Source organism: Ochotona princeps, chromosome 8 (genome assembly GCF_030435755.1).
Source record: "Ochotona princeps isolate mOchPri1 chromosome 8, mOchPri1.hap1, whole genome shotgun sequence".
NCBI classification, from domain to species: Eukaryota; Metazoa; Chordata; class Mammalia; order Lagomorpha; family Ochotonidae; genus Ochotona; species Ochotona princeps.
The window spans coordinates 27,149,895-27,438,252 of NC_080839.1; the positions used below are offsets into that span (position 1 = coordinate 27,149,895).

Below are 288,358 nucleotides of genomic sequence, written 5' to 3' on the forward strand. Positions count from 1 at the left end.
GAGGTGCCAGCTGGCCCCTGCCTTTTTTAGCTTCCCCAGATCTCACCCTTTCCTGACCATACCTGTCTTCTCTGTGTGCTCTCCTGGGAGGGACTGATTGACATCTTCTGGTATTCCTTCTCACAGCAGTGGCTTCCTGGGAAGACAGGACTCCCTGGGCCATCGAGGTGCGTCAAGATCCCTGCAGAGCACAGTGGGTCCCCACGGACTCTGAGCCACTTGGGGATCTTTGTTGAAGCACTGATTCCCAGCCTGTTCCAGAGCTGGTGATTCTGAATCTCTTCTAGAAAAGCTTCCTAAGTGATATAGATAGGCTAGTTCTTCCACCAGGATGTGGGAAACTCATGTATAGAAGGAGAAAGGCTGCCAATCAAAGCTGAATTTTTCTTAAAAGAGATTTATTTATTTTTATTTGAAAAAATTAGAGAATGATATGTGAATATCTTCCTTTTGCTGATTCACTCTGTAAATGCTCCCAACAGTCAGAGACAGGCCAGGAAGAAACCAGGGGCTAAGAACTTCATCCAAGTCTCCCCCAGCGGTTTAGGGGATTCTTGGGACAGTATCTATTGCTTTCCCAGGTACACTAAGTGAGATCTGGATTGTGTGTGAGGTAGCTGGCTCTCAAACTGGTGTCACAAAGGATGCCAGCAGTGCAGGTGGAGGGAGGCTTAACTAAATACATTACAGTGTTGGTCGCCTGGCTAAATCTTGTCCAAAGTTATTCCTGGGTTCTTGAGTAGATTATTTCTCACATTCTAGGCCTCTACTTCATATCTATAAGATGTTAGCCTGGGTCAAGTGATGTGTTTAGCTCCTCAAGTTTTAACTTCTTAAAACTTGGTTGGGGTTGCTCTGGCCCTGGAGAAGGCTCATGCTGGCCTCCAGAACTACCTCCTTCAAAGACCCTTCGGAGAGAAGTTCCTTTTTCAGTTGTTGCTTATCCTGTCATCAGGTGCTAGGCAGAGTTCTGTCTGCTGAAGTGTAACAGTGAAGCTCCTGCTGGGATCTGTGTCTGCTTCTATGGCTTCCATCTCTTTCTTTCGTGTAGACACTAGAGATGTCTACACAAGTAAAGGCGCACGTGTGCATGTGTGCACACACATACACACACACACACACGTCCCATCTTTTGGGCTGGAGTGACTAGAGCCAGGTTGAAGCCAGGATTTTCATGTGCCATATGGGTGGCAGGTTCTCAGGTATTCTGATTATCTTCCACTGCTTTCCCTTGCTTATTGGCAGGGAACTAGATTGGAAGTGGAGCAGCCAGGACTTGAGTCAGTGTCATGTGGGATGCTGTCACAGATGGCATATTAATGTGATGTGCCACATGTCAGCCCTGAGATGATCATTTTCAAAGCAGTAAGATTTTTAGCTGGCTTAATTCATTTTGATTTAAATTTACGTAGTACTGTGATACACTCTGCCAGAATTTACAAACTATGGTTCCTGCAGATGAATATCTTATCATCTGGCCATGAAAACAGAATGTCAATACAATGAACTTGACAATGACTCTAAGTGAGATTGCGAGTTCTCAGGAATGGAAAGATTGGAATGAGCTGGAAGAGTTTGGAAGGGTTTATGGAGAAGCTGATATGGTTTCAACCAATTTTGGAGCATTTGTAGAGGTCAGAATGGCGGAGTGAAAAGGGAAGACCAACACAGGAAGAAAGCTAGCCATGCACACAATCGCTGGACTCTCTGTGGAATACTTGGCAGATGCACTGATAGTAGTGTGAGAGGAGTACAGGGAGAGGGTGGAATGCTACATTGGCACATTGAAGAAATTAGACACTGTCCTATAGTAGCTTCTTCAATGAGACTAAGATATGATCAAAGTGTCGCTTGGGAATGTCATTTCAGGTAGAGGATTACACAGTGGTCTCGTCAGGAGAGAAGGTAATTGCAAGTAGATGCATTAAGGAGCCTGTGGCTGTGGCTCCTGTGTGGGAACTAATTCCGCTTCTACTCTGGGTCTTGATCTTGGTCGGAGAACAACTCCTGACTTTGAGTTGGGTTTCCCTTGGTGTGGTGTGACCACAATCACTTCAGTACTCATTTGTTTAAACTCTTGTTTTTTTGGCAATCCTCTGGCCCCACAGGGGCTATGAAGATCATCAGGATAAGCGTTCCCGTTTCAAGAAAATTGTTATAGGCAGCTGTGCACCTCCCGTCTGGACCTACACTCTGTCACTCTGTCTCTTTCATGTACAATCATCCATCCATTCTCAGAACAGTTTCCTGAACTCTCAAGGACTATAGAAGATACTGAAGGGGATTCAAGACAAAAAAATGTATGCTTTCAAAGAGAGACCTGTGGGATTTCTGTGGGATCAGGCTGACAAAATTAACAACTACGTCTAACTTCAGAAAATTCTACTGTAAGAGAAATAGGAACCAGAGGAGGAAAAGGCCCTTATGTTGAGAGAGTCTTGAAGACTTGAAGACAGCATGTCTTTATCTAGCAAGGTGATAATGGGATGTGCTCAGAGGAGCACAGCCCAAAAATCTGTGATACAATTCACAAAGTTCATTCGAATTGTCTGGTGGCCACACTCACCTGTAAACAGAAATGGAAGCAGTTTCTCTTAGTCTATTTGATTTAACGTAATACATCAAAAAAATATTTAACTTCAACAGGTCATTAGTAAGAAAATATCTTCACTAAAGTTTCATGATCCAGGATACACTTTGTATGGTACTTAGATTGATCAGATTCAAACTGCTCAGTAGCCACACACGTGGGGCTCCTGGGAAGGTGAGAGGATGAGCCATTGCATGGAGCTGCAATTGTGTTTCCCCTAAATGTCTGACCAGGACTCTGGGCTGTGCTGGCAGGGTGGGGGTGCAGTGGAGGAAGGCTCTGTGAAACTCCTTGGCCTCAGAAAGTGGGGGGTGGAGGGATATGGGGAATAAAAATAACTAAGTTCCCAGGAGTTCAAAAGACTCAGTGCAGGGACCAAGTGCCCACATTTCCCGATACAACAAATTCTAAATGGCTCTGAGAGAAAAGAGGCAGTGAATAGGAACTGCATTTCCAGAGAAATGAGAGTCCTTAAAGCTGTCTGAATAGAAAATAAGGTTATCATTATGCCTTATCATTAGAAGAAAGAAGAATATTAAAAGGACTCAGTTCAACTTGAATAAAAAAGATAAATTTCCAGTAAACTGGCATCCAGTTTATCCATGACTGCATTTGCAGTAATAAAGTCAGCGAGGGACTGAGCGGGATGATTTACAGAGAGTCTGCTTCTGTAAAATTTACAAAGTGCTGTGATAAAATGTCACCTTTTATGATGCATTCCACTTGGGCTGCATATATAAAGGGCACTGCAATGGAAAGAGTTGCAAAAACAAAGCCTTAGCCTTGCTCCCCAGCTGCCTTTGTCTGCTATTCCAGCAGAATTGGGAATTTATGGAAAGATGACCTCGCCACTCGCCTTTTACAGTTCCGGATTACAAACTGCTTGTGAAATGGCATCATTTTCCTTAGTTTTTATTTTGTGACCTCGGAGACTGGTCTCAGTTATTTAGAGTAGGGAAGGCGGGGTTGGAGGAGGGTATGATGAGGGAGGAGGAGAAGACCCCTGTTCCAGGGTCTCCCATTCCGTGGGGAAGGCAAACACAGCCATAAGTGCTTGGTTCAGCACCGTTACAGCAGGTACATTCATACCATTGACTGTTAGGTTTCCAGGTCAAAATTGATCAGCTGCCAGTCTTCAGATCTGTTTGGTGGCAAATGAAATCTCCAGGCATTGTGGAGATCCCTCACCGTAACTCTATGTGATCACAGGGTATGCAGGCTTTTAGCCTCTCCTAAACTGAGTGGGGAGAAGGGCAGGCCCGCTGGGTATGTTGCTGGTCCTGTTGCCCATGTGGTTGCAGCTTGGAGAGTAATTCTGTCCCTCTTTTCCCAGTGTTGATGCTCAGGGGATATCACAGAGATGCCTCTGAGGTACCTGCCTCAGTGACTTAGTTGCTACCCAGCAGCCCCACTTTCCTGTCTCTATCCATCCGTGCAGGGGCTCTCAGCCATAGACCACTCACCCAGGTAATATGGCACGTTGACAAAATTCTCAATAGAGAAGTACTGGAGACAGTTATGGTGAACTTGTCCATTTATTAGCAGCCAAGCATAATGTATACAAGGTGGGTCCAAGGAAACAAGCCTCAGGCTAATAACAGTATTTCTATTGGATATAAGTATCGAATACATATTAGAAGCCTAACCATTCAGTACAACTGTCACATACTTTGCCAGGTGGCACTGTGCAGCCCACCACAACCTGGAGTTGTTTATTACAAGACTATTACAAGATAATGACAAGATGAGTAGGCAGGGGGAGGAGGTGACCAAGTTACTGGAAAGTACCCAAATTACCAGAAGAGATTGAAGGGGAGGGAAATACCTGGAAGGCTTTGGGCTTCTTGCCCACTGCATGGGTGCATGGGGTCTCAAGGTGCTGTCAAGACGGAAGAAGGGTCTCAAGGCATACACCGAAACCTTGGAAATTCTCGAGCCTCTAGACATGCACTGAAACCATGTTCGTGCTGCCCCTCACATAAGCTAAGTAAGCCAAGACCCATCCTGGCACTTGCTTGCCCACACAGCCAGGCTTCCCACCTCTCTGTCTCAAAAGTGACCTCAACTGCCCTTGCCTCTAGTGGCTTCTTCCCTTTCTCCAAATAGTGACAATTTTTACTTGTCTCTCTCCAGCAGTTCAGTTCAGTCTTTTTCAATGAGCCTGAGCCATAAACATTCCTTTCTGAATCTCTCTGTGTGTGTGTGTATATTTGTATGTGTAAGTAAAGATCACCTTGAATCTTGCAGCAAAAAGTCATAGTGGCTGTTTATCCTGGAGCTTGATGTGTCCACACCATTAACTTTCTCAGTAATTCTTTCCTTTATACTGGATGGACCACGATAAATGTCACCATGCTTCGAGGTACCATTAAGATATTCTTTCGAACTTGGGGGAAGCAAGGAAGAGTGCATGGGAGTGTAAACTTTGATAAGGCTGGGAGGGATGGGGAGAAGTTTACCTAGGCCACAGTCATTTCAGGCAGAGAGGAAAGCTTGAACCAGGCATCTAATGGTGGAGACAGGGCCAGGGAAAGAATGATCAGTTTGTGTGTGAGGTGTGAGCTGGCTGAGAGGAGAAAGAACTGGAAGGTCGAGTGGGAGAGAGGTTTATGTTTATTGTGTAGGGTGCTAAGCATCATAAAAAATAGTTCTATCAAGTATTTAAGGTCATTCTTGGTAGCTCTCAGTAGGAAATCTCAGCTTATAAAACTGGATGTGTGAATGCCTTGAAAACAATAATGCTTACCTGAGATGCTGACATGAAAATGCTTGTCCACCAGATGCCAGAGAAATCCAGGCTATTATGCTAAAAAGGTACTTGTATCACCTTACCTGAGTACACTTCTTTATGTGAAATTTCCAAACACTTAATTCTGCATGGCTCTAGGGACCCAAGGCTGCATGCATCACTGAGATATCTAATCCCCAAGCACTACTTCTCCACCTTGGCCTCTGTTGCACAGATGCTAACAGTGACTGAGCCATTCTGGGAGGACAAGGACTGAGCTCTCAGGGGATGGAACTTGGCAGGATTTCCTGGGCTTGCACCGCCCAGGGAGGCTTGCAGCTGGAGGCAGACTTGCTAGGAGCAAGATCACAGCATATGGGAGTGGGAAAACTTCAGGGAGCCTGCACAGAGTAGAAATAGACAATAAAATGAGCAAGCAAACAGTTTGTTTAGAAGGAAATGGAGGGCCCGGTGCAATAACCTAGTGGCTAAATCCTTGCCTTGTAACCGCTGGCATCCTGTAGAGGCACCAGTTCATGTCATGCTGTGTCATTTCTCTTCCAGCCTGCTGCTTGTGACCTGGGAAAGCAGTATAGGATGGCCCAAAGCCTTGGGATCCTGCACCATGTGGGAGACTCAGAAGAGGTTCCTGCTCCTGGCTCTTGGCTCTTGGCTCTTGGCTCCTGGCTCCTGGCTCTTGGCTTCAGATTGACTTGGCTCTGCCGCAGCGACTACTTGGGGATTAAATCATCGGATGGAAGATCTTCCTCTCTGTCTCTCCTCCTCTCTGTATATCTGACTTTGCAATAAAAATAAATAAATCTTTAAAAAAATAAAAATAAAATAGATCTTAAATAAGAGCAAAGGGAGCAGTTGAGCTGAGGGATTAATATAATGAGTGGTTCAGAATCAAGTCTTTTTTTTAAGACTTAATTTTATTACAAAGTCAGATATACAGAGAGGAGGAGAGACAGAGAGGAAGATCTTCCGTCCAATGATTCACTCCCCAAGTGGCTACAATGGCCGGAGCTGAGCTGATCCAAAGCCAAGAGCCAGGAGATTCTTCTGGGTCTCCCATGTGGGTGCAGGTTCCCAAGGCTTTGGGCCATCCTTGACTGCTTTCCTAGGCTACAAGCAGGGAGCTGGATGGGAAGTGGGGCTGCCAAGATTAGAACCACACCCATATGGGATTCTGGTGCACTCAAGAGGAGGAGTTTAACCTCTAGGCCACGCCGCTGGGCCCCAGAATCAAGTCTTAACTAACAAAGGCACACTGCAACTTCTTAGCTGTTACTCTGTTGCACTTATGGTACAAGATGGGAAAGTGTATTTGCAAGGAGTATATTTAGATCCAGCTTGCTAAAAAGAGACAGTGGAGTTGGTTTGAACTTTAAATTCCTCTGAGTTTTGAATCCTTTTAGCTGAAATAGGGGACTGTTAGCTTCCATCTTCCACTCTTTCTGGATCAGAAAGTACCTAGGGTCTGACGAAACAGTTGTGTGGACAGAGCCTTCTGTGAAGTCACAATTGGTCACATCTGGTAGCCTGAGACCTACAGTGTTCACTGAATTTATGGGTTGGCTCCCTGCTGTCCTGAGACAAGTCAGGCATTGGACACTGTCTGCTAAGGACCTGTCATTTGCAGAAGATACATTTCCCAAATTAAGAGCTTAACTAGATTTTATTCTGGGAATTGAACTAGAACTAGCAATAATTTAGCTTACAAAGCTGTAGTTTAATGAAAATATAAGACAATAGGTCTAGTAGTGGCTTTTTACTATCATAAGATGAGAGTTCTGTGGGCTGTTCTGACAGATTTACTGTTGCTTTAACTTAATAAGCTATTTCTCTTTTAGCGTTGTTATTGTTTCTGTGGTTATAGGACACTCTGTATTATTTTATTATGTTATCCTTCCCCTTCCATTTCATGGTGGCATTTTTCTCTTTGCTTAGTTTGTAAATATGTGAATTTCTTCAAATCTGTCCAAGTCTTCCAGGAACAAATAGATCAGAGCCTTTTGTGGGTGTTTGGAGTGGTATTTGCTCAGCTATCCTCCCCTCTGTCCGCCTTTCCCTCCCTCTCTCCCACCCTGCTCCTCCCTCCCATCCTTCATCCATCAATCCATCCACCCCCCCACCCACACTTACTTCCATACTTCCATTGTTCCATGATTCCCTCTTTCTTTCCTTTCTTGCTCATAAGAACAGGCTCTTCTTGACATCACTATTCTCCTCCAAAATTGTTTTCATTTTTTTCTTTTAAAGCATTCAAATAACTATAACTTTAGTAAGGTCTTAGGCTTATTAAATATTTTTGACTTTTCAATCTTTTGTGATCTTTGTGCCCACTCCCTGCAGTTGATCAGGTGTGTTTATTATCTCCTTTTGTTTGTTGAGATGCAGTTCTGAGAGGTTAAGTGGCAAAGTTCTAAGAGGCTATGTGTTCACCTAGCAAAGTGTATCGATTCTGATAGAATGTAGGCTAGAACTCAAGTGCTCTGGCTGGTGGTCCAGAAACTTCCAAGAATGGAAGGGCTAGATTGAGGCATCATTTGGAAGCCAATGACAGTTGTTGGCTATAGGACGCCCTGCTGCTGATCCCATGGTCAATGCAACAAACGATATGGATCCTTTTGTTCTCCTTAGCATTCCCCAAGCATGTTGCTGAGAAGAGTCAGACAGTTAAAACTCCTCTACTGTCAGCAGGCAGAGCTGGTCAACACTTCAAAGGCCATAAGGTGGTAGGGGGATTATAATGTTCACTTGGAGCTAGTTTAAGGGAAAATAGCAAATCTAATTTTGAAAGAAATGGAGAGACAAACAATACTTGTGCCTGGTGCATTGTCTCAATTCTTTGAGAAACCTTGCAGGGTAAATGAATTTACAAAACAAAATCCTGTGATTCTGAGAGAGCAAGGGACATTTTTGAAATAAAGCTGCTAAGCATTTGCAAAGCTGGGATGCAAAGCTTCCACTAAAGTTCAAGCTTGGCCTGCCCTTCCCTGTGGGTACCTGGGAGCTGATGCTTTAAGGAACAATCCCCATTCCAGGGATCAAGTTGTTGAAAGTTTCAACAGATCTGCTATCTCTTAAAGAGACAAAGCAGCAAAGCACCTGAGCCTTTTAGTTATTTATGAATTTTAAAGAAAATGAAGTAGATAAATCTCAAAGATTAATCTCTTTTTGTAAGACAGTTGGGATCAGTAAAAAGTGAAGTGATGGTTCCTGGAGCTTCAAGTGGATAACCAGGCTGGAGCTCCAGCCCTCACTTGTCAGCTAATACCTGTCATTGCCCGAATTGAATTCTTAGTTATGATGTTAAGATCTTTTCTGGTTCCAATTTTGTAGTAGCCATCACTGAAATCACCTAAATTGATTTGTACCTGGCCTGGGCACTGTGCTCCCTTTAAGGGGGCATTATGTTAATGGTGTGACTATCTCTGTAGCATTTCTGCTTGCTGGAACTGGTCACTAAGCAATGTATGATGTCCTAGTATGGGTTACCTGTCTCTCCCTTTCCATGTACAGTTCCAATCACAGTCTTCAGAGCTGTTCTTGCCCCCACATCCTTTCCTCAGATGAAAATCCAGAATGTATGAGGAAAGGGGGCATTAGTTTCATAGGGCTCATATTCACTATTGTGTCTCCATTTCTGTGCTCCTTCTTCTTTATGGCTGTCTGGGATTTGAGTTTCCCAATAATAGAGTGGAGGCTTTTTCCAGGCTGGAAATTCTTACTGACCTGAAAGGACCCAGTTTACCTTTCCAGTCAGGATTTATTCTTAGCTTTCATTTTTCTTTATTCTATTGCCATGGCCATTTATTCATATAGTTTAGAAAAAATGATTAACTGTTATATCTTGATAATAGGATGCTGGACTCTCTGTCTTTGTCCATGCCCACAATGATAGATATATGACTATTATGAAGAACTGTACTATGGTAATCATATAGTTTTGGTTGAAGACCTGACTATGGAGCTTCCAATAGTGGGGTATATTTGGGAGGACAGCCAAGGAACCATTCCAAGATTTTGAAGTTTGTGACCAGTGTGAATCAGAAGTTCTAGAATTTGTTAATTTGAGGCTGAGCTTCTTAGTTTCTTATTTTCCAGAAGAACATTTCTTCTACCAGTATTGGCATTCTTTTTCATGCTGTGGTTATAAGCATTAACTTCATGTGATTGCATGATTAATCATCCACACTTTAATTTTAGCCCTTTCTGCTATTTATGTCATCCTCAAGTCAGCTTCCCAAGATTTAGCATCATAACTCTGAGAGAGGTATAGGGCATGGGCCTAGGCTTCAGTCCAGCTAGTTACAACTCCCAGTAATGATGCTGTGGGCACTGAATTGAATTTGCAGCAAAATTTGGCCTCTAAGGCCAAGGACATAACAGGTTTTAGGCAATGATTATGGACCCCAGACAATAAGAGCAGACAGATACAGTCAGAGTATTATTTTTATGAAGTTATTTACTGAGGTTTTGATATGCTTTCAGATCAGCAATTGTGTTTTATTCGTCTTTGAATTCCCAGTGCAGAGCTCAACACTCAGCCTAGAGAGGCCTGAACACTTGCAGTAACATTAGTGAATAAATATGTGTGTGGCACTGATTATAAAGAGGATAAATCAGAGGTTAGGGCATTTTCAAAAGGCTCTTGTAGTAGTGAAATTAAATGACATGGTAATTGATCACATATGCAAGGAAGAACATAATATAAAACTGATTTTAGGTTTATTCTTGAAACCCGAGAGAATGGAGACAGCTCACTGTTGTCCCTTCAGTCTCTTAGGCTTTGCCACACTGTAACATTGTACCTGATATGCCACTTTTGGAGTTCTGGATCTGTTGTCTGTTAGGTCTGTGGGCTACCTGGACCTATTTTGGGTAGAACCTGAAGGATGCCATGTTGGTGCAATTCACTGAGCCAGAAATGAGTTCATTCCCACATTAGTGCATACACAGACCTGTCCCTTTGCCTCCCTACACAAAATGGTACCTGATGTTTGTCCGGTGGTGGTCTGTGTTGTGAAATCCACCCTGTTTCTGCACTGCCTGTTTGAAGTTGGCTCTTTTGTCTCTATTCCTGCTTGAATCAAACAAATCAGCAAGATGGGCAGTTCACATTTAACTGCCCTTCCCACTTGGCTGCTGGTGGATCTCTGGCCACCAGTGGAGTTCACATCAATGCTCTCTGACTGCCACTAGGGTATCTGGTCACTGCCACACTGCACTGTTGTCTCTGCTGCTTTCTTGTGTTCATTAATCTCCAGGTACCGCTCTGCAGTTGGCTTGTCTTCTGTTTCTTGGAATGTGGTATCTGTGCTTCACCTCGGCTAATGATTTTCTGTCTGTTTAAAAGTATCTTTACCCTATTCTGACTTCTTGATTCTTCGAATCTATCTTTTATTCAGGGGTAGAGATGCATACTGCAATGTATGTGCGCTTCTTGGTGTGCTAGTCTGTATTATACAGGTCCTCTAGATGAATATATGTGTGTGCCTGTATTAAATCAGTGATAGTGCTACTTCAACAAAATATGCCAACTCATAATGAGTACTGTTTAGTAATACTAGTATCTGGAAATAGAGAATGAGGTTTTCTGTGTGCTACATGTGTTATAGAGATCCACTCAAACGCCATTAATCCATCTTGTTGCTTATTTATCTATATCCAACTGTTTCTCATCCATCCCTCCCCCATCCACCCACTCATTCACTCTTAATCTCACCAACATTTGTGGAATGATTGTTTTGGATAGGCTAAGAAACAGGTTTTTTTTTTTTTTGTATACTCCAAATAAATCTTACCTCGCAGTTGATACTAAGTTTAAATTTTGCTTGGAGAGAAACTGGAAAGCAACTTTAAACCCTTCAACTGATATTTTGATCTTTTCCTTTACATCTGTAGCCTTTGGGGAAATAAAGCTGAAAATATCCTTCAGAAATCATATGTCCGTTTCAGAGATGTTTTAGAAGTGTCAGCAGTGTTTACTTTCCTGTTTCTTATTTCTGTTAGCAATTCCATCCTTCATTCTTTGTTCCTCAGTTATAGAACTTTATCAACTTCCTTTTAGGTAAAAATAGAGTGGCATTTTTAACCTGGGTGGGATATGAGCAGTGTCCCATTGCAGTAATAGTGGGTAGGGATGGGAATGAGGTATTTTATGTGTAGAGTTTTCATTCTAGAGCCTGGAAAGGGTACATGGAAAATGTGTAGAGGTGGGACATCCAGAACAACAGGAGGGAAATGTAACTTGCCCTTTTACTTAGGTCTGAGACAGTCAGAGTTCCCTCTCCTGGCTTTCTTATTTTCTCCTACATATCTTCTTTTTTCTTTTCTAATCTCTTTGCGCTGTGGATTTGAATCACTGACCCATTCCATATTAGCCTTTCTGATGATTCAGGGTGAGTTGTGTTTTCTCCTCAATGGGATTGAAGCTTCGATCAACTCAGTTCCTAGGCTGCCTTGTGCAGGGTGAAGGTTGGTGTCATCTCTGCTTGAACAATGGTGCAAAGTTAATTTTTTCCCCTACTACTCACTTTAAGGAGCCAGCAGTGAAGGGCAATGCTATAGGGGCTACATTTGTTTATGCTGAATGGAGTCTACTCACATAGGTGACCCAGTAGCGCCAACTCCTCACCAAATCCACTTCCTGTTCTGCCCCAGATTGTACGTGTGATAGCTCACAATCTACAATGTGCTGGTGTTAGTTTTTTCTCTTTGTAACAGTGAATTCCTTAAAACACTTTAATAACAGTTCCTTGTAATTCTGCCCAAGACTAATCTTCCTTGATTGTGTATTTATCCTCAGACCAGTCACCCAAATAAAACAAATTTAGAATAAAACCAGTAGTTCCAGAATTCCATTCTCTGGTGATCCTTTCACAGTGGGCCATCTGCTGACGTAATCATATGATCTGACTTTGTGAAAGGATCTGGGAATGAGATACTATGCCTTACCTTGGAGGGCTAATAAATGCTGTGGTCAAATAATGTGGAGGTATTTTACTTACAGACTCATCTCAGAACTCTTCTGTTCTAACCTACAGTGACAAGAATGGTCCTTTGCACAAGGTCAAGTGATTAAAAGCATGGACCTTAGAATTTAAAAAGACTTCATTTGAACCTGGTTTTGTTTCCATTGTATAACCGTTAAAACTTCTTTTAATTTGCTAGACCTTAGTTTATATATTAGCCACATGCTCATAGTACATGTCTCAAAGCATTGTGGTGTGACCCCTGGCTAGGTCTAGGCTCTTGTTTCAAGGTGAGAGGGAGTCAAGGACATGATAAAGGTCATCATAGAAACAAGATACGTGTAAAACAAATGTATGCACTCAGGAAGGAGAGTAAGCTCAGGAGGGAAATCAGAAGTTAAAGGGTTCAGGGCCATCTGTTTTTATAGGATCTGAGGTTTGGGGGTTGGAGTTAGGGTTAGAGTTGGGAGGTTGCCTGGTGCAAGGCTTAACTGAATATTCAAAAAAATGGGGATTGGAGCAGAGCTTGAGTACCACCCATTTTCTTGCCATTTTTTTAAAAAAATCTTTAAAGTGGTCAGGGTGTTAGAAACATAATGGGAGAGGGAGTGTTGGCTATAATAATTGTATTATAACAACATTGTAATGAGCTAAAGGTTGTCACAGGATTGCAGCTAGAGGTTGTATTGGATATTTTTAGCTAGGGCTGATGATTAAGCAGTGAATCCCTGGTAACTATGGTCCAATTGGCTTCAAATTTCAGTTGTGGTAGAGAGAACATTGCTTTAGAAAATTAGCTCTAGATTGTAACTGTGTCATTCACTGGTTTTCTGGCTTTGTTAATTTCAGGCAAGTCACTTTCCCTTTTTGAGTGTAATTTCTCTACTTGCAAATGATATTATGACCTCACTTAATTAGAAGATCCTCTATTAGAGCTTTACATGGATGGTGTGGTTTGAATGTTTGGATCCACAAATCCACAAGTTGAAACATAATTCTCAGAGCAGTAGTACTTAGAGGTGAAGTCTTTAGGAGATAATTAGATTCATCCATGAGACTAGTGCCTGTGTAGAAGTCCAAGTAAATTCCTTTACCCCTTCTACAATATAACAGAGTGGGAAGATGGCTTCACATGAATGACAGTGATTAGTGGACAGTGATTCTGGTGGTATCTTGAACATAAACTTCCTAAGCTCTGGCATTGTAAGAAATCTCAATTATTTATAAATTACCCAGTTTATAATATTTTTGGTAGTAATTTGAATTGACTAAGATAAAATGAACCAAAATGATGAATATGAAGGTGATTTAAAGCAGTACTTATCCTGTGGGAATGTGAAGTATGGGAATATAGAAAGTATAGGAATGTCTTGTTTGTTGTTGTACTGCTGATTGCATGAGTCACATGGAGCTTTGAACACAGAGAAGGACATTTTAGTTTCTAGATATTGACGATAGGGTTCTGGCAAATGGAAAAGTAAAGAGTGTTAGCAAAGAGCACCTCGAGTCTCCTTTGGAATGAGAATGAAAAAAAGATCTGGGTACTTCATGACTTATACTAGAGTAATACTAGCTGCTATAAGAAGCAAGTTCTTTTAATTTAAAATATTAGAAGGCTATTTCTCACTTATTTACAGGAGTTATACATATGTTCATTGTCAGTGAGTTCTCATTGCACTGTTAGAGACCCAGATTTCTTCTGTCTTCTGGCCCCACCATCCCCTTAGGGCAATGGTACTCTGTTATTCCAGAGATTTGATTTAATTGATTTCAGATATGGCTCTTGCATTAGGTTTGCAAAAGCCCCAGGTATGTCTAGTGTACAACTAATGCTGGGAATTACTAGCATGTCGAGGTCCTTCACTTTTGATCATCAGAGGGTGAAAGACGCAGTGAAGATAATGCACCTGCTTGTTAAAATTTGCAGCCTGTCGGGGTTCTAGTAGGGCCCAGGTTGCCTTGCCCGGGTTCTTGGGCTTGCCGGTGTAGTAGTTGCTGGGTCCGTGAGCCCCAGGACTGTGGGGTCCTGTGGGGCCTGGGTCACATGGGGTCCCATATGGGCTTGCCTGCAGGGTGGGTGCCGGGTCTGAGAACCAGGGAACGGGGGACCCAGCATGACCTAGGTCGTCTGGCCTGGGCTCTTGGCACCACCTGTGAGAACTGGGCCTTCTCAGTAGAAAAGATGAAGTAGTGGACAGCTAGCCCAGACCCACATGGAGGATATGACAGCCCATTGATACCTGAAGAGGACATCTGTACCATGCCAGAGAAAGGAGGACAGAACAAATTGGACAACTATTCCAGCCAATGATAGCACCAAATATCTGGGCGACTGAAGCCTCTAAAATCAACTGTGTTAATCAGTGGACGTTGATAATGTTCCTTTGTCCTTGGATTGGTGAGATTGACAGCATTTCAGAATTATCAGAGCCACCTGGGTAGAATCCTCTGAGCATGCACCACAGTGGGACTCTGGGTTGATATCGAGTGGCCATTCCCCATCCCTGGGTATTGGTATGATTGGGAGGCTTGGTGTGGCTTCTTTCCTTATCCCTCCATACCCTCCAGAAATAAGAAGAAGAAATAGAAAATTTGGAAATGTTGATAACACCCATTTTTCCCTAACCTTTGATCCATCCCACCCTGATTAACTATGTTAACAACATATAAAACAAACAAGCAAACAAAAAACCTCAGGTTGTGGTTGAGGGAAATCACTTCTGTTCACAGCCCATTGGCAAAAGTAGTCTCGGGGCCACCTTAGGTGCAAGGTAGGTTGACACATGTGGAAATGGGTTGGAATTAGGGTGATGTTTTCCAGATATGACTCTGTACTATGAAAGAGTGGCATACATTTTGGTTGATTAGTCATCTGTTTTCCAGGGATCAAGAGGCTGAGTTCTTCAGGCTCAGTCATGACTTCTGAGGTTGAAGCTTGGAGCTGTGAATTCCGAGAGCCTCTCTGGGGATTGGGAGAGGAGTAAGTATTGCCTGATTACCCTGAATGTGGGAGCCATGATCACCCCAAATTCTTGTCTACTTCCAGCGTTAGAAGGCAGTGTGTTGTAACAGAGTGCTGACTTTGCAGGCAGGCAAACTTGGTGAAAATCCTCATTTACTGAATTTGTGATTTTGAGCGTGTTAATTAACATCCCTAACCTCCACTTTTCCCAAATGTAAAATATGTATAATCATATCTATATTGAATGAGTTGACAGTAACCACACACAAATGCCTGTCTAGCCTTAAGTAAGATAATATCTGTTACGGTGCTGGGAATGATAGGCAGAGGTCAGGGAATGAGATCATTGTAGAATTTTGTGTCCTCCCTGAAGGGAGGTAGGGTGGTGGAGGGGTTCCCTGCAGTGACTGGGAGTGAAGGAATGAAAAGAGATGCTGTGTTTCACTAACAGGTTAAGAAGGAGATTCAGGTTGGAATGATAGGACTGGCTTCCCCTGTGAGGCTGAGACTCCCTGGAAAACAGGAGAATAAGTTCCTTCAAGGGCATTAGGTGGTGGTCTGCCACCTCTTTCCTCTGTGTTCTCCAGGTCCCAACTCTGAGTCCTCTGCAGCTTGGGTAAGAGAGTCCTTTCCAGGAACAGAGATATCTGGACAGGACTGGGGCCCCTCTGAGCCTGGCTGGAGGCTTCTGCTGGGATTACAGAGGCTGCTTCAGGGAGTTGTTGATAAGGGGACATGGCAGAGATGGTACGAAGCTTGTTGTTTGTGTCAGCAATAGAATAGCCAGACATATCTATGATATCCGAACCTAGAATGGAACAAATTTGGCTGTGTGTATTACAAATGAATTATGTGTATATCTGGTATGGGGTGGCATGGGGAGGGCGCAGTAAAAACAGGAGGAGGGAGGGACAGGGCCAGGAGTGAGAAACTAGCAGAGACCTTTGGGGGATGTCACATGTTATCTTTCTGTGACTCCTCCCTCTTCTGCTTTCCAGTGCCTTTGGGTTCCTTATAGCCTTCTCTGCCCCCTTAGTGAGGTGGGGCTGGGTCCTCCTGGTTTTCCAGAGTGATTATCTGGTAATATTCTAAGATAGGAAATGTGCTGTAGGTCTCTCCTTTGTGGGTTCGAGTGATGCTCCAGGCACGTGGCAGAGAGTCTTAATGTCATCATTACCTCTTGAGGAAAAATCTGCTTCTTTTAGGGGTTACCTTTTAGGGCCCCTAAACCCTTATCTTTTTGTTCCTCCTAGTGCACAAGGGTCTGCATGTAAAACTTCTGTTGTACAACTTGGTGACAATGACTTCAAGCACCTAGTGTGTGCAACGTATGGTGCCTGACACATTTTCAGGTGATGGGTTGAGCTTCACAGCAGATGCTCACGGTGTCTATTTTTATTCACTTTCACAGATGGCAAAAATAGGCTCAACGAAGGTAAGGAATGTGCCCAGGGTCATGCCGCTTGTTAAGAGGTGTGATGCTGTCTGGTTTCAAAGTTGCTTCCTGCCTGCTCTGATTCCCAGCTGCTTTTTTCAAACATCTTTGCAGGTGAACAATGAATGATTATATGTGAGAGATGCGATGCTATTTTATGAGGCAGGCTTTGCAGTCCTGAATCCAAAAATCTCTTCCTTCTATCCTTTGGGGGCGTGGATCACAGTTCTGAATCAGCAGGTGGAAAATTAAACCCTAAGATCCTAACATGCCTACTGTGTCTCCTTGACCTAAGGTGACCTAAGGTGGTTTAATCTTCAGCAAGCCTTTCTTTTCCTTTCATCCTTCTCTTTGACCAACCAATATTAAGCAGGTCTCCTTGTTTTCTAAACAATGGCCTGCAGTTCATTCTAACAGGAAACTTAGCCGAGAAGGTGAGATGATGGGTGTATAGACCTGCACAGATGGGAAGGCTAGGATTTCTGAAGAGCTTTGTACTTTCCAGGAGATACATTCAACATTTGTGATTTTGTGCTTAGTTTTAATAATGCTTAAATTGCTACAGTAATGTCAAATAATAAAAATAACATCTGTTAAAAAAGGAGTCTGTTTTAAAAACTTATGGAGAGTAAAGTAATTTACAGGAAAGTATGAAAGGTGAATGTATAATATGTCACTTTTGTCAGAATATTTTAGTACATAGCTAGGAAAAAAATTATGGTAAGCTTTCTAGAATGGGGTCAGCCAGTGAGACAGCTGGAGAAGAGAAATTTAAGGAGCAGGAGGGTTGTTATCAGCATGACCACATCACACTCCATGAAATGTCCAGAAGGATTCAAAGAATGACGTGGAGTGTTGAGTCTCTTGTGTCCTTCTGGTCTAACTCTGGTAACAGGAATGCTCTTGCTCTCAGGAGGCTGCTCTTTGACCAGTGTTTGTGGTGGGGACACAGGGTTGTGAGACACAGAAGCTCTCATTTAGGTTAGAGAGAAAGACCACTGGACTATTTTGTTCTAATTGTCCAAAAGGACTTAGGTGGGAGTATAGCTGTACTGAGTGTATCTGGGATGTGAATGAAGCAAGACATGTGTGTTTTCCTACATGGTATATTCCTCATATGTAGTTGAGCTCAGTGGGGCAGGTGTTTCTGCATCCTGTAAGAAGATGCTGGCAGGCTCCATGGCCTCTGTGCTCATTATATGAACTTGGTGAGTGCCTACCCAGGCTCAAATTAGGAATTGGATTGCCCAGTCCAAGATAGATGTGACAATTCTAAACTGGACCCACATCAAATAGTGTCCTTACCCTCCTTCGTGGTTGGGCTTGCCACAGCCAGGAAGTCTCCAAGTAGGAACTGGGACCTTGTGTGCTGCTCCCACTTTTCTCCTGCTTTCACTACTGCTTTGGTTTCCCATGGATTCCCCACGGGAGAGATGAGGACAGCCCTTAAAGGTTTACCTGCTGGATTTCCAGTGTACAAAAGTGGTGAAAGAAACATCTTTCCCTGTTGAGTGCTTATGTGGGCTCTTTGGCCCCTCTGCCTGTACTTTTATTCCAGTGGTCCCCAAGGGGTTCTGTTGTCAGCCCTGGGAGGTTGGGCATACCTCCACCCTCTTACAGGCACCCTTCTCAGGGCTGTTTTCGTTCTCTGACAGTTCACAGGGCAAGTAACCACATTCCTGCAACAGCCTTCCTTGGCTATAACCGAGAACTGGTTCTTTTTTTGAATGTTATCTTTCCTGGGCAAGAGTCAAAACTTTATACTATGGTCCCTGTGATCTTTCCAGACATGAGCCATGCATCTGTCCCTAATATCCCATATTGCAGAACTCACACTGTGCAGTTGTCTCAGAGCCCTCTCTGGGTGAGTGGTAAGAGGTAGCTCACACTTCTCTTTGAAAAGAAGGTGGGGGAGGGGAGTATCACAACCTGTCTGAAACCACTCTCTCCAAAAAATCTGTCAATCAGCTTCTGTTAACATCTTTCTCTGACCCAGTTTTGCACTCTTGATCTGGTTGAGGGGCCCATGCATCATGGATCAGGTTTTCCTTTATTCCCTTTGTAAATTCTTGTCCAGGGCATGTCTGCCTGGGAGGTCTGCCTCCTACCTCCTTTGATATCCCTGTATCAATCTTTTTTGAGCCTCCATCAAAACCAAGGTAGAAAACATGCTGTTCTAACCTCCTGTGCATGTTCCCTGTGACTCTGGCTGTCATTCCTCAAATGCACTGTTTTTCTGGTTGGAAACCAGATTTAGGACTCTAGTTATCCACCACTCCAACCACAAAGTCTTGTTGCTTGACGCTGGCACAGTTGAGTAGGGCCAAGGAGAGCAGGGCTGGGTGCAATGCAAAGGGGTTGTGATGGAATCCTTTGGGTGAGAATTTGACCTCCAGTGTGCTGATTGCAGCTTCCCAGGCAGCATCCATGCCATCCCAATTGTCTAACCTCCGAGTACTTGGGAAGGCAAACTAGGCCCACAGAAAACAGGAAGGAATGTTTTGTGCTGCTTGGGCTGATTTTCCGGGGCTTCTGTGGCTTGTTTTCCTCTCTGCCTTTGAGTTGCTCTTTGCCAGCTCTCCCCTGAGTTACAGCATCAGTCTTGTTGAAGTTGAGTGAGAGGATTAGCTAAACTGCCCAAGGTTGTGTGAACTTGGGACCAGGGCCTGGGAAACAATGCAAGCTGCCTGATTCCTAAGGTAGGAAGATCTACAGAATACTTCCATTGAGGAGGACTATCTCTTGTGTCACAGCTTTCTTCTGGGCAGGGAGCACTCCTGTCCAGGTAGCACAGAACTATAGCAAGGCTTATGGATTCCTTTAGAATCCAGGTGACTGTTTTCCTAGGCCTCTATTTTCCCACTTATGATTTAGTATCACAACAAACAGCAACAACAAAAGACGTACTTGGGAGCTGGTGTGGTGGCTTATCACACTAATCCTCAGTCTGTGGGCATCCCGTATGGGTGCTGGTTTTAGCTCTGGTTGCTCCACATCTAATCTAGTTCCCTGCTAATGACTGGGAAAGCAGCAGAGGATGGTCCAAGGCCTTGAGCCCTTGTGCACATATGGGAGACCCAGAAGAAGCTCTTGGCTCCCAGCTTTGGATTGGCCCAGCTCTGGCCATTGTGGCCATTTGGAGAGTGAACCAGTGGATGAAAAAATCCATCTGTAACCCTGATTTCCAAATAAAATAAATGAATATTTTTAAAATAAAAATTTAAAAACACATACAGGTACACAGAACACCCATAAAAGACCAAAATTATGGGACACACTGCTTTTGAGACAGAACCTGAATCTGACTACTAAAAAATTGGTGTTTGTGCTCATGTGATTTTAGCATCATGATACACTTCTTGTTGAAGTAAAGGTTATTCTTTCTTTCTTAAAGGTGCGTTTCTCTAAAATAAGATAGCCTGTGTTTGTGAACAGAGGTCAATGATTAGAAACTTAGGTGGACAGTCCTGTTGGGGACCATATCTATCAGAATTTCCATACCCCACACTTTGCCCGACCCCATCTAACATATTGTGAATATTTATTGCCTTGCAGTTTGTTCTTCCAGTAGAAAAAAACAAAAGTGTTCACAAATTGCCTCATAAAAGAAACTCAATTTACAGAGTCTTATTCACTAAGGATTTATTAGTTCTTCATTCTCTGGAAGCCTGCAGTTTTATTTTGACTCAGAATTAGTTGGGCACCCAGATCAGCTGAATAACTTCACCCTGGAGACAGCAGACTGACTGAAGATAAGAGTTATCTTCCTTCTAGCTGTTCAGTTTCCCCTTTGACTTAAGGTCACCCATGTGTGTGTGTGTGCACGCGTGTGCCTTTTTCTCCAGGGCATACCCAGTCTGATGTATTCATCCGCATGGGCTGTACCAGAAAAACTGAGTTTTGAACACTTGAAATAGGTGTTGGAAGTGAGACAGATATTTTCTATAAATGTATTGCCCAAGAAGAGTGACAGTGATGCTTTTAGGTGGCATAAGCTCTAAATGTGGCCAAGGGAGAGTGGGGTAGAAAGTAAAGGTCCCACTTGATAAATTCAAAATCAGTAGAAGGCAACCTTGCCAAAGTGGACTGAGAGATGTGGAATGGGTAGCTGTGTGCTTAGTAGGGAGGTGAATGGGGCAACCTGCACTGGGTTCAGCAGAAAGGTCTCTTTTGGAGATAGATGTTAATTTGGATCTGTTAACAGATCTACTAGTCACCTGGATAGGTCTATATCTGGGTAGGCAAAAAGGAGGGGGAACCCATCAATGGGGAAGTGTTAAAAAGATATCCTTTTGCTTTGGGTCTCAGCTAGAACTTATCTGCCCTTGAGAGAGAGTTGTTAGACCTCAGATCTCCTAGCAGTTTCAGCTGCATGTGCCAACATCAGGTATTTGAAAACAAATTGAAGAGGAGAACTCTTGGGAAAGCAGTCCTGTGTCCTCCATTATTTTATCCTCCTACCTAAGATTCAATTAAGAGTTAAATAGCTGATTCAGGCTTGAGGCAAGAAAAAAGTTGTAAGCTATGGATGAGTTTAGTAACAACCATTTTTGGTGTTGCCGGAAACATCTGGAAAACATCCACAAATGTTAAAGTCAAACGCAAAGATCTTTGAGGACAAAGGAGATAGGTGGCACAAAGCCCATGAACCCTTGCTATTTAGGAAATTGCAACAGGGTGTGTTCTGGTCAGAGTCTATTCTGAGTTATGGTTTTGTGAAAATTGTGGGATGTGGTAGAACCCAAGAAAGCCATGAACAAGGTTGGGGAGGGTGTGCTGCTTGAAGCTGACACTGAAAAGTTCTGGGAGAAAGGAAGAAGATACCAGATATCTCAGTCTAGTGGCATACAGTGTAGAAGTAAACAGTCTTGCATCTCATTTGTGACCCTTGGATACCAAGACAAGGTTAAAATATGTACCCTTTGTTTTGTTTAATAAGATAGGGGAGATTTGAGAAAGTTTTCTTGAGAAGTTGAGGAGGCACAGTTGAGGCATGTCAAAAGGAAAGTTTTACATGTCCATGCTCATGTGAGAAGGTAGCAGGTCTCTTGCAAGAGCTTTGTCTGTCAGGGGCTTTCAACTTTTGTGTCATTTGCTCTCACAGCTCTTCTGAGGTATTATTTAATTAATTAATTAATTAATGCATGCCCAAGGAAACAGAACTTAAAGAAATTAGGCAACTTGCTTGCAAACACATGGTAGCTAAAGGATTTGAATCCACTTTTTTAGGCCATTTCAAACCATATCACTTTATACAGAAACCTTGTTTTGTAATAATGAGCTTGACAGAGGTTTTGCTATTCTACTTTGTGGGTCCCCTGCCAGAGTGCTTGAAATAAAACCAACTGAGGGCTGGGAAACTGGTTTAGATTAATGTGCCTTATGCCAACCAATGCTTAATGAATGTTTTCTGTGGCTAGAAGCAGGATTATATGCGGTCATTCATGTCATGCCTTGAACATAAGGATTCAATAAAAGTCATCTCTTGTGATGATAATGACAATGATAATGAAGATGACTAAATGGTCTCTGCCCAAAAGGATTAGTTTTGACTGATTATTGATTCCTGCAAAGGAATTGGCCTAATAGGATAGAGATTGTCATCACCCAATCACGTAGTACTTCTATAATGAAGCTGAAGACATGGACTCCAGAGCCCAGAGCTTAACTTCATGTTCTTCTGCCTCCCACAGTGCTGCACTTCGCTGGTGTTACATCATACAAGGATGAGACACGTTTTGTGATCAATGAGAGACATTAGTGGTTCCCCTAATGGGGTAGCCTATGGAATGGTCTTCTGGTGCTTCCTTTTGGAATATACTCACACATATCTTCTACTGAGTGATGAATGTTCTTTTGCCAGTAGCTCTCCTTTTTTATGTCCCACACCACCTTCCCTTAATCCACCTCTGCATGCCTGTGTAAAGACAAAATACTATGCATAGGAAAGACCCTCTCTGGGATTGAGGGAAGATACAGGGCAGCATCTTTTGGCCTTGACATCTTTAAAAGAACACCTAATGGGTAACTGATGACTAAATAAATAGTGCCGAAAATGATTGTTCAAGGACAGCAGAGCAAGAATAGAATTTATACCTTATAAGGGCATGGCCCTGAAACGGTACTCAAGGCAGGTTAAAAAATAGACCACTTAGCCTGGACTCTCAGCTCTACCACTTAATAGTGGGGTGCTCTTGGAGATTTTCTTTGTTTTTCTGTGCCTGTATTTTGTGTCTTTATCTTTAAAATACAGTTAATAATAAGTCCTGGTATTGTGAGGATTAAGTGAGTCGGTGCAAATCAAGTGCTGAGAATGGTGCCTATCACTGAGTGATGACTCAACAAATATCAACCATTGCTACTGAAGTTTGGGGGAGATTCTGGCATTTAGGTATGAGGGCCAGATCTCAGAGGTAGGAAAGAGAATGCAGATCTAATTTATGCTCCCTCTCAGTCAAGCAGGAGGCCTGATGTGTCTGGTGATACTGATGACACAGCCAAGGACAAAATGTTTTCCTTATGACAGTCCTGAAGTGAATACCTCCCTGGTAGCTGCAATTTGGAAAACCACATTTTGAAAAGTTTAATTCACTCTTTCGGAATTTATTTGGACCTAGGAAACGCTGGTCCTGAGGATGACACAATTGTTTCTATCAGAAAATGTGTTTTGTTGGAAATTTGGAAAACTTTCTTGGTTTCACTAGAAGTCATGTCCACGCCCAACTCTGAATTCTCATATGATTTACACCGGAGACGTACAGGGAAGTGCCGTTTCTCACTGAAGCTACATCTGTTCTTTTCAACACTCAATAGGCACTTATCAATTATAGTCAATCAGTTTCTATTTCTTCATTCTGAAAACTCGCAGTTTATTATATGATACAAACGAACAGAAAAAACTGTTGTAGTTTGGCAGATGTCCTCGTTGGTGGAAATGTTGGTTACCATGAGAGTAAGTGGGAAAGACAACTAATCCGAAGTCCGGGGCAGTGGTGGAAAGGATATATAAATTAAGCTCCAAAGGAGGAGAAATTAGTCTACAGCTGTGGGGCTAAAGGATGGGATGACTGAGAGGCTATGTGGATCTTGAGTTGGGTTAGGGTTAATATTGTGAGTACATGCAATGCAAGTGTGTATAAGAGAGAAGAATGATAGGACAAGGTTTGAGAATTTTGAGATAGTTGAGACAGATCTGGTCTGGATTAAGTAGAGGAAGCCAGTTTTTGCATTTTTTTAATTTTTATTTTTAAATCCTTTTAAATTTATTATTATTATCATTTTATGATACAGTTCCATAGATCCTGGGATTTCCCTTATCCCCTCCCCCCCCGAGTTCCCCTATATCATAACTACAATATAATTCTTCATACACAGTCATATGTCCATCATTGTTAGCATGGACAATGGCAGAGAGTCCAGCATCCTATTGTCAAGATATGGTAAAGAGTTTCATTGTAAATCCATCTTTATCTAGAAGTAGAGATGCATGCTACATTGTATCCTCACATCTGGATATATTGGTTTCCATTTCACAGTTACTGTACATCCCCTTAAATGAAAAGTCACAATACAGAATCAACAATAGGAAGAAAAATAGACATTGACAAGGCCATGAAGTTAAATAATAGATATGACCGTCTCCATTACACAGCTACTATATGTTAGATGATGACCACCGACCGCCTGCCTGCTGGTGGAATAATATCGGCAAGTTATTCAGAGTTGTAATGGAAGTTTTATTGGAAAATCTGCTGCTAGGCCCCCTTCGCACAGAGGGGAAGGAAAAGGGAGGTGAAAAGGGCAGCTGAGATACGTGTGGTGGAGTTTTACACCCCTCCAGACACGTGGGCAGGCAAAGGGGCTGTCTGTGCCCCAACTATGTAAGGAATATCCATTCAGGTGTGCCATTGGTCAACTGGAATCCTGCCAGGTCGGTGACATCCCTTAAATTAAAAGCCACAAAACAAAATCAACAACAGGAAGAAAAAAGAAATTAACAACATGAAGAAGTTGAATAACATGCTACTGAATGACTAATGTATCGCTGAAGAAATGAAAAAGAAAATCAAGAACCTTCTTGAAGAAAATGATGCTGTTATATGATCTATGAGTCATTAAATAATGTAGTCAGAAGAAAGTGTTTTGAAGAGATGAAACTAACAAAAACAAAAGCATCAAAATCCATGAGATATGGTTTCCGCTAATTTTTGTTAGTGAAATGTGTCTCTTCTAGACAACAAATAGATGGGTTTTGTTTTTTAATCCAGTCTACTAATCTATGATGTTTGATTGAGCTTAAGCGATTTACATTCAGGATTAATATGTATGGGTGGTAATTTGATCCTGTCATTTTAGGAATGGGTTGTTCTTTGGTTTAGTCTTCTGTTGTCATTTTATTGGAATGTTCTTCACATTTGCTTTTGGTTTTGTTGGGTGCTATTCCTCTTCTCTGCCAAGAGAACATCTTGAAGTATCATTTGTAGGGCAGGTTTGGAAGAGGCAAATTCTTTTAACTTTTCTTTACTGTGGAAGAATTTTATTTCATTTTCAAAGACAAGAGAAAGCTTTGCTGGACATGTTACCCTGGGCCGACAATTTTTTTCTCTTAGAATCTGGAATATGTCCCTCCATTCTCTTTTTGCCTGTAGAGTTTCCTGTGAGAGATATCCTGTGAGTTTAATTGACATTCCTTTATATGTCAATTGATTTTTTTTTTTTGTTCATGTGCACATTTAAGGATCTTTTCCTTATGTTCGATTGAAGAGAGCTTGATGATCATGTGTCTTGGTGAAGATCACTTTTGATCAAGCCTGTTGGGAGTTCTGTGCCCCTGCTGGATGTTGTTTCTCAATTCTTTCTCTAGATTAGGGAAAATTGCCCTTATTATTTCATTAAATATATTTGTAAAACCAGTTTCTCTTTCTGCACCTTCTGGGACTTCCATGACTCTTACATTCGGCCTCTTAATAGTGTCATTTCTTGAAAACTTTTTTTGGTCTGATCCAGCTCTTCTTCCAGCTTTTTGTTTGTTTACCCCTGGTGACAGGAAATATCTTCCAATTCTGAGATTCTTTCTTCTGCTTGCTTCATTCTATTTTGGAGACTCTCCACTGTACTTTTTTTTTTAAAGATTTATTTATTTTTATTAGAAAGGCAGATATACAGAGAAGAGGAGAGACAGAGAAGAAGATCTTCCATCTGATGATTTACTCCCCAAGTGACTGCAATGGCTAGAGCTGAGCCAATCTGAAGCCAGGAGCCAGAAACCAGGAGCCAAGAGCCAGGAGCTCTTCTGGATCTCCCATGTGGGTGCAGGATCCCAAGGCTTTGGGCTGTCCTCGACTGCTTTCCCAGACTACAAGCAGGGAGCTGGTTGGGAAGTGGAGCTGCCGGGATTAGAACCGGTGATCATATGGGATCCTGTTTTGTGCAAGGTTAGGACTTTAAGCACAATGCTCTTCTGCCAGACCCTCCACTGTACTTTTAATTTTCTCTAGTGTGTTTTTAATTTCTGATATATCAGCTTTGATTTGCTTTATTGCTGCTATTTCCTGTGTAAAATATTCCTTAAACTAATTGACTTGTTGTATGTGCTTCTCATTGTTGATCGGAAGCTTTATAATGAGTTTTCTGAATGCTGTGTCCACCATTTTCTCAATGTCTTAGTTAACTCTGGGGTTGGCAAAGGGTTGTGGCTTTGCAGGGGAGTCTTCAATAATATTTATTTTGCCTTTGAGTCTTTTGCTCTTGGTCATTGTACTTCTAGTTATCAGATTCTTCTCCTTGGGGCACGTTTCTAAGCTGTGACACCCACAGGTCTACAGTTTGGTTTTACTTATGGCAGTTGGTACGCAGCTGGTACGCAGCTGGTACGCAGCTCTTTGTTTGCAGCCACTTGTGCCACAACCTCCAGCGAGTTCCAGGTCTTGGTTCTTACGTTAGATTTCCACCATGGTCTCTGTAGCCCCAGCTCCTGGCTGACCACTCTCCACCTCCTGTGATACCATGCTGAGGTTGCACTGTTGTCTCTGCAACCTTTCTCCAGTTCACTGTAGAGAACTTAATTTCTTTATTTGTAAGGAGAAGATTATAATCATGTAAGTTTGGCCTACTTTCCAATTTACTTTAATCAAAGATCTCAAAGGGCTTAAAACAATACAGTACTGTACACATTTAAGATATTTTCATTGTCCTCTGAGGATTTAATTTAAAGATAGTAATTTCTTTTGTAAATCCGTAGTACAGTATAAGGAGTTTGTGAAAGTAATTAGGCATCAGCATTGTGAACACTCGGTCTATTCTTTTGTTTTAGGTGGAATAATAAAACCTCTGCTTTTGGTTGTGTGCAATGTTAGTCTACCAACAGAGTGAACAGCCAACCATGTTTTCCATTTGCTTCATTCCACAGCTACCTCTACTTGCTTCTGCATAAAAGGTAGTGACTGACAATATATAGAAAGACAGAGATTCTGTCTCTAAATCGCAGCTATGGAACATCAATTCCTGCTATTACCTTTCTAGTATGTTTTACAATTGTTCAATTAGGTCAAACAATGGTGGGACTGTTGTGGATGGCGGGGCATCATGATATTGTTGCGGACTTTTCACCCTGCAGGGAGGTGATGGGGAGGGCTTTAGAGCCAAGCTCCAGAGACAGGGTCCGATGGTCGTGATCTGCTGTAGACATATTAAGAAGTCCTCCATTCCCATGCCAGTTTCAAAGTCACTCTGTGACCTTGACTGGTTACTTTCCTTCTCAACATCTTTGTTTCTTTATCTGTTAGACTGTAAAAGTATGAAATTTATAGGGTTGCCGTAAGAATTGCCCAAAGTTTTTTTGAAAAAAAGTCAAATCATGGCATACCAATATTTAATGAACCCATGTGAAAGTGAGGTGACATAACTGGCTTAAAAATTCAGAGTTACATGTAACATAGGCAGTCATGAATGCTGAAATGAATTTACAAATACGTGCAAATCAGGTTTGTTCAAAGGTGATAATCAGTTGCATTCCACAGGGTATATTTCATTTACATTTCAATGGATAGCAGTTATCTCCATTGTTACCAGTTTTCAACATCTTATTGTAGAATAGCTAAAAAAAATCATAATCGATATCATTCCTAGTGCTCCATTCAAAACATCTACTCAACTTTTTGGTCCATTTCAGAATCTATGTTGCAGTTTTTTCTGTCAATGAAATACAGATAATGTGTATCTAGTGCTTGGTAGAGTAAGAGCTCAATTAATACTATTAGAGAAATCCTTGATGTTAATAATAATAATGATCAAACTCATCTACATTGCGGGCAGAGCTCTCTCCCTAAAGCAGAACTTTGATCATGATGCCTCAAAAGCTGTTTTGGACTCAGCATTGGCTGTGAAATGAATCCCCATCTCTTTGATATTTAAGGTTCTCTTCTCTGAGTCCATCCACACTCACCAGTCTACTCAAATTTCACACATGTAACTTTCTGCAAGGTATGTCAAGATGCCAGGAACATCAGTGAGGCATGAATCTTTACTGATACGACCGTCACCCCTCTCAAAAATACAAATGCCATTAAAGGAGGGTGTTTGCCTGGATATGTAAAACGGTTGTCCAGGTTAACAAGGGCATTAGTCTGTTAGGACAGTCATAGTAGCAAAATACCATAGGCACGCTGGCTGAGCCAACAGGCAGTTATTTCTCACTGTTCTGGAGGCTTGGGAGGCCCATAGTCAGGGATTTGGCTTGGTTTTTGGTTATCTTTCTGGATTGTTGATAGACTCCCTGCTTTGTATACACATGGCTTTTCCTCTGTATACACAAAGAGAGAAGGATGGTGGGAGAGAGGGAGATATCTGTTGTTTCTTCTTACAGGAACTACAGTACTATCATATTTAGTACCTATACTTACAACCTCTTGTAACCTTCATTACCTCTTTACTGGTCCTATCTCCAATAGTTACACCAGGAATTAGGGCTTCAATGTATAATGATGACAGTTACACCCACACATCAAGATTGATGAAGACAAGGGCATTAACCATGGAAACTAGGAAGGCGGGCTTCTCCATTCTCTAACAAACTTCGTTTGAGTTTTCTTTGTGGTGAGATCAGGGCAGCTGTCACCTGGAGATCCTGCACCTGACTGCCTGTCACAGAACACCAGTGCCTGCTGGAAAAACGATGGGTGAGACCCGTCTCTCTCAGCTAACAGTGTGAGTCCCACTTCAGCTGTAAACCTAGGACAGTGGCCTGAGACTGGCTGGAATGTACACTGGCAGGGAAACACCCGGAAACGTTACCAGATTTCCTTAAAAGATTGTTAAATATACTGAGTTTACTCTTTTGAGTGGTTCAAACATGTGACTTTTCTTTATTCATACATTTGATTTGTGTCATTTTAATTTTATTTTTAAAAGATTATTTTTTATTTAAAAGCAGAAAGGAAGAGAGAGAGAGAGATCTTTCATCTTCTAATTGACTCTCCAAATGGCCACAATGGTCCAGATTGTGCCTTACCGATTTCAAGAGCCAGGAACTCCAGCTGGGTCTCCTATGTGGATGGCAGTGGTTCAAGTACCTGGACCACCATCTGTTACCTTCCCAGGTACATTGCCAGGAAGCTTGGTTGAAAGCGGAGTGACAGGGACTCAAACTGGTGCTCCAGTATGGAATGCTGGCATTGCATGTGACGGTGTAACCCACTCCCCTACAATGCCATCCCCAAGACATGTTTATTTTAAAGAAGTTTTTCATTCATACATTTTAGAGACATTAATCACAATAATATAATCTATTTCAATATTAACAGGTTAAGATGATTGCAAAATACACATGATTTTTGTGTTGGCAAGCACCTGGAATTAACTAATAAGTTCTCATCTTGGAAAAAGTATTCTTTTGAAAAGTGCATTATGTGCCAAACTCTTTGCAGGAAGGCGTTCGAGTAATTTCAAGAGCAATTTCAGGATAGGTACCATCATATGAAATTGCTGTGTGGGAGGATATTACTTCCTATTATTATGGTTTATGTATTGGAAGCCAAGAGATGAGAGTCAAGTGATGTGTACCCAGGTTGAGACAGTGAGGCAGTGAAAAAGAAAAAAGCTGACCTGCTAGTTTCAGAGCCTGAGAGAAGAATATGTCACTTCCTACCTCTGTGACATCAGGTATCTTCCCTACGTTTTGTAGGTCTTTTGTATCTCTAAAGTGAATGGATGACTTCTGCTTTCTGTGGTAGTTAGGGTTGTGTTAGCTGTTGTAACAGAGTCCACCACTCTTGTGGCTTAACACAGCAAAATGGAAAGCATTTTAGCAGTTTTTCTTTGTTTTTTATTTCTTTAAAAAGATTTATTTATTTTTATTGCAAAGCCAGATATATATATAGAGAGAGAGAGGAAAAGAGACAGAGAGGAGATCTTGTGTCTGCTGATTCACTCCCCAAGTGACAACGGCCAGAGCTGCACCGATCCAGAGCCAGGAACCAGGAGCTCTTATGGGTCTCCTGTGAGGGTGCAGGGTGCCAAGGCTTTGGGTTGTCCTCAACTGTTTTCCCAGGCCACAAACAGGAAACTGGATGGGAAGTGGAGCTGCTGAGATTAGAACCGACACTCACATGGGATCCTTTTTTTCTTTTTTAAGTTAACTTTTAAAACTGAAGTATAACTTGCACTCTAAAAAATACGTAATTCAAATATAGTGGATGTATGAAGTTTAAGAAAATGAGTGCCCTTGCAAGCCGCATTCTTGGAATGCATTTTATAGCTTTCCGTTCACTGCTCCCTGGTGCTTTCCCAGAGCAACCAACATTTGACTTCTAGCAGCAAATGTTAGTTTCACTTGTTTTTATACGTGTATGGTGTGAGTATCTGTGTTTGTTCCATCTGAGAATGATACAATTTTGAAATTCTTCATGTTGTTGCATATAATAGGAGTTTGCTAATGTTGACTGATCCATGATGTTTTATCATAGGAACGCATCAAAATGTATACATATTTTGTTGATGTTGATGGATATTTAACTTATTATGACTAATGATGTTGTAAATAGGCTCAAACTATATATATAGGTATATAATAATCCATAACCCAACTGAAATGGATACACACACACACACATATAGTTTATAACTGTTATTGTGTTGGATTATGGGTCTAGGTATTTTGTTAAAAATATATAGAGTTTCCTGAGAGAGAGAGAGAATGGAAGAGTGTGAGTGAGAGAGAGAGAGAGAGAGAGAGAGAGAAAGAGATCTTCTATCCGCTTGTTCATTCCCCAGATGGCCAGGGCTAGACTGAAGTCAGGATCCAGGAGCTTCACTGGATCTCCCATGTAGGTGTGGGGTCTCAAGCACTTCGGCTGTAAGTCTACTACTTCACTAGGTATGTTAGCAAGGAGCAATGAGGACCTAATCAGCCCTATATGAGATGCTGGCACTGCAGGCAGCTTGTAATTTGCATTTCTCTAAGAGTTTATGGGATTGAACAACTTTTGTTATGCTTATGAGCCATCCAATAACCTTTCCAGTACCTCTTTTTTGATGGGATGTCCATTGATTTGAGGAGACAGCTTCCTAGGCAGGTCAGAGCTCCTTCCCAGCCCTCGTCCTCTATAGTTTTAGTTCACTGTATTTGCCACTATTTTCTAGTTCTTGTGTTCTCTTTTTATCTTCTGTAGTTAATTCTTCATGAATCTTCTTTCTTTTCATTTTGTTAAATTCTTCAGTTAGAAGTTTATTTCAGTAGTCTTAATCATGTAAAAAAATAGCTACTTAAGGTAATGGTTAGTCCTATGAATATTTTGTTTTTCCTGTTGATTGAAATAATATTTTAAATAGCTCTTATTTTCTATTTCCTTAAAAACTTCTCATTTGTTATATTGGGATCTGAGGATATTGTTTATACAATTTCTACTTTTGAGAATTTGTTGACATTTTATTGATACTTAGCATATAAACAATTTTGAAAATGCATATATATATCAACTTCTTAGTAAAACAGGTAGCTTTCAGAGAAGTCATCTTTGCTTTAAATAGAATAAATAAATAAAATTATTTTCATCAGGTGTGAAATGAGAATAACATTAGTTACTACTGTTAACAGAATTTGTATGTCTCCACCAAATTCTTGGGTTGACAGCTGACCCCTGCTGTGATAGTGTTAAGAAGTGAGTCCTTTGGGAGGTGGTTTTAAAAAGTCCTTTGGGAGGTTTTAAAAATCTTTTTAAAAAGATTTATTATTTTTATTTAAAAAGCAGATTTCTCTCTCTCTGTGTGTGTGTGTGTGTGTGTGTGTGTGTGTGTGTGAAAGAGAGAGAGAGAGAGAACACAATCTTCCATCTGTTGATTCACTCCTCAAATGACCACAATAGCTGGAGTAGAGCTTATCCAAAGCATGGATTCAGAAACTTTTTTGGGTCTCCCACACAGTTGCAGGGTCCCAAGGGTTTGGGCCATCTTCGGCTGCTTCCCCCAGTCAACAAACGGGAAGCTGGATGGGAGCTAAAGCAGCCGGGACATGAAGTGGCTCCCACATGGGATCTTTACACTTAAATGTAGAAGATTAACCAATGAAGCTATTGTGCTGGGAGAACAGGTCAGAGCCTTGAATGATGGAATTAGGGATCTAATCAGAGGCTTCCTTCCGTTAGCTTATTGGCCTCTTCTACCGTGTGGAGACACAGGAAAAAGTGTTGACTATGAAACAGAGGTACTTTCCAGACATCAAACCTGCAGGTGTCTTAGTCTTGGATTTGCTGGGCACTAGAACAGGGCTAGGGGCTGTCTAGTCCATCAAATCGTTTGTTCTGGTCCTGCCAAGGCAACCATAGGCAGGACTCAAAGTTCGATAAATCTGCAACAGGCTACTTTTTTAATGGCTCATGAATTATGTTAGAATTATTCTAATGGTGCCTTTCAGAAAACAAGATTCCCTACCCCTTGATAAGAATATGTTTCTGTTGCTTATAGTCTACTCAGCCTATGGTATTTTTTGATATAGATACCTGAAAGGACTAGATAGTAGGCCAAGTTACAAATGAGGTATTCTCTGTGGTTGAGATGGGGAACGTAGTTGGCTTTCTCAGCTTGTTCTTAATAGCTGTCAGGAAGCAAAAAGTGAAAAAGTTGGCAGTTAATGGTCAAGTTCTGACAGTTTTGAGCCAATTGCTGTAGGGGTTATCGTCTTGTTTCCTGGGCTGGTTGCTACTGTGAGTACATCATGGTTGTGTTATTGTATGTGATCTGGATATTGTCTCTTGGTAGGTATAGTCAGCCTCCTAATTTTTATTTCTTTCTTAGTGAAGTTTTCTTTCTTAGGCCTTCTGGCTATCCTTTAATTCTCTTCCATATCAATAATTTTTCTTCCATCTTTAAACATTTATCTTTGTATCTCATACTTTGTTCACTGGTGTTTATTTTCCTTTTTATTGCTTGAATTTCCCTGTACTTTTGAATGGTTGTGTTTTTATTCTTTTACTTCTCTCCAGAATGCTTCCAGCTTGTATTTAATCCTTTCTCAATTTGCTGTTCTTACTTGAGTTTGTGTTAATGTGCTTTTTTTTTAAGAAAGGAAATTTCTTTATTAAGTATTTTAAATTCCCATTGCAATTTTCATTTTTTTTCCTTATAGCAGCACAGTTCTGTGTTCTTCATTGTCATTTGGTTTTCTTGATCCTTTTTTCATTTTGTTTTAACTCATATTATCTTTGAGTAACTACTATGCTGTTTCTGGAAAGTATTGAACTTTATGATAGGTAAATATTTATTGATCTGTTAAATGTACAGTGGAAGAGCCAAGGCATTTCCAGTTAGTTGTATGTTTTTCTGTGTTCTAGGATTTTGCATGTATGTTCATTTAGACTTTACACAGTGAAGATAGTTAGCTCTGTTACTTTCTATTTGTTATTGATTTATTGCTACTGTTTCAGAGGGTGGGACAGAAAGATAAGGAGCAGGAGCAGGAGAGAGCTTTATTTGCTAGCTTTCTTCTTGAATGCTCACAGTAGCTAGGCTTGGCTGGGATTGAAGTTGGGAACAGGAAACTCAAATGAAGGCACCAACATGGATGCCAAAACCCAACCACTGAACCACCTTCCTTGTAGAGTCTACGTTGCCAGGAAGTTATATCCAGGAGCTGGAGTTGAGAATTGAATGTGGGTGCTTCCAAGAGGATATGTAATCACTAGACTAAACCCCACTACTATTTATTACTATTATTTTTAAATGCATTTCTTTCTTCCTTTGTACCATAAACACAAACTGAAAATATGGCATCTATTTTTTTTCCTTTCTTCTTCTTTGTGCTTTTTGCCCCCAAGCTCAGGAGTATATTCTTAGTCTTTCTGACTATATTCCAATCTGTTCTATAGCAAACTGAGATTTGCATCACTTTCATGGACTGCGTTTGATCTCAACATTTTTTGGAAGCTACGGTTGAGATTTTTTGCTCTGAAATCTTTCTCCCCTAGTCCTTCCTGCATGCTCCCTTCTCAGTTGTCACTGTTGTTTGTAGCTCTTGTGTTTAAATGGGAGGGTAGTTATGTGAATGTGGGTATTTTAGTACATTCATGATGCTCTAACAAAATACCCGAGATAATCATTTGTGAAAGACAGATATTTATTTTTCAAAGCTCTAAAGATCAAGGTACTGGGAGAGTTGGTGTCTGGAGAGGGTCCAGCCTATTTCCAAAGTGGTCACTTGTTGCTATGTCTTTATCTGATGGAAGGTGGAAAGGTAGGCAGGGAACATGGATTGTACTACTGTGCTCCAGCTCATTCATAAGGTCCCATTTTCAAGGGAGGAGCCCAGCTCTTGACACCTACTCACTTTATTAATGCTGGTATTTTATAGGTTAAGCTTCACCATGGATTTTGGAGGGATATGAACATTCAAACCAAAACAGGAGAAAATGAGATTGTAACTGTCTCCTCAGTTTTGCTGAACATGGACTTTGTTTTTCCTTTTCTTGATAGTTTCTAGTAATTTTAAATTATTTTTTTTCAACAAAATAAGTGGGGAATGTTGATTTTTTGCCACCATGTTTAAATCATCATTTTAAAAATTGTAATGTGAAAGGTTGCCTCATAGGCAGCACAGGGAACACTGGCATTTGGCAGTGACTGAGAAAGCCCCTCAGCATGACTGAGTCAAAACAAGGGCCCCTCTGTTCCTCGAAACATATCAGCTTAGTTCTTACTCTGATTTTATCCTGCATTGCAATTGGCACTTAATACTAGTTATGTTTTTATTAGGAAGGCAGAGCACCAGTAGGTGAGAAGGATGGATGAATAGAGGGAGGAAGGAAGGGAAGGAGAAGAGAAAGTGGAGAGAGATTGATTGATCAATCTTGCTTCTTCTGGTTCACTTCTCAAATGCAGCGATCCATGGGGCTGGACCAGACTGAACCTAGGGTCCTGGAACTCCATCAGGCAGGATGTCCTATTTACCTCTCATGGAGGGTCCCACTCGTATGGTAGGAGCTCAAGTACTTGAGAGTCATCACACTTGCCTTCCAGGGATTTTATTAGAAGGAAACTGGATCATAGGTAGAATGGGAAAATGAACCCATGCATTGTGGTATGGGACTTGAGTGTCTCCTGAGGCGTGAGCTGCCGTGTCAAATACCCACCAAAGTCTTTATTTTTTCAAATCTCCCTTGTTTGCATCAGAAGAAAAGTTAACTTCTTAATGTGAAATAGCACAAAACAGCAAACAGTGATTAGGCTTGCCTTTTGAGAAAACAATTGGTACATTAAATTTAAACTTAGGTTAGGCTTAGTGGGTAGCATGATGGCACACATATTGTATAACTTTCTGTTCAGAATTACTTTCCTTATAAAATGATGTAATGAGAAGGAAGATGAAAATAATCTCTGGGTGTCATTTTTGGAGGGGCCTTAGAAAGCTCTCAGAACCAAAAATATGTTTGCCAGGAGTTTTATTGTTGTCACTGCTTCACTGTGCAAGGAAGGCAGTGAACTTCTCTGAGCCTGCATTCCTGTTCCAAAATGCACATCTACACAGGTGAGAACATGCACTAGCACGAGGTTTTCCCTGGACTGAGCCGTCCATGGTCTTCTCATTTGACTGTCTCAGCAGCTGTTTGAGCAAAACCTCCCCAAGCATTTTCTAACTGTTCCTCCAATGCTGACAGACACCTTTGTGATTGATATTAGATAGGGTCATCATCACAGTGGATTAGGCTTTCACCCAGAGCACTGCAGGGCAGGGAGTGAGCAGGTGCTTCTCTCTCCTTGACAAGCCTGGGCTTTCCAGCATAGTTCTCCTCCATGAATGTGATTGGTCAAAGCCAGACTCTATGATTAGGCTTCAGAGGAGGGTTGTGGGGTTAATTGTGCTGAAAGAGATCGGAACCCAGTTTTTACTTTCAATTTGGTAGGCTCAGCTGCTTCTCTCATTCCTAGTTGATAACCATGAACGTCTTGGCTGCAATGTTTAGAACTGGGAGGGAGGAAGTGAAAAGGGGACCCACTGATTTGGCGCCTTGATCTGACTTAGAGTCTTATTCATGTACAACGTAACACATGCCTTGTACAGCTGAGAACGAAGTGATGCTCTGATTTCCATTCTACATTTGTTTCCTGTGAATACTTCCACATAAATACGCTGTTCAGGAGTGGGTAACTAACAGGGCGTGGTAAGGTCATTCTCAGGTTCTTTATGTTAATATCACCCTAAGAGCACCAACGTTCTCATCTTCTGAAATAAACTCATGGAGATACTGTAAAGGCTGTTGGCACTAAATCCTTCATGGCGATGGGGGAAAAGTCCACCAGGTGAGAGAGGGGAGGTCCTGGAACATGGCATTTGGGTTGGGAGAGTCTTTCAGGGAGGTGAATGTGTGTGTGGGTGTGGTTGGGACAGGGAGAACGGCAGTGGTAGAAAATGAACTTGTTAAAAATCAGTGAGTGAGCTTAAGACAACACAAATCTGATGGTGTAATGATTTTGTTTATAGCCCTGTATTATCTTCCCACTGCTTACTTACTCTAAAGATGCAGTTCAGACTCTTCAGCCAGAAACTATTGTCTGTTGCAGGCACCCTGATTTTTATTTCCTTTAATCCCCTGTTTTTTCAGGGTTTCAGCATCACATGTGATGTTCCTGCTTAAAATATTTGATCCACTGGGCAAATGCCTACTCTCGACTTCAACAGTTGCGTCAGCAAAGTGTGGCAAGCATCTTACATTTAACCTATAAGACCTAGTTGGGCAATACAATACTGAGTAGGTTCTAGACTTTGGCTATCTTTCGTGAAAGCTGTGTTTTGTTCAATGTGAGGGAGGAAAAAAATTCTAATACTCCATTAAACTTAATGATTTCCAGGATTTTCTTGGTTATTTCAGTGTTAAATTCAGGCATCTTGGTATTTCCCATCTGTGTCTTTAAGAAGGTTGTATTTACTTAATGGGAATATTTGTTCTATGCAACGAGAATATCTTAGCCATGCAATGTTTATTTCTGTGGCTGATTTTTCACTCACCTCTGGTCATGATACCTGTCACTCTGTCCAATGAGGTGTACCATGGGCAGTGGTCATTACCAAGAGAGAACTGACCACACATTGTTTCATTTGTCGTGAAGCAGTCCCTACTTCAGCTTCTTGTAAGTGTGTTTTTTTAACTGGTCATAAGACACCCATACAGTGTACATCAGTATGTAAATGGACTGTTTAATTATGGCCACTTTGAAGAATTAGGGAATAATCTGACACTCTGTTTGGTGTTTTGTGATGGATACTCAAATCTAGACTTTTGAAACTGAAAAAAAAAAAGTCTTGTCAATAAGACCAGTACTTGCCAATGAAAATATTGGCATTCAAACCAGTTAGCTCTGATGCCAGATGTAAAAGTCTATTTTGATACTTGAAACTATTTCTTTGTCTTTGTGATATTCTTGTGATAAAAAGTCTATGCCTTTAAAAAAAAAAAAAACATCAGATCCCTCTGACTTCTCACAGGGGAGAGTCTCAGGCCATGATGGGACCCAGGGAAGTACATGGGTTGTTCAGGAGATCACTGCACCGCAGAAACCCTCTTTACTGTAGAATAAAAGTAGATCTCACTGTTTCAGGCAGAAATTATGTGTTAAAATGGTCTGTCCTGGGCCCGGTGGCGTGGCCTAGCAGCTAAAGTCCTCGCCTTGAACGCCGGGATCCCATATGGGCACCGGTTCTAATCCCGGCAGCTCCACTTCCCATCCAGCTCCCTGCTTGTGGCCTGGGAAAACAGTTGAGGACGGCCCAATGCATTGGGACCCTGCACCCTCAGAGGAGACCTGGAAGAGGTTCCTGGTTCCCGGCATCGGATTGGCGCGCATCGGCCCGTTGCGGCTCACTTGGGGAGTGAATCATCGGATGGAAGATCTTCCTCTCTGTCTCTCCTCCTCTCTGTATATCTGACTTTGTAATAAACTGAATAAATCTTAAAAAACAAAATGGTCTGTCCCTCTATCAGGTAGGTTTGCATAAGCCACAAATTCTGAGCTCTATAAGAGATGGGGAACCAAAGTCCATTCTTTATGCATAGAGTTTAGTTGAAATCCCATAGGTTGTGTGTTACATACAATGAATAATATGGGAAAGAGAGGAGGGTCAGTTTGGTAGAGGAGTGTTTGGCTATCCAGAACTGGGAAGGGAGCATTAGGGGCCTGAACGGATAAAGGTGGCAAATGGCTATGGCTAGTTCTTCTTGATAGTGCAATGCTACGTGTAGGTATAGTGAGGGGCCTGAATGTTGCTGTGGATCCCATCAGTCTAAAATTTTGCGCCCCACATAGATTTCAAGTAGTTGTTGAGTTCATTTGGGAAATGCATTCCAGGATAGTGGTTAGCCCTTGTCTGCATGCTGGCAGCAGCATCTGCATCTGCATGTGCCAGCTTCCTTACGCACTCACCTCTCCAATTGCACTTGCTCCCACCTCTAGCTTGGACCATGTGCAGAGCTTGTTCACTACAGGACAGCCTCTGGGTTGCCATGGTGAGGACAGGGCTTTGTAAACTTCCTCACTTGATGTGCAACACTGGGGTCATGGGTTCTCTGTGGAACCATCAGCTTTTCTTGAAGAAAACAAATAAGTTAAAAATAACAAGCTGGTAATTTCACATTCTCGATTTTGTCAGGTTGTCAGCAGATGTATGTGTGTTGCATGGTATTTTTATAATTTGAAAAGTATATCTGAATCCTTCTTGTCAGAATTGATTATTTTAGGACTTTAAGGCAATGCATTCAATCAGCGAACCACACTGTGGAAATTGCTGACTTAGAAGCAGATGGTGAGATTTCTCACTCATTTGGCTCTCAGGGAATCCTGACAGTGCTCCACAAAGAAACATAGTGTCACTGGGGTCAGTATGTCAGTTTAGTTTTCTCAGAGGACACAAGAGGAAAATGTAACTAAGCCTTTGCTGAGTCTGTGTACAGTCCAGGCTCCAGAAATGAGCAGTGTGACATTGTCTTTGGCGTTGACACTGGAGATCAATCTGTATCACATGGATTACTGACTGGGTGTGAGGTCTTCAGGATCAGTGATCCACCCTTTTTATTTTACCGATCAGGAACCTGAGACAGGGAGAAGTTGACTTGTGCAAAGACACACAATTACTTCATCAGTGGTAAAGTTATGTGATAGAGCTACTTGATCTGCTTCTCACAATTGTTCTCATATAAATCACACAGGGATCATGCTAAAAAATGCAGGTTCTGATCCCTGGGAGAAGTATGGCTTGAGAATCTACAATTTTAGTGCGCTTTCATATGTTATTGATGTATTTGTTCCCTGGAGAGCATTGCAATTGCTTTTCAAAATGAGGTACTAGGGCCACAATATTGTGTGCTTTATGAGTATCTGTCTTAGAATGGTGGATTAAGGGATGAGGAGGATGCTCGCAGCACACAAATATGTAGGTTCTTACAGAGTTGCATTGGTGGAAACCTACTCGGTGGGCTGTCAGGGAAGGAAGGGTCAGTTTACAAGGCTCTGTTCAGGTCACTTTCCTCTTTTATTGTTGACTTTGGGATTATTTTTTATTTTATCTTTTTAAAGAGGGAAGGGACAAAAAGTAGAAATATCACCTTAGAATTGTACTCACCAATTATATTGAACCCATTGAAAACTAATTTTTAAAAATCAGAGAAAACGATTTATTTTTGTTTGAGACAGAAGGGGAAAAATGGGGAGACAGAGATTGATCTTGTATGTGCTGGTTCACCCTCCAAATGGCCACAAGGATTGGGCTGGTCCAGACCAAACCAAATTCCAGAACTCCATCTGGGTCTTCCAAATGGGTGACAGGGTCCCGTGTACTTGGGCCATCTTTAGTAGGAGCTGGATTGGGAAGGGAAGAGCAGCTCCTATAGGATATTGATGTGTGTAGCAGCTTAACTTGTTATAGCAAAACACAGGGACCTGTTAACTATTTGTTTTCTGCTTCATTGGGACAGAGTAGAAAGGAGGGATACATGTTAATCATGCATGAAAAAAAAAAGACTACTGAATATCCTAGAGAATTCCCGGTCTTATTTAAGGTGTTATCCTTAGATATTATCTGACCTTAGATTTGTCTACTTCTCTAATTGTCTTGAAAATGGTTTAAAATCTCTAAGCTATAAAAATCTAAGTGTAATACAGGTGGTTCATTTTTTAAGAAATGCAAATGAAATTTGACAAGTGAAATGCAACTGACAATTGTTCTATCTCAGTTTACTCATGTTACTATTCCTGATTGAATGTGTGTGTGTGTGTGTGTTTTGAAGATTTATTAATTTTTATTGCTAAGTCAGATATACAGAGAGGAGAGACAGAGAGGAATATCTTCTGTCCAATGATTCACTCCTTAAGTGACCACAATGGCCGGAACTGAGCTGATCCGAAGCCAGGAGCCGGGAACTTCTTCTGGGTCTCCCACGCAAATACAGGGTTCCAATGCCTTTGGCCATCCTCAACTGCTTTCCCAGGCCACCAGCAGGGGGCTGGATGGGAAGTGGGTCCACTGGTATTAGAATCGGTGCCCATATGGGATCCTGGCGCATTCAAGGTGAGGACTTTAGCTGCTAGGCCACTGTGCTGGGCCCCGTGTATGTGTTTTGAATTCTCTGAATCCATCATAACATCTTACTGGTTCCTTCATTAATTAATAGGTTAAATAAAAATATTTGATGTATGTTCATCTTGTACTTTATATTTGTACAAGAGTTATAATTTTATCCTTTTAAAAATAATTAAATACTTGGCTAAATAGTTCCCTCAAAAGAGGTAAGATTCAGTCTCTCTTCAGTGTGAAAATCTAGAATCTTCATTTTCTTTTTTTTAAAAGATTTGTTTATTTTTATTACAAAGTCAGATATACAGAGAGGAGGAGAGACAGAGAGGAAGATCTTCAGTGTCCAATGATTCACTCCCCAAGTGGCTGCAATGGCCAGAGCTGAGCTGATCCAAAGCCAGGATCCAGGAGCTTCTTCCAGGTCTCCTCTGAGGGTGCAGGTTCCCAAAGCTATGGGCCGTCCTCAACTGTTTTCCCAGGCTCAAGCAGGGAGCTGGATGGGAAGTGGAGCTGCCGGGATTAGAACCGGTGATCATATGAGATCTCTGTGCACTCAAGGCGAGGACTTTAGCCGTTAGGCCACCACGCTGGGCCCTAGAATCTTCATTTTCAACCTTTGTGTAGCAGTTAATATCATACTATCTTCTTGCGTATCAGAGGATCAAGAAGTGCAGCGATTTACTGAGGGACACATGGCTATCAAATGAAGGAACAAGGACTCTTACAGGGGCCTGGAAATTCAATCTGGGCCTCCCCATGTGGAGATCAGGAACTCTATTACATGAGCCATCACCACTGTCTTTCAGGGTTCATGTTAGCTGGAGCTGGGACTCAAGCCCTGGTACTATGATGTGGACTCTGAGTACCTTAACCGCTAGGCTTTAACTTGATAAGCAAACTGTGCTGCTGCTTTAAGAAAAGTCTGTAAAGTGGGATGGCAAAAGTCTTAGAATTGTCAAAGGATTCATGAGATAGAATGAAAACTGCAGCTTAATTCTAGTCAGTGCTAATCAAACATTAGTTTTTTTCCCATTTTCTTCATTTTTTTTGCCAAGAAATGTATTCATTTACAGTGACTTCTCTTTACCCAGAAGAGAGTTTATGATTCAGTGACATTTATTGGCCACTTAAAATGCATCTGGCCTATGGTTGAGACTAAGAGGTGTTTAAAAATGTAAAAATACTCATCTCTGTTTTCAATGATTGTACAGTTTAATTAGAAAGGGAGCAGCAACATGTTGAACAAATAGACATCAGTACAATGTGAGTTTGTGAGCACTGTAATTATGTGTGAAGTGTGAGCAGAGAGAAGGTGGTTGGAAGGAGTGTGCAGTGGAAGAGTTGGCTAACCATCAGGTAGGAAGGTGGTGGTGTGACTCAGCAGAGGTGGAAAGCAGGGCTGGGCTGGCTAGGAGAAGACTTCAGATTCCAGGCTAAGTGATTAGGGCTTGACCAATGGGCAGCAGGCACCTGGATGGGTTTTACAGAGAAGGATGAGGGATGTGCTCTTCAATGCTGAACGTGGCCCTCTGGAATGTTGCTGTTGAGTCTCCTGCATCTGTCCTGCAGGTCAGAGATATTGTTGCTTGCTGCTGCTGTGCACACTGATTCAAATGTTGCCTGTATTGGTTGATGAGGAGGCGGTGTCTGTTATAGGAGGAGAGGACAACTGAGATGCTCCAAGTGGGCAGTAACTGTAGCTCCTGTAGCTCCTGGCACCTTGTGCTTCCTTCTCCAGGTGTCTGCACTGCTATTGCCAGATGCTATCTGTAATCTTTCATCATAAGCCTATTCTTTTTGGACTTTGTTTTATTTTTGCTCTTCTGGGTCTCAATTTAATAAAAAGTCTTGATTTTGACCACTAAATATTGGGCTTTGCTATTTTAATCAGTGCATTTCATTACCATTGTCATTTCTAGACAAGCCTCTTGATAATGGAATTCTATATGAGCCTTTTATGAGGATTTTGACAAGCTTCTTTTCAAAACCCAAGGCAGTTTCAACAGAACCCCATGGGCTTTGGGCAAATGAGATGGGAGGGACCTCCTTCATATGGTCTCAGGGCTCCAGGGGTTAGTTTCAGTGCAGATTAGTTGGAAGATTATTGTGATCATGTGCACATAGTCATCAGTGATTGAACTGGGAGGTCCTGAACCTTTGAGCAGTGGGGTTTAGGAAACATTACATGAGCCATGTGGGAAGGGAGATGAGAGACCATTTATGGAGATGGGATGCGGAATACAACTGACAAATGATTCTGACATAGCAAAGCTAGGGCAGCTACCAACCCCTTCAGTGGCCAAGATGATAATGAAAAATAAGAATGACAAATACCTTTGCTGAGTATTTTACATGGACTATTTCATTTTTTGTTACCATTGCAACCCTGGAAGGTTGCTGTTATGACTCTTATTTTGTAGCTAAAATCCTACTCTTTCAGGGACTGACTACTGAGCTCCCCACAGCACTGCATAGCCTCTGTGGGAAGATATCGAAGTAAAAGAGTTCTTGGTTTGAAGTTAAATTGTTCTCACCTTGGCATTCAGATGAGCCCTAATGAATGGTTGGTTGTGCTTGCCAACACTCTATCCATAGGAGGGGACAGAGGGAACCTGGAAAGGGATTTCTCAAGGAGAGATAGGTGGTAATAAGTCCTGTTTGCTAGGATTGTAGTCTTCCCACTGAAATGAGGAATTGTTTTAGTATAGCTAGTGATAGACACTCAGGCCATCCTGTGGGCTCCAGGCTTCATGGAATGACTCCTGCATATTAGAATTCAGAGCATGCATGGTTGGACACAATGATATCCGGGATAAAAATAAAGATAAGGTGATGTCTGTTACCAAGACTGTTACCTCATCCTACAGTGATGGGAGAAAGTAAGAGTCAGGGGATGGAGCTGGGAGAAGAGCTGATAAAATGTTTGGACTTGAGGCACTGGGCACACTGCAGGTGTGAAGGAAGCAGATGGCAAGGAAAGAGTGTCATGAGCTGCGTCCCTGCTCCCTAAACAGCAAACACAAGCAAAGCTACTTGGAAAATGTGTTTGGCTTGCTGGATCATGCCAACAGACTGACTGTTGCCATCATGCCTCTTAAGAAGATGCATTTATGGGACACTTTAGTCTAAACAGGAATTGCTGACCAGCAGAAGGGCCTGGTCCAAATAGTTAGAGGAGTGAAGACCCAGCAAAAACAAACAGCTTATAACCCTGTGTGTGCTCTTGCATTTGGGGTTTTTTTTGTTCATGTCCCATCTTCCTCATTTCTAGCAGTGATATAGATTGGTATTCTAAAGCAACAGCAAATTACAGATATTTTCTACTGTTTGAATTTCTTCTTGCTACTGAATTTCAGGCCTTAGACTATCTGCTATGGATATGACAAATAATTTTGTCCTTTTTAAAGTAACCAACAATAATTGACTGGAGTCAATTCTTTTAAAGATTTATTTTCTTTTTATTGAAAAGGCAGACTTACAGAGAGAAGAAGAGACAGAGAAATCTTCCATTTGCTGGTTTATTCCCCAAGTGGCTACAATGGCTGTAGCTCAGCCAATCCAAAGCCAGGGGTCAGAAGCTTCTTCCAGGTTTCCCATGCAGGTTCAGGGGTCCCAAGGATTTGGGCTGTCCTAATAATGTTTTCCCAGGTGACAAGCAGGGAGCTGGATGGGAAGTGAAGCAGCAGGGACATGAACTGGCACCCATAAATGAATCCTAGGCAAGTAAGGCAAGGATTTAGCTACTAGGTTATCGTGCCAGGCCCCAAAGTTAATTTTTCTCCTACAGGTCTCCCAGCCTGTGGAAAACATTGTTAATCCAAACAAAAAAAAAAATTTGACCTAATGACTTACCACCTACTGTCTAAAGGTCTCTCTATTCTGGTCCTTTGTGCCCTTTTCCTGGTTGCATACCAGAGACCATGTTAGACCTTTGGTAAATGTGCATCAAAAGCAGGAGGCAACTTTGACAGTCATCAAAGATTGGTGAGGGACATATCTGCCCCCTATATAGTGACATGCATATTGTAACAAATACCTTTTAGTTATGGAATACATAATTATGTGAACTTCTCTCTGGACCTCACTTTCCTGGTCTGTAAAATGAATGGCTGGACTACATGACTTTCAAGCTATTTTTGAACTTTACTGTTCTAAGAGTCTGAATTTTTAAACAAAGGATAATGAGGATGTCTCCCACATCTTTTCATGATGCCACAACCTGTTCTGATTTTGGCCCTGAGACTGAATCTTCTATTAAACTGTAATCAAATTAATTGAAGCAAACAGCTATCCCTCCTTGAATATTTTGACTAAGTAAGATTTCTCTACAAGGGCACCCAATTGCCACAGTTGCCAGTCTGTTTCCTGAGCCATTCATGGAAATGCAGATTTCTGAAGAAAACAGGAAAAGTCAAAATCAGTAGAATGTTGTGGAAAGGTGGCAGCTGGTAGGACTGGTTGTTCTGGAGGTAATCTGTAAGCACTGTAGAAACACAAGTAGTAAGACCTACAGGCATTGGCTACCTGGGATTGGAGAGAATAAGGTTCAGCTGGGATACAAAAATGCCCAATGCAATAACCTGTCTTCCCTAGAGACAGAGGAAGCAGGAACCAGCTGTCCAGGACAATCCTGGGTGCCTCAAGTGTCCATCTTCATCTCTTGAGATTGGCGCTATTCATACAAATCCTTCCACTGTTCTCTGCCATGTCTTGCAAGCTGATTCAGCCATCACTTCCTGAGATCCCTGATGGTCCCTGAGAAATAACACCCAGGCACTGAGACATGTAAATGTTGCTTGAAAACCAACACTTATTTTCTGGTGATAAAGGAATCATCTTTCTTTCATTTTTGTTCCATCAACTCCAACTCACAAAAGGGCTTAGGTTCCAAAGAGCAGTCACATAATTGCCTGCCCAAGTAATAGAGAGGTTATATTCTTTTCTGTTGTGATGGCAACAGCACATTTTAGGAATTTCAGTTCTTCTGTGGGATCTCCACCTGTGATGTATTTGTTGCAGGAGAGATTCTGAATCTGATGCTCTTTATCCATTTGCTAAAATTAAATCCCTTGGAAACTTGTTTCAGATAACTGAGATGAAGGCCCAAGATCCTGGTCAATAGTAGTAAAATTTTACTTTTTTTTTTAACTGAGATTCCTTTAGTACACCTTTTTAGGGGTGGGAGTGTCAAGAGTTTAGCTGTTCTTTTGGGTTTTAGGGTTTCAGAAACGCCTGCCTGTCCTTCAGTGCGACTTTCCCTGCTCTGGCAGGACCCGCTCCATGTTCTGCTTGTTACTCTTCATTCTGATAGTACACCCTTCCAGAATACACAGTACCAGCCCAGGAATGGGGTCTCAGCATGGGTTTCTTTTGCTGCAAACATGTGGTTTGGGAGAATTGGTGACTGTCTTGGTCTCTTTAGGTTTCTTTTTCTTCCAGTTTCTGCCAGTGAACATGAAAACCACATCACTTACCCAGGCTTCAGATCTTCCTTAATAGTAAGGTCTAGGTAATTACCCCTGGACAGACTAGGGCTGTCCTGGGTAGATGGGAAGCATGGCTGCACCTACCCAGCTTCCCCTTCTGCGCTGTCCCACCACCAGTGAGTGAGGTGGTACTCTGGGGAACTAGGCTTTCTGGCTGCCTGGAACAGTGTTCTCTCATTCTGCTTGGTTAATTTCTATTTGTCTACTCTTTGATTTTCATCTTAATGATGATATCTCTTATCAGAAGATTTTTCTGAGCTCCCAGGACTGAGTGAGATATGCTGCTTTCAAAATGTCCCCTTACCCATTACAGACATAATGACTTTATTGCGGTTTCTATTTACAGCTTTCACCTTGTGAGGGTGCATGTGGGGCTGAGGGGCTGGGCCCTGTTTTACCTGGGCTCTGCCCCTAGCTTGGTGTGTTTGCAGCTCATTTATTGAATGCTACACTTACCACCTTTATTCTTTCTCTCTCTCTCTCTCTCTCTCTCCCTCCCTCTCTTCCTCTCATTCTCACTTTCTCTTTCTTTTTCCCTAGATTCTGCTCTCCCCAAGTGACTTGAAGCATTTGTATTTTGTACAGTATACAGAGTTTTAAAAATTGAGTATTATGAAAGAAATTGCACATGGATTTTTTTTGCACCAAAATAAACATACCTTTTAAATCCTACTATCTACAAATTATTTGAAATACTCTGGCTGTTGTCTAGATGTACTTTTGGCTTTCTCTGTACGTTGATTTTTCCTTATCCTTTGCTTCTCTAAGCCTATCAATTTTGTCTTTGTTTTTGCTACTCCTGGCCTCCGAGGTCTCATTGTACCGTGCACTAGACAGCTCAAGTTCTCTTCCTCTTCTTTCTCCATCTTAAACCAGTGCCTAAGATGAAAGGCTCGTTTGATGACTCTGTACCCCCAAAATAGTGTCTCTGTGCTACATGACTTTGCAGTAGAAGACATGGCCTTGCCAGCCTAGAAAATCAGGTGACCAGTTAACTTTTTGTAGATAGGCATGTTATAGGTCTCTCTCTCTGACCTTTGCGTTTTATAGTTTGGTCTTTTCACCAGGAGCAGGTGTGATGCAAGATGGCTGCTGGATGATTCCTATTGCTTACATGACATTTCATTTGAATTTTTTGAATTCCAGATTATTCTTGGTCATCTTGGGCACTAAAATTCCGAAACTTAGCAAAGATATCTTGCTTGCTCCTGCTATTTCTCAGAATAAGCTGAGGCTAGGTTACAAGGGGGTTGTTGTATAGAGATGAAGCTTTCTTTTCTGTGTTGTCCTTCAGGGTTTCACTTGCTACCTTCATAGCCCTCACATGCTATTGGCAGTTATGTATTCTTTTCCTGCCTTAATTCAGGGCCATAAGTAAATTGCATTTTTCTCTTCTCTTTTGGTTTCTCTGCGCTTCTTGCTGCCTTATAGGGCTTAATCATGTGTGGCTGCTAAGAGTTTGTAATCTAAACACCTAAGGCAAGACATCAGTGTGCTGAAGCAGCTGGCCTTGAACTGGTAGTATTTCTTACCTCTGTAGTGGGTGACATTACTTTGGGTGTTAGAAATCCACCATTGTGGGAATATCTACACCAAGGAAATTGTCAAACTTAGCAAATGCTACAAATCATGATACCTGTGTATGTGTGTGTGTATGTGTGTGTATGTGTATCTTGTACTTAAGCATTTACCAGCACACTGCTGGCCAAGTCATCAGCATTCTAGCACTGTGCTATCCAATATGTTACTGAATAGCCGCATGCAATTATTGACATTTTTACAATTCATATTTGATTAAAATTGAATAAAATAAAAAATGCAGTTTCTCACTCTCCCTAGCCAATACTGAATCCTTGATAGTTGTATATGGCTGGGGACTACTGTATAGTTAAGGATAAGCACAGACAGTTTGATCAGAAACCTTTAATGCACTGTCTATGTGGTTTTTGCTGTGCTAGATGCTTTGCCCCGGACGTTTGGTGCCACATCTGATCTGAGGCATTGGAGTTAGAATTGAGTATTCGTAGTTTCCCCAGAACCCACGTGTCGGAAGTGGCTTAGACTACGCTCGGTAGATTACAGGGTGGCATTTTTCTTTCCCTACAAAGGCTGCAATAGTATTCACTGTGTGGGCCATATGGTCTCTGTTGCAGCTATTCAAATCTGCTATCACAGCAAAAACCACATAGATAGTACATTAAAACTTGAGCATTGTTTCAACTAAAATTTGTTTATGAAAACAGCTAATAGGCCAGATTTGGCCCATATGCCATAGTTTAAAATCTTTGATGGATGCAGCCATTTAGTTTTTTCATGGAATGCAGCATATTTAGCAAATCTAGTTTGGGTCCATTTTAGAGCAATGAACTTGCTTCTGTATTTGTATATGGATATGCAGAATTTGAAATGACATGAAAGCAGAGAGAAAGGTATAGTGGATACATTCATAAGTCAGTTTTAGCAGTTATTAATACAAGTCATATTTTAATATCACTTTTATTTGGTATCAATTTAGTTCCACTTAAAGCATCATTTTTTTATTAATTATTATGCATTATGTGACAGTTTCATAGGCTCTGGGAATCCCCCCACCCCTGCCCACGCCCCTCCCCCCTGGTGGATTCCTCCACCTTGATGCAGTATTACAGTTCAAATTCCATCAAGATTCTTTCCTTGCAAACATATACCAAGCATAGAGTCCAGCCACTTATTGTCCAGATGGGTTGAACAGTTTCTTGGGGAGACCATTTCTGGTCCAAAGTTAGAGCTGGTAGAATATCATCCCAGTCAATTAAGAGTCCCAATATAACATCAACAGCAATTTGTAACATTATGGAATTGACATGGTTTTGCGTAACCAGTATGTTAAAAAAAAAAAAAAAGAAGCAGCATGATCTTAACCACAACCTATGATTAGCTCATTGACATTTCAATTTTAGTTTGTACACAGGACCGGCTGCTATATACCTTAAAATAGCTATAAGGTACTATTCAGCTGTCTCGTGTCTATTTCATTTTAGTATTTAGCCATTTGTTGTGTTGAAGTATAATTTTGCTGATCTTGGCAGATTTTAGGATAATCTAGACTGGCTTGTAACTCTAACAAGACATTTGTCAACAGTTAAGGTGCAGAACATTTTTTTTTGGGGGGGGGATGTGCAGGAAAGTCCCCAACACCATGGTGAAGAGTGACTAATCTTCGTGTCCTACCCAGCGAGGCATGAGCCAATCCATGCCAGCTCTTTCCTGTCAGATTGCAAGCTCTACTTTTTGTTGTTTGTCTATTTATTTTAGGTTTTTTTAGTTTGTATGATTGTTTGTTTGCTATGAGGGATTTTCGGAGCGATCCTGATGGTCATTGCAAGGGAGGGGGGGGGTCCAGAGGTGGAGCCAGGCTCGGTCCAGAGAAAGCTTTCCTCCCTGGTCCCAAAGGAAGTTTATTGTTCTTCTGTTTCTGCGGACTGCTTAGGGCTTCTGGTTGTCTTTCCGATGATGTTGGTTTCTGTACGGTAGTGTTTGGACTTCTTCCATCCCTAGCGGGAGAAAGCATCATTATTTTTGAAATAGATGTTTTCATTTGAACAAACCAAAGTTTGAGGAGTTTTCAGATGCAACTGTCTTACATTATTTGGTTGTCATCAATGACTTCTGAGAGTCACTAATTCGTTTAAAATTATTATTTGTTTATTTGTGATACATAGTGGGGTGGGGCAGAGAAAAAGAATGAGTGAGTGAGAGAATTAGAGAGAGAGATTGAGATTGTCGATTTTCTGGTTCATTTGCATGCAACATCTAGGGCTGGGCCATGCCAAATTCCCTAACCAGGAATTCTGATATGGGATTAAACATCCCAAGCAAAAAAGTTTTTCTATACTTACTTTCATTTATTTGAAAGCGGAGAGATAGATTTCTGATTGGCTGTTTTCTTATCCTAATCCCTGTAAAAGCCAGGGTTGGGTAAAGGTCAGGCCAAAGTCAGGAGCAGATCTCCCACATGGATGGCAGAGCTCCAAGTGTTTGAGCCATCTTCTAGCGTACATATTAACAGGAAACTAGATATGGAATAGGATCAGGACTTAAACCCAGGCACTCTGATAAGGGTTCAGGTACCGCAAGCATATTCCAGACTCAAATCCAAATGCTAACTTCAGGAACCAAGCATTGTTAGCTCACATATTTACAGCATCTTTGCCTTCTAAGGCAAGTGGTGCTCCCCACTTGTTGTGCCAAGTGGAGTTGCACATCATAGATTTGCGTAGAGTCATTAAAGAGAAAGGGACTGTGCAGCAGATGACAGAATGCTCCTACTCTTTGGTGTTCTTGTAGCCCTAGGCTGTTCTTGTCTCTAGAGAGCTACAGGCCAGGTACTAGCCTGGACTGAACTCAGCAGCTGCTCAGGTGCAGGACTTCTGTTTTTCTCTCCTTTGACCCCCTTGCTGCCCTAGGTTTTGCTGAGAGAGATCTCCAGGCAGGCCTTCCTTCAGAAAAGAGAAACTTCCTTCAGAAAAGAGAAAGAAAGATTGGGAAAGGGCTCTCCTCTCATTGTTCAACTCTCACAAATTATAGGTGATAAAGAAAAGGACTTAGAGAAAGGACTGGTTTACTCAGGGCTGTACAGCTTAATTGCAATAGGGCAGGGTCTGTGATGGAGTCTCCTGATCCCTAGTTTAGCATTTGCTAGAAAAATATGAGGGAGAATGGAGCCCTGTACTGATGATTAGTTCTACTCACTTGGGCCCTCTTAGCCTATCTTGCATTTGATTGATTACTAACTAACCCCTGACTTAAGCATGAAACCAACTGACAGCAGCCAATGGCATCACAGTTGTCAAAGAAAAGTGTGCCATAGTAGTGGAGGCTTAGGTATAAACATGATGCCGTGATGCCAAGGAGTGAGTGAGGCCTTTCATTTTGTTCTTGCTTTACACAGTGTCTTTCTCCCATGCTGGCTCAAATCAAGCTCTATAAATTAGAAAGCTTCCTGCTGCTTCTCCACCATACCCCGACACACATACTGCCCCACTGGCGGAATATTAGGAAACTTCTTGTAACTGCAGGGCAAACTGTTTATCCACCCACCTGCAAATAGCTAGAGCTTTTGGCAGCAGTCACATTTAAGCTTCCACCCAGTGGCTTCCATCTTCTCTGAACCTGCTTTCCAGAGAATTAAGAATAAATGAATTGAAAAATGTAATGAGTAAATTACTTTGAGCATTCTGTACTATTTCTTAATTTATTTAGATAAGATGAATGAATTTCATGTCTTTCACAGTACAGATATAGCAGCACATTTCCCACTCAATCTTTCCAACTTTCCCTGCCCCCCATTTCCCACCCACCTTCCTTCTTGCTTATTTTCTTTTTTTGAAAAAATTCTTTTTTTTTTTTTTTATTACATTGCATTATGTGACACAGTTCCATAGGTACTGGGATTTCTCCCCACCCCTCCCCAAACCCTCCCCCCATGGTGGATTCCTCCACCTTGCTGCATTGCCATTTCAAGTTCAGTTGAGATTCTTTCATTGCAAGCATATACCAAGCATAGAGTCCAGCATCTTATTGTCCAGATAAGTTCAATGGCTTCTTGGGGAGACCATCTCGTCTGAAGGCAGAGCCGGCAGAGTATTGTCCCGATTAACCAAAAGCCCCAACATAACATCAGCAACAATTTATAATGTTATGGATTTAGTGGACATAGTATTGATTAACCAATAAGTTAAAAAAATGCAAGTTCTTAACCACATCCTATGACTTCTTCACTGACGTTTCGATTTTAGTTTATATACAACCGGGTTCTATACACCTTAAAATGGCTATAGATTACCATTCAGTTGTCTCGTGTCTATTTTCAGTGTAGTTTTTAGCTTTTTATAGCATCGAAGCGTAATTTTGGTGAACCTGGCTTTTTTTTTGGGGGGGGGGAGTCTAGACTGGCTTATAACTCTAACAAGACGTATGTCAACAGTTTAGGTGCAGAACAGTTTTATGGAGGGGTGTGTAGAGAAATCTTCAATGCCCTAGTGAGGAGTAACTAATCTTTGTGTCCCACCTAGTAAGATATGAATCCACGCTGACCGCTTCCTGTCTGATTCTAGGCTTTCCTTGTTGTTCTCTATCTATTCTAGATTTTTGTTTGTTTGTTTGGTTGGTTATTTGTTTGTTTTGAGGGGTTTCTGGAGCGATCCTGATGGTCATTGCCAGAGAGGGTGTGGACCCAAAGTCGGAACCAAGCAAGGACCAAAGAGAGCTCCTCTCCCTAGTCCCGAAGGAAGTTTACTGCTCTTCTGTTTCTGTAGACTGCTCAGGGCTCTTGGCTGTTGTTCTGATGCTCTTGGATCCTGTGAGGGAGGATTTGGACTTCTTCCATCCCATGTGGTAGATTCAAGCGGGAGTGGATGACCTCAGAGTTCTTGGCCTCCAAGGGCACTCTAATTCCCCGTGGTCTCGTTGGTAGCTGGGATGTGTGTTCTTGGTTCTCCTGCTGATAGACCTAGGTGAGGATCCGGGAGTCTTCAGGGTTGGGATACAAGCCTCCTCTTGTCCCCCTGCTCCGCTCTGGGGTTCCCCCACCCCCGCTCTTTGCATATGACCTCCTGTTAAGAGGTTGTCAGGATCGCTCTTGAATCCCCCTAAGCAGGTCCGGACCCTCCCACTGCTCTCCAGGAGTTTTTGAAAAAATTCTTACAATGATATATTTCGTTTAACAATTGCAGGCTTAACACTCGAATAAGTAAAGTATACAACAAACAGCAGGTAGAACAAAACCCGCCCCGCTACTCCTTGAGAATATAAAAAACAAGGCTGCAAAAAAATCAAATTTCAAAATGTCAATTTCACTTACATGGATTACATTTTTGTATTTTTTATTATTATAGAGCAAAGAAAACATGACATTGATCTTCTTGGGACTAGTTTATTTTACTAAGCATAATGTTTTCCAGTTACATTTATTTTGTTGCAAAAGACAGGATTTCATTGTTCTATTATGGCTGAGTAGTATTCTGTAGTATATACACACAATATTTTCTTTATACAGTCAGAAGTTAGTAGAAATCTTAATTGTGCTTAATTCCATAACTTAACTATTGTGAATTGAACTGCAATCAACATGAGAATACAAATAACTGTCTCATTCACTGATTTCATTTCATTTGGGTAGTTTTCCAGCAGTGGATGGCTGGGTCACATGGTAGATCTATTTTCATATTTCTGAGAATTCTCCAAATTAATTATTTTAAAATAAACTATTAGAGTGGCACAGATCTGGGTTTCCATTTACTGGTTCTTTCTCCCAAATTCCCACAACAGCCAGGACTGGTCCAGGCTGGAGCTGGGATCCAGAATTTCATCCAAGACTCCCACATGGGTGGCAGGGACCTTAACCCTGAGAAATCACTGATTACCTCTAGTGTGCACATTACCAGGAAACTGGAATTGGAAGCTGAGATATGGGACCTGCACCCAGTTACTCTGATGTGGGATTCAGACATTCCAAGTAGCATCTCCATTGCTGAGCCACACACCTGCCCTTGGCATTTACACTGCTACATCATTAAAAAGCCTGTGGTTCTTCTCGGATTAGTGTCATTCAAAGGTTACTGGTTCCAATGGGAACAAAAGGCAAACTCCTGCACTTGTCCTCAAGGCCCTTTGTGCTGAGCCTTGCCACTTCTCCACTGTCCTCTCAAACCCCACTCTGTTTGAGGCTATCCTTCCAGGGAACACTCCTGGGCTTTTGTGCATACTATTCCTCTGTCTGAAATGCTCTTCCCTGATTTTTAATGTACTATTGTCACTTTTCCAGAACAGGCCTCCACTCTAGATCCAAAAATTAAGCCATTTTTAGTTAGACTATATAATACATACATGTGCTACTTAATACATACATGCTTGCCTGTATTTTGCTGATTTAATAGCTTGATCCACATCTACAGCATCCACCACCTGAGGAAAGCCATACTTTATCACTGAATACCTGCGCTGCAAGAAGTGCACTCAATAAATGTGAGCTAAATAGGTTTTCCTAATTGTGTCACGCCTGTCTATCTGTCTCTTCTCTTTTCCAATGAGATTGCAAACTCAGCATATTCAGGGGCTATGATTTCTCTTCCTCCCCCCACCTCCCTATCCCCAGTGTCCAGTCCAGTTCTGATAAGTGACCATTCACCTCGAGCTCTGGTTCTTTTCAACACCTAGAGAAGGGCCCTTGGAGCTCTCAATTCAGTTAGAGAAAGTTTCTCTGTGTGGTTTTCCCAGGTATAGTTACATGTGTTTTTGTTGTTGTTGTTGTTTGTTTGTTTGTTTCTTTAGACAGGTCTTATGTCATGTGGCAAAGTTAAGCAAGATGCTCGGAGAGCTGCTGGAGGCCTCCTGCTTTCATACACCCTCCTGTGAGGAACCCACAGCAAGGTGTCAGTGTCCCCCAAGGAAAGAAGTTTACTTAAGGTTCTGCTGGGGTCCTTGGCACTGTATGCCCTGCAGGTCAGGGCAATGGGTAGCACCAGAATCTTGCAGCATGGTTGCACTGCCCCCACTGTCCTGCAGGCTCTGGCTGTACCCTAACTCTGGAGACTACTGATCTCCACACACTCTTCATGGTTCTGTCTTTCCCAGAATTCCATGTCATTGGAATCATGTGGTATCTAGCTTTTCAGGTTAGCTGCTTTTCCTTAGTAACAGGCATCTGAGTTCCCTTCATTTTTTTAAACAAATTTGAGCTGCAAGATGATCTAACCCAGCATTTCTTAAATGTATGCTTTGTGGACGATCCCGGAGCCTGTAGGTGAAAGAGTAACCCATGGTCAATTAAGTTGGAAAATTTGAGTACTTTCTATCCTTTGGGAGGGCCAAGTTCACATAGGCTTTATTAGCATCGTTTAACCCACTTTTATCTCAGAGTCTTTTCCAGTGAGAGCTATTAATTGCCACAGGATGGAGTTCCTGTAAAGCCCTCATCTAAGCCAGCCCCGTCTTTGACCTCTTCTGTTTGGATTCTCACTCAGCCTGTGGTGCTGTTAGATTCTCTTTAATTCTTCTCATGGAAACGAGGCCAGAAAATACCTCCTGAAGCAATGTTTCAGCAACGTCGCATGTTCTGCACCAAATTTATCTGTCCAAATGTTGCTGTGGTAACAACAAACAGTCGAACAGAAGCTAACAAACTTGTGGGCAGATTGAGATTATTCTTTTTTAAACTAAGCTGACTTGGAAAAACTTGACACATTTGTGGTATATTCATTTAAGATCTTGGAGAGATTATGAAAGGCAGAGTGATTAGTCTGAAAGTTTACCAGCAATGTATGTTTTGGGAATGGATTCATGCGTAGGTTTATTATAGTGATGGTTGTTGGCCATTTTAGTACATGTCAAACAAACTAATGTCGGGAAAGGGCTTGCTAATTTTGTGTAGGTTAGGTAACTGCTTTGCTCCCTTCCTATTATGAGGAGTAGGGGGTCTTCATCAGGACATGGGTTGGCAGGTGCCCCTGGACAGTGTTCTGCCATCTCATGCTGTGAGCACATCTGTTTCTTTTTGTTTACAATACCTTCCTTCTTGAGTGAGAAATGCTGACCCTTCAACTCTCATATAACCAGTTCTTTTAGGTGAAGTTTGACTTGATTTCTACTTGCCCTGTTCAATAGAACCTTCCACATGGAACCTCACCTGGCTGTCTCATAATTTTACAACTGCATGCTCTACTAGAATGTTTCTTATGAGTGATTATGACATCATGTTCTACTACTCCAAACACCAGCTCCAGGAAATGAGAATTCTGTAAAGATTAATCCAACGAATAAATAAAAGAATGGGTAAATCAATCACTTAGTTATAGAGGCCTTCAAAATCAGCAGTGGAGATATGAACAAATACAAGTCCTGCTGATTACTTTTTAGGAACAATAAATGTCAATTTGCGGCTCAAAGCCTTGGGACCCTGCACTTGTGTGGGATACCCAGAAGAGGCTCCGGGCTCCTGGCTTTGGATTGGTGCAGCTCCGGCTGTTGTAGTCACTTGGGAAGTGAATCATTGGACAGAAGATCTTCCCCTCTGTCTCTCCTCTTCTCTGTATATCTGACTTTCCAATATAAATAAATAAATCTTTAAAAAATAAATGTCAATTTGATGAGTTATCTTTCCCTGTATAATAAACATGATTTAAGATTTTAGGTTTCCAATGAAATGATCAAAACAGGAACATATTACTGATTTGCCTCTAACTAGCTAAAACTGATTGTTTAATAGTCTTAGCTAGGCAAGGCACATGGAGAATTATTTGCCTAATTAACTGCCTACCTTCAAAAGTTTAGCAATTGTTTCCTAATTTATGAAAATGACCTCATAAAAATTAAACAAGACTTGAGGTTTAGGAAAACACCACAGGCATTTTATTCTCTTTCTTTTGCCAACAACTATATAAATGTTCTCAGTGACCCTACATTTCATTTCACTTCAAAAGGCGTGTGATATTAGTGGAGTGTCTTGTTCTGTTGAATATAGGGGAGGGAGGTGACAAAATTGAGGAGCTTTTCTTTATGCCTCTTTCCCTTAAATAACATAGAAGTCCCACCAGAGCCAGATTGCTGCTTTATTCCTGCTCTGTTCACTGTGCCTGGTCAGGGCCAGTCATGATGCTTCGGACAAATATTTGCTGAAATACCAGTCAGAGTAGCGGAAAGTAAGGACCGGAATCAGGGTGGTGGGCATAGAAAGATGGACAACTGGAATGGTGAGAAATCCCTGCAGGCGTAGGGCTGATGGCCTTGGAATGGACCAGACAGGACTGTGGGAAAGGAAAAGGTTAAAGTACCAGCCAAGTGTGGAGCTGGTGGATGGACGTGATGTGCCAGGAAAGGTGAGTTGGGATGTGAAGTCTACAGATCTTGAACACTGGGGAGATTGAATTCAGTGGTCCAGGGCTATGGCTTTGGCAGGCAGTTAAAAAAAAGAGCTAGAGCTGAGGTTGCTGATGGCGATACAAATGTGACAGCTTGAAACCACCAATGAATTGGTTGCTAAAATGAATTAGAGAAAAATGAAAAGAGAAGGGCTTCCCTGTGTATCTCGAGGGAATGCACATACCTTGTGAGGTATGATGGGGGTCTAGAAACTAGAGGAGTTGCCAGAGAGGCAGGCATACAACCAGGAGAACACAGGTCAAAGCGGCATTAAGGTCAGCAGAGAAGCCTTTCGGACTGGAAAACATGATTCTACAATTTTTGTTTCAAATATATTCACCTAAAATGAGGATGGTAGTTTTATAGGATAGTAAGTGGTAGACCAAAGCAAGGTTGCTGGAACCCTAGCGACACTTACTTAAGGTAGCTTACACTACTGTTACTAATTTTGGTCTATTATAGGTGGTCAGTAAATACTTGGTCTTTGAGAGTGGGATCAGACACAAAGGTGGGTTTATTTCAGGAGTATTTGCTTGACTTCCTAAAATTGACTTTGGTGTAACTTTCATGAAAATAGAGGCTAGGGCCCAGCATGGTAGCCTATTGACTAAAGTCCTTGCTTTGAACATGCCGGGATCCCATACGGGTACCAGTTCTAATCCAGGCCTTCCTGCTTCCCATCCAGCTCCCTATTTGTGGCCTGGGAAAGCAGTCAAGGACAGCCCAATTGCTTGGGATCCTGCACCCATGTGGAAGACTCGAAAGAGGCTCCAGGCTCCTGGATTCAGATTGGCTCAGATCTGGATGTTGTGGTCACTTGGGGAGTGAATCAGTCAGTATATGAATCTTCCTCTCTGTCTCTTCTCCTTTTTGCATATCTGACTTTCCAATAAAAATAAATACATAAATCTTAAAAAAATTATGCATGAATTTCAAAACTGCTTTACCCCAGAATAAGCTTATCTACCTATTATGCTTATTTTCCATGGACTTTTTAAAGCTCCCTCATATCAGTCTATTAACTTAGTATATGGCTAAATTAAAATGAATTAAGTTAATCTTTGCTACAGTGATAGTAAATTTTTTATTGCCTTTGTAAATTCTTCCTGGGAATTTGCTTAAAATGACATAATGGCCATAGGAGACTTGGGGATGGAACTAGATTTAGAAAAAGCTGAGAGATGCTGTGCCATTTGCAGTTACTCCCATAACCACTAGATGGAGACCTTGTACTGGCCTGATGAGCTGCCCCCAGCAAAAGGTGGCGTCAAGTTAATTTGTAGGTGGTTCGAAATCATTACAATGAAAGAGAAGCTTTTTTTTGATGCTGTGAAGTAAGATGGTGGATGTGACTCCTTGCAATAAAAACTGGGACATGATGGTGTCCTTCTGACTGCACAGACTCTGAGGGATTGAGAATGTCGAACATCTGGTTCAAAATTTCTTGTGGGTAATGGGGAGAATGCTATTTTAAGAAATAAAACCTCCCCCTGAGGTTCACCGCTGGTACTGTTCACTGCTGTTGCTCACCTGCATGCTTCCATTGTAGTCCTAAGGGTTTTGAGTCGCACTGTCTGTGAAGCAGAAGATACTAATTTTTCTCTCTCTTTAAAGATTTTATATATTCTTATTGGAAAGGCAGATTTACAGAGAGGAGGAGAGACAGAGAGGATGGTTTACTCCACAAGTGACTGCAACAGCTGGAGCTGTGTTGATCCGAAGCCAGGAGCCAGGAGCTTCTTCTAGGTCTCCCATGTGGATGCAGGGTCCCAAGGAGTTGGGCTGTCCTCTACTGCTTTCCGAGTCCACAAGCAGGGAGCTGGATGGGAAGTGGGGCTTCCAGGATTAGAATCGGTGCCCATATGGGATCCTGGTGCATTCAACGCAAGGACTTTAGCCGCTACGCTATTGTGCTGGGCCGAGAAGATACTAATTTCTAAGTCTGGAGTTGGGCCCACTGTTCCCAAGACCTTCTCCTCTCCTAACAGTGATGGAAAAAGAATAGACACTTGCTGTCTAAAGGAAATGAAGAATTCTCTAAGGTATCTCAGTCACTCTTTATTATTTCTATTTTCTTTTCTTGGCCAGGTGCATGGAATGTTAGATATTTCTCTCAGTGGTAGGAAATTTGACTATGAGTCTTTGCCACAGTCTGAAACTAGAGAAGGGAATAGGGAAAGAGCCTTGAGGGAAGAAGTTCAACAGGCATCGTGTGTGTTTGTGTTGGGATGGGGAGGTGGGGAGGATGTATGTGTGCAGGGATCCAAAATCACCACATGGTGAAAAAACTGGAAATATCCATTGTCTCTTGGGCTCCCCTGATTGCCCCAATTACTAAATCCTCCCCACAATACTTGGTGATGGTTTTGTGTCCCAATTTCACAGTTCAGGGACTTTTAAAGGTCTTATAATGTATTTATTTCCTATTAAGAACTTATTTTCCATCTCATCATCAATATAATTAAAAATGGCAGTGATTTTATTTCATGGTTAATCAAAAGGCCTGACATGAGGGACATCTTAACTGTTTATCCAGAAATTATTTCACTTAGGAGTTGATACCATTTTCATAAGAGAAAATAATATCTATAGCAGGATAAATTGTCAACAGGCTGAAGTAACAACTATTTTTCCTAGGTTCCCAAGGGATATTATCCAAAAACATTTGGAAGAGAAAAGAAGCTCAGTTTTGTCCTCTGTTATACAGACTTTCCATAACCACAGGAAACATCTTGCTCAATCTAAGAGTAATTCATGATTACCTAGAATATCTTGAAGAAACTGGATTATAAACTTGGAAATCTACAGTCCAAACCACTGCCTCTGTCTTCTTCCCAGAACTGAATAAATACAATTAGAGTAATGGAGACTTGTTATTTCTGGCAGGAAAGGATCAAGTGGAGAGCCGTGCAAGCTTGCAGTGGTACTCGATGAAGGCAGGCCCCGTGTCCTGCTCGATGCATCTCTGCGACCGTCTGCTTGGTCCTCTCAGGAGTTGCTGCCTTTGAGCAATTGTGGAAATTTGTCAGGTATTTTCTCTTGAGTGCTGCTGTTCATCTTTGACAAAATTAAATTGATTCTAAAATTATCTCTGGTTTGTGAATGGTCAGGAAAGCCGTGTTGGCTGAGTTCAGAGATAGCACATCGTCTAGCTCCAATACTGTTATCAATACCCTCCATCTTATAGTTTATTAAAAAAAAAAACCTCTCTTGTCAAGTTCTATTCTGTAACCTTAATATTTCCCAAGTCCCAGTGGCTGAGTCTTTGCTTAGGGTTGGTTTTCTTCTTGGAACCCAACAATGGAAATGTTACAGGGGGAAAATATGATTGGTGGATCTTGGCTATTTTCATTCACTAACACACACACACAATGTGGATACCCTTAGGAAGATAAATGTGTTTGGCTGCCAGAGTAGGAGGAATAACAGAGTGGCGAGGAAGAAAGCCAGAGACGGCCAAAGGATGGGTTGGCAGGAGCATGTGTCCTCTGTTTTGCTCTCATTACTCTGGGTGATAGATCTGTTGCCTGTCTCTGTGGTCACGAAAGCAGTGGTAGCAGGCAGAAGGCGCAGAGGCAGGGTGGCTCAGAAGCTAAAGAAAGAAGCCAGTAGCCATAGCATTGGAAAGTCTCCTGAGCACTGGTTTAGTCCCTATTCTCCTTCCATCAGTGGGCTGCCTGAGCTCAGGAGAATGTGCTTGGAGACGAGATGATGAGAGGCCAGGGACATGCTTTGAGCCTTAAAGACCATCTTGCCCCAGGTCACCCAGAGAATAAGCAAAGCCTGCGTTTCCACTTCTTGCAGGTGAACATTAAAACTTGGCAGCAGTTGATAGTCCTAAGGGCATTAAACATGAGTTTACAAGAAAAAAGAAAAAGCAATGAGACATGTGAGGAGTTGAAGGTCTTATTATACACAAAATAACAAGAATAAATACAGGTTTATAAAGAAGCTTCACTCACTTGAGTGGGGTGAAGGAGAATACTGAAAACAGTAAAGCTAGGAGAACCAAACTTGAAGAAGGATGAAATGGAAGTATTTTATCTCAAAATATAATTGCTGACCTGTAAAGCTCAATGGATGGCCCTCACTTAAGAATGGATACAATCAAAGAGCTATCACTACAATGGGATATAGAACAAAGGATTTCCTTATAAGACCCTAGAAAAGGATACAGGCATGTAGAGAAAGCACATGTGTATAGAAGAAAATTGAAGTAGAAGTGTAGGGGAAGAGACAGACCTGAGCTGAAAGGACACAGAAAACAGAGCAGGAGAAATGATCTCACACAGAAACATTCTAAAAGCTTCCGAAGATGGAGGACTAGGAAGCTAGAAAAATAGATTACCTCACAACTTGCAAGAGCTACAGTGGGTCTTGGTGAACTGGAGAAGAAACTAGTTGGAGCACGATGCTCCCACATCAGAGTTCCTGTTACGTGTCCTGGCTCTTCTATTTCTAAACCACCTTCCTGCTTATGTGTACCTTGGGAGGAAGCCGATAATGGTTCAGATAGTTGAGTGTGACAGCCATGTGTTGAGTTCTGGGCTTCTGAGCTTGGCCTGGCCCAACATTGGCTGTTGAAGGTGGCTCTTGGTGCATCGGCTGTTGCTTTTCCCAGGCCACAAACAGGGAACGGGATCAGAAGTGGAGCAGCCAGAACAAGAACCGGTGCCCGTATCACATGTTGGCATCATAAGCGGATGGCTTAGTCACAGTGCTGATCCCAGCCAAACTGATTTTTTTTCATTAAAAATTCTTTTCATATAAAAGTGCCCAGGTGCCCACCAATGTCAACATCTATACCACCAACCAGTTTACAGAATAGTCATTCAAACACAAGTGTTTTTATTCACATCACTTGAAAATCCAGCTGTCTGTCACATGCTCTTGCAGAAACTCGATCTTTAAAGATCCATGCATTCCTTCTCAGGGGCAAAGTTGGAAATTCTTGAGGAATTGCATTGAATTTATATATACATGTAGGGGTAAATCCACATCAAGAATATTTACTCTGATGAGTAAAATTTACACTGACGAGTAAAATTTGTCTCTTTCTTAAATCTCTCTTTGAACGTCTTATACTTCCTTTGTTGTAATTATTCCTAGGTACCCACTAATGTGAAAAACCCAATAGTTTTTCATTATTGATTTTACTCTTCCTTTATTATATTTCTAATTGTTCCAGAGGAAAACAACTAGAACACCTTTGTAGCTTTTTTAAAGAAAATTGAGATATAGTAAGATAACACAGGTCCTGATCATTGTTTCTGTCCATGGCACTGCCATAGAAGGCATAGCTGCTCTTATTACCAGGAAAGTCCTCTGGTTGCCGTTGATCTCCCAACCCTGAGATAACTTGAACTTTTCCAACTATACATCATCTTTCTCTCTTCTTGAACTTCAGTTTATAAATGGAATCATATTGTGTTTACTCTTGTGTGTCTGGCTACATTCACTTTTTTAAAGTGCAAATTTTTGCTATGTAGTTAAAAGTTTTGTGGCATATTTGTAACTTGTAATTTGCTTTTGTAGCTCAGTAGTATGCCTTTGTATAACTGTATGTAATTTTGTTTATTCACTTTCCAGTTTTAGCTTTTCATGAATAATGGTGCGATATGCATATCTTTTTCTGGTGTGTTTAAAAAATGTGTCTTTTAGTGGCCAGCACTGTGGGGCAGCAGTTTTTTTTTTCTTAACCTGATGTCCCACAATGCTGGCATTCCATATGGGCATTGGTTTGTGTCCTGGTTGCTCTACTTCCAATCCAACTCCCTGTTAATGGCCTGGGAAAAGCACTGGAGGATAGTCCAAGTGTTTGTGTCACTGCCACCCACGTGGGAGACTTGTTCCAAGCTCTTGGCTTTGGCCTGGTCCGCCCTGGCCGATGCGGCCATCTGGGCCATGCAACCACCTGCATGCCTTGAGCAGCTCCTCGTTGGGGTCAAATCTGGGAGCCAGAAATTCAACTCAGGTCTGCTGCTTGAGCCATCATCACTGTCTCCCAGGGCTGCACCAGCAGCAATCAAGAGCCAGAGCTGGGCATTAAATGCAGGGCTCCAAGATGGGAAATGGTCACCCCAACAAGCATCTTAACTGTTAGGCTAATTATGCTTGTCACTTGGTTGTCCTAGTGTCTGCTTACAGAGGTTCTTTATGTAGTCTGGGTATGAGTCCTTGTTAGGTAAGTGCATTGAGAGTTATTTTTTCCACAGGCTTTGTTATGCATTTTTATTTTCTTAATGTGTCTTTTAATGAGCAGAAGTGTTTTATTTTAATCAAATCTAATTAAAATGTTTATATGATGAATGGTTTTAGGGTCCCAACTAGGAAATTGTGGTCTCCCAAAAGGTCATGATTTTTTATGAACATAAAAATTCCATAGTTTGAGCACTTGTGGTGTTTCTATTCAGCAATGACTCTTTTATTTTTAGTGTATGTCCTTAACTAAAATTGTTTATTTCCACGCAAAGTTATGCTGTCTCATTTTTGTTTTTTTTTAAAGGTTTTATTATTATTATTATTGGAAAGCTGGATATACAGAGAAGAGGAGAAACAGAGAGGAAGATCTTCCATCCAATGTTTCACTCCCCAAGTGAGCCGCAACGGGCTGGTACGTGCCAAACCGATGCTGGGACCAGGAACCTCTTCCGGGTCTCCCACGTGGGTGCAGGGTCCCAAAGCTTTGGGCCATCCTCGACTGCTTTCCCAGGCCACAAGCAGGGAGCTGGATGGGAAGTGGAGCTGCCGGGATTAGAACCGGCGCCCATATGGGATCCCGGGGCTTTCAAGGCAAGGACTTTAGCTGCTAGGCCACGCCGCCGGGCCCTGTCTCATTTTTGTTAACCAAAACATCACAAACATTTAATACTGTTTGGTTGAGCAGCCTTGGTGTTTTTAAAATCTGTTGAGCAATAGCTGTTTTCAAGGATCAGTAGTTGATTATATTTCCCTCATGCATTGTTGTTTCTGTGCTGACCATTTATCTTCGATCCCCACTGTTGGATTTGTTTTTCAGGCTGGGGGGGTGGGTCATAGACACTGTATTCTGGAAACGCCATTCTGTCCTCACACTTCAGCAATACTGTCATAAAAAATTCACAATTTTACATTCTGGAGTTAGAGCTGGGGTTAGCTAAGTTTCTGTCGATAATTATGCCTTGCTGGTGGGTCTTCTCTGACTGTCTCATAGGTACCCTCCCTGGTCTCAGGCTTTGTCCTGGGCTGTGCTCAGGCACCGGGGAGTTTGGGTCATGTGGCATGGGCCAGATTGCTCTCAGCACTATTTCATTTCTGCATGGCCGCTCTTCTCTTCTAACACTCATGTCCCCTGGTGCCCATATGGCGACCTCCTAACTTTTACCCCACATGCATCTTCCCTAGCTCCACTGTTCCCTGATTTTTCTCCCTCCTTTGCACAAACCATCGAGTACCGTATTTCCTGAGGGCAAAGTAGTGATAGGAGGCATTAATTACATCACATTTGTTAGGTACCTCTCCTGAGCAACCTTTGCATTTCAACTGGACCAATATGTATGTTTCTGGACTGTTTTTGCTATTTGTCCTTATACTGTAATTTACAAAGCATTTGCAAAAATAGTATTTCCACCCTCCCTTCCACCTCTCTCAGTTAGGAATTAAGTGCTTTTTTTTCAAGGCTACAAGACCAGTCAACAATGAAGCTAGGTGTTTGTGTATGTTACATGTTCTTCCCACCATGATGGATTTGATGGATAGAGTGGAGGTTTCAGATTCTGCAGGACATTGATGAGGAGAGATTATGGCTCTGGTGTGTAGGTGGGGGAGAGGAAGGAAGAGGGGGAGGCATGACGCTGTGTAGCCTCTTTCCAGTTATGTCATGTGAGGGATGTGCCTACAGATCACAGTGACCTAAACTCCTTAGTCAGTGAAGCATCATCAGTCATGATTTCCTTAAGAGCCTGCCCTCTTGATCATGCACCAGCACAAGCACCGACCTTCCAATTGCATTCAGAGTGAGCAGTATTGTTCTGCAGCATTTGGGGAAGAAAATCTGAGAGTCCACAGCAAGTTAAGTTTGATAAACCTTTGTCAGACTTTGAGTGTGTTGCAGGGTACATGACAACAAGACTCGCCATATAAACCACAGAACACACTGGAAGGACAGAACAGCATGAGAAAAGCTGTGCTTTGTAACTATACAGACCGTTCACTGACCTGTCTCAGATAACATTGGCCTTCTTTCCATATCCTTCTAGTTACAGACTCTGTTCAGTTTTTTTAGAGCATGGTGATGATGTTATGATGTCTTTTTCTTGATTTAGTTGTTTATGAGCTGTCTTCCCTGACCAGAGTGCAAGCGCCACATGAGCAGTGGCCACTTGTATTGTTATGGTGGACAAGTCTGTATCCAGAGTCTGTCTTAAAACCTAGCATGCACTTAGAGGTGAAGAATGGATGTAAAATAAGCCAATCGAAAAAAGACAAGTATGTATTTTCTCTAAGTTGATATATGCAGTACAAAAATGTCATGTATAAGAGGTGAAATTGACATCTAAAACGTGACTATCATTCTACCCTTGTTTATACTCCTAAGGAACAGTGTTCTAACTTGCTGAATTACTTTTTTCTCTAACAGATTTATTTTATTTTTTTGAAAGGCAGATATAACAGAGACAGAAAGAAATATGGTAAAAGGGGCCTGGCGTGATAGTGTAGCAGTTGAAGTCCTTACCTTGAATGCGCCATGTGGGTGCCGGTTCTAATCCTGGAAGCCCTGCTTCCTATCCAGCTCCCTGCTTGTGGCCTGGGAAGGCAGTGGAGTACAGCCTGAGGCCTTGGGATCCTACACCTGCGTGTGAGACCTGAAAGAAGGTCCTGGCTCCTGGCTTCGGAACGGCTAAGCTCTGGATGTTGTGGCTGCTTGGGGTGTGAATCATTGGATAGAAGATCTTCCTCTCTGTCTCTCCTCCTCTCTGTATATCTGCCTTTCCAATAAAAATAAATAAATATTTTTAAAAAAGAAAGATGGGAAAAGAAGATCTTCCATCCACCAGTCTGCTCCCCAAGTGGCAAACAATGCCTAGAGTTGAGCCCATCCAAAGCTGGGAGCCAGGAGCTTCTTGCAGGTCTCCCACATAGGTGCAGGGGCCTAAGAACTTGAGCCATGCTCTACTACTTTCTCAGGTCATAAGCAGGGAGCTAGACTGAAAGTGGAGGAGCCAGGACAGAAACTGGTGCCCATATAGGATGCTGGCACCACAGGGCATAGTGCCAGCTGGCTTCACCACTGTGCTGTCACCCAAACCCCTCGCTGAATTCTTTAGTGGACAGTTAAGCTTGTGATGACAAAGTAAATTGAAAACATGTTATCGCAAAAATTATAAGTAAAGTAAGAGGGTGAGATGGAGGAAAAATGGAAGTATCATTATGATGCTAGACCTGTGTCTATAAACTACATGAGATCTTTTCCTTTTTTATAAATAAGTTAAAAATGGATGAACGAACAAATATCCTATTTGGCCAGCATTTTAATGTTGGATAATATTTTTGACTTAAGTTTGTAAGTCTGAAAAATGGGAGAATGCTTTAACATTTACCTTATTTCAAATCACTATGAAATATAAGACACATAGAGCTAAACTAATATTAGTTTATTTTTTCTAAAAATTTTTTAAGAGATTATTTATTTGAAAGAGTTACAGAGAGAGAGAGGGAGCAGAGAAGAGGGAGAAAGAGAGAGAGCATAAGATTCTGTCCACTGGTTTGTTTCCAAGTAGTCTGCAATGGGCCCAGGTGGGTCAGGCTCAAGCCAGGAACCAAGAGCTTCGTCTGGGTCTCCAATATGGGTGGTAGAAGCCTAAACACTTGAGCCACTTCCCACTGCTCTGCCCTGCTGTTAGCAGTGAGCTGGATCAGAAGAGGAGCAGCTCAGACCCCAGGCAGTACTCACATGGGATGCTGTCATTGCAAACGGCAGCTTTATGCACTGTGCCATAACACTGGCCCCAGCTTTTTCATTTTCTCCCCCCAAGATGAGGCTGTATTCAAGAAGGTGATAATCCAGTGGAAGAGATCCTGTGAGGATGTTTCCATTTGGCCTGTAATGTATCCACTGTTTTGAAGAAGTACATTCGGATGTAAAATTCCAGGCAGGCGTCCTCTGTTACTGCGCATAGTACTCTGCCAGACAGCACTGAATCTGATAGTAACCTTTCTTCCCAATTTGTTTAAATGACCACACTGACAGATTTATGTATTTACTTATCTATTTCCTCAGCTGGCCTCTGCTAGCTTTTTGTAATCCTGCTGCCTAGCACAGTGGTCAACTTTTCTGTAGGTCCCTGACCAATGTGCACTGAATGAAAGTATAAGTTGCTCTGAGCTTTCATAGAGGCAGAGGACGTATTGAACACACAGAGGCAAGGAAGGCCTTCTGGAAAGTGAGCAATGCATGGCAGGTTAAAAGTGCATCTGGCTGGTGCCATGGCTCAATGGCTAATCTTCCACCATCAGGCGCCAGTATCCCATATGGGTGTTGCTTTGTGTCCCGGCTGCTCCACTTCCCATCCAGTTCCCTGCTTGTGGCCTGGGAAAACAGTAGTTGATGGCCCAAGTCACTGGGACCCTGCACCCTTAAGGCAGACCTGGAAGAAGCTCCTGGTTCCTGGCTTCAGCTCAGCTCAGTTCAGCTCTGGTTGTTGCAGCCATGTAGGGAGTGAACCAGTGGTGGAAGATCTTTCTGTCTCTCCTCCTTTGTTGAGATCCACCTTTTAAGTAAAAATAAATAAATTTTTAAAAAGGAGAAGGCAGTACGTGCTCCAAGAGGCATGACTTGAGAAAGAAAGATGGAAAGATCACTAAAGATTCAGGAAAGAGTTCTCTGCAAGGGAAGATGACAAGATCAAGATTATTGCCACAAGTTACCAAAGTCTGTAAAGACTGAAGGCACTGGGAATGAGTGAGTTAAAGCATAGCAAGGCTGAGATGCAGTCTGGGTGATCCCTGAGGAGGTTGAACTCAGCAGGAAAGTGCAGGTGTGGGGAAGGAGACAGAGACTGAGTTAGGGAATAGGGATGGAGAAGTGAGTTGGATATGATGAAATCATCTGAAAGGCAGAGCAGGGTTTCTGGGGATATGTCCCAAGGGAAAGTGACAACATAGGCTTGTCACCTGTGTTTTAGGTGGGTTTTTCTCAGCCATGGGGCAGCTAGGGTACCTGTTCACCACACTGTTTCATCAGAAAAACCACCACTATCATTGGCAGAATTCAAGCAATTGGTACCAGTGAAAGCTCCTGCCTGCAGTACCTCTTTTTCCCTACTATAATTCCATCCAGCATTCATGTGGTCAGCCTACTCTGGGTCTCTGAGCTCCATTCTACTATGCATAGGATGAGATAAACTCTGAGTATTCAGGCAACAGCTTTTGAGGCCTCAACCACCAGAGCATGTTGAAGGTAGGCTTGGCAGCCATGTCTCCGTGGCCGTGTGGGCTCTCAGTAGGAAGAGCAGGATGTGAGGGACTTGTGGAAGAACTTGTTGCAGCACAGACCAGGGCAGGTGCCTGGCTGCCCAGCGTCTAAGGACACCTCTGTTCTCATATTGCTTCCTTACCATCATTCATTTATGCAATGGCTGATTGCAGCAGAGTAAATAGGTCTTGCTTTCTTCCAATAAATGGGCTGTTTTTGGAAGGAGAAAGCACACGCTTAAATTAAAGGTTATTCCTCTCTTGAGGAAACACCTTAGAGATTTGGAACTCTGTCTTAAGCACATTGGCTCACAGCCAAGTGTGGCTCTTGAGTTAGGACTCTCCTGGGCCGGCATACACTGCGTGGATGTCATTTGTTTTCCCTCTCCCTTGTTTTTGCTGACATCAGCTGAATGCCAGTCAAGGGGACCCTGAGCTGAGAATTCGCAGGAGGAATGGTGTTGTGGGGAATTAGTGGAAAAATCCTTTACACAGGGCTTTGCTCTGTGAATTGTGTGTGTGTTTGAATTCACATCACCATGGCTTCCAAGTGACCAGGAGTACCCGCTGCATGAGAATGCAGTAATCGGCCATCTGCCAGCCCAGCCATGCTGCCAGAGGTGTCTGAGCTAGGTCAGGGCCCTTTAGTCATTCCTGAAACTGACGGTTACAAGTCTCTCCACTTCTGTGCAGCTTCAGGAAGTGGACACCCTCGGCACTGATAGTCTTTGAAGGGACAGTCTGGCTGGAATCAATGGGTTTGAATTATTTTCTTTTTCTACTGTTAGTGAGCTGCAGGACCCTAACTAGGTCACTTTACATTTAGATGGTGAATGCCTTTAGAGCAACAGAAGTCCTACCTCACAGGAATGTTTTGAGGATCTAATGAACCAAGGCCAGCTGAAGTTTTCTGGAATGAGTAAAGCATGTTGAAGTGTAAGAGATTATTATCACTGTGGTGTAAGCCATTTATCATATCATTTCCACAGGGACAGCTCCGCAGGAGAGCGTCTTTTTCTGTGGGGAGAGTAGAAAGATAATGGCAGGGAAGATTAGAGTAGGGGCCGGGAAAGTAGGAGAGCAGGGAAGAGAGAGGATGAGGCGGAACAAGCTATTTAAGAAACTGAAAAGTGATTGGAGCAACAACTCTCTTCACGTTAAATGCTAAGGTAGGAAGAAGTCTATGCAGATCAGCTCAAAGAATACTTACTACAATGTCTCAGGCTTCCAACTTTTTGGAAAAAAGGGTAGAAATGACCCTGCTTTGTCTCCTATTCTTTTCCACCCATTTTGCTCTGTTTCAGTCACATAGCTGTTGTTGCACAGGAACATACCAGGCTCAGCTGAGAGCAAGGGTTTTACACTTGTTTTTTTTCCTGGAATGCTCTCCCTTGAAGATTCACTATCTCACCTTCCAGTCTTTAGTCAAAAGAGGTTTTCTCAGAGATACCTTAAACATCTCTCTGATTTTCATCCTTATCTGATTCATTTTTCATCATCAGTACTTACTATGATTTAGCATCGTTACATTTTACTTATTTAGCTTCTACATGAAGTCTGGAAGGTCAGACATTTTGCCTGTTTTCTACCTTGTTTCTAGTGATGTGAATGATTTTTGATTAATGGTAGCCACTTTGCAGGTGTATGAATGAATGGAAAAAGAAATGTATGGATTTCCTGGGAGTTTTTGATTTCTGGAGGTGTCTGCCAGTTATACAATTTATCTCAAAGCTAAATATTTAATTCCAAATACTGACCTATGTTTTTTTTAAATTAGTTTTCCATTCACAAATAACTTGACTATTGAATCTGAATTTGGAGCTATTCACTGACATGCATAGGAAATTAAGCTTCTTGCATTTTAGGCTTTCTAGGAAGGAAGGCATGGCAAGGGAGCTTTGTTGACTCATAGCCAGTGTTACATTCAAGGTGAATGGAGGTCTTCCTGAAAGACCACTTCATTGGAAGGCTTTTCTCGGTCTGAGGTCCTGAGGAATCTAGAGAAGCAGCAGCTCATCCTGCCTGGGGAATGCACAGAAGAATTTTGTCAAGTTCTGGGTTCCTTGGGCCCAAGATTTAGGTGGGGGAGAGGAGTCCAAAGATCTTACTAAAATGCAAAAACGTGTAGAAAGTGGTCCGTTCACATGAGACTTGTCTGAAAGATTTAGAAACCCTGAAATTATAAATGTATTTCTACTCATAAATGTATTTTCTTGTTTAGGAAAGTCTCATATCAGGAGTGTTGTGCTGACAGGGTGATGAAGGGAGGATTGCCTTCTGAGCTTCTCCAGGTTGGTGTTTGTCTCTGAAACAGAATGGCTCTTGGAGCCAGAATCTCTTAAACCAATGTGTCATTAGAAGCTATGTTGTAAAATAATTACTACTGTACCGTATTTATAATTTAGCTGCTACTTGCTTTTGAGAGTCTAAATTCAGAACATTGCCCCTGGCTATAAACAAGGAGAAAGAGAAACTGCATATTTGGTTTGGAGCAGCCCAGCAGTATAGCAAGCTGGTGGGTGGGAGTTCGGGAGGCAAAAATTCAATACAGTCTTTATTTTCACAAATGCAAGCCGTAGGTGTGATTTAAAATTTTATAGTAGTCACATTATAAACTATTAAAAGCTAAGCATAAATAGGCAAAACAAAATTTTAAATGTCTCTAATTTTTCTCAATATATCCAAAATAGTACATACTGGTCTTGCAGGTAACCGATATAAACATCATTGAGCTATTTTTATTCTTTGTTTATTTTTTGTATTTTTGATTGTTATTGTCCATGGTATGGTTTTGTGGGTACAGGGATTTCCCCATCCACTTATTTTTTTCCTTTGTATAAATACTTGGCAGCTAGCATTTTGTACTTACAGTACATATTGGTTCGGTCTAGCCTTATTCCTTTTTTTAAATATTTATTATTTGTTGAAAATTTTATTTGGAAGACATAGTAACAGAGAGAATGAGAGAGAGGGGGGTGGGAAAGGAAGAGGAAGAATCTTCAATCTACTGGTTCTCTCCCAAATGGTCACAACAGCCATAAGCTAGACCTGTCTGAATCTAGGAGCTTCTTCCAGGCCTCCTTCATGGTTGCCATCCTCTGCCACTTTCCAGGCCATTAGTGGGGAGCTGGATTGAAAGTGGAGTGGCTGGGATATGAACTGGCACACACAGGGAGTGGTGGCACTACAGGTACAGACTTAGCCTGCTATGTCATGGTGCCAGCCCCTGGGATAGCCTCATTTCATGTGCTCAATAGCTGTATGTGGCTGGTGGCTACAGTGCTAAATAGCAAAACTGGCACTATTTACAAAGAAACTATTTTTTCCCTTGATGCTCATTATATATTGATAAGTAGCAGAGATGAAGACTTCCTTATTCAGATATTTGGAATCACATTTTGAAATTGTTTCCCAACAGTTAGGGCTTGGGACAGAGGAAGTGGAGATGGTGGAAGGAGGAATCCATGAGCCTTTAGAACTGTATCATGAAAAAAATGATAAAAAGGTGTTTTCCAAAGGGCCAGAGGACAGATTGGCTTCAGTGTTGGAAGAGAACAATTCGAGAGGAGACTCAGAGTTCTGTGGACAATGTCTGCTGAAATTTATGGTTGGTCTTTTGATCCAGTTATCCAGATGGGTCACTTATGAAAATAGATGTGAGTAGTATGGTTATTTACCAGGAATGAAATGCTGTAATGGAATGAAGTCTAGACTGAGGGTTAGGAGAGTTGGGCAGTAGTCCAGGCAGTGGTCAGGGAAGAGAGGAATAAACTCGCATTTAGCAAGCCAGTTATGAGAACCTTTACAACCATTTTACTGTGCACTCTTAGAAAAAGATTGTAAGTTAGGCACATAACTTTCGTGCAAAGAGGAAGAAGTGGAACTTTGAGTTAAACGTGACTTCTGGCTTATATTGGAGTCTGAATAAAACTCAGCTCTGCCTTATTCTAAAGCTTCAGTGTTCTCAACATTATAATCCATATACATGTTATGTATTAGGCTTATTTTCTCATGGTTAATTTTTAACCAAGGAAGCAGAGCCTCTCTCTGTCTCTCTGTCTCTCTGTCTCTCTCTCGGGGTGTGTGTGTGTGTGTGTGTGTGTGTGTGTGTGTGTGTGTGTGTGTTTAGGTAGATGATACATATCTACTCCAAGGTATTGGTGTATGCTAGTATGGGGATTGGTTAAATCAAATCTATAAGGATGTTGTTCCCATACCTGCTGCTGCTGGAACTTCAAGTCTGCAGGGCAGGGATCATAAAGGGAAGATCGCACACATGCTGGAAGTGACAGGCTATGACCTAATGAGGTTGTAGTTTTTCGTTTATCCCCTCTGGTTGTGACCATGAAAATATTCTGTGGTAGTGGGTGTTTTCATCACAGAGCTAAATCTTTATGACTGGTTGAGGATTCAGAGAACCTGGTGGAGGATCAAAGCGGGAGGAGAGTGAATGCAAACCTAGTGGCTGCTGCACAGCCTGAAATGGAAGCAGCATCAGCAACAAAGTACCATGAGCTTTACAATGGCTGCCATTCCTCTCTGCCCATCCCCATCTTCCCCCAAATCCTCCCACTATACCACACTAACTGGAAATCTAAGGAGTTGACTTGTTACAAATCTAGAATGTGTGAATGGATGAATGAATGAATCCTACGGTGCTTCTCTCTGAAGTTCTTTGCCAGTCAGAACACTTCATCCTTGTACTACCTTGTAGAAGACAAGCAATTCTGAAGCACTCACTCCACTGAATTTTGGCTTTTTATTTTCACTATGAATAATTTTTACCTGCCTATTTTAAAGGACTTATTTATGATAATCTGAACAAAGTACTTTAAACATTACAAAGCACAAATCAAATGTGATTTAGCATTGTATTATTTTAATTATTGTTGTGATTAATATTTCTCCTGCATCATATGGAATTATTAGCTCTGGCCTCTGGTATACCAGGAAGGTGAAATTAGATATAGTAGAAATTAGATAAAGTATCTGTCAGATACCTTACACTGTAATCTACACAGGCAAGATTTAGTTATCATTCAGAATCTAAATATATTTTCTCACTGTATTTTATTTTTTGGTTAAATGGCTTAGAGGTACAAACATGTAACTAGAGCCATTGCTGACTCTAGGGGCTGAAGAGCAGTGGCTATTCCTTGGCTGGGAGTTGTGGGCAGTGGATGAGAATTCTGTCCTATAAATATGGGCTTGCATTTCATAGCAGCCGAACCTGCTCAGCAGAATGAACAAATCTCTTCGAAAATTCTTGGTGAAGATGGCATAGAGGAAGGGGTTGGCACAGGAGTTGATGGGGTAGAAAAGGACCAGGAGGATCTTTGCCTTAGATACTGTGATGAGAGGTACCTTAAGGGAGGCTGAAATGGCAAAGAAAGAGATGGGAGCCATGCAGAGGAAGTCGGTGAAGATGAGCAAAGCCATGCGCTTGGCGATTTTGGTGTCACTGGAGGAGGACACGATGTTAGGGTTCCTCACTGTGAGGTAGATGCGGGTGTAGCAGCCACAAATGATGACAAAAGCCAGAACATTGAGCACGAGGAGGAGCAAGACATACAGTTGTGAGAGAGTGCTGTCAATATCCATGGGCAGGCAGATGCTCACCTTCATGTAACTGCTGATGCCGAAGATAGGAAAGAGGGCAGCTGCAAAAGAGAAGATCCAGCCCATGGCCATGACACTGGCAGCATGGTGCAGCTGCACCTTGCAGTCCAGCCGCATGGCATGGGTGATGGTGTGCCACCTTTCCAGAGTGATGACTGTAAGAGTGTAGACTGAGAGCTCACTGCCAAAGACTGTGAAAAAGCCAGCAACATCACAGCCTGCTCCAGTTTGCCAGTCAATGGCGTAGTTGTGATATTGGCTTTTCGTGTGAATGTCAACTGTTGCTATGAGCAGCAAGTAGATTCCAATGCAGAGATCAGCAAAGGCCAGGTTGCACATAAGGAAGCGGGGGACTGTGAGTTTATATTGGCTGGTTATCAGGATCATTAGCACTACGATGTTCCCAGTGATGGCTAAGATGCTGATAAACCATATCAAGACTCTAAGGATGTTGTATCCCATAATGTCTTCACATGGGTTGAACGCATCTGGCTTAGGGGAGCAAGAGACATCAACCATTTCATTGCATAAGTCATAGTCAGATTCACCATATGTCATATCAAATCCTCTGCCATAACTGGTCTCATCATCTTCCACCAAAGAGATTTGCTGACCCCTAGCCTGAGTCATGTCATCAACTTCTTGCCTTAAAATAGATTTGTTACAAATTGGATGAAGTTCAGAGCTAGAAAAAACACAAAAGGAATAGAATTAACATATAGACCCAGTGCGGAAAATACATTAATCTTTGCTTCATCTGCAAATGATAGGGTTTCTTCCTGAAATAATACTTATTATTTTTTTCTCACATCTTGTCTGCCCTTGAAGCTGAGCGCAAGGGTTAATGCTGGTTACTGTAAATGAGCAGAACAACTTGTATATATATTCCTAGAGTTGGATGGCCCACTGGGGAAACTATCTGGCCACAACCTGAATGTGGGAAGGAAGGCGCCTGGGACTAGCTGAGCCTTGCTGTTAAGTGCAGATAATTTACATTCCTGGTATCAGCTCCACCCTTTGTCTCCCCACGTCTTCATTCAGCTATCTTTCAACATGCCTGAATAACACATACCCCCATTCCTCTACTGTCTATTCCAGTCCCTGGAAGATCCAGCCAGTTCTCTGACTCAAATGGGAGCTGGTTTGCTTCTTTATCTAAGTAAATTAGAGGATCAGGGTCTGTAGTCAGTTCCCTCCCTTTGTTCTTTGACTTAGGCTACTAAGACACCAGCTTATTTTACTGAAATGCTACCAGGCTGCCTTCTTTATTCTCATTCCCCAGGAGCCACAATAGCTTGCAGGCCTGTGTTTGTATTGCAAGGTGAGTTTGGTTCTCTCATATTCAACACTTCCCTGGTAGGTGACCAAAAGAACAAATGCGGATTACAAAGGGGCCCAATTATTCCAAGGCTGTAGTCTACCCCTGGGGAGTTTGGTTCTTTCGGTGCTCACTCTTCTGTCTGTTTTCTCTTTAAGCCCAAATGTATGAAAGACCTTCGCAAGAGTTCATAGGCACTTGCAGAGGGATTCAAGTGAGATCCAGAAGATAAATATTCAGCCATGAACATACCCATAAATATTCTAACCTAGCGTATTTTACACACTCTGCATGTGGAGATGCAGAAGTAACTACTTCTGAATTGAAGCAAATATATAAGGATGGAAGAGCTTCACACTGGGTCTCCTTTTGGACTGAAGTAAATCACACACACACACACACGTACACAGACACACACACACACATACCATTACCTTTCCATCCTTCCCCAGGGGACAAGTTCACAGCAATATTTAGTGACTGCTTTTCTCAAACTTGAATCTCAGATATAAATGCAGAAGTGAGTGTTAAAACCCTTTGGAAACTCTCACGAGAGAGATGACTGAAGGCCTAGAAGAAAGGTTCCTTTTGCACTAAAGGATGAGTGCTCACTGCATGTCCAGGACACTGAATTTTCACCAGTGACGATGAGAAGAGCTACGAGGCAGAACTGTCTCTTCCCGGAAGTGAATTACATTGCCAAGAAGTCATTTTTCTCTTGAAGTATTCTTATTTTCACGAAGGGTATATCTTTTGTTTTTAGAGGCTAAAATAAAACCAAATCTTTGTAATAAGGCATCTCAAATCAGGACAGGGTTACTCTAAAGAAGCTACATGGTTAAATATTATATTTGGCTGTGAACAGAACTAGACTATATTTTGATATTGTTGATGGTCTTGTAATACAGGTGAGGGAGCCTCCAAGATGGGCACAGAAGGGAAAGGAGGGCTGTTCTGTGGTTCTGAGTCTTCATGGCCAAGTGTCAAAATATTGTTATTAAATTGGCAATGTTGGGGCACACTTAAGACTGATAGAGTTATAACTCCATAAATGAAGGACTATACTATTGTAATAATATGGGGAAAATCAGTCAGGGGGTGGGAATTAGGGAGGAATCCCTGACTACAGAATTGAATCATGAAATTTAAAAATAAAAATAAACAAGTTAGCTATAGCTTGGTTCTAGGAACAAAAAGAAAAAACTGCTTCTTTCTGATTGTAGTTTGGTTTATTGGAATTAGATTGGACTTAATCATCTAAGGACGTATTTTGAATACTGATGCTTCTCTCTCCTGAAAAGAAATGACTCACTGATACTAGGTGGGTGAAACATAACACTGTGCATGTTTCTGAGGTAAGAAACATGAATGGGAACTGAAGGAAGTTAAGTACTCCTACAGTATTTTGGCATACCTTAAATATCATAAAGAGTTGGACATGCCAGTTTTGGGTCAGTTTAAATATTAAGCTTGGAAGATTTTTTTTAAAGATTTTTTTCCCTAGGCTAGTCAGAATTACAGAGAGAAGGAGAGACTGAAAGATTTTCCATCTGCTGAATTATTCCCCAAGTGGCTTCAATGTTCGGAGCTGAGCTGAGCTCCGAAGCCAGGATCTAAGAACTTCCTCCAGGTCTTCTTTGCAGGTGCTAGGTCCCAAGACTTTGGACCATCCTTGGCTGCTTTCCCAGGCTAAAAGCAGGGAACTGGATGGGAATTGGAGCAGCCAGGATATGAACCAGCGCTCATATAGAATCCTGGTACATGCAAGGCAAGGACTTTAGCCACTAGACTACTGTGCTGGGTCATTTTGGATCAGTTTAAAAAGTGATACACTTGGACTCCAATTAATTAATGGGCAGATGCTGAGGGGGTGGCAGTGTAGAGCATCCCAGAATCTGAACTTCAGAGACAGGCACAAATTGGGGGTTCGTGTCTGAGTTGGGTCCATGTGGGCCAAGCTATTCTGTATCTCACATGGAACCATAGTTTCTGCCTCTGTGAGAAGGATGTAGTATTACTACAATGTATATTCCCATTGTGAGAATGAAGGGAGTGAGTAGGCAGAAAATGTCAACAATATGAAGATGATGGTGGGTACATTACTGAGTTCTTGTTGGAGCACAGTTCTTGTGGGTACTTATGGTCTGTACTCCACTGCATCAGCTTAACATAGAGTTGTGAAGAAATGGCCTAAAAATAAGAAAAATGAGAATAATATGAGAGAAAAGTGATAAGCAGAGTGCAGAACAATGACAAAGATTCTGGCTCAATGACGTGGCCTTTTGCTAAGAGCTCGGGCGAGCTATTTGTTAAAATCTCAGTCACAAGGCTCCACTATTTACACACTGGAGATTATTTTCAAATAAGGATTGGGAGAAGAATAGCATTATATGAGTTTAAACTCAAATCCCATTACCAAAACACATTACCTATAACATACAAAGAAATGACACTGTGTTAGGGGAAAGAAGCCTTAGATTATCTTCTGAGTAGCTTAATTGTTTTTGTATTGTACTTGTGTATGAAATTTGGTTACATGCCAAAATCAGTTTGTTATATATAAAGATCAAACAGGCCAATACTCTGTTTTTACCTGTCCTGAAAGGAGCACAAATATGTCCCTTTTTGCACCCCAGGAGGCCTTGATTGTTAATTACAAGAAGAACTCAGTGGTGAGAGCCTAGAGGCCTGGAGGGTCCAGGGAAGGCTTTGTGGTAGGGAACATTATTAGAATAACCACTACCAGGCAGTGTAAGACCTGAGGAGTTTTGAGCAACATAGTGAGATAATAAATTCCTGCAGCATGTTGGAACTGGGCCAGACAGTATGCCACGAGCCAATCTTGCTGTGATCTTAACATCCTTCAGGATTTCTCCGGAGGAGTATTTAGTTCCAGGGACTTGGGGTGAATTGGTAGTTTTCCTCACCCAGGCTAGAATTGTTCTTGCCTGGAATGTAAAAAAGGCAAGCCTTCTTGTACGTTAGCCCACGCTGTTAAGAATGCAAGTTGTTGGAAAAAAATTCTCTGGTCCTTGAGCTATCCTATGAAGAATGCCCAATTCCAGATAGTTTCCCAATGATATGAGCTAATTCTGAAGAGCAGTTTTTAATGAATATCATTCAAGTGGCTGATTGTAGACTGCAAGTTCTGCTAAAACATTTTAGAATGTGTGCTGTTTCATTGTTTTGACTTACTTTTGAGCCAAGGGTATATCCACATGGACAGGTCAGTGTACATGAGTTCTTCTAAAACTTTGTGGATAAGTGGAATTTAAACTTTGCTATTGAGTGCTGAGTGTGATAGTGTAGTAGCTAACTCCTTGCCTTACAAACACCAGTATTCCATTTGGGTGCCACTTTGTGTTCTGGCTACTCCATTTCCACCCAGCTCCCTGCTTGTGACCTGGGAAAGCAGTCAAACATAACCCAAGTGCTTGGGACCCTGCATTCCCAAGTGTGGAAACCTGGAAGAGGCTTCTAGCTCCTGGCTCCGGAGCTCAGCTCTGGCCATTGCAGCTATTTGGGGAGTGAACCAGTGGATAGAAATCTTCCTCTCTGCTCTCCTTTTCGCTGTAGGTCTGCCTTTCCAATAAAAATAAATAAATAGAATAAAATTTGCTATTTAGCAAAAAGGTAATTGAAATCCATTATTTCTTATGATACATATTTTCCATGAATGTTTTGAAGATGCCTCCCATATGCTAGAAGTTGAAGAATAGAGAAGACTGTGTTAAATAGTGAAGTTATATCATAGGGAAGCTATTTTCATATTAGGTTGCTGTGTAAAGAGTAATATAAAGGAGTCATTTGAGGGCAGCTACACATTGCAGGTTGTACATGTCAATCCAAGGGAAAGTGAGAGGTTTGAGGACCTTGATCTCTAACAAGTTCTTACCTCCAGTGGATTTTTTCATATGTGGAATAAGTGCAGTCTCCAAAGCCACTCCCTTTCTCCTCTGTCTAGATTCTAGAACTTTCAACTAGTTATCTAATAGGGCTTGGTTCTGATTGGAATATATTCTTTAAACTTATGCTTCCTAGAAAGCCACAGGAGGTGGTATTGGACTGTGAGGTGCTAGACTTGAATGTGCATCAGGGAGGCCTGAAGTAGTAGAGGGGGAGTACTGGAGATGGAACATCACATCAGTCTATTGTGGCATTTTTGCTTCCTCACAAAAGTTGGTTGAGGGTAAGAGGATGAGGTTTTATGAGGGGGGAAATTTTGGTATTTGAGGAATAAATCAATGTGCTACAAAGGAAACAGGACGCAGGTACTAAGCACCAAGTATGAGTCAGGCATCAGGTTTAGTTTTTCGTGCTTCCTTACTGAATGTTTCTTGATACTTTAGCACATGTGTATTCCTTTGCTGTGAACTTATTTTTGAAGACATTCTTTCCCTTCCACAAAAATGACTCTTCACTCTAGCATGCACCTAATGGTTTTGGGAAGGGAGCACTTTCTGTTCCTGGCTTCTCTGCATGCTACATGGGTAGAGGTTGGGGAAGGTGTCATAGCAGGGTTGAAAGGATGTTCAGGAACTCACGTTTTCCGTCTCCAGTTTGCAAAGGCACAGCAGTGGCTGGGGTAGGTGAGACTGGCTTCCATGAGGGCAACAAACTTTTCCAGATTAGGAAGCTTTTTTAAGTTGTATGTTGACCTGGCTCTTAGCTTCTTAAGATTTTCTAAGCCACAGCTAGGCAGAGCATGGATCTTTGTTCTTGAAATATCTCTATGAGGAAAAAAGGTAAATATAATGTGATTACTATGGGGTTAACATTTTTTACTTTCAGTAATAGGCAATGTATTAGACATTGTAGTGCTACTCTAATGTGAGTGAGGCTGCAGTTTAACCCAACAGATACTGCTGTAATCAGTGTTCAGCTCATAGGGCATTTGGGTTGTGTGGGAACCCTGGCTGTAGTTTTTGCATGTGTATATGTGTGTGGTAGGAGGGGTTAGATAATAGACCACCCTGCTTCCTGGTTATATTCACGTTCTGACTGGTTGTTGGGCTTCACTATTGCTGATGTGTAGAAATAGCCACCTCCTCATCCATAGTCTATTTGTGCTCCCAAATTTGCACAGGACTGAAAGGTTGAGACCATCTGCTGCTGCTATAAAAGTAGTCATAACAATATTTCTGATGTGCTGGGATGAAATCTGTGGCTGGCCAAATTTCAGAAAAAGGTGGGAGGGTTACACATCATAAGAGGAAAAGGAGCCTGGAAGGCAGTAGAAGCAGCACAGGACTAAGTTCAAGTGTCCTTTCTTGGCTCCTCTCTGTATATTGGCCTTTTCAATAAAAATTAAAAAAAAATCTTAAAAAACTGGGAGAATCAAGATGGCGGAATAGGGTAAGGACATGTTTATGCGGACAGAAAAACATTTAATCAGGATGAAGCACAGAGGACATACTTCAGGAAATAGGAAAGGACAGAACAACAGCAAAGGGGTGCCTGGAGACTAACAGACACAGGAAAGCAGCGGACACAGCAGTGTGGTGTTGCACAGACTGATACTCCAGCACAGCGATCCAAACTCCAACAGCAACCAGGTGGGAAGGGACTTTCACTGGGAGCTCGGGAAGTGAACCCAGACAAGATCTGTCCATCCTGCTGGTCCGTTTGATTTGACCAGGAGCAGAGACAGAGCAGCAGATCTCAGCCGGGCAGTGTGAGAACAGAGTGGATTTCATAGCCCAGTCAGCCCCCTAGAGCTGAATTGGGCACCATTTTGCGTAAGGGAGAAAGGACAAGGGAAAGGACAGAGCATGCGCTGAGCTGGGAGTGAGCTCATTTCTGACTCAGTGAACTGCAACGACGTGGCATTCTACGAGTTCCACCCAAGACAGGTCTGGGTAGCCCTCGGATTTGATGGCCAGCAGATCAAGAACAGTAGTGGTGGTACGTCAGGTGCCATTTTGCTCACTGTGGCAATAGCTTTGGGACTGCAGGGGACAACAGTGAACTGCACATGTGCTGATCTCGCGAGAACTTGCTGACGTCAGTGGATTGCGCCTTCCCGCAGGAAAATAATACCGACTGTGGAATCGTACGGGTCAAAATAAGTCTGTGTGGCACCCAGACATAACGTCCAACAGGTTCCGAAAAGATCAGCACCACCAACAACCTAATTATATAGGACACCTGGTGTCTCTCTAATCCTGGGACCTGCTCCAACTGGAAGTGGGAGAAAAGTTGCAGTGACAACAGTGCAGCCTCAGCACAGTATCACAGGAGGTGGAGAGTGGTGAGCCAGGAGCTGGGGCTGTGGAGACCATGGTGGAAATCTAACATAAGAACCCAGACCTGGAACTCGCTGGAAGTTGTGGCACAAGTGGCTGCAAGGGAAAAGTTGTGTACCAACCGCAGTAAGTAAAATCACATTGTAGACCTGTGGATGACAAAGCTTAGAAACCTACCCCAAGGAATTCAAGACTCTGCTAACCAGAAGTACAATGAACAAGAGCAAAAGAAGAGACAAAGGCACACTGAATATTACTGAAGACTCCCCTGCAAAGGAGCAAAACCCTATGCCAACCTCAGAGTTAACTGAGGAAGACATTGAGAAAATGGGGCACACAGAATCCATGAGACTCATTTTAAAGATTCTGATCAAAAATGAGAAGCTCATGCAAGAGTTCAAAGAATTTAAGGAAGCAATAAAGCACATCAAGGCTGGTATATCAGAAATTAAGAACACAGTAGAGCAAATTAAAAGTACAGTGGAGAGTCTCCAAAATAGAATGAAGCAAGCAGAAGAAAGAATCTCAGAATTGGAAGGTATTTCCTGTCATCAGGGGGAAGCAAACAAAAAGCTGGAAGAAGAGCTGGATCAGGCCAAAAAAAAGTATTCAAGAATTGAAAGACACTATTAAGAGGCCAAATATAAGAGTTATGGGAGTCCCAGAAGGTGCAGAAAGAGAAGCTGAGTTTGCAAATGTATTTAATGAAATAATAAAAGAAAATTTCCCCTAATCTGGAGAAAGAAATGGGAAACAAGATCCAGGAGTGGCACAGAACTCCCAACAGGCTTGATCAAAAGCGATCTTCACCACGACATATGTCATCAAGCTCTCTTCAATCGAACATAAGGAAAAGATCCTTAAATGTGCACATGAAAAAAATCAATTGACATATAAAGGAATGCCAATTAAGCTCACAGGAGATCTCTCACAGGAAACTCTACAGGCAAGAAGAGAATGGAGGGACATATTCCAGATTCTAAAAGAAAAAAATTATCGGCCCAGGATAACATATCCAGCAAAGCTTTCTTTTGTCTTTGAAAATGAAATAAAATTCTTCCACAGTAAAGAAAAGCTAAAAGAATTTGCCTCTTCCAAACCTGCCCTACAAATGATACTTCAAGAAGTTCTCTTGGCAGAGAAGATGAATAGCACCCACCAAAACCAAGGGTAAACGGGAAGAACCCAATAAAATGACAACAGAAGACTAAACCAATGAACAACCCATTCCTAACATGACAGGACCAAAGTAACACCCATCTGCTTATTGTCTGGAGGGAAAACACTTCAACAACGATCAGTGGAAACTATATCACATGGGTTTTGTTGTTTTCTGCTTGTTTCATCTCTTCAAAACACTTCCTTCTGATTAAATCATGCAGTGACTTGTAGATCATGCAGTGGCATCATTTTCTTCAAGAAGGTTCTTGATTTTCATTTCTTCAGCTGCACATTAGTCATTTAATAGCATGTTATTCAACTTCTTCATGTTGTTAATTTCTTTTTTCTTCTAGATGTTGATTTTGTTTTGTGGCTCTTCATTTAAGGGGATGTTTAGTAGCTGTGTAATGGAGACTGTCATATTTAGTAACATGTAACTTCATTGTATTGTAAATTTCTATTTTTCTTTCTATTGTTGATTTTGTATCATGACTTTTCATTTAAGGGGATGTTTAGTAGCTGTGAAATGGAGACTAGCATCCAGATGTGAGGATGCAGTGTGGTATGCATTTCTACTTCCAGACAAAGATGGACTTACAATGAAACTGTTTACTATATCTTGACAATAGGATTCTGGACTCTTTGCCGTTGTCCATGCCCGCAATGATGGACATATGACTGAGTATGAAGAACTATATGTTAGTAATGATATAGAGGAACTAGGTGTTGGGGGAGGGAATTGGGGAGGGGATAAGGAATATGGAGCTGTATCATAAAATGATAGCAATAATAATACAATGTAGAAAAAAAGAATGATTCAAAATGTCTTATGATAAATAAAATCATATTTGTTCAAAAAAAAAAAAACCTCACAGGAGACCTCTCACAGGAAACTCTACAGGCCAGAAGAGAATGGAATGGCATATTCCAGATTCTAATAGCAAAAAAATTGTTGGCCCAGGATAACGTACCCAGCAAAACTTCCTTTTGTTTTTGAAAATGAAATAAAATTCTTCCACAGTAAAGTTTAAGAAATAAGCCTCTTCCAAACCTGTCCTACAAAGCATACTTGAAGATTTTCTCTTGACAGAAAAAAAGCGTAACGCCCATCAAAACCACAGGTAAATGTGAAGAACATCCCAGTAAAATAACAACAGAAGACTAAATCAATGAACAGTCCATCACTAAAGGACAGAACCAAATTTACACCTATTTGTATTAACCCTCAATGTAAATGGCTTAAACTCATCAATCAAACGTCATAGATTAGTGGACTGGATTAAAAAACAAAACCCATCTATTTGTTCCTACAGGAGATACATTTCACTAACAAAGATCACCGGAAAGTGTATCTCATGGATTTTGATTTTGTGTTAGTTTCATCTCTTCAAAACACTTTATTCTGATTAAATTCTTCAGTGACACATAGATCATATAGTAGCATCATTTTCTTCAAGAAGGTTCTTGATTTTCATTTCTTCAGCCACATATTAGTCACTCATTATCATGTTATTTAACTTCATGGTGGTGTTAATTTCTTTTTTTCTTCTTGTTTATTTTGTTTTGTGGCTTTTCATAAGGGGATGTATAGTAACTGTGTAATGGAGACTATCATGTCTAGATGCGAGGATACAATGCAGTATGCATCTCTACTTCCAGACAAAGATAGACTCCCATTGAAACTGTTTACTATATCTTGACAATAGGATGCTGGACTCTGTGCCACTGTCCATGCCTGCAATGGACATATGACTGTGCATGAAGAACAATACTATAGTAATCATATAGGGGAACTCAGTAAGGGGGGAGGGAATGGGGAGGGGATAAGGGAAATCCCAAGGCCTATGGTACTGCATCACAAAATGATAATAATAATAAAAAGAAGTAAAATTAAAAAAAATGCATGAGCTATGACCCTACTATTTCATTTTTCTGGTGTAGATGAAAAATAACTAAATTCTTTGACAGTCTTGCCATCAAGGGCCTGTTTGCTCTCTCCTTGGAGCTAGGTTGAACTGTGATGCCACTGGACAACAGAGTATGATGGGAGTGTTGCTCAAATTCTGGACTTCACCGTTAAGAACATAGGTCTTGTAGAGTCGTAAGTTCCCATAAAAGAACTCTGAATATCTCAAAGCAGTGCATCACTTTGAGAGCCATTACAGAATTGGAAGCTGTATATAGAGAGGGAAAGAACACACACACACACACCTGTAATACACACAAATAAATCAGGCCATGTCAGAGAATGGGAAAGAATGGTACTGATCGTCCACATCACCTATGTGAACTGACACTGCATGAATGAGGGGTGTGACATTTGGATTTCTGACATGCAAAATTACAAGCAAAATGGAATGATTGTTTCTAAGCTACTAAATTTTAATGCAGCAATAAAAATCCAAAACAGACTCCATTGAGGTCTCTGTGACTTCACCATCTCCATCATTTTTGGCAGATTCAGAGTTATTTTTTTCCTTGAAAACCAGTAATAGTGCAATAACATTATATTCTATAGACTTTCTGCATCTATTACTGCTTACTATTTTTGCTTTATGTACATGCTCTTTGTGTTTGCATTTTATCTCTCCTTGTGGATAGAATGCTGTAGCTTTCTCAGTAGTACCTTTCATGTAGCAAGCAGCAGGAAATGATTACTTTCTTTTAAGTTGTACTGGAGAGTGACATTATAGAAGATGTCGGAAAGGGGCGGGTAGATCATCCAGCCAAATGTGGTGTCTGTTGACCTCCAAGGATTATAAAAAATCTTACACCTTGTGTTTTCTTTTCAGTGGCTTTATCGTGTTTAACTTTATAGGTATGCTTGTTTGTCTCCTAAACCAGATTTCAGATGGCTTCAGAACAGAGATGGTTGGGGCACTTCTGTGATCTGCGCCATATCTATCACTGGACAGGGATTATGCGATCTTTTTAGTGGATCATTGTGTGATTAGTGAGTGTGTCTCAGCTTTATAATAAAAAATGACAGTCTGGAGCAAGTCTTATGGGAGAATTTATTCTAATGGGAGAGTTGTACAAGACAGACTAACAGAAACGTGATTTTAAGTGGGTTCAGTAAAATGACAGTCAAGAGGCATCAACAGCTGTGTGAATGATATCAGAGGTAGGGAGGAAGGGAATGAAGCTTGCAGAAAGATGGATGCTGCATCTGGGAATGAGCAGAATCCTGTGTTGGCTGGATTGACTTGAGTGCAATCCAACATCTGGAAGTTGGATGAGGAAGCCTCCTTGGAATGCTATGTTACTTTGTATCTGCTCAGTTTTCTGTAGCTAGCATGTTAGATTTCTGCTTCTCAGTACTAAATATGTGTCTTGATACTAGATGAGAGGTGGATTTGCTGCTGTGAAACTAAGGCATTTTGTCATTGACCTGGGATCTTGATTCCCTGTGGGAGAAGGGAATGAGGGATGCACAGTCACTTAAAACTCAGTAAAGCAAAAAAAAATGTTTTAGTAAAATCATTCTTAGAATATAAGAAAATAAGTGGAAATCCTTGTAGAGCTGTTTACATAGAATCTTACTGAGTACTAGGTTCTATCATATACAGATGTGGGAGTATAATGGAACATGCATCCCTGCATCCAGATGAAAGATGGAATCCCAATGAAACTCTTGGACATGTGTAGACAGTGGGATGCTAGACTGTCTGACACTGTCTGTACCAACAATGTCGGGGTACACTTAAATAAGAGACTGATAGAATTGTAACTCCTCATGACTATTGGCTAACGCTGGGCTTGGAGAGAGGCCCAGAACAGAGAGTATGGCACAATGGACATTCTTAAGCGTTACTATTCTGAGAAGTCAAGGAATCATGTGCTGGAGTTAGGACTTGGAAGCTTGAGAAGCAAGCAGTTGAGTTTAGATTTTACATGACAGGAGAATGACTTAATGAAATCTTTTTTTTTTTGTTGTTGGGAACATGAGACCAGCGTATAGAAGGTAGTCAGCAAATGGTTGTTAAATAAATTATCAAGAGAATAGATTGAAAGTAGAAAAGGATGAATGCCTATTGCATAAATTCAGTCTTGAGAGGATAGAGATTCTCTCCCTCACACCAGGTCACTTCATCTGCTCAAAGTCTTTGTGCCACACTGTGACAAGTATTTATTAAGGGACATCTGCTCTGTTCGTATAGCCTACTCTGAAAATTTTTGCGATTCTAAGTGTACCAAGAAGTAGGAACATTTGTTACTCTATTGGAGATACTTTAGGCATAGTTTTGCTTTTACATCTGTGTTTTACACTGATCTCCTAGTAACTGAGACATACAAGACACTCAAAATCAGTTACGTACATCCCATGTAGGGTTGGCTATGCTCAATGATTGGGTTAGAATACTTACTTTATTCCTACCATCAGTTCTGGAACTGAAGAGCTAGACAATGAGAAGGCAGGAGCTATGGGCTGATGTTTTTGATCCTTGTCTTTTGGGCTGGTCTCGACTAATGACTGGTCTTTTTAAAATATCACTTTGGTTAACATTTCAACACATGTTATATTCTGGCAGTGAGTGGTTTTGAGACTTGCAAGCTTGATAAGTGCCACCAGAGACACCATGAGATGAAATGATGGCTGGCACTGAAGAGATTTAGTAATCCTAAATTGTTTCAATACTGTTAGGATTCTTGATTTTGAGACAGAGTAGCACTGGAAACAGCGTCAGTAATATGACACGGAGTCAGGGAGAGGCAGGAGTTAAATAGAATTCCGTGTGCCATTTAATAAAGTATGTTATAGTCACTGCCACAAATTTGATTTGAACAATTTCTATTTTTTTTCTTAGAAAAGATGTTATTATGGGTCAATCATTTCCATAAGTGAGAGCACATTGCTGGTGTATGCTACACTGACAGATGGCTGGAAGACCTTCTTTTCATGATCCCAGGCGGGATAAAAAGGCAATTTACTATCTATAGGGCTGTGGGTACACTGGTAATGGCAGAGAATCATTCTTATACAAATAACTCAGTGTTTGAATTTAAACTATCAAATGAATCTGAGCTATTGCCAAATCAATTTGATAAACCATCAGAATATGATTGTGCTGGCATCAACCTGCAAAGGCAGTGCATTAAATTGTCCCCACAGGAAACTGTTTCCCAAAGAAACAGAAATTGTGTGATGGCTGAAAAAAAAGAAAAAGAAAAAGCTTAAGTGGATTCAGAATATTAGGTGAAAATGGTTGCTAATGTTCAAGGTTAAGACTCGTGAGGAAAAATGAAGATGCTGGATTGTTCTTCTCAACTCCATGGAGCTCTTGTGCACACCCTTGGCTAGTTTCACACTGTATTTTTTCCAATGGAACGGTTTGCCCTTGGCACCCTTAGGTGTTTGGAGGCCTTCCATCCTTCCTTTACTGATCTAGAAATTTTGTCTTCAGGAAAGGAGTTGGGGTAATCTTAATGCAACTCCCTTAGGATCCCTTGCATATATCTCTGGGAACTGTGGATGTTCAGGCAGACAAGACTCACCACAGTAAGCTTGTGTGGGAGGTATTGTGCATGCTGGCCAAGGCTCCAAGTTCTCACTGTTGTTTCCAGGGCAGTGATTCTCAGAGCATTCTTGTACTTGCTGCATTGGATCCACTGATGGAAAATTGTTAAAGATGCAAATTCTGAGGCTCCTACCCTGACCTCCTGCCTTTCAAGCTAGAATAGTCAAATGTTGTACCAGCTGTGATTCTGACTCACAAACCAACCTATAGTCACTGAGGTGGCTCACAGCCATGTTCTACTCTAGAAATTGTCCCAAGACTTGCGACCTCTCTATTCCTTCTGAGTTCAAGGCCTGGCTACTTGCCCTAATTCAATACAACATTGAAGGCCCATCTAAACTCCAGAGATCCCCATGTGTTGAGCTTCTGCTGTAAATATATCCCAGTTCAACTTCTCCTTTACACTTATTCTTGCTTTCATTAACAATTTCCTATTCAGTCTGAGAATTTTCTTCTAGAAAACTCCTGAGGACAACTAGATATATCTGAGTTTTCTTTTGGTAAGCAGGGGTCAGTCTATGCCAAGGTCTAACATTATCCTAGCTTGAGTATCTGGCAGCTGCTACACCCTCCAACTCCTACCAGGAACTCATAGCCTCTGAGACAGACTCATCTGTTGCCTATCTCCACCAGAAGCAGCTGTCAGGCCAGAGCTTAGCTGAGCTGGCATGTCAGGTTGTAGGAGTGGGAAGTAGGCCATTCCTCTGCTTGCATCCCAAGTCAGCAGTCAGGAGGTTTGAAGGGCATCAATGGATTAATCTGTAGGCCCCAGATAGGAGCATGATGTTAAAGCAATCAACCTTCCCCTAAGGCGAGGAGAAGGAAACTCACAATTATAAACTCAGCTTTTGGCCAGGCCCATGCACATGTATCCTCATGCACGGAGAGATAAGATGTGTGGTATATTATTACTCTCTGCCATTTTAATCCATGAGAAGTGCTTCATAATTCCATTGGATTTTCTGTAAATTTTATTCACTCAGTTCTGGCCAGATGCTCCCATAGTAAAAAGTGATAAAATGAAAGGCTTATAACTTGAAGACCCTGTATAACTCCTTCTGAAAGTAACGTCCCTCTTCCTTTTTACATTGGTAGTAGGACTGACTGGGAAATGTGAGTCTTGTATTCTCTGTTATGCATTCTTTTTTCTTTAGAAAAGATTTGTTTTTATTGCAAAGTCGGATATACAGAGAATAGGAGAGATAGAGAAGATCTCCCGTCCGATGATTCACTCCCCAAGCAATGGCCAGAGCTGATCCAACCCGAAGTCAGGAACCTGGAGCCTCTTCCAGGTCTCCCACGTGGGTACAAGGTCCCAAGGCCTTGGGCTGTCCTCAGCTGCTTTCCCAGGCCACAAGCAAGGAGCTGGATGGAAAGAGGGCTGCTGGGATTAGAACCGGTGCCCAACTGGGATCCTGGTGCATGCCAGGCAAGGACTTTAGCCACTAGGCTACCATGCCAGGACCTCTCTTAAGCATTCTAATGGAATGCTTTGGTCCACCTGCTCAGGAAACATCAGGAAAGATGTTCTTCCATGACATGTTTACCATTCATGGCCTGTCTTCGGAGGCTGGGAAGGTGGTGTCATTTTCTCCTGTATTTTAGTTCACAGCCAGTTGCATGGTGCCTCATTGAATGATGTTTAGATGTTTGAGTAGACGAATTTCTGGTAACATTATAAACACATGAAGTGTAAAGCAGAAGAGCTAGTTTCTGTTCTGAGTCCTTCAACTGTAGTCTGATCTTCAAATAGGTTCTTTACTTCCTCCACCTCTGGTTTCCTCAGCTGGAGAAGGGCAAGTTGGGAATCCCATTTAGCTGGACCTTTCCCAGGAGCAGACAGGGGTTAAAGTGCTATAGATTTGGTGTTATATCTGTTGCAGGTCACATATGAAAACTTACCCTATCACTGACATCCTGTCATGAGTGGAGCGAGGTACTGATTTAGGAACCCTGAATTATTTTGGGGTTTTGGCTAAGAGAAATTGACAGCTAACCTGGGTGTCAAAGACATCATAATTCATGTCAGAGTCCATTTGTTTCCCAAGTACACTTGGAATAAGGAAAATTGGGCATTATAAGTTCTACGTACTTTGTATTCTTGACCACTTGGCACTGTAGCCTGTTGCTTTCCCTTTGTTAGACCCATGTCCTGCTTTACACTTCATAGCATACATCAACCTGACATATGAAGGTGTATATTTAAATACTGTCTGACAACATAAGGTTTCTAGGAGGAAGAACTTGATTTAGTTTTCCATCCCATATATGGGACATGGCAGAAGATGATCCTTAATGTCTATCTACTGGGGTGGCTCAACAAGTTAAGTCTTCACCTACAAGTGCCAGCATCCTATATAGGCAGCAGTACATATTCCGGCTGCTCCATTTTCTATCCAACTCCCTGGTATGACCTAGGAAAGCAGCTTTGGAGAATGAGCAAGTGGGTGAAACATCTTATTCTCTCTGTGTCTCCTTCTCTCTGTAAATCTGCCTTTCAAATAAAAACAAATCTTGAAAAAGTCTGTCTATTGAGTAAGTGAAAAAAGCACACAGTGCAAATATGTATCTGTAGGTTTCATGCATATTTAAGAAACAGGTATTATTGCCTTCTTCAGTGTTTAGGTGAGGAGACTTAGGCTTTGGGAGTAAAGGAAATGCTCTTATGCCTCTGTTTGAATCATGCCAATGCTCTCTTCTTTTGCATATGCTTCCCATTTAACACTAGCCATTTTGGAATAACCTTTGAACTTGTCCAGGATAATAAATATACCTCGAGGAATCCATTCCTTCCTTCAAAGGGAACAGAATCTTAGGTATGGGTCATCACACATTCTTTGTCATAAATACTTGACATTTAATATTTATGAAGTTTCTGCTGCACCTTTTGGACCAAATGATTGAGACACATAGGTTATAGCTTGAAGGAGATGAACAGTTATCAGGTAAAGACAAAAGAATGTTGATAGTTGTTAGGCAAGTAGACAACTAGACATAATAGCTGACACTGACCACAAGATAAGAGGTACAAGCATGGGACTCCCAAATGCTTCAATTGACTATTCATAATCTACATAAGGATCATCTAGTGAAGTTTACACAAACTATTCTTATATTTAATTCTTTGCTGATCTTTCCTTATTGCATTGCATTACATCCTTCTGGATTCCTTCTTTCTGAAGCAGCTACGTTAGGGAACTCAGTAGGCTTTGCAGAGAGCCCAGGAAACAACGTATTTATAAATCCTTCTGAGAATGTGATTCAAGAGACAACAAGGTTACACAGGGGTAGGAAGGAGCTGATAGCTGAGGCTGTCAGATTTAAGAGCAGGTGGGACGTAAAGTAATCCTTGATGGAATGTGCATCATATGTTAGAAAAGAAAAGGGAACATTTAGTTTTGGAAGGAATGATAGCGGTGAAGAAGTGACAATAGAAAAAGAGGAGCAGATACAAGGCTCTGGGGGAACTGAATGTGTCCCAAGGGGTCTAGAGAAAAGATCCCAATAGAATGCACATTTGATTCTCACTGGGTTGAAGAAAACTGGCTGCTGAGTTTTAGGAAGGAGACTTGTGCTGTCTTTTCCAGGGAGGAGACCCAGTGAAGAGGGGTTATGAGTCTACACCAGGAGTCAGACCTGTTTGACCTTATGTCCATGTTGTAACATTTACCTGGCCTTCAGTGGGTCAGTTAGACTGTGTAGGGAAGTTTTTCCTTCAATGGAAGGTTATTATAGGGATTAAGTAAGAAAATACATCTTCACTTTTTAGAACACTGTCTGGCTCTCAGTAAGTCCTCATTACACATGAGTATTATTGTTGCTCTTATATTGAAAGCTATACTGTGGATCAGCCTGATTCATTCCTGTAAACCTTTTCAGATAGCATGAATACAAACTGACATTGATTGCCAGTTGTGTTCTCTGGGCTGGTAAGAGATGCCTTCTAGGTTACACAGTTGAGTTCTTGCTCATGGAAAAGGGGCAGCTACTCACAGAATGATGGGTCCAGAGGCTCCCTGAAAAACATCATTAGGCAGTTCTTCCAAATTATTGTTATCACTTAGGTTCCTGGGAATATAGTTGAAGAAAAGAAAAAGGGAAACATAAAGATGTGTAAATATCGCTATTGTTAAGAGCCATTTCCCTCTAAATGGCCTGGAAGAATAGTCAGGATTACTTACAGTTCATCTAGTTGGGTTCCGTTGAATGCACAGTTGTGTATTTCTTGAATCCCATTCTTTTTCAGCCATCTGAAATAAAAGGCTAATTAGAAACCCAACAATATCAGATGCAAACAATACAGGGATTTCATAATTGGAAGCACTGTGCAAGGTCAGCAGCACAGGTAAGAGGCAAAAATAAAATGCTACTCTTAAAACTTGGGGACAGGAATGGGAAGGAAATTGATTCATCTTTGTGTTGTCTTTTATAACTTCTAAAGTTTGTATTGTGTGAATACATTACCTGTTCAGAAGAATAATTGAAATTGAGTTTTTGAAAAGGCACACTGAGGTGCTATAGCCTGGATCTTGTAACTATAGGGTCTTTACATACACCCTGCCTGCTATTGAGTTACAGTAGAGGAGAGGGACAGAAAGAACTCTTTCGCCATGAGATTGTTGAACAGGTGTTTCTAAGACAGGAAAAGAACATTTTGTGTCATCTTTCTCTGAGGCCTAAAGCCATTCACCCAGGCTCACCCACAGCAGCAGTCCTGGCTGTCATCAGAAAGTGATCTAATTAAGTTGTCAGACATCCTGAACATCTCCCATGACCTGTAAGAACCTGGTTATTGGAGGTTTGTAGAGGTGGCTCTGGGTTAAGGCAGAATGGAAGAGAAATCAATTATAGTAACTGTGGGCTGGGAGAGGGTGTGCCTATGTGAGTAGTCATGGGAGGAGGTTGTGGGGGAGGTGAGGCTGGGTTTAAATCAGTCATCCTGACAGTGCTGAGAAGGTCAGTGAGCAGGATTGTCTGGATAGAGGAGCCCAAGGACACCTTGGATCTCCAGGTCTGCCTCGCTTTGCCCCTGAGTGGATCTGAAAACAAAAAGATATCCAAGGTTGAGAAGGGGTAGCCCAAGAGCCCCTGACCTGCTCTTGTTTTGCTGTTAGGTTCTTTCTGTCAGGCTCAGTAGGTTTACAAATAACACTGTTCAAAGAGCTGACCCAGAGAAACTCCTGTGTGCTCAGAGCTCTTTTTCCTGAGCTTCTATGACGAGCTAGAATCGCTTGAAATCACTGGAGAGCAACACATGTCTTTTTCTTCCTCCTGAAACCCCATTAAAAAAATCTAGAGGAGAGTAAGTTACAGCTTTGAAAACATTAACAATCAATACATTGATCTTGATGGCAGAGAAGTAGTTATGCAACCCATTTTGCCCAGCCTCCCATCTGCCCTTGAAAAATACTTTCTATTTGTCAGGCTGATCCAAAGTGGAGTGAGCTGCCACCCACAACCCTTGGCAAATGGATCCTGAAGGTTTTGAACCAAACACAGAGCCTATCAGACTTTTTTCTGCACAGAGCTAGATAGAAAATTCTAGGTTTTGTGGGTCAAGAAACAAAAAAGATGTGTGGATGCTTTGGGTGGTGCTTAAAACTTCCACAATTTTATTCATCTAATTTACTGATCAACAGAGAGCAAATTATGACAAGAACTCCTGCTCTTGGTTTTTCATTAGACTGTAGGATCCTCAAAGTATTCATAAAAGCAAACTGACCTTTATTCTTTTATTGTCATTATTAATCCTTATGTATTTGAAAGGCATGGGGAGACAGATGAGAAAGGGGAGAGGGAGTGGGGAAAGGGATAAGGGAAAGAAGAGAGTGATGGAGAAGGTGACAGTGAGGGAAAAGGGCAGAAAGAGGGTGAGGGAGAAGGGAAAAGATCTGATCCAATCCCTACATGCCTGGAACAGCTAGTGCTGGGCCAGACCAAAGTGACGGGTCTAGAATTTAGGCCAGGTTTCCCATGTGGATAACAGGTACCCAAGTATCTGAACCTGCAGCTTCCCAGTGTGTACACTAGCAGGAAACTGTATCTGAAGCGGAGCAGCAGGCATTTGAACCCAGGCACTGACTGAATATGAGTGTAAATATCCCTAGTGGAGGCTTAACTGCTGTGTCACAACACTTATCCAGCAGGTGACCAGTAAATGTGCTTATCTTAAAAGCAGGTAAAGAGGATGATGGTGGCCACCCAGGCAGAGATCAGCTAAAGAATTAACTTGTGTGCTAACCTAGTGTGCTTACTCAGTGGAGGACCCTCATCCTAAAGGCTGAATATTCTGAAGGATCTGGTCCCTTCAACCTATATTAAGCAACAGACAAGGGAGAGAGAGAAAAGAGAAAATATCCTGTAAAGCTGAACCTCTGGAGACTCAAGCATGCTAAGAATTGTCACATAGGCAATCTCATTTTAGTTTGTTTGAAGCAGATTGTTCTTTTGGTTATACTGAGGTGCTTCCATCTCCAGATTTCTGCTTGCAGAGACACAGCAGGGAAGGGGAAGATTTTAGGGTTTTCATGTTGCTAACTGTCCTGAGTCGCTAGCCACATGTGTAATATGCCTGCCTTGTTAGGCTGTAATTACAGGGTCTCAGAATTTTGATAAGTGCTATTGGATACCAAGTATTTTGTCATCAGTGCCAATTTTACCATACTTCCCCTCCTCCCCGTGTGCACTTGCATGTCCCCACTGAGTGAAAGTATTTTTGCATTAGATAAGCCACTCAAAGTAAGAACAGCTGGAGACAAGCTGCACTAAACATGAATCTTCTGATTCCATTTTCTCCAGATTAAAGGACAGTCAAGGCAAGAAAAATAAATACTGTCATCACATATTTATCTTTTAGAGACAAATCTGAGACATGTTGACTCTTAAAAGAAAGGTATCCTTTCTTTAAAAGTACATTACTAAATTCCAGGAAATTTCTGTCAGTGAACAGGAGTTGGTCAAGAGCAGATAAAAACTACACATCCCTTTCGTAGCTTTGGATTAAAAAGATACAGTGAAAGTCATTTTCATGTATAACAGTGAGAAAACATGGGGCCCATGAAAAAATACCACCAAAATTTGTAAAATAATGCTACAATGCTTGTTTTAATAGGTGGAATTGTACTTGCTTCTCTAGATGTCATTGTGTGCATCTAACTTTGATGGGCCTCATGAATATTTGAGTAGCACATCACACCTATTTCTTGGTCATTCTGTAGAGTACATATACTACCATGCTTGCTACCTGTACAAAGATTTAGAAAGTCATTTATTAATGAGTCAGTGCATTTAAAAATATCTCTGGGAGTCAGAAAGAATAACTGAAGCTAATTCAAAAAGATGAGTATTTGAAGAAAATTAGATGTGGTCATCTTCTGTGCCTGGACCTGAGCAGGAATGCATGTCATGGTGCTGGAGGAATGGCCGTGATTTCCTAATTCAGTTTCCTCTTGCTTATTGGCTTTGGGCGACTGAAGCTTTGCCAGGCAATAACTAACTTTATTGATGCCTGAGTTATTTTGTCATTTGGAACAGATGCAACAACACAGGAGGCCATCATTCAAAGAGCAATTTTAAGTACTTGAATTGCACCACAGAATTATAAATTATTAATGTGATTCCATGTTGTGATTCTGAAATGTAAAGATGGGAGAAAAACACAGAACCAGAGAGCGATTTAAATGGTGAAATGCCCAGGTTATTCAAACATGGAGTGACCGTTATGAAAGAAGATCATTAGGAGAAAATCCAGATGTTACTCTATTAGATTCCCTCTCCCGCCTCCCCCTTGCCAATTCTGTTACTTACAGTATCACACTTTCAAAACTCAGCCCCACAAAAGAATTCCTTTCAATTGTCTGGATGTTTATGTTGTCTTGAACATCTCTATAAGAAAGTGTAGACAAATGAGTGCTTTATGTCAATTCCGTTAATTCTTTATTTAGTCTTCTTGACATGATGTACCTGTTTAGCTGTTGGCAATCTTTTAATGTATTTATTGTTGAGAGAAATAATTATTGGGAATTGTTGGGAAATAATTGGTCTCCAGCTTACTGTATATCAGTACATATGAAACATGCAATGGAAGACAGGCAGTGCCTTCTCTTTCTGAAGGTATCCTTAGCTAATTTCATTGTGTTCAGAATTGGCATCATTTAGTAGCTTTGCCTCCAAAGTTGGTCCCTGCTCAATATGGCAGTCAGTTAAACTGATATGTCAGTTCATACCAGACTTCCTTATTCACTTTATTTCAGCTTTTTTCCATCTCTGTCTCCTTTTTATGGTTCAATTCCTTTCTTCTATTCTTCTTGGGTTACAGAGCAATTTCACCATTAATTTCATTCTTCTTGAATGAAAGGAATGAGAAAGTCTCAATCCTGCTACATTTCGCCCTTTTCCCCATTTGTATTCCTTCTCATTTCTATCAAACTCCCTCTGGTGTAACAAGTAAGGCCAATGAGTAAATGACTTGGAACATTAGAGAAATTCTGGGAGAGTCTATTTCTCTCCCCCTTAGCTCTTTACACTCCTTCCCTACCCCTTCCTTTTGTGTTTGTCCATATTCTTATAATTTTTTAATTGGAAAGAAAGTTGCCATTCTGTATTTCTTTCTGTCTTCTTCATTCATAGTACAGATTCCTTGGGAAATGACAAACATATCACTAAAGCTTTGGTAGAAACTTGTCAGATCATTTCTTTATGCCTGGGGCAGCATAGAAGTTCTGGACAAAAGAGCAAATGATGCTAGAAAGCAGAGGGGAGTTGCAAGAGCAAAGTAAATGAAAAAACAGAATGACTTTCTGATTTTATTGCATGTTGGCTCTGTTGCCGATACTCTTGTCCAGGAGCCTTTTGACTTCCTCTCAACTAATTTAGGCTGACCTGCAGGTAAAGCCAAGGGCTTGCTCCTTGCCTTCCTGTTTCGATTTACCCAGCACAATATGTTTAGTGAATGAATATAAGCTACAAAATGCAGAAGCCTGCTGGGCAAGACAGCTGCTGAGAAAAGAGCTGGCAACTTCTCACGGAGAAACTTACAGTAAAACTCTTTGGAGAGACTGAATCTTGTGAACATCTGGCAAGTGCTTGATACCTGTGTTGGATATTAACCTAGAGCAAGACAAAAGTGAGGGTGAGAAAATAATGAAGCTGGGTATTAAACTTCTAAGAACAGATTCTGCACTTGATCCTAGCCAAAAGACTGAGCAGCAATTGAACCTGGCAATTTAAAGAATTATTAGAGTATGAGCCTTGCAGATTCAGCATGTCAGTTTTGAATGATTAGAAGCAAACCTATGATAAAAGCCCAACACTGTGATATATTTTTAGTCATACTAATAAAAATTATATTTTATTCTTAAAGTTCTAACTGGGGTCTTATAAGCTGTTGATTCCTTAGAGCAAGTAACACTTGAGGCATCAAGGCACTAGTGTGGCACAATTCACATTATTTTAAAGATTGTTAATATTCAAAAGCAACTTCAAAGTACATAAAAGAATTTTCCTAAATTGTCTCCTATTTCCAACATCCTCTTACTTGCTGGATAACTGCCTTTTCCCTAATCTAAAGATCATTCAGGTTAGCACGTGAGTTTCTATGCCCTTAAACCTGAATGTAGAGGGGACCTCAGCTGGACCAATTCAACTCATTCCTGGAAGGTGAGTAGAAAAAGCTGCTGAGGCTGGCAACTTTGGTGCCATCACAGAGTCAGTCCCTAAATTCCTGCAAGATGAGATATCCAGACCAAGGTTGGAGCCTTCTCAAGGCCCCATCATCTTGGCCTGGCTTCCCCAGGAAGCAGAGCCTGAGATTAAGACTGGCCTGTGGGTAATTGATTATATGACTTTTGAACATTCAGGGCAGAGGTGTGAAACACAGGAGGAGCAAAATTAAGCACAAAGATGAATTACTGAGTTGGCCAATTATCTGCTTCATCCCAAGGTCTTTTTTAATTTTTAATACATTTTATTATTGTTATTATTTCATAATACAGTTCCATATTCCCTTATCCCCTCCCCAGTTCCTCTATATCATTACTAACATATAGTTCTTCATACACAGTCATATGTCCATCATTGCGGGCAGACACTGGCAGAGAGTCCAGAATCCTATTGTCAAGATATAGTAAACAGTTTCATTGTAAGTCCATCTTTGTCTGGAAGTAGAAACGCATACCACACTATATCCTCACATCTGAATGTTAGTCTCAATTTCACAGCTACTGTACATCTCCATAAATGAAAAGTCATGATACAAAATCAACAAGAAAGAAATTTACAATGCCATGAAGTTAAATGACATGTTACTAGATATGACAGTTTCCATTACACAGCTACTAAACATCCCCTTAAATGAAGAGCCACAAAACAAAATCAACATCTAGAAGAAAAAAGAAATTAACAACATGAAGAAGTTGAATAACATGCTATTAAATGACTAATGTGCAGCTGAAGAAATGAAAATCAAGAACCTTCTTGAAGAAAATGATGCCACTGCATGATCTACAAGTCACTGCATGATTTAATCAGAAGGAAGTGTTTTGAAGAGATGAAACAAGCAGAAAACAACAAAACCCATGTGATATAGTTTCTACTGATCTTTGTTGAAGTGTGTTTCCTCCAGACAATAAGCAGATGGGTTTTGTGTTTAATCCAGTGTACTAATCTGTGACGTTTGGTTGAGCTTAAGCCATTTACATTCAGAGTTTAATATACGTGGGTGTTACTTTGGTCCTGTCATGTTAGGAATGGGTTGTTCATTGGTTTAGTCTTCTGCTGTCATTTTACTGGGATGTGCTTTACATTTGCCTTTGGTTTTGGTAGGTGTTATTCCTCTTTTCTGTCAAGAAAACTTCTTGAAGTATCATTTGTAGGGCAGGTTTGGAAGAGGCAAATTCTTTTAGCTTTTCTTTACTGTGGAAAAATTTTATTTCATTTTCAAAGACAAAAGAAAGCTTTGCTGGATATGTTACCCTGGGATGACAATTTTTTTCTTTTAGAATCTAGAATATGTCCCTCCATTCTCTTCTTGCCTGTAGAGTTTCCTGTGAGAGATCTCCTGTGAGCTTAATTGGCATTCCTTTATATGTCAATTGATTTTTTTCATGTGCACATTTAAGGATCTTTTCCTTATGTTCGATTGAAGAGAGCTTGATGATCATGTGTCTTGGTGAAGATCGCTTTTGATCAAGCCTGTTGGGAGTTCTGTGCCCCTCCTGGAACTTGTTTCTCCAGATTAGGGAAATTTTCTTTTATTATTTCATTAAATACATTTGCAAACTCAGCTTCTCTTTCTGCACCTTCTGGGACTCCCATAACTCTTATATTTGGCCTCTTAATAGTGTCTTTCAATTCTTGAATACTTTTTTTTGGCCTGATCCAGCTCTTCTTCCAGCTTTTTGTTTGCTTCCCCCTGATGACAGGAAATACCTTCCAATTCTGAGATTCTTTCTTCCGCTTGCTTCATTCTATTTTGGAGACTCTCCACTGTACTTTTAATTTGCTCTGCTGTGTTCTTAATTTCTGATATACCAGCCTTGATGTGCTTTATTGCTTCCTTAAATTCTTTGAACTCTTGCATGAGCTTCTCATTTTTGATCAGAATCTTTAAAATGAGTCTCATGGATTCTGTTTGCCCCATTTTCTCAATGTCTTCCTCAGTTAACTCTGAGGTTGGCATAGGGTTTTGCTCCTTTGCAGGGGAGTCTTCAGTAATATTCATTGTGCCTTTGTCTCTTCTTTTGCTCTTGTTCATTGTACTTCTGGTTAGCAGAGTCTTGAATTCCTTGGGGTAGGTTTCTAAGCTTTGTCACCCACAGGTCTACAATGTAATTTTACTTACTGCGGTTGGTACACAACTTTTCCCTTGCAGCCACTTGTGCCACAACTTCCAGCGAGGTCCAGGTCTGGGTTCTTATGTTAGATTTCCACCGTGGTCTCCACAGCCCCAGCTCCTGGCTCACCACTCTCCACCTCCTGTGATACCGTGCTGAGGCTGCACTGTTGTCTCTGTAACCTTTCTCCCACTTCCAGTTGGAGCAGGTCCCAGGATTAGAGAGACACCAGGTGTCCTATATAATTAGGTTGTTGGTGGTGCTGATCTTTTCGGAACCTGTTGGACGTTAGGTCTGTGTGCCACACAGACTTATTTTCACCCGTACGATTCCACAGTCAGTATTAATTTCCTGTGCGACCTGTGCTATCACGGACCTCAGCAAGTTCTCGTGAGATCAGCACATGTGCAGTTCACTGTTGTCCCCTGCAGTCCCAAAGCTATTGCCACAGTGAGCAAAATGGCACCTGACGTACCACCACTACTGTTCTTGATCTGCTGGCCATCAAATCCGAGGGCTACCCAGACCTGTCTTGGGTGGAACTCGTAGAATGCCACGTCGTTGCAGTTCACTGAGTCAGAAATGAGCTCACTCCCAGCTCAGCGCATGCTCTGTCCTTTCCCTTGTCCTTTCTCCCTTACGCAAAATGGTGCCCAATTCAGCTCTAGGGGGCTGACTGGGCTATGAAATCCACTCTGTTCTCACACTGCCCGGCTGAGATCTGCTGCTCTGTCTCTGCTCCTGGTCAAATCAAATGGACCAGCAGGACGGACAGATCTTGTCTGGGTTCACTTCCCGAGCTCCCAGTGAAAGTCCTTTCCCACCTGGTTGCTGGTGGAGTTCCGGATGCTGTTGGAGTTTAGATCGCCGTGCTGGAGTATCAGTCTCTGCAACACCACACTGCTGTGTCCGCTGCTTTCCTGTGTCTGTTAGTCTCCAGGTACCCCTCTGCTGTTTTTCTGTGCCTTCCTATTTCCTGAAATATGTCCTCTGTGCTTCATCCTGATTAAATGTTTTTCTGTCCGCATAAACATGTCCTTACCCTATTCCGCCATCTTGATTCTCCCATCCCAATGTCTTGATGTAGAAGATTTTAGATTATATATCAGAACTGTTTGGCTAAAAAGAGGAGAGTAGTGAGGGGAAGAATTTATTCATAGACTCTTCTTTCCCACTGATTAAACTGACCCTGTGGTATTAGTGCCCCTCTTTTGGCTTCAACATTTGTTAGTATCTGGTGATTGTTGATGAATTATTTTATAGTGAAGTAGAAGAACTCTAGAGCAGGGAGTAAGAGGTATACAAGGTCAGACCACGTACTGTCCAGGTGCACCTGCATTAAACTGGATCAGATTTGGGTGTCAGTGTCTGCTCTGGTAGAGATGATGGCCTTCCAACAGTGCATTAGAACTGTCTGACACACTGCTTTCTAGTTTTTCCCTGTTATTCAAAATACTTCTAATACCTCTCTAGTCGCATTTCCTTTTTCTCTATGTGACTTGCCTAAGCTGGAGTTGGTTTTGGTGACTTTTGTCCGAAAGAAGTCTCATTAATATTCTCTTCACAGCAGAGGACCCTCTGCTTGGGGTTTAAGACTTAAAAGCAGACTTCAGTATCTTGTTATTTAGTTCTATATATCTGTGAATGCTAGCTCTGCATTCTATGGAATGGCTCCCAGGTGTTTTATTCCCTCTTGGCTAATGAATATCTACATAGAACCCATCTCAGTCAATTGCCTCAGTAAATTGCGTAGAAAAGTTATCATCTTGTTTAATCAAACTTTTGGGATTTAATTTCAGAAAAAAAATAACCTTTTTGACATAGAAGACTATGAATTAAGATAAATGGTGATACCTGAGCCACGGAACCACTATCATGATACCAATACCAAACACCGACTTCACTATCGGAGTTATCCTGTACTTTCCCTTTGTAGTTAACCTTTCCTTTTTTTTTTTTTTAAAGATTTATTCGGTTTATTACAAAGTCAGATATACAGAGAGGAGGAGAGATAGAGAGGAAGATCTTCCATCCAATGTTTCACTCCCCAAGTGAGCCGCAACGGGCCGGTACATGCCAATCCGAAGCCGGGAACCAGGAACCTCCTCTGGGTCTCCCATGCGGGTGCAGGGTCCCAAAGCCTTGGGCCGTTCTCAACTGCTTTCCCAGGCCACAAGCAGGGAGCTGGATGGGAAGTGGAACTGCCAGGATTAGAACCGGCGCCCATATGGGATCCCAGGGCGTTCAAGGCGAGGACCTTAGCCGCTAGGCCATGCCGCCGGGCCCTAACCTTTCCTTTTACCTCGTGTTTCCAACAACCATTCACCAGTCTTTTGTTTCTAAAATTTTGCCTTTTCATGATGTCATATTAAGATTTAGTATACAAATGTTGAGTGTGACTTTTTTTTTTTACTTAGAATAATCCATTCAACATCTTTTCATATTGTGTGTATCAGTAATTTATTGTTTTGTCTTTCGGATGTTTTGTTTAATTTTGTATTTGTGGTTAGTATTTTATTTTTAATTGCTAAATATTATTCCATTGTATGGATGTGCCACGTTTGTTTATCCATTTATTGAATGGAGACTATAGAGATTATTCCCATTTTTCATAGAAACCGTATGTATGTGTGCATGCACAAGTTCACCTCAAAAAGTTCTTGGGAAGCGGGATTAAAAGATACATTCATTTTGAAGTAAAAATTGCATGCAACTGGTCTTTAAATAGTCCACAGAAAATGTATATCATGAGAAAAGTATGCCTGATCTCAAAAATTTTTGTGCAGCAAATCAAACTTGTCTCTCAGTTCCATTTTCATAAACATTTTGAAGTACTCTTATACATGAGTGTGTAATATGTGGGTTTAAACATTTGTAGAGAATTTATGTATATGTGAGGATAGATTGTTATTTCTCTTGTGGGATTGTGGGATTGTGTTGAATTGTGAACATGTGCTTAACTCTGTGAAAAAGCACTGAACCATTTTCCAAAGTGGCTGAACCATTTTTCAGGTCTATCCAAAATCTGTGGAAGTTCTAATTATTCTATATCTTTTAATTGTTAGAAAAAGGTATGTTCTTTTAGTATAGAAGTAATATAGATCTCTTGTGAAATAATGAAAAATGTCAAGATGCAGAGAAAGTAAAAGCTCCTGTATTAACATTCTGAGATAACTTCTGTCCACATCTAGATGCTTCTATTAAAACAAATGACTCTCTTGCCAGCTCTTGTAACTCTTGAAGTTCTACTTATTTCCATCAAGAATATTTCTGTAAGTCTGAGTACCCTCAAGACCAACACAGTCATAATCCATACTTGTTAGTTAATTACATTCAGCCCTCTGCCATTTTTAGATCTCATCGCACATGACTGTATATTGTTCCATTGAGCTGTCAAATCAGTGATCATATTTAATATTTTCTGACAATTTTATACTACTGCACTAGGTTTAGAATGCTATATGTGCTCATAAAATGCAAGATTAATTAGCTGATGTTTGTAAAACATTCTTGCTTCTGTATCCCAGAATGTATTAAAACTCCTTTTCAGTTAATTTACTTGTCAGGTAAGATTGCTAGTTGGTGGTAGTCAATCTTAAACAGAGGTAGGAAGGTCTGGAGACCAGGAACCTGGAGAACCTACATGCCAATTCTGGTAGGACCTAGCAATTTCATCTCTGCAGGAAAAAAAATGGTCTGGATGATGAATGTCAACATAGGTGTATTACATATTTCTGTTCTGGAACTTCCTATCCTTTGATTCAACCTTTACTCTAGATGTTACCATGCCAACCACCCATGTACAAACTTAACTTGGCCAACACTTGCCCCAACTATATTGCTTAACTCTCATTTTCTGCCTGGGATTTCTCTGCTGCCTCCAAGTAGATGCATCTAAGAGGAACCAGCTAAATCATAGTGAGGCATATTCAAGTTTAGAAGTCCTAGAAACTCCTGACTACTGGTAAACTTCTTTTTTTTTTTAAAGATTTATTTATTTTTATCAGAAAGGCAGATATACAGAGAGGAGGAGAGACAGAGAGGAAGATCTTCTGTCCGATGATTCACTCCCCAAGTGACTGCTACAGCTGGTACTGCTCCAATCCGGAGCCAGGAGCCAGGAACCTCCTTCGGGTCTCCCACGCGGGTGCAGGGTCCCAAGGCTTTGGGCTGTGCTGGACTGCTTTCCCAGGCCACAAGCAGGGAGCTGGATGGGAAGTGGGGCTGCTGGGATTAGAACCGGCGCCCATATGGGATCCCGGCGTATTCAAGGTGAGGACTTTAGATGCTAGGCCACTGCTGGGCCCCTTGTAAACTTCTCTCTTCCTTGTCTTGGGTGAGTCATTCTGAATATATTTTATATATGTCTTAGAAAGGCTCTAGCACGAATGAGTTCCAATGCCAGCTGGTGGTGGTCCACTTGCTAACACATTGTTGAGCTGGCTTTCCTTTCCTTGTTTCCCTCTTCCTAGTCATGCAAACATTTTGGATGCACATGAGTCCTTACTTGGACTTTTTCCTCCTCATACTTAGCCCAAGACATATAAAAACTTACAGTGAATTTCACATTTTACATGGACTCATTAATTGTTATAAATCTTCTTTTACTTAGTTTCTGTTAGTCCTTCTCATCTTTCTTCTTGCACAATAAAGTTTCTAGAAAGAGTTGTCTCTACATGCTTTCTTCATTTTCTGGAATTTCATTCATTTTCTGTTTGTCTTTGTTGTGTATCTCTTTTACCAAAACTACTGAACCACCAACCACCAACTACAAAAACTAGTCCAAAGCTAGTGAACACTTTGAATTCTCATTTTATTACACCTGTCTGGATTATTAGTACTTCATGCTACTCTCTAGTTTTGGTTTCTGTCATATTTCACTCTTGTTTCTCCTCCACCCACTTGTACTCTGGGCCTTCTCCCTGTAACCCCCTAGACTTTCTAGGTAGATCTCATTTCCTACAGCTTTAAGGAATATCAGTGACTCAAAGAGTCATACTTGTAGTCATACTTATTTCCTTATCTCTCTTGAGTCTATTGCTAATTATTAAATGTGCTTCAATGAACACCCTACTCTTGTTCTGTGTCACAGTTCCTGGATTTGCATCCTGGCTCTGACCCTTGCTTCCAGCTTCCAGTTCCCCGTGCAGACACTAAGAGGTAGCTCATGATAGCTCATATAATTGGTTTCTTGCCACCCGTTTCAGAGACCTGGATTGTTTTCCAGTTCCTACTTTCAGCCTGGTCCAGACCCTGTCATTATGGGCTTTGGAGATGGAGTCAGTCAGTCTCTCTCTCTCTCTTCCCTTCTGAAATAAAAAATAAACTTACTTTTCATGTCTTCCTGAATGCCTCATTAACATAACCAACTCAGTGTCCCCCACCACCACTGTGTCTATCAAACTGCTCTTCTTCAATAGTCTGTAAAATCATTGCCATCCACCAGTTGCTTGTTAGAAATCTGATTGTCAGTCTTGACCTCTTCTGTCTCACTCTCCAAATTCAGTGCCTCTCAGTACCTTCTTAAGTACCACTTCCAAAATATGTCTTGATTCTGTGTGATTCCGTCCACCAATGCTGGCAACATTTTAAAATAAGCTGCTGTGGTTATTGCTCTGGATTTCTGAAGTGGTTTCCTTTCTACACATTTGTTCTTTTCCAGTCCATTCTGTGTACAGCACACAGAACATTCTTTTGAAAATCAATAGAAGTCAAATCAAATTGTCTTATTTCTCTGATGTTAGGGCTTTAATTTTTTTCTCATAACACTCAGTACAATTTTACTTGTTATTGCCTGGTCTTACACCTTCATATCATGCAATTGTAGCCTCTTATCCCAAACTCAAGCAGGGACTTCACCCTCAACTTCATCTGCTAGTTATATTAAGAGTGCACATACTCCTGTGAGTGTCACACGAATGGTGGGACCTTTGAGAATTAATTAGCAATGGGAAAGTTCATTGGAGTAGAACTTCTGTGCTTGAATCCTGGTGGCCTTTAACACAGAATATACACAAAAAAACGCAAACTCACACAGTCCTTGTCTCTTACCATGTGATGCTCTTTAGAGCCTTGGAACAAGAGCAAGAAGCTAATCACCAGAACCATGAGCTAAAATAGTATCTTTCCCTTTTTAAAAATAAAGGGGTTTATCTCAAGCATTTGATTATCATAACAACAACAACAAAAGTGGCCCAATACACATATGATTCCTCCAGTATAAATTAGCCTCATTGGCTTTCTCTGTTTCTTAGACATACTTAAATTCTTCCCTGACTCAGTATTTGCAGGCACTTTATCTGTGAGGCATATACCCATTTTTCACCTTACCAACTCCAGCTCATTCTTCAGAGTTTAATTATACTTGTCATTTCATCACAGAGGTAGTCCCTTACTGACAATCTAAATTAGTGCCTCTGATTTATTCCAAGTATAACCATATCCTTTTTAGCACTCACCAAAATTCTGAAACATATATCATATTGTGTTTGTCTAGTGTTTATTATCTACACCAGATTATGAATGACATTGTGACAATATTTATTTTTTCTAAAATACCCAGTGTTGACACAGTTGTTGGCACATATTCTGTGTTTACCAGATTATTTATGCCATGTAATGTGCCATGTGTTGTCAAGAGATGAGCACACAAAATATTTGTTAAGGTCTGTGTTCATCACACTTAAATATCTGACACTGAATTAGAAGCAATGTGGCACTTCTCTTAGGAAATGAAAAAAAAATTAAAAATTCATATAATTGAAGGTTTGAAGAATTTTTTGTTTGTCCAATGAGAATGATACAACTTCATTGAGTAACAACAGCGTGAGTGTTCCACAAATACCATGCTGATGGGATATATATATAGATATAGGTATGTGTCGATACCCATTGAAGTCTTTAGTCTTTATAGAAAAGAAACCATACTGCAAAAAAAAAAAAAAAAGCTGAAATTATTCCAGTAGAACTGACTATAAGACACTTAAAAAGATCTAGTGACCATTTGGTGAGATGGATTATTGGTGATAACTCCATGGTTGAGACTCTGTATAACCCCAAGATAACACAGGAAATGGACTTCGGAAGAACACTTAGTTTTCTATTCATTTTCCCCCTCTGATCAATAATTTTGTGTCAGATGGAGGCTGGAAATGGGTAATTGGCTAGGAGCTCTGTGTTTCAGTGGATTTGCTTTGGTTAAATGACTGCTGCAAAAATATTTTGATTCACTCAACCACAGTTTGTCTGTCTTCAAAAATAGTTAAGGGCCTGAGAGTGGAATGTCAGCAAATTTAAGTTCTGCAAATGGGTCTTTTATAGGAACGCAACTGGCTCAAAGCTTTCTCTTCTCAATGACCAGTTTTATATTCATAGTTAGTATTAGCATTTTTTTTAAATGTCTGGCTGTCTCTAGTCTTTGGGTAAAAATGCAAGTGAGTATCTCTGTTATCAGGATGGAGTTAGTGGGGTCCTTGCAGTTTCTGGGACTCATTTCCATCTGTCCTGTCTCAGAATAATGCATTTCCATTTCATGAGCAGGTGACCCTGCAGCTATAAGGACCCCTGTCTTAAGTGACATAGATGCTTTCATCAGTTTCATTAGTGCTGCTGATGGGTTACCCTTTCTTTTAAGTTCCTAGGATCTGTGTTTGCCTGTGTTGCACTGATTATATACCATTATTCCAGTAAAACATCAGTGTCATCTGAAGGAGGAAGCCAGAGAGAGTACCATGGCTTCAGGAAGCCTTTCAGGTGTAACAGAGATGAAACAAAGAACTGTATAGTGTTAAAGTGTGTGAAATTGTGTCTTAAAGGTTTAGAAGAGGTGAGAGCAGTGTGGGCTAGAGTAGCCAGAAAGTATTACATGTAGGAAAACAAAATAAAACCCAAATGTGTTAGTACAGATCAGTGTGTCCTATACTCTCAGAGAATGATAAGTGTGTACATTGTTGTCATGCAAGAGTATGAGAAGCTATGAAGCAGAATAAGCAGAATGAAAGGGAGCCAAGGGGAAGTATCTGAAGAACCTTTAAACCTAAGCGGAGTAGTATGAGCTTCCTGCATAAGTCTTGAAAATTACTTTTGGGTGCTGAAGGGTGGAGGCAAGAAGATCTGGGGGTTTCCCGAGCATGGGTGGTGCATGTTAGCATTGGCCTATCACCTCAGGACTCTGGCACAGTGATCAGGTAAACCTATGGAGATTACTGTTTGGGCTGAGAAACTAAGCCAGGAAAGAGGTCAAGGTGTTTCTTCTCATCACCCATGATAGTCAGGAATACTTCTTTTTCTCTGGCACCTCAAACCTACCATGGCATGGAATGATTAGTTTTGAGATTTAGCAAACCAGTTCTTTTTACATTGAAGATTTGAGGCCATTACATGTAGAGAGTTCTATTAGCCAGAGATCCAGACTAACTGTATCTTTATGCAACATAATAAAAGAAGTTAGCATGTATTTTCTGGTAATTAAATTAAGACTTGGCTAGGTGTTGTATCACAGAGTTCACAGTTTGAATAGGCTGTTCTGTTGCTTCAGCCAAATTTGATTTCAGGAAGGGATGCTCTCAATTGTGTGTTCAGCTTATCTTTTTATTGGGGTGTATTTCCTGGTAGCCAAGATTAGGGTTTGCAGTTGAACACCTTTCTCTAAAATTGGATGCATTTACGCTGTTTGGATTTTTTTCTTAAAAATTAATTTTTTAACTTATTAGAGACAGAGACATAGTGAGAGATCTGCTGTCCATCGGTGCACCCCCAAAATGGCCACACTGTCCAGGGCCAAAGCCAGTAGACAGAGCCTCATGTGGTTCTGTCATGTAGGTGCAGGGGTCCAAGGACTTGGGCCATCTTCTACTGCTTTTTAAGGAAGATTTTCAGGGAGCCAGATCTGAAGTGGAGCATCCAGAATGAGATCTGTCACCCATGTGGGTTATTTGCACTGCAGGACATGGCATGACCATTTACAGTACAATGGCAGCCCCTGTTTAAGTGTTATAAAAACATTTTTACAAAACATTTTAAATTGAATTGTTAAAACCTATTAAATTTAAAGTTCATTTATTTTTCTGATCATTCTGGAAGAAGTCAGGCCAACAATAGTTAAAGAAAAATGGGCTGAATATACTCACATGTAGTTGAATCTGATTATTCATAGTTTCGTTCTATAAAGTCATTGTGAACATTAAATTAGTGAATTTCTGCTTCTAGGGAAATACAGACTAGAGTCCTGTGCGCCTTTGATCACAACATTTTTGTCATGTTCTCATCAACATATAACTTTGTTTTATGTGTGAAAATACATGTATTGTGAAATACATGAAATTGGTTTACCTTGTATAAAATATTGAAAAAGACCCCCTGTAGTATGTATTACTGATTTATTAACATTGAACCCACAGCTGTCAGCATTATGGCTGAAGGTAGCCTATCTAACGCAAATGGTCTTTTCCCAAGGAACATCTTGGCCTCATACTGAGAGGCACAGGATGGGGGCCATTTCAGATGGAGGCCATTTTAAATAGTAAAATCACAACAAAAAGCACAAACATGGAGCAACATGTTGCTAAATGGACCAAGCAAAGGATGCTTGTTTATACCATGTAAATTGAAACAAGATGGCAGAACATTCCTGGTTTATTGCCAGTTGGGAAGGTGTATCCAATGACTTACATTTTTTACTTCTCTGCACATGTGCATGTCTGAAAATAATGCAGAAGTGTTGTGCTTATAAATTTTGGCTTGGAAGCAAATTTTAGCGGTAGTCAAGTGAGAAAGAATGACATATTTAAATAAAGAGGATCGATGTTTTATAAGGTTTGTTGATGTTGATATTTCTGTTAACTATAAAACCTTATTAAGAGTTTTCAAAGCTATATACAGTATGATTGGAAGTGCTAATATGTGTTTTCTGTTCATTGCATAAAGACTTGGCTAGGTGTAGTATCACATCATCTTGTAGTTAAAGGACAGAATATGTAAGAAGCTTTAGTATACTGAATAGGACTTTAAGGATTAAGGTCCCTGAATTTGAATTTCCTCCCCCTGACTAGTGGTATGGTACTGAGCAGTTCACTTGCCTTTTTAGAGTACATTTTATTTCTCTGTAAACTGATTTTGTTTCAGGAATTGCTGAATGGGAGAGCCTGTTTGCCTGTCTTTCCAACCTCATGTCTTCAAAACTGGGCCTATTTAACTCTTGTATTCCATTCAGAATTGTCTCAGTTTCCATGGAAACCAGATTCCTTAACAATCAGATAATTTTAATTGATTTTAAAGGAATTTTTTTCAAGCCTCTGTCTTACTGTCTTGGCTACTGACTGTTTTGAACCAATGTCCTAGTTCATTAGTCATCCTCTGTTCGGGGAGAGGATTATAGCAGGCAAGTGTGTGGCTGGGGCAAACATTAGTATAGTGGTTTAAATGCTAGTTGGTATGTCCACACCTGCTATCAGAATATATTATAGCTCAGGTACGAACGCTACTCCTGATTCTAACTTCCTGCTAATGCACACCATGGCGGGCAACAGATGATGACTCAGGTAGTTGAGGCCCTGTCACCCTTGTGTGAAACCTGGCGTAAGTTTTTGGCTCCTGGCTTTGGTCCCAAAACCTACCTGGGAATGAACAAGCAGGTGAGAGCTGTTTCTCTATCCAAATAAATAAAAGTTATTAAAAGTCTATGGAACTCAGTCCCTATACCTGTATCGGGGAGTAAGATTTACCTTGTAGGAAAACTAGCACAGTGCCTAGGTGTCTGCTGTGGTCGTGCTATAGCCTTCATTTCCAGCTGATAGCAGATCCTGTTTGATTTTTCCTGTTCAGCCAGGACATGGGGCATGGGTTAACATTTCATCAGTTCTTTTGAATGCTGCATGCAGTTTCCACCTCCAAGTTCCTGATGTCCCAGTAGGACTTTGTTATAGCTTAATAGGAAGCTGGACACTTTCTGTGTCTTTTCTTGAATTGCTCTCTGCTTCCTACTAATTAATTTGCATGGGTCCACCTTGTTTCGACTCTTGTTTCACAGTCTCTGTGTCCTGTCCTTAACTAGTTGTGGTCATGCTACCACTTACAGTTTATTGATGACCTTAAGGAAAATTATTTCAAAGAAGTGATCAAATTAAAAATGACTCTCTTTTAAATTAAAACAGATACAGGTGATCCACATTTTTGGAAACATTTTCTTTGGGTATGAATGGCTGCCAGAAATAATGCTACCAAATAAATGCTTTCAAAATTGGACATATTTGAGTTTTCCCTTTAAGGGAAAGACAATGTTATTTCTGACGTGAAAAATGCAATAAATAGCATTTGAGGAATCTATGCTATGTGGAGTATTTGAAAAAATATATATAAAATGTACTACTGAAAGTGATATAATTATTATTGTATGCCGTTAAAGAGTGGAAATAAAATGTTTGACTAGCCTGAGGTTTTTTTAGGAGGTTTTGAATGCTTTCATTAAAGACAAAAAAGTACAGCATCTTCCAGGTAGTTTGTAAGACAGTGTGATTGACATTTGGGAAGAAAATTTACTAGGTGAACTTCATAGATGTTTGCATGAGAAGAGCATAGGATTGAATACTAAGTATGATGATTTAGGGAGCAAATCTGTGAAGTCATTCTTCTATTGGATCTACTTATTTTAGTTACGTTTTTATCTAAGCTTGACAGCTGTTAAAATTTAATATTGACATGACCAGTGAATTGCCTTCCTCAGTGTTAAACTAGGGGATTAAAGAAACAATAAAGCCTGTCCTAAAATGTTGTTTTTGTTCAAATCTTTCTATCTCTGCATCTATCTATATATGAGAGCAAAATAGGCTTACTGTGTGATATAAAATGGTGCATTTTCAGAGAAGATGAAAATATATACACATTCTTTATTCATCTTTATTTCATACTTTAAAGTATCACTTCCATGCTTTTAATGTACATGATGTTGCAGTTACATGTGTATCTATGTCTACTTTATAAACTCATTTTGGGACATGTGCTTATGGTTAGCCTCTGACTCTGAAGAACTGCCAGGTGGAAATGGTAATAGATTTGTGCTGTGCTGTTCTGGAAAATAGATATAGGATTCATAATCATAATGGTCAACATTTATTGAACACTTCCTATTGCCCAGGTACCACATCAGGCACTTACCATCGATTATTTTATTTATTCCTCCCTACCACCTTAGGAGGCAGGTATCGTTTGTATCTTCAGTGTTGAAGATGCTCAATCTAGCCAAGGGAAGTTGAACGACTTTCTCAGAGCCACAGAGGCAGAGCCTGTGCTCTTCCCGGTGCCTGTCTTGCCAATTTGACCAATTCTCATAGTAAGAGCTGCCTAACAAAGGAATAGGTTTTGATACTAATGGCTTGGTTTCTTACTTCTGGAAATGTGTAATTGTGAAGGATTTCTTCAGGAGGAGTGAGTTGTACACATTGAACTCTGAGATGCATATTAACTTAGAAACTATGCGTTTCTCTAGAAATCCTGGAGAATCTACCTGCTTTGTTTAAAAATAAAAGGCTATGATGGTGAGATGATTTTGGGAAACTCTGGATTAATAGGGTTACAGAGCTTCCTTCCTGCTGCATTCTTAGAGCCATTGCCATGATAATTCACTTGTAATTGCCCAAAGAGGAGGAAATAGTGTGTAGACATTTTTCCAAACATACTGACCTGGGACTCCTCTTTCATTGCAGAGTATCTCCTGAACCTGGCATTTTCTAGTTCAACCTCAAAAGCCCTGCTACAAGCTTAAACATTTATGGGAATTTCTTTGGTTGAAGACTAATTCTCTGAAAATACTATCACTGTTAGGACATTGCTGGCAAGCCTGTCATAGGCAGAGAACTCTGACAGTATCATAATTCCTCTACCATGCTGAACAACAGTAGGTTTATGGTGTAGAAAACCAGAGCTGCAAAGGGAAGGCAGTGTCAAGAGAACTTTCCTTGAACTTGTCGCAGCAAATTTGGGTATTTTAGAGTAGATTCCTCTAGATCACCAGAGGGACAAATCAGATAAGAGAGCACACAGCTCACCTAGAATTCTCATAGAATACCAGCCACAGGGTCAGATATGTGCTCCCTTCCTATCCATTGATGTCTACACAGAAACACATTGGGGTGGAAGCAGTTTATGGCAAAATGAACCCAAAGGGCACTCAACTGAGGGGGAATCTTTGACAAAATGAGCTTGATGTGAATATAAAAAAAGAGAAAATATTGTAATTGGTTGCCCCTTAATATTATTTGTCCTGTTAATTTGGCACATGTGATAGGGCAGCTTTGTAGCTAGGGAAAAAGTGTAACAGGATGTCACAGACTTTTTTTAGCAGACACTCTAGTATGAATGGTGCCATGTTGCACATTTCTAGAAACCGGTTATACTATTCTTACCCTCTCACACAGAGGACTTGAAGATGCTACGAGAGTTAAATTTGAGTAGAGACCTTGTGAGAAGGTTCTGGAAAAAGCTGTGAGTTTGCTGTTCCTGCACCCCCAATCTGGGAAGGATGGGAGGATGCCACTTTACTTAGATTTTTGAAAAGGACTTTTTGATTGAGAGTCAAGTTTTGTTTCTATCCATGCAGCTTGGGGATGGGGTGATTCATGTCTGACCTTGGCTTAAAATGGGCAGGGTCTTGGGAAATCACTGACTTCCAAGGAACTGGTCACATTGGTCACAATTCTGTCCCAGAGTTCTCTCCTAAAAAGACTTAAAAATAAGCTTGTCTTACTATTTTTTTTTAAAAAATTAATTTATTTTTATTAGAAAGTCAAATATACAGAGAGGACGAGAGATAGAGTGGAAGATTTCCCATCCGAGGATTCATTCCCCAAGTGGCCGCAATAGCTGGAGCTGAGTTGATCTGAAGCCAGGAGCCTGGAGCCTCCTCCAGGTCACCCACATGGGTGCAGGGTCCCAAGACTTTGGGCTGTCGTCAACTGCTTTCCCAGGCCACAAGCAGGGAGCTGGATGGGAAGCAGGGGCGCCGGGATTAGATCTGGTGCCCAAATGGTATCCCGGCACATGCAAGGCAAGGGCTTTGGCCACTAGGCTACCACTCTGGGCCACTATTTTTTTTTTAAAGCACATATAGCTGATGAAATGACTTCATAGGATTTCATATGGCTGTATAGTGAGTTTCTTAGGCAAGCAGTTGTATTTCCATTTTACAGGTAACAGGTAAGGTTTACAGAGGCTAAATAGCTTCCCAGATTTTTAGATTTGAACCACAAAGAATAATGTTTAATGGGCCTGTTATGTCATACTCTGGGCATTCTTGAAGCCTGTTCACATCCCCTGAGGAAGGCACTATTTTGTTCACCAGGAAACAGAGGGGTAGAGGGTTTATGTGATCTGTTAGAAAGTAGAAGAAATGGAATTCACAGCTGGGCATTTTGATTGCCATGCCTCTCAGTGATGCACTGCCCTTTAATACCACAGTGGCTACATAAGAACTTTTAAAATGCAAGTATCTCTCCAGGTTATATTGAAAGTTAACGGCATTGCCAAATGGAAAGCTTTAGGGACCTTCTTGTATGCCAGTGTGAAATAACTAATCACACTATCATTCTGGCAAGCAGTAATTTAAAAAAAAATACATAGGGGAGTCACAAAAGAGTTAATATGTTGAAATGTATACATCCTTCTCCACAACGAATTTCTAATATTAATTATTTAGAAAGCTATTTTTAGGTATATTTCAGCTTAGCCCAAATAAATGGTCACAGATTCTGAATGGCACACAGATGAGCATGTGGGTGTTGTGCTGAAACATTTGGCTCACTTATACAGCTGGAAAGTGGGATGAGAGAGTTGGAGTCGTTCCTGGCTTCAGTTCTCAACTCTTTGTGAAGAACTGTATTTATTTATTTGAGATAGGCGAAAAGGGGGAGGCAGCATGTGCTTCTACCCACTGTTTTACTGCCCATATACCTGCTGTGGCAGGTGCTGGAATTGTGCTGAAGCTAGGAGCTAGGAATTCCACCCAGCTTCCCACATGGGTGAGAGGAACCCAAAAACTTGAGAAATAATCTGCTGCCATTGTGATTTGCCTTTTTATAAAGCTGGAGCCAGAATGAAATACAGGCATTCTGATATGTGCTGTAGGCTTCCTAATTGGAGCCCTAGTCATTGGGTGAAATGTCCATACAAGTTTTCTGTTCTGAATACCTTATAATCTCTGAATTTGGAAGAAATGCTACTTGATTGCTTTAGAGGATTAGGGCAGAAGAAAATTGATTTATCAAAAGGCCTAGTTTGGGGTCTGTGGACTACAAGTATACTCAAGAACTATCAGATTTCCTCCCCCCCCCCCCACTCCAAGCAGAGGCCCTTAATTTTGTTTTGTAAGCTTAAGGAGTTCAATTACCATCTCTGAAATTCAAGTTCCCATGTATGGAACCATTAGTAAATGGTGTACAGGAATTTGCAAGGGTAGCAAATCAATACAAAGCAAAGTGTCTTAGTTTGGTTCCTGTTCCCCACTGCCACACCATCTGGTGGTGGGTGGTGCTTTATACAACTAGCCTTGCTTTCACTTCCTTTGAACTTTGAAGGTGCTCTCATATCTTGTCCCTTTCCTTCCTTTCTCTACTACAACCTCTTGCAGTGGATAGGAAAGTTCCTTTTCTTTCCATTTGCCCAGGTTCAGGGAGGTCATGGTACTTGTTGGCAAGTTTTCATAAGCAGAAGCAGGGCTGGGAACCTAGATCTTTGGCTCTTTTGTAGAGCAAAGAGCTTTTCTTTGGTGTCTTTCTGAGTGAATCTGTGTCACTCAGGGCCTATAGTATGGTCTTTGTCTGCAAAGACCATGCTGGATGCACTGTGTAAGTGAGGGAAGTTGCTCATTGCTTTCCATGCAGGTCCCCCCCCCCCCCCACCAAATCCCATAATGTCTTTATAGCACTCCCATCTTTGCCACAGAGAAGAGCTTACTGCCTCCTGAACCAAGCATGATTTGCAGATTGTTCACTGTGGATAAACTTGTGATTATACCACAGCAGAACATTTTTATGATCTCTGGTGAAGATGAAAATATTCTTTCTTAGAGCACTTGTCACTTCAGTCTTCACGCACTGCAACACCCCAGGATATTTTTCTAAAAACAGCAGCTGCTTCCCTCTCACTACCCTAACAGAAAGGTTCCAAGCAAGGCCCACATTACCAGTGAAGGTCTACTGGGTGCAAATGCTGTACTTTGTAAGGGTCCAGCAATGAGCTGGTTACAGTTCTAGCCCTGCATAGAGTGTCAGTGGACTCTTTTGTGACATCCCTTGCAACAGCATTGCTCCCTGCTCTTCAGCCAGATGACCTGGTGGGCTTGTGTGTCATCAGGACTGTGTTTCTTCTGCAGCTCTGCTCCAGGTGGGCAAAGATGGGACATTCAGTTAGAACATGCTAATCCCAAGAGCTTGCAGCCTAAGAGCTCTTGTCATGAAAGATAAACTAGATGAGATGATTGAATGCGTGGAAGCAAAGAAAAAAATGATCTCAATCAAGAAATATTTCTACATGAAGTTAGAGCCAAGTTGGAGAAGTGTGCATTTAGCTGGTTTCTTCTAGAAGACACACTGAGTAATATTTACTTGTCTTTTTCCTTTTGCTTGTACACTGCATGGAATCAGTTGAGTCTATGTGGGTGAGACTCCTTCCTCTCCATGCTCAACCTACCCTTGGTGCCCACAGCCATGTCCACCATCTCCTCCCTGTGGAGATGGCAGTTCTTGGTATAACTTAAGTTCATGAATATTTACAGGGACAGAAATATCTTCTAAACCTCCCAGCAGTAGGGCTGCAGTGATTGATAAGGGAAGCATGCCTATTTTCTGTGGGGTGGTCTTTGTCTAAGATCTTGTAAGGTTCCACTGCTCTGGTTGTCTTTCATTATGTCTGTGCCAGGTACAGACCTTGTCAAGAATGTGTCTTGCCCAGGCCAGCTTCAGGGTCTGCCTCTTAATCTTGTCCTCACATCAGACTGCTGAAGTGGTTGTGTCCATTTGTAAGGAACTGAAGTGGCAAGGATGCATCCCTGACTGTCTTTGTTGAGCTTCAGCTGTACTTCATTTCATAGTAACTTACAGCTGGCTTTAGTTTATTAGTGCATCTGAGCATCCGAAGTGTCTGATTAAACCTTGGGAAAAAGAACCTGATCTGGAAATAAAGTGGTCTACAAGATGCTGGGCTTTCTTATTTCACAAAGGGACTTCCTCTTTCCATACAAGGCCCTTTCTGCTGGACAGAAATAGAATCAGACTCTGGGAATGACACTAGCAGCCCCAGAACTTGTGAAGATCACTGTTCAGAAACTAAGCGCTTGAGGGTAAGAAGAGATCTTAGAGGAAACAGAAGCTGTCTTCCTCACTTCAGGCTTTATTATTTCCATTTTTTGGATGAAGAAACTGAGGCTTCAGTGATCATTACATCACTGAGGGCAGTGAGGAAAATGATTCCGGCAAGGAGGAAGAAAGCAGGGAAGAACTCTACTCAGCTCATCTGAGACCTGCTTCTCACCACATCCTCTCTAGACTTGTCCTTGTGTTGGGCTGCTAGTGAGGAGAAATGGATTTGATTTCAAAATTAGTGGAGTGAGGATATGCCTATCTCATTATCTGCATATATAAGTATATTCTGTGAAAATAACATTGTGTAGAATCTGCAGATGGATGAAGTAGATGACTCCTTATGTGCGATTTGAATGGGTCCTATAGATGTTTTTCTTTCCCTGACAATAGCCCCAAAGTCTAGGAGAATCCATCATGGTAAGTCCCTGGGTTTAATATTACCCTTCCAAGATTCTGCTTTTAAAAATGTAAATTCCTCTGGGGAGAGGAATTTGAGAACCTGAAATAGGAATTAAAAATCAATAGTTCCTTGTGTGTGAGAAAAATATAGTATACAAATTATACTGAAAAGTTAGAGAAAGCAAATGGGGGGGGGGAAGGCTACAGCATGCCAATGTCATCGACTTCACGGTCAGGAGTTCTTGATCCTTCTAAAGCTGATAGGCTCAGCTGAAATTTCACCTTGACTGTCAAAAAAGGAAAATCTGGCCATGTTTTCATTTGTTTAACAATAGTAGGTAAAGTTGGTCATGCCAGACAGGTTATTAATAGAAGAAACAATCATATAATCTTTATTGTGCCCAAACATCCTTGTAGCCATGGTAACATCCTTAGACATTCCCACTGATAGCCAGCAAGATACCTGATAATTCTTCCCCATATTCAAAGCCCCTTTGTAAGGTAACTGAATTCTTGACTACTGGTACTTTACCAGATGATTCTGTGTAGGGCTCCTAGGGGAGCCTTTGGGGGTAGGGGCAAAACTCACTATAGTTGCTGTATCCATGTCTGTTCTGAGGGATGCCATGTGCTGTTTCACTTTGCTTGTGTTTGAGAGCTGTGTCGCTATTGAACTAGGTCTTTCTGTTATTCTAGAGACCATCACTAAGGTATCCTTTGGTCATGGAGATTGCTCCTGACAGGTCTTCCTTGAGTGTGTTCCCTGCCATTCATCACTGTATAGATGAAATCATTGTTTTATTGTTATTGTGTTAGTATGCTACCCAAGAACTTCATGTTGCACATTTTTTTTCCTAGAGTATGTGTGTTGGAACTTTACTCCTTGACTTAATTCCCCAATCTTATTCAGCCCAGTCCATCCAAATGTAACCAGGGTGCTTGTCAGTGTTAAGACTCAGTTTCTCCTTAATCTTTACCTACTCCACAGTCCTTCCACACTTGATATATACGCTCCTTTTTCTCACAGGAAATTATTCCTCTTTATTGTTTTCCTAAGGCGTAGGTTATCCTTGAGTCTTCAGGCTTTGTCCCACAAAGACTTTCCCTGAGTAATCTGACCCATTACGCTGGATCTCTCCTCTTATCTGTGATTTGTACTTCACAAGTCTACAATTGCATTGTTATTTCCCAGAGTTAATGGATGATGGTTTTTCTCCCCAAAAGAATGAGCTCCTTGACATGAGAGTTGCCTGTGTTTGTCTACTGTATTTTTCATAGGCCTTCCTACCTATCCTTTCTCAGCCAACCTTTGTGAAGCATGATTTCCTCCTTTCTTAATTTTTCCTTATGACACTTTTAATGCCTGACATTCAACAACATTGTTTGTCCCCTCAACTAGAATATAAGCTCTTTGGGAACAGAAATTCCATCCTTCTGTAATACTTTGTACAACCAACAGTAACAACAGAGGTTGGGATGCAGGATGCTTCCAGTGAGTGCTTATGCAGTGATTGACTGAAAGAATGATTTCTTATCAACTTTCCAATTTGTAATCAAAATTTTGGAGGATAAATGGGCAAGCACAAATAGGATCCATGGCTTCCAGAATGTATAAAGATGAATCTTTGCACAGATCATATTTCAGCCACCAAGGACAGATGAATATGGTCGTGCACCAAAAGCATTAGTGATCTATTCTCAAGGAACATTTCATGTTCCTATTTGAAAAGCCCTGTAAAAACTGTAGGCAATGTAAGCTTAATTCTCTGACAAAAATAGGCCATTTAGGCTTTGCCTACCCTGTGAATTGGTGTGAGGTTCAAATTCCATAAAGTTTGGTAAAAGTGTCAAATTATAAATTAATATAAAAATAGGAAGTTTTATTCTGCAGATTGAGTGGAAAACAAGAATTAATTTGAATGGGATAATGAAAGCTTGTGGACCACTAGTGTTGAAAATAAACACTAAGGGCCTGGCGGCATGGCCTAGTGGCTAAAGTCCTCGCCTTGAACGCACCGGGATCCCATATGGATGTCGGTTCTAATCCCGGCAGATCCACTTCCTATCCAGCTCCCTGCTTGTGGCCTAGGAAAACAGTTGAGGACGGCCCAAAGCCTTGGGACCCTGCACCCACATGGGAGACTTGGAGGAAGTTCCTGGCTCCTGGCTTTGGATCGGCACAGCACCGGCTGTTGCGGCCGCTTGGGGAGTGAATCATTGGACACTGAAGATCTTCCTCTCTATCTCTCCTCCTCTCTGTATATCTGACTTGTAATAAAAATAAATAAATCTTTTTTTAAAAAAAGAAAATAAATACTAAAAGGCAAGGGTATGAGTCCTCTATTAAGAAACCAATGGATAATGTAGTTTTGTCTGTTGGAAGAATCTTTCTGGATATGTCAAGGTTTCTGTAAGAAACATGCTTTTGTTCTTTGAGAAACACAAGTTCCATGTTTGAATACTTAATTAATGGATCTTTCCAAAAGCAAATATTAAAGAAAACTCTACAATGGTAGGGATATTGCCAGGGGATAAAGACAACATCAACACTGACATCCTCAAATCGGAGACATTAATTATGCCCCAGTGCTCTCCCAGAGTCTTTGCATTTGGTTGGTCTAAAAACCTTAGACCAATCTTACAATGTATTCATATTCTTCAGCAGATGACGGAACTGAGGAACAAAGCAACAAAATCCCCTGGAAGGGTATACTGAGATAGCAAATGACAATTTCAGGAAGTTGAAAAGCATTGCCAATATCTATTGAGAATTTTTAAAGTTTGATTCTTCCAAGCACTTCATTCATTTTAACTTATTTACTATAATTCAGTGATGTAAGCATGTTGGCATTACTGTTCTGTCAAAAGGAAAACAAATTTAGAGAAGTTAAGCTTATTATACCAGGTTGTAGAACTAGCTAGCAAGAGAAGAAGCTAAGTCCTGGCCAAGGCTTGGGAGGATGGAACGTCTGCACTTACTCACTGTGCTGAGCTGCCTCTGGAATCCTTTGCCATGCTATTTGCAACAGTTTAGCTTTTAACATCAGAAAACTTACTTCCTTTACCCCTGCCAAACCCAGTGAGACAGAGGAACATAGAAAACAGAGAGAGGATCCTAGCAAAAGATCGAGGGAGACATAGCCTGGATGTTTCAGGGTTGTCCCAGTGAAAAGTCTCTTGGCCTTGTCCCAAACTGGTGAAAAGCAGATGTTGTGGCAGCCTTAATGGGATGTGTAGGGAGGTCTAAGGGCCCATGTCTCAGTGGAGGAGGGTTCTCAGTGGAGGTGGATGTTAAGAGACCCACACAGCTTTGTGAAATTTCTGGTGAACTGGGATTATAGTTTATAGAATAGCAAAGAGCTGTGCCCCACTATCTGAGAATTACTTTGACAGAATACAAAGACAAGAGAATACTGTGTAAACCTTACCTACTGATCAACAGATAATCTTTCATATATGAAAGGTCAGCTCCAGGGAGGCCAGGCAGTAAAGAAAGAAATAGTATCTGTCATTATAATATTGATTTAAAAAAATCCACCCAGATGGATCCTCAGGTGAGTATTCTTCTAGTCAAAGAGCAGTGCTGTATCACGAGTCTTACCATATCACCAGCAAGAAGGCTTTAATGAGGAGACCTGATTTCTGATTCTCTTGCATTCTGTGCCATAAAATCCTATCGTGAAAGAGAATTCACAGGAATAGCTTGGGAACTACATATCTTTATTTTTAAAGATATTTTTCTGTTTTCATCTGAAAGGCAGATTTTGCAGAATATAAGGAGGGAGGGAAGGAGGGAGAGAGAGAAATCCTCCATCCCTCCATCCATTGGTTCACTCTCCAGATGGCCACATTGGCTTCAACCTACCTGATCCAAAGCTCAATACTGTTGGCTCCAATGAGTTCCCTCATCTAGTCTGTGTTCTCCTTTGCTTTGAAGCAAATGGTTTGTTCTTGCAAAGACCAACTGAAATTGTTGCCACTTATCTCGAGGCTGTGGATGTTGTTATTCAAATGCTCATATGCTCAACCATTGTCCTGTCTAATTTTGTATGTTTAGCACTAATCCATACTTAATTGTGTTGGAGATAGTGCCTTTTGGAAGTAAGTAACTGTGTTGAAATGTGGTCTTGTGGTTAGGGCTCTACTGTAATAGGGTTCAGAGACTTATGTAAAGAGATACCACAGATTCACTCTTGACTCCACCTGAGAACATGAACTAGAAACCAAATTGGTTAGTAACTTGATTTTGGCCTTCGTGGTCACTGAAACTGTCATCCAGTCTGATATTTTGTTATGGCAGTTCAAGCTAACGCATACAGGATGGAAGGTAACTGGGTTTTGCTTCCCTGATACAATCATTCAGATCTGAGAAGCCACTGTGAATGTAGAGATTGCATTTAGCAGTTTGGGAACACTGAGGACAGTTGCAATCTAACCTCAGAATAGATGTATAAGTATAAATAGATTTCAAAATTTTTTTCACCAAAGCACCAAAGTAAATTTTTAAAGTTTACTTATTGAGTTCACTTGAGAGAAAGAAGGAGAGAACGAAAGAAAGAGAGGAGATTGTTCTTACTTGCTGTTTTACTCCTAAAATGCCTATGGCAACCAGGTCTGGGCCAAGAAGAAGCCAGGTGCCACATTCTGTCCAGGTCCCTGACATGGGTAGCAGGAGCCCAAGTATATAAGCCATTTTCTGCTGCTTTCTCAGGAGCATTAGCAGGTAGTAGGAAACTGGAACATGAAGCAGGCAGGACTCAAATGGGTGCTCATGTGAAATGTTGTCATCACAGGGGGTGGTTTAAACCCTTCTGCTGCAATCCCAGCCGTAATGGTCCTCATTAAGAAGACTGAGCAGGGGCCAGTGCTGTGGCTTAGCAAATTAAGGCTTTAACTGTGGTGCCAGCATCCCATATGGGTGCATGTTGAAGTCTGTGTTGCTCTGCTTTCGATCCAGCTCCCTGCTGATGTTTTGGGGGAGAAGTGGAGGGCAGTGCATCTTTGAGCACCTGCATCCATGTGGGAGTCTGAGGAGAAGCTGGTGATTCACTGGAATTAAAAGATCAATTTTTTTCAAAACTATGCATACTAGGGAGCTGCAAACGTTTATGAAAAATGTGTATTATTGGTTGGATGGTTGCCATGGTGGTTAAGACAGCACTTGGTATGTTCACATCCTATTTTTAAATGTCTGGGATTGAGTCTAAGCTACTGGGTTCAGCTTGTTTATGACAGTCACCCTGGTAGGCCACAAGTAATGAATCTAGTACTTGGGTTCATATTACCCACATGTGATTCATAGATTGAATTTGGGCTTCTGGCTTCTAGCTGGCTGAGTCCTGGCTGTGATAGGCATGGGGGAGTAAATCAGCAGATGGAGGATCTCTGTGTCTCTTGCTCTTTCTGACTTTCAAATATGTAAGAATAATTAATTGAAATGTGAATTATGAAAAAATTAAGCCTCTTGAAACTGAGCCAGTTCTGTAAATCACTTTAGCTAATAAAAAGCATCAGAAAATATTGTGTTCAAATTTCCGTGAAAACTAGCTGATGGCTACCTCCTGGAAATGGACCCCACTTGGAAGATAGCTGAGTCATACTAATTGGGATCATTCAGAGCCACCACTCTGAGCTGACTTGCCAACTACAAAGGGGTGACTGAGTTCAGATGAGTTCAGAGAAACATACTTTGGGTCAGCAGAATCATTCTGTTGACTGATTCAGACAGGTGAAATAGTACAAATGCCCTTTGTTCTAAGACGTCATCTTCAGTGGTGGCTGCTTACACATTGTTAGCATGCTAACAGACAATACCACCACATGTCTGTTATTTCCATTATTTTTATGGGGAACCAAGGTGAGAGACTAACTCCTGTGATCTGTTGCTGATCAACGGACCCAGGCAGTTTTAACTTCAAAGCCAGTGACCACTTTGTGTGCTCTAGATTCTATCAAGCCCGTGGTGGATTTAAAAGCCATTTGAGTGAAGAAGTAGTATGTTTATTCTTTGGAACAGGCCCAAAAAACGGAACACGAAAGACCTCAAATCTCTCTGCTGATGGCACACCATGTCTGTTATTGGCATAAACTTATGAAACAAACACTCTAATGTCTTAGGGAAATAATGCATATATGCAGAACAAGAGAGACAATATCTTTGAGTTCAAGGTCCCAGCTAAATACTAGCTAAAATTTTGGTGACATCTCATTAACACGAAATTATGACTGAGTTTTTTTAAGAAGTCTACATGACAGTCCCATTAATGCAAATAGCATCCCTTATGCCTGTTTTTGCAAATGAAAACAAAATGCAATTATATTAGTGAAATTTGCTCATTAAACTACACTAACATTTATTTCCGGAGTTGTGTAACTCCACTTTTACCACCCTGACTTCCTTGATTAAAAGTAATTGCTCCTTGGACTAAGACTAGGAAATTTACTAGATAGTAATTCAGAATTTCATAATGGAGGTAGCACTGGGATATATGAGTTCTTACAGATATCGGAGATTGGGAAGGTTCTGAAAGGCTTCAGGGTTGATGTACAGCAGGTTGTTGGCCTTTTCAATTCTTCTATAAAAGAAGAAAGAACATACAAATAATCTAAACAGCAAGGAAAGTTGTAGAGTTTTTACATTATGCACAGTATATCAATAGTTCCTTTTGTGCTGACTTTAACATCCTATTGTGGCTTTCTAGGTATCTGAGTACAGAGCAGAGACAGGGTCTCCTAGAAACATAAGAGAATTTTGAGGCTATTATCAAAAAGAGTCCCATGCCACTGTCCCCACATCCCTGTATTTCTTGCTTACATTTCATGTAACTTTGGTAGGTTGGAGAATACCTCTGCCTCTATCACTTCCAAGACTTCATTCTGAGAGATCTCTCTGCAGAGAAAGAAACACAACTCAAGTCAGTTCAGTTACATACCATAAAGATTTCTAAGGCTCAGTGTAGAACCTGATGCCCAGGAGGATTCATGAGATCACCAAACTCCTTTCCTGCTTTTAAAGAAATCAGCATGGGATTGAGACTAAATTACCAAACCAGTTGCTAATCTGTACCAAACACTGAAATAATGCACCCAAGAAAGTGGCTCAACATAGAGATCATTCAGTCTAGAGATATAGAAATGGAGGCCCAGGGAAGGAGAGTTGATTTAGCGACTATACAGCATGGAAACATATTTGTAGTTCCCTAGAACATCGGTCAACATATTTTTAGTACTGGGACAAGCAGTACTTTTTGGCTTTGTTGGTGAGTTTACCTCTGTTACAACAACTTACCTGAAATTTTTAAGGCAGGAGTAACTATAGCTCATAATGAGTCAGCTAATGTTCCAATGAAACTTTGTGGAAATGGGGGAGGGGGTAGACCAAATTTGACCTTTGGATAGTAGTTCAACAACCCTGCCCTAGGCCATGGAGTCAAGTTCTAATGTGGCTTTGATAGATGAAAATGCTAGTTCAGTCTCTAAAGGTAAAGGTAGAGTTAAATGCTCTATCCCTCCACACCATTGTCTAAGTGAAGGTTGTTATTGAAAGCCTTTGGCATTAATGATGTCCTGTCCTAAAATATCCAAAAAAAATCCTTCAGGTGCCAGCATTTTTCCTCTTAGAGGAGTTTGAAGGCAGTGGAGAATGAAGTCCACTGCAGAGAAACCCAGAGCCTGTGGGAAGAAGGGCAGTTTAATCAGTTAATGTTTATAAAGTGGCTCACAGAAGAAACGTGCTATTATTAGGTCTCCCGAGGAAGGCTCTCATGAAGTTTTAATGTGGCAGCTGAGAGCGTCTCAGGAAACCTCACAGGCAGTGTGCATTTAAATTGGCTAAGCACAGGGACTGTCTGCTGACCTGAGATTGAGCTGAAGCATTCTAGAAAGGTTTCTGATGAGGGGGAAACCCTAGAGGGTAGGTGAGAGAGAAGCCTTGCATAAGGGAAGATTAGGAGTGATCTGGGCAGTAGCTGACCCTCTGAAGGGGGATAGTGACATTTGGGGCTTGGTCAGCCAGTGGTGGAAAGGCCGTTTTGAGAAAGTGAGGAGCCATTTTGGGAGAGAAAAATCTCTTCTTCTTTCCTTATTCTAAGATAGCACCTTTCATGATTCATCTGGTTAATTTAAATCTCCATAGTTTTCGCAGTTGGACATGGATGAAGGTGGTGTGTGGGAGTGTTATGTCTATTTTTTTTTCCTTTGGCTCGCCTTTGGCCATTTTATATTTTTGCTTTCTGCTTTGCAATGAAGGTAGTTCTGGTAGGTCGAGGGATAGGGAGGGGAAGTGCAGTGATGGACTTGGAAGATGACATTGATTTGAACACTTCAAGGAGCTGTGTGGAAGAGTCTCACAGGTGAAGAATAAAGGATGAAAAAAAAGGAGCAGATGACATGGAGAGTTTAAATGCAATTTAGGTCATATTCTCCCAGAATTATTTGTAAGTTCACCAACAGTGAAACACTCATGCTAATAAGAAATATTTTCTTACCTATGTTCATGTAATGGAAATGTCCTTATCTTTTTTTTTTTTTGGCAAAAACCATCAGAAATTGTTAGAACAAACAAGCCAAGAACCATATATAATTTAATTATTTCAAGAAGTAGTTTGTATTTTATGGGTCAACTTAAACAATAGGTGGTGCTACGGGTGGACAGGGGATCACCTTGGCAAGATTAGGGTTGTGGAAAGGAGAATAGGGTAAGAAATTCCCTGCGAAAATCAGGTTCTTTGAAGGACTGTTTATTTGGTGTTTATTATTTACCAGACCTTTTACATACATTCTTGTCCATCATTTTGGAATTTTGGTCTCCAAGTGTGTCTGCAAAACCAGCTGTGTTTGACAATAGTTTCACATACTTTCTGTCAGAAGCTCTGCCTCCTAGGCCCTGCTGGGCATGTCCTCAACTTGAGACTCTTCATTGTAAAGAGAGGGGGTCAATCACATGATGGCCAAATCTTTTCCAGGATGGCCTTTGTCCCAAGCAAAATTCTGTGTAGGAAAAGTTCCTCACCTTCTATGAAATGACTTCTCAAATGTTTACAGATAAATGACCTGGAAGTCTTGTTAAAATGTAGACCCTCATTAGGGAAGCTCTTCAGTGGAGCATGAGTTTCTGTGTTTGCAGGAGCTCAGCTCGCTGCTATTGATCTCAAGACTGTGCATTGGATCTCAAGATTCTTGCGGTGATGGTAAGAACCCTCTACCAGACTTTGCTTCACTGCTGCAAAACAAATGGGTGGCTAGAGGAGTCTAATTCATCAGTTCAAGCAAACAGAAGGGCTTGATTTTAGAAGAGTTGCATTCTCTATGAGCTTTCTTTCCCTCTTTGTCTCCTATCCCCTAAACTCCCACAAAGCATTGTAATATTTGCTTTTTGGGTTAGTGTCGAATTTCACAACCTGGGTTCCTACACAATATATTATTTATCTGTTTTATTCTCTAGTGTCAGAAAGCTAGTAAATGGTTAAAGGATGAATGACTATGACTAGATGAATGGATAGATGGAGATGAAGGATAAGAAATCTTAGGACTTCCGGCATCTGATAAATTAAAAAGGAGAAAGTTTCTTGTTTTTTTTTTTAATCCAAATCTAGCAAATGACAGCCACTCCTAGCTTGTCTGTAACTTAGGATTTTATCTCTGTGATTCTAATATATAACATATAAATAATATACAAATATGTACACGTATTTGGCCTGCTTTATCAATCCATCTGGATATATTCATCTGTATCTCGCTGGGTCATAACCTTATATAACTCTTATGTTGTTACCAGATGAATTAACATAATACTTGTGGAAAAGGGAAGACAGGATTCTAGGGGTTCATGAAGTATTTGATTGTGATTAGAGGTGATAACTTTTAAGTTCTCTTCTATGCCTCAGATTTTATGCTTGCATTCAGGAAGGGAAATGTACTCAAATAAGGAACCAGGAATTATATCAGAACATTGTCTCTGGCATGGCTTTCAGGGACATTATAAAGTTCTTCTCTTTCATCTTTGCATTCTTTTGGTCAATGGCATGAGGTACTTTTTGGTAGGAGAAATTAAAGAGAGTAACTTAGCTTTTAAAATTCATTCAGGTTGGGCAAATGTTTCAGTCTATCATAGAGAGATACCAGGGTGCCTACTCTTTTACCTGGCACTCACCTACTAGATGCTGGGACTATTTCAAGCTGAATTACTGATGATTTATGGAATAAAAAGTAGAATATATGTACCATATGTTTTCTTTCCTATGTGAGGCTTTAAAAGATTACACTGATTCTGGTGTTCCACAAAATTTTAAAAAGATTATACAAGACTCTGGTGTTCCACATAAAAATAGGGTGATGAGAGTCTGTGGTAAAGGAAATGGAATGGCAAACTGCCTAGTGTGATGGGAATACATTTGGTTGGAGTGTTGCTCTATAGTTCATAAAATATGTAGCTTATCAATTCAGAATTAGAAAAAATAAGCTACAGCATGCCAGTGTCTCAACACTGATTGTCCCTGAAGCTGTCGCGTAGAACCACAGCCTTTCCTCTGAAGAAGTGTCAGTAAAGGTGGCTCATGTTAGCTGATGTTAAAGGCATATCCACAGAACTGCTCTTTCAGACACCCTTAAAGATGTCCCCCCACCACCACAATGAGAAAGATCAGATCACTGCAATAGCTTACTCCATTTAAACAGTGGAATTCAACTATGTCTCTTTTGTACATGTTAACAAAAAATGACCATGCTCAGTTTCTTTTGTATTAATTTCAATGTTAAGTTCTCCACATTGTAGTATAGCAGATTTTCCATGCTTCCCTGGGAAACTGAGAAAATGGACCAAGAATCACATTCATAACAGCTAGTATTAGTTCAGCACTTACTGTGTGTCAGATCATTTTTCTGACCTTCACATATATTAAGTGGCTTTATTCTCACAATAAGCTTGTTAGGTGACACCAGTCTCACTTCTTTTCCCGGAAGAGAGAAAAGAAGCACACAGAGATTATCTGTTTTCTCGAATACCATACGTAAGTCAACATTCCCAGAAGCCACTCATCTAAGTGCTTTTGAAAATATCTTTTCCATGCAAGTGTAGACTGTAGAAGGTGATAAAAAGTTGCATTCATCCCTTCCAAGAACCTGCAATTTATTTAATTAAAAAATCACCTGCATGAGAAGTTGAGCATGCAGTCAGTAGAAGGGAAGTGGAAGAATGTGTGAGAGGGATGCGAAGTAGAGAGGTGGTCTTCATCTTACCCTTTCTAAATGCAAGTGTTTCTTAAACCCTGATTTGACACCTCTGAAGCTTTTGCTGTTGAAACCCTGAGAGTACCTGCCTGCCTCAGTGTGAACCCCTCTACTGATGAATCACACATCATTGGAATCAACTTCCCATTTGAAGCAGATCCTGCTTCTGTGACTACCTAAGGCATATTCCACTCTATTTTCTGTGAATTCTTCACAGAGATCTAGTTTAGAACAAGATGATCTATTTTCCTCTGCAAATGCTGCTTTTCTTCTCAACATAGCCCCATGGCAGTGGCTGCCCCTGACATGCCTGTCAGTCCGTTGGATCAGTCTAGGTGTTCGATCCTGGAGTCATCCCTGACTTCTCTTTAGCATAATTGTCCAAATTTCCTCAAACGTTTTGCAGAATTTTTTCGTTTTCACCATCATTATTATAATTAGGGCACTTTACATTTTTTGCCAGTGCAGCAGTTCTTAATGGTCATGTGTGACACATGAATGGTCTGATATGGATCATGGGTCATCATTTTTGAAACAACTGTCCAATTGCATATGTAAAGACAGAGACTAGATTCAAAGTTTATCTATCTATCATCTATATATCTAAAATGTGGTGACACACACATACACATATAACATGCAGGGTAGTAAAAATGGAGTAAGGTTGGTGGTTTGTGAGTGCATTTCTGCATTGATAGAGAAATGTGGCTGGTAGTTATACTTGACAGCCAAGTATTGTATTTCTGTCTGAGAAAAACAAATGGAATGAAAAGATGATTCTAAAAAGTGAAAGAGGGGGAGCACGAAATTCAAATTGGACACTAGAAAATGTAGGTTTTATTATTCTCTGAGTGCTTCTTAGAAAATGTTTAAGCAATAATTCATGGAGCTATAGTCATGAAAGATCAGGGTGGTGTGGAAGTAGTATGAAGTGCACAGTGTGTGTGTCGAAGAGAAAAGAGAAGGGCATTGATTGAATCACTTGGTTTTGGAGTAGGTTGCTGGTGAAAGGATTGCAGTGATTATAACAGTCCCTGGTGCACATGGGCTAGTCAACTGTCTATAGGCTTAACATGTTTTTGTTAAATTTGAGCTGAGTAACTCAAGGCTACAGGAACAATGATGATATTGTAATAATTAACCTTTATGAGATAATTTGCTATGTAGGAGAAACAATGCTAAGTGCTTTATTTACATGGATACTGCCACAAATGGTGTCTGACTAATTGAGACTCTGTTGATTTGTTTTTGTCTTAGTGTTCATACACATGTGACTGGCAGCGTGAAACTGTAATCCAGACAGGTCTGAAATGAAATTGTAGCTTTGTCATTGTCTAATTGTGTGACCTTGGCCAAGTCGAAACCCATGATGTGTTTATTTCAGTGGAGTATAATTATAACTACTTTTAGAACTTTTGTGGGAATTGTAGAGATAATGTATGTCAAGAAATTGGTGTCTAATTGTTTTATAAAATCTATTTTCTCTATTTTTATTCATGAGTGTGTAGCTGAATTAAGTCTCCCAGGCAGTCTACTGTTAGCTGTAGCATTGTCAAATGAAAATTCTTCTCATGGAATATTAAGAGAAGTGATATATTTTAGTCTAGGCCTGGTCCATAGCCCTATATGTGCTCCCTGAAATTCTATCCTCCAAAGTGTGGGGCATAGTTGAAGAATGAAAAGCTGCCTTTGCCCTGTAATTCTAAATAAATACCCAGGAAAATCACCCTGGATCTTTAGCTGAGAAATAAATTTACTTGTACCTAAGGTTCTTGACATTTTGGAGTTTGTGTTATATCTATCATACAATAGTGCCTACAGTAAGATTCTAACACCCTACTTGGTTCCTGGTATTTGGTGAGCAAGTTCTCTAGCCACAACTAGATAAGAGTTTTGCATACTTTATGGCAAGAAATAACTGTATACAATGGATGCCAGGTAAGTTTTTATTACCTGATTGGAAGTCATGATGTTAGGGTGCAGCAGATGAAACCAGTGCTTCTGACGCTGACATCTCATACTGAAAGATTTGTGAAGTCCTAGTTACTCCACTTCTGACCCAGCTTCCTGCTAATGCTCTTGTAAATGCAGAATGGGAACCCCACATCAAGTTCCTGGCTTATGCCTTTGGCCTGACCCAGAACTAGTTGTTACCACTATTTGGCAAGTGAACTGGTATTGGAAGATTTTTTTAAGATTTTTAAATTTTTAATGGAAAGTCAAATATACAGAGAGGAGGAGGGAGAGAGAGAAGATCTTCCATCTGACGATTCACTCCCAAAGTGACTGCAATGGTTGGAGCTGAGCTGAAACGAAGCCAGGAGCCAGGAGTTTCTTCCAAGTCTCCCATATGAGTTCAGGGTCACAAAGCCTTGGGCCATCCTTGGCTGCTTTCCCAGGCCACAAGCAGGGAGATGGATGGAAGTGGTGATGCTTGGATTAGAACCGGTGCCCATATGGGATCCTGGCAATTGCAAGGTGAGCACTTTAGCCACTAGGTTACTGTGCTTGGTCCTTGAAGACTATCTGTCACTCTGCCTTCAAATAAATAAGCAAATATTTTCTTTAAAAAAGGCTGGTTAGGAGAAAGCAAATAGGCAATTAAAAAAATTCCTCTCAAAACTAAATCTTTGACTTCCTTTAGCCAGAAACTACTTTTCCTAAGTGACATAGCATTTGAGTATCTGTGATTGACATGCCTGGGGTCTTGTAGGGAGCACACCATGTGACTGCTGCTTATTCAATTGAAGACTATGCTCTCCTTTTAAATATATTTTTTAAACAAAATAAAACAGTATGCCTTAAAGAATAGCCTTTTTAAAAAAAAATAGGGACTACTACATGCATTAGCATAAGCCTGGGAGAGTGGTTGGGGTTAAGAGATTTGCACCCTCTGCTCTCTCAAGTATGAAAATGCAGAGCTGCATGAGGCAAGGTGTCTTGTGTGGGCAGGAGGAAGCTCTTCATCACTTAGGTAAATTACAGGAGCTCTCTGAGATACATTTTCCTCTGAAAGATGTTGCTAAGTTCCTCTGTCCTTCAGTACATTTTATCCCCAATCCTTTGTAGTTGTCCAGGCTGTTAAGATCACATGAATTATGCACGTTATACACTAGGAGAGAAGCATATAGTGTCAAGCAAAGGTCATGCTGCTTACTCTTATTTTTATTACCTCACTGAAATCAGGAGAGCCAGGTTCCAGTCCTGGCTTTGTTGCTAATTAAATACTTTCCTTGAGTCAGATCAGTTACCTTCTCTGAGCCTTTTTTTCTCATCTATAAAACAATACCTTTGATCCAAACTGTCTCCAGGGTTCCTTCTATCCCTACAATTTTGTGATTTTAATTGTTTCTGTGAATCTGTTATTAAAAGGCAGCCACCCACATCAGCAGCAGTGCTTGAAAGGCAGCTTCCGTGTCTAACAAGTCAGAAGTCAGTTGGGTTCAGTGAGCTTCCTAGACTACACCTGTTCCTTGGGGAGCAGCCGAGCCGGGAGGGAGCAGCAGCACAGGACAGCTGGCCAGGAGTGTTCTTGACGAGGCCTGGACAGCATGGGGAGAAGTCATAGGTTGAGATATTCTCTTGGAGACAGTGCATGTTTTACTGTCAGCTTACAAAGGCATCCATTGATAGTCCTTGAAAGCCAGTGTTGTTTTCACCTTGACATACAACCAGAGATTATTTGTATGTAATGATTGTCAGTGTAAAAGTGATAGTAGTATTAGTATTAGTAGTAGCTATGTCTGGCTGTCCCATCTACTATTATCACTCTTCAGCATTACAAAATTCTTCACCAATTTTAATGGGTCTCTTTATTATCCATAACTCATCTGTAACATACCACTCCTCTAACGGGTTTTCTTCCTCCTTTTAAGGTTCTGTTTTCATTCTGAAATTCATATTTACTCTGTCTTTATACACCTTAATTTTCCACCTCATTAATTCTTATACTTGGCACCAAAGTGCTTCCTCCATGAGCCGCAGTGAAGGAGTAACTCTGGCCACTATGATTTTGAGTCCTCTAGATGCTTGTCTCTCTTTGGCATGCTTGGATGTCATGCTTCTGAGTGCTGCCTATGCAAAGCTCTTCTCCATCCTGCCCTCTGTGGTCTTTCAGGAATACAGGGGACCATGATCACAGACTCTGCCTTCAATTGGTTTTGTGTCCATTTCTCAGCCATAGATTTCCCCTCATCCCACATCCAGATGACAGGTGATCATGTTGGCTCTGTTGGTCCTGAGAATGCGTGTTTATAGTAAAGGTGGCAATAGGCTCATGCACCAAGGTCTTTTTTTTTTTTAAAGATGCATTTGTTCATTTATTTATTATTTTGCATTATGTGACAGTTTCATAGGCTCTGGGAATCCCCCCACCCCTGCCCACGCCCCTCCCCCCTGGTGGATTCCTCCACCTTGATGCAGTATTACAGTTCAAATTCAATCAAGATTCTTTCCTTGCAAACATATACCAAGCATAGAGTCCAGCTACTTATTGACCAGATGGGTTGAACAGTTTCTGCACCAAGGTCTTTTTAAAAAGCTTCCTGCTTTGTGAGACATGGCCGTGGCCTGGAGAGAAAGGCCATCATTCTAACGAGGAATGGGAAGAATGGATTCAGCCAGTGAAGTCCATCCAAGGCGTTGAACATCATCAGCCTAGTTCAGTATATATTCAAGCTGTTTAGAGGCCTTGTCTCTGTTTATTCAAACAACGGCTTGGAGGGCAGCAAAGCCAGCAGTGGGAGTGTTCCTGCAGAAGCCGCAAAGTGCTGACTGTGTGGGGCATGGGAAGAAGATGCAGAGTTCCTTCTTCCTGCCAGCAGCTTGAGGGCTCTTCCACAATCTGGGGATAGTTATCATTTATTTGTGAAACATGCATTTATCCTTTGCTAAAGTAACCTCATATATTTGAGAACCTGATAGGAGAACAGATTTTAGAATTGTTTTCTTTGTGTTTTTCAATGCCACTAAAATTTTAATTTCAGAGTAACAAAGGACCAAGGGTATTTGTCAGTTACAGTCTACATTTATTTTCCTGCACATACTTCCTTCCCCTTTTATTAAACAGATGGAGTAACACAAGAAATTGTAATGACCTAATTAATAACTGAACGAATCTAAGTTGTAAAGTTTATTACCTGTAACACTAGAGACACATTTTCACTTATGCATGTCACTGAAGTTCCATTACATGGCCTCTTTGTTGGAGCTGTAGAACTAATGCATTCAGGCCATTACTTGCCAAAAAAGAGGGTGTCTGGGTTATGAGCTCGGCAGTGGAGGTAGAGGTGGAATCCTCTGTAACTACCCACCAGCTCTGTGAAGCTGGTAAAATTAATTTGTCTGAACCTTGGTTTCATCATCTTTGATAAGGAAGTAATGGCATTTACCTAACAAAACCTTGTGAGGATTGTCTATGAAATAGCTGCTAAGTACCTGAAGCTTCTGAAGTGCTAAAGAAATGCAATTTATTTTTGTTTTGTGTATCTCTCATGACAGTCAATCTAGTGGCTACAAATCTTGTAGGGAATATGATTCTGGCATATGCAGAGCTTTTGCCCCTGCACTCGCGGACATTCCATAATGTATGGATAGATGGTGTCTGCAGGGCTTCAAGCCCTTGCCCTCATACCAAGCAAAGCAAAGCACATACTTTGCCTTCGCATCTAAGCAGTAATTGTAGAGAAATCCAATGTGAATTTCAAGGTTTAATCTTTAAATTTTCTCCAAAGTATTCTTTAATCCTGAATTAAGCTGTTTCCTGTGTTCTGATCTTTCCCAGTGAATTCTTATGTTTTTGTCAGAGATTTTCTTTTGTTTGTGTGTTTGTTTTAATAACTGGGTTCACAGCCATACCAGCCATGCTCTTGCTGGCCCCTAAGTGATGCAGGTGTTACTGTCTAACATACCAGTTCCTTTGTATCATTCATGGCAGGCACTCAGCAACTCTGCTGGATTGGAGAGAATTGCTATTATGCTATTGTGTCGACATTTCAGGCATCACAGCTCAAATTTCTTTTGTATCCCTTTTCTTCAGACATACAGAAGAGAGCTGATTTTCTACCTTCATGGAACTTCTAGTGTAATACGAAACTGTGCTCTTTTCTACAATGGTTAATAGACAGTGACTGATACAAGGCTTCTTGGAATTGGTCTAGAATGTAATAAGTGCTCAGTAAGCTATTTTATTAAAATGAATGAAGAAATCAAAGGATGTTTATCTTGTTTACCTGTGACAGTGAAGGTGGAGATGCTGGGTGATTCCTCCAGGGTCACAAAGCAAGTTAAAGATAGAAGGCTTGAATCTGGATTGGACAATTCCCAATCCAGAGTTTTTTCAACATATCAGTATAATAGATCGCACACCTACTTTTCAGCTATGAATAGTCTCCCATTTCTTGCTTTCCCATGATACAGTTTTCCTTTCTCTTTTTTTCTAAATATACAGATATTGAAAGGAAGAGAAACATTTTGACCAGTGTGCATTTGATAGAAACTCTGGAACTAATTTATTACATGAGATCCTGATTTAGGTTTTAGAATTCATTTGAATACATTAGTTTTACAATTTGCATATCTAATTATGTTTTTCTATGTCACCAACCACAAGCAATTTTCTCTTTTTAGGATCATTGTGTCTTTAAATGTAAGACATAAGATACAGGAATTACCATAGCAACTTGCTTTTCAATTAGATTGCAATTGCTGACAATCAACATGATGAGACAAGGTCAGTGGCTGAGTAAACCCCATAGTATTTGAAGAGAGCTGGGGATGTGCAGGGACAACAAGGAAATGAGAAACGGTTGGAAATCTCTCCCCAGTGTTGTGTGAAGTTCCTTTATTATTCGTGGATCCTATACCCTGAAGCTGTGCCTTGGAGTAGCAGTAGTGCCAGCAAGTAGCTCAGAATGGAGGCTAGGAGATGTATGGTCAAGGGTGGGTTTCTTACTTCGAGTAGTCTCTAAGCACTTTACACAACTGAACACGGAGAATCATCAATTTGAAAGAATAATAATAATAGCTGAAGGGGAAGTTAATGAAGAGGCCCAGATGGGGAAGAAGGAGATTTGAAAGGAAATGAAGTGGTTCACCCAAGGCTTCTGTGGACTGGGGATGTGTGCAAGCCAGAGTCTGGCTCATGGGATCGTAACAACCATGCTGACACTGCACTGTGTATTTCCTGGGCCCCCACTCAGTGTCCTGTGCTTCCCTCTAGCAGGACGGGGAGGGAGGCAAAGAAACCCTCATTCACAGCATATAACCATTGTCCCATACTTGATGAAAGCCTAGGTGGAGAAGCATTCCATTTCAACAGGGGGCAAAGCTTCAGTAAAAGATTCATCAAAAATGCTAGGCACAAAAGAGCAGGTTGCAGAGCTATTTTTATTTAGAGTTTTGAGTCTTTCTGGAGCCTTTATATTACTTCTGTGACCTACTGTGATTTTACAGCAGCCTAGATAAATGAGCTTAGGTCCTCACACACTGAAAGAAAGATGAAGTGAGGTAATTGTTTTTTAGTGGCTGAATCAGAGAGGCCTCTCAGCACAGTGCGGCAGTATGGGAAGCAAACACGTAACCACACTGGCCTGGCATGTTTATGCCTACACAATGAGACCCAGAGGACTTAAGCGTTTAATATCTTGAAGAAGAACCTAGAGAGATTGACTTTCCTACTGACACCCCATCCATCCTCACTTATTTCCTCCCCACTTTCCCAGTTATTCTGAACTTGAGGACTGAGTGGGACGGAGCCAGTTCTGACATGGGACAGATTGAGAGCTAGAGCTCATGAAAGCTGTGAGCCAAGGCATTGGATCATCAGACCCTTGCCTGATCGCTAGCAACCTTCTGAGAAGTTAAGGAGAGCCTGGACTGCTAAGGTGGTGGTGACCATCTGCAAATCTCTCTTCTCTATGGCTCTCCAGATACCCATGGACATGAGTTGAAGGCTGGCATTTGGCTTTCACTTTCTGCAGCTTGTGCTGTGGCTTGAGAAAGATCCTTTAACTGTCCCAATTTTATGTGTAAACAGAGTAAACAACTCTTATCTACTTCACGTGATCAAAATAAAAGTGCAGTGATTTCTACGAGAATTTGGTAAACTGCAAGTTGTTAAATACAAACACATTTTAGGAATGTACAGAATGATCATCCTCACTACTTTTATTACAGTCGCCTCCCATTCTCTCTATGACAGCTATTCCAAGACCCCAGAGGATGCCTGAAACTGCAGGCAGCACAAGCTCTCTTGAAAAAGTTTATGAATAATGAACATTATGAAAATATTATACATGCCTTTCAAAAGTTCATACCCAAATAAACAATGCTTTTAGTTTTGTTTCCATGAACTTTTTGACACCCCTTCATATACTATTTCTTCCTGTATGTAAGGTTTAATTGGTAAATTAGGCACAGAAAGAGATTAAAATGAAAATAATAGAGTGATTGTAACAATGTTCTGTAATGAAATGCATGCAAATATGGTCTGTCTCTTTCTTTAGGTTCTGGATCTGCTATGAAATGGCTCCGTAGTGATGGCTGGGCATGTAGTATACACAAAGTGGATATACTGAACGAAGGGGTCACTCATTTCTCAGGTGAGATGCAATGGGACAGTGTCAGATTTCAGCATACTACTCAGAGTGGCATATAATTTAAAACTTTTAAGTGGTTTCTCCATGGAAATTCCCACTTAATATTTCAGATTGACTGAGGTTAGCTGAAACTGGAAAATGAAAACTAAAGGGACCTATGGTGCCATTGTTTCCCTTGGAAATAATGCCCCAAGCAACACTTCTACCCCTTCTTTCCATGATTCTTTTCCTCCTGTCACCCATTCTAGAGATGAAGCTCATAAGCAACTTGACAAATTCACCCCCAGTGCTGTTACTGTAGGCCTAGCAATTTCTGGAGAAATAGGTGAAGGGTAAGATAGAAGGCAGGAATTATCCCACAGAGTGGTACTGGCGAAGTAGAAGTTAGGCATGAAGGACAGACCAGATAAAGTGTCTTATTTTAAAATTCTGTTCTGTGGCGATGGCCTCTGCCAGTGATCTCACAATAATGCTCGTTCCTGTGCTTACATAAGTGGCCACCCACAGTCCATTCTGTGTGTCTCCATGTCAAGCATCAAGTCTGGGGGTCTTTATAAACTTTAAAGAAAGCATTGCTTCCTTCTAAACTTGAGATATTTATATTAAGGGACACTACATTCTTTAATGCTGCTAAAGGGATGAGTCCCTGAGAGTTATTGAGGGGAGAGGATAGAACAACATCCTCTTTGCCACTCTCTGATTGACATGTTCTTCTTAGGTGCTTTCGCTTCATACTGCATTTCCTTTCCAAAGGTCTCTGCTGGTGACAGCAAAGACCAAGGGTTATGGACATTTTAAATGTATGTAAAGCATACCTATCCATGTAAACCCTCAGTGGTATTCTCATCTTTGTCCATTTACCAGAGAAGTGTTTTGAACCTAGGCACCTTCGTGGCTATGTGAATCTTGGCTCTCAACTCCCCTGCATACAGGTGTCCTGAGTTTGAGACTCTCGATCCACCCTTGCTCAAGTCTTTCTAGTAAAATATCTGGCTGTGAGATCATCATGTTACATGATTGTATAGCTGCAGAATAATCCCCAACGAGGAGAGAGAACTAACTGATCATTTATTTAGACAAAGCAGTCGAAGGCCACAAGATGACTGGTCAGCTGCTGCAGACGTCCATGGGTGCCTGTGCTTTGTATGTTTCCATTTCCAGGCCACAGGTTTGCTTTTGAATAGAGGACAGCAGTCTTTTATTCTTATAATAGAATCAAGAGAATTTCAAGCACTCTGTCAGGCCACTAGGAGGAGAGATTTTTAAGCATCAAAGGACTTTAGTGATATATTCCGTAGTTCATGGATGGATGTAGAGCTTGCTGTATTTTGCTTAAGGTGACTATCATTAGCGAGTCAATTTCATTTGAAAAGTTAACACTTTGTTTCTCACTTTCTTTTTCTTACTCCATGATTAATATGGGGTGGAGGAGGTTAGGGAGAAAGACATGGATACTGTATGTGTCAGGCTCTAACAAATGAAAGTAAATGTATGTATCATGCATCATTCTTTGCTGTGAACATTAACTTACACCTTTAGCTTTGATTGTTCATGTTACTTAAATACTCAACAAGGTTGATTATAGTTCATATTTCACATCAGAACCATTTTCCAAAACTGTTTTGAGAGGAATAGCGACTTAGACTTTACACAAGGAAATTGTTTTTCCCTTTTGGGGTCTGGAATTTATTATCACTGAAGAATTAGATTTGTTGTTTTCTTTTTTTATTCATTGATTACATTGTATTATGTGATGCAGTTTCGTTGGAACTGGGAATCATCCCACCCCTCCCCCCGCCCTCCCCCCATGTGGAATATTCCACCTTGTTGCATATCCACTGATCAAGTACAGTTGAGATTCCCTCTTTGCAAGCATAAACTAAAAATAGAGTCCAACATCTTATAGTCCAATCTAGTTCCTCAGCTTCCTGGGGAGACCCTGTCCAGTCCGAGGGCAGAACCACCAGATTATCAACCCGATCAATTAAAGGCTCCAACATACCCTCAGCAACAATTAACTGTGTACAGCGAAGGAAACAATCAACAAAGTAAAAAAGCAACCCACAGAATGGGAGAAGATCTTCACACATGACATAGGTGACAGAGGGCTAATTTCCAGAATATACAAAGAACTACAAAACAACCAAAATGTCAAAACAAGCCACTCAAGAAATGGGCACGGGAAATGGGCAAACACTTCACAAAAGAACAAACCCAAATGGCAAATAAACATATGAAAAAATGCTCAAGTTCCCTGGCAGTAAGGGAAATCCAAATTAAAACATCAATGAGGTACCACCTAACGCCAGTAAGACTGGCCCACATGAATAAAAGCACCAACAACACTTGTTGGCGAGGTTGTGGGGAAAAGGGATCCCTACTCCACTGCTGGTGGGGCTGCAGGCTGGTACAGCCTCTATGGAAATCAGTATGGAGAATATTCAAACAACTCGAAATCGACGTACCGTATGATCCAGCAATAGCATTCCTAGGAATATACCCAAAACACCTGTTTTATGATTTGTTGTTTTTAAAATCTGTTTCATAATCTCCAGTCATCCTTTCATTATGATCTTTCTTTTACTTAGTTATACTTTTGGCTTATACTTTAAAAACTATGCCATGTTGAAGCAATAGATGTTTTCTTAGGCTTTACCCAAATTTGGGAGATTCTCTTCTAGGCACTCTTGCTTTTAGCTTTCAATTCGGCATTACTTTGCTTTTATGCCTCAGTTTCTCAAAAGCTTTTATAACATAAACAATATTAAATCTATTTTGAAAACCAGTTTTATTTGCATATAATTATTTTTATTGCATCCCATGTGCTTAGCTTTTCAACCCCAAGTGTATCATCAAATGTTTGAAAAACTGGAGTTTAAAATAAATAGTATTTTAAAAATAAAATTAGGTAGGTTTTTACTAAAATAATTCTGAATATAGTCAGTTTACCTAAGGAAAAGTAAACCAGATCCAAAAGGGGGAAAGAAAAGAATCCACATTCTTCCTGCTCTCTTCTCTGAACACAAACGTGTGCTAACTGTAACACCCTTGGAGCTAGTGGTGGGAAAAGCTGCAACAAGATTGAGCCTTCAGGCCGTGCTTAGAAAGGGAGCAAAGTATGCCAGGCAATCAACTGTCCAGTTTTTGAAGCCATGTCACTGTAGTGATGCCTACTCAGAAACAGGGAAGACAGTTTAATGCTAGACAAGGCCAAGGGTTAGTAGGCAGAAGAAACATGTCTGGGTGTACCTTTGCTACAGCCTAGCTGTCGGCCCATGGGACACCTTCATAGAGGGCAGGGTATCTAAATGGTCTTAGGATTTGCAGGAAAATGCTAATATCTTTTTCATCACTTTTATGAAATGATACATGGAAAAACTTAGCAACCTGTGCTGAACAGATAAATGATAGGTAGAAAAGAACTTTGAAATGTGCACTATATATTTTTATGAAGGCAAAGTCTGTAACTCATGTAGGCACTTTATTAACTGACTGTGGAGCTGTAGTGCTGGTGTGAGTTAGTTAATTTGTGATCAGACTTACAGTTCTCATTCTTGGATTGATTTTTCTCAAAGCTAGATTTCATGCCTATTTTGAAGATATGTCTTTGGCCCATGACTTAAATTGCCAACTATTCTCACATGTGAATACCAGACTTTTACTTGCTAACTTTGTTTGCTGGATACATCTTTGATATTTAAATATTTTTATAGGGGAGCTTTATCTTCATATAAATATTAATTAGTAACATAAATATATGTAATATATAGGTGATATCTGAGTAAAAGTAAGTATTACATGTTTGATTCATTTTTGAAAAGATTTTGAAATATGCTTTTATAAGTACTTATATATACTTATATCTTATGTAATATACTTATATGCTCATATTACTTATGTAAGACATTAGTATATATAACTTATGTATTATATAAGTAAATAAATGTACTTATATAATATAAAAGTATATAAGTATATAAGAATACATAAATATATAGGCATATATAGGTATATATGCTTATATATAAGTATATTGGGATATATAAGTATATAAGTATGTTTCTATTAATATACATATTTATTTATTTTGAAGATTTGAAGTAAATTTAACATAAAAACTTGATAAAATTTTAATTTTCAAAAATTTATGTATGTATTTTAAAAACACACTGACAGGTGTGCACATGAGGACATACACAGACATACACACACACACACACACAGACTGTCTATCTATTGGTTTACTGTATAGATGATTGAGACAGCTAGGACTGGGCCAAGCTGAAGCCAGGAACATCTGAGTTTTTCATGGGATGGCAGGTGCCTAAACACATGAACATCTCTGTTGCATTCCAGGCACATTGACATTTTCTCTTTTGAAGTGACATCCAAGGGCCTCAGTTAACTTGTACCAGTAGGCTGACTCATCCTGCTTGTGTACATTGGTGTGATCCTCTGCACTTTTGGGATTGGCTCATTTCCCGTAGCATAATGGTTTCCAGTTGGCCCATTTGGCCACGAAGAAATGTATTTCATTGTTTTCAATAGCTGAGTATTCCGTAGAGTAGATGAACCATAGTTTCCTTATCTAGTCTTCTGTTGACAGACATTTCAGTTGCATCCATGTTTTTGCAATTATTGATTGTGTTGCTATGAACATAGAGGTACATGTTGCTTTCTCTTATTTATTATCCTTATTAATTACTAAGTATATATACATATGTATACTTATATGTAAGTACTTATATATTCCTAAATGTCTTTATGTACTTATATGAACATTTTATGTAACATATAAATACATAGCTATATGATCTATGTGTCTATATCTGTCTCTGTAGTTGTCCACATTTGAATATTAATACACAGGAGAGAGGGCCGGAACCTGGGGCATATTAGACTTTGGTGTCCTCAATGCTTGTTTCTGCAACTTCTACCCACTCTATTATTGCTTCTTGGTACCACCAGGCAGCCAGTTTGTCAAGTCAGTCGGCAGCCTAAGATAGATCTTCTACCAAGAGATTGGTCACCTGCCAGATTTCAGAGGGGAGACATGCGAGGGTACAGTTCTTCTTAAGGAATGAAGCAGTGATCCTGGGAGTCCTACCTGAGATGGATCTGAGATGGGGGACTTGTGACCTAGACACATAGAACTCATTGAGGAAGTATACCAAATATATAATCAGTACTTCACCAATTAAAAAAAATGTGATAACAAATCCATCTCCAGCCTGGTCAGAATGGTGAGTGCACACTGCATCCAGAAGAACAAGAACAGTTTTGGTTTGCATCATGGCTGGATTTTGGAGCTTTAAAACCCACTTATGCAGATTAGTCCATGTGGCAGACCCCCTTATATGAAAGGAGCTGGTATTGCACTCCCTGTGTAAGTTGGCAGTCAAGAGATGGCTCCTCATTAATGAAACGGGGGACTCATGACCTGTGGAGATGTTGCAGGAGCAGCTTGAGGTCCTTAGTGGAGCTTGTCACCTGCAAGTATTTATCACACCAGGCCAGTGATTCATGTTGAGTGGGAAAACACAGCATCCACTGTGTTCAGTGAAGTTAAGCCGAGACATGAATAGACAGTTGCCCCACTGTTGGGGAAAATGAACATGCCTGTTGAGATGTTTACATATCTAGAGTATGGGATTCACACGCTACACAGTCCATCCATCCCATTATGGAATGTGGGCAAACATTGCAAACTGTGCAAGGAAGTACCCTAATGGAGAGATTGTTTACACCTCAAAAATTGGGGAGGAAAATAAAATTTAAGGGAGTTTCAAAATGCGAGTTTATAGGTATTCTAAGAAATAAAATATAACACTTAGACACAGGGAATGCAGAAAAGGACAGATTGAGGAAACACTGGGACATACTGTTACATGAATATACAGTCAAGGTAGTTAGAAACTCAAAAATGACCTGAATAATAGGTATAATTAAAATTAGCCAAATGGATTGGAAAATAGATGAGATCTTCAGTGAAAACAGTTTACAGACAAAAGATGGAAACTAGGAAAGACAAGTGAAAAAACTCAGAGTAAAAGGTTCCAGTATTTGAGACATAGGAGGTCCTGAAGGAAAGAAAAGAAAAATGAGGAGGGTATAGAAAATAATAAAAACTTAAGAATGAAGGAAAGATTGAGGACATCCTTAAACCACAAGCTTAAAGAAATAACAAGACTCCATAACCAATAGTGAAAATATGGACAAGGGGGCAAAAAAAGTCTAAAAACCCATCGGAGAGGAAAGACAGATTAACATAAAATTTCCGACAGCTGACCTCACCTAAAGAACAATGTGAAGGAACTTTGAGAAGTTTGACAGGGTGGGAGGAGGCGGGAAGGGGACAATCACTGAGGCACAGCAGGTTGAGCTGCTGCTCTAGCGTCCTTATCCTGTGCTTGGAGGCCCTGAGACCAAGCCCCACCTCTACTTCCCCGCTTCCCATCCAGCTTCCTGCTGGTCTATGGGAAACAGGAGCTGAGAGCCCAGGTAAGGGGTTCCTGCCGCTCACAGGAGCTCTTGATTTTGCTCTGGCCCTTGGGTCCTCCTTGGATGATGCTGGCATTTAAGGAGTGAGTGGATGGAAGATTTCTCTCTAGATTTCACTTCTTTGCCTGTCTTAGATACTCTTTCAAATAAATAAAAACTTTTTAAAGTCTGTGGGAAAAAAATTCCCTTAGTGTGAAATTTCTTTTAATCTATCAATAGTTTTTCACATTATGATAATTTTTGAACTTTTTTGAAGACCCTCTCATATATATATGTTTGTTTCTTTTTTGGCACCACAATAATTTTAGCTACATTTTTGATGAGTTATCTGTTGAGTGAAAATTGTGTTCAGCTCAGATTCCTGTAGACTATTATTAATAGTTCAGGAGGGGCAGGGAAGCCATTCAGACATTCAAAAACTGAAGAGAGCTTACCAGTCATAAATCTTTATTGAATGACAATTAAACAATTTTCTCCAGTAATAAGAAATTTTAAATCAGAAGTAAATAATCCCTAGCAATGACAGTAATCCGAAAGAATTATTTCATTAAAATAATATTGCTTTGGAGGAATTCAAGAGCAAAATGGAATTAGGGGTGGGGAGAATCCAAGTACCTATGAAACTGTGTCACATAATACAATGTAATTAATGAATTTAAAATAAAATTAAAAAAAAGAATTTCATTGATTAATTTCAGAGTTTGATACCTATGTTTTAAAGACTCATAAAATAAACCGAGACAAATATGAATAAAACCATAACTCCCAGAATGGAAGGAAGGGGGCACAATACTTTGGGAGACTGGAATGGTGACATTTGAAGCCTCCGAGAAGAAAGGTTTTACTATTTGTGAATGCGTGAACATCTGTATGCTCGATGCTTGAATATCTTCTGACAGCTCACAATTTTCCATGATGTCCTGGATTTGCCTGATTGTAATTTTAAAGCAAGTAAGACTGGGCTCACCTAAGAGTCAGGATGATTTGCCTTTCTATCTACAACTCTTCTTCAGTCTTCCCTCTGGAAACTCGTTTTTGTTGAGGCCAACTATCTCAAGTCTGCTCTCATTCTAGCTGGGGCCACACTCCATTTAGGGATTTTCCTTCCCAATTCTCTCTAGAGTAGAAAAACCTCAGGGGGCCCCCCTAACTGGTAGGGCTCCAGTAGGTGATAAAAATAGCACAGCTGAGTGGGTGCCCAAGGATATTTGCAATCTGTTCACTGTGCTGTAAAGCTGGTGGCTCACTCCTATTCAAGTGGATTCAGCAACTGCATCACCTGCTCAACACTTTATATTTTGTCTTTTTCATACTTTATATTTTGTCTTTTTTCATACATGTGGAGTGTCAGTTTCCCAAAATCATTCTATTATAGCACGTACAAATGTATGTGCTCCTAGCATCAAATTCATTCTCTCTGGAAAACCAAGTAGCCGGCCTGTAGGGACCTTTTATACCCTTGTTCTCTTGGCCAATGTTTGAAGGAGCCCTAGGTCTTGTTTTCTCTTGGGCTTTCAGATTTGAAATTCAGAAGTCCTGAGTTCTTTCACATTGATTTCCCTCTAATCATATTCCACATCCTTTGACTACAAAGACAACAAGTCCCAGAGGGGCACTTGGGCTTCCAGCAGCACACTCGGGAAAGGTGCTGTACTTTGCCATCCTTTCAACTGTGCTTGGCTCAGACATCTTCCCAGTGCTCTTGCTTGCTTGCTTGCTTGATATTCTGTAGGAATTTCCATTGAGACTGGGGTAACATGTTCTTTGCAGGTGAGTACCTCCCCTGAATACTTCATCACAGCCACAGAGGATTTTTTTTTCTTAGCCATTCTTTAAACACTATAACTTTCCACATTGTTGGAATTTTTTTCCTACAGCAACTGTGCATCACTTCCAAGGCCATTAAAACAAACAAAAAATGCTTACTCAATTGTGAAAAACACAACCAAAGGCACTATAGTTTGGGGAGCTACTTGCAAAGTCAAGTTGTTGATCACTTTGTTGCCTTTGTTCATTCAGAGTTAGGTTTGTGTCAGGAAAAGACCTGGAGGGCTATTACAGAGGTGGTCAGGACACACTACAGTGTGCAGGAGTAGCATGGAATCTGAGTATCTTCCAGATTGTATACCTGAAACCAGGGAAGCCAATCCTTTTAATGGAAGCACACTTGATACCCCAAACCCTGCCCCTGTAAAACTAATGATCCATTTAAGTCACTTGATTTTAAAGAAGGTGTTTTGTATGCTCCAAGATTCTGAACCTATGACAGGCAGGATCTCTATGTTTCAGTCATTGCTCTCTCTGCAGCACCTGGCATGGTAGGTGTTGTGTGAATATTTATTGGAGAAAGAAATTTGACACGATTTTTTGATATGAAAGAAGAGCCACATCTTGCACTTACTAAGTTAATGGTCTGAGAAAGAAAAGTAAGGACATGCATAATGTGGATTGAAGACCAAGAAGAGTCTGAGCTGGCTGGTAGGAAGGTCTTGAAGATGAAAAGTAGCAAGTGAAATGAGATGGTTGAGCAAGAAAGAGGTGATTTATAGGGCTTGAGTGTAAAGTGACAGGCACATTCAGGGTGAGCATGCTCAAGGCATGGGCAGAGAGCCATGTAACATTTCCTGACATGGTCTCAGGTCAACATTCCAGTATTGATATTAGAGTGATAGCCCTTAGCTGGCTATCACATTAAGAATGTAAAGGAAAAGTGGATACTGGAACCAAATTTGGAGTAGGAATAGGCTAGATGGTTTCTTTTATTGTCTGTGATAACATTGCTTTGAGTTAAACATTCAGGGTTTAACAGCTTTGCATTTGAAACCATTTTCCATTCAAACCACCTGACAGTGCAAGATAGCTATACTTGTACTGACACAGGGCATGTAACGAGATACATCCCTTTTTCTTTAGGCATCTCTGAAACTCTAATTAAATGAAATGGATCTGTGTCTCATGCTTAGCTCTGATTCTTTTCATACAATGCATTTGGGAAGCACACCGTGAATATGTATTTGAGCATTTTGGTGGTGCTCATTTGCAATGAGTATGGATGGAAATGGAATTCACTCAGTATAAAATGTTTACACGCTACAGTGAGCACGCCTTTGCTGTTTCTGAAAAGAGACAGCACACCTTTTTGCTTAGTCCAGCTTCTGAGGGTGACATGTCAGGGAGCTCCTCCTGCCATGCAGAAATCATGAATTATACTAGAAAATGGAAATTGTAATTAGGATGGGCAGAACCGAGACCTTGTCTACTTTCCATATATATGCATATCTGTTATAAGATTTCCAAGCTGAATGACAAATCATTTCAATACTCATGCTGTTTAATTGAGAACTGGAAACATTGCAATGGAATATACTAGAATTGAAAGGGAGTCTGAGAAAGCAATACATTATTTCCTTGAGACGATTGCCTGTCATCCTTGCTTGAAGAGAAGAAGATGGACTTTCCCTGGCTCAGAGAAAGCTTTCCTCCTATTTCAGCATATGACACTTACTTTTCTGCAGCAAAGAAGAAAAAAATACGTGGGAAGCATGTTGCAATAATAGTAATTTAAAATAGCTTAACCACTGTCCCCACTGTGTCCACAGTCATTCTTGTAGAAATACTTCAAGGGGCATAGACAAGTGCAGATTCTCCTATTTTATTTTCATATGATAGACCCTAAAGCTGGTTTTAATTCTTGCCTTTCTGATTTTGCCCAATGGTCTGACTCTGGGCTGTTTAACTGTGGCTCAAAAGTGTTCAGCCACCCCTGTCTTGAAGAATTATTCCAAATGAAAGGCCTAATTAGATGGAGGAAGGACAGTGTTTTTGGTGTAAAAGAAGACTTGGTTGATAAGAGCAGAGCAGGAGTCTGGAAGTGGGGTCATGAAAGGCAAAGGAAATTGGCAGAGACAGGAGTCAAAATTCAGCTTTGTCTTTGATAAACATCATCCGTTGCGGTAACATCTTCTATGTAGGATGCTGATAGAATTTCCACATGTCTATAGTTTCTGTTTTTGAAGTTGACTTTTAATTATTCACAGGAAACATAAGAGCAGAAATTTCTTTTGTTTCAAGGTTTCAAATGTGGTATCTTAAGCCCTAAAGAACCAAATATGTCTAATATACACCAGGGGCAGAGCAGATTAGTGCCAGAGACTTCACAAAGAAAGCCTGAGGATGCAGCTTAGTTCTCTTCAATCCTGACACTTGATTGTCTAAGCAGAGGACTGCCAAGAGGCAGATACCAGCGGCAGTGTTATGCCACCCATGAACTCATTGACCATACAGAGCTTGTGTTTTAAGTCTGACACTGACAGTAATTTACAAGACAGAGAATACAATAGATCCCAGGGCACCTTACTGGGTGTATCAGACCCTTTCCAGATTTCCACTTCTGAGAACAAGACTGGAGCTAGTGAACATCTACCTCCTCTTGAGAAGATCAGGGAGACATTTTGTTATTAGTGGTGGTCTTTGGATAGGAGTAGAATGTTTCCCTTTCTGACTTCATTCCTGCTCCAATTTAGGACATCACTGAGGAATTTTTGCTGTGTACCCAGGGAGGACAACCATTTCTTAGAGCTAAGAGACTTGGTTGCATGAGAGTAGTCTATGTATGATTTGCTACTTCTTCTACATGCTTACAACTGGGGTGAGCAGAGTGGAGCATGGGGCAGAAGTAGGCATGTTTGTAACTTAGTATAGCTGATGAAAACAAATGAAACCATGAAAATTAAAACCCTGCAAGGAATCTTACATGTGTGATGGTGGGATTATGCAGTTTGCTGTGTGGAGATGTGTAATTGTACCTTGCTCATTATTTGGTTTTTACGTGAGTCTAACCTAAGGGATATCTATCCTTTGAATCAGTGGCTTCTTTCATAGAAGCTACTCTAATTAGTGGTACAAAGCAGTTTTAGGTATAATTTGAAAGTGTTTATTCTACTCAAACCACAATATTCTTAAAACACTTGAAGATCAGGCTTCTAATAATTTTTGTAAAGAATCAAGAGTAAGGACACGATTATGGTAAATTCAGGTACAGTTTTCCCAATTCATGGGACTTCATTCTTTTATTTCTGTTTGAATGTTTGGATTTCAGTGTAATCCTGCTGTATAGAATGTCATTAAATGCCAGGACTGTGGAGCCTGCTATACTTTAAGGAGACCAGATACTATCACTCTGATTCTGTTTCATTAGTATCTGCCGCTCAGAATACTTTGCCCTCTCCCATGTGATTATAGGAATCCTATGGTGTCCACACATCCTTCTTTTGTTTCTCTGACTCACAATGACTCTCATCTCTTTTAACTGATTCAGCACTCCTGATCTGGACAGTGACATTTAGAGGGTGCTTATTTCTGGTGTGTTTCCTGTAACATGTGAATTCCTATTTCTGTAACTATGTCATGCATGTCTTAGAGGTAGGACCTCATCCTATTTTTTTCTCCTGGCTACTAATATGGAAGGTTGAGAGATGGACAGATAGATTCCTAAAAGTGGCTTAGGAGCTACTAAGAAGAACGGATATGAGAGTGTAATTGATGTGCAGTTCCTTTTTATTATACAAAGTCATAAACAGGTGGAGGAGACTCACATTTTCAGTTGGCAAGGAGCAGCTATTCTGTTTATTACTGTTCCCTCTAGGAACCCCCTCGCCCTCCCTTCTTCCCTCCTTCCTTTTATATACCATGCTTAAAATTGGAGGCATAACCTTGTTCAGGAATGTGCAAAACAGGTACATGGTAATGAACTCTTGTTGCTGGTATAAACATGATGAATGGTTTGTGGAGGAACGGGATTAAATGGCAATCTCAGTCCAGTGATTAGCTCTGTATCACTCCTCCCTTGGAAGTCATACAGGCCAGTATAGGTTTTGTTCTGCCCTAGGTTTTGGGGGGCGGGTCTCATCAGGTGTACAGGAATGTTTCTGGATGTTAGCTGGAGGGGAAGGAGAAAATTAGGTCTGTTTCCTTCTTATCAGCATTTCCAGTGTCTTTCTCTATCTCATACCCCCACAACCCACATTACTTAAAACACATAACCCACATTACTTAAAACTTCAGATGTGCCCTTTCACTCTGACCTTTGCTCATTTAAGAGTGCCAGGACGCAAATGCTTTCAGTCTGATTCCTTACTGGAGACACACATTTCTGCTGCCACAAGAGGGAGGAGTAAGGCTCTGTTTGTCCTCAAAGAACCATATGGGGACCTATGGGGGCATAACCAATGGGCATGCTCCTGAACAGTGATGTGAATTGCATTTTTCAGTGTCCCCTTGTGTATTCCTAACACAGCTTGTTTCTAGAGAGACTTTTAGACACTGTGATCATCCCATGGTGTCAAACCAAGTGATACAAAAAACAGAATTGCATGGTAACTAGTAGGTATGATCTGATAGTCACACAAAAGACTGATGCATGCATGTTTGCTGGTTTTTTTTTTTTTGTCTTTTAATGTGTGTTTTATTGGCAACTGCACTGCAGTGGAGGATGTGTGCCATCTCTCCTGGATTCTTTACAGCACAGTTCCTAACATAGTCTCTTGCCGACCTTGCAACTCATTGCTCCTTGGGGAGGTGGCTATCACTGCAGCCTCAGGTGCCACTTGGACCTCCTCCATCAGACCCTCCATAGTAGTTAGTTCTCTAGGTTTTTTGTATGCATGCTAAGAGCTGTGTGTCTTGATGTAGGAGACACTGAGCAGGAGCTCATGAAAAGCTCATTGAATTTGACTAAAAGAAAAATTCTTCCTTGCAGAGATGAAATCCTGTATCTTGGCTAAGAGGTTCTGGTTGAATCTACCTGTCACTAGAATATTAATGTCAAGGGGAGGCAGACAGAAACAGACAGAAGCACGAAGGAAGGCAATAAATCTGCTTGACTTAGATGGGAAATTTTCTTTCTTGAAAAACGATGTTTTACTGGGATGGCATGGGCCAAAGTTTAATAATGGATAGACCTTATTGAAACATTCACCCCGCAGGCATGGAAAGGCCAGTTTTGCACTTGGGTTTTCAGTGTTTGAATCAGACACCTATTCCCCTCTAAGGTACCTTTGTCTCCCACTGCAAAGTGTTTGGGACTCTCATGGAAATATGAGAGTGGCAGGTGTGAGAAAAGCTCAGCGAAAAACATCAGCAAGTGAAGGTTACAAATTTGGCAGAAATATAAAGGTTGCCCTTTTTTCTGACCTGGGGCCCACTCTTACTTATTCTTTACTGACCTGACTCTAAGGCTTCTGACATCTAAATTTTGCTATAACAGCAGGGAGGTAACATGGCAGGAGCAGTGCCACAGCCGTGGAGTCAGGGAACCCACCTCCATAAGGTCCACACTGTTAATCTCAGGGAAGTTGCCAAGCCATCTGAGCATCATATCCTTACCTGTGATAGGGGCACAAGTTAATGCCAGAGCTTCCATGAAATGGTTGGTAGGGAAGATGAATGTGCTAATAGTTATATGAGGAAGATATGAAATCACAGACCACCACCCAAAGATAGTCAAGTTGCTAATATAAGTAAGATGAATGAGATTTCTGTTAGCTTATATGTATATGTGTCCTACTTTTCTCTTTTAGAGAGGTGTTTTTCATTTTTCTATATCACATATTTTCTTGGCTTTGCATGTTGAATTTATAGCTATCACAGAATAATAGTGCTATAATTTGGATGTCAGTTTGGCTGTTAAGTGTCTCCCACAGGACCATATATTAAAGGAATGATGGTGTGGCCTGATGGGTATGACTTCGGCAGGTTTTTCTCCCAAGAAGGTCATATAAAAGCCCAGGTTTCGGCCCAACCACTGTCTGCTTCCAGGCTCACTATGAGCTCTTTCCTCTGCATGAGCCCTGCTGTTGCTTCTGCTGTCCCCATCAGTAGTAGTCAAACCAGTGGGGCCACCTGTTCTTCAACAGAAATCTCCACAACTGTGAAATCAATACAGCTTTCCTCTTTATAAAGTTAGGTGCCTTGAGTTTTTTATAACAGCAGCAAAAACCTGGGTAATATAAGTGAATAATCACATGAGATTTGGAGTTAGATTGGCTGGGTTCAAATCCTGGCTCTAACACTTAATAAATATTTGATGTGGAGCACTTTGGCTTCAACTTCCTCACTGTTAAATTTGGATGATACTAGTATTGTTTAGGATAATTAAATGAAACAATGCATGTGAGATGCATTTCCATTTTTGATAAAATCATCACTCCACAAAGGGCAGCTGTGTTTGTTGTTAACTAATACAGGAGGCCTATGGGAGCATCTACTTTATCACCCTTAATGTCTAGCAGTGACTGGCACGGAAGTCTCACTGAATCTTTCATCTAATAAACCCTCATGGAATTTGTTGACTTGCTGATATGAAAATTATTCTTCTCTTAGTTTTGCTTGGTCTCTTTTCCAGCTGCTTGTGAGTACAGGAGAATACACACAACAGCATCTATACTGGTCAGGAGGTGGTATCGCCAACTTGAGGAAGCTCATTAGCTCTACAAGCCTCATCCTTGCAGCTGTACAGGGAGTGATAGAAGTTGCAATCATTTACTCTGTGAACCCTGATAAATCACTTGATGGAGTAGCTGGTGTCATCCATCAGTCTGTACTTGTCTTGAGTATTTGATGTCTATAAATCTCCTCCCTCCAAAAAGTCTCCACCAGTGATTTCTGATTTGACCTCACTTTCTTGAAGTTAGCAGGGAATTTATTCTCTATGCAGAATTCATTGTTGCTAACAGAATTGGCATTCTGATGGTAAATCATTATTACGGTTTTCCCCCAAAGTTAAGTATCTGCTTAACTAAAAGAAAATTCATACCTTAACTATCTGACTTGGTTGGCCTGAAAAGTTATTTAGACATGTGAAAAGAAGCCAAGAAGGAAATTTAAAGGGAAGAATTGTTGGGTGGGGGGTGAGGTGGGAAGAGTACATTTTAAAAAATGTACTCTTTTTTTTAATGCCTAAAGACTAGCACCTCAATTTTCAACATTTAATAAATGATGATAGTGAAAGAAAAGCAGACTTTCTCCTCTTGGTCAGTGAGGCAGTAAGGAGCCCATTCCGGAATAGGCTGTCTGAAGTACTACTCTCAGTGAAATTACAAGCTCATCCTTCTTGAAAACTGAGGTTCAGGTACACCTGCACTTTGCAGTCCATACAGATGAGTTGGCTTGTCACAAGTGAAAGTAGATCTTATGCAGTTTTTCCCTATTTATTAGAACTATGCCATTAACAATGTAATCTTTTCTGATTGGGCATTGTTCACTTAATGGTTTTTTCAAAAGACATGTTATTTGGAGGAACTTGTTCATGAACACCTTAGACTTTCAATGTGAAGAAGTTCTTTAGACAGTGTTATTGTTGGGAAAGAATAATTAAGAACAAAGTAAAAAAAAAAAGAGCCCAGTTTAAGGAAAGTGAGGTGATGGATATATTAATTAGTTTGAGTGTGGTAGTAATTTGACAGTGTGTATATATACCAAAATATCATGTTGTATACCTTAAATAAATGTAATTTTATGTCAGCCATATCTAAGGAAGTCTGGGGGAAAAGTTTGGAATGATAATGATAGTTTTTCCAAAGTGGTTTTCTGGTAGGAAAAAAGGGCGGTTCTGGACAGTTGGAAAAGGATGCAAGAGATGGAGTTACAGAATTTCCCAGACTCCGCCCACAGTTATCATCCAGGGTCCCCAGCCTTGGGCTGGGTGCCCTGGAGGAAGGTGAGAAGAAGGAAAGGCAAAATCAGTGGTCATGGTACGGTTGAGCTGGGACACCAAGAATGAGGTAAGGAGCAAGCGTTTTTCTTTATTATGTATACCTTGCATTTGTATGCACTTTTAGCTTTTTGGAGTACATTAGCATCCAATTGAAAATGGCATGTTTATAAAACAGTTGGTATTGACAATTGCTGTGTGCATGCCCAGACTGTGTCAGATTCTCAGACCCATTGGAATGGTTAATGTCTGTATTATTCATTTAGGCTCTTCTGGCATTTGCTCCTCATTCTTATACTTTTCACTGTGTTCACTAGACTTCTGGAATTGTCTAAACTATAAAAACACATTTGACCTTTTGACTTGGGCAGGCTGGCTGGTGTGGGTCTGAACCCAATAGGGTGTGTCGGTAAAGTGTAAGATCCAGGGAGTTTCCGGTGCCTGGCAGGCAGGGGTCGTCTGAATCTTCTACTGTTTAAAGCATCTTATTAAGTCGAAAGCAGCCCAGATGGGTTGGTTGTAATGGGCAAGGATTAAATGAGGAAATAAAAATAAATTGTTTCTGCATTGATTGGAGCTTACCTTCAGATCACATCTTTTTTATATGTATGTATGTATTTATTTTAATATTCTGTTTAGAAAAGAGCAGAGACCAAGGATATTTTAACTTATTGTTCTACTTCAGTTGTGTTTTCTCTGCATAGATACAAATGTTGAGTTAGAAATGTTGAGATACAAATGGCAGGGACTCGTAAAAGTCAGTTCATTTTCTGGTTTATTGGTGGACACTCACAAATACAGCATGTTGAAAGGGGTCTCCCACAGTCTTCCGCGTCAAGAAAGGTCAGATGGTCAAGTGTGAATCTTACCCTTAAAATATAGAGAAGATGAGTTGGCTATTGATTAGTAATGGAAGATTGTGCTTGGTGGCAAATCAGAAAAAACGCTTAGTAACCTTTGGCCATGTGGAAATCTTAGCTATTGAGTGAAATATGCTGAACAGATGTTTCCAGGACCATGAATGCCTTTGAACATCAAGAGGTCAAAGGATGGAGGATTTTGGAGATGGAGGATGTCAATAAGGGCACATACCAAGGAGAAAGGTTTCCCCAACATATATCTTTAGTAAGACACATTTGCTAGTGCCCAGTGAGGCTCTCACCTGTATTTTCCTGTATTCTCTTTCTTGCTGTCATTTCCATGCAAAGGAATTTGTCCCTGTCTTACAGATAAAGTGTAAGTGGAGAGCTAAAGTGAGTAGACAGTTTGAAGGCACCTGTAAAATTGCAGATCTCAACAATTCCGTTTCTCTTATCAGACTCACACCTCAATGCTTAAGATGAAATCAAAATAAAACAAAGGCAAAATAATCAAAACATTCAAGCATACACACACAAAGCTGATAAATCATCCTCTGTCTGATCTGGGCAGCACTTAGATGTTGTAGAGTTTATTTTAAGGACTTACCTAGGAACAATTTAAAATAAGAAGACTTAATGGAAACACTAAAACCACATTAGCTCAAAAAGTGACAAGAAAAGAGCATCTTGTGTTCTTGGTTGAAGCAATAAATATACCAAAATAGTTATTTTCAGAATATTTATGGTGAACAGGAAATGAGAAAAACTCACTTTCTAGTCACTAACTCATGTTTGACCTGGGTCAATAATGACAACTTAATTGATCCAAGTCTTAAATTCTCCAACTGCTGACTAAGTTAATTTGCAACTCAACAGGCACCACAATTTGCAAACCCTCTTGTGATAAAGCTTCTCCCAACAAGAATTACCCAGAAATTAGTCTGTAAACAGAAACATAAAAGGGGAAGGCCCTAGGTTAGCATGCTGGTGTGGTGTGCTGGTAGATTGGGCTTGGGGACCCATGAATATGCTTGGATCTTGGGTGGGCAGAGGGGCAGGGTCCCAGGCCAGCATGCATGCCAGGAACCAAGGTCCCTAGTGGGTGGGCAGAGCTCCATGCCATCTCACAGGAAGATCAGGCTTGGGAAGACCGGGCTGGGGAACCCGTGAGCTCCTGGACACAGGAACTGTGGATATCTCAGAGAAGTGGTTAATAGGGATGTGTAGGAGAGAGGACCATTGATGGAGTATGTGACAGTTGAGGAATGACTTCTGGATGACTTCCACCAACAAGGCAACTGTACTTGCAAGCAAGTGAGAAGGCTGAGACTGAAAAGCTTGGAGGAGGAAACCTGGGAGACCTGAGCTGGGCTAGTTAGCAACAACCACCACCAAACACCACCCGCCAGCATGCACTAATGCTAGAGCCTACCTGTGATCTAGCTAGGGCTAGATTATAGTACCCTCCAGTGAGTGTTGGAAAAGGGGATGGGCAATGCTAGGCTGGGCCATGACACTAAGCAGCATGCAAGAGAACCAAGTCTTGGGATATATTCTGTGGGAGGATATATGGACTCATGCCTGTGGAACTGCAGTTCCACTGGTCTACTCATTAGCTAGGGGTAGCGATGGGCTTAGCTAGGCATAACCATGGAATTCGCTGACACTTGTGGGTACTAGAGTTGGGAACGGGTGAGGCTGTTCCAGGCTGCAGCACCCATAGGTGCATCCAACAATAGGGTATTGGGCAGGCCGGGCCACAACATCCACCAGCTCACATAAAGGTTGGATAAAGGCCCAACACCAACTGGCACATGTGACATATGAGTCTGGGAGAGGGCCTGGCAGGGGAACTTGGGAAACTGCCCAGGTGAGCCTTGGCTCCCCCTGCTGGTGAGCATGTGATTCAAGCATAGGTTTTGTTTTCTTTCTTTTTTTTTTTTTTTTTAAAGATTTTGTTATTATTGGAAAGCCGGATATACAGAGAGGAGGAGAGACAGAGAGGAAGATCTTCCATCCAATGTTTCACTCCCCAAGTGAGCCGCAACGGGCCGGTAGCGCCAATCCGATGCTGGGACCAGAACCTCTTCCGGGTCTCCCACGCGGGTGCAGGGTCCCAAAGCTTTGGGCCATCCTCTCCTGCTTTCCCAGGCCACAAGCAGGGAGCTGGATGGGAAGTGGAGCTGCCGGGACCAGAACACGCGCCCACATGGGATCCTGGGGCTTTCAAGGCGAGGACTTTAGCCGCTAGGCCACGCTGCCGGGTCCAAGCATAGGTTTTCAAAAGCCTGGCAATCACTTATAATTCTGCATGAAAGCCAGGGATGGGGACAGACTAGGCAAGACTAGGTTGCAGCATCCACTAGTAGAAGTTGCATCTGGGGGTAGGCTGTACCAGGCCAGACAGCAGCATCTGATTGCAAAGGCCAAGACAGGGAATGGGCTATGTTGATCTAGGTCACAACAACCACTGGCACATACAAGATCTGTGGCTGGAAACAGGCCTGATTGGGGAGCTAAGGGTATGCCTTGGTTGGGTTATAGTTCCCACTGGTGAGCGAAAAGCTGGATTGGGGGAGGCTATCTGAGCTGGACATGATTGCATGCTACCTCGGCATGGGTGTGGACTGGCTCTGGGGTATGCCAGGCTGGGCTAGACTCCAGCACCCATAGGTGGTTGCGAGAACAAAGGTAGGTGTAGGACAGGCTAGGCTAGGTCTCAGCACCTGCTGAACCACATGATAACTGAGTTTGGGGGTGTATCAGGCATGACTGGGCTATAGCAGCCAGCACCCTCAGTGTTGTGTGAGCCTTGCATGTGTCCCAAGGCAGTGCAGGGTGTGGTCACTGTGAGTCCCAGGAATGACACAGGTAGTACCTGCCTAGGCAACAAAGTTGTCGTCTACATCACCCCTTCTACAATTTTACACAGGTAACAGGTAACCATAGGTCTGCTTTGGGACTTCGTGCCAGGCCAGTGAAACCCAACACTGAGCAGATCCTAATGGTCCCTGTCCCTCAGAGCATATTGATCAGATCTACTGCCCAGTGTAGTTCTGTAGCCTCAGTTGACCAATCTTGTATCTAAGCTAGTATTATCAGTGGCTGGTTGGACTAGTCTTAGGCTCAGTCCTCCAGAACAGGGTAAGCATCCTTCTAACATCATTGCTGCACTGGTATTGCTGGATTGTAGGCTATTGAAGTGATCGAGCATCTTGATATTGGTGACCACAGGACCAAGCATCTGGCCTACCCCAGACCAAGGAAAGGAGGCAGCATTGTATAAGGACACACTATCCCTTTTTACAAACTTTCCCAATTCATTCCTTATAATACATATGGACATGGGGAAAATCTGAGCTTGGGACATATTTTAGGACTGAGTTGGAAAAAGAAACCAATGAAGCACCTGCAACAAAGCTGAATGTAGGGTATAGTCTAGTACTTCAATAACAGAAGTGTCCACAGACTCAGAGAAAATAGACTGCTTAGAATTTCTGGAAGCATTTCCACGAACAAGGCCATATTAATTCAATGAATCCTTCAGTGCTTAGCTAAGGCCACATACCAAGAAGCATCAAGAACTTGCAGGCAACCATGGTCTCCCCTGGAAATCAAAATCACATCCCAGAAAATAAGAATCTAGGTGCTGACATTTTTAAGTGCGCAGATGAAGGTTTCAAAACAGATGTTTTAAGTAAGTTCAATCAACTTCAGAACAACACAAAGAAATTATATGATGCTGAATAGAAACTTGCCAGAGAAAAATAAAACAATCTTTTAGGGGAAAAGCACACTGGGTAAAATTAAAAACCCAATAGAGGTCATACCTTCTGATCTGGTGCCAGATCAGGTTAAACAGAAACACAAACATACAAACAAGGAGTTGAAAGATAGGCTATTTGTATTTGAAAATATACAGTTATGGACATAATAATAAAGAGGAGTGAAGTAAGCTTATAAGAACTTAGGAGCATCTCAAATAGTACAAGTGTCTGACATTGGGATTCAGTAAACACTCGAGAATGCCAATGTGGTGTAAGTCATATTTAAGAAGATAATAATACAAAACTTTCAAAACAAGGATTTAGCTCTCTAGGTCAAGGAAGGTCACAGATTAGTTGGATTTAACTAAATCAAGTTTACCTATAATGAAAATCTTCAAGGTTAGAGATAAAGAGGTTCGTTAAAGCTGCAAGAGAAAGTTGTCTGAATTTGCCTGACTGCACTTTCTTCTTATCAGAAACCTTACTGACCAGGGGATAATGAGATGAAATGTTCACAGTACTGAGAAAGAGACAGACAAACCTGCCAACTTAGAATACTGTATCCAGGGTCAGCATTTGATGCAGTGGTTAAATCCCACTTGTGATGTCAGAGTGCTCAGGCCTCAGTTCTGGCCCTGCTTCTCATTCCTGCTTTCTGCTCAGCACTACCTTAGGAGGCAGCAGGTGTAGGTACAAGTACTTGGGTTACTCCCAACTACATGGGAAAGATGGGTTTAGTTCTTAGCTGCTGGCTTCAACTGGGTCCAGACCTGGCTCTTGCAATAATTAGAATTTGATTTAGCAAATGGGAAATATCTCTCTTTCTATTTCTCTCTCTTTTCATTCCCTCCCTCCCTCCCTCTCTTTTTTTTCATGCATGCTTATCTTTATGCTTTTCAAAAAGTACAAAGTAATAAAACTTATAAAATAATATACTGACACTGAGAGTAAGCAAAACTATTCTTAATGTATCAGATAGAAAATTTAAAATAATTCCCAAAATAAAGCTGACGTCATTTGTCATCATCAGACCTGTCTTGTAAGAACTACTAGAGGTAATTCTTTGTATTCATCTCAGGGATGAATAACATATGGATGGTATAATATATGGAAATGAATACATTTGATACATAAAATCAACAGAACAAAAGAAAAACAAACATTATCTTAATAGATGCAGTAAGATATATGATAAAATTCAACACGTCTTCATGATGAAAGCTTTGAGCAAAGTAAGATTAGGCAAAACATGCTAGAACATAAGAAAAGCCAAAGGCAAGCCAACAGCTAACATCAGAAATGATGAAGTCAACGTATCAGCATTTGCAGAAGACATAATCTTATAAAAATAGAAAGCTCCAAAGATTCCACCAAAAAGCTTTAGAATTAATGAAAAGGTTCAGCCAAGTTTGGGGATGCAAATTGGTTATGCAAAAATCAATAGTATTGTTATAGAGCAACTCTGATTCATCTGAAAATTAATCCAAGAAAACAATACAGTTATCAGTGTCTATCAAAACCACATAGGAATAAATTTAGCCAAAGAGGTAAAAGATTTCTACAGAGAAAAATATGACCCTGATGAAAGTCATTGAAAAGAGCAAAAAGAAACGGGAAGACATTCCCATTTCCTAATGAATAGGTGTTCTTCGTGGATAACAAGAATCAGTATCATTAAAATGTGAATTCTACCCAAAGTGACTTATAAAGTCAATGAAATCAAAATTTCAATGACATTTTTCATAAGAGTAGAAAATAAAGCACTGCCCAACTTTGTATGTAGCCATGAAAATCCTCAAATAGTCAAAGCAGTCTTGAGCAGAAAGAACAGAACAGTAAGAATTACATGTCTTTAAAGAATATTACAAAGCTGCCATAATTGTAACAGCATGATATAGGCATAAAAACAGATTCATAAACTAATAATCAGAATACAGATCTTAGATGCAAACCCAACACAGTTACAGCCAACTGCTCTCTGATAAAGATGCTATGAATGTGTTCTGGAAAAATGATTGTCTTTTTAGTAATTGATTCTGGGAAAAGTGGATATTTACATGTGGAAGAATGAACTCTATCTCCTCTGTCTTCAATTCAACTCAACATAGATCAAATATATAGAGGTATAACCCGAATCTTTGAAATTGCTAGAAGAAAATTGCGGTAACACTTCAGGACATTGGAGTGAGCAAGGACTTTTTTGGATCAGACCACAAAATCAAAAGAAACAAAAGAATAAATAGACCATTGAGGACTGATAAAACTAAAAAACTACACGGGAAAGGAAACAAGCAACAAATTAAGAAACAACCTACACAAAATATTTGGAAGTTATATATCTGATAGATACTTCCCAAAGAAAATGGCTTCATGGAAGGTACGTGAAAGAAAAGTGCTGATCATGCAGAATATGCAGAACATGCATATTGAAATCATTATGTGATATCATCTTATTCATTAGATTGATCATTAACAGAAATATAAATAATAACAAGCACTGATGAGAATGTGGAAAGAGGGAACTCTTTCACACCATTAGAGGAGATGTAAAGTGGTGTAGATTTTTGTGAAAAAAAAGTATGACTCCCCAGGTGGTCATAACAGCTAACACTGGGCCAAATTGAAGCTAAGAGCGTCATCTGGTTCTCCCACATACACGGTTGGGATCCAGACACTTGGATCATCTTTCTCTTGCCTTCTATAGGCTATTAGCAGAGAGTAGGATTGGAAGTTTGAGCCATTGCTCACATGAGATGCCGGCTTTACTAGTGATAGCTGCACTGGCTATGCCACAACACTGGCTCCAAGTTTTACATTTTGATGAAGTCCAGAGTAACATATCTGTTTTATAATGATGGTATACTGCTGGAAAAAGTTTGCCTATTCCTAGATTGTGAAAAATTTCTCCTATGCTTTTTTGAAGTTTTATCTTTTATGCTTCTGTCTATAATAATTTAAAGTTAAATTTTATATAGTACCTGAGGGGAAAGTGAAGTTTTTTTCTCATGTGCTTACCAAGTTCATTCAGCACTATTTAGGGAAAATATACTTTCCTTATGGAATTCTGTAAAATAAACATTTCTAGGATATAGATTATGAAAGAAATTTTCACAAGTCATAACACAAGTCATAACAGCAGTAGAGCAAAGCCAATTGAACTAGAAGAAAATAAATATCCAAATTAATATACTTACAAACATAGAAACAAAATCTTTAAGAGATTATTAGCAAACAAAAATCTATGTGTGAGAGCAGCAGTTAATACATACAAATTGGATAATAATGCTTAATTACTCAAAACATCCCTTTAATTCCGTGGCACTAAGTGTTACCTAACTTGTCCCTGTGGCATAAAACATGCCCAATTGATATCCCCTTACTTCCCAGCTTACTCTTTTTTTAAAAAATATTTATTTATTTATTTTGACAATCGTCACATAATTAGGGTAAAAAGATTCAAGCACTACAGGAAGATAGGCAAGACAATTAGTTCCGTATTGTTTCTTTAATATATCTGATGTAAAAGGGGATTTTAAGAGAGAAGCCCCACCCAGTCTCCCACCCACCCCAGGTCCCAGATGTGGGGCATGCTCCGAGGGTCTTGCTCAAGTGGTTTTGATAGTTCAACAGTTCTGAATTGCTGCCACTCTCACAACTCCAAGCACATTGAGGTCGTTGGAGAATCCACTGATTGACATAGTCCATCATAGAGTCTCCGTTTGTCCAGTATTTCGCTGCCAACATATGGCTGAGGTGGCTGATTGACTTGTTCTGTCCTCTGTCTTTTGATGGTTAGGGTTCTGAGTCCGGAAGCTCGATTGGGGGGATCCCCAAAGAAACTTTGTGTGAGGTGTCCAGAGACCAGGTTCTTGTACGTTCTAGCAAGCACAGGGCCCGGCACGGTCCATCGCCCCGATCAGCTGGTGGTTGCAATTGCTGGGTTGGTTCTGTTTTCATCCCTGTCTTCCGCTGGAATCAATGGGTGTTTGCTGTCCAGCCTGGTTCTGCCCAGCACATACTTGGCCCTCACATAAACCAGTGTGAGCTGCAACCTAGTCAGAGCGACCCGCAATAACCCCCAACAGGCACACCCCCTACCCTGGTTTGCCAGTATGTGTGGCAGACTAGTCCAGTCTGTCCCACATCCCCTTCTGCTCATACGTGGCAATGGGTATTAAAGCCTTGTTCAATCTAACCATCTCAACTATCCAGCCTTCATGGATGTTGTTGGGTGTCTCTGTCTAGCCACCCCAGCCCCTGTCCTGGTTTTCATGCCCTCCCATGGGGGGGGGGTGGTAACCTAGGAGGGAGGAGCCCACTATTTCCCTCCAAGGCCACTCCCACTCCCAGATTATGCACTCTCCAGGTGGTTCTGTGGTTTAACTTGATAGAACTAACTCCCAGTGCCAACTTCTGCCAACTGATGCTGTGGCTAAGCCCCAACAACCCTCACCCACTCTAATTTATGCTTGCACCAGTAAGAATAATCCGCCCAGCCTGGCTTTTCCCTGATCTGGTCCACATGAGGCACACAGGTGTTGTAGCCCTGCCTAGTCTAGTCTACCCCCATACAGCTCACACTCTCCAGTGGGAGTAGCTGTCCAAGAAGGGAACCACCCCTTATTCCCCTGGCGGTTCTGCCCCCTCCCTTCCTGGTTCTCATGTGTGCTGGTTGGGTGCTGCGGTCACATCTGGCACAGGCAACCTAACCTTGGCATTCCGTGTTGTGTACTGCTTTTGTCACGACCAAACCTGGCTCAACCCACACTCTGTTCTGGTGCTCGGATTTGCCAGTGGATGACATGAACTGATTCAGCCTAGTCTGCCCCCAACCCATGCCAAATGTATGTCAGTGGGACACTTTCCATGTCCTATTCTGGGCTGTTTCCTATCCTGCTTCTTGTGCTTACTTGCAGGGTCTGTGTCCTGCCAGAGGAGTTGCCCAGGCTCCTCCATCAGAACCCCTCTGAGTGCCAGATTTCGCGCACCCAGCTTACTCTTTGAGCTTGTGTCCTACCAACTTTCTCTTTGTTTATTATGATCTGGTCACACTGTGGAGACCATGTTCATAGATGTAAGTCCATCAAATTGGATTCAGGTTCAGCTACCATCTACCTTAGTGGCTTCCATTCCTAGCAGTATGTTAAAATCAACAAGGGAGCTTTACAAAATGGTTAGTGCTTGGACATACTCTAGAAAAATCAAATTTAGGTAATTTCTGATCCTCAAGCCTAAGATCTATTTTGAAAAGCACCCTGAGATGAGGACCCATCTCTGAATTTTGCCTACATCTTGTTATGCCCTGGGACCCAAATCCCCTTTTCCCATTTAGAGTTCTAACTCATCCCACGTTTGCTTTCCTTTTCATTCTGTTTTTAACTGGGAGCCTGTTGGGTATCAGTCACTCCTTGTTTTAATTCAGTGAGTGAAATTCAAGGGTCCTTTGCTCATGAACTTTTAGAAACCCAGAAGGTTCATCTACCGAAGCAGTGCTCAGTGAAGCAAAGCTGATGGAACTCAAATTTCCTAGCACTGTGGCAGTGACAGGTTAGTTACCTGCTTTATTTGCTTTGCTTTTCATCTGTGGTGAGTGGGCCCAAAGAATGAGAATCAAGATCAGCCTTAACTTTTCCAGTGTGCTTACAACTGTTCTCATTCAATAAATCTCATTCTCTAAAATTCCCTCTGTTAACTTTTCTTTCCCTAGTGATCTGGGAGTAGAGGCTAGAGTGTCAGACGAGTGTTCTCATTTTTATATGCAAATAAATCACTTGATTATATTTTTGTCCTTATGTTATCATGAATATTTCAAATGAATTTTATATGGTTCATATTTATGGCTTTGGAGCTATTTCACATTTTGGCTCATTGCCGCCTCATCTGCATATACCATATCTCAGCTGATGTTGATTGGTCTCATTTACATATTCATCATGCTCCTATTTTCAAAGATATTTTGTTATAAACTGACTTTTCTTCCCCTTCCAGTGTTATAATAGCACATAGATGTATTTTTAAATTGCACTCATTTCCATACATAATTTTTCTGGTTACCATAAATCACCACATTGTTACCTACTCACCCCACCCTATTTAGTGTAATCCTCACACTTTATACCAAGCTGACATATGGCTCCAAAGTAATTAAAGACAATGTAAACAGTTTACAGTGCACTTTAGAAAGCCACTTCACATTGTAGAGAATTTCATGGTTTTGTTTTCTCCCCAGCAAGTCTCAAAGCAAGAACAGCAGGTTTGAGGTGGTATTGATGAATGCTAAGCTATGATCACTGGACATTTTATTTTCTATTGCATGTGCTACCAAAAAAGAAAAAAAACACACTTTTCCCTGTTGACCTCTGAGAGAAGCAGAGTGGGCTGGAGTATGCTTAGTTAATGAATGATAAAGTATCACCTATTAGGCTGGGGTGTGCAGTTCCCATCATTCTAAAAGCAGAAACAAAGGAAGAACCAAATTCATCCAATACTCAGTTATTCCAGACATTGTGAATGGATAGTGAAGGGCCTAAACACTTATCAAATAGTTCTCATTAACATTTTTCAGATGGGAGAGATGAGGCTCAGAGAGGTTAAAACATTTGTACAACATGGAGCAAAATTAATGAAAAAAGGAAGTTAAGCTGTATGAATTCAGACCCCTGAAAGGCTAATTCCACAGATACAAGAAATACTCCATTATGGAATATGTATTTCCTTTTTTTTTTTTTTAGCAACTGCTACCTTAGAGAGGGACTTGATCTCTGTAACCCTGTTGTCTCATCTATAAAATTTCACTAATGGTGGTGTTTGCCTCCCATGTGATGAAGAAGATGTGAAAGATAATAAATATGGCAAGTTTTCATGAATGTCTGGGGCACACTAAATCCTTAATACTGTTGACTGCTATGACAATAATTTTAATGAGGATCTTAATAACAGTATATCTTGTGCCTATACAAATTCTGCTTATCTTTCAAAATTTTGAAACCTTCCTTAACCATCCTGGCCACAAAGATCTTTCTCTTCCAGATGACAACAGTACTGATTTTCCTTTTTAACCATTACTTGTTTGCACAGCTCTCAGTGTTTAGTTTCCATTTTTTCCCCCAGAAATAGCTTCTGTAAGTGTTTGTTGGTGTCTGCTACCATATTCCAAGTCCCTGTGTGTGGCTTAGGTCTTCCCACTTAAAAAGACAGAGTCCGTCATGCATGCCAAATTAAGTGGAGAGCATTCTGTTAGCCACAGTGGTTATTCCAGGAATGGTTGAAAATCTTAAGGCCTTCACAGGAAAAAAAAAATATCAGCTCCTTTCCTTTTGAATAGAACACCCCAAATACATTAACCCTAAGATGATATGCTGTTGCCATCTTGTCCTCAAAGATGAGAAGAGGGCTGAAACTAACACAGTGGAAAGGGAATCTGAGAGGGGGGAGAGCACAAGTACCTCGGACTGTGGCTTGAATAGAACTGTTTCTGAAGTCATTTTCCCTCTGAATATCAAGTTAAATGAGCCATTAAATTTCCTTCTTTTCCTTAAACCTGTTGGAGTTTATTTTCTTTTGCTTCTCATAGTAGCAAGAATCCTAGCAAATACAATGCTCATATCCTTTATTTTGCAATACTGTTATACACATTTTTTATCTTGGCTTATATTTTAAGTTATAGCTATATAGCCAACTGTACTATAGCAGATTCTCAGTATGTGTATACCTATCAATTCATACGTTGTTATTGTAATGCATATTATATTTTCCTTTGATACTTGAATCTCTTATCTAGTCTAATTGTTTATCCATTCATTTTTATTCATGCATTTTTCAGATATTTACTGTATTTATCTGACTCTGTGAGGCACATAGATTTTGTATTAAATAAAATAAACATTATGAAACTAACTGTCCCATTGAGTTGTTATGCATAAGATTATCTCATAAAGAAATACAAAATTTCGTTTTTATTTTAAAAATATGTTTATTTGAAAGACAGTTACAGGGACAGGAGGAGGAGAATGAGAGCAAGAAAGAGAGGGAGCAAGAGCTCTTCTCTCTGCTAGTTCATTTTTAAGATGGTTGTACCACCTTGGGGTGGGGTGGGATGCTTCACCTGGACTTCCCTTGTAGATTCAGGGACCCAAGTAATTGGGACATCTGCCACTACTTTCCCAGGTGCATCAGCGGGGAGCGAGAAGGAAAGTGGAACAACTGGGACACTAATATGCACCTATAAAAGATACTGACGTTGCAGGTGGAGGCTTAACATGCCACACTGGTCCCCAAAATTTCTAAAATGATACTCACTCACGGAGACTAATGGTTGATTCATGAGTGTATAGAGTAGGAGGCTTTTCCTGAATTGAGGAAATCAAAGGGGGTTCTCTTCTCTGAATAAGTCACATGACACTGAAGGACAAAGAGGAACCAAGTAAAGGAACAGAGGGAAAGAAGATTCTAGTCAGAAGCACGAGCGTGCGCCAAGGCCTATGATTTGTTGTATATGACAGAAGAGCTAGTTGAGCAAAGACGAGATTGCAAGAGATCTGGCTGCTTAGAGAGGTGCTCCTACTCCTGGTTGTATGAAGGAATCCAGAGTGGAAAGGCATGGAGTGTTTTTTAGTGTGCTTCTGTAGGTGTGGTTGGTGGCACAGATATGGAGGATTACCTGATAGGAATTTAGGATATGCCAGCCCTTGTTTCTGTGCTGAACGTGGTTGGGGTTGAGGAGAGTGCATGCTAGTGGAGGAGGAAGCCCAGGGAGAAGACCGTACAGCCATCCAGGTGGTATGAATGGTTTTGTTCCCTCCAGATGCCACGTGGAAGCTTAGTCCCCAGTGCAGCATTGATAGAGGTATAGTCTTGGGGGAAGTGATGAGGTCATGAGGGCTGTATACAGGGTTTCTTTAAGTTAGTTCACTCTCCTTTGCTCTTCTGCCACGTGAGCACACAACATGTATCACCATTTGCCCTTTTGTGCTGTGAAGATGTTGCCAGAAGGCCATACTGGGTTCCTGCACATTGATTGTGGGCTTCTCAGCCTCCAGAAGGGAGAGAAAGATATGTCTGTTCTTATTAGCCAGTCTGTAGTATTTTGTGTTAGTAGCACAGATGGAATATGACAGCAGAGAGAGATTATGGTGGCTAGATAAAGAGACAAGTGAATAGGTTAGAGGTATGACAAGGATGCAGTATAATAGGATTCGGTGCTATTTAATTTAAAATTAAGTCATACTCAGGAAAGAGCTGGCGTGGATTGGCTCATGCCTCGCTGGGTGGGACACAAAGATTAGTCACTCCTCACCATGGTGTTGAGGATTTTCCTGCACACCCCCCCCAAAAAAATGTTCTGCACCTTAATAGTTGACAAATGTCTTGTTAAAGTTACAAGCCAGTCTAGATTATCCTAAAATGTGCCAAGATTAGCAAAATTATACTTCAACACAACAAATGGCTAAATACTAAAATGAAATAGACACAAGACAGCTGAATGGTACCTTATAGCCATTTTAAGGTATATAGCAGCCGGTCCTGTATATAAACTAAAATTGAAATGTCAATGAGCTAATCATAGGTTGTGGTTAAGAACTTACTTTTTTTTTTTTTAACATACTGGTTACTCAAAACCATGTCAATTCCATAATGTTGCAAATTGTTGTTGATGTTATATTGGGACTCTTAATTGACTGTGATGATATTCTACCAGCTCTAACTTTAGACCAGAAATGGTCTCCCCAAGAAACTGTTCAACCCATCTGGACAATAAGTAGCTGGACTCTATGCTTGGTATACCTTTGCAAGGAAAGAATCTTGATTGAATTTGAACTCTAATACTGCATCAAGGTGGAGGAATCCACCAGGGGGGAGGGGAGGGGCATGGGGACAGGTGGGGGGATTCCCAGAGCCTATGAAACTGTCACATAATGCAAAATAATTAATTAAAAAAAAAAGAAAAAATTAAGTCATACTCCAATCCTGTCTTTAATGAACAATTGTGGAATCTGGAAAAACTTATAGATTCCTTATTTAAAATTATGACCAACTTCTAAAAAGCACCTGAAGAGAGATGGACAGCAACATATGCTGTTTCACTCTGTAAATGTCCTTAATAGCTGGGCTGGCCAGACCAAAGCCATTTGCTTCTAACACAATATATGTCTCATGATGGGAAGGGCTCCATGATTTGAGCCATTAGTGTTGCATCTGAGGTTTTGCCCCATAAGGAACCTGAAATCAGAAGCATGACTGGGACTTGAACCCAGGCATTGTGATATGCAATGTTGAGTGTTTTACGTGGCATCTTAAATGCTGTAGCAAACACCTGCCCCAAGCCTTAAATTCTGAGTACAACCTGATAAATGTGTTGTTAATGCAAAGGCAAAGGCTTAGGATTTGGAAACAGTGTACAGGTTCTAGAAAGTCTCTAAAGAGGAGTAAACGTTTTCTGCCGGAGTCCAGCTCCAGCCGAGAGTTCGGAGCTCGGGAAGGGTGCGTGAGATAGGCGTAGAAAGAAGAAGAAAGAAAGAAAGGAGAGACGGACCACTAGGATTCCTTGATGATTGTGTACCTCGCGAGAAAGCTGTCCGCTTTATTTATACAGAAGCAGTACAAGGTTTTCTTTTAGGGACATTTTGACATAGCTTCAGGGGGGCACAATTTACAACTTCTTGAGAAATGATTGAGGAAGGATCCCACATTCCTTGCTTATCTTGGTTTGCCAGTCTTCATCTGCTCTCCTCAGGTCTGGGCTTTAACCTTGGCGCCACCTGTGACAACCAGACCCCTACCTTGAATTATGTATGGGTTAGTAAGTCCGGGGTCTTGGTCTATGGGGATTACGGGCCATTGGCACTAAAGGCCATTAGGTCAGCTAGCTCACACAGTTTGTTATCTGAACAAGTAAAGCAAGAGTTATAACGGCAGAAAGAATTGTAATTAGCAATGAGCCAAGTTTACTCCATTTAAGTTTCAATTCTGCAATGGACAAGTGAGTGTTTCCAAAGACAATTCTACAAATTGTTTTACCTCAAGACAGGGCATTATCCATTCCAACGTTGCAGCCAAGAATTTCTCAGTAGACAACACATCTTATTCAGTAATACACTCTTACTACAATTCTTATTCTACAACTATCCATCACTTAATGTGAGGAATACATCAAAAGAGAAAAAAAACAAAGATCTAAGACAAAAGGTTCCAAACATTAAGTTCCTCTACAACTGCAGGTTCTACAACCTCATAAGTGATCAAACAATAATCAAAAGTATATCTTTGTGATGTTAGTGAAATCAGCCTATATTTCCTCTAGTTAGAAATTATGAAAGCAGCTAAAGCAACTACAGTTTCTATGTTCTAAAGAGTTGCAAGGACAGGCTAACCCTTAAGATCACAGTAACTATATTTTTTGCCTTAGCAGGATAGCCTTTAGGGTCCCAGTAACAGGATAACTTTTAGGGTCCCAGTAGCTATATTTTTTGTCATGGCAGTTTTAACCCATACTCCCATCATTTCCATTAGTTTGTAAAATTCTTATCAAGTCATTTCCCAGAAAGCATGCTAAATGTCCGGGCCAGATTTTATGGCAATGGGTAGGTACACAATAAGGTGTCTGGCAACAGCATGGGCTTGATTGTACTCCTGTGTGCAGTTAAAGGCCCACTCACCAGGACATTATCAGTAACATTAACTCTTAAGCTCATGTTCGTTGTAAAAGCCATCTCACAGGGGCAGACAATGCCTCAATACAAAATTCTTAGTGGGGTGGTTGAGTGCCCATGCGAAAGGGGGTGAAAACTGCGTCAAGGTGGTCAGAGATGAATCTGCTAGGCCCTGCCAAGTAGCTGGAAGCTCCCTGGGCCCTGCCATGCAGGGAGCTGTTCTCTTCACACCTTTGTGTTATTCACACCTACTGCACGGACCCTGGCAGTTTTCTGTGACTCAAGCATGACTCGATGGAGTAGAATTCTCAATAGAGAGAGCATTTACATAAGAAATGTATGAATATACATTTTGTTCATTTGGTTACTTATGCATTTATTCACCTGCAGCTATTTTTTGATTCTGTGATATGCCAGGCACTGCCCAAAGAACCAGCTGTCACATTCGAAGTAATCAACGTGATGTCTGGTAATGACAGTGTTTGGGGAATGGAAAATTGTCTCTTCTGGTGAGACTGGGATACACAGTGCATGTGGTGGGAGATAAAGGACTTTAATTTTTTGTACCAAGGAATTCATACTAAATTTCTAGAAATGAGTGTCCCTGAGAGGCTTGTCTGCATGGGAGGGTAAGCAATGTGGGACTTGCAGCAGAATGACAGCAAAACTAGAGCCCAGACAAACATGGCACCCTCACACAGCACGTTATAGAAGTGCTAATGGGGCCTGGTGGTGTGGCCTAGCGGCTAAAGTCCTCGCCTTGAAAGCCCCGGGATCCCATATGGGCGCCGGTTCTAATCCCGGCAGCTCCACTTCCCATCCAGCTCCCTGCTTGTGGCCTGGGAAAGCAGGAGAGGACAGCCCAAAGCTTTGGGACCCTGTACCCGCGTGGGAGACCCGGAAGAGGTTCTGGTCCCAGCATCGGATTGGCGCTACCGGCCCGTTGCGGCTCACTTGGGGAGTGAAACATTGGATGGAAGATCTTCCTCTCTGTCTCTTCTCCTCTCTGTATATCTGGCTTTCCAATAATAATAAAATCTTTAAAAAAAAAAAGTGCTAATGAGACCTTGGGTCCCCAAAATGAGAAGATCACCGGTTTCTAGAATATTTTTGGTGGGGAGTCAGTAGGTCTGCAAGGACAAGGAAAATTTAGGACTTTTTTGCTTAGAAATCTGGGCAAATGCTAGAAAGTGGGTACCGTGGGAATATGTAATATTAAAGGATCAAGGTAATGAAATGGTTCTGGATTGCTTAGAGTTCATATACTTGTCGTTCACTGAGGTGTGGATGTTTAGGCGTCTCTGCATATCAAAATAATATCCACAGTTTCAGAAGACAAGCAAGGTTTCAGATGAAGGTTAGGAGCCATTATTTAGTAAGACATTATTTGATGAGTTATGGTTTGGATATAGGGCTGGTAGTTTCATTATTGACACATTGCTACCCTATCTGCTTTGGGTTTGTTAATGAATTACTTTTTGTTTAGACCCCACCACAAAATCTTTGGCGATATCTGTATCTATATACATTCTGCATAGAGATATCTATATACCTATACATATCATATACATGTAGATATCGATATGTCCAATGAATGGCAGAGTGTTGGGAGAAGAAAGGCATGAGAAAGGGGAGGGAAGTGTGGGGAGAAGTGCATGCACACACACACACACTCACACACAGAGAAAATATTTTATCTGCTAGCTCATTCTCAAAATGAGTGCAATAGCTACATCTGGTCCTGGCAGAAGCCAGGAGCTGAGAACTTCATCTTAGAAAAAGATGAGAACAATGAGGGAAACTAGAATGGCTTCACGAATGAGAAATGCCTGAGTTGGACGTTTTGTTTTTTTTATGCAAGAGGCCTGGGTGATGAGTCCCAAAAACCTCTGAAGGGAGGGCAAATTAAGTTAAATGTGGGAGAATTTGCTGTTCTTTTATTTCACTATATCCCTCTTTGAGAAAATCCACTCTGGGGAGAAACCACCAATTGAAACCCATCCAAAAAGAAGAGAGCATTTGTGGTTAAAAAAAAAAAAAAAAAGGACTCTTTTCCAAGGAGTTCGCCGAATTACAGCCATTCCTACCACTTATATGTATTATATACCACTTGTCTGCGGGCATCAATATTGAATAACTCTGGAAAGCTCCTAAAACACAAATCTGAGGACCTAATGTCATTTAAAAGCTAATAGGGTAGGGGGCAGGCCTCATGGGGGTTATGGGGAGTCACCCCAACTAGGCTGCAACTCCAGTGGAGGCAGGCCTGGTGGGAGTTATGGGGAGTCACCCCAACTAGGCTGCAGCTCCCACTGATTTGCGTGAGGGCTGAGTATGAAGTGGACAGGATTGGGCTGGACTACAACACCCACTGGTTCATGTGGATGACAGGGCTGGAAACAGAACTGACCCATTAATTGAAATGACCAGCATGTGCATAAGCTGATTGGGGCGACAGACTGTGCCAGACCCTGTACTGGCAAGCAAACACAAGAATCAGGTCTAGGATCACCTCAGACGAAGTTTCTTTGGAGATCCCTCCAACTGAACTGCTAATCTCAGAACCCCAACCATGAAGGGACTATGTCAGCCAATAGATTTCATCACTATTGGAACAGCGAGATTGGCAGCAATTTAAAACTGTTGAACTATTAAAATGCATGAGCAGGACCCTCGGAGCATACCTCACATCGGGGACCTGGGATGGGTGGGAGACTGGATGGGGCTTTTCCCTTTATTTCTCCCCTGACCCCAGATACAGGGGGAAAAAAATTAGTGTGAAAACAAACAAACAAAAAAAGCTAATCAGATATCAGAGACATTATCTTTGATTGAAAACAGGTATCAGTAGAAAAGAAAATACACTTTGGTCGATGAAAACTCCATTCACTGGGACTTTGGGAGCAACAACTCACACACAGCTAGAGTTGGGATTTACTTGAATTGGCCTTTGCTCATTTCAACAGCCATGATCTGACAGAGGCCACAGTATTGTTTAAGAAGCATGGCTTGCTTGGTGCATTAGTTTGGCTTCTGATCGTGGGCCATTGCCATGGAGACAGTCTTAGTTACTTGAGGACATTCAACCCAGTAGTGTTGGTACATACATTTTCTCCAGGTCCCCAAATCCTGAAAATGCTCCTTTTGGGATGACTCGAAGTCTGGTGAGTACAAACCTCCTGAAAAGACAGTGGATATAAAATATCACAAGCTGCCCAATAATAAGTAACTGAGTACCTAAGGTATATTTTTAAATGAAGAGCTGATATAATACTTTGTGCTTGCCATATTAATAATGGCTGAACTTGCTTTTGCTTTCTCTTCATCTTCACCACGTGACAGTGCATCAACACTCTTGCTTTCCCTTTACCTATGAGGATACTGGAGCTTAAAGAGGATAAGAGACTTATCCAGGCTCATGTGGCTGAAATATGGTCGAGCTGGGTACGAAATGTGCTTGTCTCCACTCTGCATTGCTTCCTCTAATGCAGGAATCTCTTTTTCTTACTCCAATCCCATTAAATCTCTTCCTTGATTGCCATGCTCAGCGGACCTTGTCTCCTATTCCAAAGGGAGAGTGAAAACCACAGCAGAAAACTCCCTCCTGCTATCCCATGGCTCATAGCCCTGCATCACCTGCACCATGGCTTAAACAACACTGCCTTGCTGCCTGTTGTTCAGGTATGTTCCTCTCTGAGTACAACCCTACCTTGTTCACACTAAATCTCTTCCCCTCATGTCTAGTCCCCAGAATGACTACAGTGACTTTTAGTTTGATGCATTTTATTCACTCATGTTCCCTGCTTTACTGGATTTAACTCATCAGCATTAAAAATATTCCATAAATTGTCCCATTTCATACACTTTCTCTTAACCCTGGCTGCTTCCCACTTTTCCCATTTCCTTCTATGTGACATATGTGTCTCACACCTGCCTCAACATTTCTGTCATTGACTCATAACCTCAGTCAAAGAAAGATCCAAGGTATTTATGAAAGCCATCTGCCCAGGGGTTTCTTCCCCTCCACTCTCATCTTCACCCCAGTTTTGACCGTTCTCTGTTCATCTGGTCTGACAATAACCTCTTGCTAGTCCTTGCACATGCTGAGTTCCTTTGTGTCTCAAATTTCTACATCATCAGTTATCTCTTTCTGGAACTTTCCTCTCCCAGGTATCCTCCTAGATTGCCTCAGCTTCAATTGCCCAAATGTCACTTTTTCTGTGAGGTTTTCCATAACTACACTCTTGACAATGACCATCTCCCTAACTTGATTCCTGTCCTCTTTTCCTAAAGAGGATTTATCATAGCATGTCAGAATACATTCTATTTATTTATTTAGCTGTGGTTTCATACATTTCCTTGTGTTTCCCCCTTTAATAAAGCACATTCCACCATACAGGAATTTTTGCTTGACTTGTTGCTGCTATGTACCAAATACCCAGAATAGCATTTGGTACATGACAGGTAGGCAATAAAACATTTGTTATCACAAAGTCTGAAATACCTAAACTTGAGGGTAAAACCCCGAGGGACTCTTTAGGATTCTCAACAATAATAATATTCTTTCTCCTGGCATTTTCTGGTACTGTAATTGGTTATATTGTTATTTTAATCACGTTAGCCCCTTACAATTAAGCAGGAATTATAATGACATCCTGTGGACTTGGATAGTTGCAAGAACACTTCACTTCTTTAGTCTCTTACTGCTTTCTAGCTAGGTGAAATTCCTGTTTCAGATGTGAGCTGTTCCTCAGGCACATACATCTTTTACATTGCATCTAGCTTCCTTCTGTTGGGGAATTATGGGAGAGGGTCTTGTATGCCGTCTGGCTCCGGAGGAGTTTATATGCTTGTTGAGAAAGCAAAACCAGAAACTTTGGGGCTGCCAGAAAGTAATTGTGTGGTAAAGTTAATCTAGTAGGTATAGTTGTACAAAGATTAACAGAAAAAATTCCCAAGTATGCAAATCTACAAAAGAGATGTTCTGAGCGTGGGTGAAGTTTGAACTTACATTATAGTTATGCAAAGTGTTTGTGTCTATAAAACCATTTAAATAAGTGATGGCATAATTAAAGCTTGAATGTATCAGATTTAGCAGAGAATCTACTACTGGAATGCTCACCTAATAACCAAGGTTAGTTTACACTCCATTAACTGTACTCACTTAACCTTAGTTAACATATGTAAGTTCCTTTTGTTCCTATTAATTACAAGACCCAAGGTGAGAAATAATCCAGTAAAAGCAGTAATGTGGCTTTGAGCTATTCAAGCAGCCTAAAAGTTTTAAGGGAATTGAAGTATTGAAGTAAAATGTTCATTAACTAAATGACCAGAGAATCATGTTTTAAACAGTTTCAAGAACAACTTGTATTAAGTGATTCAAATTTGGTAATGTAAGTAGTTCTTTCTTGAAGAAATTTCCTGAAACATGATAAGCAAGATAATCTGAAGATACTTCCACTAAAGCTTTTAAAGATGGATGAGGAATTCCCCTGGACCCAAAGCAAAGTGACTGAATGGAAGAGGTTACCCTAGCAGTGGCAAATGGAATCCAATGAGGGTAAACTGGAGTCAAGGTGCCTAGGTGGGGTTTCTGGTCTGATTAGCCCAGAAATTTGTATTTTGATGCCAAACGGGCACAGAAGACAAGACCCAGAAAATGGCATGCACAGGTGCTTCTGGCTGCCTTCCTCCTTCCCTTTCTACCTCCTTCCCTCCTTCCCCCACTGTTCATGTGTTCATTTCTCCTTGCTTTCCTTCCTGTCTTCTTCTTTCCTCTTTCCTCTCTTCCTTTCTTCCCTTTGTTTCTGTCATCCCTTGATATTCTAGGGAAAAAAGGTATGAGAAATGAATGGCAGTCAATTATTTTAGTGATATCCTATGTAGCTATCACTAAAACTTTAATAAGACAATGGAAAAAAATTAAATCCACTTCCAGATACCTATGATTTAATACTGCAGACCCACAGAAGAAAATATATTGGATATGCACAGCGAGAAAAACATTTTCAAAGAAAAATTGGAAAAATTAAAAAATATGTTTTAATATTAGATCAAATAATTGCTGGTTTAGTTATGTATTTAGGAAATAGGTGAGGTAAAAATAAAACCACTTTTGGACAAGGTTAACTATTACTAAACTTTTAGCAAAATGATTTCTTTAGTGAAAACTTGTATCCAGTAGGAAGATACTGAAAAACATGAAGGAATAGTGAAAAGAGAAATTAGTATTCTTTATTGAATAGGTGAGTTTTCATAATAACTATAGAATCAATAAGGAACTTTAAAATATATTGACCAAGTACTAAATCACAAAGCAAATTAATGTAAAAACAAATCATGTGTGTTTTTTGAGAGACTTGTGACCAAGTTAGCTAGCAATCAGTAGTAAGATAGTTAATCCCTCTCCCAATTCACATCCACTCAATCGGATAAGCAAAAGTGAAGCAAAGCAAACCCAAAGAAAATAAACCCCCTTTTAAGTAATACATAAGTCAGAAATATATAAATTTTTGAACTATAATAAAAATAAAATGAATCAAACTTCTGAGATTAGCTAAACTGCTCACCTTATAAAGAAATTTATAGCTTTAAATTATTATACCAGAAAAGGAAACAAAATGATGGAAAATGACTATATCAATGTGCTACATTTCCAACACAAACTCAATAAAAAGCAAAGGGATTGTAGAAACAGATAATTATAAAGCTATTATTTCTTATTACATTTATGTGCATAATGTTAAGTAAAACTAAAAGCAGTTTAAAAGGGAAAATGTGGTGCCCGGTGTGGTAGCCTAGCGGCCAAAGTCCTCTCCTTGCATGCACTGGAATCCCATATGGGTGCTGGTTTTAATCCCGGTGGCCTCCTTCCCATCCAGCCCCCTGCTTGTGGCCTTGGAACTCTGCACCCACGTGGGAGACCTGGAAGAGGCTCCAGGTTCCTGACTTTGGATTGGCTCAGCTCCTGCCATTGTGGCTGCTTGGGGAATGAATCAACAGACAGAAGATCTTCCTCTCTGTATATCTGATTTTCCAATAAAAGTAAAATAAAAATCTGAAAAGAAAAAGAGGGAGCATTTGGCCTTGCAAGAATGTAGATAGAGATGTTTTAGTTGATAAACACTCTTCCTCTCTCTGGAACTCTGTTTTTCAAATAAATCTTAAAAAGTAAGAAGTGCATGTTCAGTAAATATAGATTTTTTTTAATTTTAAAAAGTATTTTCAGTCCAATTGGCCAGTACAGTGGCTTATCATACTACTCTGCTTACACTAGCAGCATGCCATTGGGTGCCAGTTCTAGTCCCAGCCATTCCAATTCTGATCTATGTATGAATTGAAAAGCAGATGAAGATGGCTCAAGTCTTTGGCCCTGCACCCACCTGAAAGACCCAGAAGCAGCTCCTGACTCCTGGCTTCAGCTCAGCTCAGCTCTGGCTGTTGTGGCCATTTGGGGATTAAACCAACAGATGGAAGATCCATCTCTTTGTCTCTCTTTTAATCTGTAAAACTGCCTTCCAATTAAAAATAAATAATTAAAAAAAAAATATTTTCTGTCCACAGTTGGTTAAATCTTAGGGTAAAGAAACCAAAAACATGCAAGTCCAAGTGCTCAGAGTTGTCAGTGTTTGTCTGACATTTGCTGACATTTGAGATATAAGGAGAGAGAGCTTCAATCTCCTGGTTCACTACCCAAATGTTCACAGGGCTGTTCTAAGCCAAAGTCAGGAGCCAGGAAGTCCAGGAAGATCTCCCACACTGGTGGCAGAAACCCAAGTACATGGACCATCCTCTCTTGCCTCCCAACACATTAGCAGGAAACTGGATTGGGAGCTTGGGCTCAAGCCAGGAACTCCAAGATGGGATGCAGGCATCACAGTTTATCACAAGCAGAACCATAGCTTGCTATGCCAAAATGTCTGTCTCCGATAAATTGTCTTGACAGTAAAGCAGTCTGATTACTTGGAAATCAGCTGGAAGGTGACTAACCTCTCTACCTATACACATACAACCATCTGTAAAACTAGAAGCAAAGAAAAACAAACCAGATCTGAACAAACCACCCTTTAAAGTCATACATGAATCAGAAGAGAAATTATAATTAGACATTTTACTAGAACTGAAATATAGTGAAAATATAATAGAGCAGACCTATGAGATATTGCTAAACTGCTACTTACAGAGAAATTTAAAATTTTAATTGTTATGTTATAAAGCAAAGATTAAATGAGATAATAAAAGATATTAAAAGCTTCATTACATATTAGGCATTGTGTTGGATGATTTTCCCCAAGTACTATTCTGCCTGCGTTTAAGGGAGGCTAGTCTTGAAGTTTTGGTATCTGGTAAATTAGATGAATTGAATGTATTTCAACTTAATGATATTTTCAGCTTATAATGGACTTATTGGAACATTTATAGCATTGTAAGTTGGGAAACATTAGTATAGATACTGTTTAAGTTTATACATGTTATTTCAGAATTAAAAGGTCAATAATTTGCTGAAACTTAACTGCTAAAATGGATAACATTTCTTAAGCTAGTAAAAAGTTTACTTTAAAGTTTCAAGAACCCTTATAGTTTTAACATTAAAATGATACTTATTATAGACAACTACATTTCTTTCAGTATTTATTTCTACTTATGTTTATAAGCTTCATCATGGAAGTTTTGTTTTAACCAACAACCTTCTGATGATTGTTACAGCTTCATTGACCTAGTTTTGAGTCATTCAAAAGGTGTCTGCAGATTTCCTTTACATCAGGATTGGACAAAAAGACATTCTCAGTGAGTTTGTGTATTAGAAAAGAAGTAAAGGATAATTTTACAGATTAATACACAGTGCAACACTTAAGTTTGCATTGAGAGGGAACTGATGGCGAGTACATAAGAAAATAACAAAGAAAGCAGCAGAAATAAATTAAAATAATGATGGAATTGACAAACCCCAAAGCTAACCTTTTAAAAGATGAATAAAATAGAACCTATGTTCATTCTGAACTAGAGTAGAAGATGAACAATGAGAGGCATGAAAAATGATACTTAACTGCAGATGTAAAAGGTTGTAAATTAAAAAACTCTACAAATAATTTTATAGCATTATATTTGAAAAATGAAGCAATATGGAGAATCTTTGTAGAAATATAATCACAAAAACTGCCTCAGGAAGACAGAAAACGGGATAGATCTGTATTAACAGATTGGGTTGGTAGTTTAAAAGATGCACAGTTGACAAGGTCAGCAACTATTCTAACGCTTAAAATAAATTTTATCTCTTAACAGAATAGTAAAAGAGGAAAGTGATCTCCAATCCATTTTATGGAGCTGATATAAAAAAATCAGAGAGACAATAAAATAATACATTAAATAAATTTAAGCCAATCTTAGCAGTTAATATAAAAGGAAAATATGAAAGAATATAATGAGCATGCTTACCCAGTAGTCTAAATAAACATTATATGATTAGTATTTTGAGTTTATTTCACAATTCAAGGGTTGCTAAATTAAAAGAAAAAAAGTCTCCATAAAAAGAAATAAAAAGAAAAATCCCACATGGTTTTCTTAATTGGAATTGAAAATGTAATTTACCATACTTGAAACCTATTTATAAGGCATTTTGACAAAGGAGAAAAAAGGAATATTCTTTATTTGCTAAGGAGTAAAATCTAGCAAACACTAAAATAAATATCATGTCCAGTGGTGAACTATTAGGCAAATTTCAGTGAAAATTAGCATGAGTCTAAGATGATTGACATTATTTCTCTTCAATATTATGCCAAATGCTCTGGTTTATGGATTAGAAGGAAAGAAAAAGCATGCAACAGGAATACTAGTATAACAATGATATTATCTATAGAAAACATAATTGTCTATATGCATACAAAGAAACTTTGTAACCAGTCTAAGAGATTACTAGTAGAACTAGTGAGAAAGCTTAACAAGGATAGTTATATTTTTAGTGCATAAAATTATTTGCATTCTTAAATACTAATACTTCCAGATTGTTTTAAGATATATTAATTATAATAGATATAAAGCTTATATAATACCAATAATTTTAAAAGCCATTTGGTACCAGGTATTATTTATGAAGATACAAATACCTTTTGAGCAAATTATTTCATGTCTCTTTCACACTTGCAGTCAAAGACAGGTAAAAGGTTAATGACTACAGTATCATTCTGGACAGAACTCAAATGTCAGTGAACAGGTATATGAATGAATAGTGATATACTGTACTGTGTGTCACAATGCCAAGTTGTGGAGCAGTGAAAAGAAGTGAACAGAGTACAGCTGTGTGCAGCCATCTAAATAAACCCCTAAAGCATAATGAGAACGGGTGTGTGATGAATGCACACATGTGATGTATAATCTAATTTTAAAGCACAACATAATGAAAAATAATATAGCATTTTGTTTTTGTATTAATCATGCCTTTTTATTCTGGGGTTTGTGTGTGTGTGTGCTTTGATATCTTGGAATTTTATAGGTTTCAGAAACTGTCCCACACAAAGGTAGCTAAATCCTGGAGATAGCAAACCATGGCCTTTACACCTTTCAAATGCAAACCAACTAATCCATGGTGCTTCATCCTGACCACATTTTTTTTTTTTTTAATAATGGTTATTAGACTAGGCTGACTATTCCCTAGCTATAGGACCATTTACTAGACAATTAGGGACAGCTCTAATACCCTGCAAGTCTGTTGAGGTTCCTCATAGAAGCCAGTTTCAACCTGTTCACCACCTGTCCCTGTGCAATCCATAGTAAGATCCTTCCTGCATTTTCCCCTCATTTCCTCTGTCTTGTGCCTGACCCCGGTGCTTCACTGTCTGTGTGTCTTTCCTGCCATGAGGTGGTCTTCTCTCGGATCTCAGATTGTCATTTCCATGGCAGTTGTCTCCTGGTCTGTAGGCCTCACCAAACACGAAAAATAATGTCAGTATGTTGGAACATATTCAAAGAAGGGTATGTATTTACAAAAACAAAAGAAACTTTGGGAATGACTGACACCAAAATTGGTGTAGTATTTACATCTGTGAGAAGAGGAAAGGGATTGGTACATGGCTGTATTTTTTTTTATTTTTAAAGAACTGAAAAATTATGATGTAGTGTTAAGTTTTGGCAAAGTTGAGTGGTGTCTTCCCAGTATTTTTTATTCTATACACATAATTCTTGAACTATTTCATATCAATTTTTCAAGATTGAAGTTGTTGCCAGGCTCTATCTCAAGCATCATTTGTTTATTTGTTTGCAGACAGAGTTGCTTGAAAGTATCACAACCTTCTTGTCAGAGGACACCTTTATTCGCCCTCTGTAAGGGAGTCAAGTAACCAAATAATTTCTGTAAGAATGCAGAATTCACCAAGAAGAAAATTGTCTTGATTATATTTCATGTTATTTAATGTTCCTTCTATTATAAATGGGGTGGGTGGGCTTTACATTTTTCTTTCCCTGAAATTGGAAAGCTTTAGGATTCCCTTGAACTTCATCACTGTTAGAAGCAATTCATATCTTGAGCAGCCCATTCACCCTTGGCCAAATTTAATTTCCCTTTCTTGCTTAGAGGAGAATGGTTTTAAAGATTCCATAAAAAGCTTTCTGGCAGCCTGGAAAATAGCCAATATTCTTTTTGAGAAAGCTGCCTTTTTATGGTGGCCCAAGTGTAAATGACACTGGGCTCTGTGTTCTTTGAATTTCACACAAGTTTAAAAATTAAAGTGAGAACAGCTTGGGAAAGGATAAAAAGTAAAGAAATCGACCAACTTCCTGACCTCAAAATGCCAAGAGTATTTTCTGCTTGACACTCTTGAGGTCAAACTTGTACCCCAATTTACTTTCTGGGATTGTATGTAGGCAAATCACCCAAGGAGGTGGATGGAACTTTAAGCAAGTCGGATCAGAAAAACATAGAATCAAACCAGAATTAGTTGTTTACTCACTCTCCCCAGTGAACACCTCATTTTCATGATCTTTGGGCATCTGATTCGTTGTATGTCTTACATTGTTACACATGGATTTTGAAGCCAGCTGGAGGCAGGAGAGCCAGTTGTTAGGTAGGAAGATGTGGGCTTCACATACAACCGACCTTAAATATTGTTACCAATCAAAAACTCCTTCTTTGCATTTTTAAAATCAGTCCTAACTGCCTGGCATACTAAAACAAATGCAATCATCTCAAAGCTTTATGTGAGGTGCTGAGTCACTGTGAAATGCAGAGAAATTGGTCCAGGCAGCTAACATCCAACCTTCATTCAGGACATGTAGGTAACTGCCAAAGATTCTGGTGGGATTGTATGGACTCTCAGTGAGAGTTTCTTGGGAGAGAGTTTCAAGTTTTGTCTGTGATCTCTTATGTGGTGTGGGATGGATGCAAATGTGTGTGATTAGAAGGGGTTTTGGGAAAACAAAAGAATTAATGCGCATGTGTACAATTTGGAGGACCTTCTAGGATTTGATTTTTTTTTTTTAAAAAAGATTTTATTATTATTGGAAAGCCGGATATACAGAGAGGAGGAGAGACAGAGAGGAAGATCTTCCATCCGATGTTTCACTCCCCAAGTGAGCCGCAATGGGCCAGTGCGCACCAATCCGATGCTGGGACCAGAACCTCTTCCGGGTCTCCCACGCGGGTGCAGGGTCCCAAAGCTTTGGGCTGTCCTCAACTGCTTTCCCAGGCCACAAGCAGGGAGCTGGATGGGAAGTGGAGCTGCTGGGACTAGAACCGGCGCCCATATGGGATCCCGGGGCTTTCAAGGCGAGGACTTTAGCCGCTAGGCCACGCTGCCGGGCTCATAGGATTTGATTTCTAAAGGTAAAAATTGTCCCAGTGCTTTGCAAGGGAGTTGGGAGATACTTGTGGTCTCTCTTGGAAGACTGTGTAGATTCCCCAGTGCACCAGATGTGGGCCCAGCCAAAGGGAGCTCGTTATTCTGAAAAAAAAAAAAAAAATGGACCTGGTGCTCAAAAAGAAGCTATGTTGTAGACTTCTGGAAGTTGATGAAAGAAGTGCTGTTGCTTATAATAGGAAGTACAAAGAGAAGGAAGTCTACAGTGTGAGTGTTCCGGCCCAGGCCACAGGAACTTCCAGGAGAGTAAAAATTAACATTTGGAAGTCTGTCACAGCGAAAGGGTTCAAAAGTCAGTGGTCCCCTGATGCTGTTCAATCCAGTTCCTTTATCTTTATCCTTCTCGGGCCCAACCCATGGGAGGAGGAAGCACAATATTGAAGAGAAAAGGAAGCCACCCTGTCCTACCAGTTGTGGGTTTCCAGACCTGAAGGAGGTGTACTAGGCTGGAAGAGAGAAGTTTTAGATGGGCTGAAAAGTGGAGCTTTAGTATTAGACAATGTGGTCTAGTCATGAGACTAGAACCGTTATGGTACCTGCTCACAATTTCATTTGTGGTATGGAAAAAAAAATGAGTCAACAGAGTAGATTTCTCTCTATTTTGATGAATAAATTATGATTTTTAGAGTTGATATAAACATTCTGCAAGTTGTCCTTTGTCATGTTCACCTATGGGACAGAGTTACGTATTCAGGTGTAGAAGGATTGGAAAAGCATGGAAGGCACATTTGTTCCTACTCTTCCAATCCTGCCTCTTATTTTAACTCTCATTTACACGGGTTGTTGATAAACAATTTAGGATAGAGTGGACAATTTGTTTTTCTTTACCCTTTGCCATTGTATGAAATGTCCAAGAATATTTTCAAGTCAGGGCCCAGCCGTAGTTTTGTGGTTTTTTTTTTTTTTTTTTTTTTTTTTTAATGCCAGAATAGTTGGCTGAAGGAGAGGAGATTCAATTGTCTCAATCTTCAGTCCCCAGTAGGTCTTTTTTTTACCCAAAATTCCAGGTGATATGTCTTATGTAGACACTCGTACAGCCAGTGTGTAAATTTACAATTCCAGGATCTTTTGTTTAGGAGAAGGCTATGCTTCGAAGATAGAAGTTCACAAGACAGGCACCTCTCCAAGCCCACTCCAGTCACACTGCACTGTCCTCTGTGTCTCTGTTGCTTCCTTTCCACAACCTTTCCAGGGTGGTAGTTCTTTACTTTAATCATCTCCCAGTGAACACGTGCTTTCTAATAGCTCTTTTGAATCTGCTTGTCTTTTTAGTTCCACTTGTGTCCCCTTATCTCAACATCTGTGCTAGGCTGATAAAAGGATGCTGGCACTGTTGCTTACTATATATCACTCCTGACTTTGTACAAGCTTTGCATTAAGGTTGTGAGATGTGTCTTCCTGCCTCCCTTGTCCCCATCTGCAATAACCTGCTGCCTGTGAGATTGTTCTTCACCGCTTTTTTTTAAATCAGCTGCTCACTTTGGTCTTTTTACTTGAATGTGCCACACGATTTATATATTATTAATATATGAAAAGTCAGGACAAAGAAGCAACATGTTGAAGAGAAAATAACACTATAGTCAAAAATCAGCAGCCTGAGCTCTGGTTGTTTATCTGCTACAGGATACACAAGTGAGTGGGCAAAGTCAGGCCCTGCCTGCAACCTGCAGAGTCTAGCCCAGATAACCCTAGGCTCTTTAAGATAAAAGCACAATGTGATCTTGTAGTAGAATTTAATTCAAGCACTCTCCCATTTCAGTCTTACTCTAATTAGTGTAAAAGATATAATTGGCTGTTATGTGCTCAGCACAGAATAGGGCCTATTCCCCAGGGATTACTGAATACCAGCAAGTTCTATCATTATTCTGCTCACAGTCAACATTAATTGAGCCGGTCCCTCCCTTTCTATCGCTCTATCATCACCCGGACAGACAAACCTCCTTGTCTACAGCCTTGGCAGTGACTTAGTAAGTTCTTTTCTGGTGGCCAGTGTCCAATCTTCCTTATCTGCCTTGATCAGAATCCTTTGCCCAGTGATTGCCACTCTGCCTCTCAAAAGCAGGAAAAAACAAAAGCCAACAAAAATTGGAAACATATAAAGCCCCATCAATGGCTCACATTGTTACTGAAAACTTCACCTGATTTGTAATCCACTGGAGGTATTCTACAGTTTGCCTCCACTTTGGGGTGAAAGTTTTACTACTTCCTGTGTTTAACCTCAACTCTTGCCATGTTACTACAATTTACTGACTTGTGTTGTATCTGGACTAAAATCCAATGAGACTAGATACATCTCCATAAGAAATGGGAAGGTTTCATACAGTGGAACTAGTTTTGATTCCAAAAGGTTTATTCAGTGTTTTGAGTATTTAAGATGTTACAAGTACATGTACATGTGGGATGATATTCACACCAGCAATTGTTCAGAGTTTGATATTGGAGTTTGTCAAACTCTAAATAAATAATTTCAACCACACCAATTAGTTTTATTCAGAACATCTCCTAGAGTGAACTGGAATTTTCAAATGTGAATCTAGCTCTCTAAGAATTAAATATGGATTTGGGGATGACTTCTAGGGATGTAGGCAAGTAGTGGATAGGTAATCTGAACTGCAAATTATTGGCTCATGAATGGAATCCAGCCCAGGGCATTTTGTTTTGGTTGTATTTGACATTTGAATTCATTGTCAGCACTTGAAATTGGGAGAGTTCATTGAAAATTGTAGATTTATGAGGCTTCTATTGAAGATACTGAAGATTTACTTATGGGGGGGGAGCTGCATTATTACATAATCATAATAGGCTACAGTTGAATAATGGGTGATGCCTTAGATATCACAAAAACTACCAGTGTTAGAGTGCTTGCCAGCTTTTTGGTCTTTTGTCTGAAGACTGAGTTTAGGGTTTCTGGAACCCTAAAATCTTCAGTCTGGTATCTGCAGTCAAAATGGGTTTGAGTCCTATAGAAGTCAATTTTGAAGGCTCTTTAGATAAGGTTTGATACATATTCAAGGTTGAGAACCCCTACTTTAGTAAAATGGACAAAGATCCAGCAACAAGCTGCTTTACTCATATGTGGTGAGTTGGCAATCACCTGTGAGCACAGAAAGTTTTTCAAAGTTCAGTCCTGTGTCAAATATCGCTTCTTTCAATACATGTTGCAAGCCTAATTTAGGCAGTTTTACGTAGTTTGAGAAGGGTGAGAGAACTAGATCAATGCCTTATTGTACTATGAATCATTGCAAAAATACAAAGGAGGGCTGGTATTTGGAGTGGCTGGTAGGGCTGCCTACGATGCTGGTATCCCATCTGGGTAGTAGTCTGGCTACTCCACTTCTGATCCAGATCCATGCTCATGGTCTGGGCATAGCAGCAGCAGAAGGCCTGAGAGTTTGGGCTTCTGCTACCCATGTAAGAGACCCAGATAAAGCTCCTGGCTTCAGCATGCCCTGGCCTTGTTGGGGTCAACTGGGGAGTGAACAAGTAGATGGAGGATCAATCTCTCTGTCATTCAGTCACTCACTCACTTACTCTCTCTAACACATACTCTCTCTCTCTCACTTGCTCACTCTGTAACTCTGATTTTCAAATAAACAAATCTTAAAAATACACAGGTCAGTAGTATATGTGTACCTGTTTACCTTACCCTGGAGTTTCCTTCTGTTTTTTGTTTTTTTTTAATCAATGGAACTTACATTTTTGAATAAATAGGGCTGGATCTAAATGGAGGTGTTCCCAAGATGCATGGTGCACTGAATTAAGGTAGTGTATTATCATATTCAAAAGGGGAACACTGGCAGAAGTAAAACTTCAAGCTAGAAATGAGAACCCAAGATAAAGAACTGGAAGCAGATACTGAGAGACTCGGTGTCCATTTGTTCTTTTGATGGATATTTACCGTATTCTCATTGTAAGCATTGATGACATAATGGTGAAAAAGACAAATGTGCTTTTCCTAATGAGCTTGTGTTTTAGCTAGGGAAATATGCAGTGAGAAGTAGTTTTCAAGAAGCAGGTATAATCATAGGATCACTTGAATAAAAAGGTTGATTTGTGTGTGAAGCAACAAGGATAGAGAAGAAAAATTTCTTCAAAATTTGGATAAAAAGTTGAAAAAATAAATTATACCTTCCAAAGGTTAAAAATAGTGTACTCATACATGTGCACAGAAAGATAGAGAGAGGAAGGAAAGGGAAACGAAGGTAAGAGAACTGACAATGCAATTACAAAATTATTTACTAAGGATTGACTAACTTAAACACATTATCTAATGTTCTAGGGAAAATAGTAGTGATGAAAGCATGTTTCCTTCCACACCAAGTTTAAATTTGTGTATCTAACTGTTTCATCCCTCTGAAATTTAAGTAGAATTTCTCTCTCCAAAACTCCTGCAATTGTTTAAACTCCCTGAATAGACAACTTCATGGAATAGATTTCGTGGAACAAACAACTGTACTGTGTCCACTTATAGATGAGGACATAGAATTAAGAATGGATTGGTAACAAACATAGGGCACAGCTAGGAAGAGGTAGATTTGGTTTTAAAGTTAAGTGTGGTCCCAAGTCCCTGTTAACAAGTCTGCATGTATGTCTGCACACAGATAATACAAAGGGATGAATATGAGATGTAGGGCTGGCAACGTTTCAGTGAGGACAAGTGGGATGAAGGATAACAAAAGAGATCCATAGCTTTCATGTGTCTTTCAAAAACAGGACCAGTCAAGCTAATCCAAAATGGAAATGGCAATCTACTGAGGTTGTTCTGGGAATCTGGGGAAACAAAAAAGAAACTGTATAGAGCAACTCAATTCATACTAGATAAGATTTGCAATCAAACCAAATGTCCCTCAACTGATGACTACATAAAGAAATTGTGGAACATATATTTGGTGGAATACTACTTAGATGCAAAAAAAGAATAAAATCTCGTATTTTTCATAAAAATAGTTGCAATGGGAGACTATTTCTTGGAATAAGCTAGTCCTGAAAAGATAAATACAATTTTTTTCTGATTTGTTGCAACTAATGGATAGAAAACAAAAAGCAATATCTATGAGTGAAATTGACATTTTGAAATTTGATTATTAATGATAGTTCTTGTAGTTTCTCTACTTACTACTAGTCGAATTCTTTGTTTAGTGGAGGATTAAACTTGCAACTATAAATTGAAAGTATGTCAATATGAAAATTAAAAATAAGGGGGTGGTGGTATAGTTTATGTTCTTAAAACTGTATATATGAACTGCATGAAATTTATTCCTTTTATGTACATTTAAAAGAAGGTGAAAAAAATTGTAAGAAATTTCTCAGAGGGCCATTCTTTGATCAGATTCAGAACTTTAGTGCTAATGTAGTTGTCAGGTCTGGGAATTCAGGGTTGCCTTTACTTAATCTGTGAGAGTGAATAAACAGAATCCCACTTTAATGATGCTCCACCATCTTGGACAGTGTGATAAAGTGGCAAATACATTATGCCCTCAAAGCAGTTCTCTTGGTCCCTTTGGTTAATGTCAAGCTGATTTAAGTGTGATTTTTATTGACAACACTTAGCTCCAGATGCCATAATGAAGGGTGTTTGTCACATAAAGGTCAGTTTGGGGGCTACTTCTGCTTAGATGCAGGAGGATTAACTAAGGATCAACTCCATTCTAGAATCAATGGGCTTCCCTGACTGACAGTCAATGAAAATGACACCAAAAGAAAGGCTGATCATTGCTCCACAAATCACAGATAAATTTAGGTCTTTTATAATGCACTTAAACCAATTTCCGTTTTCAATTTAGAAGTTTCACACATTTAATCAGAAAACATATGCACAGGATAATTAGCTTTTACTGACTGTGTAAAATGCAAATGTTGAGTGTTCAAATGAGCTCTGCTAGACACAAGAACAAATACATAAAACTATTTAGAATAGATCCAGATAAAAGCAAACAGGACGTACTGTTCAGAATGTAACCCTAAGTTAAAATTCACTTCTAGGGTACTGAATATATCATTTATTGTAAGACCCTGAACAAGGATGATTTATTTAATTTTTAATCTTGTGGTGATAACTTGCTAACTTTACCTAACCTTTAAGAGCCACATGTATTTTGACAGGTAAAGATTCCTTGAAAAATTCCATTTCCCCTGTTGTGATGGAACCACAGCGTTTTCTTAGCATCGTGTCATATGAATATGGCCTAGAGATTTTATCAGAAATGAAGATAAATAGCTCTGTTTTGCATTAGAAGAACACAAAAATAATATCAAGCACACATTTTGCTTCTCCTGTTACTAATGGAGAGCATAGGGTCAGGTCCTGCATATATAACACTCAAGTTGAAATGGAGGGAAGACTTGTTAGCCTTTTATGATGCTTAGTTTGTAGAATTTAATAGCCATGGCAAATAGAAACACAAGAACTGCTCATTAAAGCAGCTGAAATCTATAAATGGTCATCTCTTGAGTGTGTATGTGTCACAAAGCAACAGCTCTTTCAGACTCTGATATGATGAAGATATAATAATATTGATAACTTGCATTTAACAAAGAACACATGCTTCCAGTTTCCAGAAAAACAGGGTTATATTTCACAGTACTCTAAGAATGAGACAGATATCTCAAGTGCTGACATTTTCTATTTTGACAACATTCATTAATCCAAGAAATAAATGTTCCTGTGAAGAAGGGGTCTCTGCATTAACTGAGCTGAAATGCCATGGAAAGGGGTTGTATCTTCTCTAGGCTTTCCAACTCTGAACTGGACAAAGCCCACAAATCCCAGCTGGGGGAGATACAGACCAGTGGAATGGCCTTAGTTATAGCTACAGGGAAGAGAAAATAGGAAAAATGAACTTGTGCCTGCCATCAACAGTCTTATTTAAAGCCATTCACTACAAGATCTCAGATTGGTTCTCACCACGTTAACAAAGGCATCCTGTTAAAAGCAACAAACAGGAGCTGGCCCAAAAGCTCAACTGTCTAATCCTCTATGTTGCAATGCTGACATCCCATATGGGCACTGGTTCCTGTCCTGGTTGCTCCTCTTTTCATCCAGCTCCCTGCTTGTGGGCTAGGAAAGCAACAAAGGATGGGCCAAAACCTTGGGACCCTGAAACCATGTGGGAGATGTTCCTCACCAGCTTGTCTCTGGTAATTCTTGTGGCCGAAGACCTCCATCTGCCTCAACCTTGGTGACCACAGGGCCTGCTGGCAGGCCCCGACCCCAAGATGTGTATGCCTTGACGATTTTCTTACGTGTTTATTTGTCATTCCTTAATCCTAGATGGTGAAGTTTAAGGCTGCATTGGTTAAGATATTTTTTTCTTGTTTTATTTATGTTAACTTTTGAGAGCTCTTTATATATTCTAGATATGAGTCTTTTCTTAGATATAGGGCTTGCAAACATTTTCTCCTAAACTGTAATTTGTCTTTAATTCTCTTAACTAGCTTACATGGCATGAAAACCTTTTCATTTTGATACAGTTCACTTTTTTTAGTTTTCTTTTATGGGTTGTGCTTTTAATGTCATGTCTCATTGCTTTATGACAGGTCATGGAGACTTGATTTCAAAAGTTTTATAATGTTATGCTTTATATTTAGATTAATGATCCAACTTTAGGTTAATCTTTATATAGGTTATGAGGTTAAATCATTTTCTTTTAATATGTGCCCTCAGTATTATTTACTTAAAAGTTTATTTTATTTGCTATTGAATTGCAATTCCATCAGCATCATTTTTATGTTTACCTTCAATTCTGTTTCTGACTCCATGCTGCTCCATTGATCATTGCATCTTCTTTTGCAAAGATGTATTTTCTGCAATATTGTGTTCATACAGTGAGTTGGGAAGGCTCAACGTCCTATTGCTCATTGAGAGAGGGTGTTAAAACAAAAAAGATACAAGAATAGCTTGTCCATTTCTCTGATCAGTTTTTGCTTCATGTGTACTGAAACAGTGTTGTTAGCTGGATATACATCTAAAATCTTTCAACCGTCTTGAGTCTTTTGTCATTATGACTGTTTCTTTTATTTTATATGTAGGTATAGAGATTCCTCCCTCTTTCACCATGTCCCTCTTCCACCATTTTCCCATAATTTTCCTTCCTCTGAAGTCACCTTAAATTCATGCAGCCATTCTGATCATCTTTCAATTATTTTTTTGCATGGCCTTTTTCATCCTTTAATTTTCAAGATTCCTATAGAATTATATTTAAAGTGGATTAGTTTTAGCTAGAATATAGTTGGTTGGTTTTTTAATTGGCTCATTAAAATGAGATAATCATTAATGTTTTCAGATCTGTGTCTTTTTAAAAATAGCTTTTATTTGCTTTCCTATTTATTGTTCTTATAACTTTTTATTAATATAAAGAAAACTGATTCCATTTACTTCCTAGTAACAATTCTGAAAAGAAAATCATCCTTGCCTCTCCTCCTCCCTCCCTCGTCCCCCCCTTACCTTTCGTCTTCCTTTTCTCCTTTAACTGTTGCAATTAACCCTCCATTAAATAAGGAATTCAACAAGTACTAAGAAGAAAAACCAGTGGTACCTAAGAGTATAGACAAGGACTATACACAATAATCAAATCTCAAAATATCAATTTCATTTATGTAACATTACTTTTTTTTTACTCTGTATGTTTGTTATTACAAATCAGGGAAAACATGTGAATTGGGACTAAATTATATCATGAAGTTTTCATTGTCCTGATCTTTTACTTCCTTTTCAGTTTAAAATTTTCCCAAATTTTAAATACATTTTAAAGTGATTCCTCAAGGTATTTCAATTTATGTTACTTTAAATTTCAGAATCCAGTTAAGGTCAGTACTTTATTATTTCAATAGGAATGCAGACTCTGCCACCAGATCCTCCTAGTAACCCCTTACCTCTTCTCTTTTCATGTTATAATTTTCATATGGATGTCATGTATAAAATCATTAGAAAATCTCATCAGGTAAGCTCATAAATTTTCCTTCATCTTTTTAAAATCTTAACTTATTTTTATTTGAAAGGCAAATCAAATCTACAGAGAGAAGGAGAGACAGAGAGGAAGATCTTCCATCTGCTGGTTCATTCTCCAAATGGTCACAATGGCCTGAGGTGAGCTGACCTGAAGCCCAGAGCCAGAGGTTCTTCCAGGTCTCACATACAGGTACATTTCCCAAGGCTTTGGGCTATCTTCCACAACTTTCTCAGGCCGTAAGCAGGGAGCCCTACGGGAAGTGAAGCAGTTGGGACACAAACTGGCACCCATGTGGGATCCCAACACTTGCAAGGTAAAAATTTAGCCATTGAACCACCATGTGGAGCCCCAGTTTTGCTTTCAATTGCTGTGTTTATGTTTAAAGACATTAAGAGGGTCTTTATATTTATCCAGTTACTTTTGAACATTTAATCATTTTCCTATTCCTTTTAGATTACTAGTACTAGTGTTCCAAATATCCTTTAGTATCCTTTTCTTTAGTATTCTTCCATTTTATCAACTTCCTTCAGAATTTCCCTGGCAACAAATTCTTAGTTTTCTTTCTTCTGAGAATGTGTTCACTTCTGTTTTTGAAGGCTATCATCACAGAATTCTGAGTTGGAAGGTCTTTTCTTGTAGAGCTGCAAAATGTTAATCCTTTTTAAAAAAACAACATACTAAAACTTGTGGGATGCTGTGAAAACAGAACATAAGAGGAAAGTGTATCCTGATGAATGCCTATACTAAAAATTAAGAAAGATCTCTAGGCAATAAACTAAATTTCAACATTAAAATTTAAAAGCAAGTAAAATAGCCAGTATTAAAGATTATAGCAGTAATAAAGGTGATGGAGAACAGAAAAAATCAGCAAAACCAAAAATTGGTTTTTTGAAGCAAAATCCATATAATTTGACAAAATTTTATCTTATGACTTAAAAGAGGAAAGTAACTAAAATTGGTAAAAAGGAGGAGATATTATGCTTAGCAAGTGAGAAAGGGACTATAAATGAGTCCTATGTAATATGGTATGCCAAAAATTATGTAAGCTAAAGGAAGTTGACAAAATCCTATAGCAATTCAAACAATTCAAAATTTAAAAAATATAATAAACAAAGAAACTAAAATAATCATAATAAAAAAAAACTTTCTCACACACATACAAAAGTCCAGAACTAGTGGAATCTATGATGGTAGTTTATAGAATTATTACAAATCATTCAAAATATAGTCTAGAATATGGAAGAGGAGTAAATAGTTCCTATCTTATCCAATGAGATGAGTATTATGCTTGTAGTAACATCAGGCAAAGATTATCCTTATGAATAGATAAGCAAAAATTTTAACAAAATAATACTAGAAAACAAAATTCAGCAGCATATACAAAATACTAGGTTCCATATTCACAGTATTTCTCCTGTGAACACAAAGTTGGTTTGTGCACAGTTCAAAGAGGAGCCTTGACAACTTTCTCACAGCTGTATCACAACATGATTTTGAAATAAAACGCTTGTTTGAGCAGGGCCAAAAGGGGCTCCTCCTCATCCTTTTCTCCCAAGCTGTGAACTCATAATTTGAGGCCGTTGTGAGGCTTGAATCTGGGCACAGGGGCCTACTAGTAGCTGGTATCTCAGACTAAGGCACCTTCTGAAGTGGTGTTCTCACATAGCTGTATGTAATACTGGCTCATCAGAAAAGCATCTTGTTAAGTGACGGTGGAGGTGACAAGATTTCTAAACATTTTATCTGACTCTAGGTTTTATTGAAAGATGGGCTGAAGTTTCTTATGATGTCACAGACCAGGCACAATGAAGCACACACTCACCATTCAATACCTCAGATGAAATCTGGAATAGACAGATCTGTTCACTGCACAGTGTGCGTGGAAGGACAGTTACCATGCTTTTGGTTTTGTATTCATTGTGATGAAATGTTCCTCAGTTGCCCAAAGCCCACATGCTATGAGTTTATGATTTGGTGGGGTATGCTTTCCTTAGCTGCTATTGAGGGGATTCAGTAGCCTCTCTGTGATTTCAGTTTGCAAAATCTTGGGGGAGATGACACTATCAGTTATCTTGCCAAAATGGTGCATCAAAAAAGCCATTATCTACCAGACCTCTACTGTGGGAAGATTAGTGTAGATTTAATCTTTGTAAAATGCTGATCCCGTGCTTAGTGACCCTTCAGAGAAAGAGATGGTCCTTGTAGCTGACAAGTTGCTTTTCTCTAGAGTCCCATCTGCCTGCTAAGATGAATGGACACACCTGGGCCTTCTGGCCAGCCACTTCTGCTTCCTTCCAGCAGACACAGCATTGCTATGTTAGAGTAGGAGCACGGGCTGCTTTCTAAAGGCCATCTGACACTACAACCCTGTGAAGGAGAAAGGTTTCCTTTGCCCAGAGTTTAAAATAATTTTGCAGACTGTTTTTTTTTGAAGATTGTATTTATTTTTTTTTTTTGAAGATTGTATTTATTTTTATTGCAAAGGCAGATTTACAGAAAGAAGGAGAGACAGAAAGATCTTCCATCCACTGGTTCACTCCCCAAGTGGCCACCTCGGCCGTAGTTTGGCCAATCCAAAGCCAGGAGCTTTTTCTGGGTCTCCCACGAGGGTGCTGGGTCCCAAGGCTTTGGGCCGTCCTCGACTGCTTTCCCAGGTCACAGCAGGGAGCTGGATGGGAAGTGGAGCAGCTGGTGCATGAACCTACACCAACATGGGATCTCGGTGCTTGAAGGCAGAGGATTAACCAATTGAGCCATTGCCTTGGGCCCTATTTTGCATTTATTGTTTCAGATCTTTCCAGCCTTTTACATAGAAAAAGAGAAGTTTAAGACAAAGAACACATTTGTTTTCAGCCCTTTCTTTATATTCTAATCAAGTTGTAATCTTGACAGAAGCAGCAAAGGAGAATAGAGAAGGCAGCAGCTCCCCCAAGTCAGCTGTGTAGTTCAATGTGTGGCTCTGGCTGACTTTGGGTAATTATTCTGGGTCTGAAGAGACCTGTGGTAGGAAGGAGAACAATGTTCCGAAAGCTCCTGGGACATGAGGAGGGTGAGAAAGCTGGACAATGAAGGTCCGAGATTTCAAAATAAGAAAAGCCAGGTAACAGGAATATTTGATTTGAGAAATTCAGTTTCAAAAACATTAGGTAAAAGAGCTGAAGCCATCAATCCTGGACTGGCTGAGGAAAGGTTTGAGAGTTCGGGGCCAATTACATTTTATACTTCTTAAAGAAATATTAACATGAAGCACACATGTTGGCTGCTTTTACTGATGTAAGCTGGTTCAATGTGAATATCAGGAACTCATTTGCACAGCATAATCTGCAGCCTAGATTGAAAGCAAGGGCAGCTTCCTCTCCTGGCCTTGGAAGGTGCCAGCAGAGGGGCACAGCTTGCATTGATACACCTCAATCAAAGTGTGTTGGCACCTAGTTTCCGCCACCAGTTACTCATGAAACTGTTCAATTTTCCAAGTTTAATGAGAAGATGATGGTTCTAGGAAAACTCACTCTAAAGTCACGTCATGCTTTAGAAAGCCAGACACTTTCCCTTTTATGTTTGAAAAAACAGAAACTAGTGATTCAACTTCAAAAGTCAGAAGACTGAGAAAACAAATAGGTGGAAAAAATTTTGAGAAAAGCAACAGAAACTGTGGCTTTCTCTGAAAGATGGGGCCCTTCAGGCACTACTGATGCCGTGAGGGCCCACCGCAGTAACAGCACTGATACATTTGGTCTTTCAGAACAAAGCACTACTGGCCTTGTCAGCTGCACTCCCCTGTCAGCCTGCTGCAAGTGGCCCTGCTCAAGGCCACTGGGCAGACAGACATCGGTCTGCAAGGAGGTGTGTCTAGACGTGTTGACCTTGCTTTAGTATGTGGGGCTGGCTGGGTCTTCCAAGTGTATTAGAGATGAAGGAATGCTGACTCAGACAGAAGAGCTCCATGGCAATATACAGACCAAGCCTCACCCCCAAAGCGAACTGTATGGTCTGAAGCAAACAATGTGACCCATCTGAATCTGTTTTCTCGTCTATGTGAAATGTGTATATGATCAGCTGTCTTCTGAGTAGGTTGTGAGTAAAGCCAAAGGAAGTAATGTTTGAGAGCTATCAGCAACATCTTCAGAATGAGCTGCAGGAATGTGGAGAGATGTCTCTGTACGTGCCCTGAGTTCTCCGGCTGAAGCACCCTTGAAGGGAGGCAAAGATGCCCTCTTCAGGGCAAACACTGCAAAGAGAAGATTAGCAATGGCTGATTTGCACTTGGGGTGGGTGACTGTATTGAAGATGCTACCTGGAGCCAAGTATGCTAAGTGGATGGAGAAAGAGAGAGACCAATCCCGTCCTTGGCCTACAGGAGGAAGTGGCCTGCGGATGGGGATGGGGAAGATCCCTAGGAGGAGCTGCATGAATTGTATAGTCTGTTTAGGAACTGATCCCACCATCTAAGTGTTTTATTCATAGCACAGCTTGAAATCAATTAACAAAGAAGAAAGACATATTTTTCCCCATCCTGTCATTTAGAAGTTTTATGCCATGTAAAAGAGATCCTTACCAAATTTTAGCAAACCTCTGGCCCATGGGTGCATGACAACATAAAATCTATGTCACTGTCTATTACTTGCATTTTGCTTATTACAACCCAGAAAAATAACCTCAGGGTAGCAAATTCTTTAAGACATTTCTTGCCTGATGATCTCACCTCCCTTTAATTCAGAGCTCTGTAACCCATACAGTACCTCTCCCAGGTTGGCCACAAAGCCTCTCTATGTGCAAAATAGCAGTCCCTTCAGCTTTCTGAGTGGTTGTGTGGGGCCTGGGCAATGTCTCATCTTAAGCCATCCTATTGCTGCTCACAATGAGCAGTCTGCTTATTAGCGGAATTTGCATGCGACATGATGTGGAAAACGAAGGAAAGCATTACTCTAGGCCATTTCCTACCATACCTAAAGCACACTTCTAAATGCAAATCCTGTCTCATCATTGCCTTTCAATGGGTCATTATGGCTTGAGGAATTATGTCCAAAGTTCTCAGCATGACACTTGTGAACAAGTCCTGCATGATCCAGCATTTATCTCACTGTGTGGCTTTGTGATGACTTGGCTGGTTTATTTCATTATAATTAGCTTCAGGAGGGCAGTTCTATGTTAGGCTCATCTTGGGTCTTGAAAATTACAGGTACCCAGTAACTTACTCAGAAACAGCTACTGCATGATGGCAAAAGAGAAACTATTTGGTTATAAAATGGAAACTGATTAGAAATAATTAACTATAGAGTTATTAATAATCACCACCTTTTTTGATAATGTGCCATGTGATAAGAACAATGCAGTGGGGCGGGTGGAAATTTCTGTGCTTGCTTTTTAGTTCTCAATCACCTTATCAACCAAGAAGTACTGCATTAGTTCTACAGGTGAGGCGAATGAGATTAACAGAGGTAGCGTTACTTTTCCAGGTTCACCCAATTTCTTAGCAGCAGAGGCGAGTTTTAGGAGTTACTTCCGAGTCTGCTGTTTGAGGCCTTTTCTTCGCCTGGACCATGGCTTTCAGATTATTTTTTTGAGGACATATTCCTTACCTAGACACAAAAGTACTCTGCCAAATGGGCTGTGCCAAGAGGTGCCCAGGTTCAGTGAGGTTATTTCTGGATCAAATTAGTCCTTGACTTTGCGCCTTCTGCAGAGTGCCCTGTGTAATGTAAGGCAGTGATCTGAAGGACTGAAAAAGACCAAAAGGTGAGGAAGGAAGAATATGTCCTTTTTGCTTCCTGTCTGCCTGCCTTAGCTGGGATATTGGTCTTCTCTGATGCTGAACTGAAGTTTACAGCTCTCCTGGTTCTCAGACTTCATGTTCGCAACAGAATTATTCAAGCGCCTCTCCTGGGTCTCCCGCTTGCTGATGCCGATGGTGGGGACTTTCTTCATTCCCTGTGAGTACATGTTTCATATTCATTCTCTTCCAGTGATTTCACAACATTAAAACTGAGCTGGGTTGGAGGGGAGAGTTGTTGTCGGAAGTGAAAGTATCCATCATAGGGAAAGCAGGGAACACAAGATATGTTTCATGGATAGTTAAAATGTCAAAAGTTTTAGATACCTAATTACATATGTGGCATTGGAGAGTCCTTTATGCATTCATTCTGCAAACATAACGTACTATGTGTCAGGAGAGGAATGAAGAGACAAATTAAGGCCAAATTCCTACTTTTGTGGTGATCATTGAACTAATTGAATAGATGGGATTGAGCACAGTTGCAGGCCTAATTGCCAAAGGAGACATCTTCATTAAGATTTTAAAAAGAGGGGATGCAGGGAAAGCATTTCTTTGTGACTTTCTGGTGGTAAGTTAGGGGAAGGTGTGCAGGGAATATTCTGGAAGGCTCCATGGACAAAGCTGAATATATAGGGTTGTGTATACAAGGATGAGTAAATATTCCCTCCAAAAGGATGAGTGTGTGTTCTGAGTTAAAGGCAAAATTGAGAGGGGGATGGGGAGAATGAGTAGCTCAATGTGGAAATAGAATATGCGCTAAGGTAGGAAATAGGGAAAAGAAAGGCGTGAGGTTGGTCTTTAGGGGCTTCCGGGGTGGTGGCAGAAGTACCATGCCAGATTTTAGGAAGATAACTCTGACCACAGTGTGGAATGGGCTGAAACAGGATGATGAAAATGCATCCGCTTCAGTCATGCACAGGGAGAACTGTGTGGCTGTCTTCTTCCCAGAAAAGGGAGGACCAGGAGGGGGAGATCCTGTGGTGAAATAGAGCAAATCCAATTTTAGGTATGTGGGCCAGACATCCTGAGTGGCAGCTGCGTGCTGTGCAAAGCTTCCTGCACCTGTCATTCTCCTGTGCTGTTCAATATCACTGCTTCTGAAACCCATCTTTTTTTTCTGCCTCAGGAACCATAACAGGGAGGTGGGAAGTGAAAACAGAATTCCAGATTTGGAAAATATGGAATATCCTTCAGGGGGAAAAAAAGATTGGATTCTTTCCACTTCTCTAGGAAATCAAGACAAATCCATGTAGGTAGAACAAGAGTTCCGAAGTAAAGTGTCTAGAATGAAAGCATAGGCCTTACAGGAAAGAGATAAAGGGAGGGCACCTGAACAGCTGAGTCAGAAGCGTCAGTGTGCACAACATCCCACACGAGGACTGGTTGCAGTCCCTGCTGCTCTGCTTCTGATGCAGCTGCCTACCAACACACCAGGGGAAAGCAGCAGCGGATGGGGTGCTTGGGTTCCTGCCACTGTATGGGAAACCTAGATGGAATTGTAGGCTTCTGGCTTCAGCAGTGCCCAGCCTGGCTATTGTGAGCATTTGGCAATTTGAACGAGTAAATAAAAGAGTGCTGTCTCTTTTTCTCCTCTCTTTTTCTCACTTATCTATTTTTCTCACTTTGCATTTCAGATAAATAAGTCTTCAAAAACTGTTTTGGAAGCAAATTTGCATGTGAATATTTTGCAAACTAAGTCACAAGAATCCTTGTGCTTATTTATGCAGCTCATTTGTTATTACCCAGCAGTGTAGGGCTTACCTCATATCAAGCATGGTTTTAAGTGTGTTACACACACACACACACACACACACACACACACTTGAGACAGAGGTAGAGTGGTTCACTTTGCAAATGCCTGTGATATCCAAGGGTGGGACAGGACAAATGTTGTCCCATGTGGGTAGCAGGAAACTAAGTAGAGGCCCATCACCTCCCTCTCTCAGAACCTGTGTTTGCAAGAAGCTGAAGTCAAAATCTGGAGCCAGGAATTCAACAGGCACTTTGCTGCGGGATGCAGGTGTCTTAACTGCTAGGCTAGCTGCCAGCCTCAAGTCCGTACCTTGATTATTTCACTGTCTTAAGAACCCATGAGGAAGGCATAACATCCTCATTTTGTAGGTAAGAAAGCAGTGGCTCACAGAAAGTCATTTCTGAGAAGTGGAAGTTTCAGGATTTGAACACAGGCAGTCTGAACCCAGTGCCAGCTCTCCTCACCATGCAGTGTACTGCCTCTGAATAATAGAGCTCTGTGAGGAGTACTTGAATTGTAAATAATTTATGTCTAAGTGGGGATACAATGTTCATCAATATCCCATAAAAGTAAATTAGCTGGCACAGCTCAAGGAGAATGGAATGCTGGAGGCTCAGTGTCTAATGAGTTGTTGGCTGACAATGTGTTGGTCACCCATACTGGATTTTCAGCCTCTTAAGGGTCAGGGCTTCTATTTTTCTGTGTCCCTTATGAAAGTGGATGTAGGTCTTTTCTTAAAGCAGGTGTATGGATATCTGTCAGTTACCCACAACTTGCCCCATCCCAGCTTAATCCTTATGCACCCAAGGTTTATCCACATCTGCTCTTGTGCAGCTTCTCCATCATACGTATTTGTTGCTTGGAAATGCCTGCTCAAGGGCCCAGTGCCATAGCCTAGCAGCTGAAGTCCTCTCTTTGCATGCGCCAAGATTCCATATGGGTGCTGGTTCTAATCCCGGTGGCCCCACTTCCCATCCAGTTCCCTGCTTGTGGCCTGGGAAAACAGTCAAAGGCAGCCTTGGGACCCTGCACCTGCATGGGAGACCCGGAAGAGGCTCCTGGCTCCTAGGTTTGGATTGGCTCAGCTCCAGCTATTGTGACCACTTGGGGAGTGAATCATTGGACCAAAGATCTTCCTTTCTGTCTGTCCTCCTCTCTGTATATCTGACTTTGCAATAAAAATAAAATAAATCTTAAAAAAAAAAAGATATGGCTGCCCAGTCAAGGTCATTTCCAACAACTTGCAACTTGGTAGAATTGAAACTTTGCTGGAAGGAAAATATTTTTGTTGTGTTAAGCCACTGTGATTGCAGGAGCTTGCTTGTTATAGCCGGTGAGTCTATGCTTGTGAATACACAGTGATTTTCTTTAAATTAAAATTACAATCTTGCTTTACATATGGCTTAACTGGAAGTGGAAGCCCCGCCTAGAGGATTGTCTTTGTCCTGGTTAGTTCAGTTGTTACCATCTTGTCCTGACCAGGCCATTAGAACACAGGAGACAATGTGTTCCGAGTGTCAGAGAAGGGCCTCCCCTGACGGCTTCTATGACAGACAAAAGGCCATTGTCTAATCAATGATGATTTTATTCCTTACCAGTGACCACTCTGCCTCCTGTTCTTTCTTGGTTGGCCCCATAAGGGAAACAGGTGAGGGGGAATTTTTGTTTAAATCCACTGTCCAGGCTTCCCCTGAGACTTTTTCCCCTTTAAAATGAGTTTGGACTTTGAATTCAGGCCAATCATAGTTTTCGCTAGAAGAATAATCATCCCCTCTCAGCTCAGTTGGTCCCTTCGTTTCTCTGGCAGGCCTAGGAAGCTATTACTATTAGACAATTTTTCTTCCCTCCAAGGGGGAAAGTGCAGTGATTTGTTCTGCTCAGGTCTCAAAAGAAGGTGAAAAATGTCCTTTTGCTGGTGGCTTTTGTGTCCATAGACCCTACGTGGTAGAGGAAAGAAGCAGTTGTTGCCAGAATGGCAGCTTTGTAGATTGAGATCATGGAGAAGGCCTCTCCTGACACAGCTCTATAGCTGCTGTGTGCCAGGGCTCCTCAGCCAGATTCCATCATGGGTTTTCACAGAAGGCTCTAGAACTCTAATGGCTGAGCTGGCAGGGAAAGCTCCATTTTCTCCCTGCACTCCTGCTGTGTGCCTCTTCTACTCTGTGTCATCTTTCTTGTCCGCAGTAATCATTATTGCCCTCAGGACATTTTCTTTACAATGAGAAACCAGTGTAGTCTCCAGTGAGATTCTTGCAAAATTCTGATGAAACCCATAGGACAAACAACACAGGGAGCTTCAAAACGTCCATGAAAAGTGAGATGGAAAAAGATTTCCTTAGATGCAGAAAACATTTGAATTCCATGTGCAGTGTTTTCATAATGCGCATTTTTCTGTGAACTTTTTGAAGGTCCCAACCATTAGGGGAGAGGAAATAGGAAAGATTTTTTGTTTAAAGTAGACAGCTGCCAAGACATGGGGTGAAAACTAGCATCCCTCCATGTTCTTTTCACTTCATCGTGTCATTTCTCATAGAAAATGAGATTAATGCTTCGGTTGCAAATGTGAGCTTCCTTTAATTATAGGACTCAGACTCAGCAGAGGGAAAAAATCCCATTCTAATCATCACATTTCCATTCACACACATTTCCATTCACAAGACTGCAGTGAGGCGCCAAGTGCTTCAGGATCATTCCTGTGTGTTGTGTTAAGTTGGAGTTGGGTAAGGGAAATATCATTTTGTCCCTAATCGGACACAGGCACAAATACATATGGATGAAACACTGTCTAGATTTTTCTTCAAAAATTCACAGGAGGGGAGGAGAGTTGGCACAGCAGGTAAGAAGCTGCTCGGAACACCAGGACTCCTTATGGAAGTACCTGTGTTCAAGTTTTAACTTAATTTCTGATTCTAGCTTCTTGTTCATGTGTGTTCTGGGAAGACAGCAGGTGATGGTTCAAACATGGGTTGGAGATCTGGGTTTAATTTTTGGCCCCTGGTTTTGCCTGACCCAGACCTGTCTATTGCAAGCATTTTGGGTATGAATTACTGGATGAAAGATAAATATCTCTGCTTTTGAAATAAGTAAAAGCAAAATAAATTTTTTAAAATGCAGAGTTATGCAATGGAGGAGGTTTTTGGAAGAAGATAATAGATACATATTAAGCAAGACTGGCCATATATTGTTAAAGCTAAGTCTTGGCTACATTGGGTTCTATACTGCTTTCTGTAAATTAGTTCTGAACAAAATGTTAAATATGTAAAGATACATTAGTATTTGGGGAAGTACTATCTTATGAATCTATAAGGAGAAGCCCAGGCCATTTGGTAAGCAGATACAAAACAGCACTGCGGAAGAGGGTTCCTGTAGGCACTGCAATCAAAGGCTCCCTTCTACTGTGGGGACAGAAACTTTCCAATACTTAAAACTAATCAAGGAGAATGACAGGTTTTTCTTGCTTCCACATGTTTTTGCTATTGCAAGCAACATTTGATTACAGTTTTTATATTGCCACCAAGATATTTGGATGAGCTGACTTTGCTGAATATTTGGAAGTTGCCTTAATGGAAATTAGCCAATAGAGACCCAACCCTGAGAACTTTAGTCCTGAGTCAAGTCCCAAATGCCCACTGGGAAAAAGCATTGAGGGTATAAAAAAGCCCTGGTGATGTGGAATGGTTAGAGTGGAAGCTAAGGAGGCCATATTTGAGCAGCAAGAAGGCTGGGAGGCAGGATAACAATTGGCAAGCCATGAATCAATGGGGAAAGTCAGAGATGCTGTGGCCAGGGCATCCTTTGGTACCAGCCTTGACCACCATTGAACTTGAGCAGACGCTAGTGCCTGCAAATGTGTGGATTCTGAGCTCTCAGGGCCAGCTCTAGAGCCTGGGCTAAGCCCTTTCCCACACATTGCTTATTCCACTGGCAAACACAGGATGGAAATGTTTGTGTACACATTGTCACGTGGTTCTGGGTAAGTCTGGGGTGAGAGGATGAGCCTTGAAATAGCTACATCCTTAGCTCCTATAATTTCTTCTCTCCTCAGTGCTGCAATGTAGAAGATGATTGCTTGTGAAAGCAGTTCATCCAGCAACATCCTCACCTCTTGCTTTAAGAAGCTTATGGATTTACATAGACAGGGAAGCACTGATATTAGCTCAATAGGTGAGCAGACAAGATTTCGATCAAAGCCCATCCAAGCTGTTGTTGCTTTCTTGCTCAAATGTACTTCGTCCCTGTAACCTGTGAGAATATAAGTAGTCATTCATTTGTTTTCCTCCCAAACAACTGGTTTTAATTGAATTGAACAGTCCCATTAGCAACATAGCTTCTATTTTCCTATGTTGATAGTGATGTTGTATGGGAGGTGGTTTCTTAAGTAAATTCAAAAAATACCCAAGAACACTCTGGGGAGGCTTTAGCATCCAGGTATGTGAACAGAAAATTCTGCCTGTCTGTGGATTGCATGAAAACTACCATAAGTGTTTTCATCACCTGCTGTCCCCTGCCATCCACTGGTGTAGTTATCTCAAATGAGTTTTATGACCCCCACCACAAAGATGGAGTAATTAAGGCTTAGGGAGGTGGCAGTTCGTCAAGAGCACATTTCTGCAGCGCCCAGGCCACACGGGAAAAACACGCTGCTATTCCACTCAGTAGGACAGCTCTGCTCCCCTGCCTCTCTCACCACAGACCTCTCTCCAACAAATTTATCTTCTTATTTCCCTTCTTAGTTACCAAAGGATGACACAGAAACAACTGTGCAAATGAGTAACTTCAGAACCCAGCATCAACACATTGCCAGTATAACCACCTGCACTTCTGGAGGCTTTGCTGAGTTTCACATCACAGGGCTGCATATTATCTAAATGCTGCACACAGTCGTAGGTGCACCAACAACCCTGCACACCGAGGAACCCCTGTGGACTCCTCCATTCATTCTAGACCTTGACAATGTTCTCTTGATTCATTACTTAACCATTGTACATTAAAATCAGCCTACTCTGTTTTCCTTTATTCCTCAAGCATGCTCTTGCCTTTGGGAAAGTGCTTTGGAGAAATAAGGAATGAAACAATGAGGTTTGAATACTAATGTGAAGTCCTATTCAAATTTTAGTGCTCATAATTAATAGCTGTGTGGCCTTAGTATGTGGTTTACTTTTTCTGTGTCTTGGTTGTCACAACCCTCAGAATCCAGCAGAGGAATAAGAACCTTTCTGGAGTGACAGAAGAACTCACAAGGGTCAATAAATATGAAAAGACCTTATAGAAATGTAATAGAGATAATAGCAGCAACCACAGTCCCTGTGTATTACTGAATTCAGAAGTTTGGATGATTTCTCTTTCACTCTGCCTTGGGAAAACTGGGGCACCATAAATTCTAAGAGAAGCCCCAAATTGAATTGTGTTGCATTGATATCAGCCAGCAGCTGTGGTAAAATAAATATGACATGGGGTCATAAGAGTCCTTGAAAAAGGAAGGAAGCAAAAAAGGAAGCATTGCCTAATGCTGAAAGTGGAGGACCTAAATTTGGCACAAGTCATTTGGTTTGGAAATATGGCTTTATCCCTACCCTCCAAGAATGGTTCCATGTCAGTCCAGGGTTTGCATGAACAGCAGTTGGATCCCTCAAACCCTTCTGTGTGACATGGAGAGAAGACCTGGCTTATAGGAGCAAGGGTAGGTAGATCTGGGCACTGCATGTCTCCCTTCTCCCCCGACAGATTCAGCCAGGTGGTACCAGAGCAGGTCCTGATAACCAGATGTAAGTCTGTCATGCTTCTAGATATGCTTTGAAAAGTAACTCTGAACCTAGGGTCTTATGCATGCAAAACACTCCAGCTGTGGTGATACTTATTCTTCTCTCACACCAAGGCCAAGATCACTGCAAATATACTGATTGAACACCTGCTCTGCAACAAACACTATTCTAGCCTTGTGGCAAAAAAAGAAAAACCAGGTCAGAGTGGCACTGTACAATCTGCTGAAGTGATCACTGTAATTGGGGTTAAATGCTGGGGTGAAAACAAACACGAGGCTCTTCTGAGATGAGAGAGAGTCAAGGAAACCCTGCTCCTGGTGGAGGCTCATTTTAGGGAATTGTTAATGGCAGAGCTGAGATTTGAATCTGTAGGCCACATGCTGCTTGAGATACAATTCCAATAAATTGCATCATATTGTATCATAAGTGTAAGAAAATCATGCTCCCATTGTGTGCTGTCCGTGCCTCATTGTTAGTGAGACTCAATGGTAGCAGCAGGGTACCTTCACTCACTGGGCCAACTCATGGAGCCCTGGTTTATGCCATCATGGCACTAGGTGCTGGGGCTGAGAAGGAACACAACACAGCTAGTGTTCTTAAGAACCTCAGGCTAGCTGTGAGAGGGAAAATAGCCTTTTTGGTGTGATGTGCTGTATGCAAATGAGAAAGGATGGCTGGAGCAGTCCAGAACAAAGGAGCAGTGAGCTGAGCCCTCTGGAGCCTCAACAATTCCTCTGAGGAGGCCAGTGTGTGTCTAGTCCTCTAGGTGCATGTCTGTAAGGGTAAAAGCAATGATCAGTGGTTGGGCCAGAGGAGCCAGGAAGTGATTATTCCTGGGGAGGGGAACATCTTGTGCCAAAATCTACCAATGAAAGGCAGCCTAGGGTTTGCCAGTGATTGTAGCAAAGTCAACCCGGGAGAAGGCATGAGGGGTTTGTGAGAATGACAGGTGAGCTAAGCTGGAAAGGCTTTTAGTAAGCCAGACTGGGGACTTTAGACTTCACCTCTCCCTGGAGAGTGAAAAGGGCCCTTTGGGCATTGTTCAGGGAGATGAGCAGGGGAGAATGAGGCAGCTCATGAATTCAAAGGCTCAGATACCTTCTCATCACATGGCATAGGTAACAGGAAGATGTGTACTGTGGCATTAGAGAGATTGTGGTCTTAGTGCTTCCTATGCTACCCGGAAACTGTATGCCGTCTGAACCTCATCTTTGCCTTCTGTAAAAAAATATATATATATAGAAAGAGTACTTCCTAAGAAGGCTGGTGTGTGGATTGAGATCATGTAAGTGCAGGTGAGGTTCTCAGCAAAGGGACTGACTCCCAACTAAACATTTGATAAATGATAGAAACATCAGCTAGATTATTAGCAACTTCAGTGATGTCATTAATAACTTTCTGTATTTCAACATTTTGCCACCATGCTTCTTAGAGCATGGCTGTTAGTTCCAAATTCCACCCTCCTCCCCCACAACTGCTCAGCTGGCTCAATTAGAGGGCAAACAGAAAACAAGGGGACACTCACCCCTCCTTGTTCTATTTCTGTCTGAGCCTTGGATAACAATGGAAACATTTTTTAGTCTCGCCAGTTCTAGGGAAAAGAAAAACAAAAGAAAGCAGAGCTTAGGAGAGGGGAAGGGATCTTTCCTTTATCATCTACTTCTGTGTAAGACACAGCTGGGCACTTTATGGACATCTAGTCAGTGTTGGCCAGGATTGCTGCTGCCCCAGAAAGAACTGCTAGTCCCAAAGCTGACCCAGAGAAAAGGAGACAGAAGGGACTGACTGCTGTTTTACATTCAAATTCTTGAGATTTGTGTTTGGTATTCACCATTCCAGGATTCCAGATCAAAGCAACTTATTTGGCTCCAACTACACAGTTGCCTTTATGTCTCAGGCCTGTCTACAGAACAGACATAGTGAATGGGGCATACCACCCAGTACCTTACACCTCATAGGCTTGTTCCTGTTTTTCTGAGTATCCGAATTGACTGCTCATTGACGTGGGGTGAACAAAGAAAGGCCAGCTTTGGATTGTCATCTTACCTCCCTGGGAATTCAGTCTGACTCATAGAAACTAACAGCTTCTCCCTTTTATTTATGTTGAGAAAGATTAGTGAGCATTCAAAAGAGTAAGGTTTTATTCTATATGAATGGAGTGCCCTTCCTAGAAGAATTGAGCAGTGCAGCCAAAGAGGGAGGTAGAAGGTTCAATGACATTGAGATTCCAATAAATAAATACTAATGACAGATGGAATATAGCACCCAGGAGTAGTATTAAGTTCCTCACTCCTGGTGCTACATTTCTTTTTCAAATTTCTTTCCAAATGTGCTCCAACTTTGTGCTGTTTTGTACTGCTTGACTGGTCTTGCAAATGAATTGTTTCATCTCAATTTTTCTCAACTTGATCGCTGGACATCATTTTATGTCCTGCATCATAGGCATGCTTGCTCATTACAAGCAGAGGGAAAAACCCCAATACAAAGGAAAGATACAGGGTTACTTTAGGGAGCAATCACTTAGCAAAGATTGCTGAGCTCTGGACTAGGTAGGATTATGGGTGAAGTACAAATGCATTGGGCACCTGACTTTAACAACTTGGAATTCCTGGGGCAGAACTGATCAGCAGATGTGGTCAGTAGCCTTGAGCATTTCTCAGGGAAAAAAAGTGTATTTGATGAAAAATTGTGTGGGGAGAAAATACCCTGAAGAATATAATTTGCGGAGGATTGGAGGTGGTGGTTGTGGGGGTGCATCTGAAGGCAAAGTTGGTAAAGGGGAAAGCTAGGAAGGTGTCTGTCCACTCCCAGGCTGGGGGCTTATTTTTGAGAATCCTGCACAGATGTGCCTTTGGCAGAAGTCAAGAAAAATATTTGTCTTGAGACAGGAGAAACAAGAGAGCTGAGAAGGGCAGGGAGGTTTGGGTGATGCAGTGAAGGCTGGAAGATTCCTGTAAGTGCCTGGTTGGGTGGAATCACATGGTGGAAAAGCTGCTTTCTCCTCACCCCTCAGCCTGGCTGATGAACCTTATCCCTATGCAGATGCGGTGCCATGGGCCCTGGGGTGACAGTGTCTCCTTGTGCTGCCCCCCTCACTGTCCTGAGGCCACAGTGGGAGGGGACGCATCACACAGTGTGACTTCAAAGGTGGAGGGCCTCAGTGAGCAGGGCAGGATTGTTGCTACACACGTGACCACCCCCAGGAACTTGCAGTGTAACTCCAGGGCCATAGAAGGGTGAAGTGAAGGCTGATGTACCTGTCAGTATACAAAAAGGGAGAAAAAAGTTTGCAATTTATTGTAACTTTGTGGTAATGTATTGCTGCTGTGCTGGTGGAGTGTGAGGGAATTTTTATTACCTTTATTGGTAAGTGATATTCCACAAGCAAGTGTAAGAGTTTGCCAAAGATCAAGACAGAAAGTAGTTTCTTTTTGTCCTTTCCATAGTGTTTTCTTCTCTAGAAACTTCCATGTTAGAAACCTAAAGTCTTTCCTTAATTTTCCTTGAAAATTCATCAGTTCAATTTAGAACAGCACAATTCTGTTCCTTTTTTTTTTTTATGGCAATGGTGCTTCTTGAATCATTGTTTTCTTTGACTAAATCTGTTAGTGCTGAATTATGTTGAAGGATTGTTTTGTGACTATTGTATGAAAAACACAGAACTGAAACCCCAGGCAACAAATATTGCCTTCATATGTTCTTTCTTTGCAGTTATGGTAAGAGGTGATTTTCAATCAAGAGCAAGTGGAAGGGCCTATGCAGAGGAAGCAGATTCCAGACATGGATGTATATCCCATTTTATGATTAGATCTGGGTGAGCTGCTACACTGCACTACTTCTCTTGAGCCTCAGTTTGCCCATCTGTAAATGGAGTCAAAGACATGTAGTGAGACAAAATCGTGGGTCCTTAATGGAGAAGGAAATTGCTAGAATCCTGCGATGAGGAATAGAATCTTATCTCCTAAGTTGAAATGATCATGAAATTCCTTATAAATCAAGATTTTGAGTGAAAGGCCTTGTGGATGATACTGACGAATTCTTGTTTTAATTCTGGAGTTAGGATGACGGTTTGTAGTTAGCTGATATTTTCTTATTTTTATTATTATTTTCCATGATATGATGGTTGTAGGTATAGGGATTCCCCCTTCACCTATCCTTCCTCCCTCCTCCTGCACCCGTACCCTACTATTCTGTCCCCTATATTATTACAATAGTATAGTCCTTCAGCAATAGTTACAAGTCCAAAATTCTGCTATATAAATGTTTCATGGCATTGTAGGTATAGGCAATGGTAGAAACTCTAGTATCATATTGCCCATGTATATTTAACAGTTTCATTGGGAGTCCTCACTTTATTTGGGAGTAGAGATGCATACTGCTATACCTCTTCACTTCCCAATATGTGAATCTGCATTATATAGTTCATCTACAATAATATATACTTGTTTACTTATCAATCTCTTTTGTATTTTGCATGAATGTTGCCTTATCACAGACAGAACATATGATATTTGTCCTTTGAGGATTGGCTTATTTCACTGAGCACGATGGTTTCCAGTTGGGACCATTTTGTTGCAAATGGTAGAATTTCATTCTTTTTAATGAAGCCGAAATAGCTCAGTTGGGGGAGCATTAGACTGAAGTTAGCTTATATTTCAAAATAAATATGAGAGAATCTAACGTTTTGAATTGTTTGAATATCATTGAAAGGACTAGAATTTAAGAAGTGCCCCTATAGCATTCTGGCATTCTCTAGGATTAAAACAGACTGTTACGTAACAAAAAATAGGATGAACATGGAGACAGACACATCTGTGGAGTCGCACTAGCTGGTTACACACCACTCATGCAGCCTTTGGAGCCTTGCTCTCTTCTCTACAACACTGCTTGCCTTACAAAGCTATTTAAAAGGAAATTATCCCAACTGCTGACCAGTAACAGTGATGAATGTATTCATTTCCTTTCTACTTTATTTTCCTATCTAAATGTAACGTTACTATGTTCAGCATAAATTAATGAGATACTGGAATGTGAGAATTACGATGTACATAAAGGATACTAGTAAATTCGCATTTTTCTTTCTGGCCAATAAAATGACCAACAAATACTTTTAAAATTTTTATTTTATTTAAAAAGCAGGAAGAGAGGCACAGGTATGCATACCCATGCATGCACATATATAACCTCCCTCTCCTGCGCAACACATGCACACCTCTCCTTCTGCTGGTTCACTCTACAAATGGCTGCATTTAACTAGGATTGGGTCAGTCAGGCCCCAGTCAGATGCTGGGAAGTGAATCTGGGTCTTCCCCTATGGGTGCCAGAGACCCAGCTACCCGAGCTGCTATCTGATGTTTCCCAGGACCTGCATCTGCAGGAAGCAGCACTGGAACTGACACACAGGCATCTGATATAACATGTGAGCATCTCACATGGTATCTTAACCATAGTGCCAGATGTGTACCCCTCTCAACTCATAGCCAGCCAGTGATAATGAAGCAAATCATTTTAACTTTACAGGATCCTTTTTTGAAGGATGAATTGCTGAAGCACTTGTCAGGCTGTTCTGGGTAATAAGTAGTTGATGGAGTTGCTATTTGTTGGGGAATAAGATGCTGCCATTTGTTGAGCAACTCTTATGTGGCAGGAGCTTGGATTCAGAAGCAACTTCATCATTTAGTATTTGTGTGATTCTCTGTGCCCTTGTCAGGACAGAATAATAAACCCTGCCTTACGATTTTGAGAATTAAATGAAACAATGCCAAGCTGCCTTATAAACTGTTAGCTGCTGACATGAATTAAGAGAACTTTCCAGAGAAGAAGTCTGGCCTGTTAGCCTCTAACAGCCCTTTGTCCTGTGAGTGTGTTTGGTTGAGAGCAACAGAGACAGGGGCTGTTTACTGAAACTTCGCTGCATTCCAGATCCTCTGTTGAGGGCTGTTAGCTACCTGCATGAGGCTCTGGGTATCAGTAGCAGACTTCTCCATGATCTGATAATAACTATTGCCGTGAAATTGCACCCCACCCCTCCCAAATGTCTTGGTGCAACTGGAAAAAAAAAACAGCTTATGGACGTGTTATGTGCATAGCAACTTTTATTCCAACACTCTTAAAGGTGGGCTGGTGGTCACTGTGTGAACATCTTCACATTTTTCAATTTATTTATTTATTTGTTTGTTTGTTTGTTTATTTATTTATTTTGCTTGAGAGGCCGAGAGAGAGACAGAGAGAGAGAGACAGAGAGAGAGCGCGAGCGCATGACAGTGAGCATATTCTAATCTCTGGTTCACTTGCCAATCCCCCAATGCCTAGGAGTGTATTGGGCTGAAGCCAGGAGCTCGGACTCAAAGCAGATCTACCACGTGAATGGCAGAAACTCAGTAACTTGAGCCATCACCTGTGCATTAGCAGGAACCTGGACTCCTCAGCCGAATGTCAGCCTACGTTCTCACAGACACCCACCACTAGGCTAACTGCTTGCCCTTCCTTATCAACAACCAAAGTTCATTCTTAAAAGTAGTTGTAAGGTAACATCTCTTTTCTGCCTCATCATTTCTTGATGAGGACAAAAGTGAACACTTTTTCTGTTGAACATGATCTCTTTTCCAGTTATTTATTTATTTATTTGAGAAATTTGTCATCCAAAGCACTTCAATCAGATCTGCCTTTATGTTTCCCCTCTCTGATGCCTGCTCAGTTAGGTGACATGCATACTGCTGCAAATTGCTCTTAACTAAAGAATCAGAGCCCTTGCTCTGATGCACTTTTCTGGTGCTTTCAAAAATCATAGCATTGATGGCATGAGAGGTGAACTTACTTTCTTTCTCCGCTTTGGAATAAAATATGCTTTGCCGAAAGCTTGCTCTGAGCATTTTTCTTTGTACCTTCAAAGTGGAGGGAAAGAGCTGACAACAGACTGACAGACCCAAACGGGTCTTGGCTTCCACAGGAAGGGGCAACTGCCTCACTGACCTTGCTTACAGAACTTGTCATCCTTGTAGGGGGTAGCTCTAGCATTCTTTGGGAATGGATCTGCAAGGTGACAACAAACTTGTGGACCAGTGAATCCTTGTTTATACCATGAGGGCTTTTCTTTGACCCGTCTCCCCTCAACCCTCATCACCCCAGACTGATTGTTTTTTCCTTGGGAAAGGTCTTGAATCTTCCTTGTCTTTCCAATGTCTGTTTTGTACCTTGGACAGCAGTCTTCACGTCATGAATGGGGCCCTCTCTTGGCCATTGGCCCTCCCTCCATTTCACCAGTCTCTTTTACTTTTTCTTTCAACACTTTCCTGCTGCAGATTGTTCTAGAAACATAAATACTCAATCCTGACCCAAGGCTAGTAATGGCTTTCAGTGATATTGAACCTGTAATCCTCTGCCTTAATGTTAAAATACTGCCTGCTGGACAGGCCTGAAATCTTGGGCTTTAGCATCACTCTTGCCAAATTTTGATTTTGCATTTAGAAAAGTCACCTAACTCTTAATCTCAATTTCTGTTAAATGAGTAGCATAATAGCTTTACTGGGGTGTGACTGCATAGCTAATGATGTGCAAGAACTATAATATTTCTGTATTCTCATGTCCCTCCTTGCTTCCATCCCTCTTTTCTCTCTATTCTGATTTGAGATTTTAAAAACACACTTAATTAAGAGACTGATGGAATTATGACTCCTTATGAAGGACTATACTATTGTAGCAACATGAGGAAAATTTGTCGGGGGTGGGAATTTGGGGAAATCCCAAATTAAAAAAAAAACAGGATATAAATAATTTAAGTGGCTTTCCTAAGTCATATGAAACCCATATTTTCACATTTTGTTCGTGGATTCTGGCCTAAGAGGAATTATGCCTCCTAAGCATTTTCCAGATGTCAGAGGCTTCCATTCAAAGTTGCTTTCTGGGGAGGTAGGGGTATTTGTGGAGATGTAGCATCAGCATAGGTGCTAGGGTTATGCCAAAGGGCAAGGGGAGTGAGGGCAGCAAGGAAGGAGGGTGAGGAATGTCTGGTAGGAGGAGCACATTGAGTGGTTATCAATTGGTGGGGGAGAAAATCTGGCCTGCGTGGTTAGTGTATGTACCCTGGAATAGGCCTTAAATTTAAAGGTAGAGAGAAACTGTTCAACTATTAAGAAGTAATTTTTGAAACTGTCACTGAGTTCTAACTTATAGAATTTATTTTTTAAAGTGTAAATTTTTAGTGCAATGGTCTAAGGGTCAAGAATGGACAAAAGGTTTATCTGGATAGCAAAAGGAAAATAATTAACCAAGTTACAATCTAATCTGTGGAATTATTTCTGAGACCACATGGAGCTGTGTTCTCTATGGTTCAGCTGAGTTCATCACTCTATCCTCCCTGTTTTCTCCTGCATTCTGCCTCATCCTGGAAAATGGCAGCTCCATTTTTCTGATTGTTCCACTTTTTTTTTATTAATTATTTTGCATTATGTGACAGTTTCATAGGCTCTGGGAATCCCCCCACCCTTCCCCCTCCCCTGCCCCCTGGTGGATTCCTCCACCTTGATGCAGTATTACAGTTCAAATTCAATCAAGATTCTTTCCTTGTAAACATATACCAAGCATAGAGTCCAGCTACTTATTGTCCAGATGGGTTGAACAGTTTCTTGGGGAGACCATTTCTGGTCCGAAGTTAGAGCTGGTAGAATATCATCCCAGTCAATTAAGAGTCCCAATATAACATCAACAGCAATTTGCAATATTATGGAATTGACATGGTTTTGAGTAACCAGTATGTTAAAAAAAAAAAAGCAAGTCCACTTTTAATTTATCAGCAATCTTGTCCCCACATTTGAAATATGCCCAGAAGCTGACCCCATCTCCTTGCCTACACTGTGGCCACTTTCATGTGATCTATCGTCTCCTGTCAAATGGATTATTTTAATAGCCTCCTAAATAATCTCCCTGCTTATGTCTTGACCTCCTTCAGTCTGCTGTTAGTAGTGATGCTGTAAAGCTCAAATGAGATCACAGTGTCTTTCCGTCTTGCCCTGAAAAGGGGCTGGAATCCTTACATGTGACCTTCCTAGTACTCTCTAACTTTGTCTTACATGGTGCTCCTTTCCTGTATCCACTCCAGGCCTGGGCGTCTTTGTTGTTTCTTAAAAATACAAAAGTGTCTAGACTCAGGTTGGTGCTCTTGTTGGGCCCTTTCTTAAAATACTCTTCTGTCAGATATCCAGATGATTTTTGTCCTTCTTGAGGTCTTTTCCTCAACTGTTTATTTCCTTAATAGGTGTTATAACTTTCTCAGTTCTATTGTTTTTGGTAACATCCATCACCATCTGGCATATGCACTTACTTCTTTTTTAAAAAGAACTGATCTGTTTTTTATCTGAAAGAAATATTTACAGAGAGGAGAGCCAGAAAAGGTCTTGTATCTGTTGGTTCATTCTCCCAATCTTCTCAATGGCCAGAGTTGAGCTTATCTGATGTCAGGAGCTTCCTCTGGGTCTCCCATATGGGCACAGAGACCCAGGGACCTGGGTTATGCTCCGCTGCTTTCTTATGTCATCAGCAGGGAGCTGGATCAGAAGAGCAGCAGCCAGGACACAAATGGGCACTCGTATGAGATGCTGGTGCTGCAGGTGGAGGATTAACTTTCTACACCAGCACACTGCCCCCCTTACCTCCTTCTCAGTCGTCTCTTACAAAACATAGGTTCCATGGAAGCTTATCACCTCTTCTGCAGCACATTTTATCCTCTGCTGCATCGACAGCATATATAGCTATCTAGCTGGTACATGGTAGGTAGAGTCAATGAATTTTTGCTGAGCAGTTTTTTCTTCCTTCTTTCAAAATGACATTGCTTGAGAATTTTAAGGTCAATGCTGCCTCAAATTTACTGGACTGTTAGTTCAAAAATTGTAAAGGTGTAAGGAACTCCCAAAACAATCCTACACTTAAACTTGAAGTGGCCCTCACTCCCCACACTGTCTGGGGTCCAGCTGTAGCAGTGTTGAAGAAATATCAAAGGCCAACAGCCTTATAGACTAGGAGGCTGTGGATGGCTGATGAGACCTGTTGGCCTCTGCTTTTCTTTCTGCAGTAGGGTCTAGCGAGAAAACTGTCAATAAAGGCTCCACATCCTCTAGCATATTCCTGCTGTGACTTACTCCTAACAAGCAAGAACAGAGAGAGAATTTTTCACTCCCATGTAGTATTTCTAGACCTACATATGATGAAACTGCAAAGGGTCTCTGAAAGTAGTAAGCTGGGAAGGATTGTCAGCTAGAAACATAATTGGTTCTAGTATTCAGTGGTTGAATACCCTCAGTCATTATTCATTCACCGGACTCCAATTTTCCTTCTGTTTTGTGGGTATTGGAAGGCACTTTGTGAATCATTGTGCTCACTTTTATCACTTTATAACGAAAATAAAACGAGGCCAAAAGACATGGATAGTTTGCCTGGGTTGTACTGTAACAACACCAAGGTCTTACCACTCCTGGCCCTGGGCTCATCTCACGAAGACGCCAAGGAACACAGGATCTCTCAGGAGTTAAGAAGTGTGAGGTAGCCGAGATGGGGAGTAGGCTTCTCCCATGTTGAGGCACCCATACAGTGTGCCTGTTCTCTGAAGTCAGCAGAGAAACAGAATGCCAGCTTCTACCAAGCTGGTGGAGAGAGAGTGAGTAAACAGGCAATTCAGTTGGACCAAATCAGTGGGATAAAAGGGAAGCATTTGAGACAATCGGAGAGTAATGATCCTGGAGGAAAAAGCTGCAGGATGGCAAGATAATTAAAATTTTGGAGCCTATCAAATAGTTGAGATAAGAAGTAGCAAGAAAAAAACATACATCATGGGTAAAAATAAGGGATAAGTAATGGAATGGGGTGCTCTCTCCCATGCCAGGAGGCCCCTCACACACTGCAGTACATAACACTGGCTGGCACTGCTAGAACTGGATGCCATTCCTGCAACTGGCCTCTTCAGCATACTTCATGCCACACCTTACTAATCCCTGAGAACTGTGGGCCGTTACTTGCCTTTCTTCCACAACCAGGCCAGATAACCTGATTCCCATTAGATTTCAGAGTAGCTGGAATAAATTCCATGACTTTAGAAATACAAGGAGCCTATTATATATACATATATAACTAGACGAAGCAATAATTAAAATCACTTGCATAGGTCTGAGTTCAATGGAATGATGAGGATCCCTATATATGCTGGGCCCAATGGAGCCTCTTAAAGAAGGCATGATGGTAACGGCAGACCCACAAACAGGAAGGTTTTGCATTTCATGCTGTTGATGGGGCCATAGCTTCACTTCAGGATTCCTGTTCATTCTGTGGTATAACAATAAAGCTAAGTTCCCAGCACTGATGGGGCATATGAATTTTAAGACAGTAATTGGACACTTTTAACATAATGGGGTTCTGTTTTGGAATGAAAGCATAAATAAAAATGAGATAATTTGTTATTTTTTAAATCTTCACCTTGTGATATTCCCAGAAGTCAGAACCCTGACACCCTCCAAGGTTCTGTATGATGAAGCATGGCTGAGTCCATTGAGCCCAAACTTCAGGAAACAGAATAGTAAAATCCAAATAGTTGAAAACACAAGTTCAAGAAACTGAAATAGCTTAGAATTTCATTTTCTCAAAAAGGAATAATCCTCCTCCTGTGTTTCCATTTCATCAAAATTTTGTATATTTTCCTTTGTTTTTAATTTCTTACTTGAACGTTTTAATTCTTTACCCCAATTGCCCATAAGGCCTTGAAATGGTTAAGAGAAATGCCTTAGGGTCTTAGCTTCTGGATTCAGATGCTGGATGTAGCAGTTGGGCCAAGTTAATCACTTCAAGCCTCAGTTGCTTTATCTGAAAATGAGGAAAATAGAGCAACCTATCCTGACAGGTTGCTAGGAGGGATCAGTGCCTGCTACAGCCAAGTCCTCTGAGCTCTGAGCTGTGTCTGACACACAGTGCATACTTAATAGGTGTGAATCCAATTATTTGCTCTGTTATCAGGTCCAGAGCCCTGCTCCACTTTGCTTTCTGTCCTCAAGTAAGTCCCTTAATCTCAGCTTCCTCAGTGTCAGAGTGTTGGGAGTACCTGATCAAGTTGTGGTCTTGATAAGCTTGTGAATGGAACTTTCACTCTGAGGATAGCCCCTGTGTCACTCCAGAGAAATCCATTAGTCTGACAGCTCAACACATTAATTCAATGTAGTGCAAGTCACTCATTTACTCAATAATAACTTCTGAGGTCTAAATACGCATAACACTTGCTATACCTAAGACACAAACGAGGCAGCTTGCTGATCCTTGTTTTTGAGTGTGTTACAAATATACTTTCTTGAGCTTTGCATTTTTCTTAGTATAAAGAAGTTAAGAAAGAGCCTAGCCCGTTAAAGGCCTGAAAGACTTTTCCTTGGAACAATCTGGAGGAAAACTACACACCTAGTGGGTTGCTGGAAAATGCACATATGATAACTAAGTGGTTCTAATTATTTCTGGTCAAAGGGGAAGTTCCTAAAAGCCAGCAAACTTTCCCTGGGGGCTGCCGCAGATGAGCAACCAAACTTAAGTGAAAATAAGAAGGTGGCTGTCTCAGGGTTCAAACAATAGCAAAATAAACAAAGTCCCAGTTAGGATTCAGGAAAAGTAGATAAGTGCTTCTATTTAGTCAAAAGGAATTCATTTCCCCTGGAGTGTCACTTTCACCATAATGGTTATTGGAAGGGAGACAACTTAACTGATGCAAAAACAAAATGAGAAGGGCTGCAGTTAAATAACTGATCTTGACTGTTTGCCTTGAAGGCAGAAGGAAAAATAAAATGTGAAGTTATGATATTTGAACTATTCCTGGTTTTTTTATTACTACTACTTCAGTCATTTTTTAAACTTTTTCCTCTGCTTCAGAAAAGGAAATTGGGAACCATCACAATAGTATATTCTAGTTAATTCTGAGAAAATTGAACCTATGTGCTTCATGCGTACAAGACTAAAGTAACCCAATGTTTTAACTAAGTTTCTCTGAAGGAATTACTTATTCCCAAACCACTGTTTTTCAGATCCAAAAATCTGTTATGTACATCGTGTCCTCAGCCAAGTCCTGCTTAGGCAACTGAGACATACAAATCAAAAGAAAATCTGTTCCATGCTCGAAGACTTCTGGCAACTTAAATCATTTGTATTTCTCAAATGCAAACCAAGACAGAGTCTAATTTGTTGTACAATCGGACATAGAGATTTTTATAGCCATGTATTGTGCCCTCTAAGTATCCCTGAATCATACCTTGGTTCTTTCTATGCAGACCTCTACAAGCTGTTAAAAGAGAACTGCATTGTGATTTGCTGGACAATAATGAATATAAAGATTTTGAATGGAAATGCTTCAGCTTCCCTCACTTCTACCTAAGTGCTATTTCTAGATAAGAAATTGTTAATTCAGAGGCCACGCTAATTCCTTAAATTGTTTCTTTGATTTGCTGCTCGTTGACTTGCTCTCCAGATGTTCTTTCCACTTTCTATGCAATCTCCCTCACTACATTGTATTTAAAACTTTTTTAGTACTCAGTATATATCTCACTTTTTGGAGACTGTGCTTTGTACAATGCTTTTTCTGGTTTAGGCCTTTCCATTCACATAGTGTCTTGCTTACTTTATCCCTATATTAGCTTGTGATAATTTGAAACGTTTGGTTCTCTTTTCGTGTGTGTGTGTGTGTATGTGTGTGCATGTATATGTGTGCATGTATGTCTTAAGCTGTATTACAAGCATCTGTGTGTTAAGGCTTACATCCTTTAATATTTAAAATATGTCTCTTTTTTTGGAGGGGGAGGGAGGGAGAGAGACGAGTTTCATCTGCTGATTTACACCCCTTTTGCCTACAACAGCTAGGACTGAGCCAGGCTGACACCAGGAACCTAGAACTCATTCTGAATTTCCCGTATGGATGACACGACTCAAGTACTTGAGCCATCACGTTCTAGTCCTTTTGTCTCGGTAGATGACTGTGCATGCTCTTAAGTATTCAGTGAAGATGTTTTGCCCATAGTGACAGGTCTTACATGATCTGTGACTCTGTTCAGAGTCTCAATGATTTGCTGTAAAGTTGCTCGACTCAGGATTTGAATCTAAGGTTTGATTTGTTTTCCCTCTAGTAGAGCTACATGTTCTATGTTGCTGAAATTACTTCAGTCAAATGGCCAGGGGTGTAATACCACAGGAGAAGGTCCTTTTTGCCCTATCTTGCTCAGCAGAAAAATAAATCTATTCACTTACTTTGATTTAACAAACTAAAGCAGTCCTGGAAAGCATCTGGTAATTCCATTGCTGCAGTTTTCTTGCTGTATCAGACTGTTTATGAAACTGTCAGGCCTGCCAACCAGAGCTACTAGTTGCCTTATTTTGTAGGCAATAGAGCCATTACTGTTCACCAGGCAAATATTTACAACATGTATATCAAATTATTAAAAAACTAATAATGCATGTGGAAAGCATTAATGCAAAAAAAATGGGAGAAGTAACTTCACAGTGATAACATTTGTCCGCTGGCTTGCCCGACTATTATATTTTGTTCAGAGGCACTCCTCAAATTTTAGAGATGATAATTTTAGTTGTCAGACTACTTTGCCTTTTTCACTGACAACATACTGTCTTTCTACTTGCTTGATGAGAACTGCAGTGGTGGGACTGACATCTAGCATGATGGTGTGACCTCCTTTATTGTGATGAAAATCATGAAAATAAACCGCAACCATCAAAAAAGTTATTCAGAGCCTTTGGAAATGATCTTTAAGGCAAAAGGCAAAGAAGGAAACATCTTTAAGATAATTTATGCAAATCCAAATAAAACCAGAAGTATCTGGTTTGAACCAAGATCACATTCTCCCTTTGCTCTCCCAAGTCAGAGAGGTGGAGCCCCCTGTTCTCAAAATTGCTGTAAATTCCCTTTCTCCTCAGCTCCCAACTAGTGGTCTTTCCTTCCAAGAGAAGCAGGGTTTTAGCACTTCTCATATCCCACTCGCAGGGCTGATATTACCTTGGGCAAGTAAAACTGAGAGGTGATGGTGGTAGTGGGGGAAGGGTCAATTCCTGCTCGTGCACATGCTTGCACACACCGTACTTGTACAGTAGAGGCTCTGCTGTGGGCATGGTTTACTGAGAGTGTTAGGGCTCTTAAAGCCATTGCTGCAAGTTCTATAGCCTGTTGTTCCATACCAGATCGATCACACCATGAGAATCTCTGGCCACAGTTCTCCCACTCTCCTAGGGTGGTGATGTCATCCCTGGATCAGAATTGTTTTGGTGGAGAAGTAGCTGGAAGGCAAGTGGCAGGAACTTTCTTCCCAAAGAAACTAACTTGATTCTCAGAACATAGAGAAGTTGGAAGCGTAAGGACACTCTCAAGAGCTGTAGAGTTTGTAGTAAAAGACATTTGGGAAATTCAGAGATCTAATGATGGTCTAATGTAGATGAGCAATTTTGTGGGGAGGGCTGTGGAAACGAGACAGATGGAAGGAGCCCTCCAGGGGTCAGAACAAATATCAAATGCTGTTCTCTGAAATGACTTCTTTGAAGGAGCATAATTTGTTGGATTAACTTGTGCCCCCAAGGAATTGTTGGAAACAATAGCACAGACTGCCCACAATTAGTGAAGTTTAAACCTTTGGGTGAACCTTGTAAATATCATGCTAATTGAAAGAAGCAAGTAATAAAATAAGCCACAATTTGTATGATTCACCCATGTGAAAGTTCAGAATAGAGGAATCTAGAGAGACAGGAAACAGCTTTCTTTGAGGGTGGATGAAGGATGGATGGTTAAAAGGATGATTAAGTCTATGAGTTGTAAGAATGTAAGAATATTTAAAAATGGTGATGACTACATATATTGGTGACCATGAGGAAATCTTAAATAATTCATGACATTATGATTTTAAAAACTGTGCATGGAATTCAAAAGTATTTTGCTCACAGACTAAATTTTTTTCCTATAAACTTACTTATTTTTTAAATTTTATTGCTCTAAAGATTTTTTATTAGAATGTCAGATGTACAGAGAGAAGGGGGGACCAAAAGATCTTCTGTCCACTGTTTCACCCCCAAAGTGGCTGCAACGGACAGAACTGAGCTGATCCAAAGCCAGAGCCAGGAGCCAGGAGCCAGGAGCCAGGAGCCAGGAGCCGTGAGCCTCCTCCAGGTCTCCCATGAGGGTGCAGGGTCCTAAGGATTTGGGCTGTCCTCAACTGCTTTCCCAGGCTACAGGCAGCCAGCTGCATGGAAAGCAGAGCCACCAGGAAACAAACTGATGCCCACACAGGATCCTGGTGCATGCAAGGCAAGGACTTTAGCCACTAGGCCATCACACCCGGCCTTCCTATGAACTTTTTTGAAGTAACCAAGTATACCAAAACCACTGAAGAAACATTTTAAATCTGTGAATTATATGATAATGTGAATTATTTATTAATAAAGCTATTTTTAAGTGGACAAAATAAAATAAGATAGCAGTAGAATTTTTATGATCATACCATCTGGAATGTGTTCCCTTGAGTGGGAGGGGATAAGAGAGATGATAATGGGGATTGTCTGTTATTTATGGGGGGAGAGAATTTGGTCACCATGTCTTTCACAGAAGCTTGGAAAAGGCAGGCTGAATGTTTTAGGCTCTAGAAACAGGATAGCCAATATCCCTACATACTCCTGTGACATCAGAGAAGTTATTTCATTTTACTAGGCTTTATTTTTCATTGCTAAAGCACGGATAGGGAGGTGGTATATTTTGTTTCAAGTTCAACTAGGGAAATGTCCTGTGATTTGAAGAACAAGGCAGTTTTGCACCTATTTTGAATTGTATCGATTACCTTTCTCAAACCTTCAGATTCTTTGAGTGTTTATATGTATGGAGTCCCATCTGCCAAACAATATTCTTGGTGAACCACATCTTAGAGTTTTCTGAAGTTTGTTCTGAATGACATGATTTGTAAAAAGTTGATCTGCCTGGCAGCCTTTAATATGTTGACTGGATATGAATCTCAAGAATGGGGATATTGTGGAACATTTTCTAAAGTGTTACACTTGATCACGGCAAATCTTATTTTAGAAAATCATGTTTTGGGGGCCCAGCGTGATGGAGCCCAGTGGCTGAGTCCTTGCCTTGCATGCCCCAGGAGTCCATGTGAGGGCTGGTTTCTGTCCCTACTGGTTTACTTCCAGTCCAGTCCCCTGCTTGTGGCCTGGGAAGGCTGTAGAGGAAGAACTGGAGCTTTGGAATCCTGCACCCGTGTTGGAGACCTGGAGGAGACTCTTGAGTCCTGGTTTCGGATCAGCTCGGCTTTGGCTGTTATGGCTACTTGGGGATTGAGGCAGCAGATGCAGAATCTTTCTGTCTCCTTCTCTCTGTGAATCAGCCTTTCCAATGGAAATAAATCTTTAAAAAATATTTTTAGTATGTTATCAACTAGGGTTGGGAGGAATACACTTTGAAAAATGCTAGAGTTAAGGTGCTAACCTTTAAAAGCTTAAGGTTTTATCCTTCAAGAGGATTTTATATTTCAACTAGAGACTTTTTGAAATTGGGGAAATCTTTAAGGCTCCGGGGATTGATTTATTAATGATGGTTTTGTGACAAGTAGCAGAGGACATACTTAGGGGCAGCTAAGTCACTTTGGTGCCTCTTAAATCTCATTAAAACAGCCTTGGCCTAGACATTAACTTACACTCGAGATGAGAAAACAGAGGTACAATTCCCCCAATTCTAGAAATAAATCTTAGAGACTGGGAGGTCATGTTAGATCAATAAAAAAAAACTTCTTTCCTGAACTCAATGGGGACTTTGAAACATTATCTTCAAATTTCATCGAATTCAATGAGGACCATTTATGGAGTATTTACAGTGATTCCTGAGCCTTCATCAAGCATTTGATTTTCACATTGCATTCAAGTTTGCTGAGCTCCACACCTGCAGTAGATCAGCTGCTGAACCTGCTGAGAGTTAATTATTTCTGCAAAACTTTCTTAGCAGGAGACATGTAAAGGGCTACAGCAAGTTGAAGCCAACCCTGTCAACTACCTCCTCCATAAGCTTACGTGTGGTGCAAACAGCTCCTGAGCACCAGACAACTTCTGATTAGTTTGCCATTCATCACTGAAAATGGCTATTGACATTTACTTCTCAGTCATTTTATTTGTTCACGATCCCACTGACTTTATTATTTATTCTTTCTCCTCGTTATTAGGTAGTTATTGAGTGTCCAATCCCAGCTGGGTGCAGGAGAGCTGTGGAGTTCTAGTTCTCAGAGTTTCATGCACTTGGGAAACAGGATATGTAAATTTTGTAGCAGAGATGCCTCCAGCATGCTAATATAGAATTACTCAGATAAAGAGTTTAGACATTTGTTTTAGGAATTCAGGGGAGAGGGACATTTCTTCCTCTCTCTCTCCCCCCTTTTATTTTTGTCACGATAGTGCAAAGAATCAGGGATATCAAGGATGATGATGTTAATTGATACCAATAAACTTAGGGCCTTTGGGCCTTTTCTTTTTCTTTGATTTAATTTTCAAGATTTCCAAAGTGGGGGCAGTAATAGCTCTAAGGCAATACGTTTGGAGAAGACATTGTAAGAGGCTTACTACAAAGTGACTTGATAGAACTTAGTAGCTGTTACACTTAGTTTTTTTCCTGCTAGTTGTTATTTTCTTGAAGGGACTTTCGTTTACTCATATGCTATATGTATGAGCTGTTCGTCTGCCCTAGCCCAGGGACTACTCAACATGCTGGAACCTTTGACATCATTGTTACTTTTTTACTTGAAGTTTCTCTTGGCACTGGGGAGGGAGGTGGAACCAATCAAATCACATTAGGTTTTTGAAAGAAAAGAATAATATGTTATGGCAATGATGGATGCTACTAAACAGGATGTGGTCAAAGAAGACCCCATTGAGAAAGTGGCACTTGGGTAGAGTCTGGAAAGATGGGAAGTCATATGAGGAGGAGAGAAATATTGCACACTGAAAGAAGAGGAAGTAAGGAAAGCAAAAGTGAGAAAGAGCTTAGTTCAACTGGTGAGTAGAAAGGGACCCAGGGTGATTAGTGAGGAGCAGGCCATGATACACCTGTTGCTTAGGGAGTACCAGATAGAGGTCAGACTACGGTGCTTTATGGTATGACCTGGCAAAGAATGCAAACTGCATGGAATAAAGAAAGGGTTTATTATTGCTCACTACTGGTGCTCCAGCACCTAGAACAATACCTATTATTCTAGGCAGCTATGAAATACGGGTTGAAGCATTTTTATTCTAAGAATTGTTCTAAGTAATTTTCTGCCATACCATTTTGAAAACTCTAGCTGCTGTAGGGGGTGGAATTGAAATTCAGCTGAAGCTGGAATATGTGGTAGCTGTGGGGACTATTGTTGTAGCCCACATGATGGATGATGGTGGTTTGAACTAGGGTTGTAGCATAGGGTGTATGGAGGAGTAAAGACCTCAGAGATACACTATAGGGGTCAAATACTTCCTGGTAGGTCAAATTTGGGAATGAGGCTGTCATGACATAACATTTATACAGATGGTAAAATCTGGTACTGAATTTCTGTGGGGCTTATAAGAAGATCAAGTGTACAAATTTATACTTGCTGACTTTGAGTTTATCCAGTGCCTGTGTCAAAAACAATTTTTGGTGAAATTATGGAGATCAAGCTACACTGACCAAGCTAAGTGGTGAATGGGCATTCCTGGATAAATATGGAATATTTAACCAACAGCTATTTGTTTCCTTCTGAAATCTCACCAAGAGGACAGTAAAAATATGTTTTAAAAGGCATAAAAACACTAAGAATAACAGGAGCAACCAAATTTTAGCATTGCAAAGAAGTCAAATCAATGTGAGTCGGCCACTGGTACTACAAGCTTTTCCTGGTGGCTGAAGAGAAACAGAATCCTAGTTCAAAGTGAATGCATCCAAATCTATATCCTGTGCATTTGCGTGCAGATTACCATTCAAAAAGTACTACTTTGACAGCCTGTAGAAAATAAAATCCTGTGCCAGTGGGTTTTCTAGTGCACAATTCTTGAGGTCCCAGGGACCTCTGGGACTCTGACAGGTTCTGCACATAGACGAGTGGATACAATCAAGGGGACTGGTGGAAGGTTTAGTTGGCAGGTAGGCAGGCAGGCTTCCCAGACCTGTCATCCAGCTAAATGCTCCTACCCACCTGTGTAAAATGCTAAAGATTTATTCTTCGCTGAGAGTAAACAGAGTTCCTGGATGTAAAGAAGCTACTGAGACCCTCCAGGCACCAGAGGGTTGGTAGTGAGAGCTTCATCCTCCAGGTTGGAGTTTGGGGAAAAAAATAGTTTTCAGTGCATTCGATCAATGCAAGATTTAAGACCCAAAGATACTGGAGCAGTGATTTCCACTTCATGGCCCAGCTGTTTCTTTTGCTGTGGTTCCTGTTGCTTCTGCTACTCTTCATCCAGAATCTTTCCTGCGAGAGCTGCTTCCAGAGCTACTTTGTAGTTTTCCTATCTGGCTATCATTAATGTTTGTTCTCTTTATGCACATTTCTAATATTTGGGAGAATTAGATGTCATTCCAAGACTGCATGTTCTTATTGAAGGATTTCAGACTTTATTATCAGGGGCATGATAAGCAATTTTGCTGCTGTATGCAAGATTTCAGATGTCCCCCTGGCTATTTATTATAATTCTCATATTTTGCCTTTTCAGCTTGTTTTGTACCTTAAAACAATGTTTATTATTGTATTGTCTGCTGCTTTTCTATGAAAATGAACAGCCGTTGATGGAAATGCTCTTCCCTTTTTGCTCTGTGAAGATGTTGGTGGGCATATGGCAGTAGCAAAGGTTTGGGTCTGAGATTTGATATCTGCTCAGGATATATTCCAAAGATGGAATTTTACATCTAACTTGTTTTTCAATCCTAAAGCTAATATAGCCTTGCAGAAGTAGCATGAAATACATATGCTCAAGAACATTTCCTAATTCTTGATAATGTCCCTATCAAGAAAAATGCCAAGGAGTGCTTTAAGATACATCATTTTGAAAAGGTGATGGGCTTTGTTAAGTGTGGGTAGGTGTGATGACCAGTTGTCAGAGATTATACTCAGCTGCTTGATGGAATGCTGGCAGACACAGGGAAACTTTCAGCCAATATGGACACAACGTTTTGTGAATGCAGCACCTTCAGGGAAAATAATGTGTTGTTGTTGGCAAAATGGACAGCAAAGTTTAACTTCCTGGTGCTCTTTCCCCCTTTTTGTGATAGCCTTTTTACCCAAACTTAGAAGATCCAGTCCCTTGTATTTCTGGGGGTTGGCATTGTGACATGCAGGGAAAAGCTATTGCCAACAATGCTGACATCCCATATGGGTGCTGGTTTCAGTTGTGGCTATTCCATTTCAAACCCAGCTTCTACTTAATGCACCCAAGAAAGCCATGGAAGATGAAGGAGGTCCTTGGGCATCTGGGAGATCTGGATGAAGCTCCTGGCTCTCTTTGGTCATTGCAGCTATTTCGGAGCGAATCAGCAGAAGGAAGATCTCTCTCATTCCCCTTCTCTTTTGTCTCTTTGTAACTCTGCCTCTCAAACAAATAAAATACTTTCTTAATCAGTGTTAAGTACTTAGATATCTACGAGATAAAGCCTATTGGTGCTTGGCTCTATTCATTTGTCATCCTGTTTAATTTCAGATCTGTGTGCTTTAACATGAAACTAGAATTTGGTAGTTTTATAAATCATAGAGTACTTTGGAAGTGGCTTTGTATAGCTCCTGAAATCAAGCCTGCAAGAGTCAGAGGGCAGATCTAGATGTGACAGGCACGCATTCAATTTCTCATCAGCATTCTATGGCATCACACTTAAGGAGCCATCATCTCATTTGCTTTCTTTAGATACCCACTTTTCGCAGCTGTCACAATCGTTAATCTCAGGTTGTACAAAGCAACATGCAATTAATTGTCAAATTAGCCATTTTGTCAATGACTATTCTGGGTTTGAAACAAGATTTCAGTTATAGTGGATAATAATGAGGGAAAACATTGTTGCCATTATTTGTTTGATGGTCTGGTCTTCTAGCAAGCCCAGAGAGCAAGGTCTTGGCCTCATCTATGGAATGCTTTCTTCCAAGTGCCTGGAGTAGTGCCGTGAACCAACATAATTGACAGACATTTGCTGTTGAGTTTTATGAAAAATGAACAACTTTTCCCTGACAGGTACATAATATTGGAGTAGGAGAATACATCTAGGTTGGGAAAAATAGTCTTTGACTGGAGACCATAAAAGATATTTGGGAGGTGGGGAATTGAAAAATAGAACACTGAACAAATGGTTAAGAGGACAGAAGATAAGAGTTCAAGTAGGTTAGCATGTGAAATGTCTTAATGTCAAAGTATGAATTTGGATGTGTGCTCCGTATCAGAGCACTGGAACAAGACAGGTACTCAGAGGAAGAGATGGAAGGCTCAGAAAATAATTCAAAGGTGGCTGCCAGGATAAGGAAAAACTCAGCTAGAGGCACCACTACCTTCAAAGGCTGAGAACATAGTTTCTGAAACACAAATGTAATGCAGTATCTTCAAAGGAGTAGAGTACTGCATGGGGGACCCATTCTTGAAGGCTAGTGTCCTTGGCTGTGTCACTTTCATGTAAAGCTTGCTTTCTCATGATCTTCCTGTTCCACAAGGGACTTTGAGAGCTGCAATATTCAGGAATATTTATTTAGTTAGAAGATGTTTTTTGGGACTTGGATCTCTTGTGAACACTTGGTTTAAAGCCCCTCACCAAACAGGAAATAACAGGAAAGGAATTTGCAAGGGGTTTTACCATGCTGCACTTTGAAATGACAGAACTCTTGAGGCCAAAGGAAACATTCTTTTACCCTGTGCATCACAGTGTCAGTGCAGTTTAGGAGTTGCATAGCTCCTGAAACACAGGTCTAGAAAAAGGCTGTCGGTTTTGGAGAGTTCAGAATTGAAAAAAAAAAAATCCTGGCATCATTTTACCTCAACTTACTATCAGTCTACTGGAGAGTTTTCTCTTTGAAATCTTAATTAGTTGATCTTTCTGTCTCATGGAAACTTGGTTAAACTTTTGAGGTCCCATACTTCTGAGAGGTTTTCCATCTAGCTTGGCATCTTGGAGATAAAAAAAAAAATGAATCACACTATCCATTTGCCTTGATTTCAGACACAGGTTTCTCTGATGGCTCTTTATTGGATTTTATTGAAGAATGATTGGGAGGAGAGATGAAAGAGAATGGACTCAAGCCATTCCAAATACTAAAAATATAATTAAGTTCAAGTCCATGGCACAGGTTTGGTTGCTTTATTCAAAAAATTTTTTTCAGATCCCTTGAAGATTTGTCAGAGCAGCCAGTGTACTTCATATGAAAGAATAAGGTAATGGCATGTTCAGGTCAGAGTTAGAAAACATGCTCTGAAATACTTGAGGGAGAGGTCAGATTAAGAACAAACATCCAAATCTTATTATAACCAGATCCTAGCAATTAAAAATAATTTCTGTCTTTCCTAGCTGACCTTGTGGGATACATAAGCTAGAATCTAGTCTAAATAAAGCTAAATTGGAGAGTCTAAATCTAACATCTTAAAGAAAAATGTGTAGTCCAATCAACTGCAGTGACTAGATAATAAAATTAGTGGCTTTGGAGAAGGATAATCAAAAGTTAAATGAATTTTTCCCTTGTTACCTAGATATGCTGCTTCTGTAGCTTATGCTTTTTTTAGGAGAGAGCTTGGGTGAGGAAGGATAGTGTGACACTTTAGATAAAAAAAAAAGGGCATTTTATCATCGCAAGTGAGTACAGTACTGTACTGTCAAACCCCTACTATTGAATGGCTGATATTGACTCTGTAAATTACAGCTCCTAGCCAATTCTTAGAGTAGAGTTCATCTTGTACCTTAGGAGATTCTTTTCCTGAGATGTCATTTCCACTTTGTCAAGGGCTACATTCTAGAGGTAGTTGTTCCTGTAGGCATTTTCCCCCTGATTGTCCTACAGGGAATGGGAGCTTCTGCTCCCTTCAACCCAATTTAAACTCCAAATGTTGAGCAGAGAAATATCATTTCTATCTAAATTAGGTGCAGGATTCTGTGTGGAGCTGTGGAATTTTGTATGCACTAATTGTGAATACCATGCTGCTTGCTTCTTTCAAAGGAGTATCCAAACAAGGCTGCATGAGTCTCTAGATGTGATCACCCAGGGCAGGCTTCACAGTACGGTGTTTGGTTTGATAACTAGATAGAGCTGCAGCAATTAAAGGATGTCTGGGGAAGTTAGGAAAACTAACATTCAGGGTTTGGGATCTTATCCTAATAGTTAAAAATTACATTTCTTTGAACATTTTTTGTGTGGCTTAAAATGATTGTGTTTAGTGTGTTCTATTCAATATCCTTGTTGCTTATAGAGAGGCAAATATTATTAAGTCAAAAGAATTTGCCTGGAGTACAAAATAGTCAATGTCTTAAGAGACCATGTGTCTCTATTTTGAAATAAATTAATCGATTCTGGAATGATGTGCAGGCATTTTCTTAAAACAAACACATAAAAAGCAAGGAAAACAAGAAAACAATCAAATCCAACATAGTTCCCTGCAGGAGAAAACAATAATCATCTTTCACAAGAATCTTTCCCTCTTCACTGACGAGCAGAGCAAATAACCAGATGTAATTCCCCCTGATTTATTGAATCATTTGTTCTATACGTAATTGAGAACCCAGAACATACACTGCATTGAACCAGGCACAATGAGGAAGACAAAATTTCCACTGTAGCTGAAGAAATAAGACACACATGAAAAATAAAACGCATGGCAAGATGAAATGTGAAACAAACTGCACCAGAGTACAGATGAAAGCAAGGTTAACTAAAGATGAAATAGTAAGGAAAGACTGCATGAAAGGGGCAAGTTTGAGTGCAATTTTGATAAACAGGTTGACTTGCAAGAGGCAATGAAGAAACCATTGATGGCATAAACGAGGGGCATAACACACAGACTCGCAGGAGTAGAAAAAAAAACAATTGTGTGAGATCAAGTCTGCATCCATCTTATGGAATAGGATTCTATTGGAGAATAGTAAGGGGAAGTTAAAAAGGTAAGCTATGGAGTGATTTTTGAATCATGGTGTTGTAAGCATCATGCTTTCTAGAGAAAATTGAATAATGGTTGCATGCTGTTTTGAATAAAATATTTCTATGAAGGGCATAATTAGGAAGTCATCACACAATCCCAAGTTAACATGACCAGAGTCCACAATTAAGTGTGTATATTATATATATATTTATTTATTTTAAAGCTGTTCCTCTCGGAGGTCACAGAATTTATTTTTACACGGAACACTGATGTATGCCTCATAATTAGGGACTTTCTGAGGAATGACTATGCTAGACATACTTGATGGGGTACGAAGAATGATACAAAAGCAAGGTGGTGAAATAAGTAATATAGGGTGAAGCAAGAAAATAAAATGTGAAAAGGATAATCAGATAGTTAAACAAATTATAATCAAACTGGATTGAAATACAGAAACTTGTGCAAAGAGGGTTCAACTAAGGCAGCCTATAATATAATTCCAGTAGGTATCCTAAACCAAAATGACAACCAAAGGAACCCTATTTTATTTTCTTCACTCTCTTGGTCACCTAATCCTGCTAAAGAAAAGGACGGTTGTGTCCAATTTCACTTAGATGTCCAATTGCAGCATTAGAACGAGTGTTGGTAGCCTCTTTAGGAATTCCAGCTCCAGGAAGATTAAAGAATCATCAAAGCTACCTTTCTAGAGCCAGTGAATGCCTCCTCGTGCAGCTGAGTTTCTTTGAGAAGAAATAAAAGTTCCTCTATATTAAAAGTGAATGTACTCCTTGAGTTCTTGGCAAATATTAGCAGCCTTAAGGACACAATATCCTACTCAGTAAGTGGTGATACACTCAGCCACTCCAGCCACTGGGTGGATGAGGGTCCTAAAAAGGTGGGAGACAATTAACTATCTTAGAGTTATAAAAATCATTATCACTTTCCTGAAGTGAATCGGCATATCAACAACAACAATAACAACATAAGAACTGTTGTGCTAAGTGTCTTGCCTACATGGGCTCATTTTGTTCCTTAATTGCCAAAGCACCAGCATTGTAGGTTTTAATTTATACCATCGAGTCAAGAACCCAGAGTACACAGCTAAAACAGAATGGCACAGCCTAGGTTTAAAATCAGGATTCTGATTCTAGTGACTTGACAGAATCTGCTAATGTCTGACCTATTAACTACTACCTCATACTGGACAGAATCTGCTAATGTCTGACCTATTAACTACTACCTCATACTGCCTTACTTCCTGCTCCCTCTTGCCTACATTAGTACTTCTCCCCAGGTACTTCCTCATTTCAGGCTGCACAACCTCACTTACTAAAGCAGTAACACTTAACTGATGCTTGGCTGCAGTCTAAATTTCAAGTGGGCAATATACGTTTTGTGTATACTTTCTGGCTTACTCCCTGATTTTCCAGAATCTAAAAAAATCTGAGAATCTTTTCCACCATTTTATATGGTTGACAAAAAATCAAGTAATTATTTGCATGTGATGTAAAAACTATATGAGTTTTAGTCAGTTTCGCCATAACACCTCCATGCTCTTTCCTGCTACTATGAGAGTTTAGTAGCTGCAAAAGAAAAAATCATATGGCCGGTAAAGTATAAAGACATTTTTTCAAAGAATAAAAAAAAGGAGTCAGAAAATGTTCATCCTATACAAAATGGAGGGGAGTAGGGGGCCTATACAAAGCTCATAGAGAAATGGAATTAAAACATTTTAGTACAGAAATTTCATGGAAAGTGAATATAACAGAAAAACAATGCATGCCTTTCAATTTTTTGGTACCAGAACAGAAATCTTTAACTCCATTTTTCCATGTACCTTTTGAAACCCACATAAGAACAGATCCAACGTTGGGCCCCAAATCTGCCACTCTGGAGCTGCAGGGCTGATTTCATCCAGGCAGTTAAACTATTATGTATTTGAGCTTGTCTCATTTGAAAATGGAGCAATAATCCTGAACCTGTAGTTCTATTGTGGCATTTTATTAAAGTAGTATGCACAAATCCCTAAGCAAGCAGTAGGAGCCCCTTATACAATGACATCTACCCACCCATTGATGGTGTTTTTGTGTCCCTCCGTTGTTAATATCTGCATGTGCACATCAAGGGGTACTGCCATCTTTGGTGACAGTTGTCAGATACTCCTATATGAAATGAAATGACATTGCTGTGCAGGCGATGTAAAGCTGGAATGAGAATATACATGGTGAAATGTAAGAGTCATTTCCACCCAGGTGAGCCTGAGTAACAATGTAGCTTTGACATGTTGATGGATTAGGCAATTGCAGTCAGCGAAACTCGCTATTTCACCCACCTACAGCTGATGGGATCATCATGAAATTTGATATCCAAACTTGGAAGACTGCAAGGTGAATTAGAAATACTTAGTTGAGCAAGCTATTTCACCTTCCTTCTACCAAATTTTCAGATAACCCTGATCATATATGGTGTAGGGAAATGAAAGTAAGATTTTTGTTCTTGCATTCTAACAGAATATCTGAGTTCTAGTTCATTTCATATTTTATCTGCCCTTTGGTGATTAATACTTAAAATATACCTTTAAATAATTTGGGTTTTTAATCCGTCAAAGAAATAATTCTCTTCTTTTCCTCAATGCTGTTCGGCCAAAAAGATTACAAAGCCATACTCTAGGACTGTCCAAGTCCAGCCTTCTGTTAAAGCATGCAATGACAAGAACAGCTTTAAGTTCCCAAAGCTGTCATTTTTTTCAGGGGAAAATGCCAATATCTTGCAAATTTTTTCCTTCTCCTTAAGTTTTATGTGACAATGGCCTCTATTATAAACAAGTAAGTGAGGGTCAACCCCAGACCTCCCCTTTCTCAAGCTTGAAAATCTGTCACACTTCATCCCACAGTCTCTTTTCCTAATATATCTGATTAGGCTCTCTTTCTTCAGTTGTAAAATGCCCTTGGGAAAAGGTAGGTTTTTTTTTTTAACCTTATGTGTTATTCTGATGGAAATATAATCTTCCCCCTATTTCTCCCATTATAATGTGGACACATATACTCCCTGGGGCTTGAGGATTTTTCCTTCCCGCTCTTCCTCCATCCTTTTCTTTTTTTCCTTCTTCATCTTTTTTTTTTCTTTTTATTTCCTTGCCTATATTTCCCATGCAGATTGAGGGAACAAAACACTGTCTTGAGTAGGGATGTTTCAGAAAGCAGAGGCGCCTGGCATGGAAGGGAGTTTTGGGGGGCTGAGCAGTTTCATCCTGAAAAATAAATTTTGTAGGGGCTTTTGGCTTTATCAATGGGATGACACTGTTTTCCCAAGGGAAATTGTGGGAGAAGTGAAGAAGAAATTTGGAGATGAGATTGGGATAAGGAGTCAAGAGTTCACTTTCTACAGCTCTTCGACCCCATAGGTTGACCTGAAGTCATCTCAGGAGTGAGGAAAATGTCTCAGAAGGCATTAACTGATGGTTCAGCATCATTTGGAAGACAGTGAGTTCTGAGAGTATTTCAGGCCTGTTGGCCTCCTCTTGTTTTTATAATGACTTAGCAAACCAGACTATCTTTGTGCAGTCATGTGGTTCAGTATGATGAGGAACAACTGTCTCATCTGAGGCAGTAAAGCCAAAACACAGAGCTGAGCAGTTACTTTCCTTGCCTCTATAGCTGTGTCCACAGTGGCACTGGGGACTTGAAGTGTTGAAAGGGGAACCTGGTATTTGGACCAACCAATATGAGAATTGAGATGAGCTTCTGAAACAAAGTATAACTCAGGACTACCCTGAGGGCACCATTGAGAGAGGCTTGCACCTGGAATAGAGGCATCTGGTTAGCCTCAGAACAAAAACATGAAGGACATCTACAGTCTGTGTGCTACATCTTGCTAGTTAAGTAGTGGCTGAGCAATTAAACAGCTCTGCATCATGGTAGTTTTGATTTGGTCAGGTACAGGGTGCAGATGTGGTAGCAGACAATATAGAGTCCAGAGGCCTCATTTCCAGTCCTAGTTCAGCCTTAGCTCGCTAGGAGATTTTGGGTAAGTTTCTTTACTATTTAGACTTCAGATTCCTAATTTCAAAGAGAGAAAGTGAGATGATTACTGTTGCCAAACTCTAGGAGTTTATTTTCCATTAGAATAATTCATCAAAGAGTTCTAATCAGAAGCACATTTTCTCAGCTGCATAAAAGATTATCCTATGCCACTCTCCCTCTTGGCCTCCTTCCTCGTGGTACCCTTTGCCCTCCATTCCACCTCAGGAAGCAAGCACCTCCACTTCAGACCTATTTTCTGGTGCCTTGAAAGCTACAAGGCATTCTTGACTTCAGGGTTCATGGCAGATACACATTGTGCACTGCTCTTTGAATTTCTTCCTCTGAGTCTGGGTCTCTTAAGCTTCCCCTTGGCTTTTGCTTTGTTTTTCTGGTCCTAATTTTAAAAAGGTACAACTCAAGAGCAAATGTGCTGAAAAGACTGAAAGCCTGTTACTGTGCCGGTGGATCCCAGCTTCCGCAGTGCCCGTCCATGAGAAACGCCCACATAGGCTCTCACCTAGGATCCTGGGAGCGCTGTAGGACAGGAGTGTTGTATTAGGAGAGTCTGTTTTACTCGAGCCATAACTCAAGACAAACTTAGCTGACAGATAACCACTTATTGTGAAAATACGAAGAGTAATCAGTGCACAAATGCCAACTCTGATACTCACAGTTCGACCGCATTCCTGGGGAGGTCGGAGGGAATCTCTGTCACCTTGCTTTCTTGGCAGAGGCAAACCCTGTTAGAGCAGTGACAGAGCCGCTGATGACAACCAGAGCACAGGCTCAGGAATGCCAGCAAAGCGACCAGGAGTAAGGCCATGTCTATTTCTCCATCCACCTGTTTTCTTCCTGCCTTGGCGGAAGAAAACCTCCACGGATTTCAGAGGTGCCACTCGGTGCCCTGAAGAGAAGAAATCTGTTTAGAGAACTGATAGAGCCACGTGATGTACCAAGGGATGCTTTCCCTCCTCCCTCTCTTTCTCCCACCCAAATAGCAAGAAAAAAAAAAACGCAAAATTCCTGTGTGCCAGCAGCGTCTGCTGGGACAAGATAAGCTGCTCCTTATCCTTCAAGATTCAGTTTCTTACACTGCAACTGGAGAAAAAGAAGCCTGGATGTATGTGTGTAACAGTTTGTAACATTTCATAGTAGAAGTTCCTGCTGGTCACCGTTTTCTTCCCATTAGGGTAGACGATTGACTTTTCATGAAATAGGAGCCCAGAATGTGTGTATCATAAACAGGTGTGTATTGATAGGAGAAGGCATGGAACTGGAACCCATTTTCTGTCTTTAGTGTCAGCTTCTTTCTACAGCCCACCTGGCTTAAAAGCAGACCTCCCAGGTCACTTTCTGTTGCTTGTTTTTTTCTGGGTTACTTTCTTCGATCCTCTTCCTCATGTAATAACCCAGAATGTGTTTTACTTAGAAACAGGCAGGCCAGTTGGCGAGAGCTGTGGGTGGATCTCTGAGGGTGCAAGGCATTTTTGGTAATGTTATCTGCTGAGAGAATTGACCATACTGGGAGAGTTAATGAATAGAGCATGCCTCAGCTATCCCTCATCCCCATGTTTCTGACTTCCCTCGGTCTCTGAAGACTGCCCTTGCATTTGGCAGTTGGCAAGATGAATTTATTTAATGGTTTCCTCTAATTTACTTTAAAAGAGTCCTTGTAGGTCAGCTTCAGGTGGTATTTCTGATCTCCTTTTAGGTGAAGGATCTGAGGAATATCGGTAAGAGTTTTAGTAAAGTGGTTTTCTGCTTTTAGTTATAGAATCTATGAAGATGTAAAGGCAGGACATTTTCCAAGATTCTGCCTATGACTTATGACTTGAAAAATTTGCTTGAATACTATTTTTAGATAATGAATTATTTTAAATTTTCATAGAGATGCTAAAAATAAACATCTAGCCCAACCCTCCTTCCTTCTTGGCCTCAACACATAATGATTGAATGAGACGATCAAGAGAAAAAAAGACAGCAATTGATTTTGGTGGTGAATTTATTCCCTGGCTTTTCTTAGGAGAAATTCTAATTCTAGGATTGGAAGGTAAGGTCAGAATGTATAAGAACTCCATATTGTTAACTTTGGCTAATGTTATAATTAGTTTACTCAACACTTACTCGAAGGAAGCATAGTTTTTTAGATAGAGAAGGGTCTTAATTAAATAATGTCTAAGTTTACTTTATAATACTCATATTAATCTGAAAGATTTCTCATCTGTGCTTGAATAACTCTAATGACAAATTCACTGCCAGTTGAGTCTTCCAACCATCCATTCCGTTCCACAAGCCCCAACTTACATTGTGGAGAACTGCAATTATGACAAAGTTAGTGTCGCCGTGATCAAAATCTTCAAGCTATGAAGTTATACTGTATCCACAACGTAAAGTGTGATCTGTTAAGTATAACAATGCACACTGTGGGAAGAATGGACATCATTAGTACCTCTGCATCTACTTATCAGATTCTCCTATCGTCTCTTACTGTTCCTGCGCTCAGAGATGACCAATCATCTGAAATTTGTGTTTATTCCTTTATTTTTATTCCTTTATTTACAAACATTTTTGTCATTTAAGAGACAGAAGGAGTGAGAGCTAGAGTGAGGGAGGAAAGTAGCGGGAGTGAGAAAAAGTGAGTGTTTCAATCTGTTGGTTCTTTCCTCAGGTACTCATGACAGCTGGAATTGGGCTGGGCAGAACCTAAGAGCAGGAACTCAATGCAAGTGAGCCATGTGGGTGGCAAGAAGTCGATTATGTGGGGCCTCACCGCTCCCTCCCGGGGTCTGTGTAAGCTAGAAATTTAAGAGTGGAGCGGAGATCCCAACCCAGGCACTCCAATGTGGGACGTATTGTACCGATTAACATTCCAATTCCAACTACAATTTATATTTTCCTTCTCTGTTTTTCTTGCCACAATTTTTGGAAAAATTTCCCCTCTATTCATTTAAAAATATCTCTGACTTAAATGTCAGCTCATTACCTCTCAATCTTTTTTTTTTAATGTACATAAACTAAATTTTCCTACATCTGCATTAGTTCTAGTCTATAAATATTGAGCGATAAATTATACCCGAGCTATAAATATTTCTGTTTTCCATTATTTGGGGGATGCATTGATTTGTGTATTTTTGAGAGTTACAAACTTCAGAAATATTCAGATTCATCATATTGTTGACCTTTAGCTCGGTTTTATAGTGACCAAATGATGCAGCCTATTGTGAGTCTGTATTACCCACAGCATGTTGAGAGTTTTTAATGACTTAGTACATAATTGATTTCTGCAAAAATCCAAAGAGAAGAATATTTTCTGCTTATTTGCTTCCTGGATCTGTCTGCCTAACAGATTTAGCCTATCAGTTTTTTAAAATGTTAGACAATCTATTGAAAATTTTTAGTTTACTGATAATACTTCAGAAATTTCTCTTAGAATCCAAATGATGATGTTTATATAAATTATCCTGATGGTGCTATGATTTTTTTCTTTATTTACAGGTTATTTTATTTGATACATACACATTTAGATTTGTTATCTTGTCAATATTTATGTTTTATAGCATCTTTATGATATCTTTTCTTAGTTTTATTCTATCTGATAGTAGTACAGATTGACTTTTTATGCAGTAAATACTTTCCTGAGTTTATTTTTTTTTCTGACTTTTCAATCTTTGGATCCTAGGCTTTTATAACTACTTATTAAAATGATTTTATGTGTTTTCAAAAAGGTTAACTGTTTTTTTTTATTTAGTGAGAGAAAAGGAGGGTGTGAGGAAGGGAGCAAGCTTTGACCTGCTGGTTTACTTCCCAAATGGCCACAGCAGTTACGCCTGGGTCATCTAAGGTCTCCCACATATGGTGGCAGGGGGCCAAGTCCTTGGGCCATTTTTGGGAGATTTCTTAAGCATATTAGAAGGAAGCTGGTTCAGAAACAATAGGTGGGACTCTGGAAGAGGAAGTGAGTCAACCTAAGAAAAGTATTCAAGAAATAGGAAATACTATTGGAAGGCCAAATGTAAGTTACGAGAGTTCCAGAAGTCATGGAAAGAGAAGCTGTGTTTAAGGTGTATTCAAAGGGAGAATGTCCCTAGTTTGAAGAATTAGGAAACAAAATACAGGAGGGGCACTGAACTCTTAGTAAGATTGACCCAAAGCGATCTTGGCCATAACACATGATAATCAAGCTCTCTTCAGTTGGACACAGGGAAAAGATCCTTAAATATGCACATGAAAAAATCAATTGACCTATAGAGGAATCCAAATCAAACTCAGCGCTGACCTTTTAGAGGGAACTCTATAGGCCAGGAGAGAATGGAATGACATGTTCCAAATTTAAAGGGAGAAAACTGTAAGCCCAGAATAACCTAGCAAAACTTTTTTTTCTTTGAAGATGAAATAAAATTCTTCCACAGAAAAGCTCAAAGAATTCACCTCTTCCAGACCTGCGCTATAAATGATGCTTAAAAATGTTCTCTTGACAGAGAAAAGGAATAGCACCCACCAAAAACCAAAGGCAAATGTGGCGAATGTCCCAATAAGACAAAAGAAGACTGAATCAAAAAATGAACAACCATTGCTAAAATGACAGGACCAGATTACTACCTGTGCATATTAACCCTGGATGTATACGGCCTAAACTCATCAAACATCCTAGATTGCCAGATTGACAAAAAAAAAAAAAAAAAAATCCCTTTATCTGTTGCCTATAGGAGAGACATCCCACCAACAAGAAATGTGGAAACAAAGTGAAAGGATGGAAAAAGACACTCCAGGCTAGTGGAAAAGAAAAATGAGCTGGTATAGTCATCCTTACTTCAGGATAATATAGACTTTGATGTGAATACTATTTAAAGAGATGGAGGAAGAACAATATGTAATAGTAAGAGGACCCATTCAACAAGAACATATCACCTTTCTAGTTTCTTAGGAGGTTTTCTTTTTCATCTCTGATTTTACTTGGTTTTCCTCTCTAGTTTTTCTTTGCTAGTCTGGCTAAAAGTTTGTTCTACTCAACTTTTAAAAAAGTGTCTCTTGTTGCAATTTGTAGTTTTTTAGTTTCAATGATTTTATCATTTCGTACTTCCTGTTCATTTTTTCTTTTTTAGTAAGTCCTTCAGATGCATCATTAGATTATTTACTTGAGATATTTTCATTTTTGTAAGCATTTGATGTTACGAATGTCTTTTTCAATACTATTTTTGCTACATCTCAGGGGGGTTGACATTTTTGTTTCCATTTTCATTTTTTTAAAGTGATTTTTCATGTGAATTTCTTCAGTGACACAGGTCATACAATGACATCATTTTCTTCAAGAAGGTTTTCTATTTTCATTTCTTCATTAACACGGTCATTCAGTAGCATGTTATTTAATTTCATGTTGTTGTAAATTTTTCGATTTTTCTTCCTGTTGATTTTGTTTTATGGCTTTTCATTTAAGGGGATATATAGTAACTGTGTAATAGAAACTGTCATATCCAGATATGAAAGTACAATGCAGTATGCATCTCTGCTTGCAAATCAAAAATGGACTTCCCATGAAACTGTTAAATGTATCTTGACAATAGGACTCTGGACTCCCTGCCTTTGTCCATACCCACAATGTCAGGATATGCTTAAATAGTGGAATGACAGACATATGTCTGTTTATGAAGGACTATACTATTGAAAGTCATTGGGGAGTGGGAGGAAGGGATCTAGGGAAGGAACCTATGGAACTTGTTTTATAAAATAATAAAATTAATTTTTGAAAGTTTTTACTTTCTTATTTTTGTGACTGTTATATATTCCCTTTTTACATGTACATTGATTATTTGCTTTATTTCTCCTTCCATGTAGTGTTTTAAAGCTTACTTATTTTCACTTTATTTGAATGTGCTAGAAATAGAGACAGAAAGATCTTCCAGCTACAGGTTCACTTCTGAAATCCATCTCACATCTGCACTGGTCCAGGTTGAAAGCAGCAGCTGGAAGCTCAATCTGGGTTTCCCATGTGGGGAGCAGAAAGTAGTTGAGTGGTTGGGTAATCACTTTCTATCTTCAAGATGAAGATTAATAGGAAGCTGTATTGGAAGTAGAACCAAAATTTGAACCAGGCAGACCAATGTAGGACAAGAGCATGAATCACTATGAATCACTGCGCCAAATTCTCCCCTTCTCTTTTCCCCCTGGAACATGTCACTGGTGTGTGTAAGAGCTTTCATCATTCTCAACTGTCTTTGCAAACACCATAGTGGGCATCTTTGAGAAGCATAGATTGTAACTGAATATATTCTCTTTCTAAAGAAAAGCTTTAAAATAATTAAAGATGTACAGTTTCAATAGTATTTTAGTACATGTTGAACAGATTCCAGAAAAATGTCCTATCATCAGCTGATCTGTGTGAATGTTCGTTCTACAGCTCAATGTAAAGTCAAGGAGCTTGCCAAGTACTCAATACTTGCCAGTCTGCTCTTACAAGCTGGTAAGGAGCTGGGTCCAGCCCTCACTGTCTATTTTGTATCTATTGAGTCATTTTCTTACTTATCTTGGTGGTACACAATTCCTTTAGCATTCTTATTGTATAGTTCTGAATGAGTTACCATTTGGGGAATCTTTCCTTTAGAATGACCTCCTATCTGGGCTGCTCTAGCTCAGTGACTGAGTGAATGGTGGTGGTGTTGGTTGTTTAGCTCCATTATGAGATTGGTGAGCTTTATGAGAGTCTGATCAGACAGAAAATGTTTTAGAATGTGATTATAAATGTGTGGCCAGAGCTAAGAAATAGCAGTCTGGAGTTGCATCCTACTAGAGAGAGAGGAAGGACTCTCCCACCATAATCAAAGCAACTGAGCCTAACAATTATGGCAGCAGTGTTTGGCACTAGTATAGGATGCTAAGGGGGAAAATGCTGTTTCTAATATAAAATGGGATCACATGAGGAAAAAGCAGCTGTATCAGTGTACCAGTGGTGATACGCCTGAATGAAATGTCTTATTACAGTGTTTCATTCTGAAAAATGAGGTGGAGTAGTCCTGCTGTGGATCTCCCATCTGATTTTCTGGATCCTTTTCATCCTGTCACTAGCTTGCTTTGTATTTCCTTTGCTTAGTTTCACAAAGAGCTTCCTCTGGAGTTTGTTACCAGTTTCCCCTGGTTTCGAGGACACTCTGCATTGACATTTTTTGGGGGGTTGCTCAGATTTTCATGTGGATTTCTTAGCAATCAAGAGCTATGTAAACCTCAGGTAACAATGCTGAAAAGCACGGATCACTTCATAAATCTTCATCCTTAGAATTCTACTAGAAAGTCAGGGCCTATTTCCACTTATGATTTCACCTCTTAGTTTCATAAATATCAAGCTCTCCTGTCTCACAGATGACCTGCTACCACAGTTCTCACACCATGTTCCTTTAAGCAGCCTTTGTCTGCTGGACTTTGATAGCCTCAGAGACATGTCCATAATTTTTCACCAAGGAAGGCTTGTCACAGGTCAGAAATCTCAAATGGCCTGTAGAGGAATCTGAGAAGTGAATTTCTAGACACACTTTTCATCCCCAGGAAGTCACATGAAGAGACAGTCTCTGGGGTCAGTGGAGGAACATGTGTGTATATTTGGAAAGAAACTTTTCCTGGTGGTGTCCAATGTGGGCACATAAAGATAAAAGCCTAAAAGTGTGATCATAAAATGAGTTGAGGAAGCTCTAACCCTTCTACCATGAGGAAAGTTGGCCTAAAGAACAGAAGATGTTTCCTTTCTTAAGTGTTCAGGAGAATTTTGATATGTAACAATCCCCATGCATCATAACCTAAGTTTTACTCAGGGTTATAGAGGTTAGTTCTTTCTTGGTATTGGTTTAGGCGAATCATTTCAGGTTTAGCCATGTCTAAACTTGTGCCTGTGGTCAGCTATTGGATGGGTTGTGTCCCCCTGGACTGTGATGGTTTAAGGACAGACAACTCAGTGCTATATCTTATTCTCCAGTGGGCTAATTTTGTGATATTCATGTGATGACTTTCAAAAAGGCTTAGAAGGGCCACCATCCTGTTTTTGTTGTGGTCTGTTTGTGCAAAATCACAAGACCAGTTTTAAGGACTGTAGAAACTGAGGTTGGTTTTTTTTTTTTTTAAGTGACACAGTGTTACACTATAAAGTGGTGTGTAGACCTAGCCCGTATTGACAATAACAATAATTGGTTATAGATGACTAAGAATTTAGAAGGAATCAGTGTTCATAATAATAGGTAATTTATGGATGTTTTCTTACTGTTTTCCAAAGCACACGTTAGGCCAAATAGTTGAGATACTTAAAATGATAATGTTGAAGAGTCATTTTCCACCTGTAGTATTTTTTTATGTTACAAGCTAAACATACTATTATCAAAGGAAGGAATATAGTATAGGTTCGTATTTTTATTTATTATTTTCCATGATACAGTTTTATAGGCACAGGGATTGATGCCTCCCATATCTTCCCTCACTATTTTTTACTCCCACCATTTATACCCATGTTATCAGAATAGTATAATCCCTTCATATAAATTATAAGCTTAACTTTCTATTATGTAAATGTCATGATATGGTGAGTACATGAGAAGGTAGAAAACCTGGTATAATAAATTAAGGGTATATTTATAAATTTCATTGAGGGTCCTACTTTTATTTGGGAGATTAGCATGCATACTTCCTGGTATGCTAATCTCCCTTTTATAGTTCAGATATATGTATGTATGTGTGTGTATATATGTATATATTTACATATTTATTTCATACACAAATATTTTGCTTAGTACTTTTAGGATAATCACATCGAAATATGAGCAGAGACTTCTATTTTTCATTCAGATATTTGGGAGATTTATAATTATGAAATATTTTCTTTCTTTTCATACAGTATTGTCGTGTAGTGTCAGGGCAGTTGCTCAGGTGAGTTTCCTATAACTTGGTATGATTTATATTTCATAGTGAAGTACGCTCTAAGACTTAAGAAAAAATTAAAAGTTTCTTAGAATAGATGTCAGTGTAAAGGTATAGCTTATAATTTATGATTATTTGTTAAAAATGACTATCTTTGAATACAGTGTTTTTTTTTTTAAAAAAGGGGGGGTTTGTTTTTAATATTTACAGAAAGAAGGAGAGACATGGAGAAAGGTCTTTCATCTGCTGGTTCACTCCCCATGGGCCCATCCTTTAACTGCTTTCCCAGGTCACAAGCAGGGAGTTGGAAGGAAAGCGGAGCAGCTGGGATCTGAACCAGCACATGCAAGGCAAGGACTTTAGCTCCTGGGCTACTGTACCAGACTTGAATACAGTCTTTCCAGTTAGCATCCTTAAAGTCACACTATTACCAATAATAATATAGATCTTTGCATACATTTACATGTAGATATACACTGGGCTTTTGAAATTGATATTCTATTATTCATATAAGCATAGGGTGAGTTTAGATGGGGTTTTGTAATTATAGCCTAATGTAGCAGCTCTCAACCAGCCACAGAGGGTCTGATGGACCCACAGGTGTGCCTTTCTCATATTGAGGTCATAATGTTAATGAATTCTGTCCTGATCTGAGAAGTGCACATACTATACACATACATTCTTGGTGCCCCTGCACTGCGGGCTCAGGATGAATGCTGCCAACTAAGGAGGGTAAGTTCATTGGATGCTGACAGTGGATGCTGAGGAGTACACATGCAAGTACCCAGTGTTGGGAGGTAGTCCGGAGGAACATCACTGCAAGTGCTTTGCAGCTGATTGGCTGCATGACCACTCTTACTTTTTAAGATTATTTATTCATTTGAAAGGCAGAGCTGGAGAGAGACAGAGACAGTGATCTTTCATTCACTGGGTCACTCCTCAAATGGCTGTAATGTCCACTCTGGGCCTGGCTGGAACCGGGAGTTTGTTTTGGGTTCCTCATGTGGGTGCAGGGAACCAAGCACCTGGGTCATCTTTGCAGATTTTCCAAGCATACTAGTAGGGAGCTGGATCGGAAGTAAAACTGGTGGAATAAGAGCCAGTGCCCATGCATGATGCCAGTACCACAGGCTGTGGGTTAACCCACTATACCACACTGTTGTCCCCTCCATGACCATCCTTTTGGGAATCAGAGGACCAAGCAGTGTGCTACAGTTGGAAGTTCTGGGCTTTGGTCATAGCTATGTATGTAATACTGTGGGACTTCTGGAGATCTGTCATAATGTGATGCCTGTTTCTCCCCCTGCACAAGGAGGGTATGAACACTTTAGGGGCTTTTGTGATGAAGACAGGCTGAGGTGTACATGGGAAAGCCCCAAGGGTAAGCCAGTGGAGAACATAAATGGTCTCCTCACAGCTATTTTCATGAAAGGGAGAAGTTGATGGCTCATCCCTGCAGAAATGATTTTCCAGTTTGCTCGGTGGTAAAGGAGTATAAAGATGATTCTAGTCCCATGGTTGCTTGGCCCTCCATGCTACCAGCCCTGCCAGAGCCTGTCACAATTGTGCCATTGTCAACATGAACCTGTCACATGCGAACTTGTTCAGAAACGGACTGTGCCATGTTCATTGACCTGCATTTCCCTATGGGACCCATTCTGTCTCTGAGGACTAGAGGAGGTCAAGGCTGACCTGTTTTGGTTAGAATACAGATATGCCTTTCTTGATTTGTCCTTGACCACTTTGGATAAAAGTGTATGGGCAAATTTGTATCAACAAAAATGTTACAATAAAAACTAATGATAGATGGAAGGGAGGCATTTTTGAAAGCTTCCTAGGGAATTTGATGCTGCTTTTGAGCCAACAAAGTTGAGTTTGAAATTCTTATTATGGTTTAATCTCATAGAAGGTAGCAGATTTCAGCCTCATTTGAAAAATGGGATGAATCTGAATCCTATTCAGTCATGGCAAATGATCTTTGGTTGAATCATTTCACTTTCATCATGTCGAAGTTTCAGATGAAGCCGAATTGAAAGGGAACATGTGTGGGAGTGCAGATTCCCCAGTAGGAAGGTCATACACTTCATTTGTTCTGCCATGAGGGGCCAGGTGCGAAGAGACTGGGGACAAGTGTGTTTTGTCAGGAATGCTTGCATAAAGTCAGTAATCACATGCATCTGCAGAATATGACAACATTGCAGAAACACAGGACAGAGAGGCTTCACAGGAACATGGTGCAGCTAAAGAGTGGCATGATGGCTGTCAGCTATCGATGTTCTAGTCCTTACAGAAACACTGTACACATGTTCCCCATAGTCATGAAGATAAATGAGTTTTTAGTTTCCCAACTTACCCATTTCTTGTACCCGTTGAGATCTCAGCATCTGACCACTGGCTGGCTGAACAAAACTTTGTAAATGTGTGTATACAGCTTAGCCAGCATCTTGGGGTAGGGCCATTGTTTATAGAAGTACCAGTGTTAACTGTCAGCAACATGGCACTGCAGGCTGAAAATCCAAGGCCTGCTTTCTATTTTTACACTTTGGAATGAAGAAAAATAATGCTGAGCTAACATTATTTATAAAATGGTTAAAGACACGACAAGGTGAAATATCACTGCTTTCAGAGAAAAAAAATGTTTTGATTCCATGTAGAACCTTTTGCTTTTCTTCACAAGGATCTTCTGTTCTCTGTGGTCACCTCAGGTACCTCAATGCTGTGATCTCTTGGCTCCTACTCCGGCATGGGAAAGAGGGCTGGAGGGCCTGGCTCTCAGCTCTGCTGCTTTTAGGAGGCAATGGATTGATTGATCAGAAGATTCTGAAAGACTGTTCTGTGTGTTGCAGTATGCAGCTCTGGATGCTGTGAACAAAATGGAGCGTGCAATGGAGACTTCATTCTTCAGGGATTTATCAAATCACAGGGGAGAAGAGAACAAGGCACATCAAAGTAGGAAACCATTTGTAAGAGAGGTATGCTCGCATACTCAATTATTCAGAGTTAAGATTTAGGATTTGGAACAGCTTCTACTTCTTCTGTGTTAACATAGTGTCAGACCTCAGGAAAAATAGCTTACTTATACCATGATCCTTAACTAATTTGAGGTAGCTCTGATTATTCTCATTGTAGATGGAAAGACTGAGGCCTCAAGAGAAGTGAAAGGAGTTTGTCTTCAGTCATATATCTGGTACGTGATAAGCCCAGAATTCAAATACCACAGTGGAAGGTTTCTATAACCAGTGTTCAGGCACCATGGGTATGGCTATCTGAGAAAAAAGCAGACAGCCCTGGACAATGGATTGGAAGCAGTGGCTTAGACTGGCTGGTCGGCGTGCTGACAAGTGACTTTTTGCTGGGCAGCACTCTGACACTTCCTGGAAGAAAGTGCTCCCTTGGTGACCTGAGAGACCGTGGTTCTTTATTTGTTTCTGCCAGATGGTCCTGCTTAATCACCCCAGCATCATTGTGGCCAACCTACCTACATTAATGTTATATTTTTAGTTTTGTGGCTCCAACTTAGCTGGAAATAGCTCAGCTTTCTTGGTGATTTTTAGAGTGAGGTTTTCTAAAAAATGTTTCAACTAATATAAACGGTGGATAAATTTGAGAGTGAAAGGAGTCTCATTAGCAATAATGCCAAGATAATTACAGGAATCTACTCTACCTATTTCAGATCAAACATTACAGTTATATGCTGTAACAAGGTACAGTTAATATAGAAATGAGATCTACTTTATTAAGGAAAGACCATGTTTAGGGGATGGAAGGAACATCATTTTTTACAGCAATAGTAATCTGTCTGATGTGAGGACATGGTTTGGCCAACATAGTCACTCAACTTTCATATACCCCTTTCTTAAGTCAGGTCATCCCTGACTTGTTGTGTCAGGGTGACATAGGCAAACCTCTTGTTTATTGCCAAAGTTAGGACTGAAGACTATTCTGATTTCTAAGATTGGAATTCCTTGGAGGCCTTTTGTCTATTTTTGTGCAAATTTTATGAATAAATCACAAGCAGAAACATTCAAGTTTCCCATAACAGATAATCTGTCCAGAGTCTGGGCAAAGCACATCCTGCCAACTTGGCCTCCCAAAGAAGGAGACTTGAGGAAGGAGAGATAAGGGGAAGAGAAAGAGGATTTAAATGAACATGACTCTGGTGTCATTTGCTCTTTCTGACCTGATAGCTAAGTGTTGCCTATGACAGTAATGATGATCAAATGATACATTGTCTTGTATTACAGCTGATCATAAAGGAGCAGGAAAATGCTTCTAGGACCCCATGGTCAGCGTTCATTTAAGTAATAGTGTCCATGTCTAACTTGGACTGGGATTGGCAACAAATTCCCCTTGTCTAAATCCTTAACATTTTTCATAATTAATGCCAAAGTTAGCACTTGCTCTGAAACGAGAAGCATGAATGGTTTTCATCAAACAATGCCTAATGAGGGAAGAGTTTCCCAGAGATCCCCAATAAGATCAATTTTTTGGAGTCTCTTATACTATATATATGATCATTTTACATGCTATTTTATAACAGAATCATGTTTATTGTTAGGTTTCTCAAAATAATTTTAGTAAGTGTTATGTGCCAAGAAAATATCCCATTTTATTTTGTAGCTTTGTTTTCTCTTGGGCACAATGCCATATCGGCCATTTTGAGATTGTGGGGAATCTAAATTCTCAGAGTAGTTGACACAGGGAAGAATTATGGATCTGCAAAATCATAGACAGAAAATGTTGACAAGAATGTCAAGTAGAAACCTGAAAATACAATTCTAAAATCTTTTCTTTTGATTAGTTCATTTAATTAGATCAAATAGGATCAGATAAAGATTCTGATGTTATTGTACACTATACTGGCTTGCTAGGACGCAGTAGTGAGGACTCAATGAGAAAGTTCATGTCAAAGTCTTTGTACCATTGTCCCAGATGGCTCTCTCATCCCCATATCTTTCTTTTATTAGATAATGTACAATCTAGACTTTCAAGATACATTGAAATTAAAATGAAGTCATAAGTTTTTATGTGGAGAGTCTATTACTTTGATTTCATCTCCTCTTTGATGATGGAGATGAATTTTTCTTTGAGACAAGTACAGTTGAATATAAACTTGGGCATTTTTATAATGGACTTTAAGGAGATGTTCTTTCAAACTCATTTGATTTTCTGATAAAAGCAATTAGCTTCAGGATGTATCTGTTGACTTTGTATGGTCCTTCATTTTATATACTATGAGCATCCCAAATATAATGCAGACATAAACAAAAAACCATAATGATCACTCAGAAACCAAAGCAAACAAAAAAGCTATTGCTGACATGAGAAGTAAAAGGCTAGTTAAATTTAGGAAACATTTCTCTAATTTTAAGCAACTACATTGATATAGATACGTAAATTTATTTGCCATAATAGAATCCTTCTACATTAAAAAATGCTTATCTATTTAGAAAGATCTTCCATCTGTTAGTTAATTCTTAATATTGCCACAGTGGCTCATGCTAGACCAGGCCAGGGCTAAGAGCCACAGTTTTCAACTGGGTCTCCAATGTGGATGGCAGGAGCCCAAATATGGAGCCATTTTGGTTTTCCCAAGTGCATTCGCAGGAAGCTGGATTGGAAGTGGAGCAGCTGTGGCAAGAGATGGTGCCCTCATGGAATGCTGGCATCACAGATGGTATCTTTACTCACTACACCACAATGTTGGCCTCAAATTTTTCATATTTATGTAGCTACTAACATCCAGTGTTAACACAGATGACATTGTGAACACTTTTCAATGGTAATATAATTGTCACCTCAGCCACACTAATGGCTGCTTGTTCTTTGCCTCTATTGACATTCCCTATCTCACACACACTGTTTGCCGAACATCTTGAAAAGATGCACTCCTCTGATCTCAGTTTAGAGTTGAGACAGACAGCTGAAGAGTACTGTCCTGTGTTATGTGAACTAGACCAAACAGGGAACTGTATTTTCCAGGCCAGTCTTCTTTTTCAAAGGAAAAGCTTGCTTGAGATTGGCTGACACAAATGAAGGAGCAAGCAAGCTATTCCCAGAAGTGACAGTTTCATAGACTGTGTGATTACTTGGGTGGCTTCTTCAGTTTCTCTCCCCACTCCTACTGGCTCATCCAAAGCTTTATTGCAAGGTACATGGCTAAAAACTGTTTTTCAGACCCTATAACTTACCCTTTCTCTTTCTCAACTTTTCCCAATTTTGTATAAGCTTTAATAACTCATGTAATAAAAACTTTCTTCCCATAATACCTATTGTGCCTCTCCTTTGCTGTCTGAATTCTTTTCAGACTGCTAATAGAGGATGTGGTACAAAGGATGAATGATGGGCACAAAAGGAGATCAGAAAGAAATGGCATCTCACCCAGATTGGAAGGCTCCATGGTGGAATCAGAAAGATTTTTACATCCAGGCAAGTCTGGCCTGGAGAAGCAGGAAAGGGTAGCCCAGAGAGCTCTGCAGTATTTTGGAGCTTCAAACCTTTCTGCATGACCAGATCATAAGAGGAGTAGTAGGGGTTAGGTTTGGAAAGATTGGGTAGGAGCCATACATGAAATTACTTTATGGCTAATGGCCAAGGAGACTGTGCCTTGTGCTTTGGCGATTTTGATGATACTTTGGAAAATTTCTTTGGCAGACATGTAGAAAGTGAATCGGAGAAGAAATGCAGGTGGACTCGGAAGAATTGTGATGCATCAGATCATACAAAAACAGAATGTAGTCAAAACAGGAAAGCGTAACACCCTATAGCGAGTTCAGGAAAGGAATTTAAGAGACTCATGGGCCTGGCACGATGCCCTAGTGGCTAAATCCTTGCCTTGTATGTGTCATATATTCCATATGGGGGCTGGTTCATGTCCTGGCTTCTCCACTTCCCATCCAGCTCCCTGCTTGTGGCCTGGGAAAGCAGTCGAGGACAGCCCAAAACATTGGGATTCTGCACCCACGTGGGAGATTCAGAAGCTCCTGGCTTCTGGCTTGGAATTAGCTCAGCTTTGGCCTTTTGGGTTACTTGTGGAGTGAACCAGCAGATGGAAGCTCTTTTCTTTCATTCTCACTGTAAATCTGCCTTTCCAGTAAAAATAAATAAACCTTTTAAAAAGAAAAAAAGGAAAGAAACATGCTCAGAAGGTAGAGTCTATGAGAAATGAGTGGGAATAGAGGGACAGGGAGAACATTGACAAGGAAAGTGGTCAAGATTGCATGGAATTAAAGGAGAGAAAATCACTTTTTTTTTTCAGTTATGCCGATAAAAGCAACCACAGGTGGAGTAGGCCTATTGCATCTGTGTTACGATTCTTTCACAAACCTTCTGGTCATACAAACTCTTGAAAAAATGGTATTCAGTTTACATTGAACTTGCATTGTTAAAATAATAAAGCAGTAGGTTTGGTGCTATGTCTTAGTGGCTAAATCCTTGACTTGCATGCGTCAGGATCCCAAATGGGCACCAGTTCATGTCCCAGCTGCTCCACTTTCCATTAGGCTCCCTGCATGTGGCCTGCGAAAGCAGCAGAGGATGGCCCAAAGTCTTGGGACTCTGGACCCCTTGTGGGTGATCCAGAAGAAGCTCCTGGCTTCAGATCAGCTCAGTTCCAGCTGTTGCAGCCAGTTGGAGTTAACCAGCAGATAGAAGATCTTTATCTCTTCTTCTCCCTGTATATCTGCCTTTCTAATAGAAATAAATAAGTGCTATAAGAGAGAGAGAGAGAAAGAGAGAGAGAGAGAAAGAAAAAGAGAGAGAGAGAAAGAAGAAAAGAAACCAGTTTCCAGTTTCTCTAAGCGAGGCCTCATTATTCTCCAGAGGATGCAGTTCCTTCGGAGAGTCTCTCTGCTGCTTTTGGATGTTGGATTGTAACTACTGGCACCAAGCCAGACACTGAGGGGGATGCAAGGGCCATGGGGATGGGAAAAATCACAGCACTGAAAACCTAGAAGACAATCTTCTTCCTAGAAAATAGGTAAACTTAACTCTAACACTGCTACACTTAGGCGTTTGGTTCATAGACTTTATTTTTTCACATTCTCTTGCTGTTTTAATGCATGTTATTTGTTTGTTACATATTTTAAATTCAGGCTGTGTTGTAAATAAGATGCAGCTTCCATGACTCCTTCCAGGAGTCTATTACTGAGAAGCTGTGTCCATATACCCTTGTGTGCTATCTTTGCACATGGTTCCACAGTGTGTGTGTGTGTGTGTCTGTGTGTGAGTTGGTTTAAAGATTTATTTATTTCTAAAAGGCAGATTTACAGAAAGAAGGAGAGGTAGGGAAGATTTTCCATCTGCTGGTTCACTCCCCAAATTCCCGCAATGGCCCAAACTGAGCAGATCCATATGTAGCTGGGAGCCAGGAACCTCCTCTGGGTCTCCCACCTTGGTGGGGCCAACTTCCACTGCTTCCCAGGCCGTAAGCACAACATGAACTTGTGCCCATATGGGATGCTAATGTCACAAGACAGAGGATTAGCCTGTTGAGCCATGGTGGCTGCCCCTACGGTTCCATGTTAACCAATGGCTTACAGTGAAGGAGCTTTTGAGGGCACCAAACACTTGGACAAGTTATCAACCTGTAAGTGATAGCTCATAGATATCCTGTTAAGAGCAGCCCCTAGCATATGTCTTTCATCACCCCTCCTACCAAGACATGCGCAGGCAAATGGCCACACACTAGACTTTAAGTGTGGAGTAGAGCTTTGAGGGTAGGACTCACTTTTATTTGCCTTGATATCTGCAATTCTAGGCATTATGTGTGGCATATGAAGATGACCAAGATCACTGATTTCAATATTAAAATGCGTCCAAATGCTTTATGACTGGAATTTTAAGAAAGTCTTTTTTTTTTTCTTCAGACTTCTTTTCCAAGGGGTTCCCCAGTGAATTCTTAGATTCCTCAAACTAATCTTGTAGTCATTTGATACTGTGTATACTCACACAGCTCCAAGCCATTGCTTTCCTCCAAGGCCACATTATCTTGTTTTATTAGCGTTTGCTTCTCTAGACCGCTGGCTAGCTTCTGTTTGTGTGTCTCAGCAGTGGCTACATCTGGGGCCTCAGGCTCTCACCTCTGAGCCAGGGGCTTGTTTTTATCTCCTCTCGGATGTGAGTACCCTTTTATTTCATGGTATTTCTAGAAAAAGATAGTTGCAGTAGTCACCAATTTATTTTCCCTCGTCCGAGATATTTTATTTAGGTAATTCCTTTTAAGGAACATTAATTATTAAGCCTATTGCCTAGAACACTTATCTAAATCCTAAAAGCCCCAGTCTGACTTACCACTGAGTACTACTGATTTCCCTCCCAACCCTAAAAAAGAACTTAAACCTGCACCATTTGTTGCAGGCAAATGATTTTTCTCTAAGAACAGTTCTTGGCATTTATATTATTTATGTGTAAGTGAAGGATCCTTTCTGATAATTTATGCTACATTAAGGAAGTCTGTTCCAAGAGATTATAATAATTCTTATTAAAATATTACTGAAACATTCCAAGTTTATCTTTATTATTATTCCAATACAGTAAGTAGTCGGTGCCTCAATAAGGGTTCTTTGTCAAACATATTACCCTTGACTGCTTCTCAGTCCATTTTCCAAGAGAAACTAGTATAGAATTGTGCATTATCAGTAGTATTATTGATACTTTTTAAAAAAGATCTTTTTAAATTTTTTGGAAAGGCAGATCTACAGATAAAATGAGAGACAGATAAAGATCTTCTATCTGCTAGTTCATTCTCCAGGTGGCTGCAATGGCCAGAGAGCTGGGTTAATCCGATCCTAAAGCAGAAGCCAGGAGCTTCTTCTGGGTCTCCCATATGAGTTCAGGATCCTAAGGCATTGGAGCATCCTCACCTGCTTTCCTAGACCATAAGCAGGGAGCTGGATGGGAAGAGCAGCAGCTGGGACATGAACAGTGCCCATATAGGATGCTGGTGCTTGAAAGTGGAGAATTAGCTGGCCCTAATTTTGTTATTTCTGAAATAGGAGGTGCTATTTTAATAGATATGCAAAATAACTATTCCCTCTTTTTGTTAGGTGTTTTCTTCTCTCTGATCACATTAATTATATAAGAATCTCCTTTTTCTGTATTTGTTATTCAATTGAAGCACTTTAATATAAAAAGATTTATTTTACTTGAAAGATTTATGGTGAGAAAGTGAGCATGAGAGAGATCCTCCATTTGCTGGTTCACTCCCCAAATAGCCACAGCAGCCTCAGTAGACCCAGTTCGAGGCTTGAGGCAGGAGCTACTTCTGGTTCTCAAACATGGGTGCAAGGATCACAGGCCTTGGACCATTTTCTGCTGCTTTCCCAAGCCATTAGCAGGGAGCTTGTTCAGAATGGCACAGCACATGACATGGCATTCATATGGGATGCTGGTGCTGCAGGCAGAGGATTGACATGCTATGCCACGTGCTGGTCTCTGAAGCAATGTGTGTGTATATATGTATGTATATATACACACACACACACACATTATATATATATATATATATATATATATATATATATATATATATATATATATATATATATATAATCTCTACATAGTTAATTAGACACAAAGGTTCAAGGGCTACAGGAAAGTGGGTAAGACTATTATTTCCTCATCATTTTTTTCCCTGTATCTGGGGCAAAGGGGGAGATAAAGGGAGAAGCCCCCCCCCACTCTCCCACCCATCCCAGGTTCCTGATGTGGGGCATGCTCTGAGGGTCTTACTCAAGTGGTTTTGATAGTTCAACAGCTATAAACTGCTGCCAAACTCACCATTCCAAGCACGATGAGGTTGCTGAAGAACACTGATTGACGTAGTTCATCTTAGAGTCTCCATTTAGCAATGGGTTTTAATGAGCATGAACCAGGGGGGTTCCCAGACTTCTCTCAGTGATTTTGGGGACTTCCTAATATTTGGGCTACTATTTCCTCATGTACTCAGGGAAGTGGATAAATCTCATCTCTTTTACTAGGTACAGTCAATAAAAGATACGGAACTATTACTCGACCTACTGTTGAGCAACTCAGGAATCTGGATGCTAAGAATAGGAGTTTCCATATATGTGGGAGAAGCACAAACAGAAGGGCATGTAGGTCTGGTATCATGATCCAGGGGAAAGGGGCTGAGATGGATCCTCCACTTTTCAGCCATGATCTCAGGTATTTTCAGTTGTGGACAATCCTTGGAAGAGCTGTCCACTCTCTGCTAGACACTAGGAAATCAGATGTGGTTCCTGTTTCTCAAACTTGAACTCAGGGACAAATTGTCTAGTCCAAATTTTTTAAGCACTCTTTTATTATTATTATTATTTTATGATACACTTCCATAGGCTCCTGAGATTTCCCTTACCCCTTTCCCAATCCCCCCCCCCCCCGCCGGATTCCCCTATATCCTTACTCAAGTATAGTTCTTTCTGCAAAATCTTATGTTCATCATTGCGGGCATAGACAATGGCAGAGAGTCCAGCATCCTATTGTCAAGATATAGTAAACAGTTTCATTGTAAGTCCATCTTTGTCTGGAAGTAGAGATGCATACTGCATTGTATCCTCACATCTGGATATGTTAGTCTCCATTTCACAGCTACTGGACATCCCCTCAAATGAAAAGTCATAATACAAAATCAACAACAGGAATAAAAACAGAAATTTACAATGCCATGAAGTTGAATAACATGCTACTGACTGATTAATGTGTCACTGAAGAAATGAAAAGGAAAATCAAGAACCTTCTTGAAAAAATGATGCTACTGTATGATCTATGAGTCATTGAATAATTTAATCAGAAGAAACTATTTGAAGAGATGAAACCAACAAAAACAAAAACATCAAAATCCAAGAGATAGAGCTTCCACTGATTTTTATTGAAGTGTGTCTCTTCTAGACAACAAATAGATGGGTTTTGCTTTGATTTTTATTGAAGTGTGTCTCTTCTAGACAACAAATAGATGGGTTTTGCTTTTTAATCCAGACCACTAATCTATGATGTTTGATTGAGTTTAAGCCAATTACTTTCAGGGTTAATATGTATGGGTAGTAATTTCGCCCTGTCATTTTAGGAATGGGTTGTTCATTGATTTTGTCTTCTGTTGTCATTTTACTGGGATGTTCTTCTCATTTGCCTTTGGTTTTGTTGGGTGCTATTCCTCTTCTCTGTCAAGAGAACATCTTGAAGTATCATTTGTGGGGAAGGTTTGGAAGAGGCAAATTCCTTTAACTTTTCTTTACTGTGAAAGAATTTTATTTCATTTTCAAAGACAAAAAAGAAAGCTTTTCTGGAATGCCAATTAAACTCACAGATCTCTCACAGGAAAGTCTATAGCCAGAAGATAATGGAGAGACATATTCCAGATTCTAAAAGCAAAAAAAAAAAAAAAAGAAAAAAGAAAGAAAGAAAAAACAAAAAACTGGAAAAACTGTAGTCCAAATGTTTTACCAAGGGATTTTTTAAATATTTATTTTATTTTTACTGCAAAGTCAGATATACAGAGAGGAGAGACAGAGGAAGATCTTCCATCCGATGATTCACTCCCCAAGTGACCACAACGGCCGGTGCTGAGCCAGGAGCCAGGAGCCAGGAGCCAGGAACCAGGAACTTCCTGCAGGTCTCCCACGTGGGTGCAGGGTCCCAAGACTTTGGGCCGTCCTCGATTGCTTTCCCAGGCCACAAGCAGGGAGCTGGATGGGAAGTGAAGCTGCTGGGATTAGAACCGACACCTATATGGGATCCTGGGGCATTCAAGGCGAGGACTTTAGCTGCTGGACCACTGCACCCAGCCCTACCAAGGGATTTTTAACAATGTGTATTCCGTTTAAGTGGTCATCTGATGAGTTATGTGTATATTTGGAGTCTTTTAGGATTACTCATTACAGGAAATGCTACACCTTTTCTGTTTTTACACCAGTGGCTTTCATTACATGAAAGTCAAATGACTTCAGAGAAATATAGACTAAAACATCGTCACTGGGAGAACAGTAGAAGAGGTCCGTCTGCAGAGACAGCGAGGGCTAGCACACACGTCAGACTCCAGCCATGAACTCTCTGACAGGCGTTCCATTGGTGTGCATGCCTTCCACAGATCTCGTCTTTGAACAGCTCATGCTGTCTCTGGCTATTCCGTGCAAGCATGGACAGATGCAGGAAATGAGACCTGCTTCTGACAATCAGTTTATGTAATGAAAATTTCAATAGAGCTGCAGTCATAACCTTCTTTTCAAGTAAACAAGTCAGCATTACTGAGTTATCAAATAATGCTTAATGAAAATTGACACTTGAAGATTGTCGGCAATATTTTGGAACAAAGTGAGGTCTGTTTACTGTGAACCAGCAAGAAAAGCCTTGAAATAATTAACAACATGCTTATGGTTGCAGGCATTATCTGAATTGCTGAAGCCAAAACACACACACACTCACACTCATGTCAACACACGAATTATTCAGTGTGGAACCTGACCTGTGCTCGTCTTTTCTTATTTAAACCAATACTGATTATCTAGTTTCAGTGGAACAACATCCTTCATCACAGTGGATTAGCATTTTAAATTTGACTTCTACCTGTTATAGCAATTAAATGTTTTTTAATGTATATGGTTGTTTCAGTTTAATCATTTTCAAAGGAATTTATGGCTTTAGTCAAAGAATAAAGGTATGCAAGTGTTCTTCCCCGTTTTTTTTTTTTTTAACTTTTATTCATTTGTACGACAGAATGTCAAAAAAAGAGGAGAGAAAAAAAATCATCCAGTTGTTTGGTGTCCAAATAGCCGGAGCTGGACCAGGCCAAAAGGAAGACCCTGGGGTTCATCCAGGTCTTCCATGTGAGTGCAGGAATTCAAGTACATGGGCTGTCTTCTGTCTCTCCGGCTGCATCAGCAGGGAGCTGAGTGGGAACCGGGAGCAGCAACTGCAACCCATGTTTTAGAGATGGCTTAGCCTCATGCACCACTAGCTAATCCCCATTTTTGTTTGTCAAAGGGATCTCTGCATCACTCTAATTTTAAAGGGGTTAAGGGTAGACTCCAAATAAAACTGTTACATATACCCTGACAGTAGGATATTAGACTTTCTACCATTGTCTATGCCTGCAATGTCTTGATGCACTTAACTGGCAGAATGTTGGACTTGTGACTTGCTGAAGGACTATACTGTTGTAATAATACAGGGGGAAGCAGTGTGTGGGGCAGACGATAATGTGAGGAATAGGGGTGTGGCATGAGAGAAAATGTACAAATAGGTGACAGAATTGAAAAGGTACGGTGTTTAAAATAACTGAGTTTAAAAGCAAGCTTTCACACTTAAAAATTGTATAAATTTGAATGTGCTGTTTAATTGGATTGTGCTGTTTTCCTGGCCTACTAAAATGGATATTGTGATCATCATCATCATCTTCATCATGATTCTGTCGCCTGTAAGTGACATAATGGCTTCTTGGTGCAAGAATTTGGCATATACTAAGTACTTAGCATTATCATCATCATCATTACATTATTTACTAAACTTCGATCTGAGACATCCAAGAGTTAGCAGAGTTACATAATGAGCTAGCAATAAATGGCACTGCTTTCAAGGAGACTTGTTGCTCAAGATGGTTTGGCTGGTACAGCTGTAGAAATTACCTCCAGCTCTGGAGACAACTGAGGCTGTTGGCACCTGAAGGTTCTCTTCCTCTCCAACAGCTTTACAGTGTGGATCAGGTTTAAGGAGGAAAGCAGTGGTTCAGTTTTTGATGTTGACTACTGTTTCCAAAACTTCCACCACCTTCTCAGTTTAAAATCCATGCGCAAGGAGGGGTTTGCAAAAAGTTAATGGGGTTGGGGTATGTGGCTGGCATTGTGGTGCAGCACATTAAGGAACTCTTTGCAGTATCAGCATCCCACATCATCATGCTGGGTTCAGTCTTGGCCACTCAACTTCAGATCCAGCTTCCTGTAAACATACCTGGGAAGGCAGCAAACAAAAAATGGCCCAAGGTCTTGGATCTCTGCCTTCCATGTGCTGCCCATTGTGGATGGTGTTCCAGGCTCCTTGCTGCTTCCCTGGCTGAGCCCTGTCTGTTGCAAGCATTTACAGTGAACCAGCAAATGGAAGATAGCTGTTTCCCTCTATGCTTTCTCTGGCTTTCCCTCCCTCTCTCTCTCCCTCCCTCCCTCTCTCCTTTCCTTCTCTCTTTACTCTGCCACTATCAAAATCTCCTTAAAAATTGTTGTTAGGGGCTCATGTTGTGATATAGCAAGTAAAGCCAGCACCTGCATCCCATGGTAGTGCTGGTTTGAGTCCCAGCTGTCCCGCTTCAGATCTAGATCCCTGCCAATGGCTCAGGAAAAGCAGCTAAATATGGTCCAAGTACTCAGTCCCCTGCACCTTTGTGGAAGACGTGGTTGAAGCCCCTGGATTCAGAATGGCCCAGTCCTGGCCACTGCAGCCATTTGGGAAGTGAACAGACCACTTCTTTCCCTCTGTCTCACACTCTGTATAACTCTGCCTTTCAAATAATATAAAAATGTGTCATTCAGGGAAAAGCTCAGCTCTTCTGTGCTGCCTGACAGTTCACTTCCTACCTCCCAGGCCCTGCAGCTCTCAACAGAGAATGTAATGGGTATCTGGTGGGTTTCATAGTATAAATTATTCCTCTCATAGTTTTGCTGTAATGTCATGGGCTTCATCAAAGTACTCCTCCACAGTATTTCTCATAGAACTAACAGAAATCCTGATCAGCAGCCAGTGGAATTCCTTAAATCCCAGCTTCCCTCCCACAGTTGTTGGAGAACACAAATTTTTCTCAGACACAGTTTAGATGTCTCAGAGCTATCCATCAGTGCTGGGGAGAGGTAGGGTGCAGAGAACATTAATGGGTACAGCTAACGTGGAGAGAAAGGAGATAGAGTCTACAAGACAATCAAAAGAGAACAAAAAGAGAAGGCCATGTCAGTCTTGCCAGCCACACAGTATGTTCACTGTGTAACGATTTTAAGGAAAAACAACACAAACGAATCCCAAAGGTGGTAGAACTCCAAGAGAAAGCTAGCCTGAGTTCTTCTTGTGTGGTTTGTGCTAAGACTTCCTGATCCGGACACCTGGTTAGAGTTGCATTAACATGTAGTACACACAGCCTTCTCTTTCCAAAACCACAAGACCCTCTGGATAGATTTTTCTTCTTTTTCTATTTTTCCTAGAACATCTCAAAGCCTTTCTGTGCTCCCGGAGAGCATGAATTATTCACTATTATAGAACATCAAGCTTCAAAGTTTATTTTTTAAAAAAGTAGAATTGTCTAAACCATCCAGTACTTTACCTCTGCCTTTGTTTTCATTACCTAAACATTTAAAAAGACCACTTTTCACCTTTCTTCTTGGCCATCTTTTGACTGACTTGAAGCTGCTTCTTTTTTTTTTTAAAGATTTATTCATTTTATTACAAAGTCATATGTACAGGGAGGAGGAGAGACAGAGAGGAAGATCTTCCATCCGATGATTCACTCCCCAAGTGAGCACAATGGCCGGTGCTGCGCCGATCCGAAGCCGGGAACCAGGAACCTCTTCCAGGTCTCCCACGCGGGTGCAGTGTCCCAGTGCATTGGGCCGTCCTCAACTGCTTTCCCAGGCCACAAGCAGGGAGCTGGATGGGAAGTGGAGCTGCTGGGACTAGAAACGGCACTCATATGGGATCCTGGGGCGTTCAAGGCGAGGACTTTAGCTGCTGGGCCACTGTGCTGGGCCCTTGAAGCTGCTTCTTATCACCCCTCTCACTTTCACCCCATAATCTCTCAGGGGCTCTGTTTTGCCTTAGGTTCAAGAGTGACATTTACACCTATAGTCATATACCATGTAACTATCCTTTTATTCATTTTAAATGACTTCATGATCACACTTGGTAAGGTGAAATATTTGGCTCACAAAGTATCAGGCCTGCTACAAATTCTTCTGATAAAAGATGTTGGTGATCTTAGCATTTATTATGATTCAAGAAGCATCCACAGTACCACTGAAGTAGTTGTATGAGCTTGGACCAACTAGGGAATTTGCAGAGCAGCTAATAATTCTGCTGCTGGTGAGTGTGATAGAACTGACACATTGAGGCACCTGGCATAGAGAAAGCACTTCATTAGTGATATAATTTACGTAATCAGTAGGAATTGATGATTACAATCCAAGTTGCTCCTGGTTTCAGGAACTGCTGTCCTCCCATTGTAAAAGTTTTTCTTTGTTCACCACAGTTCTAGGCATATGCTAAGAATACCCTAAAAGACAAAGGGAGAGCAGAGACTGAAATAGAAACACCCCCTCCCCTCAGGTGTGAGAAGCTCATTCATTTGGAGCTGAAATCATATCATGGCCACTTGGCCCTATGACTTTAGAGTGATTTATGCATGAAGTAGAGGGACCATAAATGTGCCCACCACTCTAGTCTTAGTAATGGTTTCAGTAAGATAATGAATACAAAGCTTTTAGTCTAGTACTTGACACATGATAAATATTTGGAAAATTTCAGCTTGCATGTGACTTGGGGTAAGTTTCTGTTGGACAGTGCTGGTTTAATGTAGTGCTAATTCTATATTCATAATAGTAGGGGCTTCTGGGCCACAGGGCTGTTTTCCTCAGCTTGACAGGGTGAAGTCAGCTGTGCTGCTGATTGGCTGTACTAATCTGGATTCTCAACCTTAGTGTACAATCCTTATTACTTCACATTTTTGTTAGGCTTGATACTGTTAGTTTGGAACATTTTGTCATATTTGTGATTATGAATTGCATTCCATCGTCTTATTTTACAATTCTCTCATTACTACTTATAGTGAATATTTTCCCCAGATATTTAGTAGTCATTTGCTTTTCGTATTGGAAATGCTGGTTAATGTATTTTGATAATTTTATGTGACCTTTTTTGCCATTAACATGTTGATTTCTTAAAGTATATAATGATACGATCTTTGTTCTAATCCCACTCATATTTTCCAAGCTATATTTCATTTTCTTACAGGGGAATTTTAATGAATATAAGTTCTGAAGGTTAATGTAGTCACTTTTTTAATCAGTAAAATATTTTTCTTTTAAGGTCAATACTTACTTCTCTACCCTGCAGTCATAGAGATATCCTTCAACTTTTTGCCTGTAAGTCTGCGAAATATTAAGAATTGCTTGTGTGTGTTGTGGCCCTGGAGGTGTAATTCCACTATATATATATATATATATTTCCACACATATATACACATTTTTTCTGCCATCTTTTATTAAAGAAATCCTCATTTCTTTCATGCAATACTGTATCAATGAACACAGAAGATTGTATAAACTAGTATGGCTAATTCTGGGTTCTCTTTTCTGTTCTAGTGCTGTATGAGTCAATTCTCACATATAAAATCTTTTGCTCTGGTAGACCAAAATATTTTTATTTTTGCTTGTTAAAAAGTTGCTTGTTTACTTGAATTATAAAATGACAAATTGCAAGACAGAAGGTGACGGGGAAAGAAGGAGAGAGAAAGAGACAGAGAGGGAGTGGGAAGAGACAGAGATGGAGTGAGAGGCGTCTTTCACTCACTAGTTTACGCTATTGGCTGAAATGTTCAGGGCCAGTGCAGGTCCTAACCAGGAGCTCAGAACTTCTAAGTCTTTCACATGTATGGTAATTAGGTGGTTCGTTGTCTTCCCAGGCACATTTACATGCAGCTAGATAAAAAGTGGAGCATCTAGGACTGGAATTGGCATCCAATATGAGATGCATTGCAGGTGGGAGCTTAACCCATTGTGCCACAATGCTGGTCCAGAAACTTTTTGTTTTAAAAGTGTATTGGCTCTTCTTGGCCTTTGATCTATGACATGGATATAAGAACCAACTTTATAAAATCCATTTAAATGTTCTGTGATTTTGATGAAATTCATTTCAAAACTTTAGGCCAATGTAGGGATAAGGTATATTTTTTAATGATATTCAGTCTTCCAATCTACTATCACTGTATAACACTGGCATCAAAGATCTTTTATTTAGTTTTTTTTTCCAGTGTCTTCAAATCACATTTTCTAACTATTTCGAAAAATGACTTTTATATTTAATTGTGTTCATGTATGTAATTAGCATAGTGTCATCATTTAAAATATTGATTCTTTCATTTATTTGAAGGCAGCCAGACAAAGGTACAGACAGACTGAGATCTTGCAACTGCTGTTTCACTCTTCAGGTGCCTGCCAGAGATTGAAGCCAGGAACCAGGAGCTCAAGCTGGGTCTTCCACATGGGTGGCACAGACCCAATCACATGAGCCTCCTGGCATTAGCAGGAAGCTAGATTTGAGCGCAGTGTCAGGACTCAAACCCAAGCATACCATTATGGGATGTTGTAATCCCAGTAATATCTCCTAACTGCTATATTAAGCTTTTCCCACAAGGCATTTTTAATGCATTTTATAATGTGGTGTAGAGAAATGCAATTTTATGTATTTTTAGGTAATCACATTTCAACATTCTTAATAATGCTAATACTTTAGCTATGGAATCTTTAGTTTTCATTATAGACAATGACAAAATTCTTTGATAATGATGTGTTTTGTTTTCCATAGCAATCCTTATATATTGTTTTATTTATTTATTTTTATTTATTTGAAAGGCAGAGTTATAGATAAAGAGGGAGAGATGGAGAAAAAGAGAATAAGAAAATTTCTATGTTATCTAATAGCTGGGCATTCATTTTTAAAATATTTATTTTTATTGGAAAGTCAGACATACAGAGAGGAGGAGAGATAGAGAGGAAGATCTTCTGTCCAATGATTCAGTCTCTCAAGTGACCAATGGCCATAGCTGAGCCAATCTGAAGCCGGGAGCCAGGAGCTTCCTCTGGGTCTCCCACATGGGCGCAGGGTCCCAAAGCTTTGGGCCATCTTCAACTGCTTTTCCAGGCCACAAGCAGGAAGCTGAATGGGAAATGAACCTGCTGGGATAGAACTGGCGCCCATATGGGATTCTGGCACATGCAAGGCAAAGATTTGAGCCACTAGGCTACCGTACCATGCCCTAGATAGGCATTCTTGCTAGGACTGGGCCAAGCCCATGCCAGGAGTCTAGAGTACTGACCTGATCTTTCACATAGATGGCCATCTTTGGCTGTCCTAGTAGGCATCATAGCAGGGAGCTGCAGTGTAAGTGGAGCACTGGGATTCATATGAACACTCATGGGAGACTCTGGATTTGTATGTGGCCCTTCAACCCACAGTACCACAGTGCCAGTTGTACATTTTTGTTCTTAATATGATCATTAAGATCTTCAATATGATACTTGCTAGAATGTATTGAATCATGGTCATTTGAATGTCTAGTGAGTCATGGTTTATAGACTTTGTCAGGCACACTTTTGTAATCTTTTTTGAAGATGGACTTTATTTATGCGGGGGATAACTTGTATACATTGCACATATGCAATTTTCCCACCGTATCCCTCTTCCTCCCTTGTTCCTATTTGTCCAATGTATTTTCATTTGAGGGGAGAGGGTGCTCTTTTAATTTTTATAATGACATTTTCCTTTTTAGAATTATTTTCATTTTCCATAATACATTTTTGTGTAGGAATAGATTCCCCACTTGCCCACCTCTTTATCCCTCCCCATTTTACCCATATTAATTCAATAGCACAGTCCTTCAGCAACAGTTTAAATTTAACATTCTGCTATTCAGGTTACCCTGGTGTTGTAGGTAGACAAAGACATAAAACCTAGCATCATATTATTGAGGTATATTTAACTGTTTCACTGGGAGTTCTGTTATTTGGGTGTAGAGATGGCTATTGCAATGTACCTTCACTTCCCAATGTTAGTCTCCATTGTATAGTTCATCTATGAGAATATATGCAAATACTTGTTCACATGTTCTTTTGTAAAAAGAAACAACAACAACAACAGAAAAACCCTGTGCATTTCCATTGCCCTTTTATAACAGGATTGTTTTTGGCTACTTTTGAGTTTCTGAAGCTCTTTATAAACCTCGATATTAGTCTCCTATCTGTTGCGCAGTCTATAAAGATCTTCCATTCTGTTGGTTGCCTCTTTGCTGATCATCTCCTTTGCTGTACAGAAGCTTCTTAGTTTGATGTAATCTCATTTGTTTATTTTGGCTCTGACTACCTGTGCTTCTGATAACTTTTCTACATCTTTGCCAATCGCTATATCTTGCTTTGTGCTTCTTATGCTTTCCTCTAATAGTTTGACGATTTCTGGCTTTGTACTTTTCATCATAGCGGTCATTTGTTACTGAATTCTATTGAACATTGTAAGAGAACTTAACCCAAACCTCCCCAAATGATTCAAAACAATATACCAATTGGCAATCCTTCCAAACTCTAGGAGGCCAGCATCACCTTAATACCAAAGCCAGATCAACACACAAAAGAACTATAGAACAATGTTCTTGATGAACATAGATGCAAAACTCATCAGCCAAATATTAGCCAACAGAATCCAATCAGACAGATCATTCACCCAAACCAAGAGGCATGCAGAGTTTAATATACATAAATCCATAAATGTGGGCCCGGCGGCGTGGCCTAGCGGCTAAAGTCCTCGCCTTGAACGCCCTGGGATCCCATATGGGCGCCGGTTCTAATCCCGGCAGCTCCACTTCCCATCCAGCTCCCTGCTTGTGGCCTGGGAAAGCAGTTGAGGACGGCCCAATGCATTGGGACACTGCACCCACGTGGGAGACCTGGAAGAGGTTCCTGGTTCCCGGCTTAGGATCGGCGCGCACCGGCCCGTTGCGGCTCACTTGGGGAGTGAAACATCGGATGGAAGATCTTCCTCTCTGTCTCTCCTCCTCTCTGTATATCCGGCTTTCCAATAATAATAAAATCTTTAAAAAAAAAAATCCATAAATGTGGTAGAACAAATTGAAAAATAGAAATAAAAACCTTACGATCATCTCAGTAGATGCAGAGAAGGCATTTGATAAAATCCAACACCACTTCATTCTAAAAACCCTAAGCAAGATAGACACAGAAGAAACACAATCATTGCCATATATGAAAAACCCGATGCTAGCATAATACTGAACAAGGAAAGACTGTAAGTTTTCCCATTAAGAGCTAGAACTTGACAAGACTGTCCAGTTTTACCACTGCTATTCAGCATGTTATTTGGAGTCCTTACTAGAGCTATTAGGCAAGAAAAAGAAATTAAATTAATTCAAATTGAAAATGAGGAAGTCATTATCTGCTTACACATGACATGATGGTATACATGGGAGAATGAAATGACTCAATCAAGAGACTAATGGAACTCAGAGTTGGCAGAGTCATAGGGTACAAAATCAGTGAGCATAAATTGATGGCCCTAATATGCACAAATAACTCCATGACTGAGAAAGAACTTCTTAGAATAGTTCCTCTCAAAATAGACAAGATGAAACTTAAATAATATTGAATAAATGTAACTAAAGATGTGAAAGGCCTATATGATGAAAATTGCAATGACATATTTCAGTGTACTTTATAATCACAAGCTTAATCCCTCCCCTTAAAAATATTAAACACTATTAAGTACTATTCTACTGTAATAATCAAGAGAAATCATTGAGGGAAGGGGATTTGGCAATGGGGGAGGGAAAACCTCAGAGCCTTTGCATCTACATTGTATAGTAATAATGCATATATAATATATTAAATAGTGGAGAAACCACTGTTCCTTGGGAGTATAGATAGGGGCTATAAACAATGAAACTTTGCAATATCAATTTTTCATTTACATTATATTCTTTATACTCTGTTTTAGTGACTACAGAGAAAAAATGTCTGTGATTAGCTTATTTCAATAAGCATAATGGTTTCCAATTCCTTCCATATTTTCTGCAAAAGACAGGGATGTCATTCTTTTCTAAGGATTAGTTGAATTCTGTCATGTGTATGTACCACAATTTCTTTATTCAGTCATTGTTTGATGGACATCTGATTTAATTCCATACTGTAGCTACTGTGAAATGAGCTGCTATGAACATGAGGGTACAGGTACATCTTTTATATGTTTATTCTATTTTCTTTGGGTAAATTCCCAGATGTGGAATGATTGGGTCATAGAGTACATGTGTTTTCAAATCTCTGAGGGATCCGTATATTGTTGTCCATCATGATTGCATCAATTTACACTCCCACCAACAGTGTATTATGGCACCTCTTTCTCCACATGCTTCTTAGCATTTGTTATTTTTTGATTTGGGGATGATCGCCATCCTAACTTAGGTGAGGTGAAACCTACTTGTGCCTTTTGTTTGCATTCCGCTTATAGCTTATGATCCTGGGCATATTTTCATATCTCTACTGGTCGTTAGTATTTCATTTTTTGAAAAATGCCAGCTCATATGCTTATTCCATTACTTAACTGGATTGCTTATTTTTTTGTTAAACTTCGTGAGTGCTCTCTATCTATGTGTGTGTGTATGTATATATGTGTATGGGTATATATGTACACACACGTACATATATATGTGCATATATATATATACCTGTTTTTTTCTAGATCTTCAGTTTGTTGGCATATAGCATTGTAGTAATTCTAGAAGACTTTTTAATTTTTGTAGCATTTTTTGTAACATTTGTTTTCTTTTTAAATTTAATCATGTTAATTAATTGTATTATTTAGGGTCTTTTCCCTTTGCTGTATTTTTTAAATAGGGCAATGTCTATCTTTTTTCATTTTTTCAAGAAAATAGCTCTTGATCTTACTGATTCATATTTTAATTTTCTTTATTGAATTTTTAGCACTTGTTTTCTCTTACTAATTTCTATTTGGTTTGTGCTTGTTTTTCTTGATCTATGAGATCCATTGCTAAATAAATTTATTCAGTGCCTTTCTAATTCTTGATGCAGGTGCTAATAGTTACAAACATTCCTTTTACCACTGCTTTTGCTGTATCCTAAAAGTTTCTATATGTTGTACTATCATCCTTAGTTTTTTCTAGTTTTTTTTTTAACCTATTCTATGTTGCCTTCTTCATTCAGTGGCATGTTATTTAGTACCCAGGTGTCTGCACATTTCCTAGAGTCTCTAAAATTAATTTCTATCTTCATTTTGCATGGAAGATAACATGGCACAATTTCATTGTTTTTATTTGTTGAGACTGGTTTCATAGCTTATCATATAATCTGAAGAGAGTGTTCCATATATGATGAAAAGAATGTACATTCTGCAACCATGGGATTAAATACTCTGGAAATATGGCTTAAATCTGTTTGGTCTATGGTGAAGATTAGCCCTGCTGTTTTTGATTTTTTTTTTCAATCTAATTGACCTTGCCACTAAGGAAAAGGGGGTGTGGAAGTGCCTCTTTAACTTAGTGGAGCTTTTGTCTCCCTTTAGACATAGTAATAGTTGTTATAAATAGCTTTGTGCCCTGGCAGTGGGTGCATGTAATTTACTATGATCTTATCTTGCTGTTGAATTGTTTCCTTAATCATTCTACATCATTTTTCTTTATATCTTTTTATAATTTTGTGTTACAATTGATTTTGTCTTATTAGAATGGTTACTACTACTTATTTTTGCTTTCTATTATTGTGGAATAATTTTCTCTATCCTCACATTGATTTTATACGTATCTTTGTTGGTGAAATATCTGGTAGGCAACATTTAGATGGGTCTGGTTTTTTAAAATCGATAATCCAGTGTGTATGTTTTAAATGGAGAATTAATCCATTTACACTGAAGTTCATTCCTGGTAAGTAATGACTTGATCCTGTCATTTTTATAAGTATTCCAATTGTTTGTTTTGAATTTTCTTCATTCTCTTGCTAGAAAGTTAGGCACATTTCCATTCTCCCATAATGGTCACGTTTTTCCCTGCTTCTGCGTACAGCACGTTCCTCAGTGTCATTTGAAGACTGGATGAGTAGTGACAAAGACTTTCATTTTCTGTTTATTTTGGAAGGCATTTATTTCATCTCCAGGTATAAATGAGAACTAAGATATAGTGTCCTGGATTGTCAGTTTTTTCTTTTAGGTGTTGGGCTGTGTCTCCCCATTATCTCTTAGCTTGCAGGATTTCTGCTGAGAAATCACCTGTCAATCCAATTGAAACTCGTTTGAAGGTAATTTGGCATTTTTTCCTCACACATTTTACAATGTTTGTGGTCTATTTTACTTCTGGAAGTTTGTAATGTATCATCTTGAAGATCTCTAATCAAGCCTATATGCTACCTGTTCTTGATATTCAAAGCTTTTTCCAAATTAGGGGTTTTTATTATTGTTTCACTGAGTAAGTATTTAAATCCATTCTATCTTTCCACACCTTTTAGAGTTTCCTAATCATGTATTCCAAAGATCCCGAATAGTATCTTGGGCTTTTCTAATATTTTCCTCTTTCTTCCCCTACTCCCTCCCCTTTCTCTTAATATCTATCTCACAGCAGAATTTTTCATCCATGTCATGCATAGATTTCTTTAACTTATATACTTGCCTTTCTGTGTGTTTAGATAATCTATGATCATTCTCTTGGATCCTTTTCAGGCATTTTGTTGACCTCTTTGTCATTAGTAATCAAGAGTTGTGTTCCTTTGTGAAAGTCACGTTGCCTTCCTTGTTCATGTTCGTGGCATTGCCGGGCTTCCAGTTGTTCAGTCCAAGCATGTTTTGAATCTTGCTCTCCTTTGATGTCGGGAACCCAGCATAACAGTAAACCTCACTGTCTCTACTGAACAAATGATTGACACATAATCCAGCTGTTTTTTTTTTTTTATTATTTGACAGTTATCACCAAGTTATAAGCCACTATAATATCTGACATAATTTTCATAGTGGTGTCCTTACTTGTCACCAGGCATGTTGTTTTGCCTTTCAGTCTAGCCAGATCATAAACGTTAAAGAGGTATTACAAAATACAGGTGATATTAAATCTTAATAGTGTCTTTTTTCACTCTTAAAAACTGGTGCTTCTTGTAAAAGCTTTGAGTCGCTGATCCATCACACATCCCTTATCTCTGGTCTCATGTGCTCCTCCTTTCCCTCAGGCTCATCCTACTCTGGGTCTCAGCCACACTTATCCAGCTTGGTGGAGCCATCTAGGGACATACTAATGTCAGTTTCTTTTTATTCCTGGTTTTGTCTTCCTGGAATGCTTATCTAACAGTTAGTAAATTGTTTCCTCCCATCATCTCCATTTAATCTGCTGAAATGTTTCTTTCACAGCCAGGTTTACCACAGCTACCTCTGTAAAACTACAAACTCTGCTCTTCCTCACCTGTTCCATGTCTCAGTTCCTTTTTGTAATTAAAAAGAAAATATTTATTTGAAAGAGAGACACATAGATCTTCTAATTGCTGGTTAACTCCCCAAATGCTTGCAGTAGCCAGGACAGGGCTGTGCTGAGGTCTGGAGAATTCAGTCCAGGTTACCATGGAGATGGCAGGATGCAAAGGATGCAAGCACTAGAGCTGCACCCTATGTTTGCCAAGGTGTGCATTAGTAGGTATCTGGAATTGCAGCCAGGTCTCAACTTCAGGCACTTGGATATGGTGTTTTAAGCATTTCACCAAGTATTTGTCACCACATTATTAATATGCTTAATTCTTTAATAATTAAGCTTGTAAATATTTAAGTTCTTTTTTGTACTTAGCAGTCTTTGTCTATGTGATCAGTTAGTCTCTGAGATGTTAATACATCACATATGTTTGTCAGTTTTCATTCAGTACTTTCTGTTTTTGATCTACATATTTTCCGGTGTCTTACAGTGATCCAAACTATTTTCACCTTCCAGGAAAACTGAACCTTTCCCATTATAATAGTACATTCTTCAGAACTGTTTTTGTATGTATATTGGTGGTAATGGGATTTTGACATACATGCATATTCTGATACCTTTGGCTAATATTGTTTAGTACATTTGCTTCATCTCCTTATTCTGAAAAAATGTATCCATCTTTAATGTGAACCTATTTATTCCTCCTCTTTATGCGTTTCAGATATTCTTTCCTTGGTTTATTGAATTAATACATTTTTTCCACCTCATTATGTACTCTTCATCATACCTGTTTCGAAGATCTACACTTGCATTTTTTATGAGAACAAATTTGATATCTACATTTCAAGACTAAGAAAGACTTGAAGAACCAAAGAATAGAAGGACACGAAGGCTTCTCGTATGAAACAATAAGAAGGCTTCTTGGCTCTTGCGCTCCTCCTACTCCTGCATTGTTCTCCGTGTGTTTTATAGTTCAACTTCCCCACTTGCTTGTGTCTTGCCTGCCTTCCTTGGTATACATGTAAATTTCATAGGAATAAGAAGTTTTAACTCTTCTCTTTGGTTTACTCAGCACATCACACAGCTGTGGCTTGATAAACCACCTCCAAAATACACAAATAAACATACTTCAAATTTATTTAATATCGCTGAGCAGCTTTTGAACCATTTTATCTATCTTTCACTTAAAGTTTTTATTGCTTTGTATAAATGATATTCATTTAGTTTAAACCATAGCATTTTCTTTACCCATTGTTCATCTGTATGGTAATTTTTTTCTCAACACCCTCTAGAAGCTTATATATGCTTTATAGATGGCAAACGCTGACTTTTGTTCATGTGAAATATTTTTCTTTGATTCCTGTTCTTGGAAGATACATTTTAATGCAATATAAAGGTTAGATGACAGTTTTCTCACTATTTGAAACTATCTAGCTGTTTGAAACATTAGGTGTCAATGTGACATTTATTTTTATATAGCCTGTTTTTTCTGTAGTTGCTTTGAATATCTTCTTTTTGTCCTTATTAATGCAATGCACCTAAAATGAATTTCTCCTTAAGTGGCTTAGTGATCTTTATTTTTTATCTGAGAATGCACGCATTTTGTTAAATTTGGGAAATGTTCAGAAATGATCTTGATTATTACCCATCTCCTAATTTCTCTTTAATCACCTGCTGTAGGTGGAATTTGCTCCACTCTGAATCACTCCGTCTCAGTGTTCTTTGCTCTGTTTAGTTCCATCACATCTGCCATCCTATTACTTGGATTCCCTTTTTGTTTTGTTTGTTTTGTTTTGTTTTGTTTTAAATTTATTAATTTTTATTACAGCCAGATATACACAGAGGAGGAGAGACAGAGAGGAAGATCTTCCATCCGATGATTCACTCCCCAAGTGAGCCGCAACGGGCCGATGTGTGCCGATCCTAAGCCGGGAACCAGGAACCTCTTCCGGGTCTCCCACGCGGGTGCAGTGTCCCAATGCATTGGGCCGTCCTCAACTGCTTTCCCAGGCCACAAGCAGGGAGCTGGATGGGAAGTGGAGCTGCCGGGATTAGAACCGGCACCTATATGGGATCCCGGGGCTTTCAAGGTGAGGACTTTAGCCTCTAGGCCATGCCGCCGGGCCCCCTTTTTGTTTTTTTAATTATGTATTTATTTTTGTTGGAAAGGCAGAATCACAGAGAGAAGGAGAGACAGAAAGATCTTCCGTTGAATGATTCACTGGATGCATTGACTGGAGCTGAGCCAATCCAAAGCCAAAGCAGAACTTCTCTTTTAGATTTCTGACACAGGTGTAGGGTCCCTTCCATACCTTTAGGCTGTCCTCTACTGCTTTTCCAGGTCAAAAGCAGAGAGCTGGTACTCAAACCAGACCCATATGCCACATGCAAGGTGAGGAGTTAGCCACTGAGCCATCGTGTCGGGCCTTGCCAGGCTTCTCGGTAGATGTCAGTATATGGCTGTCTTCTAATATTAACCTATCAGCTGTAGTTTTCAGTGACTTTTAAGTTAAGTTCTACTTGAATCTTTATCAAATCACTCTGTTCATTTCTAGCAGTCTCCTGCTCATTACCCTTGTTTTTATTTCCTCTTTGATTTCTTCATCATGTAATGCCTGTGTGCTTGCTTTTGATTCTCTTTTGGTTGCCTTTCCACCTCTTATGGGTGTAAAATAGTCATACCAAGGTTTGCTTGAGTGTTGTGCTTTGATTCCGAAAGGCTCTAGGGACACTGTTACAAATCCATTTTTACTTTAAACTGAAATATTTTAGTTCCATTTTTTTTTTCAACTTGGAGAAAATGGTGTAAACCGAGATGGCCATCCACATGTTAAGAGATCCAGAACTAAGAACAAGGCAGAGCCTTTGTTTATGTGCTTCTTCTGATCCACCACATATGCCTCTTCCTGAGACCTTGTACAGGGGCCCTGTGCTGCACACTCCTCCGGCTTGTGTAAACTTCCTGCTTTGTCTGCTGATGTCATTGACTAAATGGATCCTTACCTGGTCTCAGGTGTACTGCAGCTGCGATGACTACTTACCTCATTAGGCTCACATTCTCAAGTTTTTCTGCCCATAGAAGAGTTTATTCATTTGAAAAATTCCTTATGTTGATAGAAACTGCATTGTGGCACAATATTTCTTAATATGTTTTTGTGGACACTTACTCTCATCAATCAAAGCAAAAGAGCCGTAGTTCACATCAACTTGTCCATGAGCTTTGTGATCACCCATGTGGTCTGTGATCATATGAGCTCATGGAGTCGGGATCGCACTGAAGTTTTCTCTCAGTTCTGTCACTTGGGCATTATTGTAATGTGCACCACTATTCTGGCCACTTCTACCAATCCAAGCTAGTTCCTCCCATTGCACAGGTTACACTGCATGGCTTCTGTGGAGTGTGATAGGATACCTGGAGTTAAATGATGAACCTCTTAGTTCTGGATGAAGTAAAAGCTTGCCACATTACAGTGTCAAAGCAACCAGCACTGTGTGAGTCCCAGAGAGAGGGTTGTTTTCTCCTTTCAGGGCCTGACTTGTTCTGTGACAACTCATCAGTGCGTGGTTAAGCTCCCACTTCAGTCATCTCACCATAGTGTAGCCGAGCAGGCAACAATGAGCATCGATAGGTCATCCCCAAATTTATATTCCTTTATGCTACAAATGTCTATTCTAACATTAATCTTTGACCTCTCCTTGTACCTTATCTTTAGAAAGTATCCTTTAGGCACGGTCTTTCACAGAGTTGTGTGTGTGTGTGTATACACCTCCAGTGATACAGAGTAAACATCATACTGTGTTTTTTTGTCTTAGGGCTTAATTTCTTCAGGGGCTAAAACTGAACCAAGACTCTCATGGCTGATTTAGCTGTTTGTTTCAGTCACAAAAGTAGCCTGCACACGAGGAAACAGGCCAGGGAAGTCCTCAAATATACAACAAGAGAGAACATACTCTTATGCTTGAAATATCTAAGACCTATCTTTGAAAGCACTAGAAAAGCAAGAAGTTTTAGAAAAGCATAGACAAAAACTGTTGGTTAGCATAGTCTAGTCATTTATATTGTATTAGGATCCTGAGCTACATATGCTTTATTGATTAAGGCTCTCAAAAGATGAATTCCAGTTTACCTAACAAAAAGATGTAAAAAAATTGTTTATCTCTCCAAAGGCCATAGAAGGAGGCAAAAGATAAACGTTACAACATTGAGAGGAGGCTATCATGGATTTACAATCTGAATTCCAAAGAACGCAAAATTGTTAGATTGTCTTATTAGGGAAATTTCAACTATTTGATCTTTTAGTTTATTCGTTCTAAATCTCTTATTTTCTTACATTTATGACTTAATTCTACCAGCACTTGCAAATACATATTTTAGCATATATGCTATCTAAATTATCTGAAGTTTTGAATATGATTTCCTTTTGCCCATACGACTTTTATTCATGGTAGATTATTGATTCATTTGTACCATAAGGTAGGAATTGAATTTATTCTTGAGGGTAGTTATCTGTAAAAACCCTGTGTATGAGTTGAGTTTAATATTTTACCCCTGTGATAGTTTTGAATTTGTTTGTGTCAATCACTAGACAAATATTGTTGGCTTAAGACCAAACTTATGCTAATTCCTTGACCTGCCACTGTCAAGTTTTCAGGGATGTTCCTGCTAAAGTGAGGAGGGCACTTGTGTAGCTGTAAGAAGACAAAAAGCTGGTTGGTGATGTTATGGGAGTCAGAGAAGAGAAGGCCAGCTGAGCCAGAAATCCCCTGTAATGATGTACTGGCACTTTGAGGAGGATGCATTCAAAAGAAATTTATGACAGTATTTTTTACTTATGTGTATTTCTCATCCCACACAATCCAAGGATTGTTTGTTAAGCCTCCATTCTTTCCTGCCATTAGACAGTCATCCAGTCCTAATGAGCTGGCTCTGGCAAGAAACCTTAGAATACTCAAATGTCAATGAAGAAAACAACCCCTTTTTATTTATTTATTTATTTTTTGCCTTTGTTGTCTGCAGGTACCCATTTATTTATTTTTTCCTAACTCATGGGTAGAAGGAAGGGCTTATTTTTTCTTTTTTCAGCAGCCCTTTCAGAACCCCAGACTACTAAGTGGTAAAATTACCTCAAACTACTCCTAAATGAAACTCAAGAGGATACAAATAATTGCATAGCTAACATAGAGATTTTTATTTGTCTTTATTTAGAAAGGAGAGAGGAAGAGAGAGACAAAGAAATTAAAAAAGCTGTTTCACCCTCTGGTTTATACCCCAAATGCCTGCAGCAGCTAGAGCTGGAGAGGCTGAAACTGGAGCTTAGAATACAATCTGGGTTTTCCAGGTCGTCATCTGTTGCTTCAGACAGTGTGCAATGGCAGAAAGCCACAATGGAAAGTGGACCCAGGACACAAATCCAGGACTCTGTGCAATGTGAGGATCCCAAGCAGTATTTCATGTCCATGCTACATAGGTTTTTTAGAAGTTGCCTGTTTTTCTTCCTTTTTTTAAAAAAAAAGTTTATTTTTATTGGAAAGGCAGATTTACAGAAAGGAGGAGGCAGAGAAAGGTCTTCCATACACTGGTTCACTCCCCCAAATGCTAGAGTGGCCACAGCTGAGCTAGTCTGAAGCCAGGATTCTGAAGCTTCTTCTGAGGCTCCCACATGGGTACACGTCCCAAGGTCTCAGACTATCCTCTACTGCTTTTCCATGCCATAAAACAGGGAGCTTAGGTGGGAAGTATAGCAGCTGGAACATGAACTGGTGCCCATGTGGGATGTTGGCATTTGCAGGTGGAGGATTAGCCAGTGGAGTCATTGTATAGGCTCCAGAAGTTACCTGCTTTCGTTATTTGACTCCCTGCTAGCCAGTATGATTCGTGTGTGTGTGTGTGTGTGTGTGTGTGTGTGTACTAAATTGAAACAGGATTTCATTTGACTAAGGCAATGGCATAAAGTTGTATGGAAAACAGGTAATATATTTGTGCTCAATAAAGAAACGGCTGTAGCACATGAGCGTTGCTCTATGAAGAAATGGCTGCAGCACATGAATGTTGCTCTATGAGAGACTGCTACCCAATCCTCAGTGATGAGAATTGTTTTTCAGATCTTAATTGTGACAGACCAGGAAGTGACTGAAGATGTGTAGGCAAATAATGCTCAGTTTCAAAACTGAAAGACTGTTTACATCTCTAGAGCTGCTTTTCAACATGCAAAAGAACAGTTCTTGCAATATATGGGTGTTAAAGAGCCAAAGGTTCATTGAATAATGCACGCTGAGTTAGTACTTTGGGGGTGGATATACTAGCTCCTGGGGATGAGAACAGTTTGATTTGTGCCTAAGCCTTTCCATCATCAAGTATCTGGTGCAGAATATTCTAATGAAGGAAGCATCTGAGGATATCATATGTTGACTATTTTATTTAGAGAAATTCCATCCTTATACATGGAGAATATAAAGGATGCAAAGGCAGAGGAACTAAGCATAGATGAAGGTGAGCAAATAACTTGGGCATCATTTACAGCATACATATGGACTACAATCAGTTAGCAACCAGTGAGGCATGGGAGAGCTAGTTGTTCCACATGGGATATTTGTGTGTTGATCATTGAGCAGAAGGATACAATAGCCATGCCATTTGTTGGCAGAAGCAATGAAGGGTCAAGTAAATTATAACTGTCACCAAAGCACAGATTATAGTATCTCATATTTATGGTTGTGCTATACTGGAATTGTTGTGTGCACCTGTATTGGTCCATGGGGAATACTAGCTGGCCTGGGAGTTGATCTTAGCAAGAAAAGGTTATCATCCTTCATTGCTTCTCTTCTTGATTTGCTAGCTCCTGTGTGGTTTTATCCAAAAGTTCGCTTTCATTGCTCTGTTTTCATACCTCATCAATAAAGAATGTGGGGTAAGACTCTGTGCAGCTTAAATAAATAAAAATGGGAGTTCTTTATGTCTAATTACAGCAGAGGTAAAGGTTGTAAATGTTAAATATGCAGTCCCTAGTCTGGTAATGCATGCTTTGTGTAGTTCAGTTAAAAGAATTATGGATAGGATGGGAAGATGGAGTACGTAGACTGCTCTGCTGTCTTGTTTTTTGGAGAAAATTTCTCTTTTCCAACTATATACTCTGATCTAATGGGGTTGCCTGTCACTCAGCCTCACTGGCCATTGGGGCAAACATGTGACAAAGAGCAACAACTGCCATTTCTTTCCATTTATCTATAGCACTTGGTTGAACTAGAGCTAGAAGGGGCTTGCCTCTGAGTTCAAGGACTAGGAGAAATCAATTCAGTGAAACAGCACAATAAAACTCTTTTAATGTTACCTGCTTTGTGTTAAATTATGTCTTTATGGATTCCTGATAGATATTAGTTATTTGAAGTAGGTTGTTATCAGGCCCTAAACTTCAGAACTGATTGGTTTTAAGTAGACTGTGATGGATAAGATTGCCTCTATTGTGACTGTGAAAATTGCATTATTTTGTGATCCTACAACAGGTGGTTAATTCCCTCCTGTCATGTCTTGATGTCATAGACTAACCATATTTACCAAGACAGACCTTAGAAGGAAAGCTCAGATGTGATAGGGTGTTGGTTCCTTCTGAAATTATCAGAATTCTAATAAGGAAAAAGACCAACAACCTGCTGATATAAATAGAACCTTGAAATAATCAGTGCTTAGCATTGTTAGCAAAAATCCTTTCCATTTGCCAGTAACATCCTTCCTGGTCCTTTGCAAGACCCTGCCTCCTTCTGCATGACTATATTCCTATTTATTCCAGAGGGTTCACCCATCTCCACATGGCCTTTTCCTACAAATGTTTACTTAGCACCCTTTGTGTGCTTGATATTCAACAAAATTTCAGATAATTCTACTGAGTCCATTTCTAGGACATGACATTAGTATGCCAATTGATTACAGAAGATTCCATTTAGAAACACAACTCAGAACTCTGAATTGCAGCATGTCAGCAAGCACTGGCCTTGTGAGATTCCTAAATGGAAACCGTAATTAGAAGAGCATTTGGTAATACCACTTGGGTACCCACTATGCAAATTTATCATGATCTTTGCCCTTGGGGAGCTCAAAGATTCTTAAGAATGTTCCCAATGGGATCATGGTGTATCCTTAGGTTTTGAGGCTGAGTTTTCCTTCAAAGGGACAACATTCTCATTCTCTCCTGAAATCAAATAATGCCAAAGGAAAGAATGATGTATTGTGAGCTCCAGGGCAAATGCCAAAGTTACAGAATCAGTTTGTGGACAATGTGAAACCCCTTTTGTCATTAAATTAAGTTTCCTTATGGGATTAATGTTCAAATCTTTCTAACATACATTTCCTGCATTTCTATGCTCATAGAGCAAAATCACCAAGGTTGAAGTCTGATTAAGTGAATTTTTAAATTCATTATTTGATTTATTCATTTATTTGTTTACAAAATGTTCATTGAACCCATGCTATATAGTAATTGTATGCTAGGGAAATTCAGAGGTAACAGAGCTGAAAGTGAAGAAATTTGAATTACAGTTCTCATTTTCCAATGAGTGACTGTGTGATCCTGGAAGAATTATGAAAATGCTCAGAATATTATTTTATTTTATAGAAGGGCTATATATTTTACAATTACAGAAAAGAGCATGAATGATAAGCTATCTGTAAGTGTAAAAATTATATAAGTACATGATCAAATCAATGGGAAAAACATAAATGTAGAAGGAGTAGAAAAATAAAATGATCATCTGACCATTGCTGCAAATAACCTCCATAATTATATGCTAAAAACAGTGGATGGAACTTTATGTAGGATAGTTGAAGAACCTCAAAGTGTTTTCTTCCAAATATTTTTTTTAAGTTGACAGATGCAAATTGTAGTTTTGGATACTGTGTAATACTTCAATATATATACATATTGTGTAATATTCAACTCAGTAAAATTTTTCAAAGGTTTGTTCTTTGCAGTGAAAACATTCAAATCCTTTCTTCTATGATAGTTGAAATACACAGTCCTTTTATCATGATCTGTAGTCACCTTGCTGTGTAATAGAACCTCAGAAGTTGTAGAGAGATGGCTGCACTGTGCCTACAGCTTTGGTGTTCCTTCATCTCAAATGTGAAGTTAATGGCTCATACTTTAATTTCAGGTGGGTTCAGTCTTGCTTTAACGTAGAGTGCGGGAAACCCTAAACAACTCTTTTAAGAGGAGCAATCTGGCAGATACCACCTTAACTACATTATCATTGTTCACATCACCATTAATACCACAAAGCCCCTAAAATTTTGCAGTGAAGTAGGTCCTTCACTTCTGCAATATTTTTTCCTCAAAAACATAACCCTGCTCTGCTCATGTGAAAACGTGGGACAAATCCAAATTGGTGGACAATCTGATACAGGACCAGGATTTTCAAAGGTGTCCCAGTGAGCATAATTCAGATGATTCAGCAGCGATTCAAAGTCACTGTCTAGTTCATGCCTCGTAGGATGTCACCACTGCACCACAGTACGGTGCTTGATACATGAAAAATGCTCAGTAAGAGTTGCTGAGTGAATTGGTGAATGAATCCTGTGCTTTTTTGTTATTATTGTTTTTTGATTTCCGATTTTAAAATTTCTTCATATTTATTAAGAATGTGAGAGGTTACAGACTCATGTGGGCCTCTGATTCCAGTTAGGACCTGGGAGAGGAAATGCGGGTGGGTAAGATAGGTATTTCAATTTTCTCTCCTGTGTCGCCAGGTTGTGGGGGGGAATGTATGTGCTCCATGCTGTCATACTATGTCAATGCCTGGAATGGAGATGGTCCTTTGAGGCCCTGATGTGAAGAATGTTACAAAAGCGTTGCTTGAATGATATTTGCTGTTCAGAGGGGTTGTCAACTTTGTTATAGGAGAGCTGCAAAACTCTAAGGCCTAATGGCTGTCCTTGTGTGCCTCAGTGTTTAGAGGCTGGCCCAGAGTGTTATGCTTGCTGTCTTTTCCATCTTTGATGAGGGATTTAAAGTCTTCAGTTGGCTTAAATGAGCTGGTTGTCTTGTCTTTTGTGTTCATCTGGGCATGCTATCCATTCTGAGTTTAACACCAGACCTCAAGGAAAAGCACTTAGATGTGTGGTCTGATAGTATATGTTGCAGCACTGCGTCACCTCAGGTGTGGACCCTCATGCATGAATTCTGTTCTATACTGGTCAATAACTGTGGTAGGATTAGGATGCGCTTATGGAAGTGAGCAGAGATTAAAACCCTCAAATCATGGTTAGGATATGAGAGAATTTTACTTTTTGTCTGTTTTAGTAGGGTAAAATGAGGGTTTTCAACAGCAGGGCCAGTAGGGCAAGGAAAATATCTAGGGACAAATTAGATTGAAAGCCTTAGCTCCCATCAATCAGTGGCATAGCAAGTCTGAGTTTTTGCTGAGGATGCTCTTTCTTGCCTTGGAGGGCCCACAGCCTGGACACCTAAACGTCAAAGCTCTTTGATTATGGCCAGGCATATGTATGGCCAGGTACATGGCTCCTTGCCTCTCGAAACATCTATGACTGTGGGCCTTAGCCCTCAAATGTGGGTTCCAGTTTCTGAATGGAAGCATGTTCCAAACCACCTGCAGAGTGACAGAGAAAGGATGTTGCACTTGCTGTTATCTAGTAGTCGAAGTTGTTAGATCACTGGGATCTTGCAGTGGGGAGACACAGTTGAGGACAGTCAAAGAGCAGTCACAAGAAGTCAAAGCACAGTCTTAAGTCCTAGACAGGCAATTCCTGAATTTTAGAGAACTGTTGGAACTGTGTTATCTACTTCCTGACTGCTTGCCAGAGCTGGGAAAGCATGTTCTGTGGACAGGTGTTTGATAGGCCACTGACTTGGCATTTCTTGGTGAAGGAGCCTCTATTCCCAAGAGAGCCCTTCGCAAAGCTTGAGGCTGTTTTGGGGCCATCCTCTGAGGTCACACACAATGCTGTATTAACAGTGTCTTTCTCCACTTAGACAACACAGGGGAATCTGTTGTTACCTTGCCTTCTTCCTATTGATGTAACTTCTGGTTTTTAACAAGCTGACCTCTGTAGGTTTGGCTAAGGCCAACTTGCAAGGTCATGACCATTACCACTGGGTTGCAGTTTTCTGCAGAAAGCTCCTTTTTTCCCCAGAGATGGTAGCTCAGCTATTTCATGACATAATAGGGTAGAAAAGTGGCAGGCAGGCTGTCAAACCTGATGCAAATGATATTTCATGAAAACTGGCTTAAATTGGCTGAAACTGTTTTTAGACAGATCAGTTAAAAGAGTATGTAGGGCATCATTTTGACTTGCAGGAACACAGTTCTAAAGAATTGGATTTTTCATCTTATACTCATAGAGGTTTGTAGGTGTGGGCAGAGGCTGCTTAGAAAAAGCTGGTGAGGACTTGTTAATGTGAAGCTATGTAAATCGGGTACAAGCTGCCCTGGGTTAATTGAAAGGGAAGTGTGAGCTAAGTGATGAGAAAGGAAAAGCCACATGGGAATGAGAATACTTGCATGCCCTGGAGAGACAAACCTTTGTTCTCCCCAGGCTATTGAAGAAGTGGCAGGAACTCTGACCCGAGACACAGGAGACTGGGCTCCTTTAGCTCAGTAGGATTCCTTTACAGAGGAAATTGAAGAGGCAAGTGGTATTTTGATGCAGGGAGTTCAAGAGTACCACCCAACAACTGGGGAAAGTTAGCTTTCTGAGGCCTCTGAAGACTCATTCCCTTGAGTTTAGACAAATCACAGCCTCAAAAATGGAATGGGAAAACAAGTGGAAATTTATAATGTATGTTATACATGCTATCCAAATGCCTTTCTTCTTCTTTCTACCCAAATCTTGGCAATGGTCGTGTCTCTGTAACAGTCCAGTTGCCAAGCAAGCGTGGTTTCCTTTGTAGAGTGCTTCTGCCAAGCCGTGCCCAGCCCAGCTGAGCCCAAGACCACCTCTGCCTGAGTAATTGTCTGCAATGGCCAGAGAGAGCATCTGAGCTGCACCTGGTCCATCTGGGGAGTCTGGGTTCTCTCCTCAAGTGTTCATTTTTACTTTCAGAACTCAAACCAGTCTCTGCAGACAAGGCACAAAAGTGAAGGTGTTTGTTTCTCATGGGTTTCCTGCTTCCTGTCAGCGTTCCTGCTACTTGTACACAACTGGAGACAGTATAAAATAAGTCAAGTTTCTTGTTAAGCTTAGGAGGTTGGGTTGTTTGAAATCCATTTCCATAATAATTTAGATGAGAGACAAAGTGCTGAACATAGTCCTAACACATTTGACTCAGTGTAGAGTAGATGCTGGGAATTTGTCTGAAAATCGTTACTGTGTGGTTGCCTACAAAATCTCCCTCCTCTTCCTTACACTGAACCATTCTGTTGGTTGATTCAGTATCCCTGCTTCTCCCTGGATCCTTTTTAGGTTATGGAGAGGAGGAATTTTGGAGGCAATCAAGCATAAGTATGGAGTGGCCCAAGCTATTTGTGAGGAGAGGGTTGGAAGCATGTATATTGTATGAAATTTATAGTAAACAGGGAAGATTTTTGCTGGAAAATTTTAGAAATGTTGCTGTTGGTGAAAGTCTTTTTTGTTTTGTTAGGGATTCAAGAAGAAATAAGAATGGGAGAAGGAGCTAATTTGAATTTTTGGTGATTGGATCACATTCATTTGCCTGCAAAATCACTCTGGTGTTAAGCCATATGAATCCTAAGTAAGTGTGTATCATAAATATTCATTCTAACTGCTCAGCCCATCCATATGTATCTTTCAGTATACATCCTCTGCTTTCTAGAAGAGAGGGCAGAACATAAATTTTGTTTGGAACCTATTTGGGAAGATTAAAAATAGGAAGAAAATTCCTAAGTGCTTGGTGTTCATGTTAGTGACTGTAGGCAACAGAAAGAAATGGACTAAATCACACAAGCAAATCAGACTCAGAGGAGTTCAGACAAGTGCCTAGGGTCACACAGAAATCTGCAGAGGAAGTATTCAGCACGTCTCTGCTTAGTCCTCACTTGCGTGTCTCATTTCATTTGCTTCTATACCACGCTCCTCAGGACAGAAAGATTGACCTCCACTCTGCTGTGGTTTACTATTTATCCCATTTTTGGCAACAGTAAATGATCAATCACCATTATCTGCTTCATTGATAGCCAAGCCCTTCATAGGAAGTCCCAAGGAACCTCTGCTTTTCTTCCATGAACAACATCAAAGGCTCATCCATCTCATAAACTTTATTTTCTAAATAGTTTTCAATCACTAGGAACATCAAGAGGAAATGAAAAAGAACTTCATGTACTGTGGTTCTCTGGAGAAACATGTTAGAATTTAGCTGGTACTTGGAATCAACTTTTGTTATTTTAACTTTGAATCAATTAAAAGTTCTCAGAACATGTACACATCGGAACCCTGGGTGGATATTGGGTGACGGTTCCCCATTCCTGGGAACTGGGACATTTGGGAAACTGGGTGTGGCTTCCCTCTTTTTCTGTCCTCTTTCTGCAGAAACAAGAAGAAATAACAAATTCGGAATAATTTCACCCATTTATCCCTAACTCTTGATGCTTCCCATCCTGATCAACCATGTGATTAACATGAAGAATAAAATAAATAAACAAAAATAAATTTTTAAAAAGTTAATCACTATGCTACAGAGAATTCTGTACACCTGATCTGAATAGAAAGAAGAGTTTCCATGTAGAAATCAGTGAGCAAAGCAAAATTTATTAAGTCAGGAATCTTCTACCACAGCAGTGAGGAGGGAAGCCTCCAAATGAGAAGACATGAAAAACCGTTTGTCAACTTTTTAAGCATGATTTGGGGCAGGGGGAAGGATGAGGGAGAGGGAGAGGTAGAAAGGAGAGGAGAGAGAGAGAGAGAAAGAGAATGAGAACAACAGCTAGCAACTAGTTAGATCTTGGGGATAATGGGGATAATACTTACCCAAAGGACAGAGTCCTAGTCGTGTCTAACCTGTTCAGAACAAGCATCTGTTAGAAGGGTGTGACTGGTCACTTCTTACCTGCAAGCTCAGAAGAGTGAAGTCACTATTGCCTTGCTATGTTCATGATAAACAGGAAATCCAGAGGAATAGGGATCAGCACTTTTCACATGACAGAAGGTAGGGGAGAAATAAGCATGGTACACCCTCTTAAAGAGACTCCCCCTTTCCACATTCCAATGGGGTATATATCTAACTGGCCAGGCGTTACTCTTCATATGATAACACTAGAAACTCAGAGGAATGGATATTTTGCCTTTTCAAAGCAGTTTCTGCAGACACTTTCCATGAATTTCCCCTTTTCTCATTTCATCAGGAACCTGGCCCCCATCTGCCTATTTGGTCATCTGACTCCTTACAGTGAGATGTAAACGATAGTTGATCTTATTTTTTTAATGAGTGAATTCTGCATGCTGATTGACAAGTGTGGGAATGGGACTGATGGGCTATTATGTCCCAAACATAGTGAAGATGGATTTCTTCCTACACTGTCACACATGTGCAGATGCTTACCACTACCCATCGGGACATTGTGCATGGGTAACAATGAGTTGGACATTAGATTAAGGCAATCTCTGCTTTCCAGTGTTATTTCTTGTTCTCTTCAGATGTACTTACTGATTGTGACCGTTTAATCTTTCCAGGGCTTCATGAAGAGACAACCCGTTGAGTAGTTTAATGCTTCTGTTTAGGGTAAGCCTGTTCTTTAAAAGAATTTTATGTGGCTTAAGCATTTAATCCTTAGCCTAGTGGGTAAAACTGACACCTGTGGAGCTGTCATCCCATTCAGGTGTTTTTTGGAGTCCTGGCTGCTTGACTTCTGATCCAACTCTCTGCTAATGGCATAGGAAGGCATCCAAGGATGACTCAAGTATTTGGGTTCCTGCCACTGACCTAAGGGTTCTGCATGAAGCTCTTGGTGCCTGCTTTTGGCTTGGTCTGGAACTGGCTGTTGCAGTCATTCTAGGGTAGTGAACCAGCCGATGGAAGATTTCGCCCTTCCGCCTATCTGTCGTCTGTCTCTCTAACTCTAAAATAAGTAAATCTGTTCAAAATGATTGACAATACTTCAGGGTCTCTGGTGGTATGGGAGGCTGTTGGGAAGGCTATTTGGGGCTGTGATCCCACAGATTTTAGTAGCAGGTGGAAGGAGCGATTCTGTTTTTTAAATTTAAGTCTCCCACAGTATCCATTGAGTTTCTGTGCCTTGAAAATGTATGCTAATTTAAGGTGGTGATAGTGGCTGAGGCATGGTGCAGGGCAGGTTAAAAAAATCCAAATTTAAGAAGTGTTCACCATGAGACCAAAGTCCTTGTGGGTCATGAGCTGTGTCTCTTCATCCTATATGCAGACATCACTCTTGGGAGTCTGGCCTTACTCTGTCATTTGCCTCATTAGCATCTACAATTCATTTGCTGCAGGTCACACATTCACCAAATTTCTGCCAGGTGTTTTTTTTATTCTTTTTTTTTTTTTTTTGCTGTAGTAAATACTAGTGGATGGTTTAACATCAAAAGGAATTCTACACATTTAGAAATGACCCTCAGGCATTTAATATACTAACAGGGTAGGCCTCATTCAATTTCTCCTGTCACTACCTATCTTTTTCAACTAATGGCATGAGAGTCTATTTGCCAGGCAATTGCGGTTGGGACTATAGTTTTGAATAATATTACTGGCAGATGGGTTTATTCAGCCCCTGGGAATTGAATCACCTGATGGCTATCATAACGCCACAGTGTTTGTTCTCTTTATTGTCAAAGTGCTTTCCCATTCATTTGAACCATCAGCTTTCCCAATTACATATCTTTTAAAATAGCAGCCATTGCCTCCATGCCCCTTGGGAACAGAAAGGTAGAGAGCCTGTTTTCTGTTCCTGTAGCCTTGAGAGGCCATGGGATGTTTTCTTGATGAGATCATAACTCCACCTGAAACGAAATTAGAGCACTTTTGCTCACTAAAAACAGGAGGAGACTTTGGCAGCCCATGTACATTGCGTGTCTGTCCTTCTGTGATCTGAGACTAAACTTTTTTCTCCTTAAATAGTTCATTTTCTTTTTTTTAAAAAATATTTATTTAATTATCCCATGATACACTTAGGTGCTGGGATTTTCCTCCCCTCCCAAATCTCCTTCCCCCTCTGATTTCCCCTATGTTAGTACAATAGTATAGTCCTTCAGAAACAGCCATAGGTCCATCATTCTGTTATTTAAGTGTATCCTGACAGTCAAGCATTTCTGTGGGCTACCTACTCTATTAGAGCACATTGTGTCAGTGAGTCAAATGACTAATATGTGAGCTGTGTCTTAAAGGATCATAATATAGTAAGATTACAAAGATGCAATAAGATACTGAGCACAGTGACACGAGTGTGTACAATAAATGTTCAGCGTTTGTGTACATGCCAACGTCTTAATGAGTATTGCCAGACTACTTTTGCTTTAAACTTTTTTTCCTATCCCAATTTACTTCTTTTATCTGTTTAACATGTCAATCAAACCAGTATAACTAAAATATTAATATTTTCCTCCCTTCTTTCACCTTCCCCTTCTAACCAGGTGTTCACAGCTCCATATGATAAACATCTCAAAATATAGTGCCCTCTTTTCTGCTTTGCCCCATTCTCTTTTCAACTGCACTGTTTCCTCCTGCAATTCATATTTTAACAATGATTTCAAAATGATTGAGCTGGATAATTGTCCCTGAATCTGATTCATCCTCTACGCTGCTTTAAAAATTACAAATCTGATTTCATTCAATATTGTGTGGTTATTTAAATAATCATAAAAAATGTTCAAACAAGGAAGTGAGGCACATGAGGACCTGTGACTGCACTCCACAGCATTTTTTGGTAAATAGGCATAGCATTAGCATGAACCTAATGTTAACTATGGACTCTGGGTGATAATCACATGTAAATGTTGGCTCATTGTTTTAATAATTATATCCATCTCATAGGTAATACTGATTACGTGAGAGGTGGTGCATGTGTAGGGGTGAGAGGTATATGGGGGAAATTAATGTACCTTCTCAAATTTTGCTGTGAACCTAAGGCTCTAACAAGTAAATTTTATTAGAAAACAGAAAATGAATTAAAAAACTAAAATAATAGATATTTTCGGCTTTGTAGGACAAGGAGAACCTATTACTGCTCCTCAGCTTTGCTTCCCTAGTACAAATGGAGCCAGAGACAAGGCATAAAAAAAATGGGCTTGATTGTGCTACAGTAAGATCTTATGTACCTTGATATTTGAATTTCATTAAATTTATGTTTGCCAGTATTTTGATTTTTAAAATCAATTTAAAAATATTTTCTCACAAAAAATTCTTAGTAACTAGCCTGTATGAGATGTATGGCAGTCCAGACTTGGTCCATAAATCACCCCTGATGTCCACAGCCTCAACCTTGTTAGCTCCCTCATGCCTCGTTGCCTCACTCCGTCTTCTTCCCAATCCTTTGTTTCTGCCACAGTGAACTATCTTCCTGCAGTACATCCCATATAGTTTCACAAAAGACCATGCGATACTGAATCTCTGAAAATCCTGTCATATCTTTGAAACTGACTCTTGGGACTCTTAGACTTCCTGTCTGGAGGCCATTTCCTTGTGAACACACCACTGCCTTGATATCACCTTCTAAATGATCAAGAATAGTAAAGGGCCCAAGATTTTAGCCCATTGGAATTTACCCAAGATTAGAACTTTGTAAAACTCTTGCCAGTTTTGACTTTATTCTTATGAATACGTTCTGTAATTTTTAAAGAATTATTTTATCATGCCCCGGATTTATTTATTTTTGTATTTTATCTATTAAGAGAACAGATTCCATGTAGTCCGCAGGTACAGCTCCAAGTAGACTGTCACACTATGCTTGCTCACCTGCTTCTGCTCCATGGCTTTCCATCTTTCCCCTCACAACAGTACATGCACAGTCATAATTTTAATCCATTGTATCAGCTGTTCCAGTCTTACTTTGCCACTAATCATAATATGCACCAAGTGACAATAAAAAGGGTAACAAGAACCTGTTTCCACTGGAGTGTAAATATGGGCTAAAAAAGACTATCTAATCCCAGTGTGACCATTTTATTGCTGTTCTTTGGTGTCTATTACAGCCTAGCTGTCACATATCAGAGAAAACGCATGATGTTTGTCTTTTTGGAACTGGCTTATTTTGTGAAGCACAAAGGTTTCCAGTGTGTTGCAAAAGATAATTAAGTTCATTTATGTGTGTTGACTTCATATCTTTCAACTTTGCCACACTCTTATGAGTTCCAATATTAGTAGTCTTTTGGTTCCCCATATGAGATTTCTAGTCAGAACGCATGGGTTATTCTGAAGTACATTTCAAGACTCCGTTTTCCCCACCTTACTTGCTCCTGCACAGCTACTAACATACAGTTGGCAAAAATCTCTAGTGTTTTGAAATCCTGGGTGCTATCTTGTCATCTCATCTTGTAGTAGGAGTCATCCTGTGTTTTGGATTTTAGTAGATCTGTTTTTCAATGGAGGGGTTTGAAGGGATTTAACAAGGGCAATGTTACTGTAGCCCTACACCCTAGGACCCCGCTGTCTAATTCTTCCACTGTTCTAATCTGGTTCAATATGACCCTCCATTATTTTTCATTTTCTGCATTTTGCCCCAAACCTCAATACTTTTCATGGGGCATAGCTTATTTTCTTTTGTTTCTTTTCTTGTTTCTAGTTCACACACCTTTCCTGGGGGTATAGGAATATTATCAAAGGCTATAATGTATCACGAATGATATT

General features: G+C 40.4%; 1 protein-coding gene across 6 annotated transcripts; it reads right to left on the minus strand.

Moving 5' to 3' along the window:
• Positions 1 to 73,448: 73,448 nt before the first annotated feature.
• On the minus strand, positions 73,449 to 235,440 carry FSHR (follicle stimulating hormone receptor). Of its 6 annotated transcripts, none has more exons than XM_058667766.1 (10): positions 235,186 to 235,440; positions 173,436 to 173,507; positions 124,835 to 124,909; positions 124,521 to 124,595; positions 97,479 to 97,550; positions 96,249 to 96,326; positions 92,624 to 92,692; positions 92,436 to 92,510; positions 80,062 to 80,247; positions 73,449 to 74,884 (listed from the first exon to the last, which is right to left on the minus strand). In XM_058667766.1, the coding sequence occupies exons 1-10, from the start codon at positions 235,335 to 235,337 to the stop codon at positions 73,651 to 73,653; spliced, it is 2,088 nt and encodes a 695-aa protein (XP_058523749.1). In that variant the 5' UTR covers positions 235,338 to 235,440; the 3' UTR covers positions 73,449 to 73,650. The 6 variants fall into 6 exon arrangements, with proteins under 6 accessions (XP_058523749.1, XP_058523750.1, XP_058523754.1 ...); XM_058667767.1 differs by having other exon boundaries at positions 73,587 to 74,884; positions 124,521 to 124,592; XM_058667771.1 differs by lacking the exon at positions 173,436 to 173,507 and having other exon boundaries at positions 73,587 to 74,884; positions 124,521 to 124,592.
• Between the last annotated feature and the right edge of the window lie 52,918 nt (positions 235,441 to 288,358).

Coding starts and splice junctions, on each gene's coding strand:
- FSHR (XM_058667766.1), bottom strand. CDS start 235,337: ATGGCCTTACTCCTGGTCGCTTTGCTGGCATTCCTGAGCCTGTGCTCT. Junction 96,327..97,478: donor TCTCTCCAAAGAGTTTTACT/GTAAGTTTCTCC, acceptor ACTTTCTTATAG/AGATGTTCAAGACAACATAA. Junction 92,693..96,248: donor AGTTTTGAAAGTGTGATACT/GTAAGTAACAGA, acceptor CTTTTATTTCAG/ATGGCTGAAAAAGAATGGGA.